Source organism: Anolis carolinensis, chromosome 5 (genome assembly GCF_035594765.1).
Source record: "Anolis carolinensis isolate JA03-04 chromosome 5, rAnoCar3.1.pri, whole genome shotgun sequence".
NCBI classification, from domain to species: Eukaryota; Metazoa; Chordata; class Lepidosauria; order Squamata; family Dactyloidae; genus Anolis; species Anolis carolinensis.
In genome coordinates this window covers 146,402,637-146,690,994 of record NC_085845.1, presented here as the reverse complement: position 1 = coordinate 146,690,994, position 288,358 = coordinate 146,402,637, and the positions used below count along the sequence as shown (strand labels likewise).

Below are 288,358 nucleotides of genomic sequence, written 5' to 3'. Positions count from 1 at the left end.
CCACCCCGCTCACACGAAAACCAGTAAGTGCCACCAGTTGTTCCTCCTCACTGTTTTGAACCCAGAGAGGCACCCTGAGTGGGTATGTTCATAATGTATCTTCCAATATATTTTGTATATGAAAATGCATAGGTATACATGGAAGATTTTAGAGCAGTGGTTCTCCACCTGGGGTCCCCAGATGTTTTTGGCCTTCAACTTCCAGAAATCCTAACAGCTGGTAAACTGGCTGGGATTTCTGGGAGTTGTAGGCCAAAAACATATGGGGACTCCAGGTTGAGAACCACTGTCTTAGAGAGTGGTGAAAGGCAGAAATTGTTTAGACATCAAAAGTAGAACAATTCAGTATTTTTATGCCCTCTTCGGCCTATTTAGGAGTGATCTCTAGCCTATGCTAGCTTAAATGAATTTTTGAAGATGAGACCAAGTATTTATATGTCAGTAACTATGTGACACTGGGCTGAAGGTGAAGTGACAATTGGCAAGAATTCAGTGAAAAAGCTCCTGAATTATTAATTCAAAGCATTGTTTTTTCTTCATGTAAATATGTCTATACCTCTTTTCAGGACTGAAGTATTCTCAAAATGGTGTAGAAGATAGGACTAATACCGGTATATGCTTTCAAGTCACTTGTTGGATTATGGAGATCCCATGAATTCCATAGGATTTTCTTAAGTGAGGAATCCTCAGAGGTGGTTTTCTAATTTTTTCTTCTGAAATATAGCCTGCTGCACCCGGGATTCAATTATGTCTCTCATCCAAATACTAACCAGGGCTGATCCTGTTTTGTTTCCAATAACTGCTTTGTTTTAATAACAATAAATGTCTTTGGGTTATTTCCAATTACTTAAGGTATATAACATCTCAATCTATTAAGACATATATGATATGATCAACAGGCAAGGTTTGCTTGTGTGATTCTAATGCACCATTGAATCAATCTGCTCACTTTTCTGTGGATTACATGAGCCAGAAAACCCTTTTTTTTGTCCTGGGCTTTTCAAAATTGAGGTGTACATTAGATTTTATGGCACATTAGACTTGAGTAAATACGGTATTTCCAGCTTCTATGTATGGATGTGAAATTTGGAGAACAAAGAAATCTGACAAGAAAGAAAATCTGAGTTAGTGGTAAGGGACTGGAGAGAAAAATTATTCTAATATATCCAAATAGCCAATGGCATCTGAGGAGGAAGCAATAAAGACTTTGTTAAGAAATGGAGGCTTGTATTTGGATATCTTGATAGGAATACAGAAATAGATTTTGAAGTAGTTGCAAGGGGAATTTATTAATGTAGGATATGGGTAGTTGTTTTTTTTTTTTGGAGATACTAGTTTCATACTGGGTCATGGGTGGTTCATGGGTGCGGGGTTGGAGGAAATGGCATACCTGTACTATGTGTATTTGACTATGTTTTCTTTTTTCATATTCTGTATGCAGTTAATACACTCAATAAAAACATTTAAATGTTTTAAAAGAAAAGGAAGAAAATCAACTCATTTGAAATGTTGGGTTGAATTCTTGGGATACCAAAGATTGCCAAGAAGACAATTAAATATGTATCAGATCAAAGTGTCATTAAGATTGAAAAACTAAACTGAAGCTATTGTACTTTGGACACATCATGAGACAACAGGAAAAGACAAATACCTATGCAACACATTCAGTGGCAGCCTGTGGCTTTCTAGTCTCAAAATTACTCTCCCTCTTCTATTTCTCTCATTTTCTCAGATATGTCTCTAAAATATGTATATGTATTTAAATACAGAAGTTTTATGTAATTTCAAATCACCTCTGTGAGCTGGAAATCTGTGTTCTAGTCTTACATTTTGTTTCATTGCTAAAATAAAGCCTCCCAGCATTTTCATTAATTTATATACAGTATTTGGAGAGGAGAAGCTATGAGCCAGCAATTACTAGAAGAGGAAGAAATACAACATCGCCACCTGGTGGCATTCTCTTTGTCAAACAGATGACAAATCAGGGGAGGGGTAGAGTTCCATTGGGTACTGAACTTGGAAAGCTTTTAGAATGCTACATCACATTACAAAAGACAACTATGTTAAGAACCTTTGTTCATTTTCCTAGAACAAAGAAATGATACATTGTTTTTATATTAAACCAAACGAGAAAAAAATACTTGTCAGAAAAAGAATAAGAAACACTCAAAGTCACAATGGATTCAGTTAATTTAGTAGCATCATTCTCTTAGTATAGTCCAGTGGTTCTCAATCTGGGGGGTCCCCAGATGTTTCTGGCCTACAACTCCCAGAAATCCCAGCCAGTTTACCAGCTGTTGGGATTTCTGGGAGTTGAAAGCCAAAAACATCTGGGGACCCCAGATTGAGAACCACTGGCATAGTCCAAAATATGTATTTGTATATAATTGGACATAAATAGTCATTGTTATTAAACAGCTCCACCACTGTTGCTGTCACGTTGGCCATACAATGCAGTAATAGTTTGTTTATCTCTATTTCCCATTCAAATGAATAGGTATGGTATTAGTTACATTTAAGCAAAACTATCATCAAATTCTTTCTCACACCTACCATATTTTCAAGGCATATTTCGGCATTAAAACATTTTTAAAGTGTGGGACAATTTAGGTAAATCAGAAGAACAATTATTTCATTCTGTTAGCTTTATCTCATTTTCCAAATTGTGCAAAGACTGAAAAAAAAAAAGACATTAAACATTTCTCTGTGTCTCTGTTGTGTTTCCTAGCAGCAAGAATTGTTTTTCAGTATTTCATTGCCTTTTTGTGACAGGCACAATGATATATTGGAAGAGGAAATTAAAACTATTGTAGTTTTAAAAAACAATCTGAAAAGACTAACCCAATTTAGGAGTTTTTGTGGATGTATTTAATGCTCTGAAAACTTGTGAATTTTCATGTTGCCGTGTAACCTCCAATGTAGTTTCTCATTTGCCTTCTATTGTAAGTGAAATGGCAACCACAACTGCCAATAAAATTTGCAGAGGAAAATCAAACTTTATCATTTGAATATAATGCTAGTGGTCAAAATAATTTAGAAAAAACATATCTATTAAATGATAAGTTATACACTTGCTTCAGAAATGCTGGACCACTCTAACAACCACCATGTCAGACTACACAGAGAAGCCATTGAAATATACAAGCACGCGAACAATTTCAACAGAAAGGAGGAAACCATGAAAATGAATAAAATCTGGCTACCAGTATTAAAAAAAACTCTAAAATCTGGACAGTAAATAAAGAACACCACTCTGAAAATAGGGGAATTCCAGGCATGAAACAATCAGGGCCAGCTAACACCTCCCAACTAAAGATCCCCCAGGCAGGAGTCAGCTGGGCCTTGAATCTGCAAGGCAATTAAATGTTAATCAAGGTGACTAATTTGCAACATACACACTTGCCCCAGGCAGACAAGAGTTCTTTCTCCCATCCTGGACCTTCCACAGATATATAAACCTTACTAGCCTAGTTTCCAATATACAGTAACCTCCGAGATGCCTGCCATAGATGTGGGTAAAACGTCAGGAGATAATTCTTCTGGGTCATAGCCATAAAGCCCGGAAAACTCACAGCAACCCATTTGCTTCTGTTAATAACATAATTTGGTTATACACACACACACACACACACACACACACACACACACACACACACCCCACTGGTTGAGATACTTTATTAGAGGCTATAATGCATACATCTCTGATGTGACACACAACCCTTTTAGTGAATTAGGGCAATCTGCATTGTGAGGATTCCCAGTACATTCAAGGCACCATGCAAGGTGTCCCATCACATGATGGGCAGGTTTGTACTGTTTATTTACTGCATTGTACTGGTACAGTGCTCCATGCAGTCACGCCGGCCACATGACCTTGGAGGTGTCTATGGACAACGCCGGCTCTTCAGCTTAGAAATGGAGATGAGCACCAACCCCCAGAGTCAGACATGACTGGACTTAACGTCAGGGGAAACCTTTACCTTTTACTGGTACAGTGGTTCTCAACCTGTGGGTCCCCAGATGTTTTGGCCTTCAACTCCCAGAAATCCTGACAGCTGATAAACTGCCTGGGATTTCTGGGAGTTGTAGGCCAAAAGACCTGGGGACCCACAGGTTGAGAACCACTGTACTAAAAGGTTATTTTACCTTACTTATTGGCTGGTACTTTTATTAAAATGTATGACCGCTTTATTGGCCACATCTCTTTTTCAAGGTCATGCTCATAGATACATTATTAGTATCAGCTGCTCGTCATGAACAGAAAAGAGCCTCCTGGAAGTTCCAAGGTCATAATAAGCTTTTTCCACAAGGCTCTTACATATACCGTAGTTCCCAAAAGAAAAATGAACTGTCAATTCATCTGTTTCAGGTAGCATTAAGAAGGAAGGTGGAAAAAAATACATGCACATTTTCATCTTTGTAACTATTGCTAATTCAAAAGACTACACAATCAACTGTGTAGTGGAGATGGTGTAAGTTCTGAAGTTTACAGGATTAACGTGTTGGAGAGTTTTGGTCAAGTGGAGTGATGACTGATAATGTCATCTTCCATCCCTAAACAGTCTGGCTCAGCTTACCTGTCTGAACGTATCTCCCTCTATGAACCTCCTCGGAAGCTAAGATCTTCTGGGAAGGCCCTGCTCTTGGTCCCACCTCCTTTGCAGGTGTGGCTGGGGGAGACAAGAGACAGGGCCTTCTCAGTGGCGGCCCTTTGGCTGTGGAACTCCCTTCCCAGTGAAATCAGATTAGCTCCCTCCCTCCCGAACTTTAGAAAGAAACTAAAAACCTGGCTATGGGATCAAGCTTTCAGAGAGCAGTCAGTGCAATAGGAGGCCATGAAATAATTATAACACAATTGGAATATCTCCTGGATTATGGCCTTGGATCTTGTGTGGTTTTAATTACTGATCTTAATGTATTGATATGCTATACTTTTAAATTTTTACTGATTTTTATGTATATGTATATTGTATGTGTATGTTTATGCTTGCATGGCATTGAATTATTGCCAGTTTAGAAGCTGCTCTGAGTCCCCTTCAGGGTGAGATAAAGCCCCCTCTGCCCCCTCTCCCTAGGGATGTGCATCTTAAACATGAGAGTTGTGGGACTCAAGTGTATCAGGCCAGGCAAAGCTGTTGTAAGGGTGTCCTCATCTTCCTCTTTAGAACCACTCCCTCTCTCCTTCTGCAGGGCCTGGGAGATCCCTGGGCCCCTGTCCTTCCCGTCTTTGCTCTGGGAGCAGGGGCAGAGGAAGAAACCAAAGTGAGACCCCTCCCCTCCACCAGCAGCTTTCAATTGAGGAATTGTGGGGTGGCTGTCTGCCTGGAGGTGATACCACAAATTACTGCATTGGAGTGACACAACTCTAGTGACACCTGTGTTGATATGGTTTAAAAGAGCTGCCAGCATTTTTGGATCATCCTTGGAGCATAGCTATGAGAACTGGATTATCATCGTGAGGGGTTCTGATCCAGTGTCCTGCTTTGTGAAAAGCTTATAGAAGATGCTTATAAAACAAGTGAAACAGCAGACTGGCTTATTCTTTGTGTTTATTATGATACCTTCCAAAATAAGCATACCATACAATTTACCTTTGAGACTTATTTGGGTGATACATGTATTAATCCCTCACAAGTCTGATCCTATTGCAGACAAAGAGCTGGTATTGTACATAGACATCTCCAAGGTCATGTGGCTGACATGACTGCATGGGGCGCCATTACCTTCTCACCAGAGCAGTACCTATTGATCTACTCACAATTGCATGTTTTCAAACTGCTAGGTTGGCAGAAGCTAGGGCTAACAGCGGGAGCTCATCCCGCTCCCTGGATTTGAACCGCCAACCTTTTGGTCAGCAAGTTCAGCAGTATTTTACCTGGGGTCCATAAATTCATGAAATAAATGCATAAACATCCAGCCATACTCTCTAAAGATGGCAAGAACTCAAAGCATCAATCTGTGAACAAGAGGATATTTTTCTGCTTCCGGCACTGACTGTGTTGTTGGTTAAGAGGCAGAACCAGAAGTATAGCAAGCTCAGACACAGGGCCTTTCTACACTGCCATACAATCTAGAATATCAAGGCAGATATTCCACATTATCTGCTTTGTACTGAATTATCTGACTCTACACTGCCAGATAATCCAGTTCAAAGCAGATATAATCTGGATTTTATACAGCTGTGTAGAAGGGGCCATGGAAACCTAAGAAACATGCTGCCTTACACTAAATTGGACCAAAGGATATCTGTAAAAGGGAGCAAGCCTGCTGAATCTTAAATGTACTAATCTATTTACTTTAACATACACAGACATACACACATGAAGATTAGCAAGAAGATTAGCATAATTTTGAATACCACTCCATATGAGCTGCCAGGCTCATATACTGTATTGTTCTGGAGCAGAGCACTGCTTGGCCCCTAGGCAACTCATTTAAATGTGCTAATATGGTGTTTATATGAGCTTTACAAGATTTATGTATGCTAAATGTGTAATATAAATCCAATGAGTTTGTATAAATTAGATTTTTTTGGGTATTTTATTTATATGATGGCTTGCTTGCAATAGCCTTCAAGCTTTCCTTACTGTAGCATAGTCCACTTTTACAGCAAGAGACAGCTTATATGCTAACTTGGGTCTTTATGTTATTATAGTAGCTATGGGTACCCTCCTCAGGGAAAGGCACTGGTATAGCCTACTTAACAAGCTATAACCCTCAGGTTCTGAAATTGTAGGGGTTTAAAGCAAGTCTTTAAAAATCAGAGAAATAGAAATATGGAACAAAATGTGCATCTTTTCTACTGTAAGCAACTGACATGATCCTACAGTTTTTCAGTGGTTTTAGTCAAGGAACTCAGCCATAACAGTCACATCCTCTCTTTGAACAAGCAATTTCCTGCTTCATTTTAAAGCCATTGTTTTGGTCTTCCCAGGTATGAAATGTAAAACTATTACTACAATAGAAAATTGTAGTGGTGTGTTCTGGCATTCCCTTCAAATGGCAGCTATTTGTTCTTTTTCTATTTAAAATAACTGTATTATTTAAAATAACTGTATAGTGTAGTCCAGTGTGATTTAGGTTCCTGCTGTGCTGGGATTTTGTAGACAAATGTAGGAGTGGAACTTTGTAATTGACTGCAACATCGTTGACACTAATTTATTAAGGAATCCACAGGAAAAGAGGAGATGTGTCTCCAAGTGCTCAGTGGATGGCTGTTTTGATTTTTGATTTTGTAAAACATACAACGCATCTTGGCTTAATCATATATGTCAATGACCTTCTTTACTTAAATATATACATACATATGCCAAAACCTGTTGGACTTTTTCCCAAATAAAATCAGCAATTCACCAAGCACTCAGAGATCCATATTCCTCCTTTTCTGTGTGTTTTGTTGGGTGTCATCTAGCATTTAGGTCTTTTGAAATTTATTAAGGGCCATGGGGTGAAGGGGAAAAAGAACTGAAAATATTTTTTTGGTAAAAACATAACCTTTTGGAAAAAATGGCAATCATAACCTTATTGAAAAGGAAAAAAATGATGTAATATCTGTCTGGCAAATGTGAATCTCCATGAACATGTGGAGACCACCTTTTGCAAACCACTAGTCAAGAAAGGCACAACCTTGTTAGAGGTCAACCCTTTGAACAAATGATATTCACAAGCCTTTGTGCAATGGCACAAAGGTAACCCAGCTGTTAAACTAAAGAACCATGTCTTTTAATTGCCAAGGACAAAGACATGCCACTACAAAAATATATTTGGTTAGCAGAGTTTTAAAGATGTTTCTTTAAGTCGAAGTTGCAGTTGCAATTGCAGTTGCCCAAAACATATATTCTCCATTGAAACCTCTTAGTTTAAAACAGGGGTCCTCAAACTTTTAAAGCAGAGGGCCGGTCCACAAACCTTCAGACAGTTGAGGGGCCGAATTATCATTTGAAAAAAAAAATGAACAAATTCCTATGCACACTGCATATGTCTTATTTGTAGTGCAATACAACAATAACAATTAAAGAACAATACAATATTTAAAAATGAAAACAAATTTAACCAAAATAAACCTATCAGGATTTCAATGGAAAGTGTGGACCTGATATTGGCCAATGAGATAGTCAAGTTAATTAGGATTGTTGTTGTTGTGTGCCTTCAAGTCATTTCAGACTTTGGGCGAGCCTAAGTCTAAAATATTTATTTATTTATTTACTACATTTATATCCCACCCTTCTTACCCCAAAGGGGACTCAGAGCAGCTGTATGTACATACAATATATTATTAGCATAGCACAATATTAGCATTATATATTACTATATTGAACTATACCACTATACTGTAATATTATATAATATATAACATATAATTAATATTATCAATATTATATGTAATATAATATTATATTATTATAATATTATATTATATTACATATAATAATAATAATAATATATTATTATTATTATTATTATATTATATTATTATATTATATGTAATATCCCCCCGCCCCCCAAAAGGTCTAACTGCCATTCTGGACCAGAATGAAGATGACGGGGCCAGGAAGACATCTTTCCACCATGTCTCCTGTATCAATTTAATGATATAATAATATATAATAATATTATACTATACTTATATTATAATATAGTGTATATACATGTAATATTAATAATAATATTATGATGTAATACAATGTAATACAATTCACTATTATAATTGTATATTTATATTACATGCAATATTACTAATAATATTGCAATATTAGTCGTATAATATAATATATTGTATGTATATATATACTTGTAAACCTTCCTGAGTCCCCTTCGGGGTGAGAAGGGCGGGATATAAATGTTGCAAATAAATAAATAAATAAATAAAATATATACAATATATTATATTATTAAAACTGATATAAAAATATTATATTATAAAAATGAGGGCGGGGGCCAGGTAAATGGCCTTGGAGGGCCGCATCCGGCCCCCGGGCCTTAGTTTGGGGACCCCTGCTTTAAAATATGCACTCAGAGATTAAAAAATATTCTTTAGAAAAATAACGTATCTTGTTTACTCACAAACATCTTGTATTAATTCATCATATAGGCACATTTCTTATTAACATTCAATTATAGATAGGATGTGGTTCTCTGTGTTGAGAGCACATGGTATTATTCTTAATAGTCCATAGTCCACAGTATAATTGTACTAACTAAACTCCAAAGTCACACTGATTCATTGACATCTCTAAAGCATACATACATCCACCTCCACTGAGGTCTAAAGCAGATGGATAACATTAAAGTCCATAAGCAACTTGTTCCATTGAAGTCCAAACACATACTTTTCTACTGAAGTCCAAACAGCAACTGATAACAAAATGGAGTCTTGAGTCTGAACATGCTCTATAGTCCCGGCCACACCAAAGAGGTACAGTCAAACTGGCAAATCAACATATACATCCAATACAGGTTATCAATATATACATTATCAAGTAAATGGTGAAAGGCTTGGAAAGTTGCTATTTCCAACAATGTCCTACTTGAAAATCATAGAATCATAGAGTTGGAAGTGACCATAAGTGTCATCCAGTCCAACCCCCTGCCACATAGTCAAAGCACTCCTGACAAATGGCCATCCAGCCTCTGCTTCAAAATCTCCAGACTCCACAGGATTCCAAGGAGGCATATTCCACTGTCTGGCAGCTCTTACCACCAGGGATTTTTTCCCTAATGTTGATGTGGAATCTCTTTTCCAGCAATTTCAGTCCATTGCTCCATGTCCTGGCCTCCAAGCAGCAGAAAACAGCTCTCCTCCTCCTCCTCAATGTGACATCCTTTCAAATATTTACATATGGCTATTATGTCCCCCATGTAGATACACTCAATCCACATCCTCCTCGCCCCTCCCCAACAAATAGGTGGTATTAAGCTTTCCCCTCCTACAGAGGTTGCAGGTAAATTCTTCAAGAACATTTAATGGCAGGTGATTGATGTTTTTATTTCTGTTGAGTATGGTTTGTTCCGTCCCCCAGAGGTTTGGTTTGCATTTTTCATAGTTATAGAAAATAGCATCTGTTTGCATTTGCTCCAGGGTTGCTGCAGATTCTGCAGCAGTCTGATAGTTAGGATATTAGCAGAGTTTATAGCCAGTTTGCAAAGCCTTGCTGCTATAGGCTTGAAATGTATCATTTTGTTCTGGAGACCGCCCCTTTTCCTGGGGATAGAAGGCTCCATTTTGAGAAGCCTATTCTGCCTTCTAGACTGAAGGAGAAACAACATAGATGTGCTTGTGTGGCCAGCCAAGCCAGGCTAACTCTGAAAAGGCCATCGTAAGTACAAACAAATGACCTGCCTTTAGAACCAGTGCCAAGCATAGATAGGGGAAAGACCTGTTCTTTCTAATAGCTTTGGCACTGGGGCAGAGAACATCTTTTGATTTCTTTGCCACTGGAGGAAGCCCTACCAACTTCGCCTCAAAAACTAGCTTTGAGCTTAGTTAGTTATAGATCTTTTGATAGCAGCTCAGAGCTAGGGTGAAGAGGATCTCAGGACCTCTTTGCCTTTGGTGGAAGTTAATCCAGCAACCTAAAGGGGAAAAGCAAGCAAGGAACATCTACAAGGTTTTATAAGTGGACTGTTTTTATTTGCAACTTTAATTACATGTGCCAAGTCTGCCAAGGACTTTGTGTAAATAACATTTTGTTTGATTGTTCTACTTGAAGTTCCTTTGGTTACTGGGATTTCCAGAGCTTCTAAGTAAGGCCCCCGCAGTTCACCTGGGCAAAGGAAGAAGCACATCCTAAAGCTTAAAAAGGTGCCTGGGTGTGATGGCATATGGTTTATGAACCAAACTTACCTTTTAAGAATCTAAATTTGAAGGAAACTTGACTTGTTCACCCAAGCCTGTAGGATCTTTGTGGAAATTCTGAATATCAAGAAGGAAAGGGAAGACTGTTTAGATCAGGCATGGGCAAACTAAGGCCCAGGGGCTAGATACGGCCCCCTGGGTGCTTACCTCAGGCCCTCCTTATTTTCCTTGTCCTTTTGGCATAAGGACATGGTGGCCCACTGCAACCTTATGCCAAAAAGACAAGGGAGGGAGGTACGTAGCAGCTGAGAGCCCTTTGGAGTACTTTCAGCCACTGTGTGTCTCGCCCTCCTCCCAGCGTAAGGACAGTGCAAGTGGTCCCAACCTTATGCCAGGAGGATGGCTCGAGGAAAGCACGCGGCAGCTAAAAGCCCTCTGGAGCACATTGAGCCACTGTCTGTCTCGCCCTCCTCCTGGGATAATGCCAAGAGGACAGCTCAAGGATCAGGGGAGGGGGATTGGGACAATTGCTGCATGTCTTGCCTTCCTCGTAATATAAGGGTAGGGTGAACAACCTGAGGATGACTGCTGCCCTGCCTTTTTCTGGCCCTCCCCGCCGTGTGGTCAGCCCCCCTCCCTCCTGGCCCAGCCCACAATGCAGTCTCAAGGTTTGCCCATGCCTGGTTTAGATGCTTACCTGCCTACTGGACGCAGAGTAAACTGTTTGACCCAAATATCTTAACTACTGGGATGATGCTGCTGTCCCTTTCCAGCTGAGTACAATTAGGGCCGCTCCTCCCTCCCCACTTCTCTTCTGCCATGTATTTAACTTTGTTACAGTTCTTCCTTTTGGTTATCTGCCAGTGAATTGCCTAGGAAACCCAGGGGCTGGTTGCCATGAGTACTTTGTTGAGCATATGCTCCTTTCCTTTTCCTTCCCTGCATAGAATACCCATATAGGGGTCACACAAGGATTTATGTGAAGGAGTACACACAAAAGACAGTTTCTGTTTTCACTGACCCTGGGCAATTTTCTGCAAAACTGGAAGCATCCGTCAGTCAGTTACACACACACACACACATACACACACACACACAGATTTGACTAGCAACAATGACATTGTCCTATCTGGGCACTACTGCTCAAGCAGGCAGACACCTGTATATCTGTATTTTATTTTAAGTGAACCAGATGTATGTTGTATGTTGTTTTTGTATTGTCTGTCCTTGATAAGGCCAACTGGCTAATCAATAAATTGTTGTTGTTGTTGTTGCTCAATGAGGCAAACAGAACCAGCAGATTAAGGCAACTAACTACCTTGTGAAGCAGGTTGTAAGTATTAGAGCAAAACATAATGATCTTTCTTACTATTGTTAGGAGAGATCAGGAGGGCTGTTTTCTGTTTCATGTCCCACTATGGGTTAGATATTGTAGATCTTAGACTTGGGAGGAGCGGAAGATGTAACATATATCTATTTCACTTCTATCCCATCCTTTCCCCAATACTGGAATCCAAGGCAGCTAGCAAGTTTGAAAACCAACATGTTTCAAAACCATACAAAAAAGTTGGTGTGTGTATATATAATTTTTTAAAAAAACAAAACAAACTGAACCATCTATAACAGGCCTGCACAAGCTGTGGCCCTCCAGGTTTTGTGCCTCCAACTCCCAGAAGCTCTTGCCAGCTGTTCCAATGGCCAGGATTTGTGGGAGCTGAAGTCCAAAACACCTGGAGGTTGTGCAGACCTGATCTATATAATTAAAACCATTTCCAGTTCATTAAATGACAAAATGATTTTTTAAAATCAACAAAGTATCCTCCTCATAAAATCATGTTGTAGCCAGTTTCTTTAAAAGTCTTACGGAATGAGAAGGTATCTTGCTGTTTAACCTTAGGCCAGGGGTCCCCAAACTTTTAAAACAGGGGGCCAGTTCACAGTCCCTCAGGCCATTGGAGGGCCGGATTATAGTTTTTAAAAAAATACATATGAACAAATTCCTATGCACACTGCACATATCTTATTTTGAAGTAAAAAACAAACAAAAAGGGAACAAATACAGCCTCAATGTTAATAATAATAATAATCATTATCATCATAAAAATAATAAAGAGGGTTGAAAAAACCCCTTGGGCCATCTACTCCAACCCCCTTCTGCTTTTGTGCACACTATAATCAAAGCACCTCTGACAGATAGCCATCCAATAATAATAATAATAATAATAATAATAATAATAATAATAATAATAATAATATCACCATAATAAACATGGTTGGAAGAGACTCCTTCGGCTATCTTGCCCAACCCCCTTTTGCCTTTGTGCACCAAAACATAAAGCACCCCTGACCAACAACAACAACATTAACAACAACAACAAACAACAACATTGTAATAATCACGGTTGGAAGAGATTGCTAGCTTTCAAGAAAAAAGATTCCACAACAGGGCTGCAGAGTATTCTTTCAGTCATTCACACTGGAATGACTGAGGAGGGAGAGAGGCACATGCGGACTCCCTGCCTGTGTCCTCCGCGACAGCGAGAAAGGTGTGTGCGTAGCGAGGAAAAGGCCTGCGCCTTTCTCTCCTCCCTCGGCTGGTACGCACCTTTCCTGCTGCCTTCCTCGGTGGCACTGGCGGGAAAGCTGCCTGTGGGGCGAGGGAGGAAAGGCACAGGCCTTTTCCTCGCCCCATGTGCATCTTCCTTGGTGGCAGCGGCGGCGGTGAGAAAGGTGCGTGCAGGGTTCACATGGTGCAAGGAAGGTGCGCATGGTGCAAGGAAAAGGCCTGCGCATTTCCTCCCTCGCCCTGTGGGCAGTTTTCCTACTCCCACCACTGAGGAAGGCAGCGGGAAAGCTGTCTGCGGGGCGAGGGAGGAGAGAAAGGCCCAGGCCTTTTCCTCGCACCATGCGCACTTTCTTCGGTGGCAGCAGTGGAAAAGCTGCGTGTGGGGCGAGGAAAAGGCCTGTGCCTTTCCTCCCTCACCCTGTGGGCAGGTTTCCCACCGCCACCATCGAGGAAGGCAGCGGGAAAGCTGCCTTTGAGGCGAGGGAGAGAAAGGCACAGGCCTTTTCCTCGCCCCACACGCACCTTTCCCGCTGCCACCGCCACCAAGGAAGATGCACATGGGACAAGGAAAAGGCCTGTGCCTTTCCTCCCTCGCCCCACAGGCAGCTTTCCCGCCGCCACTACCGAGGAAGGCAGCGGGAAGGGTGCATGCCGGGCGAGGGAGGAAATGCGCAGGCCTTTTCCTCGCACCATGCGCACCTTCCTCGGTGGCAGCAGTGGAAAAGCTGCGTGTGGGGCGAGGAAAAGGCCTGCGCCTTTCTCTCCTCCCTCGCCTGGCGCGCACCTTTCGCACCACCTTCCTTGGTGGCGGTAGTGGGAAAGCTGCCCACGGGGCGAGGGAAGAAAGGCGCACGCCTTTTTCTCACCCCATGTGCGCCTTCCTCGGCGGTGGCGGTGGAAAAGGTGCGTGCGGGGCAAGGGAGGAGAGAAGCGTGCACGCGCGGGCCGGATAAATGGCTCCGACGGGCCGGATGTGGCCCGCGGGCCGTAGTTTGGGGACCCCTGCCTTAGGCAGTCAAATATCTCAGTCTGACCCGCATGGGCAAGCCATTTTTACAGCATTGCCCATATTTTGACAGTTCTCCCAATGTTATCTCCAATTGCTTGTCCCAATTAAAATATAACTGAATGACAAGTCAACATTTGTGTAAATCTTATGATTCAGTGTCTCTGTTCTTACCAGGACCATCAATTTGATTTACCCTATATACTCGAGTATAAGCCTACCCGAATATAAGCTGAGGCACCTAATTTTAACACAAAAACGGAAAACTTATTGACTTGAGTATAAGCCGAGGGTGGGAAACCCAGCAGCTATGGGTAAATTTCAAAAATAAAAATAGATAACAATAAAATTACATTAATTGAGGCCTCAGTAGGTTAAATGTTTTTGAATATTTACATGAAACTGTAATTTAAGATAAAACGGTCCAATTCTGATTAAATCATTATTTTAACCTTTTTCAATGTAAACGTGATCACATATCCATGCAATAATACGTTAAAATAATAAATATTATAATAGACAAAAATAATAAATGAAATATAATTAGAGTAAAATAATAAATGTAATAAGAATGACAATAGAGAAATAATAGTAATACATAGAGTTAAATAATAAATGTAATCATAACAATAATCTTAGAGAAAAAAATAATAAATTATGTATATACTCAAGTATAAGCCAACCCAGGACCCTCACTCGAGTATAAGCCGAGGGGGACTTTTTCAGCCCTAAAAAAGGACTGGAAAACTCAGCTTATACCTGAGTATATATGACAATCCTAAAAGATTGAACTTTTTTTTTTTAATGTCAGGAGCAACTTGAGAAATTACAGGTCTCTTCTGGTGTGAGAAAATTAGTAGTCTGCAAGGATGTTGGCCAGGGGATGCCCGGAGGTTTTACCATCCTTGTGGGAGGCTTCTCTCATGTTCCTGCCTGGGGAGCTGGAGCTGACAGAGGGAACTCATCTGCGCTCTCCCAGGATTCAAACTGGCAACCTTCAGGTCAGTAACCCAACCTTCAAGTCAGCAATCCTGCCGGCACAAGGGTTTAACCCATTGCGCCACTGGGGGCTCCAGAAGACTGAACTAAAGAGGATGTCTTGCTTCCTCACCAAATGCAGATGTAACTGATATTAACAAGGTATATGGACTTTCATTAAATGCAGTAACAAGCTGCATTGGGAATGTGACAAAATGCATATGCTTGGAATTTTAAGATTTTAAGCTGAAGATACGTTTTACTTTATGAACCTGTTTTCCTGTGTGAGCCTACATATTCTCTCCTTTTGCCACTGGAAACTTAACTTTTCTCCCTCCTTTTATTATTTTGATATGTAATAGCAACTAATTCTTTGACCACACAGGGGCGCCTTCATACAACCTTTAACTAGAGAAGTTTCTTTCTAATGCCAAACACTATGCAAAAAATAATCATCATAAGTTCACATTTACCATCTGGATGGTTTTATCAATGTTTTTGTGAAGTGTCAGCATAGCACTTAGAAAGTAAGAAAGTCACATTAATGTACATAAAGAGACTTTTTGTACCACTTGACATATTTTATCTCTTAAGACTAATTCATTCAAATTAGGGGTGGGGGACCTATTCCTCCCATGAAGAGACTAATGGAATAAATATCATCCTTTGTATGTCAACTTTTAATAAATAAGTTTATAATTTCAAGCTTCAAAGTGTCTTATTTACAGCTTCTTTACCATGTTGTAGGATATAGGTAGAAATGTAAATAATATATAAAGAATGTTGTTGTTGCATTTTTCTGTTGTTTGCTAAGAAGATCAGTTTCCAGGGAGCACTGAGTAATTTTTTTCTGAAAAAGGAGCAGTAGGCCAAATAAATTTGGGAACCTTAATTAGTTTTGTTAACTTAATAGCACGTTCTTGAACTTTGCAGGGCACATACACAGCAAATGTGTTTAAGTCAATTATACAATGTAACATTTTTTAAAAAATTATGTTCCTGATTTGAAAATGGTATTCCTGTTTGATTGTGAGGTACTTACTTTGAAAGTAGTTGTTATACTTCTGAAACTTACTTTTTGTGGCTGCCACAAACTATGTTGAATTGGTTGAGACTCGATGAGATATTCATTGAAAAATAATAGCAAAATGCTGCAGGATGTCCCGCAAAAAGAAAGTTTTTGCAGGATTAATAAATGTTTTTCGTGTTTTTATGGAAAGTTTTTCAAAGTTCTGATGACATTGATTTAGTGCTGCTACTCTCTTGTAATCTTTGTATATTATCTAGTGTAACAAATACCTCATTGATCGCATGCCCTAAACTTTGCATTTGGTGACATCCTTGCTGCTGTGTTAATATCAGGTCTATTAAGATGGACCTCATGGTCCATTACCCTTTATTTAGGCCTGACCCCATGAGGTTTAGGGGTCTTGAGCACAGTGTGAGAAAGCAATGGGTTTCACTCTCACCCAACGGACTTATTAGGACTTTAGAAAGAGACAAAAAAAAAAAAAACCTCACACAGTACCAACATTTGCACCAAGGGGCATTGAGCCTGGTGTCAGGAGGCACTCATTGTTCTATTTTTTCCAGCACTGCACACCAATTTAGCAAGCTAACTAAATAAAGAGTGCTCATTTGTAATCTACCATTTCATCCTTTGTCACAGACATTCACTTACCAGCATTTCTATTGCTCTTTAAGTGCAGCTTCCTGAAATTCCAGCCTCATTCATGAATAGACAGCCTTAAGATACAATTGAAGGGCTTGTTATACTTACTATTGATTAACAGCAGTACAGGTAGAATATCCAATTTTTCAGATTTTGGAATACTTGCATATATATTATGCGATATATTGGAGCTGAGACTAAAATCTAAATATGAATTTAATTTATGTTTTCTCGATATCTTATACTCATAGCTTGGAGGTAATTTTTAATAATGTTGCACACAAAGTTTGGATATACTAAATTATCAAGAAACAAAGATGTCGTCTTGCCAGTCATGTAAACTATTTGAATGTTTTGGATTTCAAAATTCTGGATAAGGATATTCAACTTGTATTTGGAAAATCTCTCTCCTTTTCTCTCTCAGACTGGTCCTCTAGACTAATTTTTTGAAGTGTATTTGTAAAGCAAAAACTAGATTGTTGTGATCTCATCTTGTTTATGCTTGGGATGTCCTTCATTCTCACTGTTAGTGAATCTAAACAGGACGAGAGCCCAGTCAGAATTGAATTGCTGATGATTGTATATGAAGTCTTGACTCTTCTGTAGGTTGCCTTGAGCCTCAGATTTGGAGGAAATTTAGGGCACAAATGCATCAATATTAATAGATTACACAGATCACGATGGAGTTTTTGACATGAGCAAATTGAAATTACGCAATGGGTTTCAACAATACATAAAATAGAAACAATTAGTAATAAGATACAATCTCAAAATCTTAAACATAATTTAATACCATCAAAAATGTTGGCAAAAATCTAGAAAGAAATAATGATTTTCAATACAATCACAAGGAAATCCCACAAGGTAGGGGCCATCACCAAGAAGGTCTTCTCTTGTTTGTTTGTTTGTTTATTTATTTATTTATTTATTTATGTATTTAAAACATTTATATTCCACCCTTCTCACCCCAAAGGGAACCCAGGGAGGAGCACAACATATATATGGCAAACATTCAATGCCAGAACATAAAATAAACCATAAATATACATAAACACTAAAATCAGTTATCTTCCCAACATGCCATAACTACACATCATTCTTACTGATTATGATAGAAAATCAATAAGATGATATCAAGATGTGGGCAGATAACTGGCAGTTGTATTATGCCCAAGAAATAGGTCATTATTTTCTTAACTTGCACCAGTGATAATAAAAACGTAAGTGTATGCTTTCCTACTGTCATCTGTGTGACATTGCATCAAGTATTTAACTATGATTATCATATCACTTCTTGGTCTCCTCTTCTCCAATTGGAACATGCCTAGCTCCATAAAGATTGCCACATGATTCCCACCTCTGCATTAAGTTCAGCTTCCTTCCAAGTAACAACAATAATAACATTTTATGTATATACCACCCTATCTCATTAGGAGGACTTAGGGTGGTTTCCAATATAAAGCAAAACATTCAATTGACCATACAACAATGTGAACATAATAAAACTTATAATAAAACAAGAGCATACAAATCAAAACCATCCACCAAAGTTAAAATCCAGTTTCAATATACTCCATCAACAGGTTCAATATACCAGTGACCAGTCATAGGATTGTACTTTCATTTGATTATAACTTTAAAATTGTTATAGTAATTATACTACTTTAATCATCATCATCATCATGATGTGTGAGGAAGAAATGGTAAGTGCACACTTTCCTACCAAAGGCTTCTTAGCCAAGAGAGTCCCTAAACCTAAAAATAAAAGTATATAGCGTTATGCACTTTGTGGAGTTTTCAGCTTTGACCCTTGTTATTCCTTTCAGCTCTTCCACATTTCAAAAGGATTAAAATTTAACCTTTCTAAAATGAAGAATGTATGGCAAATTGAGCCAGGCTGGGAGATGGGTGGTTTCTGTGTCAGCATTTTAAAATCTGACTCCTTCTGTAACACAGCATGTGCTCATTTCTCCCAGGTACAGTTATTTGCAGGTCAGATCCGCTGAGTGCAGTGAGGTTGGCTTCTCTGTCAACATGCTTAAGATCACAGTTTTAGAAATAGCCTGAAGTCAGTTAAACTCCATAAAAAGTTTAAATAAATTCCTACAAGACCTTGAACTAATCCTTATATGCACGTACATATTCATATTTAATTACCCAAGGACTGTACCAGCCAACCATCTAGAACTGCTAACTCTGTGATTTCTTGTTTCTAGCTTATTATATTTCCCTGCCAGGTTTCTCTTGGCAGATGCAGCAAATGCAAGAATTCAAATGTGACAGAGATACAAAGTGTATTGTTTCCGTATTTTACATGTTTAAGCTATAAGAGTAATTTTCTCTGTACTCCTCACTCTCCACTCACTTTATACTCTCAGCTATTCATTTTTATTCCTGTGGGAACCTTTGTCTTCAGTGTGCATTTGCTTCACCTTTAAGAAAATCCCAATTCGCTCTCCCTAATTGTCTTTCCACCTGACAGTCAAAGAAATCTGGGCTTCTCTGAGGAGTAAGTCAGGAAACACTTTTGAAGCAACAACAAATTGAAACATTTACACAAGGAAGTGACTCTTTTAGAAGTGATGGGAAACTTCAAATTTGATTACAAGCAACCTTTGGCTTCCTATCTGTTGAACAATAGACTGTGTTGTTAAGGGCAATTTCCATGCACAGCATGTGGGTCCCATTTTTTTCATCCTTAGACATGGTTGTTTACTGTTCAGAACTGTTTATGCATTTTAATCAGGCTGATTCAGCGGTCCTTAATAAATCACCCCAAGCGAGTGTTCCAAAGCAAGAATAGCTGTCCTGGATTTCTTCTTTCTTTTCATTTTCTCCCTCTCGCAATTCCAGCGCTTAGTGCCTCTGGACCTGGTGGATATGAAAATAAAAATCAAAGCCTGAAGAGTCAATGAAATGATCATTAGGAGCATGGCTTTAATGCCTTTCTTCTAACCTTGGCTTCCTGCAGCTTTTCTTTAGCTGTGGGAGTCTGACTTTACATTCAAACCAAGCAAAGATGATTTCACAGTTGGAACTGACCCGGCCGTCAACGCAGCTCGGAACTGCACATCTTCTAAATGGCTGAAACCAGTGGCATAGTTCCCTGCAGGCATTTACAAGAGAAAATGCTGACTCTACCACTGCAACAGGTGTGTTGGTGGAGCAGGTGAGAAAGGGAGAAGACAGGAATCAAGTGAAGAAGAAAATCACAGAATCAAAAAGTTGGACACTACCAAAAGGGCCATCTAATTCAACCTCTTGCCATTAAGAACTGTACAATAAAGCAGCCCAGAGCAATGGCATTCTTACCTCGGCTTAAAATCCTCCAACAAAAAAAGAAACACCACCTTCTGAGAAATTTTATTCCATTGTCAAAGATGTTCTTAGTATTTTAATGGAATCCATTTTTTTATCATTTGAAACCACTGGTCTGTGTTTAGCCTGTGGAGCAGCAGAAAACAAGATTTCTTCATCTTCTATGTGGCATCACATCAAGTATGTAATTATAGCTATTGTATCACCTCTTGGTCTCTTCTTCTCTAAGCTAAACATGACCACCTCCATAAGTATAGCAAAATGGTTTGGATATTAAACAATGGGCCCTTCCACACAGCCATATAACCCAGAATATCAAGGCAGAAAATCCCACAATATCTGCTTTGAACTGGGTTATCTCAGTCCACACTGCCATATATTTCATTTCAAAGCAGAAAATGTGGGATTTTATTCAGCTGTGTGGAAGAGGCCAAAGACTAGAGACCAGAGTGAATTCCTGCTTAGCCATGAAAATTTACTGGATGGAGCAATTATTATTATTAGTAGCAATCATTACTACTACTACTACATCTGCCTGAAAGTTCTGGAACTTGAAAGCTGACATCTGGAATGACCCATCTGCACAAAGTTCAGTAGACCTTACTTCCAAGTAAATATTAGAATTGTAAAGGTTTTCTCCTGACATTAAGTCTAACCGTATCCGACTCTGGAGTGTGATGCTTATCTCAATTTCTAAGTCGAAGAGCTGGCATTGTCTGTAGACATCTCCAAGGTCGTGTGGCTGGCATGACTGCATAGAGCACTGTTACTTTCCCACCAGAGTAGTACCTATTGATTTACTCACATTTGCATGTTTTCGAACTGCTAGGTTGGCAGAAGCTGTGCCTAACAGCAGGAGCTCTCCCTGCTTCCCAAATTCGAACCACCAACCTTTTGGTCAGCAAGTTCAGCAGTGGGTTTAATCCGCTGAGCCATTGGAGCCCCTATTAGAATTGTAATTTCATTCAATTACCATTAAGTTGTAGTAATAGTGGTAGTTTTCCACATCGTCATTACCAACATATGTGAGGAACATGTGACCATACAAACTATAGCTCCCATGAGCCCTAAACAGCCTAAGCAACCACGGAAGTTGATGGAAGTTGCAGCCTAGGTAAACCTGGGGAGCTGCATGCCTTCATTTCTGATTCATAGAGTGCTAGGAAATGTCCACAGCATTGTTTGGTTCATATTGATATAAACAAGAAGCTTGGATAGCAGCATCAAGAGTTCTTCAAATTTCTTTCACATGAAATTCCATGCAAAACAAGACAAACCTATCAAATTTCCCTAAGAAAGATGAAATATGCATTGGTCCTGAAGTTTTTTTCAGGATGTCAGCCTCAGTGTAAATCTCACGTTTGCTTAAAATTAGTTAAGAATTCCCAAAATGCTTAAAAGATTTAGGTCTAAGACTATATATTCGCCTCGGTTTTGGTCCCATTAGGCAACACAGTAATGCCTTAAGAGTTATCTGTTAACATAAGGCTTTGAACTATTCTATAGATCAGTGATGGGCTCTGGGGACCCTGACATCCCACACACTGGGCTACAAACCCATGTATATTGTGCCAAAATGCTTCTGTTTTCCTCAGAGTTCCTTTCAAAACAGCAACCAGAGGTGACAAGAACTACAACAGAAGGAAGTTAGGGTTAACAAGGGATTTTGTATATTTGAAGTGACTTTCTGCATAGTCTTCAAGTAAAAATAAATCCACCTGAAAACTTTGCTGGCCTTTTAAAAATGTCATTGGGCGATCTGAGGGCTGAAAAAGTGGAGCCTGGGGGCTGCATGTGACTCATGGGTATTCAATCCCCAACCCTGCTTAGACAGTGACTCCCAGTCTATTTATTCTCATATGTTAGTGAACTATAACTCTCAGACTCCTTCACCATTGGTAATGGTCAAACCACATCTGGTAAGTTTGTTTACTAGTAATATAGTACTATCTGTGTTCATGGCATTTTACAAAGTATGGGGATCTCGCAGTAATCTGAAATTGTATGGATAGGCTTCAGAAAAATACAAAGGCAAAATGATGGTTTATTGGGGACTTTCTTCAGATGGAGAATATTTAGTGTTTGGTTTTCCACTTTTGTAACATACCTGACAGTATGCCTACAGTGTATTCTGAGAACTTCCACCTATTCTATTATTTCTTGATTTTATCTTTAGGATAAAACATATGAAGAACCAGCAACATGTTATACAAAAATAGACCTTTGCATTTGATTCTCACAATTGAAAAATGTGCTCATTAAATGCAGCTTTTATTTTGAGCCTTATCTGAATTGAAATGAACAGTAAATAAATCTTTATAGAATTGCTTTTTTTAAAAGGTTCACTATACCAATTAAGAACTGTTTGAGGAAACCAAACAGCGAGAATATTAAAGCAAGTTGCTTATTTGGTTGTTATTTAGCTTATAATTAAAGTGAAAGGCAGAAAAATGCAGAGCCCGTTGCACAACAATCTAATTAATAGATTTTAACAGAGATGTAGGATGCAACAATGGAATCCAATACATGCCTACTTACAAATAAATCACATTGAATTCACTTAGTTTGCTTCCCAGGGAAGTAAATAAAGGGCTGTAGTTTTATAGCACCATCTTATCCATATCTAATGAGATGAACTCTAATGAAATAATCCTAGGTATGTATGTACCTTCAACTTGCCAAGTAATTTATGGTGACTCCATGAATTTCATAGAGTTTTTTTTAAGGCAAGTAATACTCAGTGGTGGTTTTACCAGTCTCATCCTCTGAAAAACAGCTTACAGTGCCTGGTATCTATTTATGGTCTGCTGTCTAAGCACTAACTTAAGCTCACACCGCTTTCCTTCCAAGATCAATCAGGATCTGGTGCCTTCGGGATATTAGGACTTGTAGAATCCTAGATAAGGGAATATAACATTGCATCCGAAATACATTTGTTTATTATTTATTTACCCTATTTATACCCCTCTTTTCTTTATCCTGAAGGGGACTCAAGGCAGCTTACATATGGCAATTATTCAATGCCTTAAAGACAAATATAAAACATAAACTTTAAAAATTGCAAATTAAAAATTTATACAATACAAATTGACATTTGAAACATTACATTTAGTTAAAATCGCGCCATCCAAAAATCGCAGTCTAAAGCTATGAATATGACTATGCATCTATTCATAAAGAGAAGGCTGTGCTAATAAATATAGAAAAGAATAAGAAACTGGTTCTATACCAATAGTGGTTCATGACTACAACATGTTGGACAATGGGTTTTTACTTGAACTTTAAAGGTGCCTATGAATGAGATCTCTCCTCAACAACTCAAATCAGGTTGTGCAGATTCAGATCCATGGCTTCCCACTGGGTTTATACCAGAATGGCTTCCGCCCTTCCAGAGGAACAGTGGACATGATCTTCACTGCATGACAACTCCAAGAAAAATGCAGGGAACAAAACCAACCTCTGTACCTCATTGACCTTGCAAAGGCATTCGACACAGTGAATCGCAGCGCTCTCTGGACCATCCTCCAAAAAATCGGGTGCCCTGACAAATTTGTGAACACCCTGCAGCTCCTCCATGATGACATGATGGCAACAGTCTTGGACAGCAACGGCTCCCAAAGTGACCCATTTAAGGTGGAATCAGGTGTCAAGCAGGGATGTGTTATTGCCTCTACCTTATTTTCCATCTCCATCGCTATGATACTTCACCTTGTTGATGGGAAGCTTCCCACTGGAGTGGAAATCATCTATCGGATAGATGGCAAGCTATTTAACCTCAGCAGACTGAAAGCCAAAATCAAGGTCACCACAACATCTGTTATAGAACTCCAATATGCCGATGACAACGTAGTCTGTGCACATTCAGAAGAAGACCTACAGGCCACTCTGAACACCTTCGCAGAAGCATACGAGAAGCTCGGCCTCTTACTGAACATCGAGAAAACCAAAGTGCTCTTCCAACAGGCATCAGCTAATCCCTCTCTGCAATGCCAGGAATACAACTTAATGGTGTAACATTAGAAAATGTTGACCATTTCCGCTTCCTTGGCAGCCACCTCTCCACAAAAGTCAACATCGACACTGAAATACAACACCGCCTGCGCTCTGCGAGTGCAGCATTTTTCAGAATGAAGCAGAGAGTGTTTGATGATTGGGACATCCGTAGCGATACCAAGGTGCTTGTTTATAAAGCCATTGTCCTCCCAACCCTGCTCTACATCTGCGAAACATGGACGGTCTACAGACATCACACTCAACTCCTGGAGTGTTTCCATCAGCGTTGCCTCAGAAAAATCCTGCAAATCTCTTGGGAAGACAGGCGAACAAATGTCAGCCTGCTTGAGGAAGCAAAGACCACCAGCATTGAAGCGATTTTCCTATGCCATTAACTCCGCTGGACTGGTCACGTTGTCTGAATGCCCGATCACTGTCTCCCAAAGCAGCTACTCTACTCCGAACTCAAGAATGGGAAATGGAATGTTGGTGGGCAGGAAAAGAGATTTAAAGGTGGGCTTAAAGCCAACCTTAAAAACTGTGGCATAGACACTGAGAACTGGGAAGCCCTGGCCCTTGACCCTTAATTGGAGGTCAGCTGTGACCAGCAGTGCTGCGGAGTTCGAAGAGGCACAAATGGAGGGCTTAAGGGAGAAACGTGCCAAGAGGAAGGCCCGTCAAGCCAACCCTGACTGAGACCGCCTTCCACCTGAAAACCGATGTCCTCACTGCAGGAGAACATGCAGATCAAGAATAGGTCTCTTCAGCCACCTACGGATCCATCCCCAAGATAGCGAAGATGGAGGACCATCATCCTCGAACTACGAGGGATCGCCTAAGTAAGTAAGTAAGTACTGAGTTTATCCATCTGGAAGGCAGTATTCCTCTTTTCCTACTGCCTTTGAACTTACCAAGTCTTTCTATTGAGTCATGTCTTTTCATGGTATGTCCAAAGTATGGTGATCTTGGCTTCTAGAGAGAGCAAATCTGATTTGCTTTAGGACACAAATATTTGTCATTTTAACAGATGCCCCTGATGGCTGAATTTGCCGACTGAAAGGTTGGTGGTTCAAATCCGGGGAGCAGGGTGAGCTCCCGCTATTAGCCCCAGATTCTGCCAAACTAGCAGTTCAAAAACATGCAAATGTGAGTAGATTAATAGGTATTGCTCCGGGGGAAGGTAACAGTGCTCCATGCAGTCATGCTGGCCACATGGCTTAGAAATGGAGATGAGAACTGACCCCTAGAGTCAGGGGAAAATCTTTTACCTAACAGTTCAACTCTCCTCCAGCACCACATGAGTCGATTGTCTTCCTATCAGATTTTTTTCACTTTCCAACTTTCACAACCATACATAGAAATTGGAAATATGATGGCTCGGACAGTCCTAACTTTATTAATATTAAATGATATATCTTGACCCTTCGGGGTCTTCTCTAGTTTCTTCATAGCTGCCCTTTGCAATCCTGGTCTTCTATTGATTTCTTGACTACAGCCTTTGTTTTGATTCAAGACTTTTTTTTTCGTGTCAGGAGCAACTTGCGTGGCTTCTGGAGTGAGAGAATTGGCCGTCTGCAAGGACGTTGCCCATGGGACGCCCGGATGTTTTTGATGTTTTACCATCCTTGTGGGAGGCTTCTCTCATGTCCCCGCATGGAGCTGGAGCTGATAGAGGGAGCTCATCCGCACTCTCCCCGGGTGGGATTTGAACCTGGCAGCTTTCAGGTCAGCAACCCAACCTTCAAGTCACTTAGTCCACTACGCCATCTGGGGGCTCCTGAGCCAAGATATGGAAAACCTTGAACTATTTCTTGCTGCCCCATATGAGAGCCATGCGTGAGTTAGGGCCTTTTACCCTAGCACTCAAGACCTGGCTCTTTACTAGAGCTTTTAATCTATGTTAATTTTATTAATATTTGTATGTATGTATTTTTATCCATTACAGTTTCATCTTGTAAATCGCCTAGAGCATCGTGGATGGAGGGCGATTAATAAGTAATTAAATGATGATGATGATGATGATGATGATGATTTCTGTGGTCATTTTTTTCCGCATCATACTCTGCCTTTGTGTCAATAGTAATAATAATGATGATGATAAGAAGTGTAGATCCTCCTGCATGATCTTGGCTGGCCCTTGGGCTTTTCCAATGATAGTGTTAAAGAAAGGAACACTTGTTGTGTAGCTTGGAGAGATTGGGTGGGGGGGGGGGGAGATATGTGATATCTTTTTCTTGGCAAAAGATTGGTTCAGCGAGAGCTTCCCCTCAGAGAGAGAAAGTGTGACTTGCCCAAAAGTCGAGGAGGGACTCAAATCTATGGAGTCTATGCTTCTATGGGAATCCCGGACGAATGGGAAGGGAGGCCAATTCATCCTCTGCACACTAAAAAAGCAGGGGAGGCGAGGGACCCCCCCCTTTCCCCCCCCCCCTGCCTCCCAATGACGAAGGGCATTGTCGCCCTGTCCTGCCTGTCATCCCTTGGGCTCCCGGGCAGGATGACTCCCCTTCCCTCCAGCCCTCCTCCTCCTCCTCCTCCGCCTCGCCTCCCGGCCAAGATGCTTCCCCGGGCGGGCTCGGCCTGGCCGCTGCTGCCGTTCCCCGCCGCCCCCTCGCCCCTAGGCCCCTTGGGGCAAAGCTTCCTCATCGAGAACCTGCTGCGGGGCGGCGGAGGGGCTGCTGCCCGGACCCCGCTCGGACTCCCCGCCAGCCCCGTCCCGCTCCGCTTCGGACCCTCCGGCGGGTGGGAGGCGCCTCCCCACGCCGCCCAGCGGGAAGCCTCCCACCCAGGTGAGACCCTCGCCCGCTCACGTCCAAGCTTCCTCTTCGGAACTCTCCCTCTAGCGCACCTTAGTCTCTCCTCAGACATCCAAATTATTCTCTTCCGACCTCTACCTTAGTCTCTTCTCCTATTCTTTCTCCACATTATCCTCTTCCGACTTCTACGGTAGCTCTATCTTCTCCACTCTCCAAACTCTTCTCTGCAATTGCGCTACTTCATTTCTTAGCCTCTCTTCTATTTTTTCTCCTAAACCTTCGCTTCCGACATCTATGATCTACCTCAACTCCAGATCTATATCTCAATTCTTAATCTCTTAGTCCCTTCGTGGGGATAGGGTGGGGTACAAAAAGTATTAATGTTCTTATTACTACTGTATTACTATTATTAGCATTATTGTTATTATCCTCTTCTTTCTCCAAACTCTTCCCTATCTTAGCTCTCCAGATTTATAACTCCATTCTTAGTACGTATCTTCTCCTATTCTTTCTCCAAACTCTCCTTCTCCCACATCTACCTCACTCTCCAGATCTATATCTCCATTCTTAGTCTCTTCTGTTCTTTCTCCAAACTCTTCCCTATCCCAACTCTCCAGATCTATAACTCCATTCTTAGTACAGTAGAGTCTCACTTATCCAACACTCGCTTATCCAATGTTCTGGATTATCCAATGCATTTCTGTAGTCAATTTTTTCAATACATAGTGATATTTTGGTGCTAAATTCGTAAATACAGTAATTACTACTTAGCATTACTGCATATTGAACTACTTTTCTGTCAAATTTGTTGTATAACATGATGTTTTGGTGCTTAATTTGTAAAATCATAACCTAATTTGATGTTTAATAGGCTTTTCCTTAATCTCTCCTTATTATCCAACATATTCACTTATCCAACGTTCTGCTGGCCCGTTTATGTTGGATAAGTGAGACTCTACTGTACGTATCTTCTCCTATTCTTTCTCCAAACTCTCCTTCTCCCACATCTACCTCACTCTCCAGATCTATATCTCCATTCTTAGTCTCTTCTATTCTTTCTCCAAACTTTTCCCTAGCTCAGCTCTCCAGATCTATATCTCAATTCTTAGTCTCTTCTCCTGTTCTTTCTCCAAACTCTTTTCTATCTCAACTCTCCAGATCTATATCTCCATTCTTAGTCTCTTCTCCTATTCTTTCTCCAAACTCTTCTCTATCTGAACTCTCCAGAGCTATATTTCCATTCTTAGTGTCTTCTTTCTCCAAACTCTTCTCTTCTCACATTTACCTCAACTCCCCAGATCTACAGCTCAAGTCTTAGTCTCTTCTCCTATTCTTTCTCCAAACTCTTCTCCTCCACAATTTTCCAGATCTATCGCTCAATTCCTAGTCTCTTCTCCTATTCGTTCTCCAAACTCTTCTCTTCCCACATATCCCTAAACTCCCCAGATCTACAGCTCTCCTCCTCCCACATCTACCTCAACTCTCCAGATCTATATCTCCATTCTTAGTCTCTTCTATTCTTTCTCCAAACTCTTCTCTATCTCAACTCTCCAGAGCTATATTTCCATTCTTAGTGTCTTCTTTCTCCAAACTCTTCTCTTCTCACATTTACCTCAACTCCCCAGATCTACAGCTCAAGTCTTAGTCTCTTCTCCTATTCTTTCTCCAAACTCTTCTCCTCCACAATTTTCCAGATCTATCGCTCAATTCCTAGTCTCTTCTCCTATTCGTTCTCCAAACTCTTCTCTTCCCACATCTCCCTAAACTCCCCAGATCTACAGCTCTCCTCCTCCCACATCTACCTCAACTCTCCAGATCTATATCTCAATTCTTAGTCTCTTCTCCTATTCTTTCGCCAAACTCTTCTCTATCTCAACTCTCCAGAGCTATATTTCCATTCTTAGTGTCTTCTTTCCCCAAACTCTTCTCTTCCCACATTTACCTCAACTCCCCATATCTACAGCTCAATTCTGTCTCTTCTCCTGTTCTTTTTCCAATTCTTCTCTTCCACAATTTTTCAGATCGATTGCTCAATTTCTAGAGTCTCTTTTCCTATTCATTCTCCAAACTCTTCTCTTCCCACATCTCCCTCAACTACCCAGATCTACAGCTCAATTGTTTGTCTCTTCTCCTGGTTCTTTTTCCAATTCTTCTCTCCCACAATTTTCCAGATCTATCACTCAATATCTAGAGTCTCTTCTTCTATTCTTTCTTCAAACTCTTCTCTTCTCCTATTATTGACTTCAGACCTCAGCCTCAATTCTTATTATCTTTTCATATTCACTCTCCAAATTATTTCTTGAGACCTTCACCTCAATTCTTAGTTTCTTCTTCTATTGTTTCTCCTAATTATTCTCTTCAGACCTCTACTTTGATTCTTAGTCTCCACGTCTCTACCTCAAATCTTAGAGTCTCTTCTTCACTCTCCAAACTCTTCTTTTTGGACCTCTACCTCAATTCTTAGAGTCTTGTTCTATTCTTTCTCCAAATTATTCTCTTTGACATCTACCTCGACTCTTTAGATCTATATCTCCATTCTTAGAGTCTTTTCTCTTCTTCACTCTCCAAATTATTCTCTTCAGACCTCTATTTCTATTCTTAGAGTCTCTTCTTCAATCTCCAAACTCTTCTCTTTGGACCTCTACTTCAGTTATTAGAGCCTCATCTCTTATTTTTCCTCCAGATTATTATCTTCAGACCTCTACCTCAACTCTTAGATTCTCTTCTTCACTATCTAATATAGTTTCTTTGGACCTCTGTCTTAGTTCTTAGAGTTTCTTCTCCTATTTTTTCTTCAAATTATTAATTTCCAACATCTACCTCAACTCTCCATATCTATACCTCTGTTCTTAGAACCTCTTTTCTTATTCTTTCTCCAAATTATTCTCTTCAGACCTTTACTTCAATTCTTAGAGTTCTCTTCTTCACTCTCCAAACTCTCTCTTTCAACCTCTACCTCAATTCTTAGAGTTTCTTCTCCTATTCGTTCTCCAAATTATTCTCTTCTGACATCTACCTCAGCTTTCCAGATCTATATCTTCCCCATTCTCCACATCTGTTCTCTTAGGCCCCTTCTACACAGCTGCATAAAATCCACATTATCTGCTTTAAACTGGATTATATGACAGTGTAAATAAACATAATCCAAGTCAAATCAGACAATGTGGATTTTCTGCTTTGATAACCTGGTTTATTTGGCAGTGTACAAGGGGCCATAATGATTCTCTAAAATATTCTCTTCGGGCATCTGCCTCAACTCTCTAGATATATACCTCAATTCTCGAGGTCTCTTCTCCTACTTATTCCCCAGATTTTTGTCTTTAGACCTCTATCTCTATTCGTTGAGCATCTTCTCTTATTCAATCTCCAAATTATTCCTCTTCAGACCTCTACTTCAAGTCTTAGGCTCCTTCCACACAGCTGGATAAAATTCACATTGAACTGAATTATATGGAAGTGTGGACTCAGATAACCCAGTTCAAAGCAGATATTGTGGATTATCTAAATTGATATTCTGGATTATATGGCTGTGTGGAAGGGCCATCTGAGTCTCTTCTCGTCTTCATTCTGAAAATGATTCTCTTCAGACCACTATCTCAGCTCTTCAGATCTATGTCTCCATTCTCCACCTCTCAGGCCTCTTCTACACTGCCATATAAAATCCAGATTATCTGCTTTGAACTGGATTATATGGGAGCGTAGAGTCATATAATCCAGTTCAAAAACATAATGTGGATTATCTGATTTGATAATCTGGATTATATGGCAGTGTAGAAGGGGCCTTAGTGATTCTCCGAAATATTCTCTTCAGGCGTCTACCTCAACCATCCAGATATATACAGTAGAGTTTCACTTATCCAACACTCACTTATCCAACGTTCTGGATTATCCAATGCATTTTTGTAGTCAATGTTATCAATACATCATGATATTTTGTTGCTAAATTCGTAAATACAGTAATTACTACATAGCATTACTGCGTATTGAAGTATTTTTTCTGTCAAATTTGTTGTATAACATGATGTTTTGGTGCTTAATTTGTAAACATTTGATGTTTAATAGGCTTTTCTTTAATCTCTCCTTATTATCCAACATATTTGCTTATCCAACATTCTGCCGGCCCGTTTATGTTGGATAAGTGAGACTCTACTGTACCTCAATTGTCCAGGTCTTTTCTCTTATTCATTCTCCAGATTATTTTCCTCAGATGTCTAGCTCAGATCTCAGAAGGCCTTCCACACACCCATATAACTCAGAATATCAAGGCAGAAAATCCCACAATATCTGTTTTGAACTGGGTTATCTGAGTCCACATTGCCATATATTCCAGCTCAAAGCAGAAAATGTGGGATTTTATTCAGCTGTGTGGAAGGGGCCTCAAAGTGTCTTCTGTTATTCACTCTCGGAATTATTCTCTTCAGGTGTCTACTTGAATCCTTGAGGTTTTTTCCTTTATGTGCTGTGTAAATTGTTCTCTTCAGACCTCTCTCAACTCTCAGGGTGTCTTGTCTTATGCATTCTCCAAATTATTCTCTTCATGTGTCTACTCCTATTCTTATGGCATCTTTTATGCAAATTTCAGATTATTCTCTTCAAATGTCTACCTCAGTCCTCTGTGTTTCATCTCTTATTCATTCTACAAATTATTCTCCTCAGGAATGTGCCTCAATCCTCATGGTCGCTTATTGATTGTCCAAATTATTATCTTCAGACATCTACCCTTACTTTTAGCGCATCTCTTCTTACTCATTCTTCAAATTATTCTCCTCAGATGTTTACCTCAACTCTAAGAGTCTTTTTTAATATTTAGCTTCCTAATTGTCTTCAGGCATCTTCCTCAACTCTCCGGTTGCTTTCTTTTATTATTTCTCCAAATTATTCTTTTCTTTCATCTACCTCATTTCTCAGTCTCTACTCTTATTATTCAAATTATTCTGTTCAGACATCTACCTGTTGTCTTCCCTTATTCATTTTCCAAATCTTTCTCTTCAGGCATTTACCTCAACTCTCGAATTGCCTTCTCTTATTCCTTCTCCAAATTATTCTCTTCAGGTGTCTACCTCCTCCTCCAACCTTCCTGAGTTCATAATTGTTTATTATTTGTGTATTTACTTTAATCTTCCCCTGCCTTTTACCCAGATAATAAGGACTCAATGGTGAACTGTAGAACAATAATTCAAAACCATAAACACATTAAAATATAACTGGATTCTTCTCCTTATTACTCTGTAGATGACATTCATATTAGTTTCATTCCCTTTAATTTGGATTTTGTATTTTTATATTGTACTTCATAAAACCAATTGGTAATATATTGCAATTAAAAAAAAACACAATTTATAGTGTTAAATAAAACATTGCAAAACATTAAAATGTATTAAAAACTTTATATGGTCTCACCAAAGGAACTTGAGAAGATGGTGGACAGAGAGAAGGCCCTTTCCAGATTATCAAATTTAAGAAAACCTGTCATAGATTTTTTTTAAAGTGAGGTAAACAATTCAGATTAAATAGTAAAGATCATTTCCAAAATCCAGGTTGTCAAATTCATCCTGAAGATTAAAATTCTTCATGATTGGGTTCTAAGCAACAGTCACTGAACCACAATTAATACCAAAGATAAATCCGATCTGAAACTTAAAATTCCAATCATATTTAGTGGTAAGCGGTGTTTCATTTATAGGTTTCACGTGCTGATAGATTGCTCAGGATATTCTCAGTTTAGTAAATGTACGAGGATGGGTCAAAAAGTTTTGCCTCCTGTGTCAAAAAACATTATGAATGAACATATAACAACAGAAGTTGCTACAGATCATACCCTGTTTCCCCTAAAATAAGACATCCCCAGAAAATAAGACCTAGAAGTTTTGCTGAATTGCTAAATATAAGGCCTCCCCCAAAAGTAAGACCTAGCAAAGGTTTTGTTTGGAAGCATGCCCGCCGAACAGAACACCAGAGCATGCAGGATCGGTAAATGTACATACCATAGAGTGTTGTACATAGAAATAATGGTAGTAACAAGAAATTATTGATAGGATTCACAGTTTGTTTGGTTATGCTGGTTTGTGATGGCAACTACTGTACAATATATAATAAATGTTCATTTTTTTGGTTCAACAATAAATGTGAATTCTTCTTCATGGAAAAATAAGGCATCCCCTGAAAATAAGACCTAGTGCATCTTTGGGAGCAAAAATTAATATAAGACACTCTCTTATTTTCGGGAAAACACGGTAGACTGAACCATCCTCTACTCAAAACTACCATTCAACATAGTCACCATCAAGTCATTAAATCTGAAACCATGTAGGTTGCTTTTCAGAGGTCCAAAAAGACAACCGACATGGTTTCAGATTCAATGACTTGAATGACATTAAAACAGCTTTAAAATCATGGGTCATGAAGCAAAACCCTGAATTTTTCCAAAATGGGGTTGTTGTATGTCTTTTGGGCTGTGTGGCCATGTTCCAGAAGTATTCTCTCCTAACGTTTCGCCCACATCTATGGCAGGCATCCTCAGAGGTTGTGAGGTTTTGATGCCTGGGTTAAATAATGGCACAATGTGTACAAATTGATGGTGACTATGCTGAATAGTAGTTTTGCGTAGAGGATGGTTCAAGCTATTTTTTTTTTGTGTCAGGAGCAACCGGAGTTGCTTCTGGAGTGAGAGAATTGGCCGTCTGCAAGGACGTTGCCCAGGGGACGCCCGGATGTTTTGATGTTTTACCATCCTTGTGGGAGGCTTCTCTCATGTCCCCACATGGAGCTGGAGCTGATAGAGGGAGCTCATCCACGCTCTCCCCAGATGGGATTCGAACCTGGCAGCCTTCAGGTCAGCAACCCAACCTTCAAGTCACAAGGCTTTTATCCCCTAGGCCACCGGAGGCTATGATCTGTAGCAACTTCTGCTGCTATTTGTTCATTAATAACATTTTTATGACACAGGAGGCAAAGCTTTTTGACCCATCCTCGTAAATCTATTACAACTGCATATGCCTTTAAATTTAATAATTCTTTTTAGTTAGTTACCATAGTTCCATTCTCCTTTTTCAGCACACAGATTTGCAAGTCCCATAGCCTCTGGTGGGACTTACTGTCTGATAGTGTGATGTAGCGGTTTGAACATTAGACTACAACTCTGGAGATCAGTGTTCGAATCTCTGATCAGTCAGTGGAAATCCATTGAATGTCCTTGGGCAAGTCACATAGGAAGTCAAAAGCAAATGTTCTCTGATCAAATGTTGTCCAGCAAACTTTGGACCCTTCCACACAGCCATATAACCCAGAATATCAAGGCAGAAAATCCCACAATATTTGCTTTGTACTGGGATATCTGAGTCCACACTGCCATATATTCCAGTTCAAAGCAGAAAATGTGGGATTTTATTCAACTGCATGGAAGGGGCCTCTGTTTTGGGTCACCTTAGAGTTGCTGTAATTCAGGAATGATGTGAACGTATGCAACAACATGCAACAGCAACAATAAGGGTATAGGACTGCAGTCAAAAACCATATTGCTCAGCTGCACATGCAACAAAGATGATTGTGTGCTACTTTGCCTGAGTTAATCTGAAGCAAAATCATATTCTGCATTGCAGTCAAAGACAGTGATCGAGTGCTCTCCTAAGCATGCACTCTGCAAATGTAGTAAGCAGGACAGAGAGATTCCTCATTCAATAGGTGAGGGGTGACTAATTTAGGTTACCCTGAGACACACAACAACTACGATGGAAGATACTCCTGATGGGTGGGCAGCAAATGCCATGGTTGTGATTATACTTGCAACTAGCCAGGGACAATGCAATCTCCCATTTCCCTGACCTTCCATGGTGAGTGGGGCAGAAAGCAGCAAAGTTTTTGTTCAGTTCTCTTTATAGTTACAATATAAACCAGGCATGGGCAACCTTTGGCCCTCTAGGTGTTTTGGACTTCAACTCCCACAATTCCTAACAGCCTAGTGAAGTCCAAAATACCTGGATGGCCAAAGTTTGCCCATGCCTGGTATATACAGTTTTCCCTTTCCTGTTCTTTCAGACACGAATGAGTAGACAACCTTCTCCAACTTTGTAACCTTCATATTTCTTGTACTAAAGCTCCCATGAACTCCAGACAGGTGGGGATGGTGGGAATGCCAGTCCATCACAGCCGGAGGATGTGGCAGGCTGCAGGATTTTTGGAAGGGAAAGTGTAATACCAATATTGCATTTTTGGAATTAGGTAGTGTACACTATGGGCAAAGCTGGCAGAAATCAAATTAATCCCCGTGCAAGAGCTCCAGAGTTCATTCTCTCCATCCTTTGATTTCCAGATTAATGTTCAATTTAGTTATATTGATTCTAAGCCTATGTTAATCAAATGAGGGAAAACCTCTTATCATAAAAAGGAAGGCAAAAAACGATATTGTTAAATGCAAGATTACCAATGATTTTAAGGACAAAATTCTTTATGACTGGTTTAGAGTTTTTATAAGCAACAGACAACAAACCAAGAATAAAATCAAAAATAAATCCAACAATAAAGCTAATTTGAAACTCAAACATTCAAATAAAGTTTGATTGGTGGTAAGTGGTGCTTAATTTACAGGTTTTACTTGTTAATGGATTGCTCAGTATATTCTCAGTTCAGTAAGCCTAAATTGATTACAACTGCAAAAGCTTTTTGATTTAACGATGTTAATGCTTAGCATTTTGACACCACCTTAAAATCTTCTTTAGATTTTGTGTAAATTATCTTGGCAAATGTTAATGAATAATTAGCTCTAAATTAAGATTTAGAGCAATATATTCCTGGCATGAGGGTGGAAGATCACAAAACAGACAAAATGGTATAAACAACTTTTAATTTAGTGAAGAGTTCTGTGTAACTCAGATGCAAAAGATTTTGAATAAAGAGATTGCCGAAACTCCCAGAACAACAAAACACTGTACAGAAATAAATGCTGTTCATGTTAAGGAGAGTTTATTAGCCTGATCCTATTCTCATAGTAACTTTGTCCATTACTCTAGCAGAATATAAATGTTTTGCAAACTTGTAAAATGTGGGATGCACAAGCAGTAGCCAGATTGGGCCAGAACATTTTTTGTCTCTCTTGCTGCAAAAAATCATGTACTGCTAAACAGAAAGCTATTGGGAAGTTTATAAAGAGTGATTTGTTTTGCATAGGGAACTGCTATGGCTAAGCTAAAAAGTGAACCATGTTTTTTTTTTCTCCCACTCTCGGAATTTCCCTTATCTTGGCATCCTAAACTTATATGATATTATATAATGGAGTTTTAAAATATAGTTTTATTTCCAAAAACATGGATCCCCCGGTGGCAATGGGTAAACCTGCTGACTGAAAGGTTGGCAGTTCAAATTTGGGGAGAGCGGGTGAGCTCCTTTTGTCAGCTCCAGCTCCTCATGAGGGGACATGAGAAAAGCCTCCCACAAGGATGATAAAACATCAAAACATCTGGGCAATGTCCTTGCAGACAGCCAATTTTCTCACACCAGAAGCGACTTGCAGTTTCTCAAGTAGCTCCTGACACACACAACACAAAAAAATCCAAAAACGAGAACTTGAAAGAAACGTAAACAATCTTACAAATAGGACTAAAACATAATTAAAAGTTAAGTTGAGCCCCATGATGTTAATTACAAACATGTCTCAGATGCAGGGAATAGACTGTCACAATTTAAGGTTATAAATGACCCAGATTAGTAATTAATTTCTATTTCTATCAGTGGGACTTACTTTCAAAAATATGTGTTTATGATAGTTCCTACAGGGTTGTTGAAAATATTTTTGCATTTGTGGAGGAAAAGCACATACATTCAGCTTGGCAAAGTACACAATGCTCCAAACTGGTAATTTCCAAAGTGCTAAAATAATAATAGCCGTTGTTGTTGTTGTTGTTGTTGTTGTTGTTGTTGTTGTTGTTGTTTATTTCCTGCCTTTCCCCAAGGTTGGAGGTGGATCATAACAATCAAAATACAATAGGTAAAACATTACAACAGATAAAAATTAAATCCATTTAGAACACATAGATTAAAACACACAGAAAAGATTAAAATATACAATGACTGAAATAATAGCTATAAAATATCAATTTGAAATTCGTGGGTTAAAACCAACTGTGTATGAAATCAAATATGTACAGTTCAACAGGTAGAACTGAAGAGGACACTTTGAAGGACATTACAGAAAAAGTTGCACCTGTTGACTTTAGTTTGCTATTTGGTGAGTCAAATCTGGAACCTCTGTTTAAAATCAAGCCTGGCATTGTAATCCAGAATTGGATTCAGTTCCTTTTAGCTCCTAGGCATTTCAGACATTATAATTTTGGGTTCATTTGTAGTAAGCAGTTCTCCGGAGAAGACTGAAAATATATTTAAACTGAAATTCTTGAACTGCTTAAGCTTTGTAGTCTTGTTGCAGATATTTGTATACTTCTCCCAATTCCCGTACATATTACTGTAACACTACTGAAATTGTGGATGTAACAATCCTGCTGTATCTACCAATTCCAGATTCCAGATTTGGTTTAAAAATAAACTGATTTAATATGGATAAAATCGATAATGCAAGTTCCTGTAGTTGACAGCATAGGTTGTAACATGTCGTCCTCCAAAAGTCATTTGACCATGGTTTTCCTTATCCCTCACATCTAGTTTACAGGATATGTCTGATGAGACGAGCAATCCAAGAACATCTGACGGGCCACACATTGGCCTCTCCTGGTTTGCAGGATCCTAGAAAATGTCTTCAATATGATTGCCCTTACAGTTATAATAAAATATGAATTATAATATTGAATACTAGTTTTGGATGTAAGCTGATCCAGCAAATGTGCTCTGACTACAGACACAGCACTTCCAGGAAAAGTGCTGGATCTAAGAACCAAGGTGTAAACCTGATCTTTCAGAGGGACCGTTTATAATGCATCCAGGATAGGCTGTGATCTCATTTCCAGATTTTCTTTCCTATTAACTAACAGAACTTCCATCTTGTCAACCTTTGGTCCTCCAGGTGTTTTGGACTTCTGCTCCCACAATTCCTAATAGCTGGTAAACTGACTGGGATTTCTGGAAGTTGATGTCAAAAACAACTGGATGACCAAAGTTTGGGAACCACTGGTTTAGACTGAGCCATGTTGGGTTTTTCACTGCATTACTATTTACTACTGTCTTACTGAAGAATGTTTCAGTTGATACAGTTAGTAGATTAAAAACAACCACAAGATGGTTCCAAACTAAAAGAATGTGTCTTAGCTTCACTATGATACCATAGAATCACCTGAATGACCTAGCATATTACTACAGAGATAATTTTTCCATGGATGTGTGTAAGTGAAAGTGTGAATATGGGTTCCATGGTTACAGGAGTCTTACTGTGCATCCTTTTATTTCTCACCAATTTTCCACCATCCACTTTCAATGGATGGATTCACATTTTTCTAGAAAGTAGAATATCTTCTCTCTGCCTGATCCATTTTCTTCACAGTTTGCATTTTTGCCTGTCTCTCCTTCCCTCAGATAAATAAGGGTCAATCTTTTCTCACAAGGGGGTTATTCCAATTGTTGTTTCATTCTGCACTTTCTTCCAACAATATGATGTGCTTTACTGTGATATTTTTGAATATATGCTCTTGGTTCATGTAAAAGGCAACTGCTAATGATCCAGGGCTAGTTTAATCCTCTTTGGGCAACATTTCATGCCTCTTTATAGAGGCTCACTATGAAACCTACGCTATACATCAGAAAACCATCCTTAAAGCCAAATAAAGTCTGTTAGGGGCAGGTAGAATGCCATGTCTTCTGAATGTTTTTGAGTCTAGCTTTTAAAACGGATCTATCATTGAATTCTTGGAATTTGAGGCACTCCGAGAGTGCTGTTTTTAAATAAGAATGAGCTTTCAGCTTGTACAGGCTTAAAGGTATCATCAAAAGCATCTGTACAAAATGCATGCAGGGTACTTCAGGTTTAGTCACATGGAACCATGAAAATGGCTTTTGGCAGATCTCCTGTACAATAAACGTGGGACTTGTATCCTGTCTTAAACATCATTGACTCTCACTGCTTTAGGTTTACAAGGCTGCAAGCAATTGGGCTCAGTGGGAGAGCAAATCTGAACTATTTGCAAGTGGGAAGCTGGAAAGAGATGTTTAAAAACTGTGAAAAGTCTCATCCTGCATACTTCACTGAACAGATAGAGCAGAGCTTGAAAAGGTGATTTTTAAAAGGCTATCGGCCGTATCAAAACATTTGACAAACACATTTAGTATACAACATATAACTCACATTACAATCAAAGTTAAAATAAACAAGCTGTTAACAAAGGGTCAAGATCCTGAACCAGATCCAATATCTGCATCACCCCTACAATTTACACCAATCGACTCTATGCAGTTTTTAGCTGAGTTGCTTTAAATAAAAAAGGCCAGTTTTGTATGTTATATTAGCATTCTGGCCAGCCAATAAAAATGTAGTTTTAATTTTAGGATCCCAGTGTGTCTTTTGTATAATATATGGCCCAGTTTTTTAAAGACCAAAACTCCCAGGATCCCCAGCCAGCATGGAGAATGGGTATTCTAAAAGTTGCAGTCCAAAAGGTCAGTTTACCAAACTCTCAATGAGACGGGCCTTTTTCCTTCAATATCTGATCAGAGTTATTCTATGTGTGGATCTGTATTTGTATGGGACTGTTCCTGACACCTCCGAAATAGAATGACTCAAGTCAGAGGAGAAACTACTAGAAAAAGTCTGATGAGCAGCTTTTCCAATATTATGTCACTAAGTATCAGGGTTGTTGTATGTTTTCCGGGCTGTATGGCCATATTCCAGAAGTATTCTCTCCTGACATTTCGCCCACATCTATGGCAGGCATCCTCAGAGGTTGTGAGGTATGGAGAAACTAAACTAAATATCTTTTGAAAAGTGGAGAACTGTGAGATGACTCCATAGTTACCTTTAGAGAGTACATCTGCCAGCCAAGTTGTAGCCCAAAAAAGGAAAATTTCCAAGCATAGATGGTTAGTTAGAAGAGGCTAATATTGACATTGCATGCATAGAAGCAACCTGACCTGTTTGCTGCTGTGTTCCAAATAATATATTTCTGGATGTAAAATTAACAAGGCTGTGTGGGATTTCTGGATCAATGCCCAGGAAACAGTTGAGCAGAGCCCATTTAAGCCTGTCTGTGTGGCTCCATTTGAATGCAATGGATCAATGGATCAATATACAAAAAGGCAATTTCCCCCAGAAAATATTTTTTTTGGCAGTGCCTTATAGAACATTTCTGGAACCACATGAAAAGCACAGCACACAAATGCCTTGCATTCAAACAGGCTCTTCATTGGTCTGAGTACTTGTTTCGAGATGTATTTTGGAATAATGTACAATTAACTTGCATGTAAATCATTGGAGTCAAAAAGCATCTGATTACTATTAATGTGACCATGTGGTTGTTTTAAGTTCATTCCTAACTTGCAGTGCTGATTTTTCAGATAAGTAAACATCTGCATGAAAGCCAATCAATGTAAATTGGCTTAAATTTCAGTAAACTGGCTGTTTGTCTATTTTGAACATTCGTTTTTCAGATTAAGGCAATATAATTCAATGTTCCAGAATATATTTATTTGGAAAGGAGAACAATCCATTGAACTGAATCCAGCCAGGACCAGCATATATACAATTGTGAAAATAATAGCCATATGATAAATGCAATACAATGGTTCATTTGGTTACGTTTTTAGATATTGATGAGATCAAAGTGATGTTTCTATTTGGACAGTGGAAAAGGCAGAGTCCATTTCAGAAGTTAATATCATTGGGAACGCTGGAGCAAAACATTACTTGGTTTGAAGTGATTCTTATTGTAGCATTAAATATATGTGTGTTTAACAGAAAGTGTTGCAAATGTCAACCACAGTCAACGGACTCAACTTTGTTTGCAGCTCTTCCGAAGCACTTTTTCTTGAGAGCCCCGCTGGTCTATTCGCCGTGCTGCGGTGGGTCCTGTCAACACCCGGCATCTCCCACTGTTTTTCCAAGTAAGTTTTTATGCTTCATCAGTAATGCTTGAGTTATCCTGTAAACCAAAGCAGCAGGATTTAATGTGCTCTGAGAAAGAGAGGGAGAGGAAACTAATTGGCGATGCAATGGCAAGAGGCTAATGCCTCTGTAAAAAATTGCAGCAATCCCATTCAGGAGGCTTGCAAAGATTTATCAGCCTTTGGTACACTGAGTAATTGTGAGTGATTTCAAATGCTATTGAGAGGTGGGGAAATGAGAGCCAAAAAGGCCGCTGGCTTTGAGATGGTTGGAATAAGATCTACAATTTGCTTTCATGAGGCCTTTATCCAACAATCATTTGATTATTAATTTCAGCAGGAAAGTTAACATACATATAAAGTTAAAGGAAGTAGGATTCCAAGTGCATTGATTTGGCTTGGTTGTCTCTTGTACTTTCCTGTTTTTTCAGCCTGTGTTGAAATGCTATATGGGAATATAATTAAAAACTGGAGATTACTAAAGCAACAGAGTCATTTGAAATTAATTTTTGAATACCACATTAAAATCATTGTCATTGCTGTTAATGTTAATATTATTTGTACTATTGGGCACTTCAATGCATAATGCAGTATAATAAAATGTAAGTATGCTATATGTAATATTAATGCAGATAATACCCATTTTCTGAGAAATTAATATTTGTTCTGTAACTAGTTTTTAGTTTAGTTAAATTAATAATATCCAAGACTTTTTAAAACTTGTATTTGTGGTCTTTTAAGAAGCTTTCATGTGCTTCCAATATATTTTAGATATGCTAGGTATTCTAAATTGTTCCAGTGAATTTAGCTACATTTCTGTATACCTTTGCTTGGAAATGAGTCCCACTGAAATCTGTGGGTCTGTCTCTTGAGTAGATATAAATAGGATTATATTGTATATGTCAGGTTTGAATGCAGATTTATACTGCCATTTTCCAGTGTTTGGGAGTTCTGCCAAAAATGGAGTGAAAGGATCTTTGTTATTTTGATGGTTCACCTTTTATTTCTTTGTTATAACTATAATAAATATGCACTCATAATAATTAGAGTCTATTATCATTGCTCTGTTCTAATAGTTTCCCATTTAACCTTACCTCAATGCCAAATTAGATGTTGTGACCACAAGACTCAGGGTGTTGTGTTGAATTCCCAATAGAGATAGTTGGGTATTTTTGAAAAGCAGCTTAGAAAAATTACTCTTTTGAGCTAAGCTGCCACAATTCCCCAGCTAGAATGGAGTTGAGAACTGGTAGGAGAAAGAAGCTAAATGAGGAGGAAATAGGGGACTTGACAAAAAATATATTCTTTTCTGGCTTTCTAACCTTTCTGAAAGAGAGCAATGATTCAAGTACAGTATAGCAATTGAACTATGTGATATACAATAGTTTCTCAAATACTATTTTTTTTTGCTTTGGGCACTTCTGTTTTATGATCCATTGTTTTTAAAAACCAATTTACAGTCATGCCAAAGTTAATCCCATCCTTTAATGAAGAAATCTAGTGATTTAAAGCCATGTGAATAAAAAAATCTAATGAGATAATGAGATTATTAGCTAATTATTTCCATACGCATTCTATTAGCAGGTCAAATTCATTGAACCTTTGCCATTGTGTGGATTTAGAAAAAATATTTTGCAGATTAATGCAGAAAACTACTAACGAGTGGATATATGTTAAAGTAAATAAGAGTTTCACCAAAATCTTTGTTGTCAGCACTTGGGGACACCAGTTTAAGGAGAAAAACTTGGGCATTTGGATCTATACTCCCATGCTCTTCTTTAAATGTCTCTCATACATTCTAAGGAAATACAGCAGTGGCCTAAAGTTTGCACAAAGCTCTGTCCCTAAACACTGTCTCAAAATATTATTTATAATATCTCATGTGTTTTCATTTGTTCCTTAGCATGTTGTCATTGTGGCACTTAATTTTCACTTGAGAGAGATATATTTGTTTGCCTGGAACTCTCTGTGTGTAATCACTGGAGAATTCAACTCAACTATTTTCTTTAATGGGGTCATTTTGATAGCGGCCCATTTTACACACAGATAAAGGTACACACAACAGAACAGAAAGACACATACAAATTAATATTGACATCAGAAAATTTAAAAATGTAAGATAATCCAGACTGAGTGCTTTGGTTTGAGTCCTCTTGGTGAAGACACAGGGATAACAAAGGGTTACACCAGTGTGAGTCACTTGGACGTTCTGCAAGGAGGTATCCAATACCCGCCAATCTGCACAGAGCTGTTATATGGCACTTTTGTGCCACTAAAGTCCACTCAAAACAGTCACTGCTCTGTTGTGGACCTGGATGCATCATCTAGCCAAGGGAAATGACTTGGAGGGCATTCCTTTGTGGAACTTCTCAAGCTATAAGTCCCCATAGATTCTGGACTTTTCATAACATCAGTTGAGGATCAAAATGCTAAAAACATGAAGACTACCTATCATAATGTCAAGAAAGTTCTGGTGACAACCACAGAATTCCCATGTGGACTCCAGGCTATTATAATGACCCTCGCCCGCATTGGACTTTCCATCTTATGGCCAAAATTGAGCAGAACAATTTCCTTCTCAAGGGGTCAATTCACCCTGAAAAATTGTTGCAATATGAGGACACTTAACCTCTCATGACTCCATTCTATAGAATTCTGGGGTTGTATAGTTTGAGGAAGTATATTTTGAATTTTCAGAGAGAGAGAGAGAGAGAGAGAGAGAGAGAGAGAGAGAGAGAGATCTATGTCTCTCTGAACTGCAGATACCAGGAATCCGAAGGTTTCAACCATGACAGTTAAAGTGGAACTATAGTTATACAATTGCAGTGTAAAAGACCTCCTGGAAGCCTGCAGTATCAACAAATTCCCCTTTAATGAGGTTGCAGGTCACCTTAGCATTAGTAGATTTTTTTAAAAAAAATCATCATTTTTTAAAACCAAAAAAGGACTCCTGGTTACTTCTGTTCCAGAAGATATTTCTGACAGTATGTGTAGTTCTTTGAGGAGGTAGAGGAACACAAGGGTGGCCCTGGTCTTGCTGTCAGCATGGTCTAGTGCAGTGGTTCTCAACCTGTGAGTCCCCAGATGTTTTGGCCTACAACTCCCAGAAATCCCAGCCAGTTTACCAGCTGTCAGGATTTCTGGGAGTTGAAGGCAAAACATCTGGGGACCCACAGGTTGAGAACCACTGGTCTAGTGGTTTGAGCACTGGACATGACTTCAGAGAACAGGGCTTGAATCCCCATTTGGCCATGAAAAGCCACTGAGTGAACTTGGGTAAGTCATATACTCTTACCCACAGAAAACACCATGATTGGTTTTAGGGTTACTGTAAATCAGAAATGACTTGAGGGCACAGAACAACAACAAATCTTTTGCAGTTGTTTATGCTGGATTTCAACCTCCAGAATCCCTGCCTGAAGTGCTGCGGAAATTGTAGTCTAATAAATATGCTTCCCAAGTTCTGAAGAGGAAATAGAACCAGGAAAGAAAAACCGATATTGCTCATATGCTCTGGGAAAGGTACCACTGAGTGGAAGGAAAATGAACACCAGAATCTATGACAGAGAGAGCCTTTATGTGCTCCATTGCAAGCTTCTTAGCTGCTGTGGCCTATGTGGCTGTAGGTGGGTGGAGTAGGTTTCTTTCAGAAGGTTTTCAGAAAGCCAGTTGCTAAGTGGAATGATTCTTGACAAGTGAGGCAGTAAATGCTGGCACTTTAATTAGCTTTGAGTTTCAGAGCACTTCTTTAGGGGGCCGACACTTTCCCACCAAGCCCTTCACATGGGCTCAGCATCTTCACAATGAGCAGCGGCACCATGACCAATTGCCACTTTCACTTTACTCATCCACACGCGACCTCACCACCATTTTTCACTGTGCCGATGAACTTTAGAAACTATTTCAGGCTGAAAAGGCCTGGCAAGGGTCAGTCTCCCCTTTGTGCGGCCATAAAGGGGCGCTCTGTGTGCTGATCTTTTCTCCTGTCTCACATTCCGTGAGGATTTCTGGACACCCTTTAAAGCACTTGACTGAAAAATAAAGCAGTGAATGAAACTGACTTTTATAGACTCATTCTAGCTCATCTTCCCATATAACCCTGTCTACCTGAAAAGGGATTTAGTGAGCTGAGCTGAGTGGCTACAGGGACTCTCTGAATACACTGGGCCCATTATCAACTGTGGCAATTGTTTATTAACCGGGACTGATACATGACTATTTTCGGAGTGACCTATTAATTGCCCATTTAACTCGAGGGTATTGAATGGCAGTGGAAAAAATGGAGACCATGACGAAAACCTTTACGCGCTCCTTCAAGGTGGTCGCTGCCACAAAGGCAAATGAAGATTGTTCCACAGATTAAGAAAGCATTTATCACCATATACTATAAAACGAAGGAAGGGTTTTATTTCAGAAAGTATTTGGTAGCATATTAGCGTTTGTGTCAACACGCTATTACACCCTGAAAATGTGGAGTTCAGGCAGATGGCGCTGTGAGCTTGCTACAGTTCATGAGTCCTGACATAAGCCTTGTGTTCCAGGGGAAAACTTCTGCCCTGAATAGAGCGGGTGAAAAATTCAGTCCACTTCAGTGTTATGAAAAGGCCATTTCCTTAAATGGCTGGATGGAAAAGCTCTTTTCAAATTTGCAATGTTTGTAGCAATTCTTGGTCTAATTCTATCACCATCAATTGTTATGTTTCTTGAGAAAGCACGAATGAAGAGGTCTCTTTTGATTGGTGTAATCTGAAGGGACTCCAAATTAAAGGAATTTTGAAACATGTACAGAGCTTTTCTAGAAGGCAGAGGTCTAGAGTTTAGAAAAGTTGACTTTGGATTACAGTTTATACATCAGTTTATACCTCCAAGTCTGTGACTTTGCTAGCTAGTAAATTCTGAAAGTTGTAGTTGAAAAAAGTCACTGTTATAACATGTATCTTAGGGCCCTTCCACACAACCATATAACCCAGAATATCAAGGCAGATAATCCACAATGTCTGCTTTGAACTGGATTATCTGAGTCCACACTGCTATATAATCCAGTTCAATGTGGATTTTATACAGCTGTGTGGAAGGGGCCTCAGACACACCACTGGAATGGAGAGGTTATATAACTTTTCCCAGGAAACTTAATTTAATGTGTGATCTATGAACTCTGTGAAGAGTCCCCTCTGAACAATCACTGCCTGATCTATCCTTCACCAAAAAGTGGGGAGGGGAGTGTGTCAATCAGACCATTATTGTTACAGGATCACAACTGATGGGACTTATAGTCCAAACCAAAAGGATGGGTTGCCTGCTTTTGGTTTTGACTGAAGGCAGAGTTTAGTGAGCAGTCTCTCACCTTGTGAATCAGAGTAACACTGATCAGAGTAATTCTGGTAATGCTAAGAGTAAGCACCACTGAACTCGAAATGACCTCACTGCTGAGAAGGTATGAATAAGATTGTACCAGAAATGTCTAAAGTAACCTGGTGTGGTGTAGGCAGGCTTGTGTACTTAAGATGGACTAAACACGGTGATAGTTTAGTACATATTAATAAAAAAAAATCTGTCCCATTGTGCTGATAATAATCCTGGTGCGTATTATGTTATTTTTCTTGTTCTAGGACAAGAAAGTGTTCTGCCTCTTCTAACCCAGGATTCCAGATCTCGGAGAGGCATTTTAAGAAGAGCTGTTTTTTCTGAAGAGCAAAGGAAAGCTTTGGAGAAAATGTTTCAGAAACAGAAATATATCAGCAAATCAGACAGGAAGAAATTGGCCCTTGGTCTTGGCCTGAAAGAGTCACAGGTACAGGAGGACTTGGTGGAGCATCAGGCATAGTTCAAATATTGAAAGTCTTTTTTGAGTAAAGGGGAAGAAAGAACTCATTCTTATAAATTTGGATGAGCAAAAATCTAAGTAAAGTGAATTAATTCTTAAAGTTGCAAGAGGATATTTAGCTGCAGTTGTGGCTGGTAGGCTCTATGTCTCTTGGGAATGACCAATCTACTCTCAGAACATTAAATGTGTCAATGAATGTGCTGAACCTATTTGAAGAATAGAGTCCAGTATCTTGGAGGGGTTGTACTGTATCCTAAAAGAGACATTCACAAAGCAGGAAACTGTAAATCTAGATGAGACATAGGCAAACATGGACCCTCCAGGTGTTTTGGACTTCCAACTCCCACGATTGCGAACAGCCAGTGGGAGTTGGCTTGTGGGAGTTGGAAGTCCAAAACACCTGGAAAGTCCAAGTTTGCCAATGCCTGATCTAGATAATTAAACACAATGTAGCTCATTTAGGAAAGGCAACAAATGATCTGCATCTTCTGCTTAGGGTGACTTACTCAGATGACTTACTCCTGGTTCCTGGTTCAATATGAAGGTTCTCACTAATACTGTGGCAATTTGTATCTACTACATTAAAAGTAATACGTGGGACTGAGGAAGTAAGGTTCTTCAAAGTCTGAAAGTTGGTCACATGATCTGGAAGAAAAAAACGACTGCTTCTCATTGCCTCTTGCTCAGTTCTTTTATATTCTTTTCTCAGTTTGGGCATGTAACATGCTTTTCAAATCTGCCCAAAGGAGTGTTGCCAAATAAGGGACAATCAAAATTCATGATATTCAGGGTTGACATGATGTTAACAAGTTTGTGTCACTACCAAATGAAAGTATAATTTCAGTTAACCTTGCCAAATATTTCTCTACAAAATGAGCATATTGTCCACACACATAAATTGCAATAGGCCTGCTTATAATGTTAGCTTGTCAAATGTGGTTTTAGTGACACGTGACGAGCTTTGAATACCATAGAATTGTGCAGCAGGACTTAGCAATCTCTAGAGATGGGTTCACTCTAAACCTCCAGCATGATTCTATGGTCAACTTCCACTTTGGAAGTTAAGCATATAATCACATTGGAAGAGAGAACACTTTTGTAGACATCTGTAGGTCCTGCAGTATAATTCTGTTATATGCTTCAGTAGAAAGCCCAAGACATGGGTTATTTCAGATAAGAAAAATAGGATACCAGATTATATGTTCTGGCCCAGCTTATCTGTCCGAACGTGTCTCCCGCTACGACCCACCTCGAAGCTTAAGATCGTCAGATGAGGCCCTGCTCGCAGTCCCGTCAGCCTCACAGGTGCGGCTGGCGGGGACGAGAGACAGGGCCTTTTCAGTGGTAGCTCCCCACCTATGGAACGCCCTCCCCATTGAAGTCAGGCAGGCTCCCTCCCTCCTGTCTTTCCGAAAGAGGACAAAAACGTGGTTTTGGGACCAGGCATTTGAGCATGAGTAGCAGCAAAAATGAGATAAGAATATATGACCTACTGACAGACCCCACATGAACATGGAAAGCGCCTTAAATGTATATTTAAATGAATAATTATGTATATTTTAATGGACATTCTTAATTTTATTGTAATTTTTAATCTCGATAGATTTTTAAATTTGATGACAACTGTTTTTAATGTGTATGTTTATATTGTAGCCGCCCTGAGTCCCCTGATGGGTGAGAAGGGCGGGGTAGAAGTGATGTAATAAATAAAATAAATAAATAATATGTAAATATCATATTCCATAAAGACTCCTGGAATGGATTCATTGCCTAATACATAGGCATATTTTACATGATGCACATGGTTCTGTCTTTATGAAGGTCCATACCAGAAATTGAGGATTTTTTAAAAATAAAATTGAGCCTCCCAGATCCAAAATAGGGGACATCTCTTATAATAAGTGACATCTGCCAGTTAGTAAAGGACATGATTTCTGGCCTCAAGTAAGTGACATTCCTGGTAATCTAGGCCACACACTTCTATTTCATATATGCACTATCAATCTTCTCAATTGTAGTCTGAAACATTTTCTTTGTTGCACTTGAACAGCTATATGAAAGAATATTAGATGTCTCAATAGGGATTAAAATGGTTGCACTTTTAGCACTGTACTATTGTCTAGGCCAGTAGTTCTCAACCTTCCTAATGCCACAAACACAATATAGTTCCTCATGTTGTGGTGACCCCCCCCCAATCATAAAATTATTTTCGTTGCTACTTCCTAACTATAATTTTGCTACTGTTATGAATTGTAATGTAAATATGTGACACACAGAATGTATTTTCATTCATTGGACCAAAATTTGCACAAATACCTGATACACGCAAATTTGAATACTGGTGAGGTTGGGCGGGGGAATTGATTTGTCATTTGGGAGTTGTAGTTGCTGGGATTTATAGTTCACTTACAATCAAAGAGCATTCTGAACTCCACCAATGATGGAATTGAACTAAACTTGGCACACAGAACTCCCATGACCAACAGAAAATACTGGAAGAGTTTGGTGAGCATTGATCTTGAGCTTTGGAGTTATAGTTCACCTACATACAGAGAGCACTGTGGACTCAAACAATGATGGATCTGGACCAAACTTGGCATGAATACTCAATATGCCCAAATATGAACACTGGTGGGGTTTGGGTAAATAAACCTTGACATTTGGGAATTGTAGTGTTTTCTGCTGGTCTTTGGCGACCCCTCTGACACCCCTCTCATGACCCCCAGGTTGAGAAGCACTGTTCTAGGCTAACAGAATGGGAAATATAACTTACGTTTCTTTCAGTAGCTTATTTTAGGAAGAATGATATTTAAATATCTAAAAATAATGGTGTTTAATTAACCCATCAACAGGTCAAAATTTGGTTTCAGAATCGGAGGATGAAATGGCGAAATTCCAAAGAAAAAGAAGTCCTTTCAAACCGATGCCTACCAGAGGATGGTCTTCAAGAAGCCTACCTTTCAAAGTCTTCTTTCAATTTTACTTCTTCACCATGTCCTGCATGGGAGATGTCTGAACAGCAGCCAAGTTCAAAATGGCAGAATCTTCCAGAATATTCAGAGAGATTGAATAGTAGCAGTAATAGTTTGCGGTTACCTACAAGAACAAGCACATTGTATTTGCATCAGCAGCAAGGTACTGAAGGCAAGGCAGTAGCACTTATGGAGTAAAGCAATGGTATACTATAGACTTCAGATAAACTCCAGACTAACTTTATTTCATATTAGCAGAAGTGCACAGCCTTGCAAATGTTGGACTAGGCCTTAGTTTGACATGCTAAGTCCTCAAGCAAAGCTATGCAGCTGTAACAATTGGACCCCTTTGCCCTCTTCACAAGTGATGTCTCAGCTGTTGGAGCTACTTTTATGATGCACTGATAAGAGAAACCTTAGTGAGTTCTGCCCACGCTATGCCTTTGCAGAGAGGAGTTGCTTCAACTGCAGGAGGAAATGGGATAGCCCTACACAGAAAAAATCTTGCATAATTTTCCCTTGCCTTTAGACAGTAACAATGGCAAAGCACAGGCCGGCAAAGGAAGACTGCTATCTAGTGACTGAAATTGGTACTACAAGCTTCATTGGATGAGAATTAATACATTTTAAACATGAAACAGCCTTTAGGTGCACATTCTTTGGATTCTGTTGGTATGCAAGGAGAACTTCAGATGACTAGGTTTCAGCATTTTGGAATAATGTCTGTGACAGATTCAGGAGAGAGTCTTATTCTTATAGATTGGCAATGCATTCATTTATATGTGCAAATGTTTTCTAAAATAAAATTTAAAACATACCACCAAATATTAATGGTTTAAGGAAAACTCAGTATCAGGCTTCCCTTGTGTTCCTTCTGACTTTGAATAGTAAGTAAACTTGAGCAGGACCTAATTTCAAAACCTTAACATATTGTGGTAATTATAAAAGTGAAAAATGTTCTATTAAATGTGACGCCTCTGCTTTTCCAATATGGCACTCAGTTTTGTGGGATGAGTTGGCCTAAGTATTGAAAGATAAGGTTTGGATAGAATAGATCAATTCATGGTGGAGGATGTATTACTAATTGTTCATTTCCTCAGTATCTGCCATTGCACCATGTTCTTGAGGTTCTAGGAGATTTGCCTTAGAACAGGTGTGGAAAAGGGATATATGAAATGATAGCATATCTATGTAGGCATTTGTCTTGGGTGTGTCTCCTTCCAGTTTTTATACTACTGTGTTCTTTTACCAATCCTTAATTCCTGGACAAGGAAAGATTCAAAGATAGGTAAACTGCAATCGCATCTGGATGATAGCCGTCTGTTGAGGCTTTCTGTGCAATGGGTTTACTTTTCCACTGTCCTGCAGTAGAACATATTTAGAGATATTCATTTTACTAATACTGTACAACAATTCTATTATTGACCACATTTCTCATTTCTGTCACAATATGATTCCTGTGAGAAAGTTCAACAGCATTGCTACATTGATTTTGGGTGGTTAGTGGATATGTACTTTGGATGGCAGATCCAGTCCCTTTCCAGAATTCCTGTTGCTAAACTGGTACCACAATGTGACATACTTGCATATACATATAAGACAGGTGTCATAAAGCAGGTCAACAAAAGCCAAGAATTGACAATGGCTACTGATGTTCAGGAATGGGAAATACAATTTTAACTCAGGGTTTTTTTTTTTTACTGGTGTGTTTTGTTTAATTATTCTCTCCCCTTCTTAAATTGTACCTGTAACATTGAAGCCCACCTGTTGACTCAGATAACCAAAAGCAAATTCCCTCCCATGGTCATAAATAGAGTAATCCTCTGTGGCAGAGACCAGAACTTTACTCTCACTTTAGCTCTCTCTTGACTACAAGTATGAGTGCATTAATATACAGGGTGTTTGAATACATTAAAACTAGGGAGTTCTTTTTCAAACACCCTGTATAGTTAGCTGCTCCTTATTCAAGTAAATGGGGAAGCCTGAAAGAACTCAATGTGTTTCCATCTGGGTAAGAAGTTTGCTCAAGTTAAAACTTCTTCAGTTCATGAATCAAAATTAAACAGCGAATCAATCTGATAATATGTGATTTTAAAAAAGCCCAGCTATATTTCTTTGCCTACTAACTTTTTAAATCAGTTACACATTCTTAGGAAAGAAAACCCTATTAGAATGCATTTTCATATGGCATTTGATTTGTGAACTTCCATGAAAGTCCCATTTTATCTGCCCACATATTTTTAATTTGTTTTATTTAATTTTTCAGCTGTTCACAATGTAAAATAAATTGCAGGCACAGCTGTATGAATCCAGATTTTTCAATTAATAATTTACTGAGACTGCAGGTGTGATAAAGATCTTTATAAATTATTTTGCTCACTCTCACAGACAATACACAATTTTAGTACTGAAAATTGCCTTGCTTTAGCAGATTTAAATTCAACAACTATTTTCTGATACACTCCCACATTTGAAAACTTTTAAGTAGTTTTGTAATTTACTGGAGTCTCTCCTGAAGCAAGGAATAAATTGATAGCCATTCATTAAATTGCCTCCATTATTACTGAATACTCCAGCTGTTTCTGATGATCCTACATCATTCAGTGAATTGCTAATGATCCCTATTGATGGCATCTGTATCAAAGACAAAAATAAAGAAGCAAATATACATCAGTGCTTGCCAAAATCTTGACAAAACACCACAAAAACTCCCAACATCCCTGGAAATGGTTAGGGTTGGATTTTAAAAAATGAGAATCAGTGTTAATAGAATATTAAAGATTGAACTCTAGCAAATAGATCATTATAACTAGAAGTAATTTTCTAGTGATTATTCTATGGAGAAAAATCCTGTGTAGCACAAAAGAAATATTACTCAAATATACACAATTTCCCCAGCTTCTCAGTTAAGCACTTTAGATTTAAACATGACATGTGAAGCTGGTACCAGTAGCAGTGGCTATCTGTGAGGTTGTGAATATACTCCAGCCTTTGAACTTTAACAGAATTATCCAAGGTGCTGAATCATGTCTCTCAAATATGTCCAGCACCCTGGATAGCTCCAAACTTGAAAAGTACAGTATTGTGATAATCTCGTGATTTGGACATATGGTTAAATTATACTTCAGCCACTGAGATCTCCAGATGACACTGCAACAAACTGCATTATTTCACCTTTGGTTGCAGAGACGTAGTCAGCTATTTCTGCAATTCTTCACGCTCTCCATCAGAAATGGAATGGCCATGAGAAGTGGTGGTTTCAGCATTTCTATGGTAGGTTATCAGTGGTAGTACACAGCTCAACATAGTGTTTCGGATGTGGAATTATGCTACACTGAGCCATGCAGGATATGGCCAAAGTTTTTCCATCACATAACACTGCTGACTCTGTCTAGTGGGAATGATAGTCCAACAGATCAGGAGGGCAGCATCTTGGAGAAAGGAGACCTACAATGTCAGTGTTAAGAGCATAATTCTGATCCTTCATCTCCATGTTACTTTTCTACTCTGGTCTTCAGTCCACCATGAAAAATATTCTGGGCAAAGTGCGACAGGGGCTGTATCCAGGCCTCTTAACACAAAAGGCAAAGACAAGCAAAAGGATATATATCACTAATTTTTTCCACATTACAAAAGCCGTGTTCAAGTATTATGACTGAACAGACCCAGGATCCTGAGCACCATTTCCATATGGTTTATCCTCAAGCTTTATTTGAGGAGTAGAACTGTCCAGTATATATAGCAAAGGTAATGACCACCGAAGGGAAACAAAGCCTAAAGGTGGATGATGAGGATGATGAGTTTCTATATATTGGATCAGTTATTGATCAAAATGAAGGTTGTAGTCATGTATATTACATTTCTAGTAAAGCTCATTCATGCCATAGTATTTCCAGTTTCAATCAATGGACATGAAAGCTAGAGAACAAGGAAACCTGACAGGAAATAAAACCCACTCATTTGAAATATTGCATTGAAAGAGGTCTGTGGATGTCACTGATTGTCAAAAAAGACAAATGGGTCTGAGCAAATCAAGCTTGACCTCTCTCTAGAAGGCAAAATGACTAAACTAAAAGCATAGTACCATTGAGACTCAGTGGAAAAGATAATATGGTAAAGTTGAAGGTACAGTAGAGTCTCGCTTATCCAATGTAAACGGGCCAGCAGAACGTTGGATAAGCGAATATGTTGGATAATAAAGAGAGATTAAGGAAAAACCTATTAAACATCAAATTAGGTTATGATTTTACAAATTAAACACCAAAACATCATGTTATACAACAAATTTGAGAGAAAAAGTAGTTCAATACACAGTAATGCTATGTAGTAATTACTGTATTTATGAATTTAGCACCAAAATATCACGATATAATGAAAACATTGACTACAAAAATGCGTTGGATAATCCAGAACGTTGGATAAGTGAGACTCTACTGTACTAGGAAAAAGGGACCGCACTTCAGGTGGATTGATTGAATCAAGATATAATCAAATGTTTGTAAGACCTGAGCTGGGTGGTTAATGACAAGTTCTCTTGAAAAACTCTCGATAGGGTTGCTGTAAATTTAAACTCGATGGCACATAACAATAATAAAAGTCCAGCTGGACCTTCTATGTGTCCAAGGTCATGACTGTGGTGGGGCAGAGATTTTTTAACCATCTTGTAGAATCTATGTAGCTCTACTTTCCTCCCTTACTTCCTCAATTTGTTTTAGACAGATTTGTAAAAATGCTCTTTTTGGTGACAGCTATCTGACTGCTGGACTACTATGGCCATCAGTTGCTGTATACCTCCCAAAGTTAGGATTTCCAGTATCTTATGTAGCTTTAAATATCACTTGTCCTTACCTGGGATAAAGCCTTGTTCAACTTAATGTCTGAGTAGATACATAGAAATCTGCATACATATTCTGTTTTCTTCATTTTAAAAATAAAATATCACCAGTGGTAGAATTATTTTTTGTATAATTATGCATCGTCTTCCAAAGTAGCTTACAAAAATAATCAGAATAATGAAACAGCATTTTAAAATGCAAAAAGTTACAACTCCCACACCCAGCAATTAGTACTTAAAGCTCTTTCAGATTCATCCCACAACATGCCTAAGAAAACAAAGTAATAGTTTGTTTAACAGAGGTCAAAGTGTCAGCATAGGCTCCTTTTTTCGTCTGAGAGACTAATTTAGAAAAAAGATTAAACAGTTTATCTAGCTTATACATGGAGGTCCAGAAAGAGACCAGCTCCACACATGCTTCCCAGAAGGTAAAAAAGGAGAGAGAAGGTTCAGTAGAATGTTATGCATTGAACACATCATGTGGATTATCCCTCAGAAAAGTAGGATGGAAAGCAGGTGAGACCTGGACATAAAGTAGGTCAAGCAGGTTATTATTTTTGTGGCGTGGATGGGTGGATCAAGACAAGAAAAAATTGAAGCAGAATGGGTGTTAGATGGGTAAAGAGGCTTGAATGCTTGAATATGAAAAGAAGTGAGAAAAGAAGAATGGGACATGAGATGGATAGAGAACAGATATAAAGGTGAGGAAGATAGGAACCTGAAAAGGAAAATATGGGGATAAAAACAAGCACAATAAGCTGGGTGGGGTGACAGTGACAGTAGGTGGCTTCCATGCCAGTGTAATGATGAATTCATACTTTGTTTTAGCTAGCTTTAAAGGACTTCTCCAAGGTGGTGGACCTATTTAGAATAGGGTTCAGCTCCTTGGAGAGCGCCTTTAAAGCCTAGAATAAAACCTGTTTCCACTGCTCCAGGCTAAATACCCTTCACCAGATACCATCTGATCATGGATGCTAAGAAGGGTCAACCCTGATTAGTACTTTGATGGGAAAATCAATAAATACCAGGTGCTGAGGAAGGAAAGAACTGGAAAAAATACCTCTGATAATTTATCACCTAAGAAAACCCTGTGAAATTCACTGTAAGTTGACATTAAGGGCCATACACGCATATGAAAATAGATCCACTAACTACGCACTGAAATAGGAACCACCACCATCAGTGGAATAAAGGGGAGTAGGACGGGCAGGACCAGTAGAAAGGAGGAGGGAACAGCAATTTGAAAGATTTGAAGTTTGATTTTAAAATTGCAGATAAAAGAAAAGTCTACTACAGAGAGTGAAGAAGGGAGAGATAGCAGGGAAGTTTTTCTCAAGCTGACACTACAGTTCCAGGCTCTGATAATTGAGAATTGTGGGAGTAGGTTTTCATCACATCTGGAGGATGCTGGGTTGGAGATGGCTTTCTTCAAAGAACATCAAATATACAGTGCCTATTGTAGGTGGTATAGCCATGCAGTACCCATCAACTTGGTGGACTTGCTGTATGGCTCTCTTTGGAAATATATTTAGAATCACAGAATCATAGAATCATAGACTTGGAAAAGACCACATGGGCCATCCAGTCCAACCCCCTGCCAAGTAGCAGGAAAATCGCATTCAAAGCACCCCAACAGATGGCCATCCAGCCTCTGTTGAAAAGCCTCCAAAGAAGGAGCCTCCACCACACTCTGGGGCAGAGAGTTCCACTGCTGAACAGCTCTCACAGTTAGGAAGTTTTTCCTAATGTTTAGGTGGAATGTCCTTTCCTGTAGTTTGAAGCCATTGTTCCATGTCCTAGTCTCCAGGGTGTGGAACAATGCCTTCAAACTACAGGAAAGGAGATTCCAATTGAACATTAGAAATAATTTATGGAAGAAGGTCTTGGTTAGTGGCATATCTACACCATTGTAAAGGCATGCATTATATCTTTTGATGCATCATTGTAAAGTCATGCATTATAGTCTTTGATGCAGGATTTCAGCCATTGTTGTTAAGTTGGTTAACAAGAGTTGGATTCTACCATATATGACTTTAAAATATTTTTAAAACCCCAAAAGCAAACCTTTAATTTGCCATTTTATATAAGGAATTATCATTTTAGTACACTATTGCACATAATGAGACTACTGCATCCATAGATTTTGCTATCCACAGGGGGTCCTGGGACCAAACCTCAGTTAATGTTCTTAGATAATTTGGTCTCACAGTGGAAACAGAAGGATATAAAGGACTACATAGCTTTGATCTTTATTCCATCAGAATGTGCTCTGACCCTTTCAAATTAAATAAGTTGTGTCAATGGTTTCAAATGTGGACAGCACATTTCTTTTTAAAAACTGCAGTAGTCAGGGATCATAGGATTAAACTAATGAAAGATGTCTAGGTAACACTTAGCTATACTTAGAACAATCCAATGCATTATTATTGGAGGCCCTTGCTAAGAACTCCTGGAATTTAATGCTTTCTTTTTACAGAGCTTGGTCTTTTGAGAGCTGACAGAAATGTTCTAGCTGGCATGTGCAAGGAGGTGAAGTACTAGAAAAAGAAAAATGAACTGGAAGTCTCTTTCTTAAATTAAACAAACCTAGGTACTGTAGGAAGAGTCAATTTTCAGAGAGGAACAGAGAGTAAATCCAGTTTTCCTTGGCCCTTGATTAATTCAGTATAAGAAAGACCATCTTTCAAAGCTTTTGCTTTCCTTCCAAGCTCCTGTCATGCCACATTACTCAGTTAACTAGTCAATTCTCAAGTGGAGTAAAGAGGAAAATTAGATTTCATATCACTTTGAAGAAAGGTTTAAATGCCTATGGGCTGCTGTGAATTCAAAGCTTGCAAAGGTGAGTTAAATGTGTTTCATGTACTACTGCTACCCCCTTGACTCCTATCTTTGCCTCTCAAAAGGAAGATTCCCCCAAAAGGAACAAAATGCAAAGCTTTTGGTGTTGTCAAATATGACACTGTTGATATACTGATATTTCAACCTGTATCCACAGGAATAACTGAAAAACTTGCATTGCTATTACAGTGGGCAATCTTTCCTTTAAAAAAAGAAAGAATACAATTTTCATCGCACCAGTTCCAATTGGGAGTTTCAATTTTTCATGATAAAAATAATATAATTATATTTTCAATCCTATAGAGTATAGGGTGAGTAGAGGATTTTTGTTAGGGTTTTTGCAGAAAAACAGACTTTTAATACCTAAAAGTTAATAAATGACAAACAATTCAAACAAGTGCTGGAAAGACTTGCAAAATGGCAGGAGTACAGCAGGTTTTGACTAAACATCAGCATAATGCTCAGAGTTTTGGAATTATTTTTCCCAAAAAATTTTTGATCTGTGATTGATTGTATCCGTGGACCCAGAACCCCTTGGATACAGAAGGTCAACCATATGTCTAGATTCTCATATTCCTTGAGTAGGAGTACAGGAATGTTCAACTCCTTTCTTATAATAATAGTGGTTGTTAAATCATTAGTGCTCAGAAAGTGTTAAGTAGTCATAGGGACAAAACTTTAATTTAATGTTGACTTCTTTAGGCAAGCAGGAATGAAATGAGATACTTTCATAGTCCTTCACACAGGACTAGTGTTGCCAGTTCAGGATTACCTGAGATTTCTGGCCAAAACCTGATACCTAGAGAGAGCCCTTGATAATGTCATTATGCAATGTGCATTTTTTACTAGCTATAGCTGCTTGGGAGAATTCACAAGGAGGATATACCAGTAGAACCCTCTCAAATAACAGCGACAGAAACCTCTCAAATTCTAACTAAAGTCTGTCAACAAATGGGGAAAACAAAAGAATGGCTGTCATTTGATGACAATGCGATTACAAATAGCCTTTGGGCCTTCTTATGAACTGGAATAAGTGATCAGATTTCCACTTCCTTTCGAAAAGCTCACAGATGTCTACCAAAGGCAGCTTTCTCTAAATTAGTTGTCAGTCCATGCCCAGCAATTCCCTTCATGTTTGAATCAAAACATTCAGAAGTGCCAATGCCACACATCTTTGTCTCCACATCTCTGTTTTATTTAGGAGTGAGAATCACTAGTCCCATGAGAAGTTTATGCTAGGATTTCATGGGAGAATTAGTGAAAACATTGTTGAAATTATTTCCTAAATTCTTGCACCTCTATATGAGAAAGGGTTCCCAGAGTGATAACTGGAGAGAGCTCCCACATCTTTAATCATTATGGACAAGAGGGAATTTCAGCAGGTGCTGAATTACCTGACAGCATGTATAGAATCATTCGAAATTTACAAAACCCTTCTCGAGTTTCAATCTAGCAACAATAGCTGTTCTTCTCATTTGTGTGATCTTTGAATCTCAGGAACCAGAGGAATGTAATTTACATGTACAAGATGTATGTAATGTCCCCTTTGGTACCAGGTAGAATTCAGGTCAATGCTAAACATGGTGGATGATGATATTCAGATGCCACCATTTATTTTCTAAAGGAGAAAGACTAAGCGGCAGTAGGGATGCTTGTGCCTGGGTCTTGTTAATCGGGAAAAAGGATATGAAGATGACATGTAGCTTAATTCTACATTCCCAAATCTGAATACGTTATAATTTGCTTGGCTGGGCTACCCTAGACAGTTTAGCTGGCTACTATGGGGCTGGGTAGAAATACTTGTCATTTCATGCATGGATGAAAGTGTGTCTTTTGATTCCATGTTGTGAAAGGAATTATGGGGAAATTGGCTGGGATGGTACTGCTGTTGAATCAAGTTAATGCAGGAAGCATAGGGCACAGAAAACAATGGTCAGCACCATTGGATTAGGAAAGAATTCTAACTTTTGCAATGACCAAAAATGATCTAAGCAAGTGTACGTTGGACTTACACTTGTGTAAGTCACCAACAGAATGTTAGCCATGATTTTCTGATCTCACTTTGGGCCAAAGGATAGTGAGAAATGACAGGTGGCTTGTCCATGGCATGGAGACGTCAGACTCATCTTACTTTGCACCCCAATTGCTAACGTCATGGCCTTGAAGGGAGAGAGAAGAGACAGGCATGGCTCCATAATGCCTACATCCAGATGAGAGGTCCCCACTACTTCCCAACTGCTATTGGTGTTGCTTCAGAAGGTGAGAAGGAGATATAAGTATAACTTCATCATGTCTGGGTCCAGAAACAGATTCAAGACCCATCCTCTCTCTCAGTTGCCACTGCCCGGGCCTGACCTTTGAGGAAGAGACCGAACCAGCTCTATCGTGCCTTTGCTCAAAAACATATGGAAGGTCCTCTCTCCTATCCAGAGCTGGCCCTAGGTATTTTTCAAGTGTAGGTGAACAGAATTTTCGGGGGGCCCCCTAACCAATCACTGAAAAATAAAAGCGCTGGATAAGCGAAAATATTGGATAATAAGGAGGGATTAAGGAAAAGCCTATTAAACATCAAATTACATTAAGATTTTACAAATTAAGCACTAAAACATCATGTTTTGCAACAAATCAACAGAAAAAGCAGTCTCAACTGCACCCCCGTATGTTTTGCGCCCCAAGCAACCGCTTAAGTTGCCTCATTGTTGGACTGGCTCTGCTCCTGTCCCTGCTATGGAGAATGAAACTAAGTGGTAGAATCTGCTGCACGTAATCCCTTCTCACACTGCATCCATTTTTGCTTTTGTGCTATGTCTTATATATGGTAGATTACGAGCCTGAGCACAGGGAATAGTTTTGTCCTTTTACTAGTAACACACCGTGTATAGTGATGGCACTATATAAATAAATGATAAATCATAATCATAACAATCCCTTTTATCCTATTATGTAGATTGATGTGAACAGTTAATAGTTAAGGCCATATTTGTGCCATTTGTTGTGCCTGAATGAGTATCCAGTGGTGCATGGAAGAAAAATTTCCTTTATATGCATGCATTTTCTATTTCTTATCTATGCTCCATGTTTCTTTCTTCAAGGAAGCCCAAAGTACCATAGTAAAATGCAATAAAGTAAAACAAACAATGGGAAGCTATTTTTCTTCTCAAGGCAATGTTAAAAGGAACAACAACAACAAAAAAAAAGAACACAAACAAAACTGTGGAAAGCAAAATATCTTTGTGGGAATGGGTTCAGGTCATTATTCTTCCCTAGAAGCAAATTCTGAAATGTGGTGGACACATTAGCAGAGAAAACCCTGTCTTATATGTCCACTTGCCATACTTCTAAGGATATGGAAGGGAAATGGAACAGGACAGCAAAGGGAGATATTAGTGCAGCTAGTTTTATCTCTGCCTGAATTATGCTCCACAGATTGCCTATGACTTTCAATGTTATGCATACATATCTCCCACCTTCTTTTGCCTATTGTTTATGTCCCATCAAATGGCATACTCTACTTGCTTCCTTCCTGAACTTCAAATCCAATAGATTTGTTGGATTACAAGTCTCATTATCCCCAGTGCATAGTGAGGGCTTGGTAAAGTAAGAGTTGTATCTCAACACTATACACGTGGAAGGCAATGGATTGTCTGTTTCTGCAGACTTTGCAGGCCTCTGGACAGAGCTTAGTGGTCCAGCTAGCCACATCTTTCTCAAGGTTCACTGTGGATTTGAATCTTGATATACTTCAGCAAGATATGGAATTTTGATGTCTGTCTTTTTTCTTCCATTACGTTGCTTTGTCTACAAATTTGCTGAAGGATATAAGCCTTTCTTTCTGCTTTATGATCTGGATGAAAATCAAATTCCCCATTCCTTCAGAAGGCTGGTATTGTTGCAGGAGGAAATGTTCCTTTGAGTGTTTTTCAATAAAAAAAGATATATGACCATACATTTGGTGTTACTTGTCCCTAAGGCAGCTATTGCAGGCAGAAGAATGTGGCTAGTTAACACAAAACGTAACATGTCACATGAAATCCTTAGGTGATTCCCTTGTGGCTACTATGTCTGACCTTCGCCCACAGGAAGTGGGAAGGTGGCTGTGATGAGAGCTGATGGATTTTACAAAGAGAGACCCATAAGGACTGACTAGATATTTTGCTGATAAATCTTTTGCTGATAGAACAGCAGCATTTAGCAATTTAACTTTCACTGTATTTTGTATTTGACTGAATAGGCTACTTTCCTTGGACCCTTCAAAGCACTCATTTGATTTTATGTTTCTGCCATGGCTACTGATTTGTTGCTTCCATTAGAGCTTTTACAGAATAAAAAGCTTAGAGAAAATAAATTTATTTATGTGGAAGAAGGTTTTTATTGTTTTGTATTATATTTGTCAAGGATATGTTGTGAGAGTTGGTTTGGCAAGTGGCTAATCAATTTTATCCTTGGCCCGGGTCACACAAATCATGGTAAATAAACAAGACTATACCCTAAAGGAACCAAAATCCTGTTTAATCTTGGAAATTAAGCAGGGTCAGCTCGGGTTAGTACTGAGAGACCACCAACAAATGCTATGTGCAATAAGCTAGATTTCAGAGGAAGGAACTGGAAAAATAATGCTTAACAGGATCCTGTGAAATTCATGGGGGTCACCATAAGTCAATAGATGGCTTAAAGATACACACACACACACACACACACTTGTAGTGAAAAGGACTTCCAAATAACCATAATGCTAGATTACAACTTTCCCATCATCCACAACCAGATTCAGATTGAGAGCAAGCAAAAGAAGTAACTTATGCTCTATCAAGATATATGAGAAGGAAGACATGACACATACGCTACTTCCACTGTCAAACAGTGACTCTCAGACCACAAAATTTCATGCTGTCACTTGGGAAACATGATCATTGATTGGTATTTTAATGTGGCCAACATAATAGATCTTCCCTTGAAAATGTGAACACTTCTAAAGCTTGGAAAGTATTTTGAAGGTTACAACATATACAAGACCATGCATACATTTGTAAAGCACACATGCATACTATTCAGACATGTGCAAGGACACTTGAATCAATGAAAAACATAAAATACATTTTCAATTAATGCAAAAATGTGCATTTGAAAAGTATGTACAGAAATCATGCATTAATTTCTACATGTGGGAGAAAAGAGTACCTCATAATCTGATGCAGGAGGAAGAGGAAGAAAGAATATTGGCTGAAATCCTGCATCAGGATACATGCATCTTCCACCAGCTATTTCCCTGAAGGGTACACATCCAAACCCATCTTTTAGACAATGAAGCCCCCATGGGTGTACAAACATGGCCATTTCAATATTGTTGAAGGGCAAGGGTGATCCACTGAGAACATCCAGGATCCTTGGGAGGTCCCTGTAGATTATATCCTTCCAGCATAGCTGGGTGCATCTCTATTGATCATCTCATTCTCCAGCTACATGGAAATAGACATTGCTTAAGGAAAGGGTTTGTGGGCGGTTTTGCCCATATCCCTGCAACAACATCAACAAAATGGGTTGCAGTAGCATAAGTCAGACCCAATGAGGCCTGGTGTCATCTATCTCCAGTTTTGTGCTTTGGACAATGTATCAGAAGCAAAAATAAAATGCTCAATGGGCAACTTGAATCTGCTATATTTGGTCTGCACAACTGAACAAACTTGTATTTTCACATGTGGATCACATAAAACATATCAGCTAAAAAGTTACAATCTGTACTAATGGCTGTAAAGTTTTCCATGTTTTTCCCTTTCTCTTTCAATTATGATGATGGCAGCGCATGCTTGGATAAACAACTTGATTCCCTGAGAAATGCTGCTGTTACACTTGATGTATACATCTATGTAACTGATTGGCTCATTTGGAGATCATATGCAACAATTACCATTTGACATAATGAAATAAACAGTAACGGAGTTTGCCCTTGTCAGATGTCAGTGAGCTTTAAGAGCAGATAACAGTTATCACTAGCAAAACTTGCCTTAGATTTGTTAATGGAATGAGCCATTAAAAGCAAATGTATTACCAATATACATTTCTTTAAATTACCATCTGAAGATGCTGATGAGAAACTTAATTAGCAAGAATTATTGAACTTAGTGTGGAGAAGTGAACATTTTTTTGGGAAGGAAATTCACCTCTTCCTTAGTTACCTTGCCATTGTTCAACTCAGTTTGCGTCTATACTGTAGAATTAATGCAGTTTGATACCACCATGCCCTTCTGATGCATCCTCAGAGCTTAAAATAGTTCCTTTCTTTGACTACAGTCCTACAGACTGGAGGATTTGGGGAGCTGCAATTTGGGGTAAGTGAAATGGGATAGGATTTTGAGGTTTGGTTGTGAACACCCTGAAAAGGCAAATGATTTCCAACTCTGAGACAGATTTTGGATATTTACTACTACAGGTACTTTTGATAACCTTGATGGTTTCATTGTTAAAATACTCTCAGTAAAATACTTTCACTTTTAGATCAAACCCTCCTTCTGACCCCGGAAGGCATGTTTCAATGTAACAAATTGTCCTATGGCACTTTTAAAACAGTCATTAAAACATTATCTTTCACAGACTAAAATAAACTTCAACATAAGCATGACCAAAATTTCAGGAAAACATATAGTATACATGGTTGGGATGAGACTGCAGATAACAAGTGCAGAGGGAAATTAGATACAAAAAGTATGGATAATCAAAGCAGTATAATTCACATTGACCATAAGTCTTCTGCAACAGATTAACAGAGCTGATAAGAAGATATAAATATCAATTTATAATGAAAAGGACACTTCTGCATAAGACCAAAAACTGTTATAAAAATCACAAAACACAGCAGGAACCACCAATTAACACCAGAAGGGCAGCAAAACAACAGTAGCATTATGACAGTTTCCCAGCCCAAGCAGAGAGGTTTCATAGCTATGCCCTGGGGGAAGAATTTAATGAGACAAAAGCCAAATATGACAACAACTGTAAATCTGTGGGCACAACTACTCCAGGAATTTTAGCCTAGTATAAATCTAACCTGGAGCAGCTCAGGATCTAGCGTGTACACATGGAACCTAGAGTTACTTTCCTGCTGTGCATTATGAAGGCTGCTAGTGATGATTCGCAGGGAGTCTGTTTTTTCTTTCTGTGTAGACAAGCTCGAAGTCTCATTTGAACATTCATTTTGAATTTCCAGTACACTTTGCAAATCATATTGTTTAAATTTTGAATGTATTGGTCAACAATATTTTCATTTCACCCATTAGCAAATGTGTCACTCATTGATCAATTCATTAAAACTCTGCTTCAAATTGCACAGAAATTTATTAACTTTTGACTAGTGGTCCACCATGTGATGGGTTTTTAAAGTTTATGAAGCAGAAATTAGTTCATGCCATAATGTTATAACATGAGGCTGGCTATGTACTCCTCTTAACCTTGATCTGAAAGTCTCTCTGTCTCTCTCTGTCTCTCTCTGTCTCTCTCTGTCTCTCTCTGTCTCTCTCTTGATGGATCATAATACGTCCAATTCTGGAGATACTGCAGCCACTGGGTTTTAAGATTATAAATGCCTTCTAGTCATATTGCCTTCAGTAACAGAGACAGTAAGGACTTAATCACATTTGACTTTGGCTCCATCCTAGGATGCTTCCAGGATGGAGCCCGACGGAGGCGGGCTACTTCTGGCAAGCTCTCTCATGGCTCCATCCTGGAAACACCCTAGGATGGAGCCCTGAGACCATGGGACACTTCTCATGTTCTCATTGATTGATTAGAATGGGGCCAACATGGACGGTGATGCTTGTCCCTATGTGATGGGCAAAGAAGCAATGTGGGCAATGTGGGGCACGGGATGATGGCTCCCCCCACTGCACCACAGATTCACCATGCTGCCCGGCAAATCCCCCCACTGTCACTCATTTTTTGGATCTCAGTGTGATGAATCTACTCTGCCATATAATCCAGTTCAAAGCAGTTAATCTGTATTCAGAAGCTGGATCATAGGGCAGTGTCAATGTGGCCTGCTAAGTAGGTGCTTAGCCATAGTGAGAACAATATATTAAACTAGACAGGCCTTTGGTCTGATTCAACCAAACTCTACTCACATGCTTATTTGTTGTTGTGTGTCTTCACATCATCTCTGACTTCTAGTGATTCTAAGGCTGATCTATCAAAGGTTTTTTGGGGCTGTGAGTGTGTGATTCACCTAGTCACCTATTGGGTTTCTATGACTAAATGGGAAATTGAACTTTGGTTTCTAGAATCCTAGTTCAATGTTAAAATCACCGTAATATTTTGCCTCTCAAAGTATAGGCATGTGAGAAGAGCTTGGTTGGATCAGCACAAAGACCTATCTAATACCCTAGACAAGATAGCCAAACATTTCTCACATACTGTATCTGTAAGTTCAATATCTGTAAGATTTATATAGTTACTTTTATAGTTACAGGATTATGATTTCACTAAATAGAAATTACACCCTTGAAACGATTCCAAATGATGGCTTGTGTTGCACCTAAATTGTATGTGTGGAATCAATGAGAAGGGCAAGAAGAGCTTGTTTAATATTGCAGGACCATTATCCTGTAGAACCTGGATATGTATTTTTAGACACACTAAAAAGCAACTATTTTATTGCTTTTTGTGAAACAAGTGCATTTTAGAAATTAATTTTTGGCCTCTAATTAATTAATTAATTATGTAAAAACATAATTTTCACTCCTCTAATCCAGACATCTAATGGCTCGATGTCTAAGAAATTCCATTTAGAGAGATTAAATGATGGTCAGACAAAAATACATTACTGTAAACTAAACATGAAATGTGAGAAAATGAGACGAGCAGGAAGTTGTCAATCAAATGAAAAAGTGGAATGGCAGAGGATTAATCGGGGCCCTATCTACACAGCCATATGATGCAGTTTCAGAATGCAGTTTAACTGTGTTGAACTGGATTATTTGAGTCTATGCTGGTTTATGATGCAGTTCAATGCAGAAACTGCATTCTGAAACTGTATTATATGGCAGTGAAGATGGGGCCTGGGACAGTCTCTGCCAAATCAGTACAGTTGGGAGATATTAGATAGGAACCATGAGTCAAACCAGTTTTGAGGACCAAAGATAGACACAAACAAAGGATAAATCAGGAAATGGCCTCAAAACCAGACCAAACAGTTTGTACCAAAAGACAGAGCACAAGACAGGGTAAAAGAGTAACCCAGGTCAGGATAGAATGGAACTCAAAATACAGAGGAATCCACTGAAGCTCGGTTAATTCTGATTTCCCAAACACACCTTGACTGAAACTATAAGCTCTTTAAAGCCATTTCTTGTTCAGAAGGATCAATCATCAAGTTGAATGTTACATTCAGAGCATGTGTATGCTAAATATCATTTGTAAAAATGGCAACATAAGTCAGTTGCTCATTGTACTTTGAATGTGCTTTTCCTGCATGACAGCAGGTTGGACTGGATAGCCTATGTGGTCTCTTCCAACTCTATGATTCTATTCACAAAATGCTGTTCACAAAATGAAGACAATCCATATTCAAGTGCCAACAGTTTTCCACAGAGGAGTCGAACAAAGATAAAGATAAAAAGACTGAAACAAGGTGTGGGATGAATGAAGATAGTACCATAATTGATCTATGAGCTCAAACAGATTAAGGGAAAAGCAGGAAAGGACCAAGGTACTTCTTCCAAAGTTACATTTGTATGCAAGACTGACTTTTTGAAGTGATAAAAAAGCAGAATAGATTGCATTCAAGGAGGCTTATTGATTTTCTACCATACATAGACATAGACAGCTCCATGCTTGTAACTTAGATCTTAGGCCATGGTACATGGCCAGTTAATATTTTGTGGGTGGTCTTTATATGTACTATGGCTGGAAAGTGATTAATAACTGAATGTTGGATCTGTCCTTGCAGCAGAGTCAAAATAAGCCAAAAAGAAGACCTACCAAGACTGATTAAACACTTTACAGTTATATTTTAAACTTGATGCTGTGCCTCTCTCCTATCAAGCTGTAGGTACATATTTGGTAAAGTACTTAGAATTCTCCATTGCAGATGAAAGGAGTGTGCAGAATTCTAAGTATCTCGCTAAACTACAAATGGGTCATTCCATGCCAAGTGGTCTAACATTTTAAAAAAGTTTCCACCATCATGTTCTCCAATGTTGTCCAAATTTTAGCTGTAGCAACAGTCAGGTTTCCCAAAATTTGAGGACTCTAACTGCAATAGTTGCTGATCTAGACCCCCTTATCTGAAGGGTAGTCAGTCAATGTGCGTTCGACATTTAATAAAATGCCATTTTTGGGGTCTAATAAAATTGAAACTAAATGTATAAGAATGGCTAGTAAACTGAAATCCTGTACAGTTTTTTCTGCTGATTCAGATGAAATTAATTTTAACATTATGAATGCAAAATCCAGTCAAACAAGTTGACTCAAAGTGTGCATCAAAATCTGTCGTGACAAATTTTGAGCAATATTCAGACTGCAGCAATTTCCATGCAAACGAAGATACAGACTTGAAATTTTGATCAAGCATTCTGCTTGTGCTGGACATAATATTGCCAAATTTGCAACTAACCGCACTGCAGGACCTTTTCAAATTTGGCACTTTTGACACAAATGGTAAAATCTACCAAAGTTCAAAGCCAATGATTTTAAAAGCTCTACCTGAATATGCTTGTGAATAGTATCATTTGAAAGAGAAATCTTTGCTCTACAAGACTGAGATGTTTTTGTTTTGCAATGTGACCATTAAATATCCATTTACTCAGGTCAAAGTATGTATGCATTTTATGCATTTGTGCATTATGCTTTATGTATCTTCATGTTCCTGCTAGTTACTTCATGGCTATCAGGTGTTGCCTCTATGTCAATGGGGATGCTGGTCTCAATGTGATATATAGAATACTTTGGCCTGGGTAAATGGATACTTAATGGTTGCATTACAAAAACAAAAACGTATCAGTCTTGCAGAACAAAATTTTCTCTTTCAGATAATACTATTCATAAGCATATTCAGGTAGATGTTTTTTTAAATAATTGGCTTTGAACTTTGGTAGATTTTACCAGTAAGTCTTTCTCACAACCTCATCATATGGGTTCTTTTCCCTTTTGTATGCCACTTGCTCTCTTCTTTCCCGACGGAGCCCATTACATGATGCATGCATGCTTTTGATCAGGCTCCATTGGGAAAGGAGGGAACAAGCGGTGTATACCACTGCCATGGCAGAGGAAGTTTAATAGGAAGTTTCACATTTTGGGTAGAAGAGCCACACTGAGGTCTCTACATTTTCTTGTGTATTTATGCTATGTCAACTTGCACCCTAGACATGCATTTGTGTATTCATAATGGCATCAAATAGTCTAGAAAATTGGCTTCCTAGTGTTTATAGTTACCTAATATTTCCACTATATTCATTTCTTTTTTAATTGGATATTTTGCTTAGTAATATCACTAGGCAGCGTTTGCTGAATTTCTGAATAATTTTTGAAAGCATGTTTGCCTGATGAAGAAGCTAGTGAAGCTTCAACAGCTTGCATGTATTTTGTGCATTTTGGTTGGCCAATAAAGGTGTCATTGTTTTGTTGATTTTTGAAGATACTTCTCCCTTTTGCTTTATTTTCCCTCTTGTTTTTTTTTCTTTAGGGTCAAACCAGATATGGTATGGGACTAGATCCATTGTTGGATATCTGCAGGCAATTGCACCTTTGGGGATTTAAACTAGATAATGCAGCAGGACCGGTGATAGATCTCTTTTAAGCACCAGAATAATTTCAACTCATCTCTGCCATAGATAACTGATTTTAAGATGAGAAAACACACTGGGTGACATTTTGTTAGACTTCCCATCTCTTACTAAATTTGGTTTTCACATAGTCAAAATGTCAGACCTTAGGTGAGTTTTAGCTGGGTTCACCTACTTCCTGACTAAGTTCAAAGCATGTTTGCTTTCCAATGTTATTTGCACAATGATATGTATGACCCTTTCTTAGTTAAATGTCTTGATATAGCCCAGAAGTGTCAATCAGCAGAGCCAATGGTTAGTAATCCTGAGAATTGCATTCAACAACATCTGGAGGGTGGTATGATTTCAATCTCAAATAGATAGATAGATGATAGATGGATGGATGGGCGGACAGAGATGAATGGGGATGTGCATGTGTGTACGAAGGAATATATACACACAGAGATTCTCCCCAGTGGATCAGTTGGCACAATTAAAAATTCATTTTGGATAATGCATTTTTATCATGTAAGTCAAAGCCCTGTCCATCTCCAATAAATGATTTATGACATCAGCTTCAAAAAATTGAAAGGATCAACGGTCATAGCCCAAGTGCCCATTTCCACAAAAAACTGAGATTAAGGCATCATTGCTGGGGAATTTATGATCGTAGCCATAATGGATCAGATGCATCCAATCATTTATGCCTCCAGATGCTGGGATGATAAAACTGTTAGACTTTATACTGAAATGGAATTGATTTGGGAGCAGTGGTCAGATGACTAGGCACAAGCTGAAAGAGATGCTAAAGTATAATGTTGAAGTCTTGACTTGGCAGTGAACGGTTTAATAAAAGGAACGGTGTTGGCCTGGGTTAATACTGGCATTGGTAGAAGAGTCTTAATGTGAAAAATGGTGCATATCAAGTAGCAAATGAGTGCATTGAGAAGATTGCAGATGTGCAGGAAAAAGACAATGACCTTATCCTTTATTAAAAATACCAAGTGGACAGAGGGAGCATGTCAGCCATCTTTACGTATGATGGTTGCTATAGATGGGAAAGCAGCATGGATGCAATTTCAAGGGAACAGTTGGCCTCATAGGATCATGGGATAACCATAGCATGCTAGGGAATAAAACCCAGCTGCAGTGAGGATGTCTTCCTGTTCGTGATGAAAGATGAGAAATGTGAGTACGTGTTTTCAAGTCACTTGTTGACTTACAGTGACCCCACGGTCTAATCTTAAAATGTGCATGTTCATGACTTCGTTTAGCCTTCTCTGTGGTTTTTACCTGGCAATTTATTTAATGTGCTTTAATCCTGTTTAAATGATGCAAGAAATTGCTTAAAACCTTTTATATTATTTTAACTGTGTGCTGCTTATAGATCTCAAGAGGGATAAAAGCATTTTGTTAAAAAGACAAATGACACTTCCATGTCAAAATGAGAAATCTCCCACTAGATGGCACTATGACTCTTCAGATAGTAATTATAAAACTGACTCATCCTTGAATTTCAAATCATGCTCCTTAGGGAAACATAATACATTCTAGAAGATGAACACATGTACAAGATAAATGTACATACTGTGAGGTATCCCAGACAACACCAGTGATTGGGGTATGTATGTGAAAGCACATGAATACAGGTCTGTCTGCCCAAACGTTACCTAACTAGATTAGCATTAGCTTCTAAATTTGGTGTAGTGCCTTCATGTAAGTTCTGACTTATGGAAACCCAAAGCTGAACCTGTCATTGTGTTTTCGTGGCAGGATTATTTCAGGGGTTTCAGCCTTGCTTTTCTCTAAGGCTGGGAATGTGAGATTCGCCCAAGGTCATATTTTATCCATAGTTGTATAAAATCCACATTGAATTGGATTATATGGCAGTGTGGATTCAGATTACACAGTTCAAAGCAGATATTGTGGATTATCTGCCTTGATATTCTGGGCTATATGGCTTTGTGGAAGGGCATTCAGTGGGTTTCCATGGCTGAGACAGGATTTGAACCCTGGTCTACAGAGTCATTAGCCCCAGCTATACTTTTGAACCTGCGTTATATGCTTGAACCTGCATTATATGGCCAGTGTGGACATATATAAAAAGGTAAAGGTTTCCCCTGATGTTAAGTCCAGTCATGTCTGACTCTGGGGGTTGGTGCTCATCTCCATTTCTAAGCCGAAGAGCCGGCGTTGTCCGTAGACACCTCCAAGGTCATGTGGCTGTCATGACTGCATGGAGCCCCGTTACCTTCCCGCCGGAGCGGTACCTATTGATCTACTCACATTTGCATGTTTTCGAACTGCTAGGTTGGCAGATGCTGGAGCTAACAGCGGGCGCTCACTCCGTTCCCCGGGTTTGAATCTGGGACCTTTCGGTCTGCAAGTTCAGCAGCTCAGCGCTTTAACACACTGAGCCACTGGAGGCTCCTGTGGACATATATGGACATATATAATGCAGTTCAATGTACTAAATTATATTATATGCATTATATGGCAGTATAGATGGGGCCAAAGTCCAATGCTCTAACCACTACCCTATGCTGGCTTTAAATACTCATCTGAAAAACTCTGCACTGTTAAGATTTCACAGGAATAGTTTGTGTTAGAAAGGCTTCACCATATAAGATCAGCCTGTGAACATACTGATGATTGTCAATGATGGCAGGAATTAAAGATTTCTGCTATTCTGTACTCCAAAACCTAAAATTGTTCACATGAGTGGCTGGTTAGAATGAGAAATATTCTGGATTGCAATACCCCCCACTTCTACATTTTGGACCACTTGTATTTGCATATATGTACACAATGTGATATTGTGAAGATAGAACTCAAGTCTCAGCACTCAATTCATTTATCTTTCACATACTTCTTATAAACATAGCCCGAATATATTGTGATACATAATATTTTATTCTTCTCCAACCATTTTAAAGACAAAGATCTGTTTAAATAAGAAGGTATTTGTCTGTTGGTGAAGACCAGCTTAGCCTTACTTAACAGCAGCCAATGGCACGTAGGCATGCATAGGACTGCACTGTTGCTTTCTGACCAACAGTTAGAGATCATTCCAATTCCTATTTTTTGTGTTATGTGTGTTATCCATATAGACCTTTTGCCATATTGATCCTTTGTCATCCCATTTAATCCTTGAGATGGCATCAATGGGCAAGCACAGAGCAGGAGGTTTAGGTGCGATGGTCAAAAAGTTCTTATGAATTTATTGACACTGACATGGAGGCACTTTTAAAGAGCTCCCCCCCAAACTACTGAAGCAGTACATTTCCTTATGCATAATTAGTTAGCAGATTTGTTTTTATGTATCTTATCCTCAGTATGTGAATCATCAATGAATGAATGAGAGAAGCAATTTCTGTTCAGGTTTATAGCTGATAAATGTTAAGAGGGTCCTTGTTATTCCCGTTTGAAAAAAAAAAAGCCTGCTACTGAAAAAAAGGGAAAAATTGCTCATGTAACCTTTTCAAGTTTTCACCAACTGTACTCTCACAATGAGGAGATGTAGTAAAAGTAAATTGGCAGTATTGTATGAATGTCATATGAAATTGATTACATTTCAAACCACTGATGGCATTTAGTTAAAGAAAGGAAAAACATTAACATGAACTGGAGAATCAAATCCTGATCACATTGTCAGCTGATACTGTATTCTCCATCACCAACTTTTCAGCATTGGTCATAGTCATGTGAAAACTCCCAAACTAAGAATAAACAAAAGAATGGATTAATAACAAATTCATAAATAGATAACAAAACAAAACAGATGCAATGGAAAATTATAGCAATGTATCATGGAAATAATGTCTACAGCAGTGCAAATAATCAATTGTCATGAATTTTAAAATACAAATGTAAATGATATACCAGAACTTACAACAAAAAGGGAGCCCATGGTGGCACAGTGGGTTAAACTTCTGAGCTGCTGAACTTGCTGACTGAAAGGTCAGCGGTTCGAATCCGGAGGGTGGGGTGAGCTCCTGCTGTTAGCCCCAGCTTCTGCCAACCTAGCAGTTAGAAAATATGCAAACATGAGTAGAGCAATAGGTACCGTTCTGGCAGGAAGGTAATGGTGCTCTATGTAGTCATGCCGGCCACATTACCTTGGAGGTGTCTCTGGACAATGCTGGTTCTTAGGCTTAAAAATGGAGATGAGCCAGACACGACTAGACTTAATATCAGGGGGAAACCTTTACCTACAACAAGAGGGCAAACATACATGGAATACTGCCTGAAGTAATGCTACAAACTCTAGGTGAAGACAACATATACATAATACTAGTAAAAGGAATAACAAGACACAGCATCACAACAACATCTAAGTTCTCCAGTGTGCTTTGTTGAGAGGGTTTGCTGTTTTAAGTCCAGCTGTATATCGTACCCTTGCTACAGCTCTTCACATCACCTGTACACTATTACAAGTAAATTGTAAAAAGAGCAGCTGTTTGTGCAGAAATCATTGACTATGTCAATCATTATAAAGTAAACCAGCAGCATTCAACTCATGAAAATTTCTCCTCCAACCAATTTAGTTCTCCCAGATGGTACATTTGGAGAGCAATAAATGCATGTTGTGCTCGTGTGTTCATTCAAGCTTCTTCTTTTGTGAATATCTGACATGCAGAATAAACAATATTCAGTATTATACTCCCCATCACCATAGGAAATCTATCAGGAATATGGTTCCTATGCATCTCAGAAACCTGTGTGGACATGCCATAGGGTACATCTGCACTGTAAAATTCATGTAGTTTGACACCACTCAATGTAATGAAATTCTGGGAGTTGTACTTTGGTGATGCACAAGCACTCTTTGGCAGAAAAGGCTAAAGACCTTGTAAAACCAGACTACAATCAGTCACATCCGCTTGCAGAATCATATGTTATACATTGCTATCCAAGAACCTCCACTTGTTTAGGTTGGTGTTTGGTCTAAAAAGTTAATGGTGATTAGGAGTAATTTGTTAAATGTCAACATTTCTGCATCTTTGGTGAATGGTGTGCTAACTACTGCAGTTTTTTTAAAAAAAATAAATAAAACTTAGCTATCTCTCTCTTACAGGACTGAATGCCATTAAGAACCTACATTTCGAGAAACGGAAGTGTGTGATAGTTATTTAGTATGACGCATCTCAGCGTGCACCATTGTCATTTCAAAGGAAATATTTCCCTCCCGAGTAGATTAGTCCTACTGGAGTGAATGAGGCTAAGACAGTTTCATCAGAAGCTCACCCAGTTAACGAATATGCTTGGGAAGGATTCTGTTGCAGAGAATTTTTATCTTTAATTTCCTTTCCTAGTCCCAGGAAGGCTGTTAATTCAACCTGTAATATTAATATTGCTTGTTTATCATAATGACAGCACAGGCTTTCTCGCTGATGAAAAGGCAGGAGACTCTGAGGGCAGAGACTGTTGATACCTAGCCCACAGGATCTGGAAAGGAAAACCTTTTCACAAGCAGTTTTTAACTAGAAAGCATAGCTTATGGTAGAGCTTTCCAAAGTGTGTTGTCTTTGTGTTGGCTGCGGTGTGTAATGTGTCATATGAACATAATGAAAAATTGCAAAAAAATATTGGAAATGTATGTTACTATCTTACAAATCATATATTTTAATAATTATAAATGAAAGGCTTTCATGAGAAATGTTGTGCCCCTGTAGAGTTCATTATTACAGTTTGTGTACATGTTGTGACTGCGCCTTCGGGGATTATGGTTGATGGGGATGGAATTCGAAGAGGAAGAAAAAACCCTCGTGATGAGGGTTCACTGGAGGAGTTGCGCAGGAAGCGACTTAGAGAGCTATATGGGGGATCTTCTGAGGAAGATTCAGATGGGGAGATGGATGCTGAGGAACAGGTGGTGGCTGGGGAAGCGGGCACTGAATGGGCACAACCACTGGAGATGTCTGGGGATTTGGGGCTTATGGATACTTCTGAACCTGGGGTTTCTGCAGGAGCTGATCCCAATTGGGATGCTTGGAGAAGGGAGGATGGTTCTTTAAGTGTTCATGGGGCTAAGTGTGGGCAGGATGATTGGGACTCCGACGAATTGCTAGGTACTCCAGATCCACGAGCTCTAGCTGTGTGGAGCTCAGACTCTGAGTAGATTTGGGACACCTGGTGTTTGGGTGTGAGTGTTTGGTCACCCAGGAGGAAGGGGAATAAAATGGGAATGTTTGGCCACTGCACTTTGCGTGTGGCAAGGTGTTGCTGAGGCGCCATTGGGATCTCTGTGTTTCCATGAAGACTGGACTTGGACTATGATTTGAATCTGCTGTTATCACCTAGCTTGGCTCTCGCTGTGTCTTATCGTGGACCTGTTTTGGATGACTGCACCCTCTTCAGACCTTGGATCGGAATTTGACCTTGCTACTGCCTTCGCCCTGTGATTGATGACTACTATCAGCTTTTGACTCCTGGCTTGCTCTTTGGACACCGCTGTTATCTCCTGACCTGACCTTGGAATCCCGGATGACGTCTTTTCACCATCCTTTTGGAGCCTTCGGCTTTATCCACATTGTGGAAGCAGTCTACTGCATTCTTAGTTTGTTTGTTTGTTTCCTGACCAATTTGGTGTTTTCTTTTGGGAACTGTTCCTTTGAAAACTACAGAGCCGGCTGGCAGGGCTTGGACTCAGAAAGTGCAGTTTGCACTAAGTTTGTTTAGCTTTGTTTTTACCTGCTTGTGTTGCTGAATTATATTTTTGTTTGAACTGCTCTTGAAGCACTGATAGTGAAGTGTTTCAAGGTTTTTTCTGTGTTAACATTACTTTTTGGCTTATCTGCTGAATAAACTCTATTTTTGTTCGCTAATTGGCGTCTGACTCTTGACAGTACATGTTGGTATATATTTCCAGCTCTGGTTTGCTAGTAAAACTGAATTACTGTGTTGTGAAATGATGCATGTCTAAAAAGTGAAATGTTCGATAAAAAAAACTGTGAATTCTCTTTTGTTTCCCTTGAAGCTTACTGGTCCCCAAACCCTTGGTGTACAAAGATGCTGTTGTTCAGACTGTTATGATATGTAAGAAATCAGTTAGTGTGTGTGTGTGTGTGAACTGCAAAATAAGATGCATGAAGCTGATTGGTTGAGTCATATCTGAAGAGCTGGTTAAGCCTGGGAGTTTTTGATACTGTTTCATTTTTGTTCAGGCTTGGACTAAGCAGGTGCAGAGAGAGTTTGAGGAGAGAAGCAGAGAGAAAGACACAGAGTTTGAAGTGTGCTCTTGCTTCATGAGCTGCTGGAAGTAATGTATTCACATGGACAAAGGAAATACTATTTTAGATCTCATGAAAGGACATTATGTGAGTTGGTGCAACTAATCACATTGTACATATGTTGTTCTGGATTTAAAGAGAATACATTACTCGTTCTTTATTGTTCACCTGCATGGCACACATCTTCTTTCTCTGGCAAGGCAGTGCACGGACTACACATTTTGATTTTTCATTATGTCACACAGACTGCAGAGACATGGGGCTCATCTACGTGGACCATAAAATCTGAGGCCAGAGCAAAGAAGCAATTTTCCAGAGACCAAAAATGGCTGTGTTGGGTGTGGAGTGCAAAGCATTAAGGGAAGGATTTTTACTATAGCATCGATCTTATTGGGAGAGAAGGTATGGAGGTAAACCTCTCCATATTTTATAAGAGAAAAAATACATATATGTATATTATTTTTTCTGAAGCTCAGTTATCTATGATAATTCATGTCACCCTACAACCTTTCAGAGTTTCTATACCCTAGGCTTGCCGAATGAAACTAGCTGGTCAGAAGTCCAAAGTTTCTCAGTTTCCTTATCAACTCCTGCTATCTGAGTTATAAGGCTTCAGCTCAGTTTGGTGGTACCACTACTAAAAAATGGGAAGAAATATAGTCATTTTCTATAGATAAGGATCTCACCTCTGAACACTTCATCTTAAAATGATGTCCCAGATAAATGACCTACTTGTTCAATAGGTGAAGTAGCCTGGAGCCGAGTCTCTTAAATGACCCGTCTTGAGGTTGAGCATCTGTATTTGCTTGTTTAGTACTTTGTCAACAGGGCCAGCTGTCTCAGAAAAAGCATTATCAAGGTGCTTTTAAGTGAGGCAGTTAAGGAAAATTGTCAGCCGGCACCTAATAAAATGATACATTAACCAAGTTTTAGACAGCCACATCAGGTTCATAAAATAGATCTATTAAGAGATCCTTAAAACAACACCTTGTGTTCCTCAAGGAATTTGAAATACCAACTCAATTCTTGTTTCTTTTTTTCTTCCCCACTTGAAAATAATAACTTTATTCTTCCCTTCTTCTAACCATAAATGATTGATGAAAAAAAAAAGTAGCATGACACGCATATCAGGAAAATGCACGTTGACATATTTGCCCAGGAAACGTGTTGCACGTTGACAGATTTTTGCTCGAAAAGTGACAGTTTTGGTACAAGCTGTTCCTGCCATGACTATAGGGAACAGATAACAAAGGGAAAAGTATAAGCTATACTGTGCACACTTAAAATGGACCTGTCAGTGTACAAGGTGGCTTAGCTGCAGCAGAAACCAAACCCTTTATTTTCTTTATACCTATTTTGGGAAGCAGTATCCCTAAAAGAGGGACTGGAGGAGGGGATGTCAATACCGATGCAGTTATACCTGGCTCAGTTTTTGTATTTGCTTCTGATTACATCTTAATACATCCCTTCATTCAACATGCTGCTTCCAACAAAGAAACCGGTGTGGTTTTTCTTACCCTCATGTGACCTAGACTTGACAGCCTGCCTGATAGAGATTTAATGCACAAATCATCTTCTTGGTGCCTATTCCACAGAATTGTTGAATCAGAGTCAGAAGAGGCTGCAAGAACCACCTAGTCTGACTCCCCTGCTCTGCAGGAATACAAAACTCTTGAAAGATGTTCATCCAAACACTCTTATAAAGATCATTCAGTCCATCTGTTCCCTTTGTCAGCAGGTCAAATTTTGGGAGAAACAAGCTTCACCCTCCCTGAAGTGGCATGTTTTCCATCCACAAAGGTACTGATTAATTATGAAACTCTGCATATCATTAGAGGGGGAAATCGTCTCCCCCTCCATTCTCCTCCTCTTGGTCTCCATAGGCTAGTTCTTTCTTTGGAATTCTTGTGGGATGGTGTTGACTTCATATTCTTTCATAAGAATTCCATCTGTGAGCTGTAATTTGAAGGCAATGTTCCTTAGGAGTTCAGATATGTCTCATGAACTGTTGTAAGATAGTGGATCTAGGAATGCCTGGAACTGTTTGCCTTCACATATGGTCAACTTTTATATTTTTCTACGAATTGAAGATCATACAATGTGATAAGCTTCCAGAAATCTCTTGTCCAAAAGAAAATCAAATCATTGTGATGGGCTGTTCTGCTTACTCTAACTGTGGCTTGTGTACTTATTACATAATGCAGTTTATATGTGTTGACCATGGAAGATCAAACATCTGAAGAAGTATGGAGTTGGGGTATCAATGTGGCCTGTATACTGCTAAGTGAGGATCTGGCAAAAGTGAGGATGGAAATTTGGAAGCATTTTCTGGGCTCATGCCATACATAGTGCCATCACACAAACACCACATCACACAAGTCACCATCATTGAAACCAGGTCATACAGAATTTATTATTTATTTATTTACAGTATTTATATTCCACCCTTCTCACCCCAAAGGGGACTCAGGGCAGATTACAATGCATATATACATGACAAACATTCAATGCCATTATGAGACATACGACATATAAAGACAGACAAACAGAGGCTATTTAACATTTTTCCAGCTTCCGGCTTCACGAGGGTATGCTCAATTCCAGCCACAGGGGGAGCTGCTGCTTCATCATCCACTGTGATGCTAAGTCCTTTTGATGGTAGTACTTCCTCATGTTCTTCGCTCACCATCTGCAGATTTATGATGTAATAAATTAAGTTAGATTAGCCTCCCCGCATTAAGCGGTACCTAGAATTGTCTACTTACAGACACATTTGCTTTCAAACTGCTTAGGTCAACAGCAAGCTAGGCTATTAATGGTCGGGAGCTTTAAACCCAACCTGGGCTTCAAACCAATGACCTCACCGTCAGTGGTGATTTATTGCTGCTGGCTACTAACCAGCTGCACCACAGCCCGGCCCTGTTCTGATTGAGAAAGGGCTATCTCTACTGTAAATGGCAAATGTGCCTTCATACCATGCCTGTTGCTTATAAAGTGGTACATAGAGAATGAGTGTAGGCACTTACAGTGCAGTTGTTATGCAAATCATATTGACTACCATTAGCAGCAAGTGGTGCAACAACAGCGTCAACATTATAGCTAGATCAACTTCTTTTGTCTGAGAAGCAAATGAGAGCACTCTTACTCCATCAATTCTCAGATCAATGCTCTGTTTGATAAGTGTTATATGTAAGATTGTCCCAGCTACCTTGTGTTCTGATCTGCTTTTCTTTAGTGTCAAGCACCAGGAAACTGAAAATGGTGGTACTAATGCATTTGTTAAGTATTATAGCCTTCAGGGGTAGATCTCACTCACAGTTGACTGCACTGCAGGCTACTAATATGTTCTAATGAAGGATATGCAGAAGGCTTAGTTTCTTCCATATCTGCTCCTCTTCAGTGTAAGAACTGCAGATGGTCTTTGCTTTGTAATAGCTGCTGGGTGAAACCTAGCCTTCAATGCTGTAATAATACAAAGATTAATTAAACACTTACAAAAGGCAAAACAGATCACCATTTCCACCATTTGTATTACTTTATTTTTTTTTAAAAAAACAGATATTTCTTAAATTGTTATATTGCATCCCATAATTTCCCCCTTCTGTGTCATATTTATCCCCTTCCCCAAGGATTGAGTCCAACGCTACAGCCAATTTAGAAGAAATAAGATGCATCTCTGCAAGACAGCTACAGCATCTGCCCAGCATTTCCTGCAATTCTGAAATGCTTGTTTTCAAGATGCAGGCGTAGTAGAGTACTATTTTTAGTAAATCAGATGTGTGCTGCATGGGAGGTAGACCTATTAATTTTAGATGAGAGTGCGTTTTCCCAAATATCCATGAAGCCTTGAAACAGAACCACAAGATATTCAAATTTGATTCTGGATGCTTTCGTGCATATTCCATCTTTTAAGGGCTATGCATCTCATAGTGATGTTATATAAATGTGGGAAAAGCTACATTTTAAATCTAGAGGTTTAAAAACCCATCCAGAAGTTCATCCTGAGATATCTATCATGATTTTATAGGGCCTGGGTCCCAGAGGCAAACGACATCTGAGATATCTTTGCATTTAACCGGCAGATGGCTAAAAATGCAAATTACACAAGCCGGGGTGGCTGTTTATGATAATTAATGGGATTTTAGAATGGCATGGAGGGAATTTAGCTCTCCTCCATTCATAGTACTATTAAGGAAAATCCTTCCCAGCATGTGATTGGGGAGAAGACTATCAATTATTGCCAGCTCTGAATTGGCTCCCAATCACATAGCCAATTAGCATAGAAAAATGAGCACATGAGGTGAGTGTCCTTTGAAAATATGCTTCATTGATGCAAAAGATGTTTGCTCCACCTAACATCTATTCTACATTTACAACATTTACTTTGAGGAAACTGTCAAATATGTCATTTCCCCTCCCACTCTGAATTGACAAATCATGATTGTTCTATTAGATTAACATTCACAATGACTGAACACCAGTGCTCAACCCCTCATTTTTTCCCATTTTGGGTTCCATGAAATCTGTAGTATATGCTTCCCAAAGCTGAGGTCTTCCAGCAGTGTTGAGCTACTACTCCCATCATCCTCGGATAGCATAGCCATTGGTACCAGATGGCTATTATTCAATAGGTTTTCCACCACAACTCATATTGCCAAGGTCAGGGAACCCCTGGTGATGCAGCGGGTTAAACCACTGAGCTGCTGAACTTGCTGAAAGGTCAGCGGTTCGAATCCGGGGAGCGGGATGCGCTCCCGCTGTTACCCTGCTTCTGCCAACCTAGCAATTTGAAAACATGCGAATGTGAGTAGATCAATAGGTACTGCTTAAGTAGGAAGGTAACAGTGCTCCATGCAGTCATGTCGGTCATATGACCTTGGAGGCATCTTCAGACAACGCTGGCACTTTGGTTTAGAAATGGAGATAAATTAAATCTTGACAGTTCAAATGTCTATTTTGGGGGAGGTGGGACAATGTGGCCTTTGGGATCCACAATGTAATTTTCATGTTGACTTTTGCGTGATTTTTCACTCAAAAACTAGCCAAAAGCACCCCAAACCTGGTGCAAAACATGATAACTTACTTCTCCCTATTTCAGAGCTCCCAGCTCTTCAGCCAACTCAACCCAAAAGCCTTCACGTTGCCCAAAATGTATGTCTTTTTGTGTGTTGCACCATGCATATAATACAAATTTTGAGCCTGGTGATAATAAGCTGTAATTCATATAAGAAATGAAATTCCCAGAAGGAGTCTCATTTTTAATGTAAAAACCCCCAGTTAAAAAGGATCCCAAGTAAGAGCACTGGGATGATCCATTCCCAAAATATTAAGGAAGCATTTCTAATGACAACACACAATAATGTTGCTATACAGAACTGCAGTTTGGCTTTGTATGAGGAAAGTTCATATTTTCAGGCACAGCCTTGGGCAACCTCTCACGCTTTTTATTTTTCGTACAATGTGGGCCGGATCCAAAGTCAGTCACACCTAAAATAGATTAAATGAAATAAATGAACTTTTAATTTGTTGGGATTTAAGTCCCATTTGTTTCCATGGATCTAGCTCTGGATCCAGCCCACTATGTTGACAATACAGTCTTTTTTTAATATACACTGGAGATTTAAATGAGAATGTTGTTCATATTATCTTAACGATTTAATTTATGACATTCAGGCTCGTCTAGAATGCTCAATTAGTGATGAAAACCCATTTTTTCATGCAGGAAATATGGGATGTTGTTTGGCATTCTGACAGTTGATTATATGTAACGTGTTTTCTGACCTTTGAGTCCACATGTATTTTTGGAAGTGCTAAGAATCAGCTCCAAATGATTGGAGAAAGAGTTGCAATCTCTATTTTCTTTCAAGAGTATTGCTTTGAATACCCATCTGTTTTCTAGAGAGGCTCTGTTATTAAATGATTGCAGAAGACAGTGAGCCTAAATTCTTCAAAAAGGTGTTGAAGATATATACTGCTCCATATCTTTTGTTGCTTTTATTGATGAGAAACCTGAAAGGTGGAAAAAGTATTTGCATGGTTTTCATGATCACTTGGAATTTGTATGGCTTTCATGCCCATTTTACACCCATTTATAAAGTCTTCTCCCATATAGGACATGGTCACACACACACACACACATAGATTACATACATATATTTGTGCAAAGGAAGGTGTAAGTAATTCAAGAACTGGTGTTCATACACACACACATTGCACACACTGTACACTTGTATACTTGTATACTTGTGTGTATATATACCAGTCCTTGAATTACTTATACCTTCCTTTGCACATCTGAATTCAAAAGGAAGAGTAAAGCTTGGTATTTCAATAACAACCAGTGAATCAAAATATGTTAGTCATACAGGGTCAGAAGAAGGACAAATTTCCTTTGCTTTCCTGCTTTCAATGCGGCATCTTGTTCTATTTATGTGTGAATAGATAAAATTGTTTTGCAATCATTTCAAAACTTCTTTAGATAGTTCTCTACAGCAGGGTGTTATTGCTGTCATCACATGTTTTAGCAGCTTGGTTGTTGGCCAATTTTATATTTTTTTCATCATTCCCAGCCAGGGCCGGCCGGAGATATTTTTTGGTGTGAAGCGGGGGCGCTTTTCAGCGCCCCTGCCACCGGCCCCGCCTCCCGCGCCCTGGCCCCGCCCAGCGTGCCCTGGCCCCGCCTCCCACGCAGCGTGGGAGGCGGGGCCAGGGCACGCTGGGCGGGGGGCGGGGCCAGAGCTGGCCCCGCCTCCCACGCTACTCCCGCTCGCCCGTCTGGCCGTTTCTAGCAGGCCAGACTTCAGCGGAGGTCCCTCCAGGCCGCAATCGCGGCCTGGAGGGACCTCCGCTGAAGTCTGGCCTGCTAGAAAAGGCCAGACGGGCGAGCGGGAGTAGCGTGGGAGGCGGAGCCAGCTCTGACGCCGCTCCCCCCCCGCCCAGCGTGCCTTGGCCCTGCCTCCCACGCAACGCGATTGCGGCCTGGAGGGACCTCTGCTGAAGTCTGGCCTGCTAGAAAAGGCCAGACGGGCGAGCGGGAGTAGCGTGGGAGGCGGAGCCAGCTCTGACGCCGCTCCCCCCCTCCCAGCGTGCCCTGGCCCCGCCTCCCACGCTGCGTGGGAGGCAGGGCCAAGGCACGCTGGGCGGGGGGGGGGCGGCGTCAGAGCTGGCTCCGCCTCCCACTCTACTCCCGCTCGCCCATCTGGCCTTTTCTAGCAGGCCAGACTGCAGCGGAGGTCCCTGCAGGCCGCGATTGCGGCCTGCAGGGACCTCCGCTGAAGTCTGGCCTACTAGAAAAGACCAGACGGGCCAGGGCGCACTGGGCGGGAGGCGGGGCACCGTCAGGGCGGTGCCCCGCCTCCCGCCCAGCCTGACGGCGCCCCCCCGGGCCTGCGCCCGAGGCGGCGGCGTCAGGTGCCTCATTAGTGGGGCCGGCCCTGTTCCCAGCCCACAAGTAGCTCATAGCCTTTATAAGATAAAATAAAAAATTACAATCAATAAAATAATTCCATTAACAAAAGCACTTTCAGTTTAGCATGTTGTGTAATGCTTTCCAGGATCATTCAAGCTCTAGAAACAATGGTAAAATGCAGTTGCTAAGTGTCATATCCCTTAAGCAATATATTATTTAGACCAGGGGTAGAAAAATGCAGAGTGCAGTCCTCATATTGTCCTGAGACCACACTTTTGGAGCTGTTAAAACCCCCTGTTAGTTCTCTGAAGACCACCAACCCCAAAAATTGATTTAAAAATACTTGTTATATGATTTCCATGGATTATTTTGCTCCACACACACATAAAGTATCTATGATGCATACAAAAAGTCAAAAACACCATCAATCCTATGCATCAATACAACAGAATCCAAACTATCCCCAACTATATCTTTTTTTAAAAAGTCCCTCCTATAATGGTGACAGAAAGTGGCATGGCATCATTTCTGGTCACCATTTTGAGAAGGAGTAAAAATGAGATATTTTGATGTAGTACAAGAGGAAAGATCTGAAGAAGGAGAAAAAGGCCCTGGCTCCTACCTGTAGCCTATAAGCTAAACCTGTTATGCACAGAAGCTGCTGTTCCATGTTGCAAATACAAAACTGATGATCAGTAGAACCTTCCAAAATCAGTTATACTACTATTAACACTGCCTTGGAAGATCCAACCAGTCCATACTCCAGGAAATAATGCCCAACTCCTCACTGGAGGGAAGGATATTGGAGGCAAAGATGAAGTACTTTTGCAACATAAAGAGAAGACATGAAAGATTGGAGAAGACAATGATGCCGGGGAAAATGGAAGGAAAAGGGAAGAGGGGCCGATCAAGAGCAAGGTGGATGGATGGTATCCTTGAAGTGACTGGTTTGAGTTAGGAGTTAGGGGTGGCCATGGCCGACAGGGAGCTCTGGTGTGGGCTGGTCCATGAGGTCACAAAGAGTCGGAAGCGACTGAACAAATAAACAACTAACTATTAACACAATGGCATTATTATTTTGACAAATAGTGTTTTAAACATAGCACTTAACCTAGCACCAAACCACTTCCAGGAATATGCTGTACAGGGAAAGTGACTGATATGACTTCAGCAATGTATATGAAAAAATAGTACCAAAAGCATCTGCTCTTTCACACTATACAATTAACACACTATGGTTTCAATTTAACTCTTAGGGTTTCATCCTATAGAATCCTGGGATTTGCAGTTTAGGCAGGACTATTTTGAATTCTTGACCAGAGAATTCTAATACTTTATGACACCTTTAGGCATTCCATACAATGTAGCCCTAAACTAAAGTAGTACTAAAGGACCCTAGGTCTGAAAGCTAAAGTGGTATTTAAAGAGCTCTAGGTCTGAAAGCATTTTACTCATTAAGTCAGGCATTCCAAAAGGAAGTCACCAACTCCTGTCCCTGAACCCCAATGCTATGTATATCTAATCATAATTGTCTATAGGTCAGAAAGTTCTCTGAAAAATAGGATGTAATTCCCCGGGACACCCCAGTTATGCACATCCTTGATTATGACTGAACAGAGAAGCCTGATGAATAAGTGGGTGCAACATAAGGTCAGTCTTCAGGAAAACAAAATAGTAACTTATTGACAGTCATCAGTTTATGATATATTCCACATTGTTAAACAAATGTGTAATGTATCGTCCAATGATGTTTTTTTAATTTGAAAAAAAACCATCCTTCTCTTCTCTATTTTCTTTATTATAGGTTTTGTGTTAAACACCAGTGCCTCCAAGCCATCTCAGTGAATCAATAACATTCTACAGCAATTAACCCACTAATCATTAGTATTGTTTACTGGGTTTTAGGACCTTTTCAGTCTGTTGTGCAGGGCCTGTTCACACCAAAGTTAATTTGCGACTCTCTTGCCAGTTTTCCTTGACTTACACCATGAGCATTTGCAGTCCTTTACAGCGGTGTCCATTCAGCCGTCTTCATTTGTCAGCAGTTTTGCCATCTCATTATACCCTGTCCCTTGTTGGCCATTAATTAATGTACATGCTAAGGGTGGGAAAATAAGTCCTAACAGGGATCCTCTATTACAGCGGCACAGTTCTTTACCCCTTTCTTTGCTGTCATTCTTTCCCTCTGCTTTTTGGCACAGCATGATTCTGTTACAATTGCAAAGTTTCCGTAATGCATCTTGCGCATGATATCATGAAAGCGCTTTCCTCTCACTGTAAAGGCATGTGCCTGGATTTTCTTTTATGTATGAATTTCCTAACCCTGCTATGCTATTCTAAGAAGTTGGAGAGGGGCAATTTATCTTTGCTGATAATAGTATCAGTTCATCTGTGCAGACTTGCAATTTATTCATGCCGATTTCTCCCTATTATACTCATGTACTGTGGGTGTTCTATGGCTCCCGTTTCCTGATTCCCTCAACTATTTTTCTAGTTACTAAATGAAAGCTCTTTAATCTTTTAGCTCCTCTGGTTAACCTTTACACATATTTTAAAAGAACAGTAGAATGCTTGTTGTCCCCATCTCGTTATCCAGCAAAATGGCTCTTTAAATGAAAAATTAGGTACCTTCGGTGCGATATAATGGCTGGCAGTGTATTGTGCACTGTTATTGAGATGTGACAGCATGCTATGGCTTTTAAAGTGACTATAGTTTTGACTTCTTTGATCTCTTCACTGCTAATAAATCTGAGGTAGCTTTCTAAATAGCTTCAGCTTCTCCATATATTTTGAATTATCTAAATCTAGGTTTTTTCTGACATCTTTAATGTTGCTGAACCATTCAAGTAAATCATTTTGGACCATTCCATTTTGCACAGTAGACTTTCTTGCTGCACTGGTGATGGGTAGTTTCCATGTCAATGGGGCACTGAATCCATTCCATATTTTAGTTTGGACTTTAAATAAACTTTCACAAGTGCTGATGCTCTTTTGAGAATATGCTTCAGCCTTTTTAAAATTCACTCAAACGCAGAGTGGATTCGCCTACCTACCGACATGGGAGCCACCAACTGCATTGACTCATCATAGGTTGTGATGTGTTAATTCCTACGACAAAGAACAAGATGCCCAGCCTCATCTCACATATAAAAGACAACTAGATGGGCAGTTGAATCAAACCATTGTCTGTCTCCAACCATTAATACGATTGCTCCAGTCATAATGTCTCCAGTCATAAAGCAATTACTATTGATTGGAAGACACATGTTAGATTATATTTGTACCTTATGCAACTTTCAAAGACTGTGGCACAGCACAATTTAGTAGCATGGTCCATTTGCAGGCTTCATGTTGGCTCAGAGTTTCCATAAACACTGTGCAAAATGGTAATCCTGTTTCAAATCCCAACCACTTCAGATTGCAGGCTAATATGATAAAATACCACTTTTGACACAGAGTAAGAGAAGAAAATGTAATGCTTCACGTGCAGAACATATTCCAAATACTGGAATATAATACTGTGTTAACCTCACACTCTGAACCCTGTCATGCCCTTGTTAGAAGAATCCTCCTTCAAAAATGGGTCATTGCCTCTTTGGACAGAGAACACAGAAGAACATAACTCTCCAGCCGACCATGGGCTTATTCATTCATTTCATCATCCACCATTCCACCACAAATGGGATTCACTGTGACTCATAGCAGACTTCAGCAAGGGAAGGTAAAAAAAGATTTTGCAGTGGCACATTTAAAAGCAAATTGAGTTATAATAACCACTTTGAGTTTTAGTTATAGGGGAAAGGCGGTATATAAATAAAGTTGGTGGTGATGATGATAATTATAATTCAATGTTCTCTGAGTTTAGTAAGCTTAGGTCCCATCTACACTGCTATATAGTGCAGCTTGAAACTGCATTATATGATCAGTGTAGACTTATATAATGCAGTTCAATGCAGTTAACCTGCTTTTATATAGCATCATAGATGGGGGTTTAATTTCCTTTCCATAGCCTGGGAGCAACTACTAAGAAGGCCCCGGGGCTGGAAAGTGTATAGTACCCTCTAACGAAGGTGAGAAATTATGCCTCTGAGTCAAATATGCCTTACATTCTAAGAGACTGTTCTCAACTGAAACAAGAGCAAGTTTGGTGGCCTCTCAGAAATGTATACTGCAGTGCAAGGAAACACTGCTCAAGAGAAAAGTCTCCCTGCAGAACAAAGATTTCCTCCACACCAGGGGTCTCCACATTAAGACCCATGGTCTTCGAGGTCATTTAGCCATTCCTTGCCCTAAACTTTAGACTTAGGGTCACCCAAAGTCTGAAATGACTTGAAGGCACACAACAAAACAATCCCTATTAACTTGACTAGTTCATCAGCCAAAAGCAGGCCCACACTTCCTGTTGAAATACATTTGTGTTTATGTTGGTTAAAATTGTTCTTCATTTTAAATATTGTATTGTTTTTTCATGTTTTTTGCACTCCAAATAAGATATGTGCAGTGTGCATAGGAATTCATTCTTCTTCTTTTTTCTTCCCAAACTATAGTCCAGCCCCACAACAATCCTGGGGGACCGTGAACCAGCCCTCTGCTTAAAATGTTTGAGGACCCCTTTTCTACACAGTCAAATTAATGCAATTTAACACCACTTTATCTTCCATGGCTCAATGATATATTGATGATAAAATAATGATATATTGTCTGCCCCTGACAATAGCATCATGTGAGCTGTAGTTTTGCAAGGTCTTTAGTCTTCTCTGCCTAAGAGTGCTAGTGCCTCACCAAACTACAGAATTCTAAAGGAATTCTATAGCTTTGAGCCATGAGAGTTAGCAGTAATTTGATAGTGTAGATGTATCCAAAGAATCATGAGGGGATTCTGTCAAAGTGTCTGCAGTTGAGGCATGAATGCAGTTTTCGGAACTCAGGCTTATAAGCGTGAGTGAGTTCAACATTGCAACCAACTGTGAGTTGCAATATTTTCAATGAAACCCAAGGGTTTTTAGGATGAGGAACTAGAGAAGCTAAGAATTCTGAGCACCCATCCCTTAACTGCAAATCTTAGGATTCTAGAGGATAATAGTATAGTGTGAAAGGAACTCTTAAAATGGTAAAGGTTTTTCTCTGACATGAAGTCTAGTCGTGTTTGACTCTGGGGGTTGGTGCTCATATCAATTTCTAAGCTGAAGGGCCGGCATTGGCCATAGACACCACCAAGGTCATGTGGCCGGCATGTCTACATGGAGTGCCATTACCTTCCCACCGGAGCGGTACCTATTGATCTACTCACATTTGCATGTTTTCGAACTACTAGGTTGGCAGAAGCTGGGGCTAACAGTGGGAGCTCACCCACTTGCCTGATTCAAACTGCCGACCTTTCAGTCAGCAAGTTCAGCAGCTCAGTGGTTTAACCTGCTGTGCCATCAGGGGCATACATTGCTGTAACTGAAAGTTACACCAGCATCAGGATATCAACCCTTTCGTGCTTGACCTTGGACTGATTTTGGAGTTAATTTATTTGGAATATCTACTTTTTAGATTAAATCCTACAAAGTTGATTGGGACTAATTTCCTAATCAACACAATTAGAATTACAGAATACTATTTTTTTAAGAAAATCAAATATTATTTTGGACATAATCTAGGCATCATCTAGGCAGTAAGTGTTTTCAAAAAGGTATGGTGCAAATTGGGGGTCAATCAAAGAAGACTCTGGGTCATGGGAGATGGTAGCAGAGAAGCAGAGTTGATTTGGTTTTAAGTATGTTAGATACCATGGGAGCACAAAAAATGAGACAGACCCATAAAAGTCTGAAGAGGGATTTAAGTCAGCAGGACTTGCTTCCAAGTATTCATGTTTAGAGCCACTGATAAATCTTTCAGGGCACATCTAGAGAAAGACATCCATCCCTATGTTGTATTTCTTTTTTAGATGTTGACACAAGGAACAAGTAAAAATAGGCTTAGTGGCTTCACTTTAGTTCCACTTATCTTCATTGAGAAAAGACTACATAATTTCTGCATTTGATAGTAGTCTGCCAGGTGGAATCTAGACTGCAGAAAAGGCTGAAGTAACTCAAAATCTTCAAATTTCCAGGGTTCATTGAAACTGGGTGATTCCTCAATTTGACCATTAAAGACCTTCACCATCAAATGGATACAAAAGCTGTTGGTCTGTAACAATGGAATGGGTCTTTGGTTTAGCTATTGCATTTTACATACTTCCAAACAAAGTCGCATTGAAAGAGTAGAGATATACTTCGCAAGATCTATGCAAAACTCTAAAAACAGATTAATAGCATTAGTGTCTTGTTTTCTTTTGTAAGTAGGTCAGTGATTTGTATTACTTAAAGTTACTTGCAGTATCCAGATTCTGGGTAAGCAATACATCTCTAAAACTACAGCAAATAAAATATTCATGGTTTCCTTTAAAAATAGATAGGCTGGAGTTAAGATGCAGAAAGGCAGCCTGTTTTTGTCTAATGCAACGGATGTCATCATCTGTTTGCTTTATGAGTACATTTCAGTTTGATATTAAGAAATCCAGTGACCTTGCAGGGTTACCATTTGCTATCCATATTCTGGGAGAACATGCAATTAAAAAAAAAAAAACAGAACTAACCTCCACATTTGGAAGCAACTTGTTTTACATTACAATGTATCTTGATACACTTCCCATTAAGAAAACATATTTATTTATTTATCACTTATTGATTGCTTCAACCCTCACCTCTTTCCTAAGTACATCAGAGCAAGGCACATGAGTCTCACCTCATTTTCTTTTTATGACAAGTGTTAGGCAAGAGAGAAGTGACTGGCTTCACATTATTCACAGAATTTAATGGTGAAATAGGGATTTGATATTGGGTTTTCCAAGTCATAATCTAAAACTCTGTCCAACACTATACCAGCCCTCCGAGTATGGCTATACCAGCCATACTCGGAGGCCCTTGCTCTCCGAGTATGATAGCCTTCCAAGTGCAGTGCCTTGGCGGTAAATAAGGTGACTATAGAGCCCTATTTTTGACTCGCATATTCTTCCACAGTGGCGAAAGGCAGTCCTGGACAGGGTTGGCTTGACACGCCTTTCTCTTGGCACATTTCTCCCTTTCTCGCAGTGACAACATGGCCAGTCCAGCAAAGGTGATGGCGTAGGAGCATTGCTTCAGTGTTAGTGGTCTTTTGTTCTTCCAGTACACTGACATTTGTCCACCTGTCTTCCCAAGAGATTTGCAGGATTTTTCAGAGGCAATACTAATGGAATCATTCCAGGAGTTGAGTGTGACGTCTGTAAAGAGTCCATGTTTCGCAAGTGTATAGCAGGGTTGGGAGGACAATAGCTTTATAAACAAGCACCTTTGTGTCTACAATTAATCATACTGATCACAACCACATTTCATGAAAATGTCCCACTGATTTCATTGATTTTTGTATTTGATTAGTTCCCATGCAGTTATACAACAACAATAAAACTTTATTTATATACCACTCTTTCTCTGATAAGGACTCTGAGTTTATATACTCAAGTTTATATCAAAAGACCTAATCTAATTACATGTGCCCTAGTCTCATTTGTGATGGGTTAATAAAGTTACTTTCAAACTGGATGGTTTTATGGCAACAGCAATTAATAGCACAGCTGATAATACTTTCCGAATACACACATAGTAGTTGCGTGTTTTCAGAAAATCTTGAGAAACCCAAGAAATCCTGTATTTAAGGCAACTTCAATACCTGGTGAAGCAACAGGTTAAACCACTGAGCTGTTGAACTTTCTGACTGAAAGGTCAGTGGTTTAATCTGGGAAGCAGGGTGAGCTCTCGCTGTTAGCCCCAGCTTCTGCCAACCTAGCAGTTTGAAAACATGCAAGTGTGAGTAGATCAATAGATACTGCTCCGGTGGGAAAGTAACCGTGCTCCATGCAATCATGCCAGCCACATGACCTTGGAGGTGTCTACGGAAGACGCCAACTCTTCGACTTAGAAATGAAGATGAGCATTAACCCTCAGAGTCGGACACAACTAGACTTAATGTCAGAAAAAACCTTGACCTTTATCTCTTTTCAATATATTAGAAAATATATATTAAAGAGAACAATCAATTTTTTTTAAAAAAACATTATTAGTTAAGAGATCCCAATAATCTATTTAAAGAAACTAGTCTGTGGGCTGAATGCTGGACAAGGATTTATTTTGTGTCTCCAAGAGTTCCTCCCATTCTTTGAACCCAAAATGTTTTAGGCCTCAAATCACCCCAAGCATGACAAAATATATATGATTCTACCTTCATGCAAAGCCTCCTATTGGCATTAATGTTTCTTTTGATCAGCTGCCCTAGCATAGCATCATTATATGTGTTGTGACAAGGAAGGAGACAGGCTGACAGATTACCTGTATTCTTGCCCTTTATTCAAAAGAGGAGAGAAATAAGTGTGTGTGTGTGTGTGTGTGTGTGTGTGTGTGTGTGTGTTTCTAGAGCTCATTGATCTACATAAGACAGCTGGGCTTGTTCTGCCCTTCTTGTCAATTTCCCTTTTTTGCCTCTGTTGATCAGAGAAGCTGCTGTTATCTGTTGATGTATATCAACAGCCTGCTTTGATTGCTGTTGTCGGTTTCACCTATCTGCACCCAGATCAATATGACAGTACATGGAAGTGTCTGCAGATACATAAATAGCCGGTTGTAATAGCTTACTCACAGAGATAATAATTTGGAGGAATTCCTCTTCCACACAAACCTGACCAAATAGTAAGAGGTGTGGAATCCTGTGGGTGAAAAAGACAGGTAGATAAAAGCAAGAGGGCACACATGCTTGACTTTCCCCTTTCTCCTGTTTGACCATAAACAAGATTGCATACTACTGCCATTCCCTCTGAATATGGACTTTGTGTTTTGGTGCAAAACATTTTCATTCAGGGGCCACTTCTACACTGGCATATAAAACCCAGATTATCTGCTTTGAACTAGATTATATGGCAATATAATCCAGTTGAAATAATATAATCTGGATTATTTGATGTGATAATCTGGATTATATGGCAGTGTAGATCCTGCCTGGGACTCTATTTGAGCAGTGATTTCAGTTCATCACCACTCCAACTACATGTTCATACAGGTACCTCAAACAAAACATTATATTAGCTCTTAAAAACACAAAACATAGTATAAAATAATTTCACTGTTCCTTGACAGAACACTTCTACTCTGTCCTTATATCCCAGGATCTGATCCCAGATTATCTTATTATCCCAGATAATATGGCATTGGAGACTCATATAATCCAGTTCAAAGCAGTTAACCTGGGATCAGATCCTGGGATATAGGGTAGTGTAGAAGGGGCCCCATACTCCTTAAAACTGGCAGGTGTGTGAAGTCTGAATCAGAACCAAGGAGAGATTTCAGTATTTCTCCAGTACAGACCCCTCCTGTAGCTGTTTGATCTGGAAAGAAAACTGGTACAGTAGAGTCTCACTTATCCAACATAAACGGGCCGGCAGAATGTTGGATAAGCGAATATGTTGGATAATAAGGAGGCATTAAGGAAAAACCTATTAAACATCAAATTAGGTTATGATTTTACAAATTAAGCACCAAAACATCATATTAGACAACAAATTTGGCAGAAAAAGTAGTTCAATACGCAGTATTGCTATTTAGTAATTACTGTATTTACAAATTTAGCACCAAAATATCACGATATATTGGAAACATTGACTACAAAAATGTGTTGGATAATCCAGAATGTTGGATAAGCGAGTGTTGGTTAAGTGAGACTCTACTGTATTATTGTTACTGTTATTATTCTTGTTTCCATAAGTAAAGATAAAGGTCTGCCCTTCACATTAAATCTAGTCAAGTCTGATTCTGCGTGGTGGTGCTCATCTCCATTTCTAAGCCAAAGAGTTGGCGTTACCCATAAATGCCTCCTAGGTCATGTAGACGCTATGACTGCATGGAGCACTGCTATCTTCCCACCAAAGTGGTATCTATTGATCTACTCACATTTGATATTTTCAAACTGCTAGGTTGGCAGAAGCTGGGGCTAAGACAGGGAGCTCACCTTGTCCTGCGGATTTGAACTGCCGACTTTCTGGTCTGCAAGTTCTGTAGCTTAGCGGTTTAACCCACTTCACCACCATGGCCCCATTTACATAATGTTGAATTTGCACAAAGGGCATAGTACGCATAATAGAAATAGTCTTGTTTCCATGTGTTCTATGACAGAGTTTTAGCACAGTAATCAAAGTGACCCTGCCCTCACTAAGGCTCCTTCTACATTGCCATAAAAATCCAGATTATCTGTTTTGAACTGGATTATATGGCAGTGTAGACTCATATAATCTAGTTCAATGAAGAGAATGTAGATAATGTGTTTTGACAATCTGGATTACATGGCAGTGTAGAAGGGGTCCCCCACACTGTCCTCCTTTTGTAGGGAACTGAAAACCTGGATGTTCCAGCAAGCTTTCAAGTAGGATTAGTCACTAAACCCAGTTCCTAGGTCACCAGATAGTGCTCTGTCTGCACTTCATCCACTTCCCTGGCCCTGTGATACGCTGCTTGCACTACCCATCTCCCAGTCCTTTTATAGTTGATTAGATCCATTTTAGTACTCCTGGCCATTGGATTCCTGAACCTCGTCTGATGGAGCTCTGATGTATTCAGTTTTATATTTTATTTTAGTGTGTTTTATCAGGGTTTTTGTATTACGTATATGTTTTTATTTTATTTTATTTCTTATTTTTATTTTATTAGTGTTTATTTTAATTGTCGTCATTTTATTATGTAAAGTTACAGTTTGGTTGTTTATATTGTCTAATGTGCCTGTCCTGTCTTAAACTATTTGCATGGTTTTCTTTTGGCATTGAATGGTTGCCATATTGTTGGAAATTGCCCTGAGCCCCTTCGAGAAGATAGGGCAGTCTATAAATAAAGTTTATTTATTTAAAATAAATAAATAAAGCACAACCTCCAAGGCACTGAAGCTGGACTTCAAAACACAACATACCTCTTTTCTGTGTGTCCTGTTCTGTTCTGTCTGTCCAAAATTGCATTGAATGTTTGTTGTGTATGTGTACTGTGAGCTGCCCTGAATCTCCTTGGGGAGACAGGGCAGAATATAAATAAAGTGTTATTATTATTATTATTATTATTATTATTATTATTATTATTATTATTTGTGTGGAAGGCACCAGATCCTGTTTGATATTGGATGTTAAGCAGTGCCAGACATAGTCAGTATTTGGACGGTAGGCTACCAATGAACACCAGATGCTTCAGGCTGTACTTCAGAGGAAGGAACAGGGAAAATCTACTATTGAGCATTTCTTGGTGAAAAGAATCCTATGAAATTCATGGGGTCAACATACCTTGACAAGTGACTTGTACGCACATACACTTTTATTTGTTCAGGGTATAATAAGGATCAGTTTTCTCCTACAGCTCATTTGCATGTACCGTGAGCTCTAAATGTAAAGAATTAGAATGCCTTTGAGAATCAGTAGAATGCTTTTGTCTCCAAACAGCATGCACACACAGAGGATTACAGACACAGTTTAAAAATAGATCTTACCAGGGAGTCTTAGAAAAAGTGTTTTTTCCCTATCTTGAAGGGGTGCCGTTCCATTAAAGGACTCTGCCAAAACCTTACCCAGATCAAAGGCAGTTCCTTGCCCCGTGTTTCCATCCTCAGAGTGAGTCAGCTTTTTCACTCACTGTTCTACAGCTGGCATGGGATGTCTCTCCTGAAGATTTCCCATGCCAGGAAAATCAGCTATTTCCCCCTCCTTAGGCGATGGGCTATCTCTGGTTTCCTCCACTGTCTTTTCCACTTCAACCGTGCCTCCCCACTCACTCGCACGGACACTGCAATTCATCCGTCTGGAGAGGGATGTTGAAAGAGGGCATGTCTCATTCAATGTGTGCCTTACAGCTGCTTGAATCCAAGAAGATTTCTGGGATGCAATGGATCAATGGATGAATTCTGCAGCAATAATTTATCATAATATATTGTTGAAGTGCAAGTTCTTATCACGACAGGACCCACTACCATTGCCCCCAGCAGGAGGGATTCAGAACACAAGCAGCAAGTTTGATTCACATTCACAACTAATTTTGGCATCAAAAACAAGCTAAAGGTCTTCACTGGCCATCCTAGAGGAACCCACCTCCAAATACTCAGCTTCACAGCAAGGATCTGCTACCGGGAAACCTCCTTCCCTACTATGAGGACTGAAGGTTCATCTACATTAAGCATGGGAAAAATTCAGCCCTTTGGACTGAATTTACCAGCTGTTAGGAAGTGTAGGAGAAGAAGTCTAAAACACTGGGGGGCTGAAGTTTGCCCATGCCTGATCTACACTGTAGAATTAATACAGCTGGATACCACTTTAACTGTCATGGCTTAATGCTAGTGAGCCCTGGGAATTGTAGTTAGGTAAGGAAATTCTTTGGCAGAAAAAAGCTAAAACTAAAGACCCTTCTACACTATCATATAAAATCCAGATTATCTGCTTTGATAATTAGGATCATGGCAATGTAGAAGAGACATAAGATTCCCATGATTCCATAGTACTAAGCTATGGCAGTTAAAGTGATGTCAAACTGCATTCATTCTACAACGTAAATGGACTCTGAAGCTGAACTCAGGTAACACTGAAGCAGTTATTTCTTTCTGTGTGCACATGCAGATATGGTTGTGTTGTGTAGGATTGTCTGTTGATCTGGATCTAGTATAATCCTGAGGATGTTCAAGTCACACACAGGAGCAATCCACATCCACACTCTTGTATATAGCACTAGCTATGCCCAGCCACGCGTTGCTGTGGCGTTGTCTGGTGGTGTTGGTGAGAACTTGTTGAGGTAGTGGTGGTATTGAATGTCTGTTGTATGGTTGTCTTTATCTTTAGTATGCATTTGGTTGTTTGTGTACTGTGAAAGTGGTGAGGGTAGAAGGGGTCTATGTCCCTGTGTAGTATTGTATACTATTTATACGTTGTCCATGTGTTGGGAATGTTTGGATTGTGTCCTGCTGCATAGTAGAAAGGGTTGGGCTGGATGGCCCTTAGGGGTCTCTCCAAACTCTTGTGCCTGTCCCCTGGGCTGAGTGCGTTGCTAGGAGACCAACTGGGCAGAGCTTAGCCCTCTAACTGGCAGCAATTGGATAAAAACAATTATTCCTCTCCCTCTAATTAGGACTTTATTTTTCTTTTCTTTTTGTTGTATCAACCTAGAGCTGTGGATGATGGGTTGTGTTGTCAAATTTCAAGGTTGGGGGGCCTGTAGTTTTGTTGTTTTGTCCGCTGCCCTGATGCCATCACTCTTTTATATATATAGATAGATTAAAGCATATTGCTGAAAAAGTCATGGGCATGCAACCCTCAGTTATGACTATGCCTCCATTATGACCACTTGACTTCCAAGGATTGGTTAAGTCTTTTGTTGGTACCTCTTCATCTTGAATTATTTTGAATTTACTCTGAGTATTAGTCAAAAATGTACAAGAGCTACCCAAAAGGATGAACCTCTTTGGGGAATAGGGTTCAGCACCTTGGACAGATACTTTCAAACCCAGGCTATACAGATTCACATCCCACTGTCATAGAAGCCATCAACCATCATTGACATGGTGGATTCTTTCATTATTCACAAACAAATATTTCAACCAATGTCATATACTATACATGTGGAATTAAGGAACACTCATTAGTGCCTTCAATCATAAGCAGATGAATGGAGTAAATTGAACCTTATTGAAAAACGGGGATTGAGATAACTGAAGGGGGCAGCATAGATTTGTCCTTCATACATTAAATCACCTCTAGATATTGCAGCAATAAAGTGGCTGAATATTTGTGCATTTATGAGTTTGTTTTCTCTCCTGTCTGTCAATTCAGAAGAAGCCAGGGACAATATCGCTGTACAATAGTGTGAAACATTGTTGTGACAAGAGAAAACCTATGCTATGAAACCCCAGGCGAATGGGAAAAAATGCAAGAGCTGTTGACCCTCAATTCAGCAAGCAGAAGTTTAGGTTGAGCCTGTATCTACAGACAGAACCATCCACAGCTTGAAAATATTTCTGTCTGTATATAGGTGTATGTGTGTGTGTACACACACACAAACACACACATATACATGTTATATAAAATGGCAAACCAAAGCTTTTTTGATATCTATCTATAATAAACACTTGGCTAACTGGCAGCCATGAAGAGTGGCAGATGCCAGTTAAATGTAGCTTCCGGTTGCTTAAAAATAAGACTAACTAATACTATAGCCCATACTAGACCATACCCTAAACTCAGTACTGATTTAGGCCCCTTCTACACTGCCATATAATCTGGATTATCAAATCAGATAATCCACATTATGTGCTTTGAACAGGATTATATGAGTCTACACTGCTATATAATCCTGCAAATAATCTAGATTTTATATGGCGGTGTAGAAGGGGCCTTCATTAATTAATATTAAAATAGAATCATTAAAATTAAAAAAGACAGGGCATAAGGGTGGTCAAAGGGTTTACACACCCCTTCCTACATCCTTTTAATACCCTCACCTATTTCATTTTTTTTTCTTTTTCCCTTTTTCTGTTGTTTTATCATATTTCATTGGAAAACCTTAATAAAATATTTAAAAAATCATTAAAAGCAAATTAAGACAAAGGCAATTTCATGTAACAGTTTTAGTGTACTATAAAACCTGATTTTACTTTCATTTTTTGAAGTGTTGATGTTATTCCAATAATTTTTCTGCCAGTTGCTTGAGAGTCCTATTTGCTTGTGTTCTGGTTAACTGAGAGTCTACTGCATGTGTGTGTATGTTTAAAAAAGCCAAGCTGGAGTTTGCCATATCCTTTTATGGTTTTAACCTGAATTGTTTTTTTTTTTAATATTAATGAGGTTTAATACTGTTTTAATATTTGTATATTTGTATACTTGAAGTTGTATTGAAGTTGGAATGCAGGATATAAATAAGCATAATAATAATAATAATAATAATAATAATAATAATAATAATAATAATCTGAAACCTTTGCAAGAAGTATGGCCTACCTGGCGGTAAAACCTGGTAAGAGCTCAAACTGGAAAAGACCATGGAAAATGAAGAAGCAAAAATACTCTGGGATTTTAGGTTCCAAACAGATAATCACCTGCCACATAACCCATCCGATATAATGGTTGTGGAAAAGAAACATGTTTTTATTATAGACATTGCAGTACCAGGAGACAGTAGGGAACAGGACAAAGAGCTGGAAAAGATCACGAAATACAGAAACGTACAAATTGAAATTGGACGATTAAGCCAAAAGAGAACAACAGTGGTACCATAGTGGTTGGTGTGTTTGAAGGCATTCCAAGAAACCCTGAAAAGCACTGGAAAAACCTTAGTTTGGATAGAACATCAATCCACATGCTGCAGAGGGCAGCACTTCTTGGAACTGCACACATTCTGAGAAAAGACGTCTAATATCCTAGGCCCTTGGAAAGAACCGGATATTCAGAGATGAACCCGAGACACTCGGACCTAATATGCATCTGTGTTGTTGTTTATTCGTTCAGTCGCTTCTGACTCATGGACCAGCCCACATCAGAGCTCCCTGTTGGCTGTTGCCATGCCCAGCTCCTTCAAGGTCAAGCCAGTCACTTCAAGGATACCATCCATCCATCTTGCCCTTGTTCGACCCCTCTTCCTTTTTCCTTCATTTTCCCCAGCATCACTGTCTTCTCCAAGCTTTCCTGTCTTTTCATTATGTGGCCCCTGGTGGTGCAATGGGTTAAACTTTTGTACTGGCAGGACAGCTGACTGACAGGTTGGCGGTTCAAATCCAGGGAGAGTGGGTGAGCTCCCTCTGTCAGCTCCAGCTCCCCATGTGGGGACATGAGAGAAGCCTCCCACAAGGATGGTAAGTTGCTCCTGACATGAAAAAAATTATGTTGCCAAAGTACTTCATCTTTGCCTCTAATATCCTTCCCTCCAGTGAGCAGTTGGGCATTATTTCCTGGAGGATGGACTGGTTGGATCTTCTTGTGGTCCAAGGCACTCTCAGAATTTTCCTACAACACCACAGTTCAAAAGCATCTATTTTCCTTCGCTCAGCCTTCTTTATGGTCCAGCTCTCACATCCATAGGTTACTATGGGGAATTCCATTGCTTTAACTATGTGGACCTTTGTTGCCAGTGTGATGTCACTGCTCTTCCCTATTTTATCGAGATTGGCCATTGCTCTCCTTCCAATAAGTCAACGTTTTCTGATTTCCTGGCTGAAGTCTGCGTCTGCAGTAATCTTTGCACCTAGAAATAAAACATCTCTGACTGTCTCCATGTTTTCTCCCTCTGTTTGCCAGTTATCAATCAGTCTGGTTGCCATAATCTTGTTTCTTTTTATGTTTAACTGTAACCCAGATTTTGCACTTTCTTCTTTCACGTTGGTTATAAGTCTTCTCAGCTCCTCCTCACTTTCAGCCATCAAAGTGATATCATCTGCATATCTAAGGTTGTTAATGTTTCTTCTAGCCTTAGATGTTTCTTCAACAATGTTTCTTCCAGCAATTTTAACTCCAACCTTGGATTCCTCAAGCACCACACATTGCATGATGTTTTCTGCAAACAAGTTGAATAGGCAGCGTTAAAAATACAGCCCTGCCATACTCCTTTCTCACTCTTGAACCAGTCTGTTCAGCTGTTTGGCAGTGGATCTCTCTGACCTGGAGTGTGGTGGAGGGTCCTTTTTTGGAGACCATTTGTTGGGGGTGCTTTGAATGTGATTTTCCTGCTTCTTGGCAGGAGGTTGGACTGGATGACCCGTGAGGTAGCTTCCAACTCTATGATTCTATGATTCTATGTTGTTCCGTGGTCTGTTCTTACTGGTGCTACTTGGTCGTTATGCAGATTCCTCAGGAGACAGACAAGGTGACTTGGTATCCCCATAGCACAAAGAACATGCCACAAATTATTATGATCCACCGTCATAGAATAGTCAATAAAACAGAAATAGATGTTTTTCTGAAACTCTACCTTACTCCATTAACCAGTGGATATTGGCAATTTGGTCTCTCATTCCTCTGCACATATGCATGTGTGCTGTGTTGTTATTTACAAATAGGTAAAGGTAAAGGTTTTCCCCTGGCAAAAAGTCTAGTCATGTCCGACTTGGGGGTTGGTGCTCATCTCCATTTCTAAGCTGAAGAACTGGCATTGTCCATAGATGCCTCCAAGGTCATGCGGCTGGCATGACTGTGTGGAGCACCATTACCTTCCTGCAGGAGCAGTAACTATTCATCTACTCACATTTGCATGTTTTCGAAATGCTAGGTTGGCAGAAGCTGGGGCTAACAGCGGATTCAAACTGCTGACCTTTCAGTCAGTAAGTTCAGCAGCTCAGCCATTATGCTACTAGGGGGCTCTATATTCATATGCATGTGTGCTGTGTTGCTAGTTTCAAATACATCTATAATAATAGTAATATTGTTATTTACAAATGCATCTATAATAATAGTAATAATAATAGTAATAATAATAATAATAATAATAATAATAATAATAATAATAATAATAATAATAATAATCTATGTCGAAAGCTTTCATGGCCGGGATCACAGGGTTGTGGTATGTTTTCCGGGCTGTATGGCCATGTTCCAGAAGTATTCTCTCCTGATGTTTCACCCACATCTATGGCAGGCATCCTCAGAGGTCTGAGGATGCCTGCCTTAGATGTGGGCGAAATGTTAGAAGAGAATACTTCTGGAACATGGCCATACAGCCCGGAAAATATACCACAACCCAATAATAACCTATTTTTATAGGGGACCCCATGGTATAAAAGGAACCCCGGTGGCGAAGTGTGTTAAAGCACTGAGCTACTGAACTTGCAGACCGAAAGGTCGCAGGTTCAAATCCCGGGAGCAGAGTGAGTGCCCGCTGTTAGCTCCATTTTCTGCCAACCTAGCAGTTTGAAAATATGCCAATGTGAGTAGATCAATAGGTACTGCTCCGGCGGGAAGGTAACGGCGCTCCATGCAGTCATGCCAGCCACATGACCTTGGAGGTGTCTACGGACAATGTTGGCTCTTCGGCTTACAAATTGAGATGAGAACCAACCCCCAGAGTCAGACATGACTGGACTTAACGTCAGGGGAAACCTTTACCTTTACCATAGTATAAAATGGGACTTGAGCATTCATGGGTGTCCTGGCAGATACCGAGTTGCCCCCAAGAAATGTAACCTAGACTTGGACAGGGCTGGAGCTCAGAGGGGGCCACACAGAAAGCGCTTGGCTGAGCTTGTCCCCATTCCCTTTTATAAGGGTGGGACCGCAGCCGTATGCCAGGCTTTGGAGACAGGTGGGGGTCTATAAGGAGCTGTGGGAAGAAAGACGCACACAAAGGGGCGAGGCTAAGGAGAGTTGGCTGCCTTGCCGGGAAGTTGCCTCAAGGAGCCCCAGCAGGGAGAGAGGAGGCGTCAAGAAGAAGCGGGGAGGTGTTGGCAGGCGCCTCCTCCTCCTCCTCCTCCTGGCCCAACCTGTCGCCTTCTCCCTTCTGCCTGCGAGGAGGAGTCTGCCTGGAGCGGCACCAGCAGCAGCTGCTCCTTCCTCCTGCGAACGGGAGGAACGGAGAAAGCAAGGCAGAAAGAAGAGGAAGGAAGGAAGGAAGAAAGACAGGCGCGCCTCGCCTCCTCTGGTCCCTCCCTTCGGAAAGAGAGAGACTCGCCCCTCCAGCCTCCCATTGTCTCCCTCCAACAGGTTTGGGGCTGACTTCGAGCCCTTCCCCGCCTTCCGAAGCCATTCCCGTCCCGTCCTTAAGGAATCCAGGAGGCTGGAGCGGAGGATGCGGCGGGATCCCGAGGACTCCTTCGCCGGGCGGATCTCGGCGGCGTCTTATTGAGAGGAAAGGAGCGGGGACTTCCAAGGGCTGCCTTTCCTCCTCCCAAGGACTGGCATGGACTGAGCCGGCCGAGCCATGGAGCTCTCCTTCAGCGCCCTGTGTTTGCTCGGCTGCCTCGGCTCAGGTGAGATGGACACGGTGCCTGCCTGGAAACCCATTGCCTTTGGGGTGATGCGTTTTTTGTCTTGGAGAGAACAAGAGGGGCTAAATATATCTGTTCCTTTTCTTTTCCTAAGCCCAAGAACTTTGCCAAGAGGGTCGCGTTGGAAACTAGGTCAGGGAAAGAGGAGCTGTACCTGGGGAATGAGTCAAGATCTTTGGAGGGAGGGTCTGGAGTGGAAGGGCCAGCAAGAGGATGGGAAGGTCCCTTTCTTTCTGACTGATCCCTTTCTTTCTGACTGAAAGTCCTTCCCCACAGTCATATAACTCAGAACATCAAGGCAGGGAATCCCACCATATCTGCTTTGAACTGGAATATATGGCACTATGGACTCAGCTAACCCAGTTCAAAGCAGATATTGTGGGATTTTCTGCCTTGATGTTTTGGGTTATATGACTATGTGGAAGGGCCCTCACTCTGTCATTTGGATTCCATTCTTTCTGACCCTCTTTCTCTGTTTGTGGGTCCAGTCTTGGGCTTCGGCGTGGACCCTTCCTTGCAGATTGACGTCCTGAGCGAGTTACCTTTGGGGGATCCCTTGACCGGAGCCCTCCAAGTCCAAGGGCTGCATAACGGGAGCAAAGCCTTCTTCTTCCAAGGTAAGACTCAAAGTGGTGGTCCGGCAGTGCTGGGGCTTTGAAGCCCAGGTTGGATGGCCCTCTGTTGGGAAGGCTTTGATGGTGTGCTCTTCCAACTCCAGGATTCTGTTCTCCATTCCTTTCCTCCTTCTTTTCCTCCTGGCTTTGTTGGTGGCACAGCGCCTGGCTCTCCCTCCCTAAGCTGTGTCAGACCAGTCCACCTTGAATTATTCCTGAACTTGCTGGCAAAATGGCTTTGGAGGGAACTTTTTCCATGCACCTTTGGTCCCTGATGCAAAAGGCAGCCCCTTGGTTTTCTGAAGCCTCCCTCATAGCTTTTCCTCCCCCCTTTCTATTTCCCTTTCCCTCCCCATTCACTTTCCTGACTCCTTTGATGGAAAGGCCCATAATTCATGTTCAGCAGGAAAGCAGGTGGCAGATGGTTCCTTTTGTTGGCCTCTGGGAGCCCTGAATAATAAGCAGGATTTGGTTTGAATTTTTGAAGGCTTTCATGGCTGGAATCACTGGGTTGCTGTGAGGTTTCCGGCTGTATGGCCAAGTTCCAGAAGCATTCTCTCATGACGTTTCACCCACATCTATGGCAGGCATTCTCAGAGGTTTGTTGGAAACTAAGTAAGTAAGGTTTATATATCTGTTGAAAGTACAGGGTGGGAGAAAGAACTCTTGTCTGTTGGAAGTGTCAATGTTGCAATTAATCACCATGATTAGCATTGAAAAGCCTTGCAGCTTCATAGCATGGTCGAAGGACAAGAGGGATCCTCTTACCTCTGCAGGAGTCTACTATATACCATGCAGCTGAGTTGCTCCTGACATGAAAAAAAACCCCAAAAACCATGCAGCTGTGGACTAGTCTACATAGGGACCACCAAAGGCAGCATTGCCCAAACACAAATCAAGGAACATGAAAGGCACTGCAGACTAACTCAACCAGAGAAGTCAGCCATAGCAGAGCACTTGATGAACCAAACTGGACACAGCATATTATTTGAGAACACAGAAATGCTGGACCACTCTAACAACCACCACATCAGACTACACAGAGAAGCCAATGAAATCCACAAGCACATGGACAATTTCAACAGAAAGGAGGAAACCATGAAAATGAGCAAACTCTGGCTTCCAGTATTAAAAAGTCAGGACAGTAAATAAAGAACAACACTCTGAAAACAAGGGGAATCCCAGATATGAAACAATCAGGGCCAGCTAACACCTCCCAACAAAGGATTCACCCAGGCAGGAATAAGCCAGGCTTTGAAACTATAAGGCTTTTCAATGCTAATCAAGTTGATTAATTGAAACATTCACACTTGCTTCCAATAGACAAGAGTTCTTTCTCCCATCCTGAAGCTTCCACAGATATATAAACCTCACTTGCCTAGTCTCCAACGGACATCAACAATTTCCGAGGATACCTGCCATAAATGTGGGTGAAACATCAGGAGAGAATGCTTCTGGAATGCATCCATACAGCCCAGAAAACTCACAGCAATCCAGTGATTCTGGCCATGAAAGCCTTCAACAACATATTCCACAGAAATATAAACCCCACTAGCCTAGTTTCCAACACCTCACAACATCTGAGGATGTTTGCCATATATGTGGGCAAAATGTCAGGAGAGAATACTTCTGGAACATGGCCATACAACCCGGAAAACACACAGCAACCTATTCGTGAACTTGCTGCCAAAATGGCCTTGGAGGGAACTTTTTCCATGCACCTTTGGTTCCCGGTGTAAAAGGCAGTTTTCTGAAGCCTCCCCCATTCCTTTTCCCTCTCAGTCTCCCTTTCTCTCCGCTTTCCCTCCCCATTCACTTTCCTGACCCTTCTTTTGATGGAGAGGCCCTTAATTAACGGTCAGCCGGGAAACTGGTGGCAGATGGTTTCTTTTGCTGGTCTCTGGGAGCCCTGAATAATAAGCAGGACTAGGTTTGTTTGGGAGGACACGCCAGACTAAGTGCTTGTTCCAGCTATTGCTCCGAGAAGGCAATTGAGTGTCAATCTGGCAAAATCTGTGTCCACAAATCATGTAGAAGTTGCATCAGGAAGATGTTTAAATAGCCCCTTCTTTAGTTATGATCCCACTTTTGTAAATAGAAAAAAGCATTATATCTTCTTGAGGTTCATTATTTTTTCCTCCATTCTTTGTTTTCCAAAAGTAAAATCTTTTTCACTATAAAGATCATGTTTGTTTCACTGGCCGCATGTCAAATGTATTAAATTACCGGTAAATCAGATTTCAAACAATAGTACAGTTCTAGTGACGTTTATTGTATTGTTTGTTTAAAAGTGATCTAAATGGTATAGGATGATAAGAGCAAGGACAAATAGGCTGAGAGATAGTCACAGCCTTCTCCCAGAGCTGTGACTATATTGAACTTCATGGCTTCACACTGATGTGGCATTAGAGGTTGTGCAATAGTGATTAGAATGTGGAAAGATGGGTGTTTCGTTGTGTATGTGTGTGTGTGTATATGGATAAGTGAATATCTTGGATAATAAGGAGGGATTAAGGAAAAGCCTATTACACATCAAATTAGGTTATGATTTTACAAATTAAGCACCAAAACATCATGTTATACAACAAATTTGACAGAAAAAGTAGTTCAATACACAGTAATGTTATGCTGTAATTACTGTATTTATGAATTTAGCACCAAAATATCACAATATATTGAAAACATTGACTACAAAAATGCATTGGATAATTCAGAACCTTGGATAAGCGAGTCTTGGATAAGTGAGACCCTACTCTCTCTCTCTCTCTCTCTCTCTGTGTGTGTGTATATATATAATGTGATTGGGGATGGCATTTAATTTCATTGTATGATGTAAAATGACAAGTTATTCTACTCTATGCTATTCTACTAGCATTTGCTAGAAGATAAATCCCCTTGTGTGTATGTATGTGTGTGTGTGTATATATATACACACACACACACACACACACACACACACACACTGTATTTATATGCCACTTTTCTCACCCCTGGGGACACAAAGCAGTTTCGAACATATTAATGGCAAAATTCAATGCCAAACATACATGTGAAAACCAAATCATAATATCAAACGACAGCATATAAGTTAAAATCACTGAAACCATTAGGCATAAAACATAAGCAACATTCAAACATTAGGACATAGCATTAAAGCATTGTAGGATAAACATTAAAATCACATGATCCAAAGACGTAACCCGAAGCCATTCCAAATGGTCACTTGCACATAATCCCTATTTATTTCTTGCACCACATTACTAACTTTTTCATGCTGAAAAGTTGTTATATATCTATGTTGACTTCTTACATTTGTGGTGTGTATAATGATTCAGTTGGTAAATTGGAAGTTCTGTTTTGCTTTTCCTACAGCTGATGGGATTGTCTGATTGGTTAAGTTTCAGTTATGATTGAAAAGTGTGTTTCTAGTGAAAGAAGCAAAGAGTATGGTCTTGTAAAGCAACTGTACTTTGAGGAAAAATAAAGATGGTGTTGGCTTTTAACTTCTGAACCATTCGGATAAAGTATCAAAAGCTTATAACATGGATAGTGAAGGGGTCTGTTGAATGGTGTCATTCTGTGGACCAGCCAGAGTGTGTCACTATGACCATTATCACGGAAGAGTCTAAGCTTTGAAAAGGAGAAATTGACACATGCTATTTTTAAACAGATAAAGTCTCATTACCATAGGGTGTAGACATCTACAAGAATGGCCACTTGACAGAATGAAATATCTGAAATTCCAATTTTAAACCTGGCCATATGAACAATTGTATCTACTCAGTTCCAGGTGAAGACCCTGGACCTTGAATGTTTTGACATCTTTTTTTCTTTTGTGTCCTATTTTACATTTTACATACTGCAAAAACATTTTTTTAGAAGAAAAGATATTCAATACAAATTTATAAATACAGTAGAGTCTCACTTATCCAAGTTTCTGGATTATCCAAGCCATTTTTGTAGTCAGTGTTTTCAATATATCGTGATATTTTGGTGCTAAATTCGTAAATACAGTAATTACAACATAACATTACTGCGCATTGAACTGCTTTTTCTGTCCAATTTGTTGTAAAACATGATGTTTTGTAAAATCATAACCTTATTTGATGTTTAATAGGCTTTTCCTTAATCCCTCCTTATTATCCAAGATATTCGCTTATCCAAGCTTCTGCTGGCCCGTTTAGCTTGGATAAGTGAGACTCTACTGTATGTTCTCACAGATGTCTATTCATTTTCCTTAACCTGGCTCCACATTTTATGAAATGATCCTTAATTTTGGAGAAAATGTCGAGTCGTTTGCCTTCATGCCTTCTGTTATGGCAATCTTATGTTCTAATATGTTTTTAAAACCAACAAGTGAGAATAAATAACATAATTATAGCGTTTTCTTGCCAGTGAGATCAATATGTGCAATGCTGCTTGGTTTTAAAATGCTGGCATGTAGAAATTTATAAGTGTACCATTGCAGATTCTTGGGACAGGGAAAGATATCTGTGCTTACTAAACATTAGACCATAAAAACCACATTGAAACAGGCTGTTAGACCCAGCTAATGTTCTAGAGATCTGCGTCGTGAGCCATTGTGTTGAGCATGGTGGAGAAAGCAATGCATCATGCAGAGAGATGTAATTACTTGTAACAGCATAAGTAGGTTTATACACTCTATTAAAATGTCTGATATTGGGAGATTGCCTGGATTTTTATTTCAAAGAAAGAGCAGTCCAATATAAATGGCAATGCAGGGGAGAGATGAACTTTGTCTAAGTAAGAAAGCCATCAAGTTTATGTTATTGTTCAAAGTGATAGATTATAGAAATTAAGTATAAGACAGGCTATAGATATTGAGAAAATAATAAAAACAGCAGCCTTCTATGATTCAGTTTTCTTATAAATCCCCTCCCTATATCCTTGGAGTTATACCACTCAAGAATCAATCAGGCTTGAATGCCTTTATATATATTTATGGCAGGCATAAGAATCATTTCAATCTTACATGTGCAGTTCCATTCCATGGTACAATTTTGCATATATAGGAACCATATGAGATATCAGATAGTTTTCCTTGTCTTATCAGCTCTGTTAAGAGAAAATATGCAGATTACACATCTTCTTCTTCTTTTTAAACCAGATACCTCCATCTATATTGTTGTGGTATTTGCATATAATCTTTTGCCATATGGGAAATTTTATGGAGAAATAGTTACTAACTTGATATGTGTGATGGAAGGTTCTCATGTGATACTGGTAGGTAAAGATAAAGTTTTCCCCCTGACATTAAGTTTAGTTGTGTTTGACTCTGGGGCTTGGTGGTCATCTCCATTTCTAAGCCAAAGAGCTGGCGTTGTCCATAGACACCTCCAAGGTCATGTGGCTGGCATGACTGCATGGAGCGCTGTTACCTTCCTGCCAGAGCAGTACCTATTGATCTACTCATATTTGCATGTTTTCGAACTGCTAGGTTGACAGAAGCTGGGGCTAACAGCAGGGGCTCACCCCGCTCCCTGAATTTGAACCGGTGACCTTTCAGTCAGCAACTCAGTGGATTAACTCACTGCACCACCAGGGGCTCCTGTGATACTGATAGATTACTATTTTTTAAATGAGATGGAAAAATTCATATTTGCATTTCTATAGATATTGACTATAGAAGTGAAGGCTGTATTCTGAGGAATTTCATGGGTAAGACACGTTGTATTGTGAATGATTCTTATTGAAGCCCCAAATATTAATATGATAATACTAGCTTGATGTGAGGCAAAGGGAAGGTTGATGCATTTGTTTGCAGTGTTGAGGTTCTCCTGGGAATTTATCCTATTTTTGAACCAAGTTATTGGAAGTATTAATAAAACATTAGACCCAAATGATATTAAAATATTGATGTAGGCATGAAATACGTGGTTTGAATTTTGGTGCAAACTATGTATTTATAAAGTACTGCCAGACTGAAATGGTTCAGTGAAAGTTTCCTTTAATTTTATGAATTTTGTAGTGAGGTTCTCTCCATTCTTTATTGTTTGAGAGCAGAACAACAAACAGGAATAGACACCTATGCTTATACCAGAATAGATGTTTAGCAATGATTGTTGCAGGATTATATGATGCATTAGTCAATTTCTTAGAAGTCAATCCAAGTAAAGTTAACTCGCAATCCATGCATTGGGGAATAATCCATTTTACCAGCTCTCTCAAATGGTTGGGCAAGCGTGGTTCTAGATGTTGCAACTATAACTCTCATAAACCTTTGCTGGTATGGACAATATAAGGAATGCCAGGTGGTCCAGTCTAGAAACATTTGAATGGGTATACATTGCCTACCTTTGCTCCAACTTGTCTGTTGTTTCTTAACTGAGTAATAGAAAACATGTCTAGTGGACAAAAGAAAGCATGCTAATGAGTAACTAAAACACATGCATATCTGCCATTATTTTCCAAGGAAACCAGGTTCCCCCAATGTGACTATGGATTTTGGAAGGTGTAGTCCTACACATCTTGAGAGTGCCAGGCTAAGGAAGGATGCGTAATTTCTTTAATGCACATATCAATCTGAAAGACTTCATTTGACTCTATTCAATAACACTCCAGTAGAGTCCCACCTATCCAAGCTAAACGGGCTGGCAAAAGCTTGGATAAGCGAATATCTTGGATAATAAGGAGGGATTAAGGAAAAGCCTATTAAACATCAAATTAGGTTATGATTTTACAAATTAAGCACCAAACATCATGTTATACAACAAATTTGACAGAAAAAGTAGTTCAATACGCAGTAATGTTATGTTGTAATTACTGTATTTATGAATTTAGCACCAAAATATCACGATATATTGAAAACATTGACTACAAAAATGGCTTGGATAATCCAGAAGCTTGGATAAGCGAAGCTTGGATAAGTGAGACTCTATTGTATTACCTTCTAAATAAATACTAAACTAAATAAATGATGATACAGTCAAAGAAAAGTGGCAAGTTTTCTATCGAATATAGGATTCATTCAGAGCGAGCCTGCTTTTGTTACCATATTTAGCACTTATGTCTACCACTATACTAAATTATTTCAGCAAGCAAAGAACATAAAAATACAAAATAATTATGCCATGGATTTTTGTGATAGAGCATGTGAAGGTATATTATACCAAGGAGCAAATTTAATCTGTCGGCATGATGCATGAAGGAACTTTAGAGTTAGTTGCCTCCCAAATCATTCTTTCTGGCACAAACTGCTATCAGAAAATAAAACTAAAACAGACCAATTTGTAAAACAGTATATTAGCACTCTGTGTAACCCACATTACAGCTCCCATACTGATTTTATATTTGTTTCTATGTTTTCTTTTGAAAGATGATATATTTTTGTATTGTGAATTGATTGTGATTTTTTCTGTGCCAGACAAATGAAGTAATATTTTATTGAGATAGGAAAATTTTGAAAGCATTATAAATATTTCAGAAATTTAAGATTAGCCTTGAAGACACAAGGGGGATATTTTGGCCTTGTGGTTAGGGTTATCTATTTAATCACTAGTTCATATATATCCTAAAGGTACTAGACCTCTCTGAGCTTGGATGTTTGGCAGGGTCATCCCTGGTTAGTACTTGAATAGGAAATCACCAGTGAGTATCAGGTACTGTAGGCTATATTTTAGAGGAAGGAACTGGCAAAACCACATTTAAGTATTGCTTTCCTTAGAAAACTGAATTAAATTAATGTCAGGCAACGTGAAGGCACGTGTGCATGCACACATTTATTGCAGAATGAATAAATCCATTTATACATAATGCTCCTCCTTTAGTCTCCAGCTGTCTTTGGAGAGGGATTGGGGAGGATGATAATCTCCATTTCCAATTTGAAATTTCCCACAGGAAAACAGAGAAGCCAAAAAAATATAGAGGTTAAAATAGTATAAAACATGAGATATTTTCCTTCCCTTCTGCTCAGGAAACAATGTTAAAATGTTTGCATCTATTTTATGCTATCCGTTCTGGCCCTAAAGTCAAGTGACTATCCATAATAATAAAAATTGAGCTAAAGGAAGCCAATGAAAACCCCCACAGCAATGATGGCTGTCATGTGGACCAGTACATCCAAGTGGAAATCCAACATTTAGATCAGTGGTTCTCAACCTGGGGTCGCCAGATGTTTTTGGCCTTCAACTTCCAGAAATCATAACAGCTGGTAAACTGGCTGGGATTTCTGGAAATTGTAGGCCAGAAACATCTGGGGACCCCAGGTTGAGAACCACTGATTTAGATGGTTCCCACCCCTGAAAGAGAGAGAACTATCAGCATACTTGAAAACATGAGACATATATACGCTTACCCTCCAAGGCCCTTCCAGACAGGCCTTATATCCAAGGATCTGATTCCAGGTTTTCTCCATTAAACAGGATAATATGAGTCCGCACTGCCAGATAATCTGGGATAAACAGAAAGCCTGGGATCAGATCCTGGGATATAGGGCCTGTCTGGAAGGGCCCCAACTGTCGCAATTTGGGAGCAGCACTCCTGCTTAATCTTCTACCATTCCACTTTTTTCAGCTGCTTTTAAGATGCCCTAGGGCTCTTCCATATTTAAAAAACATTTGTCTAATACAGTTATTGCAGGCAACCCAACAAGACAGATGGTAACATTAATGCGATTCAATAAAAGTTAGCCCTCCTGTCATTACAGCTGAGTGTCTTCATCAAAAACTTGCGCTTTCGAACAGAAAGGTCTTCAGCTGTTTTTCAAAAGATGTCAGGGAATGTCCTTGGGGAGGGGAGTTCCAAAGAGTTGGAGCGGCCACTGAGAAGGCCCTCTCTCTTGTCACTGCCAACCTCATTTGCAATGGTGGTGGCAATGAGAGGAGGGCCTTCCTAGAAGATCTTAATGGACAGGTTGGTATGAGGAGATGCTGTCAGATAAGTAAGTAGGACCTGAACTGTTTAGGGCTTTAAAGATCAAAACCAGCACTTTGAATTGGGCCTGGAAAGGAATTGGCAGCCATTGCAGGTGCTTTAGTTGGGGGCGGGGTAGTATGCTTCTTGGGTCCAGCACCTGTTAATAACCTGGCTTGAAGTTTCTGGACATTCTTCAAGGGTAGCCCCACATAGAGCCTGTTAAAGTAGTCTAAATGGGATGTAACCAAGGCATGGACCACCATGGCCAAGTCCGGTTTCTCAAGGTATGGTTGCAGCTGGTACAAAATATTTAATTGTGAGAAGGCCCTCCTGGCCACCGCTGATGCCTGGGCCTCCAGGCTTAGCGATGAGTCTAGGAGGACCCCCAGACTGCGGACCTGTGTCTTCAGGGGGAGTGTGATCCAATTCAGCATAGGTTGCCACCCTATACCCTGATCTGCCTTTTGATTGACAGAAGGACCTCAGTCTTGTCTGGATTCAATTTCAATTTGTTTGTTCTCATCCAGTCCACAACACCTAACAAGCATTGGTTCAGGGTCTGAGCTGCTTCCTTGGCTTTTGATGGAAATGAGTAGTAGAGTTGGGTGTGATCTGTGTACAGATGGCACCAAACTACAAAACTCCTGATGATCTCTCCCAGCGGCATCATGTAGATGTTAAACAACATGGGGGACAGAACTGAACCCTGAGGGATCCCACAAGACAATGGTCATGAGGTATGACCTTCCAGGAAGGAGTGGAGCCACTGCAGGACAGTGCCTCCAAGTCCCATTTCAGCCAGGTGACCCAGAAGGATGTCATGGTTGATGATATCGAAGGCCACTGAGAGATCCAGGAGAGCAAACAGGGACACACCCCCTGTCAAGTTCTCTACGTAGATGTATTTTATTTATTTATTTATTTATTTATTTATTAGACTTGCATAACGCTACTCCCAGTTTGGCTCGGAGCGGTTTACAGAAATAGATTAAAACAATACACTTAGGTTTAAAATAACAATAAAAACAACAATAAAACAACAATAAAAACAACAATAAAACAACAATAAAAACAGACATAGCCCCGAGTTTTTCACCCATCGAAAGCTTGTCGGAAGAGCAAGGTTTTGCAGATCATCTACCAAGGCGACCAAAGCTGTCTCCATTCCATGGCTGGGCCTGAAACAAGACTGGAATGGATTATTTCCTCTTAGTACAAAAAATCCGCTCAAGAGAGCCCCCCAGAGCAGGTTTTTAGGGGTCTGGGGACATGTGTGACTACCGAAGGGATTGTACACATACTGTTTGCACTTTCTATGTGTACAATAACAGCACTGAACACGGGACAGATTTTCTTTTAGAATTTTGATTTAGCATATAACTATTCTACTCAGTTGCTGGGTTCTGAAATCAAAAGGATGTCAGGATTGAAATCAGGTCCGATCGAAATATTGTCTTATTTGTAAGTTGTTGTACTAATTCTAGGTACAGTAGAGTCTCACTTATCCAACATTCGCTTATCCAACGTTCTGGATTATCCAATGCATTTTTGTAGTCAATGTTTTCAATATATTGTGATATTTTGGTGCTAAATTCATAAATACAGTAATTACTACATAGCATTACTGCGTATTAAACTACTTTTTCTGTCAAATTTGTTGTCTAACATGATGTTTTGGTGCTTAATTTGTAAAATCATAACCTAATTTGATGTTTAATAGGCTTTTCCTTAATCCCTCCTTATTATCCAACATATTCGCTTATCCAAGCTTCTGCCAGCCCGTTTATGTTGGATAAGTGAGACTCTACTGTATGTGGAAACTCTCTCGGGTACTGTTCCATTATCCAGGCGGAGACTACAAGGGGGTGCTGGAGAGGGAAAGATAGTGGAGGATGGGTTGAAGGAGGAAAACCATTTCCACTGTTTTCCTGTTATTCCCCCCACTCATGTCCCCGTCATGCAAAAACCCCTCAGTTATGATATGGGAAGGGGGAAGGGGGAATAACCAGCAAAAATGGGGGAAATGTGTTGTCGAAGGCTTTCATGGCCAAGATCACAGGGTGTGGGCGAAACGTCAGGAGATAATACTTCTGGAACATGGGCATACAGCCCGGAAAACATACAACAACCATGGGGGAAATGGGTTTTCTCCTTCAACTCCCTCTCCATAAAATGGACTATCCTTATCTCTCTAGTGCCGTCTAGTGGCCTCCACCCAGATAATGGAACAGTACCCCCTCAAAAGTTCATAATGGTCAAGGGATTCTTATCCTCAATATGTTTCTAAATAGAAAACTGAACAAGAAAAGAAGTATCTATCTAAGCTCTAAGAACTGCAGGTGGATCAAGTTAATTATTTTTTTCACATACTGAGCTAAACTTTTAAGACAGCTTAAAATCGACTGGTTTCAGCAGGTCACTGCCACAACATTCATAATAAATCTGTTTGAAATATTTTTTGTAGAAGGTCATAATGAAAAGATTTATAGATTGAGAAAAGGGGAAAATGTGAAACTTTTCTTGCTGATTTCTCCCCTTTCACCATAATTTATTTAAAATTTAATCAAGATCCAGAACATATGATGGATTTCTCTGCTTTCAAATAACTGGAATAACTTGCACCAACCACAAATCATTGAGTCCTGGTCAAACTTTTCTATCACGTTGTATTGAAACACACATTTATTCTATTCACTGACAGCACCAGGAAGTACCAAACAGCTTTGCAATTCACTTAAAACAAAGCAACATTGCCAATAGGACTTTTTAGCAAGATTAATGAAAATGCTTCATTTTACATTAGCAGTAAATGCTCTACACCAGCTTTTAAAACATGAACATGCTTAGAAACTTATCATTTTTTTTAGTTTTCAAATATGACTCAATCAGGCATCCATGATTTTCTTTGCAGACATGAGTATTAGAAACGTCTAAAAAGAAAGCAAATAGTTGGTTAATTAGGAAACAACGTAGAGGCCTGTGTAGTATAGAAACGATCTCAAATTTCTTTGACTTCGGTAATTTCTTTAGACTTTAGCAATTTTGCTTAAGTTCCTTGCTTTATTCAACAAATATATTGATGTGCTGCTTTTAACTGAGCTAATGAAACTGGAGATGGATAAAGATGCTATTTTGGTAGCAATAGGTCTTTAAAGTGTCCTTCAGTTTACATGTTTGGACATTGCTTTTGGAAAAAGCAATTTTAATAGTTTAAAAAGTTGTAATTGCTGAAGCACATTGTTTTCCTGTTTTTGAAGACAGTAATGCCAATAAGAGGCTGTGATGGCACAGTGGATTAAATCGCTGAGCTGCTGAACTTGCTGACCAGAAAGTCGGTGGTTCAAATCCGCAGGATGGTGTGGGTGGCTCCCGTTGTTAGCTTCAGCTTCTGACAACCTAGCCATTTGAAAACATGCAAAATTGAGTAGTACCGTTTCGGCGGGAAGGTTATGGTGCTTCATGGAGTCACGCCAGCCACATGACTTAGGAAGCAGAGATCAGCAGCCAGATTAATAACTGGAGCTAGCTACAGAGAGTGGTCAACCCTCCTGTTTAAGCAGCTCCACTGGCTATCGATAAGTTTTCGGGCCCAATTCAAGGTGCAGGTTATCACCTACAAAACCCTAAACGGTTCGGGACCTGCTTATCTCCGCGATCGCCTCCTCCCCTACGAACCTGCACGGGCCCTAAGATCTTCTGGGGAGGCCCTTCTCTCACTCCCACCTCCATCTCAAGGATGGTTGGTGGGGATGAGAGAGAGGGCCTTCTCAGTAGCGGCTCCCCGACTCTGGAACTCGCTCCCCAGGGAATTAGACTGGCTCTTTCATTGTCTGCCTTCCACCGGAGTCTAAAACATGGATGTTCCGATGCCCTTTTGAGTGAAGAGGCCACCAGGCATGTATCTTGTTTTCAAATGGTGCTGCACTTTAATATTGACCCCCATTTTATAGGTTTTAGTGTTTTAACATGATCGGTTCCTTGTCCTCCACCACCTGTCTCTATTTTACTCATGGACTTTACTCAGAGTTTTGCATTAATCACCCTCTGTAGCAATTGATGTCTTGGTTTTGATAATTGGCATGTTATGTTGTTTTATAACTATGTTATTATATTGTGTTTTAAATTCATGGCCTTTTTTTCTTATGTAAGCTTCCCCGAGTCTCTTCGGGGAGATGGAGACGGGGTACAAGAATAAAGTTGTTGTTGTTGTTGTTGTTGTTGTTGTTATTATTATTATTATTATTATTATTATTATTATTATTATTATTATTATTATTATTTTATGAGCACCACCCCCAGAGTCGGACTTGACTAGACTTAACGTCAAGGGGAAATGTTTACCTTTACTTAATGCCAATTTAATATAATAACTAGCAAAAAGAAACACTAAATTGATGGATAAAGAAGAAGCAAGTTTTGACAAGGTTTGATTCAGTATTTTCCCCTCCCCTCTCTCCCTTTTTCCCTGTCTTTGCTGTGTCATTATGCTAATATAAATGTAAATGCTGTAAATAAATAAAAAAATAAAAAAATATATAACTATGCTAATTTTATATATATATATATATATATATATATATAGTATAGTATATAATATACAATATAATATACAATAATATACAATAATATAATATAATGTATATACATATAATATAGATAATAATATTATAATGTAATACAATTTAATACTACTAATAATACAATATAATAATATTAATTATATATTATATATTACATGTAATATTACTAATAATATTACAGTACAGTGGTATAGTACAATATAGTAATATATAATGCTAATATTGTGCTATGCTAATAACATAATATATTTATGTACATATAACTTGTAAGCCGCTCTGAGTCCCCTTCAGGGTGAGAAGGGCAGGATGTAAATGTAGTAAATAAACAAATAGAGCTTTAAAATAAAGACAGTTAAGTCAGCATATATAGTTAATAATCTGAGGATGGGGGTGGGATAGTATATGTGTTCAAATAAACCAATTGATAGAAAGGAAGAAAACTGCTTCATTTGATGTTTGCCAGTGTCTGCTGAATGAAAGCTTGCAAAGGGCACAAGCTTCACTGCAGGTGACTAATCAGCCACAAAGAGGCACAGATGGCAGTTCTTGAAATTCTCCCTGGTCCAAATATAATAGGACAATGAATGAGAGTAATGTAAATGAGTTTACGCTTAACATCAAATAACATCTGTTTTACAAATAATACACAAGGCCTATAGTCCAACTAAAGTTAATCATAATAAAAATCACAAGCTCCAGTGCAAAGCTCACAAAACGTAACAGGTATTATTTTTAGTAAGCATACAGAAATGTGCAATGCAAATCAAACTGAAAACAACAAAACAAGTTATTTGTGACTAAGCTTGCAATACTGCAGGTGATGGCTAGAAGTAACAGAGCTTATTCCAGGAACGTTTTTTTAAGGATTGCAGATTTAGCCTTACTGAAAGTAAGATGACATATTGCCTGAGCCTGTGCATACTTATTTATACACATAATAAAAGTGAAAATATTATGTGTGTGTGTGGCAGGGGTGTCCACTTATACAGACAGGCTCCCACTTCCACAAACAGCTATAGCTCCCACATCTCGGGAGACACCAATGGCCTTCCCTCCACTGACATTGCAGGTTATAGTGAGTAGTATGAACATGTCTAAGAGCCCTGCCAATGCCTTCCACAAAAACAATACTGCCTCCCACCCAAGTGAAGGCTTTCCTGCAGGGACCATTTCATCCTAGATTTTCTGTTTTTCCTCCACCACAGACATCCCAGTGTTCCTTTCTCTCTCTATTGGTGTGATATTTGCATGACCCTACCCACTGCCCTTCCCTTAACCTTTTCCTACTCTTTCCTATTGCACACAGCAAACAGAGGAATTGATGAGCAACTGAACATATTGGAGGGGGTTGGGGAAAATTCACCTTGATTCATAGGAGTTATAGGTCCTGGGATATATAGTTCACCTGCAATGCAAGAGCACGCTGAACTCCACCAATGGTGGACCTGGAACTAACTTGGTACACAGAACCCCCATGACCAACTGAACATACTGCAGGGGTTTGTGGGAATAGACCTTGATTTTAGGAGTTATAGCTCACTTTTATCCAGAGAGCACTGAACCCAGCCAACGATGGATCTGGACCAAACTTGGCACACAGACCCAACATGGCTGACTATGAATACTGGCAGGATTTGAGGGTGACTGCCCTTGGCATAAGGGAGTTGTAGTTTTCTCTTATCCAGAGAGCACTGAACCCAGCCAACATCAGATTTAGACCAAACATGGTGCACAGACCTAACATGGCCAACTGTGCATACAGGCCTGGTTTGGGGGTGATTGTCCTTGTCATATGGGAGTTATAGTTCTCCCTTATCTAGAGAGCACTGAACCCAGCCAATGATGATGTGGACAAAAATTGACACACAGACATAACATGGCCAACTGTGAATACTGGCAGGGTTTGGGGGTGACTGCCCTTGGCATATGGGAGTTGTAGTTTTCTCTTATCCGTAGAGCACTGAACCCAGCCAACATTGGATCTGGACCAAACTTGGCAAACTGACCTAATATGGCCAACTGTGCATACAGGCCTGGTTTGGAGGTGATTGTCCTTGGCATATGGGAGTTGTAGTTCACCCTTATCCAGAGAGCACTGAACCCAGCCAACAAATAACCCAGCCGACAAATGCCCTTTTCAAATCACCAGGGCACCGCTGGGTCCCCAAGCTAGTTTAGCAATAAATATCACTAGCCTTGCCTACGCTAGTTAAAAAAAAAATACTTGCCCAAAATCTAGCACTGGCAGTTTTCATGATGTTGTACAGTGATTTCCAGTAACTATCCTGACTTTTTTTTGCCCCTAACCCAACTTTACTTCACACTAAGCAAAGTCAGGGATACCCTGTGGCTGGTGGGAAGTGGCAGTGGCAATACACAGACTATTGAAGGGGCTAGTAAGATGATGGCTGGACCATCTGGAAACATGGACCAGGATTCAGGAGATCCAAGCTGGATCTGGGGCATCTCTTAGACACAAATGCCCAGATTATTCTGCCCCTTTGGCATTGTTTACTTTGAAGAAATTAGGTATGGGATCAAAATCTATCTCATCACACATCAACTAGTCTGGATTAGATCCATAGATTTTATGTGAGACTTACATAAATGTTATCTGCTGCTGAGCTATATCTTGAGGTTGCTCTTTTCATTTTTTAGCTCAGCATCAACAGAGAGTATAGCTGGGCAATTTTAAACAATTTATAATGAAATGCCTTTATAGCTAGCCAATCTTTCTGAAATGAGATAGTTCTTGAAAGAACAATAGATTGATTTCTCTGTTTTTATGTGTGTCTAGTACTTTTGACAAGCATTTATATCCTAAATTTCCCTTCTTTTTCTGGATAGATACAGTTTCTATTGTTATTTTGTCTTCTGTACTATTCTATCAGAAGATTTCAGAATATTCAAAATTGTTCAGAAATATTGGAGATACTAATACTCCATTGTAAGTAATGTAGGCTTGTATAATAAGTAGTGACAGCTTACTGTGTACAGTTTTTGTACATGATAAAATAATTTTTGGTGTAGAAAGGGAAAAATCATTGATTGTAAATCAATTTTTATACAACACATTATTGTGGCCATTATAATTGCATACTTGAAAATCCCAGCTTGAAAGCATATTATATTTCTGTTACAAAAGCCTAAATGATTGATAGATTACATATGTCAAAATGAAATACAATAAAATCACAAATTACATAATACTGTAAAGAGAGAGTGACTGGATTCTAAACATTAAATAAATACAATTTAAATTTCAATGCCAATTAGACTAAAGTAGCAATTTTATTATACACATGTAGCTGGGAGTGAGAGTACAGTGTGAATTCTGCATAAACGTGCTTCGACTTTCTCTGTTAACCATTTCAACATGGGCTAACTTTGCACCAAACAACCCTAAACAGTCTCATTCGGAAATAAGTTCTGCTGATTTCAAATAGACTTTTTTAAAGAGATCACATGGCTTTGATTGTTGCAAAAATTATCACATGTCTTAGATTGGGGCTTTACAGTCTTCTGATCAACAGTATCTCTTTGCTCAGCATTGTATATGGATTTTCCTCTTTCTGTTGAACTGATGTTTCTAGTGAGATTGATGCCATAAAATATTAAACATGTGTCAGATTTGGTTTTTGAGATAGTACCTGAACAGGACAGAATTCTAAAACTATAGATTTCATCTGTGTAAGACAACAACATTATTGGCAATACAATCACCCCACATATCCATGGATTCAACCTTCCATGACTTGAATGAATGAATGAACACACACACACACATAAATAAATCATCCTAAAAAACTGATATTGCAATTTTACACAAGGAACACTTTTTTTTTATTATGCCATTGTATATAACGAGATTTGAGCATCCATGGATTTTGGTATCAGTGGGTGTTTATGGAACAAACCCCAGTGATTTGAAGGTCCCACTGTATTATACTGTAATTACAACCAATAATCGCAAACAAAATATATTAGCAGAATATGATGTGATTAGATAATGGCACCTTAATACAGAAGTCATATTGGCATAAATCCAATATAACTCAAATGAGAGTTATATTAGTGACATTTTAAAAAGTGTTGCCTAAATGTTCATTAATTCAACATCTACTCTTTTAGGAATAAATTTTTCAGAATAAATTGTAATAATCAGGTATGGTGCCTTGACACTATAAATTGCAAGTTAAGAAAAGTTAATGAACTTTCCAATAAGATGCATCATAATGGCATCCATAAAAGAGTTTGAATGTATTCAGTACCTAAAGTCCATTATCAGTGTTTCTTTTAGTGCTTTCATATTTTTATGTTTTCTCAAGGTAAAGGTAAAGGTTTTCCCCTGACATTAAGTCTAGTTGTATCTGACTCTGGGAGTTGGTGCTCATTTCCATTTCTAAGCCAAAGAGCTGGCATTTTCCGTAGACACCTCCAAGGTCATGTGGCCGGCATGACTGCATGGAGTGCCTGTTACTTTCCCACCGGAACAGTACCTATGATCTACTCACATTTGCATGTTTTTGAACTGCTGGGTTGGCAGAAGCTGGGGTTAACAGCAGGAGCTCACTCAGCTCCCCGGATTTGAACCACCGACCTTTTGTTCAGTAAGTTCAGCAACTCAGCGGTTTAACCCACTGCGCCACCAGGGGTATGTTTTCTACCACCTCTTAAATTAATTCAGGGTACTATGTAAAAATGTAGCTGCAGATCAACAGCTTTAGATGTCCATGTATAATTCTTTTAATCATTAATGCTCAACAACAAAAGAAATACAACTTTATAATGGTGTTAGCCCAATTGTGACCCACTTTGGTTTAGTTTGCATTTCTCAGTTGTGTGTCATAACACTACATGTTCAATGTGATTAGTGGTAAAGATTACTCTTACTACTTAGCTATTAATGGTAAACAAGCCTGTATTTAATGTCCTTGTTGTTTGTCTTCAAGTCATTTCAGACTTCCAGTAGACTTCTTGGTCAAATTTGTGCAGAGTGAGTTGCCCTTGCCTTTCTTTGAGGCTGAGATAGTGTGAGTTGCCCAAAGTCAGCTAGTGGCTGAGCAAGGATTTAAACCCCAGTCTCCAGAGTTATAGCCGAATACCACTACCCACTGGCTTTTAACTATTGGGCTTAGTTGTAGTTTATGTCTCCTATATGCTTTCATATTCTGATATCCTTTATACTAAACTGAATATATGATCAAAATAGAGCTGGCCTTGCATGGATTCAAAGAAGCATCTGAATATTGCAGGCTGTCTTTGTTATAAAAGAGCTCCATTAGATGGCATTTTCTGTTCTCATCATGATCATTGTCAGAGAAGCTGCATATTGTTTCTTTGGAGAATGTAATTGTGAAGACTCTGAAGTTTCATTGGTTTTCTTTTCTACTTTTCTTAAAAAGTCACTAAAGCTGGAAATGCCATCTATAATGTTGAAAATAGAACAAATATGCATTTTCTTTTTAGAGGTAGTGAAGGACTAAGTCTTCTTTTCTGCTGGCGATTTTGATATTAAAATGAAAGAGCTTTCATTTATTGCTCTGTCATGATTCAGACATTTCTAGTGTGCTTACTGACATTAAGGTTCCTTTATGAAAGTTCCCAAGACAGTAGAATCTAAAAGCATAAGCTGTTCACAAGTGGTTGAAATTAAATTCACGCTGTTCCTCACATCTACACTTAGAATTGAACTATAGCGGAGCCACTTAGAAACTGATTATGAGGATACAGTGTTCCACTGGTTGAGGAAATATTGTTAACCAACTGGACTCTGTATTGGTGTGTGTGTGGGGTGTATTTCTTAGACTGTAGTTCAAAAAATGTTATTAGTAGTAAGTATATTGGAGAAAATCACTTGATTTCAGGACTGTAGTTCTCATGTGACTTTTCTCTCCATGTCCATTAATAAATTGATTTACAATGTTTTCTTGGGTTAGATGGCTGTGTTAGGTGGTACAGGATTGTGTTGATGTATGAAAGCAGTCAATCTGCTTATCAACATCAATTCCTCGGGGTTTGAAACTGTTTCTGAGAAGATTCCTTTTTTATGTACAGTAGTGAAGATTCTTGTATTAATATATGTAGTATGACATGAAGCCATTGTATTTGTTTATATTGGATTGGGATTTGTGAAGATAATTCAATTTAGTAGTTTCTCTTTTTAGTCCTCTTGTAATTTTCTTCTTCAAGGACTGAAGCCTTTAAATCTCTTACTGTGCATCCAGGGAGGTTGGAATGTCCTGCAACTGGTTTTGGGGTATTGACACTTACAGTGTCTGATTTGGGTAAATTTATCCTCTTGCCTAGGGACTGTCCTGTTTGTAGAGGGGCACTGGTGGCTTAGGATTGCATACATCACATTGAAGAAAGTACATGCATATCTGATGTTCTTGGCCCCTGTAATATTGCAACAGGGCCTATGATCAGCAGCAGCAACAACCATTTGGAGCAGTTAGCTTAGGAAGGTCTTCACAGCCCACTGTAGGAAACTGAAACTTATTTGGATGGATACTAAGCGGAGACACAGTGGGCACAGTGACAACATAGCTCTTATATTTTGGAAAAATGTATTGGGTTTTTAGCTACCTCCAATTCTTTGAGACATGCCAGCTGTTTGGAACTGGTGTCCCAAATAGAAGTGTTTGTATTAACTGGACTATATCAAAGTTTTGACCCAGATGCAAATAATATAGCAGTGTGGTGTAGCCATTTGATTGCTGATTTGGGCAATCCAGTTTATTTGAAACATAATTATACATAATTCCACTTCAGTCCTAGGGGTAAGTGAATTTGCTCATTAATAGATAGGAAGGAGAAAGAGCTAAAAATCCATGGCAAATAGAGCAGTTATTTCAGTACCATGGACAGAGCAGAGGAGGCCAGATGGAGAGTGCCTGGCAGATAGCTTTAACGTTCCTAAAATGTCCCTGAAATGCTGTTGCTGGGAAGCATGTGGTTGTAGCCTGGCATTTGGGAAAGATTATCTCACCAATAACTCAATATTATGCTAAATTGGAATGGTGCAATCAGTACTGATATAGGTCTTGACATGTAGTCTGTCTTGGTTCTTTGTGCTTAGATGGCAAAGACAGGACAATGGGGACTGCAAACGTTCTGAAGGGGATTCCATGGTGTTTTGAGGCAGCAAGAAAGTGAGAACCTATAGAGCTCAATGATGGTTAGGATGGGAACTCTAAAATCTAGATTCTGTTTCTTAAATGAAAAAAAAAATCTCTTGCAGTGTTATTTTCCATGACTGGTATTTGGTGTATCCCAGTGAATTGTTCATTATGATACTTGGGACCATTGGACTTCTCTGAAACTCAGTTTGTTATGCAATACCTTCTTTTATTTTATCCTGTTACTTAGCTTCCAAAACTCTGTGGTTTCAACAGGCATTTGGAAGTGACTAACCTGAAATCTTAGACACCACCCCGGCCATCATATGGTCCCTGTGCTGCACTTTATCCACTTCCTTTAATTTTGCCATGTTCAGTTATTGTTACCCTTACAGCTACTCAGCAGGTCTGAAGTGGTGTAATCCTGGCCTATGCTCTTTTTTTTAATCAACCCCTGGTTTTATATTATTTTTACTGTGTGAGTCTTACCCCAGCCCTTACAGCCGTCATGATCGATCTGGAAATGATGCCCATTGGTAGTTGAATCACCCAATGGAGCAGTTTGAAGCTGCTTTTTATATCAAATGAGTACATTGTTTTAATTTTTATTATGTTTTAGTTGTTGTGCTATTATTGGATTGTTGTATGTTGTATGTTGGTATTGAATGTTTACCATGTGTAAACCGCCCTGAGTCCCTATGGGAGATAGCGCGGTATATAAATAAAGTGTTGTTGTTCCATCTCATGGAAGTATTTCCCCTTCTTGATATATTTCAAAATTACGGTAGTTGATAAAAATCTGATTCCTGCCAATTGAAGGTCTCTACGTTCCTGTTTTGGGATTGAAGTTAGCTCTCCATAATATAAATAGCATATGCAAACTCCACAAATTTAGAAATCTCAAAATAATAAACATTTGGATCACAGTATTTCAAAATTCATACTTTCAAAATATTTTGAAAAGGTGCTTTCTCAAAGCATTTTGAAAGCAGGTGCAGTAATTACACTGGCACTAGCAATTTCCTAAACATATTTTCAAAATATTGTGCTAGTAATTGACAGTGGGGTGGTGAAGGATGAGCCATCCAGTTCTCATCTGCCTGCAAGCCATAGTGTGGTAAGGAGAAGCAGAGGATCTTGCCACAATTTCTTGTCACATTGCACTGCACTGGCAAAAAGGGTCTGGGCTTATCACCTTTCAGCATCCCACTTGCAAACACTGCAGAACTTCTTCGCTCGGTATGGCTTCTTGGCTTTTAATGTGGTTTTTAAGGGCATTTGAAATCATGATAATGGTGCTGCAATCATAAATGTGCATACTAAACAATTATAAGGTTGTAAGTCTAACTTACAATAGTGTAACTGCAGCAGGATACCAGTGTCATTGTTTTGCAGGCTTCAGTTACAAGAGTGAAACAATTCTAATTTACACTTAGCTACAGTGCCTTGTTTCAAGAAGTATCTGTAATAAGAAAACCATAGCTGAACTTTCATTTGGCTTTTTAAAATTAAAAAACGGTAAGATGCATATTTATTAAGGGCAAATTAGAGGTTGGCTTTAGCCTCAAAGTTCAGATTCTAGCTTCCTTTGAGCCTAATCCTATGTATGCTACTAGCTGTGCCCAGCCACGCGTTGCTGTGGCAAAGTGGCGGTTGTATTGGTTAAAATTGTTGTGGAATTTTTATTTGATGTTATTTGTATTTTTAATTAATTTTATTGTAACTTATCTTTTTTATTTATTATATTTTATTATTTTGTTGTATTATTTTTAGTTATTTTGTTATTATAGTATTTTATTGTATTATTTTTTAGTGTTTTTATTATTTTTTATTTTATTATTTGTATTTATTTTTTATTCTTTTATTAACACTGTGCTGAGTGGGTTGCTAGATCAAGCGGGCGGAGCTTAGCCTTCTAACTGGCAGCAATTGGATAAAAACAATTATTCCTCTCCCTCTAATTAGGACTTTATTTTTCTTTTCTTTTTGTTGTCGGAACCTAGGGGCAAGGATAGTGGGTTGTGTTGCCAAATGTCTAGGTTCTGGGGCTTGTACTTTTGTTGTTTAGTGGGAGGAACGGACACCATTACTCCTTTATATATATAGATTCAGAAGTAACCTCCTGGGCTCTTGGGCACTAGTTATCTTACAGTTATTATTGTGATATATGGTTTCTTCCTTCCCCAAGCAAGGCTCATCCTTTGGAACAAATCTATTCTGCTCCTTTTCATTAAATAGCTACAGTAGTAGCCCAGATATCAAAATATATCCATCTTAATCACATCTAGACACACAGAATATTTATGTGTATGGGGGAGAGTATTTTACGTACATATTATTACCCTTTTATTATAGGATGTATTTTTCCACATATAAACGTATCAAAAATGGGTTGTGTCTTCAAATTGCAGGTGATTTTTATATGTATGAATAAAGCTTTTTTGTTAGTGGTACTGAAATTAGGGTGTGTCTTACAATTGATGGCATCTTAATTGAAGAAATGTGGTATTTATTTATTCTATTCCACATCTTCTTCAACAGCAAATACTGGGACAGAGGATTTTGATACTAATCTGGGTCACCAACCATGTTAATCCAACCTGCCCAGCCAAAAATCCATCCATACACAATACTCTTGAGACCAAAATTAATCAAATTGTTATTATTACTGCAGACTTTGCAATACAATGCCCTCTTTCTTTTGCAACTTTTCACTAAAATCTTTCTCACAATTTTAGATATCTAAACTTCAAAGCCAAGCATCTCTGGTTAATACTTGGATCAGAGGCTGCCAATGAATACCAGGTGCTGTAGGCTATGCTTCAGAGGAAGGAATTGGCAACACCAGCTCTGAGTATTCCTTGCCTAAGAAAATTATATGAACTTCATGGGGTCACCATAAGTACATAGTTGACTTGCAGGCACAAATGCACTATAGCAAAGAACAACCTCACCCCCTTTGAAGCATAACCATAGTGGTTTTAGTTACATTTACAGTATAATTATGGAGGTCTGGCCTCCCTAAGTAGAACCTACATGGTGTTGTGACCTGTTCTAATGACTAATGCTGTGTTGTTGGTGATGACATATTAGATCAGAGAATGATACCAGTGGCTTGTCAGTTTGTGGTTCTTTTATTAATTAACCAAAACCAAATAACTTGAATTACTTTTGAGAAGCAGTTATATTAAAAGTTATTTGAAAATGTTACTGTAACTCCTTTTTTTTTTTGCTTTGGAAAAATAGCTGTGACTGCTGTGAATAAACTATGATACTCCAATACCAGAAACTAGCCAAGAATCACTAGAGATGTTCCATATTTGAATACTAATAGTTTTGATAAGAATGGGGCAAAAACATACCCTCATTTCAAGTAATCAGTTTCCCTGGCCAGTGTTTCTTCCATAGATAAGACATTCTTTATGGCAGTTTTATTTGTTTGACCAAAACTCTCATCATCACTAGTTAGCATGACCAATGCAGAAACACGTATGATACCAATCACCACACTCCAAAATTCATTTTTTTTCTATAGACATACTTCCTTATTTTTTATATACAGCGTCTCCAGCTTGATCTTTTCTGTGCTCAAGATGATGTATAATAATTCAAAAAATAATAATTGCAATTCAAAAATTGCAATGTCCCACAAATTCCTTAATGTTTTGCTTTCAAATATAAGGCTTTTATTTATTTACCCTATTTATCTGCGGTATTTTATCTGCTGATGACATGTATTATGTATTTTATTTCGGTTTGTTGTAATTAACTGGGCCTGGCCCCATGTTAGCTGCCCTGAGTCCCTTCGGGGAGATGGAGTCGGGGTACAAAAATAAAGTTATTATTATTATTATTATTATTATTATTATTATTATTATTATTATTATTATTATTGCCCACCTTTCTCTACCCTGAAGGGGACTCAAGGTGGCTTATATATGGCAATTATTCAATGCCTTAAAAACACAAACAAACCGTAAACTTAAAATAAATTTAATTAAAATTAATACATATTAAACATATAAAATTGCATTCAATATTAAAATCACACCATCCAGAAATTGCAATTAATGGGTTTTTGGCTACTATTGTGGATGTTATCCACTATTCCTTGTAAATTCGATGTTTTCTGTGGGTCACAATCTAGGTGAAAATCTTTTTTTCCAGATTTTTTCTTTCTTCTTTTGCTATCTTTAGGGAATAAGTTGTTTATATTGTCAGAAAACGTTAGTGCACATCTAAACCATCTTACAGAATACAAATGTGTATTACTCCATTCTGTTAGCATGGCATGGCTGAAACAATGAACACCGAGAAGTAATTGCCTTTGAGCTGCTTCATAATTTATTAAAGACTTCCGTTGAAGAACAAGGCTGTCCACATTTAAGGAACCATTTGCGGCAATGCAGCTAGAAAAGAAAAAGGGTTTAAAGACCTAACTTTAGAGAGTACTGTGTTTAAAATGAAATGCTTAAGTATTCTTAATTGTTATCGAAACTGAACTAAATCCCTTTTTAATGGAAATCTTTAGAATATCCAGAATTGAGCTTCCACTGCTGGAGTAGCAAAATGTATCAGAGATAGGAGGGATCATTTGGGATGCCACCTGGAGTTGGATTTCAGTGACTCCAAAAGGCTGTGGAAATAGTAGATGAGGACAAATTTTCATTAGAAATTTAAAGTATCAGGTAGAACCTACACTATTAAGTGTGAAAACTCAGCAATGTGATTCTGCATGAAATTATTTAACATGACAGATGTGGAAGCCTCTAACAGAGCTTTTAGGATTTTATTGTCATTGGATAGCCATTTGTTTTTAGGGCTAACCTAGTGCAAATATAGCTTCTGTACTCACTCTGTTACTAATATATGAAATACCTCTGCTCAAATTGAAGGGATTTTATTTTTCTTCATTTTAGGTACTTCAAGAAATGTAAAAGCATCTCCAGAGAAAGCAGAACTCTTTTTCCAGAAGCTAAGAAATAAACATGAATTTACAATTTTGGTGTCACTCAAACAAGCTCGCTTAAACTCAGGTGTTATTTTTTCCATTCACCATTTAGATCACAGGTAAGTGTAAGATCTTTTGCATCTTTTGTTTTTTCTATACTGAAATCTGAAGTTTGGTTAAAATGAAACGGAGGGAAAAAAGAATAGTAACTTACACAAAGAAGCAAATTTTGCTGAAGGAGATCTAATTTACTTCCAAGTAAACATATTGATAATAAGTTATAATGTGACATGTATAATATCATTCAAATATTGTACGATTGATGTGACTGTGGCTAATGTAAATGAATAGAAATTTACAAGTTAAAATCAATCAACACAAAGTGGCACAGCTGTCACTATTTAAATGTCTCCCATGGCTAAGGACATAAAAAGACATTCACCATTTGCCTTCTCATATAATTGTGGGTCTCATCCTCATGTAATGCAAATCATTTTAACTTCATTGCCTCATGTACTACTTTGCAACATCTGTTGGCTTATGTGTGTGCTTCCTAACTATTTGGTCTCTTACTCGCAAACAGTAAATATTGCTCAAGGTTATGAAACCGTATCTATGTATAATCATCATCCCCATCATAATAAGAAATAGCACAGCAACTTAGAAGGAATGGCTTTGGGCTTAATGCGCTAAACAGAAAGACCCAAGGGCATTTAAGAGTGATTTATTTTTGATACAAGACAATTGCTACCACAGGTAAAAGGGGAATTCTCAATAGTGCTATACCTCTGCCACAGCTGCTGAGATAGTCAGCATAGCAAAGAATTATCAACAATTATCTGTACAAATACTTTAATTACAACTCAAGCCACAAGACTCCTGCAGCATGACTGGAGAATCAGATGGGATTTCCAGTCACCATGTACCAGCGTCTTGAACACTGAGCCATTATATTGCAGCATCAAAACTTTTTTATCTTTTCTAATCTTGTCTAATGTAGGTTATGTAAAGGTCACCCATTTCCCCCTTTACTACATTACAATAAATGCTTGTTTATGACATGGCTGTTAAAGACAACATGTAGGATTTCACAAGGGATATTGTGATAGTTACGACACTCATTTGAAAGTGAATGTAAGTATTAAAACACCCGAAGTGTACTAGATTTCTTTGTAAATACATGGAGCCAAACTAGCTTAAAAAGCTAGAGGCACAGAGATTTTAAAGAAGATGTCACTAGAAAATTTGTATCAATTTGAAATTGGTGTGATTGGTTGGCATAGAATGGTAATGGAAAATTATGATCAGGGGCAACACGAAATCCCCTTGGCTGTTTTTGGTCCCTCCAGACTCTTTACACAGCCTTTTTATGCCTCCTCCACAAAAAGGTGACCTCTCTTTCCTAGTACCCTCTAGTGACTTGAAACCTTCTGGAAAGGTGTAAAGAAGTGTGTTTTTATTTTGATTTATAGATGTCATGTTTAATTTTGTTTTAAAAGTCATGTTTGGCTATGTTTAAAAGGGTAAGTATTAGTTACCAGTGCGAGGGGGATGGTAACCAGCTCAGCATTCTGAGGCAGGTTACCATAGTAACGAGGGCGGAGCCAACCGCCTTTTGAAGGAAAAGGAGGGAATGTTTTAAAAAACAGTTTAGTCTGTGATTTTTAGTCACAGGGAAGACACTGGTTCCAGGTTAGGGATACCAGGGAAACTCAGATCTCTAGTGGTGTTGAATTAAGCAAGTTAGGAGACTTGTTTGAGTTTATGTGTAGAGTCTGAGTAGTAAGGGGAAGCAATCCCAGTTAGATCCAAAGTGATCAGTTAATATCTTTGCAACCATTATCTAAGTATCTATAAAAAAGTAACTGTAACCACTAAGCTCTGTGCCTGAAATAAACTTGTTTTTGTTCTTTTGTTTTGTCTCTGTCACCTATATTTAAAACTAAGTAACGCTACCATCTAAGTGAATAATAACAGGAAGAAAGAAGAAATAAATTCCCCTCTGCCTGACATCTCCACATATTGGTGGCAGCATTGGGATTTAGAAAAAGGGTTTCCTCTGCCCCACATCTATTTTTTTTTATATTTGTCAGTGAGTCTCCTTGTACTGTTCATCTCAGAAATTTCAGATTTTTAAAACTTTCAGACACTTTTGGTTTTATGTGTTTTTCTGTAGTTTGGCAATCCATGTGTCTCCTCCCACCAGAGGTTCTCAGGGTAGAAAATTGCCCACAGGACCCACTGCAGTTGCCCACTCAAGCATTAAACCTAAGCAAAAACATTCAGACATGTTACTGGTGTTATACATAAATAACACCATGTAACTTGATTTTTGTTCCTGGGTTATAAATGTCATTTCCTAATTGATTCTATCATAAAAACATAGAAAAAGTTTATTAAACTGCAAAAACTTTTTGCGAGACATTCTGCATCACATTCTGGCCAAATTCTGGGAGACTCGCAGATCCGTTTTCGTGCACCTCCCAAAAACAGGCAGGTTGCCGAATAGCCATTTTTGGTCTGTAGCCAAAAGATCTGGAAAGATCCGGCCCATTGGTGGGAATGGGGAACTTACAAGGAAGCAGCCCTCCTGGAACGTTTTTCTTTCTTCCTTTCAAGGGAGTCTGAGTTTGATGAATGGAGTTAGGGAACAGCAGTATGGAAAGAGACATCCATCATTTTAGCAAAGGGATGGATGTTTGATCCTAGCAAGGGGAACATCACTATAGAGGGATATTTGATCCTTCAGTGAAACACCTGGTAAATTTCTTTTCAAAGGGTATAAATCTGTCTGATAAAATGCATATACAAAATGTCCTCTTGCAGAAGTTTGTGAATACAATATACCAAGGCTGCTTGATATCAATAAAAGAGAGTCTTATTGTTATGACAGAGAAACAGATTTTCTTTAGGAGAAATTCTTTTCCTATGAACATATTACGATCACAACCACTTCTAAATGACAGTTTCTGTACTACTTGTGATGTTCTCACAGAAACAGGTTTCTAACTGAGAAAAGAGCATGTTAGATATACATAACAATAAAAATCCCATTAATATATCCAAATCAATGGTTTGTTGCCATTGATTGCTTCTCTATTACAATTAGCTGTGATGAAAATGAACGTATTATCCCTTTCACACAATCTCTTAATCTAGCTTTTATCTTGATGATGATAAGAGGTCATTTATCCTAATACATCTAATGCTTGAAAATGTTTGTTTTAAATAATCAGTGTAAAGATGGGAGTAGCATTTCTCTTCAGATAAATACATTCTGCACAAGACAACTGTGTCAAGTAAGAAGCATGAGCCTTAGGTTTCAGCTGTAAGTCCCCGGCTGCACAATGGGTTAAAGCCTTGTGCCGGCAGGCTGCTGACTTGAAGGTTGGGTTGCTGACCTGAAGGTTGCTGGTTCAAATCCAACCCAGGGAAAGCGTGGATGAGCTCCCTCTGTCAGCTCCAGCTCCATATGGGGACATGAGAGAAGCCTCCCACAAAGATGGTAAAACATCAAACATCCGGGGGTTCCCTGGGCAACATCCTTGCAGATGGCCAATTCTCTCACACCAGAAGCGACTTGCAGTTTCTCAAGTCGCTCCTGACACACACACAAAAAAACCCCTGAAGACAAAGAGACTCCATCCTGTGGTTCTTAGACAAGAACAAGGCTTAGCAACTGGTAAATCTGGTAGTTAAAACCAAGGGAATAAGGAGAGGTGGGCTTAGATTTTAATACAGACACACGAGGCAGACAGTGGATAAAGCAGCAGAATGATTGTTGGTTGGATGACAAATGACAACTGTAACTTACACCACGTTAAACAGCACTACTTCCAACAGAGTAGTCCTAGGATAATACAGAGGACCTCTGATCCATGAAAGTAAACAAAACTCATTCTCTGTGAGGTTGCTGTGATTTTGTCTAGAAAGAATGGGACATTTAAAGATGCCTACTGCTGGCTCTAGTAAAAGAAGCTACAGAATAATCGTTCACTGGGAAATGAATGATAGTTGTAGACCTCCCAGACTTTTAAGTATGCCATGTCCAATGGCAGCAAGACCATCAGAAAAGTCAGATGGTTCAGTATGGTAGTTCTGTCTCATGAATTTAAATATGATTACTATAATAACTGTGGTTGTAATTATTTCCAGAGTAGGGAAACGGTTTCTAGTGCCTTGCCACCAGTGCTGAATTGCTACTGGCATGGAAACACCAAGTATGTGTGTATGGACAGTGTGTATAGATGGCGTGTGTAGACAGGGTGGGCATGATTTTTCCTGTCAATCATTTTTTCTTTTTCTTGTACTCTGTTATCAGGCTTTAGCCAGGTTTCAGTGAAAGAGCAAGGCATAAAAGAAGCAGGAGTGTTATCTCTATTGGCTCCTGAAAAACAGTATGTGTAGTTGCAGAATATTGAAGTGAAAGGCAGAGGGTGGAGTAAAAGTAGGAATATACTGTACAATGTATTAAAGACCTGTGAAACAGTGAGGATGGATCTATTCTTGGATAATTTCATATTTATGATGACTTTTTCTTGTTTTGTATTTTGGGTGAAATGCATGTGCCATGTACTGTATAAGGAAATATCAAGGGCAGAGTGCTAGAATGGCTTTGGGCAGAGGAAGGAATGGATTCAGGCAGACTAGCAGGAGAGGTAAGCAGATATTGGTCTCCTTACTTTATAGACCCCTGGATGCCATGCCAATAAATGGAAAGAGCATAGCAATTTACGCTTTGATCCTGAGCTGTCTTGCATTAGAGAGGCTACCAAGAATGTGTTCTTCAGGATACAATTTTTCAGATTCTTCCATCAATCTGAGTTTGTTAGGAAGGGCTTCTGGCTATGTAATACATATTCCTAGTTCTAAAACTTCTATGTTGGATGGGGCATTTCTAAACAGAAAGATCAGGTAGAGAGGAATCTATACTATCCAACATCCTTGCATAACGATTTAGATTAAAGCCAACTGTGTTTTTGTTTAGAATTAAATAGGGAATGTCCTTAAATTGGCACTGCAAGGATGTAATTTTGGCCTCTTATGTAGTATGTAGTTTTGGCTTTACCTTTTTACCACTTTTTCTAAAGGCAAAAAAGTGAACCTCATACTTTTCCTAGAAGTCACCAGTATTGCCAATTTACCTTTTAAATAGAAAAGTGCAGTATATAACATTGAAAATTTCTGATTTTTGATCATTTCTATGCACTGATTGACTCCCAGACCTACTGCAGTTGCCTACTCCTGCTTTGGGCTCATTTTAGTCTGCATGCCTAGATTTGTGACTGAAACAATATCGATTACTGAATAAGTGGTCTACACCAGGAACTAGGCAAGGGAGTATACTGGTTCTTCTGTAGCTCTCAGCATTATTCAGTAAGTGAACATTTTATAGTAGTTTTAGTCCTTCTTCAAAGCCAGGTTCAGAAGTTGATATTAGGGAACTCTAATTCAACAACTTGATCATTCATGTACAGCATCCATCAGGATTCACAGAGATTCTTTGGTTATTTTAAGTGTATGTATTGCTGTTGCTATTTGGATGACATTTTATTGAGCTCTTAAAGGATGAGCTTTTCATTAGTTTCATCCATTGCTAGAAAAGCTGTGGATGAGAATTAGTGTCTGGGGGCTGTATTGGGCTGAGTGAACGCTAATGAATTAACATTGAATCTATGCAAGAGAGCCTTTCTCCAGGTTTGGAGTGAATGGCTCAGCTCCTGGGGACTCGCTCCTGGCAGAACTGAGTCCCTGACTCCGCAAAGCCAGCAAGCAACACCTGCTGCTCAGAGGCTGGAGCATAAAAAGGACAACGGCTGCAGGGCCTCAGGCAACAGCAAAAAGTGAAGGTACCATCCCCAGGGGCTTTGAGGGAAGGGGTAGTGTTTGTTTCCCTTGCTGCCCCTGGCTCAGCTCCTGGGGACTCACTCTGGCCGCTTAGTTCTGCCAGACTCCATCTTGACCAGCCTCCGTCTCAGAGCCATGTACTTATACAGTACATGGCTCTGAGTCCCCTTCGGGGTTGCAAAGAGCGGGGTATAAATATAGTAAATAAATAACTAAAAATTAGTGTATTGGCTGCAGTGTGTGTAGGAGTGTCACGCCCAATCCAAGGAGCAGCAGGAACCCAGGACAGCGTGTGTGCGGGGTCCTTCTTCTGAGCCCTGCAGGTTTTAAGGCATCCCTACCCCTTTCCCTGGTTTCAGTACAATTTGCTGTGTTTCTTCACTTGCACCTTCCTGCTCAAGTCAACTCAGTGTCTCTTTTGTCCTTGTACCATAACATAATTTGAATTCATGCTTGCTGTAAGATTGCTAGACTGAAAACATTAGAAGACTCCTTTCCATTCAATAGCTAAGTAGAAGAGAGAATGTCTGCAGGGGTTACTTGCTTCCTAATTGGGTGACAAAAACATCTAATGAAATGTCATCTTCTACACAACCATTAAAGGTACAGAACTCTTCACCAATCCTACCTGGTAATAGTTCCGGATGCTGCTAGACTGAGCTATTGCAGCACATGCCTTGGCTATACCTTGTGTGCATTATAGTAATGCAATCTAGATAGTGATATCTTTCAAGATCTTGCCTGAGAATGCAGCAGTAGGAATCAGGATCCTGATAACTCTGAACTGAGATGACTGCAGACTCAATTTGTTTAAAACACAAAATTCAAATGGTTGTTGATAAACTTTTTTATAGCCCTAAGTGCTATAAATCTGTGGTATCTCAGAGTCTGTTCCCATATTATCTTGTCTATGCCCCAAGATCTTATGGAAAGGACCCTCTTTGTGTACCAATAGTAGTCCAAATTACCAATTAACAGAATTAAATCAGAAACACATTGCTTGGTTGGAATACAGACACCTTATGTGTAGGTATCAATGTAGTTTACTGTTGATGTACCCATCCCTCTGATTCCTGTCTGTTATAGCAAATTGTACTGAAATATTTATTTATTTACAGTATTTTTTTCCGCCCTTCTCACCCTGAAGGGGACTCAGGGCGGATCACATTATGTACATATAGGGCAAACATTCAATGCCCATAAACACATTGAGACAGAGACAACAGACAGACAGACGCAGAGGCAATTTAACCTTCTCCTGAGGGGATGTTCGATTCTGGCCACAGGGGAGAGCAGCTGCTTCATCATCCACTCTGATAGCACTTCCTCACTTCCTCATTCCAACGTTGTAAATTAGTTAAACTTGCCTCCCCACTTTTTTTTAATAAGTGGTACCTTATTTCCTACTTGATAGATGCAACTATCTTTTGGGTTGCTAGGTCAGCAACGAGCAGGGGCTATATTTTATTTTTAATTGACGGGTGCTCACCCCGCCACGGGCTGGCCTCGAAGTCATGACCTCATGGTCAGAGCGATTTATTGCAACAGCTGTTTACCAGCCTGCGCCACAGCCCGGCCCCTGAGGTAGCTTTACATTTGTACTTGTTTTCCATCAGGGAATCAACTGTGCTCATTAGACTGATTCACATGTTGTTCAGTGTCAACATGGAAACAGAACCCAAGTGCATTGTTAAGCTAGAATTTTGTTTGCCTCTTGGGATCTCATCAACATGTAATTATTCAGTGTCCTCAGTCCCCTCCAGGTGGCCCATCAAAACAAGTTGGCAAAGTAGTATGGTCTGGGATCTGAATACATGAAAGAGTGCCTCTCTGTATATATGACTGACCAAGGACGGAGGTCGGTGGAGGAGGTCTGGTGTATTCCATTAAGGGGGATACACATGTCATAATGTTTTTATAGTGTGATCATAAACCATTTTTGACTTATTGATATGCAGTAGTATAAGGAGGATATAAGAGAAAACCTCATCAGCTGTGTTCCCTGAAATGCCTCTTTCCCTGGAGTCATGATTTCAATACCAATCTAAATCATGGATTTTAACTAAATCTGTAAGTGACTGTAAACTGTTTTAATTAGTGTTAAGTTGGTTATTATGTCTTTAAATTATTTAAACCTCGTTGGTTTTGTTTTAATGTTTTACATTGGTCTAAATTTTTCATATACTCTCTAGATTTTTGGGATACAGGGCAGGATATCAAATAACCAAACAGAAATAATTATGATTGATTTGTAGAAAATGTAATGTAAAAAATCAGGTTCATGTATTGCAAGGTTTCCTTAATTCTATATCAGTGTGGCAAGACTCGGGGCAATTAAGAAGGATATGGCCCCATCACAACTTGTGCCAGCAATTGTCACAAAAGTTAAATATAAGAAACTTGTATGAATTATTAAACTACACCAATGTCGATGTTCACTGAATTTTCAGGGAAAAATATCTGAAAGCCAACAAATGTAGTCTAAGTTTTTTGCTCCGAGCACATATAAGTTCCATTTACCAAATATTGTGAAATAAATACATTTTTCCAAAATTTTGAGTGAAGAGTGCTACTTTAGGACATATACAAATCCATCTAGAACTAAATCAGATTTTTATTTCCAACTAGAATAAAATAATTTAATCAGTTGCTAAATAAAAAAACACATATATAAAGCCTACGGATTCATTGAGTCTAGTGTAGTTGAGACTAGCAGTTGGATTACACTCCCAATGTCCTAATTCAAAACAACGGGGTTTTATTCCATGAGAAGTGTGAATTGGCCTACCTAGGCATCATTGGTTGTAACACTGATACTGCTTTCTGAAAAGCCAGTGCCAAAATTTTATAAAACGATGCTTTAAATAACAGAGAAAAAGTGTAGTATAAATGGAGCTCCACCAGAATCATCTGATAGGTGGCGTGGGGTTTTGTGGCTCAACTGGGGCCAAAGCATCCTACAATGCTGAAAATGAATGTGATGAGACCCCTAGAGTTTTACATCTGATGAAGTAAATTCAAGTTTGTTTTAGAATAAACATAGTAGGGTGGAAGCTAATGTTCTGCAAATGGAGGTCCAGCTGTGCAGTGGGATTTCCCCCTCTGGAAAAATCTGCTTTTCAAGGGCTTCAACCTTTTGGAGTGGATATTTTTGGTATGCGGTGGAGAGAAAGCTATAGAGGGTTCCACTGATACAAGCAGAAAAATATCATTGGACTTTAATCTTCAAGCTGCCAGAAGAGTCTTAGCCACTTTGAGTCTCTTTTAAGAGGGAATAGCAGGATATGGCAATGATGATAACATGTTTTGTAAAGTTCATCTACCTGTAGAAAATGTATTTGGTTGCACATGTTGAGATTGCATGAACCGGAGCTATGAGCTATGGTTTAATAAGAAACCTGCTTGTGTTATTTCCATTTTATCCTGAAGTTTTGTGTACAAGAAACTTAAGCTCCTGTGTTATTAATGAGAAAAATAAGGAAGCCATTTGCAGTGCTGAACATGGTCCTCTGCTTCTCCCCCATCCTTCATCCCACTCTTCTACGACTTGTGTTTGTTCTGCCAATCAACCCCCCACCAATTATCTCTGTTGAGCTCCTTATCTCCATCCTTAATCCACCTACACAGTTCAGTCATAGCTTGTACACAACCATATTGCAGTCACTTTTTGTTTTTGCTGCATCTGAGATCAGAAAATGTCCCAATGACAACCATTTCTTTGTGTTTGTTATATTGTGCTTATCTTGTGCCTAATGAAAACCTCTTCTCTCATGGCTAATTGTAATATCTCTGCAGGGTGTTGTCACCCAGTTTGAAAGTAAATAATGAATAATACACTAATTTCATATCCAATTTTAAAATGCTCAACATTTAAAAATATTATCAGTCTTGACTTCATGAATAGTGGAAGGTTTTTGCTTCAAATATGCTTACTCTGCATTCTGTTGAACCACTTTGCAAACTTGGAATCACTTCAAGCATTTGCTATAAAGCAGGCCATTTAAAATGATTAAAATCCTGCCATATTTGACTGTTTTCTTCTCAGGGCTAAGCTTCACTTAATGTTGAATGTCTTAGCAATGTAAAACATGAATTTTGGAAACAGAATATAATTTATTCTAGGTAATAAAAGATCAAATGGGAGAAAAAGCCTTTTGTACTAATGAATTATATTTACTGCCCACAAAGTGCATCAAGTTTTAGATTTTAACAGGACTTTGCCAATGAAACAAAAAAAGTCAATATAATTTTGTTAGCTGTGAGTATTTTGCTTTAGAAAGGATGTCACTAGCTCTCACAGTTGTCACATATATGTGAAAAGGCCATTCATAATGGATCGCATGGTTTCATTCATAGATATTAATTATTTCTTTTCATGTTTTTTCTTACTTGCACATCAGAGGTTTGAATAAGACTATGTGGAAGAAGTAAAATAGTTATGCCAGCTGCAGTGTTGCCATATGCTAGGGTTGTGAAAAGTGATATCATTTCTAGCCTATCAATAAAAAGCATCTATCACAAGATATAGAAGCACATGGCACTTATTGTTATGTAATGATGCAATTTCTGACAATGTCATGAAAAGTACATCATGTTTTATCCCAGCCTTGATCTTATTTCATCCCAGATTTTAAAAGGTTTGAAGCAGGATGCAGCCCATGTTTGCCTGAATATGTTCTGGAACAGTTTGTATAGTCAGAGTACCTGTTTGAATACCCACCAGTCAAACAGATATTTCTATTTACGTTCAAGCTAAAGCAGTGGTTCCCAACCTTTTTTTGACTAGGGACCACTTTGACCAGGGATTACTTTGACCAGAAATCACTTTAGCCAGGGACCACTAACCAACATTAGTACCAAAAGGGTTATGAATCAGATTTTGATCAACTTTAGATCTGGTTTGGCTATTTGGGGTACTGATTCAGAAAATTGCATTGGATAGATCACATCAGGGAGAAGAAGAAGCAGTCAGGAGGCTTGTTGCCGTGCCTTTCGTGGGTAGTCAGTCTCTCCCCTCCCAACATCCCCATTGCCTTGGCACTGTAAGAGAGTTTCAAAAGACCAGATGCTCTTGTTGCAATGGTGTAGTAATGGTGAGGCCGTGGACCATATTTTAGTTCTTGGGGAATACTGGTGGTCCATGGACCACAGGTTGGGAACCACTGAACTAAAGTGAGAAGGATATTTCACAGTAGCACACAATATATCAAGGGTAGAGATTGACAACAAACAGACTGATGGGCCTGGGGGCGGGATAGCACTACAGGTGAACAACTTCCTAGAGTTAGGGAACCATAGTGCCCTTCACCAAGAGGTTGGGGATGCACTGGTGTTGTGTTTACTATTATCATTGAATTTCAGTGGAAATGCTCCTGTTTCTTACTATGAAATATGGTAGCATCTGCAGTTACACTCTATGAGATAAAAGGATACCAGAGCACCAATGGTGGCTGGTATTTTTCTAGTGATGAATCCATTAGGTGCTTATTCTAAAATTTAAAGGAGCTATCCAAGGTGCTGAACTCTATTTCCAAAGCAGCTTGGTACCTTGATTTGCTCCTGATTCAGATGTAAATCGGCAGCTGTCACTGCTTTCTGATCATCAAGGAAAAGCATCCCCTTTCAGAAGAGAAGGGGAAATGGTGGTATTTTTACAATTTTGCTACCCAAGCTTGGTCTTAGGAAAATGTTTCGAGAACTGAATTTTTTTTTAGCATCAGTTCTCTTTCATTGCATAAGCCAGTGGTTCTCAACCCAGGGTCCCCAGATGCTTTTGGCTTACAACTCCCAGAAATCCCAGCCAGTTTACCAGCTGTTAGGATTTCTGGGAGTTGAAGGCCAAAAACATGTGGGGGCTCTTGTTGAGAACCACTGGCATAAACTAATATAATATAAAATGTAAGGTGAAATGGAACCTTGTAAGGAGCCTTTAGAATGCTAATACACATTTATAGCATATCCCAACAGATTGATATGGCAATGAGAATGTTAGATAAGAAGGGCTGAATCTTGTCTAGACTATAATTACAAAACAGAAGGTCTCAGTCATCATTTAAATTACCTATTTTCCCAACTGTTTTTATTTTACCTGTGTTTATGTAAATTTTATTTATTTCTTACACCAGTAAAATATTTAAAATAGTATTTGCAACAAAAGCTGGCTACTAGCTATGCTCACATACTCTGTGTCCTGCAGAAATCGTCTTGTATTGAGTTGTCCATGACACTGTAGTGTCTCTTAACAAGGTCTGATTCATAAGTATCCTATTAATTTGATTTAGAAGTGTTTCTGAACATCCAATAAATCAGGGATCAGAATCACACAGCTCTCCAATTGTTATTGGATCACATTCCCATCAGCCCTAACTAGCTTTAGCAAGAATGAGATTGTGTGCTAAACTTTCTGTCAGTTCTGTTTTTAAACAAGCATGGAGTGTGTGGGTTGTTTTTTTTAGTGTTAATATTGCCTCATAACATGCTGTTCCACTTCTGATGCAGGTACTTGGAACTAGAAAGCAGCGGCCATAGAAATGAAATTAGATTGCACTATCGTTCAGGAACTCATCGCTCACATACTGAAGTGTTTCCTTACATCTTGGCAGATGACAAGTGGCACAGGCTGTCTTTAGCAATCAGTGCGTCACACTTGATTTTGCATGTAGACTGCAATAAGTAAGTAAGAGTTTAATTTCGTATTGCTGTTGAAGCTGTATCATTCTAGATTGTCAATGAGTGGAATTAAAGTGACTTCTATTTTACCTTGAATTTTTGTTCCTTTTTTCTTTATTAAAAACAGAATTTATGAAAGAGTGGTGGAAAAGCCCTATATGGATTTACCTGTTGGCACTGCGTTTTGGTTAGGACAAAGAAATAGTGCTCATGGCTATTTTAAGGTATGTTTTTCCCCCCGCCCTGCCCCAAGTAAAAATCAAAGAAAAGCATGGATTTGTAGTTAATATAGTTAGAAATAACCTTTTACCCAAAGCAATACTGATTTTGTAGAAGACACTTCAAATCACTGAATGTCCGGTATTCTTGGGTCTGGTGATAATATGGTACTATATCCCCCCCCCCCCCCTGTTTGCTAACACTTATATTATCTTATACCAATCCAAAGGGCATGTCTTGCACCACTTAGACATTATCTTTATAATTCAATCTTTTTCTTGAACAAAGTGGCACTTTTTATTACTAGGCTTTTTGCACTGGTAATGTATGCATTTATTTTACTTTCTGGAAGTGTAATATCATGACTATGAACATAAGTGTTCTTATCTTATAAATGCAAGTGATTTATTTGATCAGAAAAGCATTACTTTGGGTTTGTAATAGTGTACATACAGTGTTGGTTGGTTTTAGAATCTATATAGTACTCTAAATGTTAACTATTCATTAAAAGGCTCTGGCTGAATAGGATTTGATGTAGTATTTTGTTCATGATAAAGTGAACAAGAACAAATGAGTGAAAAGAAAGTAAGTTAAAGGCAAAGCAATTTGGAAGCTCTTTTGGAGAAGAAGAAAAGTCTATCCTATACTTCTGTAGATGGGAACATTTTTCTGTATCACATAGAGAATTCGTGTCATACGGTTGAGAGGTGATGGGACTGATTGGCACAGAAAGGACTTTTGGTTGCATCTGAAATTGTTAAGCATACAGTTCTCTGTGTGAGGAAGTGCCATTTGGTGATTTAGGGCTACTTTGAGACATATTCATAGTCTTTTGGGGGAAGACTTATTGTAAAGCCAAATAGCCATGTATTTGTGAAGGATAGACAGACTGAAGCTGAATTCAGACACAATAGACAAGATGCTGAGGGTAGTGCCGTTTGTCTCTAATTGTCTCTAACTCTAAATTTCATGCAACCTTTTTGATGGTATGAAATTTGCATTGTAAAAGCAGTTGCAAACCTGGAATCCTGACCTGAACATGATTGTAGCCAGCTTTATTCACAGGTTCTACTGCGTTTTAGGAAATTTTATAATTTTTACAATTTTATTAGCTGGGATATTATGTGCATTGTTGTGTATATATCACTGTGTATATACTTGTGTATTGTTGTGTATATGTGGCACTTGGAGTGCTTCTGTGAGCCGGCCTGAGTCCGTTTGAGGAGATAGTGGCAGGGTATAAATAAAGGTCATTATTATTATTATTATTATTATTATTTTATTATGACACAGCAAACAAGATAGATATGCTGGATTTCATATCACAAAATCACAAGTCGAACACTTCCCAAGATTCTAGGACTGTGTGATGTATTTTCGGATGATGCGCGCAGATCCCAGCAGGGTGGCCTTTTGCAGTTGGCAGATCGTAATTTTGTCAATGTCTATTGTTTCCAAATGCCGGCTGAGATGTTTTGGCATGGCACCCAGTGTGCCCATCACCACCGGGACCACCTGCACTGGTTTCTGCCAGAGTCTTTGAAGTTCAATCTTGAGGTCCTGATAGCGGCTGAGTTTTTCTTGTTGTTTTTCATCAATGCGACTGTCACCTGGGATGGCAACATCAATGATCCAAACCTTTTTCTTTTCCACAACTGTGATGTCTGGTGTGTTGTGTTCCAGAACTTTGTCAATCTGGATTCGCAAGTCCCACAGTATCTTTGCGTGCTCATTTTCCAATACTTTTGCAGGTTTGTGATCCCACCAGTTCTTTGCTGCTGGGATGTGGTACTTGAGGCATAAGTTCCAATGAATCATTTGGGCCACATAGTTGTGCCTCTGTAGTCTGTCAGTGCGATTTTCTTACAGCAGCTGAGGATATGATCAATGGTTTCGTCAGTTTCCTTGCACAGTTTGCATTTTGGGTCATCAGTTGATTTTTCGATCTTGGCCTTAATTGCATTTGTTCTGATGGCTTGCTCCTGGGCTGCAAGGATCAGGCCTTCTGTCTCCTTCTTCAGGGTCCCATTCGTGAGCCATAGCTAGGTCTTCTCCTTATCAACTCTTCCTTCAATTTTGTCAAGGAACTTTCCATGCAATGTTTTGTTGTGCCAGCTGTCAGCTCTAGTTTGTAGTGTGGCTTTCTTGTACTGGTTTTTTGTCTGCTGTGCTTTGAGGAGTTTCTGATTTTTGACTTCAATCAAAGCAGGTTCTTCACTTTGCTTTACATATTCTGCCAGGGCTTGTTCTTCTTCTTTGACTGCTTGTTTTACTTGTAAGAGTCCTCTGCCCCCTGATCTTCTAGGCCAGGGGTCCCCAAACTTTTTAAACAGGGGGCCAGTTCATGATCCTTCGGACCGTTGGAGGGCCGGACTATAGTTGGCCACTGAGCAATAACAACAACAACAACAACAACAACAACAAAGAGGGTTGGAAGAGACCCCTTGGGTCATTGAGTCCAATCCCCTTCTGCCTTTGTGTACCGAAAGCACAAGCAAAGCACCTCTGACAGATGGCCACCCAGCCTCAATGTTAATAATAATAATAATAATAATAATAATAATAATAATAATAATAATAAGTGTTGGAAGAGAAGAAGAGACCCCTTGGGTTATTTAGCCCAACCCCCTTCTTCCCTTGTGCTGTGGGGGCCGGATAAATGGCTTTGATGGGCCGCATCTGGCCCCCGGGCCTTAGTTTGGGGACCCCTGTTCTAGGCAGATATAGCCGGTCAACATCACTGCGAGGGTGCAGTAAATGATGAATGGTTGTTGTTATTATTATTATTATTATTATTATTATTATTATTATTATTATTATTATTATTATTATTGTATACCTGGAATAGTTTTGAGATTGTGGCAGTAGCCATGAGCTCATTTTATCAGGTACAGCTGACATTCCTGCTGTGCACATCCTGGGGACAAGGATACTACCATTCTACCATGATCACCCATTTCTATTTGAACTCCAGAACTGCATATCAGAATGCAGCCAATGTAGGGCTGCCTTTGTAAATGATTCAGAGACCTTAAGTGCTGCAGAATGCTACAGCCTGCCTCCTAAAAGGTATTGGAAAGTGAGAGCACATCTAAACATTTCTTTGATGATTGTACTTAGCTTCCAGCCTAATTCAACATTATGGTCCTGACCTTTAAATCCCTTTGTGGCTTGATACTTTTATTGTTCAGACGAGTAATTCTAAATTGTGTATTAGCCAGAAAACATGCACACACACTTTGTTTCTGAAAAAAAAACCCATAGTAAGCAAAAATTGATCATTTCCACTTGGCATATATGCATCTTAAGCATCACTTCTGCTACAATAATCACTGTAAATGTCATTCTTCTCTAATCATTTAGAGTGTATTAAAAGTCACCATAATTTTGTGAATTGCTTGCCAATATAGGTATCCTAATATGCCTGTGTTTTTCAGAGTTGGTGAGTTGTTCTGCTTTCAGGTGTAGTAGTAATAGAGTGAATGGGAAAGCGAATTTTGCTCAGTCATTTTTCTCTGTAAGGGCACCTGTTCCTACCAGATATTTTGGACTGCAGCTTCTAAGTCCCACCCAGCATTTCCAGTGGAGTCATAGCCCAGACATCTCCAAACATCTCCAGCAATCCCAGTCAACAACAAGAAGAAGATTTGTTATAGTCCATGATCAGCACAGAGTGGGGCACAAATGGCCTGGGAAGGAGAAACACAGTTCCCTAGAGAGGCAGTCATGAGACTGCACTGTTTAAAGACACAGTTAACATAGCAGGTTATGGGAGGGGGGAGGCTAATAGAAGGGGTAAAACACTAGGGGAACACTAGAGGGAGAGGGAGGGTCACATTACAAGTCCAGCAGCAAACCTGGACCACCTTAGATCCCACACTGGGGAAAAAAATAGTAAAATAAATGAAATTAATTATAAGGAAGCAGGAACCTTATAGAATAGCATATCCAATCTGTATGCATCCTTTCAATTTTCCAGCCAGCATGGTTTGAGTGTTGGACTGGGAAGACTGGGAGACCAGGGTTCAAATCCCCATCTGGCCACAGAAATCTTTTTTAATTTTTAAAAAGTGTTTATTAATTGAATTAATGGCATACATAATATGAGAAAGAAAACTTCTAAAGATAATCAAATACATATGATACAAGTATGCCATTCCCCCAAATCCCCCACCTGTGAACCACCACCCATGACTTTTAGCTCCACCCAGTGTGAAACTAAAATGTCAAAAAAACAAACAAACCCCTGCCCTTATTCTATATCTTACAGAAATCCACTTGACCTTGGGCAAATTATGCTCTGTTGGCCTCAGAAGAAGGTAAAGGCAACCCCCTTTCAACAAATTTAGCCAAGAAAATTGCTGTGGTCATATGCACACAACAAAAACATCAGAAACATGGAGAGAGATAACAGGAAAAATATTAGTGCAACAATCAGAATAAACAAGACAGAAGGCAGAATCTTTTAACGTTATTGGACGAGAGATATGACACTGGGAAAAAAGAAAATTCCTCTACCATTCCAAACTAGAAAGACATTCATATGACTCCCTTTCTTTTTGAAAGACAGCAAACAGCAATTGGGGAAGGGCATAGTTGTGAAATGAATTTTCCTTTTCCTGAAGATTTTGCAAATACAAATACATACTCATTGACAATATAGAAAATGCAAACATCAGTCATGGAGGAAGGGTGGGTCTCATTAACATTTATCCTGGAATCTGAAGAAAATAGATATCTGAAAATAGTTTCTTTTAATGGATCATAACATGAATACGCAATTTGCTACCAGAGCTTTCAGGGAATGTTTGAGTTCTCTGGTAGTTCTGTGTATATACGTGGCTTCAAATCATGGGTTGACTTATGACAACTTCATGAATTTCATAGGGTTTCCTTAGGCAAGGAATACTCACAGGTGGTTTTTCTAGTTCCTTCCTCTGAAATGTAGCCTATGGCATCTGGTATTTGTTGGCAGCCTCTCAAGAAAGGCTGTTTAGCTTTCAAGATCAGATAGAATTTGATGCCTTTGGGGGGTCTAGGCCTTATGTTTGGCATTTTCAGTAGTTGCTTTTAACAAAAGCATGAAACTACTATCAGAAAATCAGAATGATATAGAACTAAGGATTTAGTGCTGTATGGCTTAGGAAATAGTTAAATAGTAGGACAACAATTGATATAGCTCAGATGGTGGTGAACAAGCAGTCCTAGACCCAGAAATTTCCAAAAGACACCAGACCCTATTTTTAGTCTAAAAAAGGCTGAAAAATACAACACGAACATTCAAACGAACACAAACATTCAAACAAACACAAACTTTTAGCAGTTTGACTTCCTTGCTCTCCACTTCTCCTATTACTATGGGATTTGCTGGTTTTTTTTACCAGTTCCCAGAACTGGAAATGAGATTGCATTGCTTCCAGTTGTGTTGCGAGAATAGCCATCTTCCATCCAAGTTGGCCATTCCTGGTCTAGCTAAAGAGATAGAAAATTAAATTTGTCTCCAGATACACCGCATCTGCCAATTCTTTATGTTCCTTCACTGTCCCTAAGGAAAGGTCTTATTTGCTGATTTGTTTCCTGATACATGGTGCTAAATTTGTCATTATAAATCCTACATGACTTACATCCCAACTATCTGAAAGAACACCTGCCAGTATCAGTGCTCACATCTCCAGGGAGGGCTTGTTATTAATAGCACCAACTTTAGAGGTTCAGGAAGCAGTGGTATATGAAAAGGTTTTATCTAGGGTAGCTCTAGCTTGTAGAACTCACTTCTTTCCTTCTGAAGTGCTCCTAGTTTCTTTCATTATGTGCATTTTTGACAGCAAGTCAAAACGTACATCCTTACACAGGCCTCTGGAAGTAGAAATTTATACCAGATCATGCTGTTTCTCCCTTAGTGAAGCTTTATGTGAATTGAGATTTTAATTATGGTTTTATATTATTTTACTGATGTATATGATCCTGCCCAAAAATTGCAAAGTGAATACTTTAAACAGAACTAATTCTGGATTTTAGAGCTCAACAATTACACTACAATATCTCCAACCAGCTGTAAATATTTCATATATTCCATACTTATCAATTTAACATTTTATTTCTACCTTACCTTTCTCATTGTATGGGGCCAAGGTATCACATCCTTTATGCTCCACATATTTTTTGTAATGATGGCAACTGATAGATAACAAAAGAACTTGTGTGTGCTTTAAATCAAAGATTGAATTGACTCTTTTACTACTGATTTCATAGGATCAGTGAGTGTATCTACATTCAGACCAATGTTGATGCTATATTTTACTACCTTCCATTTAACAAAGCACTTGCTCTGGCTCTTTCTCTGGAAATCTGATGTAACTTTAAAAAGAAATGAGGCGACTAACCATATCTTCCCAACATAGGAAACTGTCTTACATTGAGTCAGATCATTGGCATTCTAATCCAGTATTGACAGGATCACTCCAGAATTTTATGCAAGAAATGTTTTGTCCATTCCTAATCCTCTCTGGGGGTCTTCTGCTTTCCTGTCCAAGAGCTACCTAAGCCCAGTTCTACTTAGCATTAAAAAATAGACATTAGTGTATGTGCAGGTTAGTATGGTGGATCCTTCTGCTGAAAGAAATCAGGGCAACATGATTGACAAGTTGGATAGGTGAGTGAATCTACATTCAAGTGCACTATTCAAAATAAAGTAGAGGATGACATGATGAAAATAGAGTGAGAGTACTTTCAAGGTCTGTAACATAAAATGCACTTTTGTGACCTTCCATCTATCCCAGTAGTTCTCAATCTGGGGTCCCCAGATAATTTTGGCCTTCAACTCCCAGAAATCTTGCTGGGAGTTCTGGGAGTTGTAGGCCAAAAACATCTGGGGACCCCAGCTTGAGAACCACTGATCTACCCACTCTATCTAGGATGTAGAAATAGTCCAAGAGCACAGGATACTGACTTCATCCATGTTTTGTGTAGTTTTTATGGGTCTTCAGTAATTTACTATACAAATCACCACAAAAAAACCTGCATTGGCTACATTAAACTGAAAGAAATTTCGTTGAGTGTCAACAGCTGTAGCTTGTGCTCTTTTATTTCAATTAACATCTCAAAACTCAGTGAAACTTCACATTATTTTTAAAAAATTAAAGGTCACTGGTAACACTTTCTTTGGCGACTGAATAAAAGTAATGTGGAACTCAGAGCAACCAGCGCTTGCCACTTAATTACACCTTGACATTTAATCTCGGGTCTCTGAAAATGTTTGAATGTATATGTATATCAATATGTACATGCACATCTATTTACTTCCCTCTCTGACTTACAAATGTTAAATGAAGGGAAAGCATGAGATTTTGATTTTATAGAAATTGCTTTTGCTGGAAAAGAGTACAATAACTTTTCTGCGGACTAAAAGATGTAATCAGAAAATACTTGTTTTCAAATATTACCCTGGGAAAATAAAAAATATTATATTTTTTCTTTTCTCTCTCTTGTACACAGGGCATAATGCAAGATGTTCAATTACTTGTCATGCCTCAAGGATATATCTCTCAGTGCCCAGATCTTAACCGCAGTAAGTCTGCTTCTTCTTTTAGCATTACATATAATCTGGTGCATCTTGTTTAAATTTGGTGTTGTTAAATTTAAGAACTCTCTTAAAATATACTGATTATCAGCTAAATTTTAATAGTTGTACAGGGCAAGCCTATGCACGCTTACTGAGAAGTAAGTCCTCTTAAACTCAGTGAGACTTACATCCAGATATGTGCATACAGGGTTGTAGCCTAAAAGAAGCACAATTTGACAAATGAAGTGTTTGTAATTTCAGCATGCCCAACATGTAATGACTTCCATGGACTTGTGCAGAAAATTATGGAGCTGCAGGATATTTTAGCCAAAACCTCTGCAAAGGTAAGGAGCTTCTCAAAAAGGTGTTCTCACACAGTGATGGGAGACACTGTATGGGTTCCTCGGCTCTACTGATATACGAGGGTTATCCAGAAAGTAGATTACGTTTTGGAATTAAAAATGAACAAAGTATAGGAGAAAACATTTACCCTATGCAGTTGAAAGCCACACCCAAATACCACTTCTCAACATAGTCGTCATTCAAATCTAGGCACTTGTCATAGCGATGAAGGAGCTTTGCAACTCCTTCCCCACTAAACTCTGCCACTTGTGTCCTCAACCACTTGTTTCCAACAATGGGGGCATGGCTGGCAATGCAGCATTTTGGCGATGCTGCGCAGCTGCAGGAAGGGGTGACCAGCTGGTTGAGGACGCAAGTGGCAGAGTTTAGTGGGGAAGGAGTTGCAAAGCTCCTTCATCGCTATGATAAGTGCCTAGATTTGAATGGCGACTATGTTGAGAAGTGGTATTTGGCTGTGGCTTTCAACCACATATGGTAAATGTTTTCTCCTATACTTTGTTCATTTTTAATTCCAAAATGTAATCTACTTTCTGGATAGCCCTCGTATGTATGTGTGTTTGTGTATGTGTTTGAGAAAGGGCATACCAGTATATGTATTTTCAATGTGTTCTTATGTAACACAGCCCCTTGCATTTATTTGTTCTTTATATGGAAAAATGAGCCAAAACTCAAGAGAGGAGTAGGTCATAAATATTAGAACAATTATTCAGTTCATTTGAACAGAACCATTTGGTGGCTTAGAATACTTAGGGGATGAGATTAATGGCTGAAGGCTTCTTTAAGCGTGAGCTCTTAGAATAGGAAAAGTGAACAAATACCCCCTCCCACTACCTTCTATCAAACACTGTTCTCTGAAACATCTTTGTGAAAGAAATGAAACTGGATGATAGATTAAAAACAGGGAACAGTCTTGATGGCTTTAAAATGAGTTTTAGCACCCCAGTACAATAAGCAGCAGCATGTTGGTTCTTTGCTTTCGGTTTAGGTTGCAAACTGTCTTGTATAACAGACGAATAGTGTTAATGATAGTTAGTGAAACAAATACTTTATTTTATCTTTGCTTTGAAAATGGGCTTGCTGTGTAGTTCACTCTATAAATTATGCATAGTAAAATACATGTTATCATAACATGGGTTATGATTGTGCTAGGTTGGCAGAATCTGGGGCTAACAGCGGGTGCTCACTCCGCTCCCCAGATTTGAACCTGCTACCTTTTGGTCCGCAAGTTCAGCAGCTCAGCGCTTTAACACGCTGCGCCACCAGGGGCTCCTGGTGATTTGTGACAGTGCCTGAAATCAGTGGTCCACAATAGTTAGAATAAAAAGTATTATTTGATATTTCATTTATGGGCTAAATGCAAAAATAGTCTTAAATAAACCAAAAACCCATGTAAAAGAATGGGACTTGTACATGGCAGTAATCTTAAGTGCTCCTGATTTTAATAGGTCTAATAAGGTAAGACTGATATTTTATTTAGTCTAATATTACTATTTTAAAGATTCATATTAAGAAACTAAAACTTTTATTATTGTGCTGCAAAACTTCTGCATCAGAATGTGCCAAAAGTTTAATGGTAATAAACATTCTCTAGCAAAACTTCCAAATTAAATTAGTGCACCACTGAGGAAAGGTGCCATTGCTGGGCCTTGTAAAGAACTGAAAACCGAGGCTGCAATTCTACATTACATACCTGGGAGTGAGCACCCCAACATACATTAGGACTTACATCCAAGTAAAAACACATAAAATTGCAGTTAATTGTTAAATAATAGGAAAAGAAAAAGATTAAACAAGAAAATTACTTGTTATTAGACCCAGGCACATTCTATGAATTTCTGTGAGCTCTGATGTGCACATGGAAATCCATCCAGAAGAGCTTGTTACATTGATTCACTTTCCATGCTTCCATTTGAATGACTAGGAGAGTCCGTGAGCTCATTAAAAATGCATTTCTCTGAACTGAGGCAGAAAATTATACAGACAACTCAATTGTTTTCACAGAACATATATACCATTAAAAAGACCTTGCTTTAATTGTTATTGTGAGATAAGTTATGTTCCAACTTTGACTTTTTCTTACATTAATGTTTGGATTTTTGTTTCTAAATTTCAAAATGTCTTTTATGTACTTCAACGAGACTTGATGTTATGAGTGGCTTTTTGTTGTAGTTTCATAACCCTTTCTACAGCTAACCAGATTATTTATGAACCATGTTTCTAGTTGTCCCGAGCTGAGCAGAGAATGACTAGATTGGATCAGTGCTATTGTGAAAGAACTTGCACCATGAAAGGGGCCACCTACAGAGAATTTGAATCCTGGACAGATGGCTGTAAGAACTGCACATGCATGGTATGTGTATAGACAGTTCATTTACTTTCATTGTTTTTCATGCTTAATTTTGCATTTTTTCTAGTAAAGCCTTATGCTGCTTGTGTGCACACTTCTATATGTGTGTGTGAATATCTATGGAGGGACTGTTATAACCATGATCAGATGGAGAAAAAAGGACTTTTGGTGGGAATTGCCATGGCCATATCACCTTTCCACCAGATCTGCTTTTGCCTAGAATGTGATGCTGTGAAATGGTCTCGGGGTTAAAACATGATTTTCTCATTATAGGGGAGATTGCTTTTGTCAGGAGGTGTGATATCTTAAAAGGCATTTAAAGGTTTTACAAAATATTTAATGGTATGTGGTACAAAATGAATAGACTGAAAATGGCTTTATGTTCAGCTGATACACATACACACGTGCACATACATATACACACCTTTCTGAAGCGATCTGTGTATGGGAGAGAGAGGGAGGAGGGAGAGAGAGAAAAATACTGATACTTTTCCTGTGACAGAAAATTCTCATCTTACATTGAACATTTAATATACTGGAAACCATTAAGTGCTGCAGGAAAATGAAACAACAGTGTTGGAGAAAACGTAGTTATACAAACATGGTTTAGATTGAAGACAAACAAGGGCATTCCCAAGCATAGTCCAAAGCTCCATATCTTTTTCATTGCTCATTGGAAACCTATCAGAAATCCAAGGCTCCAGATGAAAGTACTTTTTACCCTATGTTACTGAATCATGTTTAGTATTACAAATCGGCCTCACTGGATTAAGTCTCACTGCAGTATTGCCATATTTTCACAAAGTTTCACATATTTTCATTTTTTGACATTTCTAATAGTTGTCTTCTGATGATCACAGGAAATATTTTTTCAAGAGTGTATTTATACTTCAGAGTTATTTTCAAATTTTCAAAATCAGGAGCATTGTTGGGGTTTATTCATTCAGTTGCTTCCGACTCTTCATGACCTCATGGACCAGCCCATGCCAGAGATCCCTGTCGGCCGTCGACACCCCCAGCTCCTTCAAGGACAAGCCAGTCACTTCAAGGTTCACATCCATCCATCTTGCCCTTGGTTGGCCCCTCTTCTTTTTTCCTTCATTTTTCCCAGCATAATTATCTTCTCCAAGCTTTCGTGTCTTCTCATTATGTAGCCAAAGTATTTCATCCTTGTCTCTAATATCCCTCCCTCCAGTGAGCAACCGGGCTTTATTTCCTGGAATATGGACTGGTTGGTTCTTCTTGCAGTCCAAGGAACTCTCAGAATTTTCCTCCAACACCACAGTTCAAAAGCATCTATCTTCCTTCGCTCAGCCTTCCTTATGGTCCAGCTCTCACATCCATAAGTTACTATGGGGAATGCTTTTGCTTTTACTATGTGGTCCTTCATTGCCAGTGTGATGTCTCCACTCTTCACCATTCTGTCGAGATTGGTCATTGTTCTCTTTTCAAGAAGAAAACGTCTTCTAATTTCCTGGCTGCAGTCTATGTCTGCAATAATCTTTGTGCCTAGAAATACAAAGTTTTTCACTGCCTCCACATTTTCTCCCTCTATTTGCCAGTTATCAATCAGTCTGGATGCCCAGCTTTTGCGCTTTCTTCTTTCATGTTGGTTATAAGGCTCCTAAGCTCCTCCTCGCTTTCAGCCATCAAAGTGGTATCATCTGCATATCTAAGGTTGTTAATGTTTCTTTTAGCATTTTTAATTCCAGCCTTGGATTCATCAAGCCCTGCATATCACATGATGTGTTCTGCATACAGCAGCATTAGCAACAAATAATTGGATCATAAAACAATAGTTGTGGACCCATATTCACACATCAGAAATTTATATAGGCATTGGGGAAAAGCTTCTTAATAATGGAAAGAAAAATATGATTTATTTTCTATCTTTAGATATCCATCTTAGCCTTACAAATTGTTGTTTTAATTTCCCCCTTCTTTCTAGAATGGCACGATCCAGTGTGAAGCACTTGTTTGCCCAATTTCTGATTGCCCTCCAAATTCTGCTCCTGCCTATGTTGATGGCAAGTGCTGCAAAGAATGTCAACGTAAGTGGGTTTTGTTTATTTAAATTTTTGTTTATTTAAAAATGTGTAGCATCATAACATTTATAAAGTTTGCATTGGCTAGAAGAAACAAGTAAAGACATGTCTTTAAATTCTCTTATTGAAAACAGTTGAATTCATTCACTTTTTTTATTCACTATTGACTATCCCAACTAGAACACAGCAATACACTCTGTTGGATTTACCTATATGTTTATTCACTATCCAATATTGCTTCAGTGTGCCAACTGTAATTGGAAATAGGTGTCAGGTTTCCAGCCAAACTTTCTAGAACCTTCCAACTTATCTACAATTTGGATAAATCATGTTTCAGAGTACTAGGGATAAAATGTTCCTTCAACCACTAAAATAGAATTTGTTTTATGGAAAGATGTAAAGTTGGATGGATAATCGATTTGGCACATGATGTTTGAGATCTGTTAGCAATGTCATCTTGTTTTTTTTAATGAATAAAAGAGGTGGCAAATCTAGCTATGCTCCTAACAGGTATGTGCTCAATATAAGAAATATTTGCTATTATTGACCTACAAAATCATGGATCCAGGCTATCTGAAAAACTGTACTGCCTCACACAAGCTTTCATTTTAAGATCTCCAAAAGACACTTCAGGCTAATCCAAATTAACGCTGAGTAAAGTAGCATATAAATTAAAGAAATGCATCAATAAAACAGTCAGCATATTGATGGCAGATGGGAATGAGCACACCAATGAGCTCTTGGTCTTTCCCCACTATCTCAACAAATCAACCTGTTTAGTGTATTCCCGCCTGACCAATATTTATATACCAATACTGAGTTTCCTTTGTTCTTGGTCCTTCTTTCAACAATGGAAACAAATTACCAGTACAGCACTTTAATTGACCAGATAGGCTAGAATTGACTGGTCCTACTCTTATTATAAATTCCTAATTAAATGTAGTTGGTTTCATTCTAAGCTCTTGAGCTATGATGTCAAACCAAATCACTGATAAATCCTAAAAAATATATCAGTTGTTCTGCAGCTATTGGTCTCTTTCCAGGCTTGTTTAGAATGACAGGCAGTAGACCCATATAATCACACAAAATGCAGTAGCGATAGACACTACAAGCTGTAATTCGTGAATACCACTCCAAATTCTATTTCTGAGCAGCCTGTACTGTACACCGAATTGTTCATTTCTATCAGAGTAGATCGACTTGTGCTTCAGTGCTATATTTATTGTGATCATTCGAGTTCCATATAAGCAACTGGACAAGAGAATCTGGGATGAGGGAATGCAACATTTTGGTTTAGCAAGTGGGTTAGCTAAGACATAATTATGCTCAGTTGGAGACAAAATCATTCAGGAGTTATATATGTGACTTAAAGAAAAGCAAGAGAATGACTGAGATGACAGAGTCATTGGGAAATTGCAGTTAGAATAAAATGCATCTGTGGAACCTGCTGGTCTTTTGCTTGTTGGTTTAGGAATGAAGGCCCAGCAGGCACTTATGTGCATTGCTTGCCTGTGAGAAGTAGCCTGTACAAATCAAATTCCTTATGCTTCATTTCCTCCTAATAATAAGCTTGAAACCACCAGGCAAATTGTTAATACAAGAAACAAAGGTCTAAGTCATAATGCATAAATAAATACTGTGCGATTTCTATCTGAAAGTGTTGCATATGAACGTTCAAATAAAACTGATAAACAAAAATTATTCCAGAAGATTTGTGAAAGACCGTTAAAACAAATAGAACAATCTTGTGCCTAATGACCAAGTAATGGTTGTGTTGTTGCATTACAAAGCCCCCCCCCATAAGACATGAAACATGAATTTGATGTTATAGCTGTACCTAAGAAAAAGAGAGAGAAGTAAACATTAGTTGTGCTGTGAAACATAGAGTAAATATCGAAATGTTGTGGTTTGAAATTGCAAAAGCACGTTATGTGGTTAAAATCAATTTTTTTCATATTTAAGGCTTTCTGAGAATCAGACTGCTAATGTCTGCATCCAGCAAATAAAGAACATCAAGATGTTTAAAATGACAAGAAAATCATTATTCATAACTTGGAGATGAAACACACAAAACTGGGGATGGCGTATATGAAATTAAACATTGTTTAACTCACTGTTAAGCCAAAGCAACTAAACTTTGACTAAATTGTGACTTTTAAAATTAAAACATACTAGAATATGTGATGTTTTAAAAAATGGTGTCATATGGGGGATAATTAGAAGAAAAATGTAATTTTAGAACCTTGTAGGAAGCAGTTGATTGATGGCTTACAGGGTTGGCGAGCCATGACTTTTTGATGATATCATCCAACTAACCTCCATGTTTGATTTAAATTGGATCAACCTCTACATTTCAGAATTTGTGCTGTACCACTGTATTGTGAAATTATGAAAATATTAATATAATTTGTGTGCTTTGAATTTTTTTGTTCCCACACTTTGTATAATAATAGGCAAGTAGAATTTATTGTCAATAATTTATGATGAATTCATGGAGGTCCATCATATAGTTTTCATCTGCTTTTTTGTGGTATTCATAAAAATATAATATAGGTTTTCATTTGAGTTTTCCTTCTGAGTTTTGCAGGCAGTGAAATTACTAAATTCTTCTTCTTTTTCAAAATGCTTCTTGTTGATGTTCTCTCAGGTTCCCATCTGTTGTAAGAAGTCAGTGGGAGTATAAAGCTATTGAGCTTTGTAGTGTGGCTTTTTATTTTGCAAGGCAGCACAGCCATTGACATCATACCCTGCTTTCTTTGTACAAAATGTGTCAAAACAAGATGCTTCTTCTTCATTATTCTCCTTCTTGCCACCTAGGAAATCAGGTTTTGCTGCTTTGCAGTTTTCTGATAAGTTCCCTACAACAAATTATGACGCCTCCGAGAAAGTAGTATTACAGTCATATAATAGAGATTTATGAAATGGAATAGAGTATTCAAGGAAATGGCTGTACAAATTAGAAGAGATTAGTTAAGTGTGTTGTTAGATAGTGACAAATCTTTTGGAAAACATGAAGTATAAACTTTTTGTTTAGGAAACAAATAACTTATTCATGACAGCTATTTAAAGAGTAATTTGTAGTCTCTCTTACTGTTGATGTTAAACATACACAGAATGTATTATTAAAATATATCTAATATCTGCGCATGCATGTGGTAACCTACTTGTACATTTTCCCTATCATACCATTCTGAGTATATTCAAATATTCAGAAATGCTCCATGGTAATAGCACATTGCATTACCAGTTGCTAAGCAAAGGCCACAGCAATGAATCTGAGATGTTTGCTCACCGAGATAGGTTCCTTCACTATTGAGATAAAACTGACAATAAGCTACATTTTTGTGTTGTCGAAGGCTTTCATGGCCAGGATCACAGGGTTGTTGTAAGTAGAAATAGTTAGTGTAGTGTTTTAAGTGGTGGACTATGACTATGATACCATAATATGTTATCAAACCATAAGATGGATTTGGAGTAGCTGAAGATGCTATGAATTTTCAAGGACATCTCCCTGTGAAGGGTGCATGGAGCATATAGAAAATGTCTCCACTCAAGATAAAGTCAGGAAAGGGGATATTAGATCCAAATCAGATAGAAGCATGTCAAGTTTGAGCACTAGAATGCAGTTGACGGACTGTATATGCTATTGGCTAAGGCCCCATTTATACTGGTCAGTTAATCTGGGGCCAGTCAAGAGCAATAATGTTTTGGACAGGTTCTGGAGACAAGTCAGAATCCAGCTGGCCCAGTTGGGCTGATAATGCATCATACCGCTAGATTATCACCTTACTATCTGTGTCACCATCACCATTAGCAGATGGGCGCAGAGCTCTGTTGACATCAGCAGAAGTACCCATGCAACCAGGAAAAGCGAGGAGATGGTTTCTCCCTCCACCTTCCTCACCATATGGGCATCTTTGCTGATGTCAGCTTGGATACTATAGCTCATGATTGCGTGGAGCTCTGCTCTGGGGTTATCCAGTAGTGGCAATGGTGGTGACACAGGCCTGATCCATTGTTTTTCCAGACCTGTCTTCATTGGACTTCCCACATGGCTCTGAGGGCACAGTGTTACTCCATCATTTCAGGCAATCTCTGAAGCATCCCCCAACTTGTCTTAATGTGGAGCTAAACCAGATTAATTCGGTTTATCCAGTGATAACCACTGAAAGTGGCAGAGCATTATGGTGACAACCAGGGCAATTGTACAGTGAATTATTAAGCAAAATATTTAATTTGGAAAACTATGTGACTAGGAAGGGCCCACCCTATCTAGATTTGCAATGCTGTCAGCAAGCATTACTTTACTTTTGCTAAGACTGACATTCAGTTGTCATCCCTTTGTTCAGTTCATAACCAGTGTCAACTGCTGGCTAAGGACAGATGCAGTTGATTGGCTTAGTCTATAAGAAAAAGAAAAAAGAGAGAAGGAATCTGCATATTGTCCCTGTGTACATTACCGTGATACACCCAAACCTGATTTAATATCAGAAATCAAATGAGGCAAAAATATATTAGTATTTTTCAAATTTTATTGCTTTGGTAATCAGGCTATTTGCCTGGAGTTAACCCACTCCTGTGAGGAATCAGTGGCTTTGAGAATCCCTGAGCAGAAAAGGTTAAAATTATAAAAAATAATAATAGACTATAATGAAATTGAAATTTAGAACTGTAGCAAATAGCATGAGAACTGTACAGGAGCCATTTATTGATGGTATAAATATTCTAGTCAATAAAGGGATTTTGGTCGTTATTTTTACTGTGCATAACATAAAATATTCATATTTTCTTAACTACCTTATGTCAGTAGGAAAGTCTGTGTGTACTCTATAAATCATTTTTCTTATATTTATCCATTAAAATAAAGTCAAGGCTGCACAGAAGGAAGGCTTAATGTGCTGTTTTCTCAGATCCCTTCATAAAAATCTCTTCTGTAACTTGACTGCATGGAAAAGAGATTAAATATATAATTAAGTCTTATACTCAGATTACTTGGGAATCAGGGCTAGGAATTTAGTAAGAAAGGACTTTCCATGAACATATTTAATATTTTGTCTAACCTCATTACACTTACCTTAAAGAGTGTCCTAGGATGCTTCCACCCTGACTTGGGGACGGAGCCCCACACCAGCCATTACACAACATAGTGTGACTTCTGGCTGAGGCCCGGCCCGCAACTGGGGTGAAAGCATCACCAGAGGCCTCACTCTGAACATAGGAGGCTTCTTGTGTTGTGCTGGTTCCAATGGAGTGGTGGGGAAAGTGTTGCTGAAGGGAGCTGCACGCAGAGTGACAGATTTGTACCGCTGCCCCTCTCTTTTCTCCCAGAAGCCAGGGACATTTTGACAAGTCTTTGTGGTGAGGCCCTATGTGTTTTAGTAGGCTCCTCATGTTCCCCGGGTGCTCACTTTTCCATTGGCTTCTTTGTTGGAATGAAACCTCGGTTCAATCTAACCATCATAATTGCTGCTGAAACAACTTCATTAAAATCAAAACTTTAACTTGAAAAGTTTGAGAAAACGGTACCACCATACACACCTGGTATTTGCTGATTTTTGAGCAACATTATTGGGCCTGGTTAGTACTGGGAGAAAGTATCACCAGGAATATCAGACTCAAGATGAGAAGAAGCATTACTTTTTGAGATTTTTTTTTTTCGTGTCAGGAGCAACCGGAGTTGCTTCTGGAGTGAGAGAATTGGCTGTCTGCAAGGACGTTGCCCAGGGGACGCCCGGATGTTTTGATGTTTTTACCATCCTTGTGGGAGGCTTCTCTCATGTCCCCGCATGGAGCTGGAGCTGGTAGAGGGAGCTCATCCGCACTCTCCCCAGGTGGGATTCGAACCTGGCAGCTTTCAGGTCAGCAACCCAACCTTCAAGTCACTTAGTCCACTACGCCATCTGGGGGCTCCACTTTTTGAGATAAAGAAATTGATTGTGGGATTATTTTCTTATAGAATAATACATAAAATATTTAAGCAAATGTGTCCATATATTTATTTTCTCCATAGGTAAAGGTAAAGATTTCCCCCTGACATTAAATCTAGTCATGTCCAACTCTGGGGGTTGATGGTGTTAGGGATTCCTCTTCTTCAGAAGAGGGACGGGAGCAGGAAAGTGTTCATGAATCTGAGGGTGAGTTGGAATCTTAGGAAGAGATTTTGCAAGTACTCACATTTCAGGAGAGGCGAAAGGAAACAGAGCAGAGACATCGTTCAGCTAGAATAGCTGCCAGAAATGCAGCTGAGTAATTAAGAACTGCCCTAGCAGCTGGGAGGGGACTCAGGGCTATAAAGCAGAAGCAGGTGCAGCCAGTTCTTGCTGGTAAAAAATTGACTCTTCGCTTCCCTTGTGCCTGCTTCAAGTCTACATCTGGGAAACTGCTTCTAAGAATCTATTCCTGTTCCTTTGTCTGAAGTAAGACTGCTATTTGATTTGGGAATTTAACAGAGACTAAGAACTGTGTTTACCCTAAGACTTCCTTGTTTCCTTTTGCATTATTCCACTGAGTGTGATGTACTTTATGTTTTGCTGAAGTAAAGCAGTTCTCATTTACTTACCACAGTGTTTTAAGGCTGTTCTTGAAAGACAAAATAGGTCAGATACTCATCTCCATTTCTAAGCTGAAGACCTAGTGTTGTCTGTAGACACCTCCACGGTCATGTTGCCGGCATGACTGCATGGAGTACTGCTACCTTCCTGCCAGAGTGGTACCTATTGATCTACTCACATTTGCATATTTTTGAATTGGTAGGTTGGTAGAAGTTGGGGCTAACAGCGGGAGGTCACCCCACCTCCCGGATTCGAACCACCGACCTTTTGGTCAGCAAGTTCAGCAGCTCAGCAGTTTAACGTGTTGTGCCATTGGGGGCTTAACTCCCCCCCCCCATATTATTTCTAAAAACTATAAACTTGGTAGATTTTTACATGGGATTGCATACAACCATTCTGCTCAAAGTAGTGTTGTGTAGAGCTATTGATTGCCAATCTGTGGAGAGTTGTTGACAATGTGTGCAATTAATTGTGCTGGTTGCTGGCACATTAGAGGTAGATGGAGAAATGAGTTCCTCCATATCAGATAACCTAAGAAACACTGATATGCAGTATGAAATCATTATAATTCCTGATCATGAATTAAATATTGATAGTTTCTTTTGTTCTTACCCCTTTTGCTTGATTTTCATAAACTCATAAAATCAAAGAAGTTCCTTGCAATATGTATTCTTAGTTTGTTTAAAATAAAAATTGAAATAAAAATTTAAAAAATTTAAAATTGAATCAATTGGTTACAATTTTCTGAATAAAATGCATTTCAGTATGCCCAGCATGATAATTTTATGCTAAGTTATAGATACTGGAGCGTCCCTGCATGAGAGGCCCAACTGGCACTCCCCGAGGTGTGGCAGGGAGTCCAGGACACACTGAAAATGGTTCAACGGCACTGGGCAGCCACTCTTAAGGGTTCCTCTCCACCCACTCCCACCATACCTCTGCCTATCTTCTCCATGCTCTTTGCAGTACCATGTCATTATAAAGCTGGAAGAAAACAATACCCACCTACCCCTCCTATCCCACTAAGCATGATGATGTAAGTAAGATGTAAGATGATGGGAAGTAAGTAAGATGATGGGAATATCAGCTGGCGACAAGTAAGATGATGGGAATCTTACAAGTAAGATGATGGGAATATCAGCTGGCGATAACCACAACACAGGGAGAGAGGACAACAGAGAACTGCCATCCTGTGTCCTTGTGCCACCTTAGCCCAGCTAACATTGGATAGCCATCAAGACAGCTGATGCCAGTTAGGAATGGGACCAGCTATTTTGATTGCCTTAACTAGACCAGGATGCCTTGCCCCGGGTTAAGCCAGATTAACCCCATGGGATGTTTGGCTGCCACAAGGCTGATCTGCACACACATTGACCTAAGTGGTTGGTTTAGATGTGCTCTTCCTAAAATAGCACAATGACTTTGAATAAAGGATGCTAAAATTGCAATTTTAATATTTAATTATTTTTTCTCCTCCCTTCCTCTATCATCCCAAAATTTCCAGAAAAAAATCTACTTCTCCAGGGAATGCATCCATATGGTAGAACTAATGCAATTTATTACTGGTTTTTAAATGACATAGCAAAATGCTAGGGAATCCTGGTAATTGTAATTTACTAAAGCTCTAGCACTCTTTGGCAGAGAAAGCGAAAGACCTTTTAAAACTTCAATTCTCATGATTGCATAACCATGGAAATTAAAATACTGTCAAACTACATTAATTTTGTATAGTAAATGCATCCTAAGGAGGACTAGGACAGATCCTGGAAAGATTTAGCTAGTCACAACTGACAGTAGTGAGCTTTGTCATCTGAATCAATATAAAGCAACTTGAATCTTCTGTGGTCATAAATACCCCTACTATTAAGAGTTACTCATTCTCTACTACATTTCATGGTAATTGGTAATCTTGCACTCAGGAACATATGGTATTTGTGCTTTTGTTTAAATGCATGAAGTCATGCAAATTGTTAAGTGCATTTGAGTGGTGCTTCATGTTATCTACAGTAAAATGGCATTGGAAATGTATCATCTTATATTAAAGAAGAGATCATTTTTATGTTAAGTAATTTTTTCCTGACTATGGAATGAATCATCAAATAGAATGGTTAAGGAAAACTGTATTTATTAAAATAACATAGCCTACATCTGTGGAATTTTTCTCCTTTAAAGAGTTAAAGGATCAAAATATTTGTAATATTTGCCAGGAGAGAATTAAAAATGTCACCATACTGAAAAAGTGCTGCAGGGCTTTTCTCCCACCCCTTCTTTTAATGAATTTATAATTTATTTATGTCTAGAAGTTTAGCTCCTTTTCCTTTCCTTTTCATTACACCCTCACCAGGGAGTTTAGATAATACAAAAATCCCTTCAGCAAATTATCACTAGCATTTTATTTTTACTGCATGCAAAATATAAGGTATTTTTAAGGAATAATGTTTTGGCATTTACCAACAAGAAATGTATTACTAATGCTCTAGCATATGCTTAGAGATTAGTGCAAATTAATGTGTGAGCTCAAGCAATGATACCCCATTGTCCAGAAGTAGAATGTACAACAACCATGTTTCATACAGTATGTGTTGATGGATTTTAAGATTCATTTTCTTTCTAAGGCAAAACATATTGTTCTTTATCCTTCTTTTTATTCATTTATTTTTATTTTTAAACACTACCTTTGTGTCATAAAACAGAGTTTCACGTTGATGCAAAAGCATAATAAACATAAAGACATAAAGCTGAGAAGAATGGAATACCAATATATTGAATTACCCACTGTCAATGAAAGAGCCTACAGCTGAATTAAATAAAAATGGCCAGATAAAAATGTTTTAATCCAGTGTGTTATGAAGGGCAGTTTTATTGGTGGTCAGACTGATTGACATTCTCAATTTTTGCTGAAATTAAAGAAATGAGACAAGCTTGAGGCTACCCTTATTTATTCTTTAAATATGTCATTGTATTTCAGGGGTGGAAAGAATATCCAGAAATATGGGGAAACTCCAATGAGAAGCGTTCTGGACTGATGACAATTTTCACAGTCTGCACAAAATTAACACATGTTTTTTCTCAGAAAATATCTCTGTGAAAAAAAATTATTTAATTTGTAGAAAAGGAATTTTGAGCAGAACTACTAACTACAGCATTTTCTGCATAGGAAAGCACAAAGATTTTTCTTTCCTGCACAAACTGCTCTTTCCTGAGTGGAAAATGCTCTTTTCTGTGCCAAAAATCCACATGTGAATTTTGCACGGAATAAATGCTAATCTGTCTATAGTATTTGAAATCTGTGCAGTCTTTCTGTTGTACAGAAGCCTTTTTGAAGGTTTTCCTACCACAGAAAGACAAGTGCTAAAATAACTTCTTGCTTCTTTTGAGACCAAACCAGTGGAAAAATTGCATCTCTGTTTTTAATTTTTTTTTTGAAAATTATACCAACATCTCTAAGAATGACATCCAGTATTGCCTTTGCACATTTGAAAGAACTTCTTGATGGTTAGAGCTGTTTGACTGTGAAATATGCTGCTTGGGTGCAGTCTCCTTCTCTGGAGGCATTTAAACAGAGGTTGGGCGACCATCTGTGAGGACGGTTTTGACTGTGTATTCCTGTATTGCAAGGGGTTGGACTGGATGCCTTGGTGGTCTCCTCCAGTTCTAATATTATATTAAGGCTAAGCTATTCAGACGTTGCTTCAGTAAAGAGGAAGAGCTGTAGTTCAGTCCTGGGAAACTTTATTTACAAGCAGAAGGTCCCATGTTTGATTGCAAATCTCTTAAATTCTTGCCATGAAAGACTACATAGCCCTGGAGACTTGCTACCACTCAATGTAGACTAAGCAGAGATAGTGCAGGAGTAGATATCATGTGGCTGACCAGATATTGTTAGACTACAAGTTTCATTAGCTCTATTCAGCATAGTCCAACAACATCTGGAGGGTTGTAGGATTGACTCTGAGTTAGAATGACTCAAATTTGTCTTTGTAGAAAGCATCTTCCAAAGATTCCAAACACCAAGCTAGCTAAATAGGAGAAATTAGACTTCAACCAATATATCTTCATTAATGATTATAATGATTAATGATTTTAATAGATCTGCTTAAATGCAAATAATTGGCTCCTATCCCTAGAAGTTACTGTGTTGTTACAGAAATACTTGTGTGTGGGTGTTTATGTAGTTAAGGAAGGGAAAGATAATCAACTTGCTATTTGCTACACTACAGTGTTTTTGCTTTCGTTCCTTTTCACTATCCACTTAATTCCCCAGAGAAGAACCTTCAGCAGGTTGCCTTCAGCAAATATCTGTTTGGGATATTTTGGAAGTGAAATTTTTGGAAGCAACCCTGCAGCTAGTTGCTGCCACTCATAGATTAGTCTTCAAAGCATTAGCTGTAGTCCTAGTGCCAGTGAAGAGAATTAGGGCTGATCCAGTCAGGTTGTTTGCAGCTTCTGGTTGTCAGGGTCACTTCTAATAAAATATCAGGAAATGAGCAATGTTTGATTTTTTTTCCACAGGTAGAAAATAGTTGGTTCTATTCAGCTGAATATGAGACAGAAACGGATTGTTTGAATATTAATGCTTCCTTCTCTTCATTTTTCACATATGTTCTCTCTCACCTTGTGGAACATACACAGCCAGGGTTCTGCACATCTATTGTTTTGGATAGCTGTGATATCCAACATATATTGTGTATATGTTATATTTCAATCAATCAATTTATTAATGCTCCTTAAGAAACTGCTGAGACTCCCACCTGGCACTCCAGCAGCCTTGGTCAGAGCAGAGGTTGGTTTACCCTCCATAAGATCTCGCATTCACTTCTCCCTATACAACTATTGGAGAATCGTAGAGGATTCCCCAGCTAGGGTTTTCCCAAAGCTATGCTTTGAACATCTATCTGAATGCAAACTTTGGAGCTTAAAACATCAGAAATTGCTGAACATATACCCTACCCTGTCTCATGAGCCTTCAACCCTGAGTTCAAGAGAGAAGTTGCATGAATACATTTATAACCAAGGTATTCAAATGGACAGGCCGGCTATTAACAGCTCCAAATTCTCAACATGGTACAAATTATACAAACTCGACCATGAAAGGGCTATGTATCTAACCAACCTTACATTCCCTAACCTCAGGCAAGCATTTACAGCTCTACGATTCCAAAGCATGCCCTCAGCAGTGCTGGATGGTAGATACTCGGGCACTCCTTTGCCTAGCCGGATATGCGTATGCGGGGCCTCAGAAATTGAGGACCTGCCCCACTATTTGTTTGCCTGCACTCTATACTCTGCACCAAGAAATAAATTCTTAGGGCCCATTCTATGGTACCTACGATTGAATACGGTTGCAGAAAAGATCTTCTACCTTTTATCTGACACCAACTCCACAATCACATATAAGGTTTCTCTCTTTACCTTGGCAGCAAACAAAATCAGAGCAAGACTGATTGCGGACATTGCAGTCGACTGCGCCGGAGATGCTTTTATCTAGTTTTTAACATGACTGATATTTTATATGTTATATTTATATCCTGCTTTCTTTCAAAGGGTTTAAGGTTGCTCTTCCTCAACATCTGCACCATAACCTTCCTAGGTAGATCAAGCAGAGAGAGACTGGCCTAAAACATTCTGTCAGCTCTATGGCTCACTGGAAGCTTAAACATGAGCTCCTCGCACCCAGTAATTTAACCAGTACACCACATTGAATCTTCTTCCAGAGATGAGGTGGTTGGAATGAATATAACCAAGATATACACATTCCATGTTTGGTAAATCTAGTGCAAAAAGCTAGAGTGAGTAGAGAATATTTAAATTGTCAATATTGACAATAAAGGAATAGGGACTAAAGACACAGCTACACTGACCAGTTTTACTGAAGGGTGGGAGAATCAGCTCTGTGACAACCAAGTGATACATGGACCGGCCAAGGGCACCTTAACATAACTTTAAACTGCACTAGCCAAAGCTTTGGTTGCTCTAAATTCTCCCTGAGAAGATTGTGAAATGTTAGGTTAAGAGGCAGAATACAATGTACATTTGTACAGAATTTTAGCTGCATTATGCACAAAACTATGTGTTTAATGTCTATATGTCTGAAGAAAGATAGATGATAAATATAGATATATAAACTTCTAGATGCATGTAGGTTTTCTGGAGGAGTGCTCTCTTAATCTTTCCAGTTTAAATTTCCCAACAAATAGGACTTCATCTGTCAAGACCCAGGCTGCAGAGCACCAATAACCATACACAGAGGCCAGAATCTATCTAATATCTTTATTGAAGGAATATATAAAGTTAATAAAAACAAGTGTAGAAAATAGTCCAGAATTAGACCTTTCAGGAAAGGTCAGAATTAGTCCAAGAAAGCAATGTCCAATAAGAAATATTAAGGTCCAAAGTTGTAATCCAATAACCGAAACACTCACTTTGCCAAGCAAAGTGAGGGGAGATGACAAGGTCCTTTAGTCCATGAAACTTGAGCGAGGCTAGGAAATAACTTGATACTTGAAACAAGGCTTGAACGTGGAACAAGGTAACTAGGAACAAGAACAAGGTCCGTGGAATAACTTGGTAAAATCCGTGGTACAAGGCAAGGATTGGTCCTGGGAAACAAGGCAAAGTCCGTAGGTAAACAAAGGCTGGGAAGCAAGGCGAAGGCTGGATAGCAAGGCAAGGCTTGAGCGAGAGCGAGGCTTGAATCGGAGCGCGCTGTCCAGACACGACCCGCTCCGTAGGCTGACGAATTGACTCCGCGAAGTTACTACGCGGGTAAAACACCTAAATAGAGTCTAGCTTTCCCGCCGAAGCAGTTCTCTGGGAATCAGAACCGAAAGCTAACTCTGAGACCAGATGTGAGACTCCCCAAAGATTCTCACGAGAAGCAGTCTTAATTGGCCACATTCTTAGCTGCAATCCTTGCACTCCTGCGCGAAGCTGAATCCAAACTTCTCTGTTGTTTACAAAACTCCCGGCGCAAGAATACGGGAGAAGTAGGCTCTGGGCTTGTTTGACATACTTCTGGGAGACAACTTTCTTGCAGGTGCAAGGTTCCCAGATCTGCCTGGGAAAGATCTGGCTGAGAGGAATCCAGTTCAGACTGGGAAGGTAAAAAACCCAAGTTTTCATCTTCATCAGGAATTACAATGTCCTGAGCAGGACTACAAGGCCCATGGGTCATCACACTATCCCCCTCCTCAAGGCCCCTCCCAAACTGGGGCCCTCTCCCCGAGGCGCGAGGTCGTGGTTTGGTGGGATAGGTCTGATGAAAGCGACGGGTTAGATCAGGAGCATGGACTGTGGAGGCGTCTTCCCAAGAGCGTTCCTCAGGGCCAAAACCCACCCAGTCAATGAGATATTGTAGGCGGCGGCGGTGAAAGCGAGAATCCAAAATGTCCTCAACCTCGAACTCCTCCTCCCCATTCATCAAAACAGGAGGGGGGGCCGGTTGGTCTGTATCAGGTCGCACACCATCCGCCGGAAGGAGCAGGGAACGGTGAAACACTGGGTGAATGCGCATTGAACGCGGAAGTTGGAGTTTGAAAGTCACGGGGTTAAGTTGCGCCACCACTGGATAGGGGCCAATGAAACGGGCATCTAACTTCCGGCAGGGGCGGTGGGAGGGCAGGAAGCGAGTGGACAGAAAAACCCGATCTCCTACCTTGATTTCGGGGCCCGGCTGGCGATGTTTGTCAGCGTGGCGTTTATAGTCCTCCTTGGCTTGGTCCAGTTGCTGGAGCAAAAGTTGTTGCACCGCTGCGAGTTCCTGCAGCCAATCCTCTGCTGCGGGAACTTCTGAAGTTTCAATGACAGGGGGAAAGAAACGTGGATGGAAGCCGTAGTTTGCAAAGAACGGCGTTTCTTTTGTAGAAGCTTGAACTCCATTGTTGTAGGCAAACTCAGACAGTGGTAACAGAGAAGCCCAATTGTCCTGTTGGTAGTTTACATAACAGCGAAGATACTGCTCCAAAGTGGCATTGGTGCGCTCCGTTTGCCCATCTGTTTGGGGATGATGAGCTGAAGATAAGCGAGAGTCTATGCCCAATAGTTTTTGTAGTGCCTTCCAAAAACGAGAGGTGAATTGAGATCCACGGTCTGTGACTAAACTCTTGGGCAATCCATGTAGTCTGAAAACATGTTGAAGAAATAGATCCGCAGTTTCTTTGGCCGTGGGGAGGCCTTCACAGGGAATGAAATGGGCTAACTTGGTGAAAAGGTCCACCACCACCAAAATCGTGGTGAATCCACAGGAAGGTGGTAGGTCAGTGATGAAATCCGCGGAAATTATTTCCCATGGGCGAGATGGGGTAGGAAGGGGGTGTAAAAGCCCTGAGGGCTTCTCCCTTCGTATCTTGGAGCGCTGGCATACTGGGCAGGTGTTGACATATTTTTCCACATCCTTGCGGATCTTGGGCCACCAAAAATCCCTTAGGATCAAATGCATAGTTTTAAATAGTCCGAAGTGTCCTGCTGGTTTGCAGTCATGACACAGACGAAGCGCTTTTTCCCTGCCCGGTCCGGGTGGGATATAAACATGATTTCTATAGCAGAGCAGCCCATCTTTAAGCGAAAAGGGAAAGTGCAGACCTTGGCGAAGTTGGTCCTGCGCCCAGGCATCTGCTTGCTGACTAGCCCTGATTTCTTGAGCACAGATGGGTCCTGGAGTAGGGGAAGTTGAACCAATGGGAATGGATTTGGTGTTCCCCACCGTGAGCGTGGCAAAGTTCTCGGGTTGTAGCAGTTGGGATTCAAAGGTCTCCTTGCGTCCTGCAGCGTATTCCGGTTTACGTGACAGGGCGTCTGCTTGCTTGGTTTGGGCTGGGGTCACATAATGGATCTGGAAGTTGAAACGTTCAAAGAATAAAGCCCAACGTTGCTGCCTCTGATTTAGTTTGCGGGCAGTTCTTAGATGTTCTAGATTACGATGATCAGTGTGGACTTCAATGGGAAATTTGGCCCCTTCTAGCCAATGTCTCCAAGTTTCAAAGGCTGCCTTTATGGCCAGTAGTTCTTTTTCCCAAATGGTGTAATTCCTCTCTGGTGTGGTTAGTTGACGAGAATAAAAGGCACAGGGATGGAGGTGATCTCCCACCGGTTGTAAGAGTACAGCCCCAATTGCCACATCAGAGGCGTCCGCCTGCACCACAAAAGGGGTTCCAGGATTTGGGTGCTGTAGAATTGGCTGGGAGGTGAATAGTTTCTTTAGTTGCTGGAACCCTTTCTCTGCTTGATCAGTCCAGCGGAAAGGCTGCTTTCCACGGATGCAGCTAGTGATGGGGTCGGACCAGCGGGCAAAATCTGGAATGAACTTGCGGTAATAGTTCGCGAACCCCAAGAAACGCTGCACCTCTTTCTTGTTAGTTGGCGCCCGCCATTCCAATACTGCTGAAACCTTGGCTGGATCCATGGAAAGCCCTAGAGGCGAGATGCGGTAACCAAGGAAATCTACCTCTTGTAGATCAAAGGCGCATTTTTCCAGCTTGGCATAAAGTCCATGATCCCGCAATCGTTGTAACACCATTTTGACGTGGTTCTCATGTTCTGATTGTGATCTAGAAAACACCAAAAAATCGTCCAGGTAGATTATCAAGAACCTGTCTAGATAGTCCTGAAAAATGTCGTTGACAAAATGCTGGAACGTTGCGGGGGCTCCGCATAAACCGAAATTCATAACTCGGGACTCGAATAATCCGAATTTGGTCTGGAAGGCGGTCTTCCACTCGTCCCCTTCCCTGATGCGAACTAAGTTGTAAGCCCCCCGAAGATCCAGCTTGGTGTAAACCTTGGCTCCTCGAAGCCGATCCAATAGATCCGAGATTAAGGGCAGGGGATAGCTGTTCCGCTTGGTGATATTGTTCAATGCTCTGTAGTCCACCACCAAGCGTAGTTCCCCTGACTTCTTCTTCACAAACATCACTGGGGAGGCGGCTGGGGATTGAGAGGGTCTGATGAATCCCTTGCGAAGGTTTGTCTCTAGGAATTCCCTGAGAGCTTCTTGCTCTGGTTCAGTCAGGGAGTAGAGATGCCCTCGCGGGATCGGGGCCCCCTCCACCAAGTCAATGGCACAGTCATAAGGTCTATGTGGGGGTAATTTTTCGGCTTCTTTCTCATTGAATACATCCCAATACTCGGAGTACTTCTTTGGCAAGGTGATGATGGGCTCGGTGTCCGTGGCGTGGCATACCTTGGCTACGAGGCAATGGTTTTGGCAGTACGGTGAAGCAAACTGCAGTTCTCTGTTGGACCAGGAGATGTTAGGGTCGTGGAGAGTCAGCCATGGAATTCCCAAAATCACAGGGAAATGAGGAACCTCGGTAACAAAGAAGGAAATCTCTTCCATATGTTCCCTTATCCACATCCTGGTGGGTTCCGACCACTGACTTACGGGGCCCGTCTTGAGGGGGCGGCCATCTATGGCTTGCACCACACGGGCATTCTTGAAATCATGATATTGTAATCCCAGAGAGTCGGCATACTCTCTATCGATGAAATTGTTGGTAGCTCCAGAGTCTATCATGGCGTGGATCATGACGGGTCCCCTTTTTGCTGACCATAATGTGACCACGAGAAGGAACAGGACCCCGGTTGGCGGCTCTTGGATGGATTTTTTGACCGGGTTGGCGAGCCTCTCTACACCCGGTCGTTGGCTTCCCCCGCCGGCTGTGTGCCAGTCGGCTCAGACGTCTTCGTCTCCGTGGAGGACGCCGCCGCAAGACGGGCGGCAGGCTTCCCTTTGGCTGGGCACTCTCTGGCGAAGTGGCCCCCATCCCCGCAATACCAGCAGAGATTTAGGCGTTGGCGGCGGGCCTTCTCGGCGGCATCTAGTCTGGGACGCACATTGCCCAACTGCATCGGCACCTCCTCGCTCCCTCTGGGGTATGGGGTTGGCGGTGGGGGTCTCCAGACCGGACGTGGCTGAACGCTGGCGGGAGCGGGGGGTTTTGCCCCGGCTCTACCGCCCTGGCCTCGAACCCACTGTTTCCTGTTGGCAATCATGACTTCAGCCCGTAAACATTGATCAATGAGTGCCTCGAGGGTCTGGGGAGGATCCACCTTGGAGATTTCTTCCAGCATTTCAATGTTGAGACCCTCCCGGAATTGTCCCCTGAGGGCTACATCGTTCCAGCCGGTGTTGTGGGCCAGCACTCGGAACTCGGCTATATACTGAGACATAGGTCTGTCTCCTTGGAAAAGGCGACGGAGTTTGTGACCGGCTGCCTCCAAATTGTCCTCGATTCCCCAAGTCTCCTTGAGGTGGTCCAAGAAGCGTTGCGCTGATCTTAGGTGTGGAGAGGCTTGGTCGTACAGTGCCGTCGCCCAGCTGGCCGCTGGCCCGTCTAGAAGACTGTAAACCCATGCCACTTTGATGTCTTCTTGGGGAAACTCGGCAGCACGGGCCTCTAGATAAGCTTGACATTGGCGACGGAAGACATGAACCTTAGAAGCTTCTCCAGTAAACTTGGTTGGCAACGCCATGGCCGGAAGACGAATTCCGCGTTCCTTCAAACCCCTTATTTCTCCATCCTGTGCATTGAGCTTATCACGGATTCGGTCCACCTCCTCCTTGTCGATGGTGTAGGTAATCGGCTGGCCGCTCGGCCCAGGTACGACTCCGGTAGACATTCTGGCCGAGGTTAATTGGTGCTTAGGGTGGCGGAGTCAAACTGTCAAGACCCAGGCTGCAGAGCACCAATAACCATACACAGAGGCCAGAATCTATCTAATATCTTTATTGAAGGAATATATAAAGTTAATAAAAACAAGTGTAGAAAATAGTCCAGAATTAGACCTTTCAGGAAAGGTCAGAATTAGTCCAAGAAAGCAATGTCCAATAAGAAATATTAAGGTCCAAAGTTGTAATCCAATAACCGAAACACTCACTTTGCCAAGCAAAGTGAGGGGAGATGACAAGGTCCTTTAGTCCATGAAACTTGAGCGAGGCTAGGAAATAACTTGATACTTGAAACAAGGCTTGAACGTGGAACAAGGTAACTAGGAACAAGAACAAGGTCCGTGGAATAACTTGGTAAAATCCGTGGTACAAGGCAAGGATTGGTCCTGGGAAACAAGGCAAAGTCCGTAGGTAAACAAAGGCTGGGAAGCAAGGCGAAGGCTGGATAGCAAGGCAAGGCTTGAGCGAGAGCGAGGCTTGAATCGGAGCGCGCTGTCCAGACACGACCCGCTCCGTAGGCTGACGAATTGACTCCGCGAAGTTACTACGCGGGTAAAACACCTAAATAGAGTCTAGCTTTCCCGCCGAAGCAGTTCTCTGGGAATCAGAACCGAAAGCTAACTCTGAGACCAGATGTGAGACTCCCCAAAGATTCTCACGAGAAGCAGTCTTAATTGGCCACATTCTTAGCTGCAATCCTTGCACTCCTGCGCGAAGCTGAATCCAAACTTCTCTGTTGTTTACAAAACTCCCGGCGCAAGAATACGGGAGAAGTAGGCTCTGGGCTTGTTTGTCATACTTCTGGGAGACAACTTTCTTGCAGGTGCAAGGTTCCCAGATCTGCCTGGGAAAGATCTGGCTGAGAGGAATCCAGTTCAGACTGGGAAGGTAAAAAACCCAAGTTTTCATCTTCATCAGGAATTACAATGTCCTGAGCAGGACTACAAGGCCCATGGGTCATCACATCATCACACATAAATAAGCCTTTCTAAACACGTACAAAATTGTCACTGATGGTGCCCTTCACACGGTGCAAGCTTCAAATATGGGGTAGAGGTATTTTGCCATTTCTAAAGTGTGGGTTTTTCCCATAATTCCTAAGTCGATTGGCTAGCTACTTATTTCTTAATTCCCCACATAGAATGCCCAATTTACCTTGTGATGGGAATTATCCCTTGCCCACTTGTAAAGAAAACAATAACATCATGGAGAGAGGAGCCCAGATGGGCAGAATTCTTTTCTGCCACTATTACCATTTTGGGACTGAGGAGGTATAGCAAACAAGATATTCAAAACATTCTGAGGAAAATAGCAAGCATGCAAATTCTGCTCTTTTAAAGTGTCTCTGTAACCTTAGCAAGCTCCCTCTTTCAAAATTCTCAATTGCCTCTCTGAAATTCCTGCTGCATTGTCAAACTTTTGTTTTGCCTATCAAAAGGCTAGCAGAGATATATATATAAAGGAGCTAACGCTACATTTCCCCATTCTCTCTTATTCTGAATTCTGTAATGTAAGTTTTGTGAGTTTTTCAGGCTGTAAATTGAACTCCTAAGATTAGGGACAACTTTTTTTTTAAAAGGAAAATGGGGGAGGGACAGTAGGGGAAACAAGTCTTTACCATGTGGTGGCAAATCAAATGGATAGATCTTAAAGAAAGCGGAGAGAAGGATTAGTGTGATGGGGGTAGGAAAATCTTCTATTTAATTTTCAAACGAGGCTTTGCGAAGCTTAAGGGAAAACCAACTCTCCAAAATGCTTGACTTATCCTGTGCGATGAAGTCCGTAGCTAAATTAGTCTGTCAGAGCAAAAAAATGAATAATATCAAGTTTCATTGGACACAAACTTTAAAGGATTATAGTTCCCTTGTCAGGTGCATGGAAGTGTCCTGTTCTTGACTAATATATATATGTGTGCATACGTATGCACACACACACACATACACACACATATATGAGGTTAGAGTAGGAGAAGTGTGTGGGGGAATTGAAGTACAAAAGTTACAAACATTCATAATTATCTTCATGTTTGTTGATCAAATTTCTCTTGGGAGATAAACAGGACCCCCTAGCAAAATAACATATCAGCGGTGGTGAAAAACTTTGTCCAATAAGTTCATTCTGCTGATAAAAATATAGCTGAATATTAGTAAATTGATAGCAGTGCACCAGATTCATCCTTCTCACTTAGGGTTGTTTTTAATACTATTCATAATTTTTATTTTAATATTATCCTTTGTTATCTTAATTTTCTGTGTGTAATGCAAATGTTAGTATGATTGATTTTAATACATAATTTTAGATTTTCAAGTTTCAAGGTGTCTTATTTACAACAACATATTTCTATAACATGTTGTAGGATGTAGGTAGAAATATAGACACATAAAAGAATGAAAGTTTGCCACTTCATCTTTCTTTTTGTTCACTTTTAAAGAAGTTAGATTTCCAGGGGGCGCTGAGTATTTTTTTCTGAAAAGGGGGTGGCAGGCCAAATAAGTTTGGAAACCTCTGATCAAGAGCAAGAGTGAGGAGCTATATGAGGTCATACTCACCTCATTTTCTGCTCCCACATGAGCTATATCTATTCATTAAAAAAACTGGACATAGAAGTAGTTTGCTGTTGGCTATTAAGTCAACTTTAATTTATGGCAACTCTGCAAATGAGAGTCCCCAGGAAAGAACATATTTATGAAGAGCTGCAGTTCCATGAAAACATACATTTGCTTCCATTTACTCCAGTTATACTTGCAGGGAAAGTAAAATGTCCAACATCAATTACTGCTCAGACTATTGGCTGTTGATGATGCTGTTTTTATGTTATTGTCATGTTGTAATGTTGATTTTATTGAGATATGTTTTAATCTATGTTTGGTTTTAATTTTTGTTGGATCAGGCTTGTCCTCATGTAAGCCACCCCGAGTCCCTTTGGGGAGATAGAGGCAGGATATCAAAATAAAGTTCTTGTTGTTGTGGTTGTTGTTATCCTCAGGATTCTACTGCCAATTTAAACTTGAATCTAGTTATTCTAAATCTTGGAATTCTTCTGTCTACTTAACTGCAGTATCAGTGTTGCTGAATGATTACTAAATTATGTATAAATTTACATAATCTAGAATATTGTGCTGAAATAATAATGTATTAATTACTGAGATAATCAAATGTAAAAATATCTGAGAACTCAACTTTAATTAAAACATTGTTCTATTTTTAATTCTGTAGCAATATGTGTGTTTGAAGGAAAGACCTACTTTGAAGGTGAAAGAGAAACCATACACTCAAACTCAGGGGATTGTATTCTGTTTGAATGCAAGGTGAGAACATTTTTATCTTCCCTTTAATGAGTTCTTAGCCTGTAGTTTAAACCTGTGTTTTTTTTGTAACAGTAATATTGTTGTTTTTGCAGTATTTTGTTAGTTTTTATTTCATTCTGGTAAAAAAAAGCATTTTCTTTTAATAAGGCCTTTTAATTTGATGAGAAATTGAGAATAATACCTCTTTATATTCCCATTGCCTTCTTTACAATTTTCATCAGTATGGACAAAAATAACAAAATAGCAGTTTGCATTTGCTCATGGGAATCTCTGATCCTTAAATAAAAAATAGGTGTTGTAATTGTTAAAGTTGCTTAACTTTATAAGCTCCATTCCCCAATGAAATTCTGCATATAAATTATGCGGCCTTTCAAACAAGTTAAGTACAATATTTCTATGATGATAACATCACAGAATAGCCTCATTGTAATTCTGTAATTTTGAACATCATTGAATTAGGTGAGTAGTTTAAACTCAAGAACTGGTAATGCCTAGGCATCCAAGGCATCCTCATTAAACTGCAAAAAGATGCACTCTCCCATCTATATTTTAAAAATATAAAAGGACTCTTTAGCTCTCTTGGGGAAGGAGGAAACTGCTATTTGGAGTGGGTCCTTTTCAAAACTAGAAATAGCTAGAAGTCATGGTTTTGCACCCTCCCTCCATTTTCAAAAGTACTAAAATGAGCCCCATTCCACATAATAGATTCAGAGGTCCTTTAAAGTAATGTTTTAAATGGCAAAAACAAAGAAGTGCTGGGGCTGCAGTCACCCGCTCAGTTGTAGTATGAGTCTCAACAAGCAGCTAATGACCTGTATTTCGATTTTCCTTATTTAAATGTTAAAGTTCATATACTTGAGATTCTATTGTGATTATAAATCATATAGAATTAGTGGGACTCATGATGTTCTTGAGTTAGTAATGACTAATTAATTCCCATGTATATTAGTGTGGAAATTTTGAAATCTGATACATTACTGTCCTTTGGTAGGCTGAGTCTGATTTATATACAGTAGAGTCTCACTTATCCAACGTTCTGGATTATCCAACGCATTTTTGTAGTCAATGTTTTCAATATATCATGATATTTTGGTGCTAAATTCCTAAATACAGTAATTACTACATAGCATTACTGCGTATTGAACTACTTTTTCTGCCAAATTTGTTGTCTAACATGATGTTTTGGTGCTTCATTTGTAAAATCATAACCTAATTTGATGTTTAATAGGCTTTTCCTTAATGCCTCCTTATTATCCAACATATTCGCTTATCCAACATTCTGCCGGCCCGTTTATGTTGGATAAGTGAGACTCTACTGTAGTTTTAATGCTGCTTGTATATTTTGTTGATTTTTAATTGTGTTTTAATTTGACTGTTGTATGTTATTATTATGTTTTTAACTGTGTTTTTAGTTGCTGTATTTTGTTCAATGTGTTGGGCTCGGCCACCTGTAAGCTGCCCTGAGTTCCTTTTACTAGAATAAAACTGTTTGTTTAGTATCTTCTGGTTCCCAACCATATTTTCTAAATCAAATTTTTAAAAATGTATTTCATAATTTATGGAATTAAATCATGATCTTGATTCAATAGGATTATAAAATGCAGCGTGTGGTGAAATCAAATTGTCCTGCCTTGAGTTGCCCCGAGTCTCAACAGATCTCCTTATCTAACAGTTGCTGCAAAGTGTGTAAAGGTAAGACAAAAAAAGTAAAAACATGTCTGATAAAGTGTATCTGATAAAGTGTACTTGAGTGCATGGAAATTTAAATCTGCTAATCTTAAAATAGTATGATGGCTTTGTTGTTTATCACATGAGTTAAAACAAATAGTATGGACCTTCATTTACAATCAAAAGGATTGGATATGAGTTACTGTCTTGGAATTTTTATTGGCTGTTGTTGTCCAGGGCAATGCTAACTTCTTTTAATAATAATATATATAATAAAACTTTATTTGTATTCTGCCCTATCTCTCCAAGAGGACTCAGGGTGGACACAGTAGTTATGGTTTCACTTATCCACATCCAAAATATGCCACGTCCTCCAAGTATAGTATTTGTGGGACTTTATGACCTCAAGTGCGTCTGGCCCAGTTATAGTAAAAATAACCACAGTTTCATGTATACATAAGAGTTCTTGGAACTCTTCATAGGTTGTGCTGTTTCCTTCTTTCTCTCATACACCACATCCCCACCCGCACTCGAGATTATTTTTATCTTTTCAATAAATAAAGAACACCAGCCAAATTCTTATATAAAATAAACCCTCGGTCTCCTGAGAATTTCTGATATACCTGTGCCACATATGAAAACAACAGCAATATTCATCTCCTGCATTAACTAGCTATAAAATTTAAAATTAGTGATATGACAAAGAAGATGAAAATCCTCATAAAGAAAGCCATATAACAGAGGCAGATAAGAATTTCATATCTATCAAAATAAACTCAAAGGGCATTTTATTATATGCTTTTCAATTATTTAAATGACTCAGGGGAAAATGTTCATTATAATGTTTCTGTCTCTTCACAGAGACCACACAGGCTTGACAAGTGCAATTGGCATTTTTCATCCTTGTCATCAGAACATTCACATGTCTGTATTGGGTCTGCTTAAATTTGCTTGTCATGAGCTGCCTATACATCTTACTTCTGAAAGTTGAAATCAGTGCAGATTTAATCATCCATTCTCACTCTCTTAGAGTGCCTCATTGCCAAAGGGAACATATTGATCAATAGAGAAAATGTAACCTTTGCCTCCTATGATGCTAAAGTTCTAACACACACTGATAAAAGCCAGAAAATCCTAGCCTAAAGCTAATATTTGTCCTTAACTATGCTTTTTTGAGAGGAAGAAGGAACAAGATAGACTGCCATGGGACCCACTGCTTCTACCCACAGCTAGGTAGTGAAGCCATAGATCAAGGATGGAAAGTCTCTGGCATGTACTCTGGATGCAGACCATACAAGTTTCCCATCTAGCTTGAAAGCTTCTTCTAATGTTAGCTTTGATTAGTGATCAGAGACAAAAGTATATTTCAGGATTAAATAGCTGATAAGGCCCGCCGAGGATTGAGCTGCACTTTGTATGCCTCATGTGAAAATGGCTACCTATTTGCATTGGCTCCAGATCACTGATGACCCTGCTTAAGTCTGGGGTATTCTCATCTTTCTACACATAACTTATCCATTCCCATGATTTTTTTATTTAGTAACACTGAAGTGGGCTGAAGAGTCTATTGCTAGTGGTTTTAAGGACGTCTGTGTTTTCCACAGTTTAATTGCACATGTCTAAATTGAAGGGAGCTTCCACTCTGGGAAAAGATCCACAATGAAGTGGTTTTAAGAAACCTGCTTCATCATGGGTCTTTGTCCTCACACCCCTTCCCAAAACCTGGGCTTTCCCTGGGGGAGTGTCCCCATGTCACTATTATACTGGAATGGGTCCACTCCAACCCCCCCATTAAGCCTTAAAATAGCAGCATCATGGTGACCCAATACATTTTTTTTAAATTTTAAGGCTTTTTGGGGGGAGGTTGGGAAGGGGGGAGGTGCCATCTCACATCTTTGAGCTCCAGGGGTCCAAAAAGTGTGAAATGGTTGTGAGGACTGACCCCCGGGACTACCCCTATACCCCATTAGATCCGGGCATTTGAGGAAGGCCCTGGTCTAATGGGTTATCTAATCAATTCGAGACAAAGCAGGGTTTACCTGCTTTGTCCTGAAATAATTTTCTTTTACTAGAAACGTTGTTTGGATGCCTCCGGTAAAAGCCCAACATGGCCCTGTCTGGAGGGGTCCTGAGTCCAATCTTTAGTATTATTAATATAGGTATTATTGCCTCAGAATTCATTTCTTTTATTTTGCTACTCTTCCGGATGCTTGATGGATAATGACTGTGTAGGGCTTGGCTAGACAGTATGTCAAGTCCCCTTTTCAGTAGTTAATGGTAAGGTGAGAATGTCGGTCGCATGATGGTAGTGGACAACTTCTACCAGTGAACCCATTCTTCACCTACTGTAACGCCATATAAAATGGTAAGGAATGTTCTACCATACACATGAGCACAACCAGAAATCCAAAAGTATAAGAAAATGGAAGATTTTTCAGCATCTGACAAAATTTTACAAGTTGTAGTCTTATCAGAACTCACAGCTTGGTTGGCCAGTTAGATAATATTTTCCAACTGTAAATTGCACACAGTTATAAAGTTTAAGACAATTAAAAGCTGATAAGTGAGAAAATGTTACTTCTAGTTGTTATATCAAGATTGAGCAAAATGATTCCTTCAGGGTCATTTATGTAGCCCCAGGGTCCCTCAAGTATAATAAAAAGGTTTCTTCCTGAAATGCCTAAAAGTAGTACAGTAGAGTCTCACTTATCCAAGCTAAACGGGCCGGCAGAAGCTTGGATAAGCGAATATCTTGGATAATAAGGAGGGATTAAGGAAAAGCCTATTAAACATCAAATTAGGTTATGATTTTACAAATTAAGCACCAAAACTTCATGTTATACAACAAATTTGACAGAAAAAGTAGTTCAATACGCAGTAATGTTATGTTGAAATTACTGTATTTATGAATTTAGCACAAAAATATCATGATATATTGAAAACATTGACAATAAAAATGGCTTGGATTATCCAGAGGCTTGGATAAGCGAGGCTTGGGTAAGTGACACTCTACTGTATTTGGCAATGTAGAGGGCATTTCCACTGATTGGAACCAATTTGGGCCCTTCAGTGGTTAAAATATTTTTGCAAAAATAAAAAATAACCTCAGAATACTATTTTGTTCAAAAAGCCCACAAAAAATGTCTTTAGGCAAACATTTGTGTTGTACTTGGGGCAGGCATAGTATGTGTGTGCAGCTGACTAAGATCTCCCAGGGGTCTAATGTGGCTTTCTGTTCTTTTAATTTCTCACCCCTGACTTATATGATGGTGCTACTATTGTATTGGCTTAGCAGACATTTTATCTTGATTTTCATAGGTATTTGTTTAGTTCTTATTTTAGCAATCTTAAAAACAGCAGGAAGCTGCCACATAATTCATTAGAAAATGGACTTCATGACTCAGTTGTTTAGAACTTTGTAACTTATTTTTAGGGCACAACTTTTGTTCCGAAGGACACAAATGCTTGGAGAATTCTTTCTGCAAAAACCTTGAAGAGAAGGCTGTTTGTAGTTGTCGAGATGGTTTCAGAGCCCTTCGAGAGGACAATGCATACTGTGAAGGTAATTCATTGTAAAGAGGGGTGGATCAGCTATAAAAATATTACTGTGTATTACTGTGTGAAGTATATATTATGTATGTATTCATTTGCACAGTGTCAAAGTGATGGACTCATTAAATGCTGGAAATTTAATTTAGAGCTTATTAATCAAGTGAAATAATTATCTCTCAAATTATGGTTTCCTTTTAAAAAAATCCAATCTGTGACAAAGTATTAGCTAATATGATTGTGCCCTTGATTTAAAACTAATATACAGTATTAATTGTCAAGTATGGTGTTTTTCATTAATCAGATTTCTGATAAACTTATACTTACATATTGGGGCATCTTAATATATCTTCTCAGCTGTTCCACTTTTTAATCAAACCTTTGAAGTTTTTCTTTTTTTTTTTGAAAAATTGCAAATTTCAAAGTAAGCAATCAAGGAAAAAAATCAATATCTTACGATAAGCATAATTTTAATAGCAAATATCTTAACAAAAAAGATAATCTCCATGTATTTCAATAAGCATTTCTATCTTTGCTACAAGGATGTTATGTAGAGAATGTAAACAAACAGAATGGATTATAGATTCCATCAGATGTAGATGAACAGATCTGAAGGGTCCCAACTTGAGGAAGGCTGGAGCACAGTGTTGTACAGTGCTTTACAATGGATGATGATGATGACGACGATGATTTCTGTCCTGTCCTCTTCCCAGTTCAGGAGATTTAGCAACTTATAGCATCATAAGGAATGATCACAATCTTAAATGTGGGTTTTCTATGGATAGTCTTAGTCGTTTCTTTCTATTCTATAGTTGTCCCAAGATTCTGACACTCCAGCTAAATTTCCTTATGACATCTAGATTTTGAAATGTCAGAATTAGTGCTATGATTGTTTGAGAGCGTTTCACTGAAAACTAAAATCTAATCGTAAAAACCTGATTGATTTCAGGGGAAAGTATCTAAAAATCTAAAAAATTAATTTTGCTGGGAGGACTGCTTTTTTAAAAAATGAGCTAGAATAGGAATCCCTTCATTCCTTCCTCTCTCTTTCTCTCTCTCTCTCTCTCAAAGAAAAAAAATCATTACTTGGTTGTCCTTAGCTGTTCTTGGCTTTTAATTTTTTTGTTGCATATTATGTACAATATATTCTTTACAAATCACTATTTAGAACTAGTTATCCAACCCACTCTCCTTCCCCTCTTCCCAAGTCACAGGCATTTATATACTACATCCCTGTCAGTCATCAAACTAGTGAATTATTCTCTACTCTATTACCTTCTTTTCTTAATAATAGGTATATCTTGACCTAGTCCTCTAACCAAAATCTTACTTGATCTAAGGGGGGTTTGAATTTGCTGTTGCTTTTACTCATATGGGAACCTTCGGTGGCTCAGTGTGGTAAAGCGCTGAGCTGCTGAACTTGCAGACCGAAAGGTCCCAGGTTCAAATCCGGGGAGCAGAATGAGCACCCGCTGTTAGCTCTAGCTTCTGCCAACCTAGCAGTTTGAAAACATGCAAATGTGAGTAGATCAATAGGTACTGCTCTGGCGGGAAGGTAACGGCGTTTCATGCAGTCAGGCCGGCCACATGACCTTGGAGGTGTCTATGGACAATGCCGGCTCTTTGGCTTAGAAATGGAGATGAGCACTAACCCCCAGAGTCGGACATGACTGGACTTTACGTCAGGGGAAACCTTTACTTTTACTCATATGGTTAAGAAATGGTGGTTGTTCTAAAGTACATTCTTGTTAAATTTGGGAACTGTATCCTGAATTACAAGGACAACACTATTGTAAAATTGAGCAAATGGTATGAGAGTTTCCCATGTTAAAAGGACATGTTTGTACATGGAGTTGAGCATGTTCCTCTGAGACTCCCACATTATAAATCTACTTCTGCATATATTTTGCAACAAAATTTTTACATCTGGTTTACTAAAATGTACCAATTTAGTGAGTGAGGTTTAAAATTGTAGTTGCATAAACAGTAAACTGATAAACATTAAGCAATTATACTAATGTTCTCAACAACGGTCTCAGGGCAATAAAACCAGTAAGGCAATCCAGCAGTTAATGTATATATATTCTTATTATTTGACAGAACTAAGTTCATGCATTTGGCAGAGAATTATTATGTGTTGAGTACCCTGATGAACCAACCCTTCATTATATTTATCATCATTATGCAAAAATATGAGACATGTCCATTGTCTTTCATTTGTATAGACTTGAGTCTTTCTCAAAGTCTCAAAAAACAACAACACATGCTTTTATTGCTGCTGCTGCTGCTGCTGGCTTTGAGGAAAGGGGGCTAGTTATACACCTGGGATGATATCCCATTGCTGTTTTAAAGTGCGGGCACCTGTTTTGCTATCATGTGGCTCCTCTTGCAGAATTCTGGGAAATGTAGTTTAGGAAATCCAAGGACTTCTCTGGCTGAGAATTCCACAGGTCCTGCCCTAAACTATATTTTCCAGAATTCTGCAGGAGGCAGCCACATGATAGGAAAGCAGGCACCTGTGAGCCAAAGTGGTGTGCCCAAGTTAAAATAATTACAGGAAGAATTTTATTTTAAAAATGTGATTAAATTATAGAATTAAAACTCTATAAAACAAACCCATTTTAAAAAGCAAAAAAATTAAAGTATTTATTGAGAAGTTAGCAAGTGATTTAAGTGGCACTTTATTTCCAACGCCTTGTAACAAAATAATGAGAGTAAGTTTTTTCAGGGGCTGCTTACAGATACTGAAACTGTCCAGTTCCAGATCAATAATCACCCTAAGAGCAGATGAAAACATTTTTATTCAGATAAACTTTTGTTTATTTTTCCAGATGAATTATGTGCTGAGGTAATTTGTACCCCAGCAGCAAGAAGCACAAGCCAAGGTGGGGAGAGTGATTATGTATATTTTATTTATATGTGCTACAGTACTTTGAACATTATTTGTATCAGAGAATAGAGTATAAGCTTAGTAAAAAAATTAATTATTGTCATTTGGAGTTCCCAAGACTGATAGATGGCAGTGATTAAACATCTCTATCTAGCCTTGGTAAACACCAATACAGTAGAGCAGGGGTCCCCAAACTTTTTAAACGGGGGGCCAGTTAACAGTCCCTCAGACCGTTGGAGGGCCGGACTATAGTTTTTTTAAAAAAAACTATGAACAAATGCCTATGCACATGGCACATATTTTATTTTGAGGTTAAAAAAAGAAACAAATACAGCCTCAATGTTAATAATAATAATAATAATAAAAAAGAGGGTTGGAAGAAACCCTTGGGCCATTTAGTCCAACCCCCTTCTGCCTTTCTGCACCAAAAGCACAGCAAGGAACCCCTGACAGATGGCCACCCAGACTCAATGTTAATAATAATAATAAAACAATGGAGACGGTTGGAAGAGACCCTTGGGCCATTTAGTCCAACCCCCTTCTGCCTTTGTGCACCAAAAGCACAGCAAAGCACCCCTGACAGATGGCCACCCAGACTCAATGTTACTAATAATAATAAAATAATGGAGAGGGTTGGAAGAGACCCTTGGGCCATTTAGTCCAACCCCCTTCTGCCTTTGTGCACCAAAAGCACAGCAAAGCACCCCTGACAGATGGCCACCCAGACTCAATGTTAATAATAATAATAAAACAATGGAGACGGTTGGAAGAGACCCTTGGGCCATTTAGTCCAACCCCCTTCTGCCTTTGTGCACCAAAAGCACAGCAAAGCACCCCTGACAGATGGCCACCCAGACTCAATGTTACTAATAATAATAAAATAATGGAGAGGGTTGGAAGAGACCCTTGGGCCATTTAGTCCAACCCCCTTCTGCCTTTGTGCACCAAAAGCACAGCAAAGCACCCCTGACAGATGGCCACCCAGACTCAATGTTACTAATAATAATAAAATAATGGAGAGGGTTGGAAGAGACCCTTGGGCCATTTAGTCCAACCCCCTTCTGCCTTTGTGCACCAAAAGCACAGCAAAGCACCCCTGACAGATGGCCACCCAGACTCAATGTTAATAATAATAATAAAACAATGGAGACGGTTGGAAGAGACCCTTGGGCCATTTAGTCCAACCCCCTTCTGCCTTTGTGCACCAAAAGCACAGCAAAGCACCCCTGACAGATGGCCACCCATCCTCAATGTTACTAATAATAATAAAATAATGGAGAGGGTTGGAAGAGACCCTTGGGCCATTTAGTCCAACCCCCTTCTGCCTTTGTGCACCAAAAGTACAGCAAAGCACACCTGACAGATGGCCACCCATCCTCAATGTTAATAATAATAATAATAATAATAATAATAATAATAATAATAATAATAATAATAATAATAATAATACTGGAGAGGCCCCACTAAGGCCTCCAGCCCAGGGAGAAATCCGAAATAGCAATATACTCCAGATTTCTCCCAGGACTGGAAGCCTGAGTGGGGAAAGAAACTCTCCCTCACTAAGGCCTCCAGCCCAGGGAGAAATCCGGAGTATATTGCTAATCAAGAATAGCAATGTACTCCAGATTTCTCCCAGGACTGGAATTCTGAGTGGGGAAAGAATCTCTCCCTCACTCAGGCCTCCAGCCCAGGGAAAAATCCGGAGTATATTGCTAATCAGAAATAGCAATATACTCCAGATTTCTTCCTGGACTGGAAGTCTGAGTGGGGAAAGAAACTCTCCCTCACTCAGGCCTCCAGCCCAGGGAAAAATCCGGAGTATATTGCTAATCAGAAATAGCAATATACTCCAGATTTCTCCCAGGACTGGAAGTCTGAGTGGGGAAAGAAACTCTCCCTCACTCAGGCCTCCAGCCCAGGGAAAAATCCAGAGTATATTGCTAATCAGAAATAGCAATATACTCCAGATTTCTCCCAGGACTGGAAGTCTGAGTGGGGAAAGAAACTCTCCCTCACTCAGGCCTCCAGCCCAGGGAAAAATCCGGAGTATATTGCTAATCAGAAATAGCAATATACTCCAGATTTCTCCCAGGACTGGAAGTCTGAGTGGGGAAAGAAACTCTCCCTCACTCAGGCCTCCAGCCCAGGGAAAAATCCAGAGTATATTGCTAATCAGAAATAGCAATATACTCCAGATTTCTCCCAGGACTGGAAGTCTGAGTGGGGAAAGAAACTCTCCCTCACTCAGGCCTCCAGCCCAGGGAAAAATCCGGAGTATATTGCTAATCAGAAATAGCAATATACTCCAGATTTCTTCCTGGACTGGAAGTCTGAGTGGGGAAAGAAACTCTCCCTCACTCAGGCCTCCAGCCCAGGGAAAAATCCGGAGTATATTGCTAATCAGAAATAGCAATATACTCCAGATTTCTTCCTGGACTGGAAGTCTGAGTGGGGAAAGAAACTCTCCCTCACTCAGGCCTCCAGCCCAGGGAAAAATCCGGAGTATATTGCTAATCAGAAATAGCAATATACTCCAGATTTCTTCCTGGACTGGAATTCTGAGTGGGGAAAGAAACTCTCCCTCACTCAGGCCTCCAGCCCAGGGAAAAATCCGGAGTATATTGCTAATCAGAAATAGCAATATACTCCAGATTTCTTCCTGGACTGGAAGTCTGAGTGGGGAAAGAAACTCTCCCTCACTCAGGCCTCCAGCCCAGGGAAAAATCCGGAGTATATTGCTAATCAGAAATAGCAATATACTCCAGATTTCTTCCTGGACTGGAATTCTGAGTGGGGAAAGAAACTCTCCCTCACTCAGGCCTCCAGCCCAGGGAAAAATCCGGAGTATATTGCTAATCAGAAATAGCAATATACTCCAGATTTCTTCCTGGACTGGAAGTCTGAGTGGGGAAAGAAACTCTCCCTCACTCAGGCCTCCAGCCCAGGGAAAAATCCGGAGTATATTGCTAATCAGAAATAGCAATATACTCCAGATTTCTCCCAGGACTGGAATTCTGAGTGGGGAAAGAATCTCTCCCTCACTCAGGCCTCCAGCCCAGGGAAAAATCCGGAGTATATTGCTAATCAGAAATAGCAATATACTCCAGATTTCTTCCTGGACTGGAAGTCTGAGTGGGGAAAGAAACTCTCCCTCACTCAGGCCTCCAGCCCAGGGAAAAATCCGGAGTATATTGCTAATCAGAAATAGCAATATACTCCAGATTTCTCCCAGGACTGGAAGTCTGAGTGGGGAAAGAAACTCTCCCTCACTCAGGCCTCCAGGCCAGGGAAAAATCCAGAGTATATTGCTAATCAGAAATAGCAATATACTCCAGATTTCTCCCAGGACTGGAAGTCTGAGTGGGGAAAGAAACTCTCCCTCACTCAGGCCTCCAGCCCAGGGAAAAATCCAGAGTATATTGCTAATCAGAAATAGCAATATACTCCAGATTTCTCCCAGGACTGGAAGTCTGAGTGGGGAAAGAAACTCTCCCTCACTCAGGCCTCCAGCCCAGGGAAAAATCCGGAGTATATTGCTAATCAGAAATAGCAATATACTCCAGATTTCTCCCGGGACTGGAATTCTGAGTGGGGAAAGAAACTCTCCCTCACTCAGGCCTCCAGCCCAGGGAAAAATCCGGAGTATATTGCTAATCAGAAATAGCAATATACTCCAGATTTCTCCCTGGACTGGAAGCCTGAGTGGGGAAAGAAACTCTCCCTCACTCAGGCCTCCAACCCAGGGAGAAATCCGGAGTATATTGCTAATCAAGAATAGCAATATACTCCAGATTTCTCCCAGGACTGGAAGCCTGAGTGGGGAAAGAAACTCTCCCTCACTCAGGCCTCCAACCCAGGGAGAAATCCGGAGTATATTGCTAATCAGAAATAGCAATATACTCCAGATTTCTCCCAGGACTGGAAGCCTGAGTGGGGAAAGAAACTCTCCCTCACTCAGGCCTCCAGCCCAGGGAGAAATCCGGAGTATATTGCTAATCAAGAATAGCAATATACTCCAGATTTCCTCCTGGACTGGACGTCTGAGTGGGGAAAGAAACTCTCCCTCACTCAGGCCTCCAACCCAGGGAGAAATCCGGAGTATATTGCTAATCAAGAATAGCAATATACTCCAGATTTCTCCCAGGACTGGAAGTCTGCGTGGGGAAAGAAACTCTCCCTCACTCAGGTCTCTAGCCCAGGGAGAAATCCGGAGTATATTGCTGATCAACGTATTGCTAAACCTGGAGGAAACACACCTTAGTAATTAATAATTAATTAAATAATAATTAAAATACCTTTTGATCAGCAGTAAAAGGCAAGGCTCCTCCACAGCTTATGCAGGGAGAGTGGGGAGCCAGGTGAGGCTCAAAGGCTCATAGAGCAGAAAAGTGGCCGGGAAGGCGGAAAGGCAAGTCTCCAAGGCTTGTGCAGGGAGCGGGACAATGCAGGAAAGGGAGGAAAGCTGCCGCGGGCCGGATAAATGGCTCCGGCGGGCCGGATCTGGCCCGCGGGCCTTAGTTTGGGGACCCCTGCAGTAGAGTCTCGCTTATCCAACGTAAATGGGCCGGCAGAACGTTGGATAAGCGAATATGTTGGATAATAAGGAGAAATTAAGGAAAAGCCTATTAAACATCAAATTAGGTTATGATTTTACAAATTAAGCACCAAAACATCATGTTATACAACAAATTTGACAGAAAAAGTAGTTCAATACGCAGTAATGCTATGTAGTAATTACTGTATTTACGAATTTAGCACCAAAATATCATGATGTATTGAAAACATTGACTACAAAAATGTGTTGGATAATCCAGAATGTTGGATAAGCGAGTGTTGGATAAGTGAGACTCTACTGTATTTTCTGTCCTAGGCTTCATTTGCTCTACTTTCTCTGACTGCCTTGTTTAAATCTTTTTTTTTAACTATAAAAACCCACCCATATTTTCCAGTTATTAGTTTTATCTTGTCTGAAAATAGTCTCTGAGCTCTTCATCTTCTCCTCTTTGGCTAATTAGTTCTTGTGAAGAGGTTGGTCCCTGCTTCTTCAAAAACTATTTTATAATTTGGTCTCATATCTTGCTTTCTCGTGTTAAAGGTCATAAGAAAGGGATTTCCTGTAATTGGATGGAATTCAGGATTAATGATATAAATGATTATTCTAAATCCCATTAATTACAGTGTCATTAATCAGCAGTTAATTTATGCATTGAATAAGCCGTTTTGAGTATCTTTGTGTTGCATTATGGTTGTTTGTTATATATGTGTGTGTTCTTGCATGCCTTTGTTAAAGATAAAACAGAAACTTATTAAAATACAAGGGAATTGAGCCATTAAATTTAGCAGGCCTAGAAGTTAATCCTCAAGCTGTTGTTTCCAGTCTCAAACCTATTTGTTCTATACTTGATACACTGGTCTAAATAGAATAGTGTTAGTAGAAGGAAATCAAAAGTGCTTGACAGAGTTATATTTTTATCCTGTTTGTGCAAGCAGTAGTGCAATTCTTTTTTGCGATTTCTATGCATACTATCACTTGTGTAACTGATTGTGCATGGTTCAGAAATAGGGATCTGCAAGCAGCATGGTTTGTGTTAGTGGAATGACTAAAGGTTTGGCCATTCACATTAACCTTTCACATTAACAAACATCATAAATATTTTTTCTGACTTGTCTTTAAAGTTAGGAAGTAATTCAGTGGTTGTACTAAAAAAAACCCTTTTCTTTTCTTTCTTTCTTTCCTAATGTATTTCCACACACATTTGGATGGTTTGCAGTGTTGTTGTTTAATATTTAATGAGAACATTTTTTATCGATGCTGCACATATCTTCTAAAAATTAGGTCAAGCTATATTTACAAACTGAAATACATCTGAAAATATGCTTTCCTGAAAAAACTAGAGTGATTATTTGTGTTACTTCACAAAAGCCGTGCAAAAGAGCATTTATTGAAAAACAACTTGTGAAAGTAGACTGATATTAAGAGTCCTGCATCGTGACATAGTGGGTTATATCTGCATCCGGATAATAGATGCATGGTACCTCTGGGGAGGCATCAGTGTTTGAAGTCCCAGTTCTCTGCTTATAATGTTGCAACTTGTTTGACTGGGAGTTCTAAAGAACATCCATATGTTTACCTCTCAAGGATATGTATTTAGAAAAGGTGATCTAGTGAAGACAGTGGAAGAAGAACTATCAAGATATTTATCAGACTATGTTAAAAGAGCTTCGGGTTATCAGAGACTGTCTCAAAGAAAAAGAAAAGTCAGTAACATTCAGTAGAGTAGAAAGACTGTTTGATGTTATGTGGGTGGATAACATTATCCAGAAAGTACAAAAGAGTAACTATGGAAGGAGAAAACAGAAAGAGGAGAATATTACATAAGTGGGAAAGGTTCCTTTAAAAAGTAGTAGTTAGTAGATTTTTTGAAATTTTGATTTTATTGTGTCAGAAGCGAATTGAGGCAAGTCACTTCTGGTGTGGGAGAATTGGCCGTCTTCAAAGACGTTTCCTAAGGGACGTCCAGATGTGTTACCATCCTGCAGGGGGCTTCTCTCATGTCCCCGCATGGGAAGCTAGAGCTGACAGATGAGAACTCACCTCATCTCGTGGATTCGAACAGCCAACCTTCAAGTCAGCAGTTTAGTCGGCACAAGGGTTTAACCCATTGCATCACAGCGACTACTGTAGTTATAGATAGCAAACTGGAATAGGGAAAGGAAATTTTAAGACTCAAGAAAATGGTGATACTTGTGTTCCAGACATTGTCTTTCATTCAGTTTGCTTGTTAAATAGAGAAACAATTATTGTACCTGAGATGGATTTAATAAATAAAAACTTCTGTTCATCTTTCAGAATATAATCTTTCAGATTTTCTTTTAAATTTTAATTAAACTTATACAATAGCATCCAAAGTACTCTAGCAGAACATATTTATCATCTTACTCTTGCTATTAAAATGGGTCCTCTGGATTCATCAGTGTACAAACACAGAGCTTTCCAAACATTTCATGTTGGTGACACACTTTTTAAGGCATGTATCATCTTGTGACACAGTAATTCAGTTTTACTTACAAACCAGAAGCTCAACTAACCCCTTATAAGAGATTTATCAAGCTCACTCTGGTATAGCCTCACTCTTTCAAAAACCTACTGAGGGCAGGGAAATAACAAGGAGCAGAATTGTTGACACCATGAAGGAGCCAAATGGGAAGAAAGTACCAGTTCTCTTTGCATTGGATACGAAAATCTTGGTCATCTTGTGAAGACAAGGTCCAGTGTGTAAACAGTAGATGATTGTTAAATTGACCTCTCTACTTTGTCTGCAGATGTTGATGAATGTGCTGAAGGGAGACATTACTGCCGTGAGAACACTATGTGTGTTAACACACCAGGATCATTCATGTGCATTTGTAAAACAGGTTACATCAGGATTGATGACTACTCATGTACAGGTAAGAGATGGCAGTTTGTTTTCAAAAAGAGCTCCAAATTTTCAGTGCTGAAAAAATTAGATTATTTGATACCATTAAAAATTGAATAATAAAAAACATAGGGATGCATTATGTGTCACATGTACATTGTTCCATTTTATTTCAAAAGTTGTAATATTTATATGCTTTTAATCTTGAATTTGGGGTGGAGAATTAGAATAATAATCTATAATACACTCTATTATATGTGAAATATCAGAAACATACTTCCAGGTTACAGTTACTTGTTGTTGTTTTTTACATGATAGGACAGTATTTCAGATCGTGGATCAGTTCATACATGACAAAATTAAATTTTCTTGAGAACGAGCTACGTCTTAGCTGATATGGTGATTTCCCTTTCCCACTCTGGTCCAATAAGTTGTGTTTCATTATAACTGGAATATTGTTCTGTTGTTCTTGGAGGCTGAACTCAGAAAATTTTTGTTTCAGAAAGAGAGTACTTCACATTCTGAGATCATATTGTACTGTTGTGCTTTGACAATCCGCCCATCCCCATCTTAGTAGATAGTTCCCTCCCATGATCTCAATCTATTGATCTTCCCTTTGGAAGCACAAATTGTTAAAATCTAGAGGAAAGACTAGTGTCTTAAACCTATTTTGGCATTCTCTGGTTTTGACTGTTTTTATTAGTTTTATATTAGTGTGGGTTAAAGAAAATTGTTTCAGCAATGGTGATCTACACTTCAGAAGAAAGATTTTCTCTAGAATCATAAAATGATTGGTATGATTAACTGAGTCAGTATCTTAGGTATAGTTCACTGGCTGGAAGCCAATTTAGACCTTACATTTTAAATTTAAGTATAGATACCAGGAAATATTGCTGCTGCTTTTGATGGCCTGTCATGGATGTGCTTTCTATCTGGTTGTTTTTAATGCTATTTAATGAATGCATGTTTTTGTTTCATAGATCTTGTTCGTGCTTTGTTATATCCCTTTGGGTGCACATTTTTAAAACATTGGGTAGAAAAACAGAGAGTAAATATACATACATTAAAAGCCACCTAGATGGATACAAGGTACCAGTAGATCTCAGTCTAGAAGGTAGATCTACACTATATTAGTAATAGATGGACCAGAGAATGACTTCCTGTTCCCTATTCTGTATTATGTTGCATTTTGAACCTAATTGGGCCCGAATAAAAGTCCTGTCTGGAACTGCCTCTGGACTCCATTTATGACCAAGGGCTGGATTTCTGGTCTATCGTTTCTGTAGTCTACTATGAATTACTTGACCTTGCTGATGTTAAGAACCAGATTATTGTCTCTGCAGCATGAGAGTAGCCTCTCCACCTTATCCCGATAGGCAGACTCATCCCCTTCAGAGATAAGCCCCACCAATGTTGTATCATCTGTACATTTGGTAATTATATTGCTATGATGGATGGGGGTGCCGGGAAGTGGGCTTCTTTTTTGAGAGGACACCTCAGTGTCCATAGAACAAATTCTGGAGCTTAAAATGTTTTAATTACAATGTGTGTCTATAATAAATTGGAAGATAGGAGCACATTTCAATAATAATAGTAATAGTAATAATAATAATAATAATAATAATAATAATAATAATAATACAAAATCCAGCATATCTATCTTGTTTGCTGTGTCATAATAAAATATAATAATAATAATAATAATAATAATAATAATAATAATAATAATAATAATTTTATTTTTATATCCCGCCCCATCTCCCCGAAGGGACTCGGGACGGCTCACATGGCCAACAATATACAATAAAATACAACAGTATAAAATACACAATATAAATACAACAATATAAATACATAATAATCACAGTAGATCAATAACACAGCTTCAATAGAGTAAAAAGCATGGCCATCAAAAGAGGCGATAACATGGCGCTTCAATCCATAGTCTTGGTGGAGAGGTAATTTCAACCGTGCAGTGAATTAGGATAGAATCATAGAATCATAGAATCATAGAATAGTAGAGTTGGAAGAGACCACATGGGCCATCCAGTCCAACCCCCTGCTAAGAAGCAGGAAATCGCATTCAAAGCACCCCCGACAGATGGCCATCCAGCCTCTGCTTAAAAGCCTCCAAGGAAGGAGCGTCCACCACGGCCCCAGGGAGAGAGTTCCACTGTCGAACAGCCCTCACAGTGAGGAAGTTCTTCCTGATGTTCAAGTGGAATCTCCTTTCCTGTAGTTTGAAGCCATTGTTCCGTGTCCTAGTCTGCAGGGCAGCAGAAAACAAGCTTGCTCCCTCCTCCCTTTGACTTCCCTTCACGTATTTGTACATGGCTATCATGTCTCCTCTCAGCCTTCTCTTCTGCAGGCTAAACATGCCCAGCTCTTTAAGCCGCTCCTCATAGGGCTTGTTCTCCAGACCCTTAATCATTTTAGTCGCCCTCCTCTGGACGCTTTCCAGCTTGTCAACATCTCCCTTCAACTGTGGTGCCCAAAATTGGACACAGTATTCCAGGTGTGGTCTGACCAAGGCAGAATAGAGGGGGAGCATAACTTCCCTGGATCTAGACGCTATTCCCCTATTGATGCAGGCCAGAATCCCATTGGCTTTTTTAGCAGCCGCATCACATTGTTGGCTCATGTTTAACTTGTTGTCCACAAGGACTCCAAGGTCTTTTTCGCACACACTGCTGTCAAGCCAGGCGTCCCCCATTCTGTATCTTTGATTTCCATTTTTTCTGCCGAAGCTAATCATGGCCATCCGTGATAAGGAACAAAAGACTGTGCTATAGGAACAGGTGGGGACTCAATCAACTGTTCACCTTAGTCAAAGGTAGCTTGAAAAAACCAAGTTTTCAAAGCTTTTCTGAAGGACATCAATGTAGGGTCTAATCTAATTTCCCTCGGGAGAGAGTTCCAGAGCTGGGGGGCCACAACCGAAAAGGCCCTCCCTCTCGTCCCCACCAATCGTGTTTGAGATGAGGGTGGCAACGAGAGTAGGGCCTCTCCGGTGGATCGCAGAGTTCGTGCAGGTTTGTAGTAGGGAATGCGATCAAAAAGATAGGCAGGACGCAAGCCGTTTAGGACTTTATAGGTAATAAGCAGCACTTTGAACTGGGCTCAGACATTTATCGGCAGCCAGTGGAACTGTTTCAGTAGGGGGGTAGTCCTCTCGCTATAGTTTGCTCCTGTTAGCAACCTGGCTGCTGCTCGTTGCACTAGTTGGAGTTTCCGAGTCGTCTTCAAAGGCAGTCCCACGTAGAGTGCATTACAGTAATTCAAAAGGACCTTGATAAATTAGAAAATTGGGCTGAAATCAAAAGAAAGAAATTCAGCAAAGATAAATGCAAAATTCTACATTTTAGGCCATAAAACCAAATATTGCATGGGGTATTTAACTTAGCAGCATTTCATGTAAAATGACCATGGCATTATTGGTGATTGTAAATTGAGCATGGCACAGCACTGTGATAATGAAGAAGGATATAGACAAGTTAGAGCAGGTTCAGAGAAGACAAACAAGGATGACTTGAGATATAGAAAGCAAAACATAGGTGGAAGGAGTTGGGTATGTTGAACCTAGTGAACACATTATGTGTTTGTATTTTTTAAACACCCCAAGAGCTGTCACAGAGAAGAGAGTGCAAGTTTGTTCTCTGTCCCAGAAGGTGTGATAGTTTTAAGTTACAGGAGGCACATTCTGATTGAATATTAGAATAACCTTCTTGCTGGTTGAAGGAGTTTGACGATAGAACCATTTACCTGGACAGGTGGTAAAGGTAAAGGTTTCCCCTGATGTTAAGTCCAGTCATGTCTGACTCTGGGGGTTGGTGCTCATCTCAATTTCTAAGCCAAAGAGCTGGCGTTGTCCGTAGACACCTCCAAGGTCATGTAGCCGGCATGACTGCATGGAGCGCCGTTACCTTCCCGCCAGAGCGATACCTATTGATCTACTCACATCTGCATGTTTTCGAACTGCTAGGTTGGCAGAAGCTGGAGCTAACAGCAGCCGCTCACGCTGCTCCCGGGGTTTGAACCTGGGACCTTTCGGTCTGTAAGTTCAGCAGCTCAGTGCTTTAACACACTTTGCCACCAGGGCTCCTTATTTGGACATTGTTTTAAATGGCTGGATTGCTACCTGCTGGGGAAAATCTAATTGAAGTTCCTCCACTGAGCAGCAGGCTAGACTTATGAAAAACTATGGTTTTATCATTCTACAGTTTTAGGGCTCTAGTTTTTTTTTTTTTAATTAAGCTAGAAGTCTACATACGTCTATATTAAAATGATAAGAAGCAAAAACCCGAGTGCCTTTCTGGTTAAGGTTATCAAACATATGAAAGGTTCACAGCTCAAAATGTACTGTGCTCATGCTGCATATCTGATGAAATGCACACTTTTTATTTGGATATCTGTATCAACATGCAAAGTATTATTCCTTCAATTGGGAGCCATGAGTTGTGATAATTAATCAAATCATGGAATCATAATTTGGAAATTATTTTGAAGATTATCTAATGCTGAAGGGAACAAAACCGACAGATTGTTACCAAACCTCTACAAATGCCTCTAGTAAAGAGAGTCACCAGTCCCTGAGCTAAAGACCTCTCACTGGTTATAGGTCTTGACATGTCTACCAAATCTGCTAGCAAATGTTAGCAGTCTGACAGTGCAAAAATTGCATTTTAAGCCACTTCCAATTTAAGACAAGACAGCAAGGAAGCACATTTTTGTTTAAAACAGATACCCATTTCAAGAAGCCTTAAGGACGCTTGATTTTGCTTTAAACCAAGATGTGTCTTGTTTTGCTATGTGTGTTTTCCTTTGACATGGAAATACTTTAACACAGATTTTGTGCCACTGCCATGCTATGAAATCCGGATGGCAAATGTGGTGACACAGTGGCATAGTGCTGTCATTTAATTTTACCTCTGCTGAATCTCATCTTGTTTCAGTTTTATTTAGATTCTTTTGCACTGTGATCTTTTCTTTGATGGTGTTAGCATTATCTCTCGGCTCTATGTCATTTCCAACATTGATAAATGATCTTGGTACACTCTCATATAGTTATTTATTGGAAAACATGTTGAAAAGCATAGTGCGTACTCCCCTTGAGGCCTTCTTCCGGGGATATGCTGAGCCTTTACTTTTGCTCACTGAATAAACTTGTACAATTAGCTGTATGTCCATCTGATAATTTAATTGTCCAACTCACATTTTCCCATTTCATCATCAAGAGTATTATAGGAAATACTATCAAATGCTTCATTGAGATTATGATAGGGTGTGCCCATAGATTTCCTATGATCTACCAAAATAATAATTCCATGAAAGAAGAAGATAAGGTCCTTTGGCATGATATATTCCTGACCAATCTATGTTATTCCTACTAATCGATGGATTTTTAAATAGTGTCTGCAATCAATTAATTGTTTTTCAACAGTTTTGTCTTTAATTAATATAACAATCAGGGATTATAGTTTTCTGGATTCATTTTTTTCTCGCTTCTTGAAAATAGGACAGTATTTGCCCCTTTTTACATCTCTACAGTTTCCCAGTAATTCTTAAAAGTTTCACAGGCTGTGACCTGAATCAAATTGCTGAATTTCATGCCACAACTTATTTAAACCCATTAGGTCTATTCTAGATGGGTTTAGCAATTACATTTAGGCCAGTAGCTTTGAATGTCTATAAGATCTAGATGAGATCAGATTGGCTTGGACTTGTTCCTGATAAAAACAGAAAGTGTTTTTAATGAAGCTGGAGGTTCAGGTATTAGAAATAACTCAGAAAATGTTGTATGTTCCCAACATTAACCTCTAAGAAAAATGTCAAACTGAAATAATGCAAAGCTGGGTTTTGCTCACAGATAGCTCAAAACTCAAATCTGGGACAAAAAACTTGCTCGCATCCTCAAGGCAGAGTGTTTGGGGAGTGGGACGGAAGTCATTGAAGCTGTATAGCCATTTTTCTGTATTTCTTTGTTGATTTGTTAGATTTATCTGTAGTGAAAGGTCTGTAGTGAGGATATGAGATGTTGTTTCACTATCCTTAGAGGTTGCTTTCCTTAAGCTTTGTTCTTTACTGTTGAAAAGCTTAGCTTATTCCTGATTGCCTTTTTGCTATTTTCTCAATGTGAGTAGCAATCTGTTTACTCTATGTGAGTTTATGTGTGTTTTAGGTAAGGAAACATTTCCCCCTCCCCATGACATGGTCTGAACATTCCTAATTATTTTTAGACATTCGATATTCAATCAGCATGGTTGGGTTTTTAAATTTTTCTCATTGGTTCTGCACAAAACATTTTTGTACAGAAATTAGTGTAATTTTGTTATAAACCCATGCTTTCTGTACACAATTGTTATTTTCTGAGCAGTTTCCCCAAACGGTTATGAATGTAGACATAAGAGCACAATATGGATGGTGTGTGTATGTGTGTGTGTGTGTGTGTGTGTGCAAACCCATTTTTTCAAAGAAATCACTTGAATTGTGAAAAATATTGTGATGGGTGACCATCTCCTAATTCCATTTTAACAACAAATCAGAATCAACTTGAGAGACACAACACACTTCCAATAGAGGATTGTCCCCTATAAAGTAAAACAAATATCTATCCTAACTGCATCCAACAGAAAAATTATTCCCCCCCCCCCCCCCGCAGTGAGCCACACACCTCGAATTTGTTCTAAGACATTGGAAACAAGTTTTCATCTTCATTGTTTTGCTGATAAGACACTTTTGATCATCAAAGTGACTACTGTTGGATACAACACAATGCCGGATGTCTACAAATAAGTGTTGAACCTATTATACTGAAGTCAAATTTCATTTATATTGTTATCTCTACATTGAAGTGATCAATAATTTGCATCTCAATCACTAGGTCACTAGCTCACTATAGCAAACATTTTTCTATTTGACAGATAACTCCTGCATATCCTGAAATCTAAAATTTAAATGGCCAGGTTCCCATGTAATGATATGGACATTTGAAGTCTTCAAGAGTCTGCCATAGTAGATTATTAAGGGTCTTAATTGATCAGAGCAGATGTTAAAGCAGAGGGAGCCCCTGGTGGAACAGTGGATTAAACCACTGAGCTGTTGAACTTGCTGACCAAAAGGTCACCAGTTCGAACCCGGTGAGTGGGGTGAGCTCCTGCTCTTAGCCCCAGCTTCTGCCAACCTAGCAGTTTGAAAACATGCAAATGTGAGTAGATCAATAGGCACTGCTCTGGCAGGAAGGTTGTGGCGCTCCATGCAGTCATGCTGGCCACATGACCTTGGAGGTGTCAACGGACAGTGCCAGCTCTTTGGCTTAGAAATGGAGATGAGCACCAACCCCCAGAGTCGGACACAACTGAACTTAATGTCAGGGGAAAACCTTTACCTTAGATGTTAAAAAGATTGAATATTCACATTAGCACATTCTTTCTTTCACAATGGGATTTTCTTACAGATGTGTGATTTGTTAATCAGACTTAAATATTATGCCTTGTTTACTGTGCAATGAAAAACTATTAAACAAATCACACTGTGATGTAAGATGATTTAAGTACTAGGACAAACATAGATACCTAAGGGAGTATTGTTCCTAAAAATGTGGTAAGCATATAATAGAATTTGATCCAAAGATTCCTGAGGGCCCATAAGATTTACAGTGATTCATTCAGATCATAATTGAATGACATATTAGAAAAACATTTGCATTAATTGCATAGATGTGAGCAGTTGCATAGCTTTCTGTTTCTATGGTATCACAGTCATAAGCAGCTTTTAACCCACAATAATGAATAGAAAACTATACCCTGATTATATAACCCAGATTTCATTTTCTGCATTTATATATAATCAACAAATGGCATTATAACCGTTTCTAGTAAGTTGCTTAAAAGCAACCAAAATCTATAAGGATAAATGACTTCAAACCAAAACAATACAAAATTTGGAATGTTAATTTGCTATAATTTTTCAAGTGTCTTAGCTCAGACAGAAATATAAATACTGTTCTGAGTCACACATCTATATAAAGTATAGATGTTGGGTGAACAACAATCAAAGTACTATGGCTGAAAAGAGATGATTTTACAAAGGAAGTTTTAAAGTAGCTATTATGCAGCAATTTGCTTAATGAGGATTGGGAGCATTTTAAAATAGGATGACAATGCACATTTACAATGATTATTCCAGAGGAAGCATAATTCCACTTCAAGGCACTCAAAATCTTTGACCCTTTGCTTTGTGGAACGCATCAAAGGGTCATTGGCAAACATATTACTTAAAATATGTATTTTATCATCAGTGTAACAGAGTTGGAAACCTGGGTGCATAATTCTTTAGAGATAATATTCGTGGCAAATATGAACTTATAGTCGGATCTTATGCTTGTTGCTATGTTACAGGGTTACCAGAAAAGTGCAGGAGTCACCATCCACAGCATGCAAGCACCATTAAATCTTCTAGTATTGTCAGTTGAAAGTAATGAACAACACAGAATGTTTCATGCTCCAATTTTTTTTAAAAAAAAACAAAAACAAACATTTACTTTTTAAAAACAAAAATCAATATTTTTTAATTTCTTTTTTTCTCCCTTCTCATCTCTAAAACAAGCTGAGAGCAGCTGTTTATCTCACTATCCAATTATAACAGGACATGTTTCTCTCTTTGTTTTGTTAAGACACCTGCTGTCCTAGACCTCTTACCTATTAATCAAGCCATTCTGGAACCCAGATGCCATCCTTTTGTGAGCTACAGCCAGTTGTTATGCAGGTTTAAATCTCTAAGGATTTTTATCCACTGCTTGCCAAATGAAGGAACATCCTATCTATCTGCATACAATAGGGAAGATAGAAACATGCTCCCCCTGAACACCCCCATTCTGCCCACTGCAAAATGACAAAAGAATAAAAGAAGCAAAACTTCTTTTTAAAAGCAGTTATTTTGCTTGAAGAATAATGCAAATTGCGAAGAATGAGAATAGGGCTAGAAGCAAAATGGAATGATACATACAAGAATGAAAAGCCATTTAGATATTAGCTCAGTGTGTTTTTTCAAAACTAGTAATGTTGGTCTTGGGATCGTGGTGGTGCAGTGGGTTAAATCGCTGAGCTGCGGAACTTGCTGACCGAAAGGTCGGTGGTTCGGATACACAGAGCAGTATGAACTCCCGTCATTAGCCCCAGCTTCTGACAACCTAGCAGTTCGAAAACATGCAAATGTAAGTAGATCAATAGGTCAGTGTGCCAGCCACATGACCTAAGAATTGTCTATGGACAATGCCGGCTCTTTGGCTTAGAAATGGAGATGAGCACCACCCCCCAGAGTCGGAGTCGACTAGGCAAGGGGAAACATTTACTTTTAATGTTGGTCTTCTTGACCAGAATAGTTTTGAAAAAATTATACTCACCTTTACAACAAATACAAATAGAGCCTTTAATAGGAAAAAAATGATGTGCCAGTTGTTGGTGGCAAACAGGTTTTTGGACAATTACCATGGCTCAGCAGTCAAACAATTAGAGCCAATTTGTTTGTACAGCCTCTCTGATGTAGAGATGGTTTTACAGTGATATGAGAAGATGTTTTGTCCTTCACTTGAGTCCCAAGGAGAACTCTGGTTTCGTTTCTTTGAAGAGTGCTTTTTATATACTAGTATCTCATCATATTATCAGTAGAGTAAGATTAAATGCAGTAATATTTCAGCACATTGATATTGTTAAACAATATATCATTTAAATGTTGCCAGTATTAATTCTGACATCTCTTAATGACTTTTTGAAATGGCAACAAAGGTCACTAGTTGTTTGGCAATTTATCTTGAATTTCTGGTAATTATGCTATCTGACACTTCAGGTTCTACTTCACTCAAGAAGCAATTTCATATATTATAGTCCAAAAATCATACTGGTGTTGTGTTGTTATGTAAACATCAGAACAGATGGGCTTTCACACATGTATATATGGACGAGTTATCCTGGTTCATCTGTGATCATTTGGGCTGTATATCTCTCCAATGTCCTGTAAAACTCCAGAGTGACCTCCAGTGTGTGGACAGCTGGGTTGGACTCGATCTGGAGTATTCACACATCTTAGGCTGGATCTGGACTGTTATGTAATCCAGTATCTGATCCCAGAATACCTGCTTTGAACTAGATTATATGAGACTACAATGCCATATAATCCAGTTCACAGCAGATAATCTGGGATCAAAAACTGGATTATGTGGCAGTGTAGATGGGACCTAAAAGGCTCATTGCTCTTTCACCGACCAATAGCAAGTCCATGGGAGAGCATTGCTGGTGAAAGGCTCTGGCATGGAGTTGCTTCTGGTCAGCCAAATAGTGGCAACGGTCCCTAGGAGGACAAAGCATCTATGTGCTGTTGGCTTGGCTGACTGTCTGGACTCCAAAACAGCTTTGTGGTGCTCTCTCACCAGGGCATGTGGACCTCCTATGGTGTATATGGGGTAGCTGGAGAACAGACTACTCAGGATGATTTTATCTGGTGTAGATGTAGCCCTAAATCTAAAATTGAACACAAATCTTAGCACAGAATAGCATGAATGAGTAATGACCTAAACAATGGACATTCATGAATGGAAGTCCCATTCTTTAGCCTGTGCTTTTCTTTTGGAATTGAATGAATATTTAACTGAATGACCAGTAGCTTTACATTTTTATTTATTCCAAAAGCACTTTTGTGGCCACTCCCATATACTTCACAAAATAGTAAATGATCGTGTGACTAAAATGTTATTTAATCAGTTGAAATTAAGCAGGGCTTGACCTTTTGAATTAGGATGGGAAATTATGGGCCTACAGATGCTATTGGACTGCAATTCTCAGCAGTCATAAACCATATAGTGCCAGTGAGGACAGGTCGTGGAAGCTGCTGTCCATAATCAGCTGAACAGCTGCAGTCTCTAATCCCTTTCTAAAATAATTATTTCTTAATAAATCTTAATAAATCTTTTTGACCCCTTTCTTTCCCATCTGAAGCATTTCTGTTGTATGCATAACCCTAATGACCGCTCAAATTACTACTTCAAATTATTACTAATTAGCTAGTAATCATAGGAAGTGTGCTTGCTAAAAAGGAAGGTAAAAGCTGGATTTTCATGGCTTTCATCAGTATTTGTCTTTTACCTAATGGGACTCCAGGACGTCAGTATCTGCATAAGGATGTAGCACAGAGATTGCACAGATAAGATAAGGAAAGAGAGTCTCATAAAGTGATCACCAGGGGAAAATATATTGTCAGTAACAGTAATTACAGCAGGTAATTGTGTCATTTGCTCTGTTTCAGTCCACTGAACAGAGAACCCACCAGCTGCAAAATGCATTTTACCTTTGATGCTCAGGGTTTTAGAAAACCACACACAGCTCAGTAATGAAGATAAATGTAAAGAATACCTGACATGATACAGATAGGTAGTTCTCCAATTAATGGGATTGATTCCTTAAGAAAGTGTCTTTCCTCCTCGATGTTGCTTATTTATGTCAATGTCTCCGACTGCAGAATGAATATGTAAGCTATTCACTTAAGAAGCTTGTTAAATACTTTGGCCTGTAAATTTTTTGAATTATACTATTAAATAGAGTAACTATAAACAATTATGTCATTAAGAAGAGCTGAACTGAAAATAAGTTGCATTAAGCAAATTGACTTTTTATTATTTTTATATTTTTCAGCAGATAGACACTAAAAGGACTGCACAATGATAAAACATACAGTAATGACATTTAATCACAAAATCTCTCTTTTAAAGTCAGTATAGCATAGATTTACCAATTGGAATGGTCAGGTGAAAAGTTTCAACTTGTAACAAAAATGTTGATGGAGTTGACATAATTTTGATTTTGTGGGGAAAATGGGGAGTGAAAAGGAATGCTACTTACATATCTTCAGTAAATTCTTGACGATATCCATTTGTTTCTTGCTGATTATGTTAGATGGTTTTCACCTGATTTTTGTACTAGTTATGAACTAATTTTAAATCCTGCAGTAGATCAGTAGGATTCTCTAAAAATATTGGACTCATTCAAGAATAAAAAGCAATGTTTGATAAAGGTTAAACATCCATTATCTCGAATTCCAAAATACTTCAAAAACCAAAATTGTCCATGTGGGTGGCTGAGATAGTGATACCTTTGTTTTCTAATAGTTCAGAGCGCACAAACTTTGATGGTGTGTTTCTCATGCATGAGGTTGAACTAGTTGGCCCCTGTGATCTATTCCAGCTCTAGGAAACTATGATTTGTTTCATGAACAAAATTGTTAAAATATTTAAAATTACCTTCAGACTGTCTGTAATAAGGTGCATATGATGTATAAATGAATGTAATATAAATTGGTTTCTCATTATGTATGCATATTGAAATGTAGGTATTCAAAAATTTGGGAAAAAATTAAAATCCAAAACATTTCTGATCCCAAACATTTCAGATAAGGGATACTTAGCCTGTACCAAGAAACTAGAAACTTTATTTGTATTCCACCCTATCTCCCCAAGGGGAATCTGCCCTGAGTCCCCTTGGGGAGATAGGGCGGAAGACAAATGAAGTTTTATTATTATATATTATTATTAACTAGCAAACAATGAAACTGCTGATATGCGATCTATTTCAGTGGAATTAAAACTGTTTTGGATTCAATTCCTTTGTCTTATGTGAGATTTATATTGCACTGCAGATTTATATTGCACTGCCTCTATCAAGGCATTAATAGAGCTGATAAACATTTTTGTTTTTGTGTGGTAATATTTGGGAGTTGCAGCCAATCCTTATATGAAATTTGGCCTTGTAGTTGTGCGGAATATATTTTAATGAATTACCTTAGGAAAATATCATAATACACAAGATTCTTCAGCTTACTCCATGATTGTGAAGGTGATGTTTGGGCTTTTAAAGGCTATGCCAGCAGAGCACAAATATGTGTGTGTTCTCCCAAGCCTATCAAGGCTTCAGTTAGGGTAGTAGTTCTCAACCTGAGTTCCCCAGATTATTTTGGCCTTCAACTCCCAGAAATCCTAACAGCTGGTGAACTGGCTGGGATTTCTGGGAGTTGTAGGTCAAAAGCATCTGGGAACCCAGGTTGAGAACAACTCAGCTAGGGACTCAGTGGTGGTTAGCTGTCCAAGAACCAGCCCAGCTAAATATTGGGAAACTGATTACCAGAAGATTGACCATCAAGTATTGCATTGGTCACAACAGCTATTGAAAAAATAATACTGTATAATAATTGCAATCTGCATCAGGACAGGGATTACTAATGGCAATGCAGTTGTGGATCTGAAATACATTTACATTTAGGAAATACTACAGGAGGATATTGCCTATCGTAGTAATACAGAATATGATATTCTGGTCTCACTCAGTATTCCAAGTGTTATCCTGTTGGAAAGTCTGCAAAAATGGGTAGGATAATGCCCAAAAGTTGTAAACAAGGAAAAAGTTATTAATTTCAATGCTTCCTTGTAAATGTGTAGTGTAGAGAAGCCATATAATAAAACTGGCATACTTACTGATTAAAAATGAGATAACAAACTCAAAAGAATTAGAAAGTGATAGGAGTAAATTAAATCTGCATTTCTGTAGGTCCTAGAAAAGTTTCCTAGGACTGCTTGGATTTTTCAGATTTGCTTCTTCGAAGGGAGAAAAAGGATCTGCATATAGAAGGAGAGATATAACATGTTCAGAAATCTTCTCACACCTACTACAGAAACATTTTCAACCTTTACCCTGCCATAGATGTAGACATGATACACTAGATACAAAAACAGATGCTATTTGGGCCATGAAAGTAACAGGAGTGTATCAAGAGAAGGCTTAGATGTGCCGGACCCAAACCATTTCAAGTTGCCTTGAAGACAAAAAATTGCCCAGAATGGGTGTCATTTTGCTGGCATGAGTCCAGTAGGGCCTTGAATATGCAATTTCTCTTGTCTGCCATTCTCTGCCATCCTACCTTTCATTTGATTGCTGTATTAAATGTTATTTTACTGGTGCAATGGCAGCAGAACAAGACAAATCAAGCCCACATGCATCTTCACTGTCAAGTTGGACTTAGCATTGTGATTTTTGAACTGTTCATTTATTGACAAACAAGACATGAACTGTCAGTTCATGTTAAGCACTTCAGAAGATGAAAAATCCAAACAAGGTAGTCTTTATCAAAATGTCAGAAACTCACTATTTTGACAGGTTCAACATCTTTTGGACTGAAATCTGATGCTGGGAACGTTTATGGACAAATACAAAATGATAGGGCTTATATTAGAAAAGAATACTTCAAACTGGATTTTCTTTCAGATGCAGGTAGACCATTACTCAAGCTTGAAGATAGGTTCTCTTTTTAAGTAAACTTACTGTTGCTTACCTAAGGATCAGTAAGATTAATATGGGTGTAATGTCTGAGCCAAGTAATCTATGTGATTATTTCATCTACTGGAGCAGCCATGCAGAAATTCCTATGCCGCTCCATTTAACGTAATATTGGTCTTAGGTTGTGGTGGTGGCTGTTATAATTGAAAATTCACTCAGAACTTGGCTATTCTTCCCACTTCAAGTTGCAAAATTCCTCAGCCAACCTAGACAAGGACCATGCTATCTGGTAGATTTTAGGTGCTAAACTGCAGTGTCAATGATTCTCTGAAATATACTATTCTGTTAAGGATATCCAATCACATTCTTGTGAAATATTTAATAGCTACACAGATCTGGTTTTGGATACCTCTGTTGCTGTATATATAGTACTTCACTTCCAATATTATATTTTTTTATGTTGTTAAAACAGAGTTTGAACTGTCCGAGAGCAGTTCTCTGTTAGTTCTTGGTTTCAGAAGGAATTATAGAAGGATTTTCTGATATTTTATTCATAAAAGAGTTTTTTAGTTAAGCAATTCAAAGAGGCACTGCATTCACTGAAAGATCAAGATCAATCCTTTTTATCCCTAAAGATTCATTTTTTACTTTGTGTGCTGGTTGCTTTTGTTCCTTGATAACTTTAAATATATATCACAGTTGAGGCTTCGATGATCTTTTGGGGTCAATTTCATGATAATAATTTAATAAATATTGGAATTGGCCTGGTACACTTTTTCGGACTAATATTCAGATTAACATGTAGTCCTTTCTACATTCATACATCATATTCTGATTCAAAACACAAAATAAGTAATCTGACAACATGGAAATTAAGCATCTGGAAGAATATAGTTCAATTCCCCACAGAACAAGAGTGGGCTGATATTTTAGATAGAGAGTTGGTTCTAATTAATGAAACTTTAGGCAGACGAGAAAGCTCATCTGATATATTTGCAACTGTAATTGTTTTAGCTTCTAAATCCATAGATTTTGACATCTATAATAAATAGGCCTCCACAAATATCTGATATTAAACAACAGCAACATTTGTCCTTGTACTCTATACGATAGAAAGAAGGGGTCATGCCCCATATTTTGAAGTGGCTCAGTGAAATAGATTATATAGATAGAGGGAATGTGTAGTGATGCATCTATTTATATGTTTCTAATGGCATTTAAAATATGGTGTTTTGTCTCTGATTTTATCACATACAGTTGTTTTATGAATCGTGAACCTTAGATGAAGCAGTCGAGAGAGAAAACTAGGGAAAGGTGTTACTATTTAAAATTACTTCCTTAATTGGCTAAATTCTCCACATGAATGCTGCTTGCATGGGAATATAATGTATGGAAGTTGTATGATAGCAATGCTTGCTGTTGTAGATTGTAACGGATTAGCTTACCTTACAAGGTTGGTGTACAGGTAGCTTCAGGCCTTGCTTGCAACAGCTGAGCAGAGCAAGGAGGAGGAGCAATCAGGTAGCAATTGCTGGAAGTGCAGTCTGATTGGCTGATGTAAATGGAGTTGCTTAACTGCAGATGGGCGGAGCCAAAGTGACGGAGGTATGCAGCCAGAGAATTTATTCAGTCAGTTAGGGAGTTAATTGGATGGTGTTTGGAGATTGAAGATAGAGATAGTTTTGGGAACTATTATTAGAGAGATACCTCTTTGAGGAATATAGTTAAAAGCCTTCAGGGAAGAAGGGCTAAGAACTATATCGAGACTCTATAGTTTAGAGTGCTGGTGTCAAGCAACAGGAGAAAAGGTTTTTAAAAGGGTTTCATAGACCTGAACTGTATTCTTGTATGAAGGAACATATCTCCACAGAATTCAAGTAATAAAACCATTCTTTGTAAGAGTAAAGCCTAATCTTTTATTGAAGCCACTACACATTTTTACTGTTCCAACACAAATAAACATCATATTCTTGTTTTACTTCATCTAAAGAGTTTGTGTGCCTTCCTGACATCCCAACAAAGAGGTGGCCTGTCAATTTAAAATCCTGACACAGCAGGTGGCTGAGGTGTAATAAAATGGTGGCAGCTAAAGAAACCTGAATATTAATTGGTGGCAGTAAAGAAGAAATATAAATTAATGAAACATATAACACCTTATGAACAAAATATCAGAGTGCATCCCCTCTACTCCTGTCCTCTGCATAGATTATTATTTCTACTAGGAATTTCAAAGAACGTTGCAAATTAGAATATTTCCCATGATATTGTTGACTACTGCCTTGTAATGTTTCACATTTAAAATGTTTAAGCCGAATACCTATAAAAAGTGGCTGAGATTGACCTTAAGGAAATAAAGTCAATCTCAGTCACTTTTTGTGCTTTTCTCAGTTTTTATAACAGCAGTGATAACAATGAAATCAGGTCGTCCATAAAGTAATTACAATAATATTTCTATTATATGTTCTATTTCTATTAGACCAACCAAAATATTTCCAAAGATGTGTAAGCAGAGATCTTTTGATCTCTTCATCAGGCAAAATGTTACAATGAGCTGAGGGCATTTCCAGACATACAGAAAATGCGGGAAAAATTGTTTAAACTAACCCGTTTTTGCCCACATTGTAGTCCTTACCCCCTCCCACAACCCCGGGATTTCCCTTCTGTGTGGCTACATGCCTTCCTGGGTCATCCAGCTACTCTCCAGCCCCCCATTCCCTCCTCCAAAACTTACCCCACATGCTTGCCAGGCACTGAGAGCCTCTCTGGATGGCCCATGAGGTCTCTTCCAACTCTACTATGGAATCTCTTCATAATGACACTGGAGGAGAGGGAGGGGAGAGTGGCTCCTTCCCCCATTTCTCCTCCAGTGTCATTCTGAAAAGATTCCACAGCTCTCCAGAGAGGCCCTCTGTGTCTGGCAAGCATGTGGGGTAAGTTTGGGAGAAAGAATGGGGCTGGGAGGGGAAGGGGGGCCAACATGTTACTTCTCCATGCTTTTGGAAGGTCGAAGAAGCGATGTGGCTGTGGGAACTCACCCCTGGGTAGAAAACCTTGGTTTGTTCCAAATTAATTCATTTTTACTGGGGGCATCATTTGGACACCCCGGTAAAACCTTGACAGGTTATGCTTTTTGGGCCTGTCTGGATGGGCCCTGAGTACAGTGTGAGACAATTTTTTTTGTGAATTTGCAGAACCTGTGACTTCAGTGTGTCAGCTCCTAGAATCATAGAATAGAATAGTAGAGTTGGAAGAGACCTCATGGGCCATCCAGTCCAACCCCCTGCCAAGAAGCAGGAAATCGCAGGAAATCGCATTCAAAGCACCCCCGACAGATGGCCATCCAGCCTCTGTTTAAAAGCTTCCAAAGAAGGAGCCTCCACCACAGTCTGGGGGAGAGAGTTCCACTGTCGAACAGCCCTCACAGTGAGGAAGTTCTTCCTGATGTTCAGGTAGAATCTCCTTTCCTGTAGTTTGAAGCCATTGTTCCGCATCCTAGTCTGCAGGGCAGCAAAAAACAAGCTTGCTCCCTCCTCCCTATGACTTCCCCTCACATATTTGTACATGGCTATCATTTCTCCTCTCAGCCTTCTCTTCTGCTCGGTTCTGCTGTGTTTGTTATCCTCTTGTCTTCTATTCCTCCGCTGCATTTAACTTTTTGAAAACATGCACCATAAAGGGATTTTTCCAACTTACAACATCTTTGAATCCCTTTGTATAGTCTAATAAAGGAATCAAACCCATAAAGATTACTTACCATGATCTAGTGCATTGAATTGAAAGATTAGATTTATACTATGTATTTCTGGAAGTGCAGAATGCATTTAAAATATGAGATATGTATTTAACATATACTTTTTAAAAATACATTTGAGGAATTTTGATATAATGGCTTGGATACTGAACTGCTCTTCTATTCATGTAGCAAGGGGTACCAGTATGGCCTCCCCCATTATTTTTACTTACCTGTGATATCCTGCACTACATGCACTCCCACAATCCTTCAAGGAACAGGAAGGATAGTACAGAGATTTTGGCATTGGACTTTGATTCTGAGGACCAGGATTTCAATCCCCACTTGGCCATGGAAACCACTGGGTGACCTTGTCAAGTCACATTCTATCAGTCTCAGAGAAAGGCAAGTACTCCTTGTACATAATGTGGCTCAGAAAACCAGAATGAAAAATGACAGTTCCGGACCATATTGTGTTACATAAGTGTCCAGCCATTCCAAGGCTGGTTCGGAATGAAGCTGTTTCCCTCTTTTTCCAGGTTCCTTTGCCAGTCATATGGCATGGAACCAGAACAAGAAGACTGCTACTATGTGGTAGGAACTTTTTCAAAGGTGCAGAGGGCAGGAAGTGACTGCCATTCTAACTCCTGGGAAACATGCGATGTCTATGGAGACAACTACAGTATCCAGCATCCCACATAGGGATCTGGGATGACTGCCCAATTGCCCCAACACAGGGGAAGATCCAAATCCTGCTCCTGTATCTTTTTAACTCAGAGCACAGCTGCATTACTTTTGTGCCCTGGGTTAAATTGCATTAGTCTGTATGCATTGTGTGAATGCATGCAGGCTAATGCAACTCTACACTGTCTCATTTGGCAGTGTTGATGCACCCAAACAAATCTGCTCTGATCAAATCTTACCAAGAGAAACTGTGACAGGTCCTCCTTAGGGTCACCATAAGTCAGAAACAACTTGAAGGTGCACAACAATGAGAATTGGAAGAAAAATGTGGGGAAGTCCCATTTCAATAATTTTCTACTCTTTTCTATTCATTCGATACATAAGAGATCTACATGGGGATAAGGATTTCTCCTATATTCTTTGTATAAAATAGTAATGATAACTTCATACATTTGAAAGCAATTACTTTGGGGGAAAACATCAACATGATTATCACGATTTAAGAGCCTCAAAACTCAGCTATGATTAATGCAAGTTATTTTTATTCATGTCACAATGAAATTGATTTTAGAGATGTTCAATAAACCTAATTTAGAAATAATTTGTGGAAATCGCTTATTTGCTCTTAATGACTATATATATGCAAATCCAGATTTGCAAATCCTTGCTAATATCTTAAAATTCTATTTCTTTGATATGTTATCAAGGAGTAATTCAATGACCATTGAAATCAGTCCTGGCTTGCTGCTGTCAGTATAATGGACACTAAATCATTTTGTAAAAGGGTTTAAGTCTTCACTTGTTATTTCTTCAAAAGAAAATAAAGCTGAAATGAAAAAGTAAATGAATGCTGCTGACATTTTAATTCCCCCCCTTTCTTTTTGAACATTTAGAATGTAATGAACCATACTTGAGAAATTTGTAAAATAAAATTTAACTGCTTGGATTTACTGTAGTTGATTTTTAGATATGGCTTTTTATTGGTCGCTAATCCAAACACCATTCCATCTGCTTCTGTGGCAGAAAAATAGAATGCAAAGGTAATCAATGAAGAAAAGCAAATATATCTCTTTGTGTATTAAATCTTTAGTCACAGAGGAATAGAAGTGTTTTAAGTTCAGCCATTCTTTAAAATGGTTTTCAAGCAAAATATTGATTTCCACATATGTTTATGGCAAGCTGAAATAAAATGATACTCATGTTTGACTTTCAAAAGAGTAAAATGCCATATATTGTTACTATTGTACTCTGTGGATTTTTTCCTGCAGTTCCTTCCTACCTATACTGAGTTACAGTACTGGCAATAACGCTGAGCTTTAAAAACTGTTCTTATTAAATATATGTGACGGTTATATTATTCGTCTAACCTTCTCTTCACACAAGATTAGATTTGTTGGGCTTCTCCTCGGATCCTGGAGAATGATTGGATGCATATCACGCCTCCTACTTTAATAAAAAGTTTGAAACATTTCATTTGAAGTTAATATCATAAACAGAGTTAGAAGGATGTTTGTGTGCCTTGAGGAATAGTTTTCAAGAGAAATCCATTCATGATTAATTACAGCTCTGTAAAATCACTCTGTTACATAAGCCATTTTACCCATAATATTTCCAAAATGCAACAATCTCAGCTTATCATCTTTGCTTCTAAGGAGAGTTCAGGCTTGATTTGCTCAAGAGTAAGAGGATAATATTGGGAACAGAGATGTTGATTGTTTGTACTTGGCCCTTTCATTGTGCCATTTGAAGCAAGGAAAAGGATTATGTGACAAGACTGTGCACTTATTGCAAAAATACTGGATCTTCCCCATAGACTGGCAAGTCTGGACCCCCTCCCTCAGCACTGGCAGCTCTCCTAGCAGTAGCATATGAACTGGAAAATTGCACAACAATTAAGGCCACATGAGATTCAAGGTACATTTTGCTCAGCCATAGAAAACATTTAGTTATTATTTCCTGCCAATATTTCCTGCTATATTACCTGGTTATCCAGGATTCTTCTAAATTTTGGCCCCATTTGCCTAGGTAACCGTCATGCCCATTTCTACAATCAGTTGATCCAGAACTAGTTCCAGTCTGTCTCCCAATCTTTATCTGCCTGACTTTGCTACATCACATCACCACTATACACTAAGTTTGTTTTAGTAGTTCCTTCCAAACTAAATTATATTATAATATGTAGGCTTGTGCATTTTGGCTAAACCTTGATCCGTTTGTGCTGGCCGGATACCTGTAGACCCCATATCTGCTTTCGCATGACTCTGAAAAATGGGTGGGTTGCTGGATAGCTGTTTTCAGTCTGTAGCTGAAAAATGTGGCTAGATCTGGGCCATGAGGACAGTGGGGAACTTACGAGGCTCCCCTTTCCATTCCTGGGACCCTTTCCTTTTTTCTTTCAAGGGAGCCTGGGTGTCAGCAAGGGTTAAGAAAGCACCGTATCTGGCTCATATCCTTCATTAAGACCTGGATTAAAAGCACCAGAGTTAAGATACCACTCTTTCTGTGATCCTTTCCCTTCTGTCTGTAGAGGAGTCTGGGTTTAATGCTTCATTAAAACTGTTTCTTTCTACTCTAGAGGAGACAGGCTGCAGGTGAGCATGCTCTCCTCCTGCACACAGCTTTCCAGGGCATTTAAGGAGGCTTCCCACTTCCCAGGGAAGAAAGAGTGATTGACCTGGAGCAAGCTCCCTGGGCTTCCTTAAAAAAAAAAACCCACCCGTCCCCACATGTCCCCAACTCCCAGTCAGTCCCATTAAATAAAAGGAATTAAGAAAATAATGGAAAATCAAGGAAAAGCAAAAAGATTAAACTGTTTATTTATTTTATTTTATTTCCAACATTTATATCCCGCCCTTCTCACCTGAAGGGACTCAGGGCAGCGTACAAAATTGGCAACAATTCAATGCCTACACATAATTAAAACAGCAATGAAAATCCAATAAAACAATTAAAACAATATAAAGATATAAAACATATGATTAAAATCCATTCCTCCAAAATCCTCGTGCTGTAGCCGTAAATCAGTCCGGGTCGTCTTTATCATTTAATCTTCGAAAGCCTGAACACATAGCCATGTTTTCAGGGCTTTTCTAAAACTCAAAAGGGTTGGGGCTTGCCGTTTTTCTCTGGGGAGGGTGTTCCACAGCCGAGGAGCCACCACCGAGAAGGCCCTGTCCCTCGTCCCCACCAGCCACGCCTGTGAGGCAGGCGGGACCGAGAGCAGGGCCTCACCAGATGACCTTAGGGATCTTCCTGGCTCATAGGAGGAGATACGTTCGGACAAGTAAATTGGGCCAGAACCGTTTAGGGCTTTATAGGTCAAAACCAGCACTTTGAATTGTTGTGCTGAATAGGGGAGGAGGACCTGAGATCGGCTGTTAAGTGGTCCAGTTTTGGATGGGAATCCATGATGGCTGCCCCCTTGCCATTATGGGCATCCGAACAAACCAAAGAAGCTGGATTGGCCAAAGGAAATGGCTAAAATCGGATCTGGCCTCAAGTCTAATAACATGTCTAAGGGCTCTTCCAGACTGCCCCTTTAAAGCGGGAGTTCCTGCACTTTAAAGTGGGATGTCCAGATGACATCCCAAAGAAAAACGAATGCAGGACAAATCTACTACTTCCTCTGTCTGGGCTGCTCTCTCAAAAATTCTGGACTTTTGAGGGGGAGGTCCAGACAGTAGTCCTGTGTTCTTCTGGGTTAAAATAGCCCAGAAAATGGTGAGGACACCAATCCTCTCCACAACCCCACAACCCACTTTTAAAAATAAAAGAACTCTTTAAGAAAGCATCATGCCGGAGCTGTCCTGGCACGTCATTCCTATGTGCCAGGGGAGCTCCAGCATCATGCAAATGGAGGCTGGGTAAGCTCTTTTATTTTTAAAAGGGGGGTTGGGTTTTTTGGGGGGAGGGATTAGGGTGTCTGAGTGTTCTCCCGGAAAGTTCCGGGAATGCATCTGGTTGCTCGCCTCAGAAAGCACTCGCTTTCTGGGGCATGTGTAGATTAATACCCAGGAACATTCGTGTTTTTCAAACGTGGATGTTCTCGGTTTAAAGGATAGTCTGGAAGTGCCCTAAGTTTTTTAAAAAATTGTCATTACATTGAGTATATTTGTTTGAAGGGCAATAGAACTATTTGCATGATGTAGTGGCTTGAGGGTTGAACTATGACTTTGGAGTTCAGATTCCCTCTCAGCTATGAAAATCCACTGGGTTACCTTGAGAAAATTTAACACTCTCTCCACCCAATATGTGATAGATTTACCTTAGGGCTACCATAAGTTGGAAACAATCTGAAGGCACAAAACAACATTGAATTATTGTAATGGACTTTTTTTCCTAGTGATATTACCTGACTTTAATTAATTAATTAATTAATTAATTAATTACAATATTTATATCCCGCCCTTCTCACCCAACAGGGGACTCAGGGCGGCTTACAATAAAACACATATATAAAAATTGTACAATACACTATAAATCAGTTAAAAATTAACTTACATCAGACGTTCATAAAACGCATTATAAAATACAGATAGGCGTGTTCAAGTTTAAAAGACTGGGTCTGTCAATTGAGTTCATGCTTTTAAGATCTGCTGCCAAATCTGTACTGCTCCAGTGTGATTCAGGTTCTTACACATGTTTTGCTTTTGTTTTGAAGTAATATTCTTAGTCCAATATGAACACCTTTTCCAGATGCTTCCGAGAAAGCACGTTAGATCTATCATTTAAAGTGCTCATAATAAAATGAAATGCGGTGTGCAATTTGTATTAGATATTTAATGAAAATGCAGCAGCAGTGTTAACTTTGGCAGCATTATTATATTCTTTTCTATTATCATAAATTTATCCAAATATGCTGTCAACAAAAAATCCATTTAGATTACTTCAATTTAAACGAGATCGTTGCTTTGAATTTAGACAAAATGGCATCAGAAATCCTGCTAATAAATTCAGTGTGGAGCCTCATTATTTACTATTTAGTTAACAACTTAATGTTGGAGAAATGTAAACCACCCAATCTACTCAATAATCTAACCCACTAACTAACCAATTAATATTTGATGTAATTTTATGAGGAAATTCTGTGTGGTTCAAAAAGGCAGTGAAAGGAAAGCAGACAGTAAAATGATTGGTCATTCAGTACCCGGTTTGGAAAGTGATGCTGAATATTGTCACGGTAGAGCTATTGCAGCTGACTGTCTACTCAACCTGATCTCTTTAAGAAAGCATTCTTCTCTAGAGAATTCAGATACAGCAGAATAGTTATAAAAAAAGGACGCACTTCCTCTACAGACTACTGCAGGATTAAAAAGCAACCGCAACAGTCTCTATATTCTCTCTGTCTCTTGTATTATTTAGTTGTAAGAGTAGTTGTTTAAGTAGTGGTGTATATTTTGAAGAAAATTCCCAGAAGAAAACCCTGCCTAATCCTTGCAATCACAAGGCTGAAAAGCAGTAAACGCCGCTGTATTGTTTTCTGCTTCTTAAGAGAATGCAAACGACTTAATATGAAGGCTGAAGTTCATAAACCTGTGCTTAAAATGTTTCCTGTCCTTTATCTATGGCTAACAACTAAAACGAGTACTTATTTCTCTATCAGACACTCAAAATGTGTTTGTATGAGTGGTGTTCAGGAAAAGAATAATGCAAAACTGAGACCCTTTATTTGCTTTAAGCAGTTCTTTATTGCCCAATTCACTTCTAGCATTGGAACAGGGCTAGGGAAAAACTGCAGCAGAGTACAATGGCATCAAGTGGGGAAAGGGGCTGGATTTTGCTCTCCTCCGCAAATCTTTTTTGTTTGCAAACTTGAGCCATGTACATTTACTCTGTGCAGGAACAAGATGAACATGCTTACAAATAACTTCCAAATAATACATTATTTCCATTTGTTGTTATTTGCCCTGAAGTTGATTTAAATTTATGGCAAACCCTAAGAGGGAGATATTTCTAAGATCCCCATTCATCTACTCAGGAGTTTCATACTTCAGATATGCCTTCCATCAATTCACTTATAGTGTGATCTCCCTCTTTTCCTGCTGCCTTCCCCTTTACCAAGCATTATTGTGTTTACCATGGGGCCGCGGTGGCACAGTGGGTCAAACTACTAAGCTGCAGAACTTGCTGACTAGAAGGTTGGAGGTTCAAATTCACAGGATGGGGTGAGCTCCTGTTGTTAGCCCCAACTTCTGCCAACCTAGCAATTCGAAAACATACAAATGAGAGTAGATCAATAGGTACCACTTTGGTGGGAAGGTAATGGCACTCTATGCAGTCATGCTGGCCACATGACCTAGGAGGCATCTATGGATAATACAGACACTTCGGTTTAGAAATGGACTCGACTAGACCTAATGTCAAGAGGAAATCTTTACCTTTATTGTGTTTACCAATATGTACTTTGGACATAATCAGTTTGTCTCATGATATGTCCAAAGTACAAGATATTGAATTTGGATAGCTTTGCTTTTTGGGAGGCCCATTCATTATGTTTCTTTTTTTTCTGAAGTATCCCACGATTTCCATAGAACTTTTCCACAGCACCGCATTTCCAGTACTGATTCTCTTTTTAACAGCTTTTTTCACTGCCCAGCTTTTGCAATCACATAGAGAAATCAGAAATATTATGCTCTGGATGATTCCGACTTTAATATTTCCTTATATTTCTTTGCACTTGAGGATCTTATCTAGTTCTTTCATGGTTGCCTTTCCAAGTTGGATCTTTGCTAATTTCTTGACTACAGTCTTTAGTTTGACCAATTACTGAGTCAAGCCCTATGAAGTATTTAATTATTTCACTTTAAAGTTCTGCAAACAATCTCTGGTCATTGTTTTCATTTTCTTTATATTCAGCAGTAACCCTTTGTTGTTGTCACTTCCAGCACATTACAATTTTAAACCACAATTTAAAAGGTCATTTTAAAAAACTTAAACAAAATTCATGTCTTTGTCGAAGGCTTTCATGGCCGGAAATGGGCGAAACATCAGGAAAGAACACTTCTGGAACATGGCCACACAGCCCGGAAAATACACGACCAAAATTATGTCATTTTCCGTGTAACAATTAATGTTAATTTGTTATTTAATTTGATATTTTAGGGAAGTTTTAAAGGGGAGTGACTACCTTTAACCATTTTGAGTATTTCCATGCAGTTATAATTTAAGAATTAACAATTCACATTTATATATAATACAGCAAAATAATTTCATAATTCACTCTCAGTGCTTTAATGTTAATTAATTGGTTTTCTTTAACCATTTGACATTAACATGCTAGCATGAATACTGACCTTTTTCAAAATGTTTAAGATACACTTTTTTCTTCCACTTTGGCCCTAAGGCATAGACATGTGAATAATCTTAAAGGCTGTAACAAACCACTGTCAAAATATAACTGGCAGTTTAAAATTAAAAATATTTTCCTGTTCATTGTTTATTTTATGGTTGTATAGTCTGGTTTTTTTTTTGGGGGGGGGGGGGATAAAAAACAGTAAAAAGTAGCCATTAGTTATAAGTTAGCAGTCTTTTAGGTAATCTGCATGTGTACACAGCTTTTGAGTATCTCTTCAAGATATATGTGTAGTTGGTCCACTTAAAAATACCGCTGCTGGGACAAATGTATCTCTAAGTACCAGTGTAGGTTGAACATCCCTTATTAGGAATTAAAATCTGAAATACTCCAAAATCTGAAAATAGCCACATGGGTGTCTGAGAGGGTTGGGTGTACACAAACTTTGTTTCAAGCACAAAATTATTGCAAATATTGTGTATTAAATTGCCTTTAGACTATGTGTATAAGTCAGAGATAAAACATAAATGCCTTGGTTTCCCTCTCTAAAATATCTCCTTATGTACATATATGAAAATATTGGCATTCCAAAATCAAAGTACAGTAGAGTCTCACTTATCCAAGCCTCGCTTATCCAAGCCTCTGGATTATCCAAGCCATTTTTGTAGTCAATGTTTTCAATATATCATGATATTTTGGTGCTAAATTCGTAAATACAATAATTACAACATAACATTACTGCGTATTGAACTACTTTTTCTGTCAAATTTGTTGTACAACATGATGTTTTGGTGCTTAATTTGTAAAATCATAATCTAATTTGATGTTTAATAGGCTTTTCCTTAATCCCTCCTTATTATCCAAGATATTCGCTTATCCAAGCTTCTGCCGGCCCGTTTAGCTTGGATAAGTGAGACTCTACTGTACCAAGCATTTTGGATAAGGCATATTCAACCTGTAACACATAGCTAACTATTCTCACAAGCACCAGAGCACAGAAGCAAAGAGCTTGGTAATAGAAGACGTCAGGAAAAATAAATCAGTTTCATTTAAAAGATTATTGAATTTCAGAGCAGAATGTCTGAAAACCCACCAGTCCTTATTTGTTTTAAATGCTACATTAAATAATCAACTCGGCAATTAAAACCAAGATATTGTAAATATCAGTTTCCAGAATGGGGTAAAATGAAGCCTGTATTCCTTTAAGGGTTACAATACATTTGGATATTCTCTTTATCAATACTTGATATATAATTTCATAATTTCCCTTCCGTTACATGAAAAGAGAAAAATTATTTTCAGTACATTTTAATAATATTAAGATACTGCTAAACAAGAGTATCTTAATATTACTGCTAAACCCCATCTACTTAATTCTATAGCACATCTGACACCCATGGCCTGGTTTGCAAGCTGTGACTTCTTCCATAGATAACCTTAATCTATGTGAATGATTCTAATCTTGGAATCATCCTGTGAAATTTGCTTTTGCTGGAGGTCACTGCATCATATGGTCTAGCAAGATTATTGAAATGACTGGAGTATTTTATGAGCAATGATATAGTTGTTTATGCTGAGTTGGAAGTAATTAAATTGCATGAGCCAGGAATCAAAACCAACAGTTCCTTCATATATTTTGCTAAACACTGAAGGACCAAAATGCCCTGATTATGGTACTAAGATTTATTATTTGTTCAGAGTAAGAGCTAGATGTCACACACAGACCCAGATAAATTATTTCCATTTTCTGAAAACTGTGGAACATACTGGAATCTTATTTTCCTTTCACTGTTTCCCTGAGTCCCCTTCTACACGGCCATATAAAATCCAGAGTATCTGCTTTGAACTGGATTATATGGCAGTGTAGAGTCATATAATCCAGTTCAAATCAGATAATGTGGATTACCCACTTTGATAATCTAGATTATATAGCAGTGTAGAAGGTGCCCAAATCTCCCACATTTGCAAATCTGGAGAAATAAGAATGACTTTCCCTTCCCTTTCTAAATCACATTATCTGCCTTGAACTGGATTATAAGAGTCTACACTGCCCTATAATCCAAAGCAGATAATCTGGATTTTATATGGCAGTTTAGAAGGGACCTCAGAGTGGTGTAAAACTGACAGATGAGGACGCAATTTCAGTGTATGAGGTGGTTACATGGGAAACCTTGGAAATGAGTTGAGGTTTGGATGGTGTTGTTTATACACACTGCAGAGTTTGCCTTCAACCCAGTTCCAGGATAACCTGATTTTGCTTATTCTAAATTGAAGCCTTTAATGTCTATGGCTGTGCATACATAACCATATGTACACCAAATTTATTCCTGTGAAAGCACATGGCAGGAAAAGATTGGCAGCAGTAGGCAAGCTGTATTTTAATGAAGCTTGCAGCTAATATGATCTTTTCTTTAAAGAAACTCTGATAAGCTTCAGAAGAACTCCAGGGTTCCCTGGAACATACTGTGAAAACAGCAGTCTGAAGCATCAAAGGGAGGGGGCATAAAAGGGGCTACTATAGTTTATCAACCCTAACAAACCATATTTCTGAAAAGATAGTGTCCAGTTGGCACCTAGACAGAAATCAGAAGTTCAAACAGGTTTGCAGTCTTGAAATGTTTAGCTTTACTTGAAAGAGTACATAAAACGAGTGTTTCACTCTCATTAAAGGAAGGTAGTCAGTAAAGTTCAAGCGATCTGTTTAAGGTTTTGGAATAATTACTGTTAAAATTTATGAGCTCCACTATCTGTTGTTAAATGCTACAGAACTAGAAAAAAACCATGTCTTATACGTTAAACGATAAGCACAAGATTCCTTGATGGAAATAATTATGATGAGCCAGTGAGGTTTAGTGGTTGGTGACAGACTAAGCCCATAAACAACAAGGTTCACATTACTGTTCAGCCATAAAGTTTATGTTGTGTATTTGGGCCAGCAGCTCACTTGGACTGGACTAACCTATCTCACTGTGTTTTTGTGACATTAAAGTGTATCATTCCATGACCATTTAGAAAGAAATGTAAAATAAAACAGTGATAGAATAAAATAAAAAAAGTATTGCCTAACTGTAAGCAATAGGAGTTGTATCAAACTTTAGATCATATTGCTCTTACTAAAGTTGCATCCATAATCTGCTTTGTGATGACATTGGTAGCCATTGATTCAATGGCTTTGAATTATTGGTAAAAAGGGAGGAAAGGCTATTTACTAATTGCACAGAATTTCCTTCTTTTTCAGTACTGAAAGTCCATCAGTTTTTATTCTTTCTTAGTTTTTGAGTAAACACTGTGAATCAGTTACTAACCACCAACAATGTTCAGCTTTTTAGCAGGAAATGCATTCTGGTTTCTTTTACTACCTATACATTGCTGAGTCTCCATCTACCCAGTCACATATTGTTGCATAGGAAACGGATTAGCCTGGGGTGTCCAAATGATGCTCCAGGTTAATCTGTTTGGACATGAAATAAACCTGCTTATCCGGGTTTGTTCCAGGTTTAAATAATACCTTCAAAAGTCTGGATCTTACTGGAAGATCCAGACCTTTGCAGGTATGGAGGCTGTAGGGACTGTCTCCTGGGATTGCCATTTGTGATCCCAGAAGGCATTCCCACAGAGAAGGCCTTGTAAAATTGCAACTCACATGATTCAAAAGTATTAAGCCATGACAGTCAAAGTAGCATCAAACTGCAATAATTCTACATTGTAGATGCACCTTGAATAACCATGAACTTTTTATCACAAAATACAGTGGAAGCTCTACTTCAGAGCACCCCAACTTAAGAGTGTTTTTAGTTAAGATACATCACTCAGTTTTGCTTTTGCTTTGACATACAAGCAATGTTTTGAGTTAAGAGCTAGCATCAGAAGGAATGCTAGCATCAGACTACAGGGCTTTAGGGCTTCAAGAGAAGCTTCTGTGCATCATGCCTCATGGTCTTGTCCACTTTGGGAGACTGCTGTCCACATTGCTCTTGTTCGCTTTGAGGAACTTTAGTTGATATTGTGTGATTTCCTGGTATTCTTGGCTTCATGGAGAGAGAGAGAGAGAGAGAGAGAACAGAAGAGGGAGAGAGGCTGGAATGAGTACAGTATGAAGAAAATGATGTTTTTGCCACTTCACTTTGTGCTTTGTGCTTCCTTGCCACAACTTGGTGCTTCTACCATTTTAAAGTTGATCTTTGATATCGTTATTGTTCCATGTGCATTTATACATTATTTGTTATTTATAAATCACATTATCTTGTTTGTTAACAAAAAATGGAGGGGGGTGTTAGTGGGCCGTAATGGATTAATAGCATTTCAATAGGAAAATCCAGTTTGAGATAAGAGTGATTTGAATTAAGATCTTGGTCATGGAATGAATTAAACTCTTAACTCAAGGTATCATTGTACTTGCATACTTCATATATATTCTATTGAGGTTCATTAGACTTGTTCCCATGTAAATGATCATATAATTTCATCATTAGTGTAGTAAGGATGGTATTCATAATCTCAGAGGAAAAAGGAAATCTGATGGAATTGGAAGAACATATCAAAGTTTGGATATCCAAAGCACTTGGATGTGTTGCAGAGTGATCCAAATAACACACTTTTATTTTTAACTTTTCAGAGCATGATGAATGCCTCACAAATCAACACAACTGTGATGAAAATGCACTATGTTTCAATACTGTCGGAGGGCATAACTGTATTTGCAAACCAGGATATACTGGAAATGGCACTGTATGCAAAGGTAAAGTATCAAGCCTTAAAATCAGCAGAATTTTACTTCCTCTGTAATAAATCTTTTGGACTTGGATGATGGATTTTAAATATTCAGGTCCAACATTTTTAAATGATACTATTTGATATTTACCCACTGAGACATCTTAAACATTATGTCGTATAATAGTTGGCTGCTCTACAAAATAACAAGGTCACAACAAGAATTCTAGGCATAGCCAAACAATTTTCTCCAGCTCAGGGATTAAAAAATATTATGAGCTGGAAGTTTCAAGTGAGCAGTTGAGTTCAGATGAAGATTGTGTGAGTGAGTGGTACTCCAATTTTTAATGTTCAGATTTAGGGAAAAGTGCCTTTGCACAGCATGTGTACTATGATTTAAGGTCTGGATTATGATTCTTGAGACTATGGAAACTCAGTGGGTACCCTTGAGTGAGTCACACATTGAGAGGGACTGTCTACATAGGCCACAAATCCCAAAGTGGGTGAGAAGTCACTCTTGGGCATTCACATGACACTTGGTCCTTCCTGCCCCCAATGCAGGGTAAAACTTATTAATGCAGTTTTGCCCTGTGTTAGGAAAGGTTGGGGAATCCTCATGAGCTTCCCTGAAGCTCTGGAGCAACATTGCACTTCAGTGTGGTATGGACAGCTGGAGAACAGGCTCCACTGTTCACGCAGGCCAGTGCTGCCATCCTGCTTTCCCTACAGTATGGTGACCAAGGACCTCTGTAGAACTCCTGTCCATTGCTTGACATGTTTGTCAGCAAAGGCAGCCATATGACTTGGAGAGGAAAGGCAGATCACCTCCTCCTTTCCCCGCTCCCTAAATAACATGAGAGCATTTGCTGTCATCGACAAAGGCACCAAGCAACAGGCAAGAGTCCTTCAGAGTCACTTCTGCAGTGACAGATAACACTATGTAACAAAATTTGAAAAATACAGGTAAAGGTGGCCATCCTATAGGGCCGAATTGGATTCAGCCTGACTGGATAGTCTTTGGAGTGGAGAAAGGAAAAGTAACCAGCCTTGGACTGGTCTGGATTGCTTCTCTGGACCCAGAGCCGGCCCTAGGTAATTTTAAAGTGTAGGCAAACAGAATTTTGTCCCCTCCCCCCAACCAATCACTGAAAAATAAAAGCGTTAGATAAGCGAAAATGTTGGATAATAAGGAGGGATTAAGGAAAAGCCTATTAAACATCAAATTACATTAAGATTTTACAAATTAAGCACCAAAACATCATGTTTTACAACAAATCAACAGAAAAAGCAGTTCAATACATGGTAATGTTATGTAGAAATTACTATATTGGCGAATTTAGCACCAAACATTGAACAGGGATATAGGGCAGTGTGGACTTAGATATCCCAGTTCAAAGCAGATATTGAGTGTTATTCTGCTTGATATTCTGGGTTATATGGCCACACAGCCATATAACCCAGAATATCAAGGCAGATAATCAAAAGGCCGCCAAAAGGGAATCTGGCCCCCGGTATTAAAAAAAATCTAAAATCAGGACAATAAATAAAGAATAACACTCTGAAAACAGATGCGTTGCTGAGACCAGGGCCAGGCAGCCCAGATACCTCACCAGAAACAGCAGCACGCACGCTTGCCAGCTGCTTTACCTGGCGGGAGGCTGGCGAGCGTGCGTGCCGCTGCTTCTGGTGAGGTCTCCGGGCTGCCTGGCCCTGGTCTCAGCAGTGCGTTGTGGCGGAAGTAGCGCCGGAAGAGGAGGCTGCCTCCAACTCCCAGCCAGGCGTCAGGAGGAAGTGGAGCCTGGTCGTTGGGCCGCAAAGAAGATCCCACCCCTTTCTCCTGTGAGCAGGAAGCCAGCACTATGCTTTTGGCTATGAGGAGCACAGGGCCGTGGCTTCCACAATCTCTCGCCGGAAGCGGAGGCGCGTGCCAACAAAAAGTTGGCTTTAGGGCACTTGGACACGCCTCAAGAGGCGCCTCAATTGCACCTCCCAAATGATGGCGCTTCAGGCAAGTGCCTAGATTGCCTTAAGGGTGAACTGCCCCTGTCCGGACCAACTCTTCATTAATTGGCTCATTTAAATTGGCCTCCAGTCCCAGAAAAAACTGTGATAGATTCTGACTCTTTTCTCTCTGCGCTGGGATTCATAGTCCAGGCTCTCCAAATGGGTCCCCCCGCTTTCTTTCTCTTTCTGGAGGCATAGTGGTAAGGGAACAAAAGACAGAGGAAGAAGCCCTGTGTGCCAGGAGAAAATAACAACTGCTGTAATCTTCTGTTTCTCACATGCAGGACTTCCTCTCATCTCCCATCCTCTCTCTCCAGAGAGAGAGAGAAAGAGAGAAAGAGAGAAAGAGAGAGAGAGAGAGAGAGAGACTAGATACATATCTGGCTTCCAGGCCCTCCAGTTGGTTTCCCCCTTTCTCATTCTTTTTCTGGAGGTGCAGTGGCAAGGGAATGGGAAGATGGGATGAAGCTCTGTGTCCAGGAGTATGGAGCTGAGGGTGGTGGTGCTTTTATTGCTTCATCCCTCTGCAGGCTGCACCAACTACTTGTTTGGGCCCCATCTGACCCATGTTGAGCAGGCATAAGGTATAATAGATTGAAGGGTGTTTGTTTCTCACAGTAGCAAAGAGAAATCCTCAAATTATTATTATTATTATTATTATTATTATTATTATTATTATTATTATTATTATTATTATTATCATCATCATCATCATGTAATTTTTTTAGCCTTCTGCAAAGATGGTTGTAGAAATGGTGGAGCCTGCATTGCTTCCAACGTCTGTGCCTGTCCACAGGGGTTCACTGGCGCTAGCTGTGAAACTGGTAAGAATTTCATTTCTTTCCTTTCTGTTTGAATCTTATATCCCTGCATAGAATCATTTGAAATGCATATCAAAGACTGGCAAGGAGAAGTAATATGTATGTATGCTCTGTGTTTCCACTGAATTTTTCTGTATCAGTGGTGGTGGAATTAATTATGTTTGCCACATAGTTTTTTCTCTCTGCAGTGAATGTAATGTTTTAATGTGTTTTAAATTCTATTTTAAAATGTTTATTTTAATTCTACATCGCACTAAGGTATATCAAATAGTTGCTTATGTGTGAACCCCTTTGGGTTTGAGAAAGGCAAGATATAAATATGGAAATAAATAAATAAATAAATAAGGTGACAAAGTAAACAAAGTTATGTGAACATGCTGTAGTACTGTAGTGGTGATTTTGTGTGTGCATATATTTCTTTCTGAAGACTTATTGTTTTTGGTCCTTTTTAAAATCATGAAGTGTTTTAAATTCTTGTTAATCCCAATTCTAAGGATGGATTGACAAAAATACTGAATTAACTTTTATTTATTCCAAATTAGGTTAAATCTTCCTGAATGCATGTTCTGAATTTTTCCCCCCTAGGTTTTATGTAATGAGAATATTACCAACAGAGGGATATTTTATGCTAATGAACTCATCTCAAGCATATTATTTGATGGTAGTAAGCTCCATTGAGTTCATTCAAAATTATTTTTATCTCATGTTTATGGCCCCATCAGCTCTTTTCTATGTATCTTACAAAGCACCGGAGGTGCGGGTGGGGGAAGGAGAAGAAAGCTGGCTTCTGAAATGGATTTCATACAAGATATATGTGGAACTTTGTTTTCAAATGTTGTATCACCAGCTTTATCTGTATGACCTTTTCTGAGCTTGCTGCAACTTACATAGTCTGCAGCACAAACAGTAGTATTGATCCACGAACAACTTCTATTTTGTTCTGAGGCTGCAACATAAAAACAAAAAGATGTGTTTAGCATCTAGGTGAAGATGTGAAAATTTTGTTGAAACACCGTTCAACTTTTGACCTTTTGAATGTCAACTTTTAAAAATGTTATTTCTTCATTTTTGATAGACTTTCAGGCAGTGTTTCATACAATCATTGTACAATACTCAGATTCCAATGTAATGCATTCTTTCAGTGGTTTTTTGGTAACATCCTAACTCATTTTTTATACTATCATGTGGAAGGAAGACAATGCCAAGAGATATTTGAATCCAAGTCTGTACAGCCATGGCCACTGTGGGCAAAGGGGTAATTTTGATAGCCTTCCTGAAAAGAAGGTAGTTAAATTGGCCTGTGCTGAGCTGAGCACATGTTGATGGTGGGACCAGCGGCAATATAAATTCTGCCTGCTCTCACATGTCACTCTTGATTCTACATAATTCACTCTCCTGCCCACAGTGGGCCTGTCCAGACAGTACCATTATCTCAGGAGCTCCCACAGCAAACAGGAGGGTGGCCAGACACCATTCCCTGTAAACTCGGAAGCAACTGCTACAAAAGGCAAAAACATGAGATTTCCAGTAGTGGGAATATTGCGGTTTTTAGCCGAATATCCATATCTTCACATGTCTGTATGCCCCTGCAATCGGAAATCATGGGATTTTTTTATCTGGGTTTGTTCCTGGGTTTTAAATGTTTATTTCTGATTGGTCAGTTCCTAAAAAGAAGGTGACACTTGAGTAGAAGGCAAAAACTTTGTCCTGGGAAGAGAAACTTTGTCCACCTGTTTAGTGAAGTTTGTGACAGAAAAATGAAGTTCCTGGGGTGCAACAAGTACTTTCACATTAAGTAGTACATAATGAAACAGGAACAGACACTTTTGAACCAGGAACAGAATGTCATCATTACTGTAATTAGTCAGACCTTGTTGTGTGGCCATCTGTGCAGACAGGTTTCATGGTGAATTTGTGCCAGGGAACAACAGGATGATGTTGCTGAGTTATACATGTTGGTTCCTCGTTGAGTGTATGCTGACAACATGAGTACAGTTTAGTAAATGGCAAAAACTTACTACTGGCTGTTGGGACATGGAGGTGCTGGAGAGGACTGTAAATACTGAGAGCCAAGGATACACAGGAGGCTAATAGGAACAGCCATGTGTAACCCAGCAACAGCACCTCATTGTTCCATGCCACAAGAGCACAACCAAATCTGTCTGGACAGATGGCCAGGCTCTAAAATGTTTTAATAATGTCAAGGTTCTGTTCCTGGCTTGAAAGTGTGTGTTTCTGTTTCATTGTGCAGTGCTGACTTGGGCAGAAGTGGTCCTACCCCATTAGGTTTGGTTGTGTGGCAGATACTGTCGCAGCTAGCAAATTGGATTCCAAACTCTCAACCCCTTCTGCGGAAGTTGCACCCTCGTCCAAGGAGAAAAACCCCAAAACAAACTGTCCTTTAATAAAGAAAGATTTATATAAACAAAACATACAAAACACAGTCCTTTGCTTTTATCAGCAGCAAAAACAAAGCTTTCTTATCTTCAAGCTTTAACCTTTCTGGTTTCTGGACTCTCTGTCTTCAAACCTCTTCAAACCTCTCTTCGGTTCTCCTTCAGTAGCTTTTCAGCAGCAATACCATCTTTGCCACCATCACAGCATCTTCATATAATGCAAACACATAACACTCCACCACAACAACGCCACTACAACACTTTAACAACACACACAACAACGCTAACACAAGACTTACTCAGACTCTATTAATAGTCCTCAATCTACAACAGGTGTCTTAATTGCTGCTGGTCAAACATAGATGGGACATGATTCTTGCAAACACTTATTCATTTTCACATAAGAAATGACCCTAATAATATAAAACTCTGACAGATACTTCATGAAATGTCTGGAGGGCACAGTTTTTCTGGCCAGGACAAAGAACGGGACTTTTGCAGAGATCTGCATTTTCGTATATCCACATATCTGTATATCCACATCCCAGGGCTATTTTTAAAAAAGCTGCCCAGGTTTCTGATGGAAGTCTCACAGTGACCATCTTGGGAGTCTCTAAATCTTGGAACAAAGCTGCAAGTCTGGACAACAGAGGCAGAAATCCCAGGACTAACAGGTCTGTATGTGGACCTCTTCTGAAGTCCTGGGATTTTTTTGCCCCTGTGATTTAGTGCTGTCTGGAAGTGACTAGTGTAGTATGATTTTTTTTCAGGTTGCCTATTAAAGCCAGACAAGATTTTTCCCCTTTGGAGGGTTTTAAAAAGCCTATTCCATACTGTTTCTGCAGGGTTGTTTAATTGGCTTCAGAGTAGTATTTTTAATTCAGCTTCATTGGCAGATTTATGATGAGAATATCAAAAGTTGGTGTAAACTTTGACATCATTTGAGTGAAGGGTTAGGCTCTGGAACCTTTAGATTCCAGGGCCTGGGAGCTGGGAATGAACCTCTCCTTGGGGCTGACATGAGGGTTTGGTCTCCCTTTTTGAGTTCTGGGGCTGTGTGGAGGAATGTTTCCTAAGTTTCCCTTCCAAAATAATATTGGACAGGGTAAGCAACCCATAAGAGTGGATTGCCCTCACAGCCAGGTGTTTTCATCCAAGAGAAGAGGATGTAGAGACCTGCCCCAGCTAAGACCTACCTCAGGTTATGATCCTTTGCTAGTTGGTTTTCCAGATTAAACATCTTTAATCATTAATAAGTCAAATAAAGTGGCCCTTATTTAATCCAACTTCATGTGTCCAGAGTCATTGTTTCAGAGTTAGATATCCATACGTTAAGAAACTATTGACAGAATTTGCCGACAGAGGCAGTCCCCTGAATGACACTCCACCACAAGGATAAGCAGTTGTGGCTTTTCAGAGGTTTTTGGCCTATTGGCTCTATCCAGATTAACCAGTAGTGAGAAATTATTGGAGGCACATTCCAAAAAGATCTGGAAAGCCACTGTCTGGGGATAGAAAACAGAAAGAGGTTTTACTTGAAATAAAAGGAAAATGCCTTGGGAATGTTTCTGGATTTGTGAGCCTGTAAATAGTACCCTTGGTTATTTGTTTGCAATAGAAAACTAAATGACCTTGCAGTTGTGTTGGCCTTGCTATGCCTAACAGAAAACCAGTCTGCATCTCACGATTGACTGCCTGGAATGCCAATCTGTAATTTTGACCATAAATCTTTGGAATAACGCAAATGGAGCAATTTTAGAAGCATTAATGTTGTTCAATTTGCAAATTTTCCCAGTTTAAATACAAATCAGTCACTAATTTGACTTTCATTGGGGAATGCTCTCTTGGTCCATCTCAGAAATGAAAAATGCTGTTGTTGTTAGCTTTAGATTGCATCTTGAATAAATGTTGCCACCATGGTAACAGTTTCTTTGAGATTGCAGATAATCTTTCTCTACAATTGGAGGTATCTGTTTTCAAACACTATTTAGTTAATGTATTTGTTTTTCTATGCTGGTGTAAAATTGTACACTGAAGTGTTTTAGTCTACAAATGAATGTTCAGGTGTACATTTGATTTTGTTTCATTTTCTCATTTCTTCCTCACTTTTCTTTTCTTGGCACCATCTACACTGCCATATAATGCAGTTTGAAACTGCATTGTATGCTCAGTGTAGACTCATATAATAAAGTTTAACTGCACTGAATTGCATTATATGTCTCTATTCGGACCATATATTGCATTTTGAAGTTGTAATGTATGTTGTGGGATCTCCAGGGATGTTCTGTGCTCGAAAGATGTGGCTTTTTATATGTTTTCAGACTTCAGATTCCATAACTGGTAACCTTCTAATAGGACAAATGGGGGTTTTAGGCCAACAGGACTCAAACATATACATGAAACTCCTTTCCATAAGTCTAATAGACTTTTTAAAGTGATCTTTTTAATTAATCTGATTAGCATGTAATATATGGGAGCAAGTATTTTGAATTAGCTACTTAGTATACTTATGACCTGAAACGTGACATCATTCAGTCATGCTTCAAGACCGACTAAATGAACCTTTTCCCCCTATGCGGCTGATACTCAATAAAAGAGGTGCCAGGTAGGTTTTAAGTTGTGGCAGTGGTAACTAAGTAGCCATCATGGATACAGAAATGTTACCTAGAGTTACTCATCTGTAACTCTTTATTTACAACTAGCTTGGGTACCTGGCCTAGATTATGAGAAGAAGTCTTTTTTTTATTTTACAAAATGCATAAGGTTGTGGCGGTACTGCAACTCACATCATGCCAGATTAGCCCCCTGAAACTCTATCAATACTTAAAGTTTGTCATGTTGGGCATATTTGCTCTAGATGCATCATCGATGGGTTTCAGTATGCTCTCCAGCTGCAGGATGAATTACAGCTCCCACTATGGTGGGTCAGTCCTGTCAAATCCCTCCAGTATGTTCAACTGGTCATGGGGGTTCTGTGTACCAGGTTAGGTCCAGGCCCATCATTGGTGAAGTTCGGAGTGCTCTTTGATTGCAGGTGAACTATCAATCCTAGTACCTACAACTAACAAATGTCAAGGCCAATTCCACCCCAAATCCACCAGTATTCAAATTTAGGCATATTGAGTATGCATACAAAATTTGGTGCAAATCCATTGTTGTTTGCAGTCACAGTGCTCTCTGGCTGTAGGTAAACTATAATTCCTATAAAGCAATGTAAATTTTCCCCAAAGACCTCCTGCATTTTTTGTTGGTCATGGGTATTCCGTGTGCTAAAGTAGGTACAGGGCCATCATTGGTGAGGTCCAGAGTGCTCTTTGATTGCAGGTGAACTATAAATCTCAGTACCTATGACTATAAATCAAGGTGAATTCCTCCCAAACCTCTCCAGTATTTTTCTTTGGTCATGGGGGTACTGTGTGTCAAATGTGGTCCAGGTCCATTGTCAGTGGGGGTCACAGTGCTCTGACTTGATGCAAGGTAAACTACAAGTTCCATCATGTGAAGTCAATCCCCAAAACTTCTCCAGTATGTTTAGTTGCTGCCCAGTTCTGCTCTGTTTGATATGTAGACATAGTTGAAAAGAGTAGGAAAGGGTTAAGGGAAAGGCAGTGGGCGGGATCATGCAAATTCCACACCAATGGAGAGAGTAAGAAACACTGGGTTGTTTGCAGTGGAGGAAACATGTAAAATCTAGGATGAAATTGTCCCCAAATCAAAGCATTCCTTGGGTGGTGGGCCGTAGTGTTTGAGGAGGACATTGGCAGGGTTTGGGCTACATGTTCATGGCACTTGCTATAACCTGAAATGTCATTGGAAGGAGTGATTTTGGTGGCTCCATAGCACTGTGGGTTATAGCTGTCTGTGGAAGCAGGAGCCTGTTTGTGGAAGTGGGCATTCTAACCACATACACACATACATATTTTCACTTTTATTATGTGTATAAATTGCTTCTGAGTTTTGGCCAGGAGAGGTCATTAGTTAGCTCATTTCATTAGCTAGCTAATATTGACCATGATGAATAAGGAACAAAAGACACACCAACATTCAATACTTTTCCAGGTTTGACAGTTCTTTCAAAATGAGATTAGTGGTTCTATTTGGAATAATGCTATTGATTCTAAATGAGACTAGCACCTCCACTTGGAGTAGATTTATTTTATTGTTATTAATTCGTGAAACTTAGATTTTGTTGCAGTATCTCAGGGGTCCAGTTTGTACTGCCAATTTGTCAAATTACTCAATCGTTTGTATGGGGTACATAACAGTGTAACAACAAATCATATCTAGCCAAGCTTCTTAGGTATATCTGCTGTTATATAGACATTTTGCACTGTTGCAAACACTGGTATTTCTAGGTTTATATAGTCAATTTCATGTTGCAGACGACAACAGACCTTAGCTTAAACATACAAGGCCTGCCACAGTTACTTTTACGGGAGAATTGCTGTAATTACCAGAGCTTTTACCTCATTGAAGTAGTGCTGTGTGCAAGTGGAATCATTCAGATGTTTTGACCAAATCTCAAATAATGAAGTAAATCTGTCTACTTTGGGATTATTTGTACTTGTTCTATATGGAATCAGAATGACCCACTTCAGTTTCAGAGAATAAAGCTATGGTTAGAATTATTTCTGAATGAGGCTTCCATCCCATTGTAAATAGATTCACAGTGTTCCACAGGGATTTTTTTTTTAAAAAAATTACTGATAGCATTGTATGTTTAAAAATCAAGTGTCATTATTACTCATCATTGGTAGCCACCAAAATCCCACCACCCAAGGCTTTGTTTAATCCTCCTTTAGAATCATCTATGTTGGTAACAGCCATTGCTAAATTATGCAGATTTTTTTAGTAAGATGTTGCGTGAAGCTATATTCAAATATATCTGTATTAAGTGTACAATTCTAACTAGTAATGATGGTCAAATACCAGCTGACTCAACACTAGACCACCAGAAGCTATGTTGAATTCAAACCAATTCCAATTTAAGGACTTTGGAATATTTTTAAGACTATGCTCGCATTGGCTTAATTTTATGCTGATGCTGTGGTTCTGGTTCTAAGATGGATGACATTCAGCTTTTCCCTCACCTCATCCCTTCTCAGATCCCTTTTTATTTCTTCTGGCACTATTAGCATAACTCTGAGATCAATCAGCACAGAGCCTTCTGCAGTTAGAAAAGATCAGAAAAGTTTTTGTAACATGGCACATGATTGTACTATAAAACATATAATGACAGGATATTTCACTTGGAACGTAAGAGTGGAGCCACATTTGTTTTGGAGCACCCTCCGAACCCTTTGTAGGCTGCAAACATAGAGTAGCCTGGCTATGTCATTGTATTCCTAAGCTGAAGTACAGTATGCAAAAAACCCTTTCTGTAGAGAACTTCATCTAAGATCTCTGTTTCTCCTGCCCACTCTCTTCCTTACATGTAGACATAGAGAAGAACTTTGAGCTTGCATGGATAAGGGCAAGCAATTGCAAGGGAGAAGACTATGATGAACTCCCTATAACTATTCTTCAGGTAATAGCGAGGGGAAGCTTGGGAGAAGGTAGAGAGTGGGTGCTTCCAGACATGGGTTAAATCCACGCTGAAAAGCCTGTTTCTTCATGGGTTTAAGTCTACCCACCTCAAAAAAGGGCTTTCCTAGTGGTGTGTCTAGATGCCATCCTAGTAACTATTGGTTTGGCATCCACCACCCCAAACTCCCCAAAAGAAGCCCTAAAAACTTCAAGAAACTTATTTAGCTGCCATTACGGTGGTCTTCTGTCTTCCTGGCACATAGAAATGACATGCCAAGAAATGGGGGGAGGGAGTCCCTGGCATGTCATTTCTACATGCCAGGAAGATGGAAGGACCACCATAATGGTAGCCCAGTAAGTTTTTAAAAGTTTTTAGGGCTTCTCTTGGGGACTGGGAGGGGGGGTGGCCACCATCTTGCACCTTTGGACTCCTGGAGTCCAAAAGGTGCAAGATGGCTGTGAGGACTCACCCCTGGGTAGTTCTGGGTACTCTTGGAACTACCCCAGGTTAAGTCTCCATAGGCCCAATACCCCATTAGACCCAGGCCTTTCAGGAAGGCCCTGGATCCAATTTGGTATCTAATTCATACATCTAATTCATAGAATTAGAGAGTTGGAAGAGACCCCACAGGCCATCCAGTCCAACTCCCTGCCAAGAAGCAGGAAAATCACATTCAAAGCACCCCTGACAGATGGCCATCTAGCCTCTGCTTAAAAGCTTCCAAAGAAAGGTAAATCATGTTTTGTTCTCAATTAATTCACCTTTACCTGAGGCATCATTTGGATGACTCAGGTAAAAGTCCGACAGGTCCCACATTTTTTGGGCCTGTCTGGAAGAGCCCAGTAGCTCACAAACATCCAAAACACAGATTCTGTAATTCTATTGGCCAGATTCGGTCCATGTCTTCAACTTACTACACCCTCTAGTTCAGATGATTAACATGGTTTTCCTAGATACTGTCCTATATGAGATCTTGGGTTTTGCATCTTTTTCTATAGAAGCTATATATTTGTTCTTTATTGTACTGCCAAATTATCAGCAGCCTTGGTCAATATAATAGAAAGATTCAGATCATGGCTGTTCTAAGAGGAGTTTCATAAACTCTTGTTTGAATTCCAGTAAAGATGCTTACTTAGAAAAATAGACTCATTAGTATTCAGGATATATTTAATTGTAATTAGAATGTGAGAAAATAAAATATAAAAGTTCAGCTAGGTCTAACAAGAGTTTGATCTAGTTCAGCATTTTCCTCACATAGTGAGCCAGAAGGCCGATGGGACCGGAAGACAATAATAGCAGAATGTGAGTGCAATATCTTGCATTCTGCAGCAACAGAGACATAATGGGAAAAATAAACCAGCTATGATAGGTCACCTGCCCCTTCCACCATGGACCTTGTTGCATGAAACTAGTTTGGCAGATGAACCATTAGCTTTGCTGATGGTCCCTATCACATAATGCCATAGACATCTTGCTGCTGATCTATCTCCCCTCCATGATTACCCCATCTCTAGATAGAGAACCTTTCCATTATTATCTCATTTCTAGCTAGTGAACCTTGTCAGATCATGGTCTATTGTAAAACCCAACACTAGCTCCTAATTCACAAGGTTCTTATCACCTACCTTAGCACAGTGGGTCTCTTCTATTTGTGTCCTCCTCCTTTCCCTCTTTCTTTCCTCTTCCCTCACTATTCCAAAGTTATTAGTTTTTCAGATATTTTATATTTTATAGCTATGTTAGTTTTTTCTTTTACAAAATTGAAATTGTAAAATTGCTTTAATTTTTTTTTAAATTACAGAACAGTGTTAGTGCAAATGTTGGAGTTACAAAGGTATGAGGAAGTATGGCCACAGGAGCACACACTGCTGTATTGGCACAATTGTATGGTTGAAGAGAGGTGTGGGTCATAGGGAATCATGGATACCAAAATCCACTGGAAACAAATCCAGTGGATACCAAAGCCCCACTAATAATTGCTTTACAATGTAATTATAAAAATAACACGAATAATGGGTTTTGGTATCCACGATTACCATAGGGATGCTCAACTTCAGCATACAGTGGCATGGTAAAATGGTGTCAGTTATATGAAATGGCAAAATCAAGAATTGTTCTTTGGAGGATACAGAATTTGTGGATGTAGAGGACCAACTGTATATGTATATCAATTATTCCCTCACTATCTCTGTGTCACCAGAAGTCAACTTGAAAATCACATGCATGCATAAATTTCTCTTCAGTACAGGCAGTGCATGCCATTATTATGTTTCCTTGCTAAGGAACTCAATCAGTGATCCATGATATATTTTCTTATGTTTGTTACAATTCTGTTCTTCTTTATTTGTGAGTAGATTAAAACCAATTCAACACAACTACTGTAAGGGGTGATTTGGGCGTCCCCCAGACATTTATACATTACCCGAGTTCGCCAAGCCGCTATGAGACCATTCAAGAGCCCAAAATAGTTGAGGACAAAACACCTTTATTAGGTAGCTACCGACAGACAGGGCAACACGGGCTGTTGCTGATCCAAACTGTCTGTCCAGAGCTAATCAGCCCCGGACAATATATACCCTACTTGTTTACTACATTTCTAGTTCCCCTTTCTGAACTTCTAGTTCCCCATTCTGAACTGGGCTTTACTGGAAAAACCACAAACACTTCCTGAGTTGTAAACAACTTCGGGATATTGCCCAATCATGAACTGTAGAATATTTCAACAGGTGCAGCAAAAAGTACATGTATTGCATACATTGCATAAATTTCTCAGAATCAACTGATTATTGCTAAACATAGAACATCTGCTATCTGTCGCAAGACAGCCAGTTGCAAACTTTTATCTTTAATTCAGAGGGGAGACTGGTCTTCTAAGTTCCAATCAGACAGGCATTCCAAAATGGAGTCACTTTGGTTCAGTGACCCCTTCATTCCCCCGTTTTTTCATGTAACCAAGAAAGACAATTTCTTGGTTGCACAGGTATCCAATTATAGTGGGGTGGTTTCCTTTTCCAGGGTGTTCAGCTGTATGTAACATGTTGAACTTTTCTGTGCTGAGTGAAAGTAGCAGTGATCAGTCTCGCCATTATTTTATCTTTAAGCATGACATGATACATGGCAAAAAGAAACAAAGCAAGAATCATGATTTGTAACATGACAAATAATATTTTGCTGAGGTCCCTCAGCCACCCAATCCACAAGGTAATCAGCGAACCTGTTTTAAATCTTTCTCCCTCAGTTAGATATCAGGATCATAGCCACGTTTTTCATCATAAGCTCTTTTAGGCCTGTTTCACCGGTCTGTTGCCCAATGCCTGCAGGGGCTGCTCTCGCGGGTGTATCTCAATAATGGTGGGGACTAGGGTACCAATGGTGCAAGTACCAACCCACAGTGGGGGTAAGATTTTTACCTCCCCACTTCCCACATATCCAGAAATACCCCGGAGGCAATCCTCCCATGGCATGGTTGTCAAGCAAAATGCCGGGCCTTGGCCTACCAGGAATTTGATATTCCATTGGGAAGTTTCCTCGTGTCCGGACCAGATCTTGCCGTGGTGGAGGCTTGCCTCCCGCCGCAGGTGGCTGAGTTGCTGCACGAGACAGCTCCGACCCGGGCGTAACCACATACATCTTAGGGGGCGTATTTGTTTTCCCATTACGTGCCGGACGAGAGGGTGGTTTCTTGTCATCACCCTCTGGCGAGGAAGCTTGCCTTCTCAGTCTTTGTGGTTGTGGCTGTTCAACTCTATGGTGTATGTTGTCATAGTATACAGGGAGAGAGAGATTACAATGGGGGTAATCTCCTACCTCTATGAGGGTGGCTTGGGGAGAGTTCTTATGATCAATTCCTGAGATCCCATCTTTGGATCTTGCCAAACAAGCTGATGCAGTTGGTGCAGAATCATCATGGGCCAACATAAATTGAGCCGAATCAGTCAACCCCTCTTGGTCAGCATATGTCCAAGGGGTGAACAATTTCCATCCAGATACATCCAGCAGTGGCCCTGCTTTCATGACCCAACCCTCATATTGGGAGTGAGGGCTATGGGCACAAATCCAGCAGTCTTTAACCTCTGCTTCTTTACTATATCTTTAATTAGTTGTTGGAACGTGTTTCTGTCCCAACCCATATGTGCCCGCACCAACGGCATCATGATCAATATTAAAAAGCATAATTGTGTCCTCATTTTCACACTTGTGTTTGTCCTCAATATTACAGCACAGAGCACAAAAACAGAATACAATACAACCCACGAATCCCCACACCCAAAACCCAGTGTCCATTCGGTCTTTTGGGACACTCTCGGAAGTGTACCCTCCTTCCTTCTTCAAGGCGGTTCTAGGTAACCTGACCTCTGGGGCTAGCTCTAGGTAGCTTCGGGCCCCTCCTCTTCAGGGCAGCTCTTGGTAGCTTGACCCTTAGGGTGTGTGAATTTGAGTGGATTGTCCTTATGCAGGTTTACCTTCCAGATGTCAGGGTCTTTGGTGGTGTAGTCCTTTTTTGGTACCCCCGGCTTCACATCTCTTAACTTCACAGTAGTAAGAGCTATTTGGACCACCTCCAGTGGTCGAACACCTCTGGTGGTCCCTTCCACCTTGGGCCGAGGGTATCACACTTCCAATCTTTCAGCCAACCCTGGTCTCCTGGTAAGAAAAACATGTAGCGCAGTAACCGGGAAAGGGATAACGCAGCATTCAGTACATTTATACAGTTTGTTTAACACCATATCCAAAATTTGGACTTCTTTTATCAATCCTTGTTTTCTCAATTCATGTATGTCTCCTTGCAGAGATCTAATTTTTCAGAGGGGGTCTTCCATACAACAACTCATAAGATGACAAACCCCCACTTTCATACATGTTGGTTAACAACCTGTCCAAAGATTGGACTTTTTTCCAGAGCCCTGTTCATTCTTTTACCCGAAGATTAGGGTCAATTACAATGCAATTTCCAAGCGGTGCCTCCCACCTGGGCTAGGCACCCAAGGACCTGGTGAACAAAGACCGCGGGCCTCTGCCACCTGGTGACCAAATGACTGAGCCATTGTCACCCCAATGTGTAGAGCATCCCGTGCCCAGGGATTGCATCCCTTGACAAGGCACGCCTGACCTCTACAACTCTTTCAGCGGTGGTTGGAATCCACCCTGAATACTCCAGACCCTTGGCATCTTCGGCGAAATCAACTACCAAGGACTCAAAAGATTTAAAGGGTGTTGTTTACAAATTTCACATCCTGGGGCAGCAGCTCCGGCCAAGGCCTGCAAGCCATCCACCCAGAGCTGCCCCTCCAAGAGTGAAGCTATTCCAATTGCACCTAAATGGGTTTATCTACGAATTTCTTTGATAATTTCCATCCCAAAGCTTTTGGGACATAAATTTTCTCATTGGGTAAGATAAAAACCTTACCCTTCCATTTTTCCCCTTCTGCTAGGGCCCACTCCTTCTCTTGTGCGGAGTAAGTCATGGACTCTACTACGGGCGTAACATCCAATTGTAAAATTGCTTCTTCTGATGTGCTTTCATCTGCTGCTTTCCTAGCTTGTTGGTCTGCCAGGCGATTCCCGTGTTACCTGATCCTCACCATACTGATGTCCTTTGCAATGCATGACTGCTATCTCTTTTGGCTCCCATACTGCATTTAAAAGTTGCAAAATTTCTGTTGCATTTTTGATCTGCTGTCCTGCAGAGGTCAGCAGTCCCCTTTCCTTATAAATGGCACCGTGGGCATGCAAAGTGGTGAAGGCATATTTCGAGTCAGTATAAATATTAACTCTTTTTCCTTTAGCCAATTGGAGGGCCCCAGTCAGAGCAATCAGCTCGGCCCGTTGTGTAGAAGTCCCCGGAGGCAACCCCTTTGCCTCTAGGGTTTCCTCATTGCTATTCACCACTGCATACCCCGCTTTCTCCCATTTCTGTTCATTTTATATAGATATTCCTGGAAACTCAAATTCATCATCTTCTCTCAGAAAAACCAGCCCATGCTTCATCCAATGCAGGATCAACCAATCCAATTGCAACCGGACCCCTACTGGGCTGGTTAACAGCTCCACGGTTCTGTCTCCTTCCTTTCCAACTTCCACTTCCATTTTGCACTTTCCTATTCTGTCCTCCTCCAAGATCCACCTTACAATCCGCCGCCCAGTGCCTTTGCTTGTGGCACCGTGCGCATTTATTCTTTCCAAGCTCATGCCCTAACACAGCGGCTATAACCTTGGCCCTACGAGACACCGCTGCCTCTTCCCGTTTGGCTTGCACGGCCTCCCGGGACAAATAAACCTGATTTGCTATTTCCATTATCCTCTCCAAAGTCAAATGAGTCAATCTAGCATCCTTTTGTAACCTTCTCCGTATATCCGGCCAACATTGGCTGGCAAAAACACTCTTCAGCACTATCCTTCCTTCAGCTCGATCACTAGGATCATCCATATCATAAGGAGAAAACTCCTCAAATGCTTCCCTGAGCCTTTCTAGAAATGCTACTGGACTTTCATTCTGCTCCTGCTCCATCTGGTAGATCTTTCTCAAATTTGGAACTCTTGGAGTCCCTTTTTCCAGGGTACAAACATTCAGGTTCTGATACAGCCTCAATGAGTTTCTACCATTTACTATACTCAGATCCCCTTGAGGGTCTACTCTCACTGGGAACACTTTCTCTTGGTATACATCCACAACATCCAAACTTCCAAACAGTGCACTGAGCACAAACACAAACCAAATACAGCATCCAAACCACCAAACACAAATCCAAACCAAACACAGCATCCAAACCTCCAAACAAGGCACCATTTCTGCCTCGGCTGTGTACTCCTTCAATTGCTCAAAGTTATTCAACATACATCGGAGGGGGGTCATTGGCCCTCCTGTCCCTTTCGATTCTTTCCCACCCATTGGGGTACGCGGATTTGACCCTGGCCCGCACAGCCGGAAGATCAACGGTCTTCCTCCGCTTTCCCACTGGACGTGAAAGATTATTTTCCTAGTGGAGTATGTCCCCAGACCGTGGTCGGACCATCCTTGCACGTCTTGCTACTAGGGCCTGCCTCCGGACCTGGTCGGATTCCCCTTGCAGGTCTTTCCCAGAGCTCTCTTCCCTTTGGGGTTCTCTTGGTTCCCAAGGGATTCCTACGGGACCCAGAACTGCTTCTATAATTTAAAACTCTCCCTCCCCGCAATGCTAAACAACAAGCGGTTTTAAGAGGTATACTTGCCTAATTCTCGTTCCGTCCCGCGGCGGCCGGCCGACTTTCCCAACGGTGGTTGTCTCACAACTTCTGTTTTGGAGGAGAGCACGCCTTTCCTTCGCTCGGGTGCCGCGAAGGGAACCACCGGTCTTTACCTCTATTGAGAGGCCGTGCGCACGTCTCGGCGCGGACCGTACGCAGCACCCCGGAAGGGGGAAGCGGACACGCCTTGCTCCCAAGAGCAGCTCCGAGTGGGCTACAACGGAACCTTGGCAACTAAAAAACACTACAAAGCCCAAAATTTCATCACTACAAAGCCCATAATTTCATCCCGGACGAGCCCCCAGAAATGTAAGGGGTGATTTGGGCGTCCCCCAGACATTTATACATTACCCGAGTTCGCCAAGCCGCTATGAGACCATTCAAGAGCCCAAAATAGTTGAGGACAAAACACCTTTATTAGGTAGCTACCGACAGACAGGGCAACACGGGCTGTTGCTGATCCAAACTGTCTGTCCAGAGCTAATCAGCCCCGGACAATATATACCCTACTTGTTTACTACATTTCTAGTTCCCCTTTCTGAACTTCTAGTTCCCCATTCTGAACTGGGCTTTACTGGAAAAACCACAAACACTTCCTGAGTTGTAAACAACTTCGGGATATTGCCCAATCATGAACTGTAGAATATTTCAACAGGTGCAGCAAAAAGTACATGTATTGCATACATTGCATAAATTTCTCAGAATCAACTGATTATTGCTAAACATAGAACATCTGCTATCTGTCGCAAGACAGCCAGTTGCAAACTTTTATCTTTAATTCAGAGGGGAGACTGGTCTTCTAAGTTCCAATCAGACAGGCATTCCAAAATGGAGTCACTTTGGTTCAGTGACCCCTTCACTACCTGTCTAGTGTATAGGAAAGTGCAACTGCCAAGGACTATTAGGGCCCCAGTTAGATTTAATTCTTCCCACCAAAGAACCCCTTTCCAACTAATTTATCAGTCACTTTTGTTGGAAAAAGACTTCTAGCATAGAATGACTAAGGGTAGAAGATTATCTCCTTTACTCCAGAGGGCAGGATCCTAACTTATGTCAATTGCCCTCCTGTATAATAAAATGAGTATAGTGAGTATGCTTCAAGCTATTTGTACGAATTCATGTTTCAAGAATGAAATGATGAATGAAACTTAGACTGCGTTTTCTTTTGACCACATTAATATAAACAGCCTGATTTGGTTTAGAAACCAAAAATGTTTTAGCTCATTATGTAGTAGTCATCTTTACCAACATTCATTTTCAGTGTGCATGCCATTTTTCAAAAATGCAGTTTTCAAGCTATCCTGAATATTTGACCTCATAAGAGGCTTGAGAATTTTAAAAGAATTCCTGTAGATATTAAAATATAAAATTAAAATTCTTACTCCTTGATTCTTTTCAGTATTAAGATGGCATTTACTTCATAAAATTGTATTTATTTATACAAAGCATCCGTATTCAAATAATGTCAAATTGAAAATGGCACATTTAAAATGCTGAAAAATCAAAGCAGTCCTTCCTCTCACACAAGCCTCAATATAATTAATTTATTCTGTACAAGTTCATAATAGTAAAGACTGTCATTTTTCAGTAATGATTCACAAAATAATTATGTGTATCATTCATCTTCCTTTTTAATTGCATTTTAATCATAGTGTTGTGACTAGCCTCTTTTTGAAATACTTAATTATTTTATTTCTTGTTTGCATTTTCTTGCCTTCATAAAATCATCTTTTCAGTTATTACACTAGATCTCAGAAAGTTACATTTTTGGACTCTAACTCCCAGAATCCACAAGCAAGCATGGCACGTTGTGGCCCCAAAATATAAGTTTTAAGTAGAGTTCCTTCCCTAAAGTGGCCCACTTTGCTTTTCTGTTCACTGCATTGTAAAGACTTCTTTTTTTTGGAAGACATTCTTTTATTTTTCATTGAAATCTGTTTTATGTGTTTTATTGCAAGCCTTTTTATTATTGTTTTAACTCCTGTTGTATTTGAATTATTGTAGTTTATTTATTAAGAAGGCAGAAGGAGATGACAGGATCCCAGCTGAGTTGTTTAAAATCTTGGAAGGTGATGCTGTCAAGGTGATGCATGCCATATGCCAGCAAATATGGAAAACACAAGATTGGCCATCAGATTGGAAAAAAATCAATTTACATCCCCATACCAAAAAAGGGAAACGCTAAAGAATGCTCAAACTTCCGTACAGTGGCACTTATTTCCCACGCCAGCAAGGTAATGCTCAAGATCCTGCAAGGCAGACTTCAGCAATACATGGAGCGAGAGTTGCCAGATGTCCAAGCTGGGTTCAGAAAAGGCAGAGGAACGAGAGACCAAATTGCCAATATCCGCTGGATAATGGAGGAAGCCAGGGAGTTTCAGAAAAAACATCTATTTCTGCTTTATTGACTATTCTAAAGCCTTCAACTGTGTGGATCATAATAAATTATGGCATGTTCTTGGTGGTATGGGGATACCAAGTCACCTTGTCTGTCTCCTGAGAAATCTGTATAAAGACCAAGTAGCCACAGTAAGAACAGTCCGCGGAACAACAGACTGGTTCAAGATTGGGAAAGGAGTACGGCAGGGCTGCATACTTTCACCCTCCCTATTCAACTTGTACGCAGAACACATCATGCGACGTGCGGGTCTTGACGATTCCAAGGCTGGAGTTAAAATTGTTGGAAGAAAGATTAACAACCTTAGGTATGCAGATGATACCACTCTGATGTCTGAAAGTGAGGAAGAGCTGAGGAGTGTTATCACCAAAGTGAAAGAAGAAAGTGCAAAAGCTGGGTTGCAGTTAAACATCAAGAAAACCAAGACCATGGCAACTACACCTATTGATAACTGGCAAATAGAAGGAGAAAACGTGGAGACAGTGACAGACTTTATATTTCTAGGTGCGAAAATCACTGGAGATCAGACTGCAGCCAGGAAATCAGAAGATGTTTACTTCTTGGGAGGAGAGCAATGGCCAACCTTGATAAAATAGTGAAGAGCAGAGACATCACACTGGCAACGAAGATCCGCATAGTCAAAGCAATGGTATTCCCCATAGTAACTTATGGATGCGAGAGCTGGACCATAAGGAAGGCTGAGTGAAAGAAGATAGATGCTTTTGAACTTTGGTGCTGGAGGAAAATCCTGAGAGTGCCTTGGACCACAAGAAGATCCAACCAGTCCATCCTCCAGGAAATAATGCCCGGTTGCTCACTGGAGGGGAGGATATTGGAGGCAAAGTTGAAGTATTTTGGCCACATCATGAGAAGAAAGGAAAGCTTGGAAAAGATCATGATGCTGGGGAAAATGGAAGGAAAAAGGAAGAGAGGCCAACCAAGGGTGAGATGGATGGACGGTATCTTTGAAGTGACTGGCTTGACCTTGAAGGAACTGGGGGTGGCAATGGCCGACAGGGAGCTCTGGCATGGACTGGTCCATGAGGTCACGAAGAGTCAGAAATGACTATGCAACTGAGCAGCATTTATTTATATGCCACCTGGCACAATTCCTAATACCAAAGTTGAAAAATACTGGCTAAAATGATATCAAATATCGTGACAGCCAACGCCACGCAAGCAAAACTCTACAGCTGATAATATAACAACAAATTAATATTTAAGATCTAAAATTAGAATTTCTTAAGTGCAGTTTATATAGTTAGGAAATTCAAAAGTTTAGATACTTTTGAAATGATTTATCCTACAATGTTGTCTTTGTGAACAAGGAACAGACCAAACACATCTAAGGAAAAGGTATGGCAGGGGCAAAAATTGAGTTCAGACTTTCTAGTCAGGCAGAACCCAACTTGGTTCCACTTGATGATCCTGGTCTTACCAGAAAGCTCCTGGCTATTGCTTGGCACGTTTAATGACATCAGCCCACATGACCTAGGAGAAGGAGGGGAATCACCATGGAACATAGGAGAAAGGGGATGGTTGATCTGGGCCATGTGGACAATGTATTGGTTTGGATTAGGGCCAATCCAGGTATCCATATTTATCCTAAAGTGCAGGGCTCCTCCAGTGTTCCATCCAAACTCTGGAACATTCCCTAACTTCTGGTAACATGGGCAAAAATTGGTTTTACCCCATGTTACCGACCAGTATTACCTAGATATCATCTGAATGTCCAGGTTCAATTCATTGATGCCAGTATTTTGGACGAGTGTAGATAAGCCCTAAAACTCTGGAGCAATCAGGGTTTGAATACGTTCTCAGCCACACCAAGCCACTGAACAAGCTTGGGCAAGTCACAAGTCTGTCTTGATCTGAGAACTTGATCTCACGCAATAAAATCAGTGTTTCTACACATTTAAGAAACAGCTATCTACAGAGCCCATCATACGATGCAAGCCTGTACTGTGGGTTCTAGGTATCTCGCTGTTTCCAAAGTGTGTTTTTTCCTATGCTTTCTAAATTGATTGGCAATCAACTTCTTTATTAATTCCCCATGTAGAGATGTGTAAAAATGGGAAATTTAACTTGTGATGGGGATTATTGTCCGCATGTACAGATAACGATGAGGTTGTTCTGGCAGGAGGAGCCGAGACGGGCAGTATAAAATCCTTTCTTCTGCCATAATCTTTAGAACTAAGGATGAAGGAACATAATTTATATTTTTTAAACAATGTAAATTCAATAGTTACTTTTTGAATTGAGAGGTATCTGAACTTATAAACTGTAATATAGAAAAAGTATTTCCACAAGAACAAACACAGATAATGTCTTCAAATAAAAGAAAACGCGAGAGGAGACAGTGAGAGGAGAATGTCTCCCATATGTTGGGAAAGCAAACAGATAATTTGGAGAGAAAAAAGCCAAACGAAAGAGAACATGTGTTGAGAGTAGGAAAAATCATTTGTTTAATTTTTAAAGGGGGCATTGCAAAGCTTAAAGGTAAAACAATCCTCAACACTTTACTTATCATGTGGAATGAAGCCTTTGGAGGAAGGAAATAGAAAACTTCCTCTGAAGAAATCTTGTCAAGCAAACCCTTTCATGAATCAGAGTCAACTTGAAAGCACACAACAGCAACTTTCTAAATAAGTATCTCTCTATATGCTCACTATATCTATCATGTATTCAATGAAATATTTTATGGATTAGAATTGTTTAGCTGCTTCCTTGTGATAATAGTAGAAGTTTTGTTAATTAATATGAAAGAACTAAGCCATATCTTTCAAGAGATCTTTGGAATGCCTCACCTTTGTTGCTTTTCAGCTGACAAGCAAAAACCTTGCTGAAAAGGGAGAGGCTTTTAATGATGGCTGAAGCATTTATTTCCCCTTCCTTGGCACTTAAAATTATTTTAATATAACTGTTCTTTTAATATTATAATTTGTTTAATTATATTTTAATATAACATTGCATATTTAGTTGTATCTGCTTTTAATAACACTGTGAGCTGTGCCGAATCCCAGTATGTGGAGAGAGGCAAGATATATTAAATTAATGAACAAGTGTCTTCAGATATTGCTGCCTGGAGGATCTTCATAAATAAGAGTACTTTTGTAGAAATCCAAATCACTTTGAAATGTTTCCTTACATTAGTCCTTAAGTAGTGAAATGATTAAACTCCAAATTGTTTTTCTGTAAAATTAATTACTCTAACTGTGACAAGAACTATACTCTTCATTTTGCTTTTCTTGTAAAAGAGTTAACAGGTTTGCTTATTAAGAGTAGGAAATCCAGGCCTTCAAGATGAGTTGATGAACAATTTTCAACACTTTCAGATATGGTTTTTTTTACGTGTGTGGTGGTGGTGGTAATGTTTTTCTCCATGGAGTATTCTACTTAGAATATAACTTTAGGTCTTTTGTATTCTCTCCGTATCCTAGTCCTATTTCCATAAATCAATCTTTCATCCACGTTTAATCAGTATTCATGATGAATGCATGCCCATTTCTACAGAGGTAAAGAGAAAATAGGTCACCATTAAAGTTTGTACTTTTCACTAAGTAAGAAGTGTGCCTGGATTTAATAAGCTAGACAGGGGTCAATTTCCGTGGCTCCTTTCTGCCATGAAAAAATGCACTGTAGTCCGTTTTGTTTCTTAATCAACTTAAATGTTTTACCAAAGAGACATTGAATTTTCTTGTCAACTTAATCACACTGCTGAAAAAGCTCATGAAAGAACATCCTAGAGGGGATAATAAAATAAATCCTTTTATCTTCTCCTCTTCTGTCATTTTCTCTTCCTTTTAGCCAATGGTCCCCCAGCATCACTGCAGAAAAAACTGATAACACTCATGTCCACTGCCCATATTCCAAAAGAATTGCCTTAGTAAATTTGAGTTGTTGAGGGATTTTTTTTTTGGGGGGGGGGGGGTCATTGAAAAAACAACTGAATTGTTATACACAATCATCTTGATGTGTCTTCAAATATGTGTGATTATTGTGCACTTCATGTCATCTTTGAGTTATAGTGGCCCTAGGCAAACCTATCATAGGATTGTTGTTGCCAATTTTTGTTCAGAGACTATTTGACGAGGCTACCACAAGGCTAACAGGGTTCTAGCCTAGGATCCTGGGATTAAGGGAGTAGTATGAGGGATCTTTGTAAACTTCCCTCTCCCTCCCCCCACTCTCTCTCTCTCTGGAGGTCCTTCATGAGATTTATATGGGCTCTGCATTTCCATGCCACCTGATCCCATGGAGTGAGGGACCTGTCTGAATCCTTCTGCCTTTGGAATGAGTTCGAAGAATCTGGGTCACCCCTCCTTCTTGGCCTCTCATCTTCCTAGTATTTACACTGGGATTACTCTTTGTCATGCCCGTCAATTGGAGTTCTAAATTTACAACTCCCTTTCTTCAGATGCTTTGCCCTCTGGTTAAGGAGAATACCCAAAACAAACTGTCTCTTTAACAAAGAAAGGGTTTATATAAAGATATTTACAAATACAGCAGAGTCCTTGGATTTTTCAGCTGCTTTTATGCGATGGCTAGTAAACAACAAAGTCCTTATCTTCAGTAAGATGCCACAGTCTTGTTCTTCAGATGTTGCAGCAACAATACACCTCCGGCAACTCCAACTTGGACAAATCAGCTCCAGCAACTCCAGCTCAGCATTCAAGCTCCAAACTCTCTCCAACCTCGAGTTCCAATCTCCAACCTCAACTTCAAACCTCAAGCACCAACCTCCAACCTTGAGTAACATAATGTACTTAGTCTGTATTAGTAGTACTCCATCTCTAGCAGGTGGCTTGATTGTTGCTGGCCATACAGTGATTGGTCATGATCCTTAAAATCACTTACCCATTTTCACTTAAGAAATGATATAAAACTCTGACAATCTTCACTCCCTGCCACCAGAATTGGGGCTTTGGGGAAGGCAATGTACAATTTTGTGCTGGATCTGTGGCAGTCACAGGTTTTGCTACCATGTTAACTGAGTGGGAGGAGACAGAGGGGTGCCCTAGCATTCATTAACACTTCATCCTTGAGGTCCCTTCCACGACATTGGAATAAGCCCTGCTATTCTTTAGGTGTAAATGAATTTGAAAAATGAAGTGTAAGAAATCTTCAGAAGGTGACATGGAGGTGAAAAGCTCAAGCAATTTGAGAGGGTGGGAGGAGTGGGAAAGAATCACCTTGCTTGTCTGCATGTGGAGAGGGGAGAAAAGGAGAGAGCTGCCCCTGAGGATCCAGGAAGGAGAAGCCTTAGCTTTGCTATTCACAGAGCTGTTAATCTGGGGGTCCAGTGTTCTCTCTTCCTCCTCCTCCTCCTCCTCTTCCCTTCTCTTAAATTTGGGAATGCAGTCTATAAACAAGAGGATTGGCTCTTGGAGATAATGACTTAGTGGAGCAAGTTGATTTTATTAAAGTTATTGAAACATTTGTGTCAAAAAAAGCTGGGAAATATACTTTGAGATAATTTTTGATATTGGTTAATTTAATAAATACGAACATTATTTTTGTTTCACCTTTAAAACTGACTTTTTAAAATCCCAAATCGTGTAAAGCACCATGCTGCTCTTAACCTTAGCAGTAGGTAGGTGGCCAGTGAATGATCCTGGCCTGGGGCCTTGCTTCAGAATGTGGGGACAATTGGGTTTGACATTGTCTTCCTCTGAGGTTGAGAGGTGACTTACCCAAGGCCAACCAATGGGATTCCATGGCTGAGAAGAGATTTGAAGCCTTGCCTCAAGTCTTGGCTCAGCCACAATCACCTTAATGTATATATACTGTAGTGGACTTAATACTGTTGAGGAAGGAACTGGCAAAACCTCCTCTGATTATTCCTGTGCTGAGAACACCCTATGAAATTCATGGGTTGCTGTAAGTTGGCAGATGGAGCCACAAACAGAAATACTTTCCTGGCTTGTTTGATAGCTGTTATTTCTGGTGAACATCAATGTTACTTGCCCCTCATTGAACTCACTTGGCATAATTATTTAGAAAGAGGTATATGCTGAATAGGGAGTCCAACTAGCGAAAAAGGAGTTATGGTACATGTGTTGCTACCAAGGTTCCCTATATATATCACATGTTGGTGCTACATTCTCCAATCCTCCTCTTGCACTGAGCAGAAAGGTTTGAAGTTGATTTCTATACATGTTAAAGTGAAGACATGTAGAAACTTCTCCACAATCAGGAACCACAATCATGTTTTATTTCAAATTAGTATTGAAGCCTTTTTTAGACTACGCAAGGCAATATGGGAGCGGAGAGAGATGGGAATGTTGAAAATGGGGCAGCACAGTTTACTATACAGTTTAGTATTCCCAGTCCGGGCATTTTATCTGAGCTTTTGTTTTAAATAACATTTCTTTGAAATAAAAAGAGTTAGAACTATTCCATCACAGGCAGTGTTCATGTGGGGAGGTTTGGGTCTTCAGCGCTCATTCCTGCTTTGGCAACCAGAATGTATGACTACTCTTCCCTTTGGTCTCATTCATGAAAAGTGAGTTAAATGGGATATAGGATATAAAAAACCGCCCAATTTTCACTGACTTTTGTGCCCTTGAAAATAGCCAGGAGAAAGGAGAGAATGGGAATCTATGGTGCCCTATAGCAGTCTTTCTGGCCAAAGGAGCTATGCTTGAGTGGATAAGGCTGAACCTTTTGTTCCTAAATATATAGCGTGGCCTAAATGAAATATGCACATGACAGTTCGGCAATATATTACAATATAATTTCTTTCCACATCTGAGGAGAGTAAAGAATGACCTTCATAACTGACTCCAAGCTATTTGACTTATGAATTATAGCCCATTATATAATTATAGGAAATAAAGTGAATAATGACAATAACCACCCTCCTAATTTCTTTTTTCTACATTTTAAAGGGATATCAACTCCGTTTATATTTAGAACAGAGCCTAAGCTTTTATATTCTTATCACTAAAACTTTAGATACACAAACACACATTTTTCATAGGTAAGCAGAAAAGTAAAATACCTGTTTAAAAAATTAAAACATTTTGAGTTTTAAATCTTGATCCAAAAGGGTACCTACAAATAAAAGTAGGCTATTGGTTTAGTTCTTCTTTGGACACCTTCTTTAAAGCACTGCCACTGCTACACATGGAATAACACAACTGAATTTCACTTTGGTGGCATTTAGCAGGACCTGTAGAAATGTACAAAAATCAATTTGGTGCAGAGAAATATATTTCCACATATTGTTAATTTCTCATAATACCCTATCTTCCTTTGTCCTCCATGGATTTGTTCCATTACCATTGCAATGTTGGTAGCCACTATTACATCTTATGGTTCTACAAAAGCTGCACATTAGATAAATGTAGTCATTATACTATCTACAACAAACCCAAGAACAACTTCTCAATCACTTCTAGGTCAAACTCCAACAATGTATTGCTCAAGTTAAGAGAAGAGTGCATAAAGTTGTGGCACAAATGCATTATTTTTTTCATGCACTTGTAATGTTAATTTTTATTTCCCTAATATCAGATATACAGCGGGATCTCTACTTAAGAGCATCACAACTTAAGAGCATTTTGAGTTAAGAGCTGTCACTTGGCTGAGGTTTTGATTTGACGTAAGAGTAGAATTTTGAGTTAAGAGCTAGCACAAGAGGGAGCATTAGTGCAAGAAGGAGCACTAGTGCGAGGCTTTAGGGCTTCAAGATAGCCGCCTCCATGCCTTGTGCCCTCATGCCCCATGCTCTTTGTCCACTTTGGGAGATTGCTATCTGCTTTGCTCTTGTCCACTTTTAGGAACTTTGGGTTAGTCGATTGTGTATGGTTTTTATTCCTGGTATGCTTGACTTCATGAAAAGAGAGAGGGAGAGAGAGCAAGAGAGGGAGGGAGACTGGAATGAATACAATATGAAAAAAAATGATGCTTCTGCCTCTTCACTTTGTGTTTCCTTGCCGCAACTTTGTGCATCCATCATTGTGCCACAGTTTTGTGCTTTTACCATTTTAAAGTTGATCTTTCTTTTTTGTTTCATGTGAATGTGCATTTATACATTACTTGTTATTTATAAAGTACATTTTTTATTTAAAAGCACGTAATAAAACAAATTAGGATGGTGTTTTTGGAGGGACAGAATGGATTAATAGCATTTCAGTGGGAAAATTCACTTTGAAATAAGAGCATTTTGAGTTAAGAACTCAGTCACAGAACAAATTCAATTCTGAAGTCAAGGTATCACTATATTAGAGCTTTCTTTCTTTCTTTCATTTGTTTTTTAAAAAACCTCAAATATAGTATGATAATCAAAAGTTTCTACCACATTGTTTGGTCATTTATAAAAAAAACTTTAAAATTACTGACTCTGATACAGATTTCTGAGGAACTCCACTGCCTACATCCTTCAATTATGAAAACTGCCTACTTAGTCCTTCCACCCCCCTTAACTACCACAATACCTTTTGCCATTAAAATTTGATTGTAATGGAATGCACTCACAGGTATACGTTTATAGAAGTACAGCCTTAATGTCTTTAAATGGCTGTAGGAATTATGTGACCACATAACACTGCTATTTCTAACACACTAACAATAGATAATATCATTGCAACAGAAAGATTTAAGGAACAAGTAAGCCTGGTAAATCAGGTATTTAGAATCGTAGAATCATAGGGCTGGAAGAGACCACACAGGCCATCCAGTCCATCCCTCTGCCATGCAGGAAAAGCACATCCAGCCTCTGTTTAAGAGCCTCCAAAGAAGTAGCCTCCACCACACTTCGTGGCAGTGAGTTCCATTGCTGAACGGCTCTTCCAGTCAATACATTCTTCCTAATGTTCAAGGTGGAATCTCCTTTCCTATAATTTGAACCCATTGCTCCAAATCCTAGTTTCCAGGGCACCATTATATCCCTTGATCTAGACACTATATTACTTTTGATGCAGCCCAAAATCCCATTGACTTTTTAAAGCTGCTGCATCACATTGTTGGCTCATGTTCAACTTGTGCTCTACTAAGACTCCAAGATCTTTTTCACATGAACAGGTGTCAGTTATCCTATATGTGTGCATTTCAATTTTTTTTTGCCTAAGTGTAGTATCCTACATTTCTGCTTGTTGAAATTCAGTTTGTTCGTATTGACCCAGCTCACTAATTTATTAAGGTCATTTTGAAAAGGAAACATTGATGAACACCTTTTGGGTTCAGTCGCTCAACCAATGACTAATTCACCTGACAGTAGTATTGTCTAGCCCACATTTTACTAGTTTGTTTTCAAGAAAATCATAGAGGACCTTGTCAAAATCAAGATATGCTACATCCACCTGGAAGTAAACTCTCCTCTTTCCAGTTTGACTTCCTCCCTAACATTTTTTTAAAAAAACATTGCAGTCTAAGGGACAAAAGAATGGGAAGGATTACTACTGACACCAAATTTGCTTTTTTAAAGTGTGTGCGCATAAAAATAGCCTACTCTCTTCCCAGAATATTCAGAAGGTAAAAAAATGAAGAGCTAGAGGCAAATTAATATGAACTCTGCTTTCATCTATTTTGAAATAAGAAAGAGCTATCATTTGTCTTAAATGGAAAACAGGTTTTATTTTAGAGAATGAATGAAGAGAGAACTGTATTGGGAGCTGTATACAGTATATGTGCATTTTTAGGAGAAATAACAAACATTCCTAAAGATTCTTGACTCAGCATCTAAATATAGAACAGTATCCTCAATTAGTCTTTCTCTTTAATGGGCATTGACGTAGTCAACGGTGTGTGTATGCACATATATATATATATATATATATATATATATATATATATATATATTCCATTTTAAGCTGTTCAAGCATGCACACAATTCATTTTGCCTAATTAGGTACTCTGAATCATCATCTTCTTCAATTGTTACACGTCTCATATCTTTTGATGGTATTTGCTGGGTAATAAGAAATGGTCATAGCTTTGGTTGTCGGAAAGTCTGTGATTGATTAATTTCTGACAACAAGGAAATGTTAACAGGGCTACACGGTGAGGCATTCACTGGAAAAAAAATCAGTTCATAATGTTTCTATCTCATTTTGGAGCACAGCCACTGCTACACATGAAATAACACAATTGAATTCCCCCTTGCTGGCATTTAGCAGGACCTGTAGGGGTGTACAAAAATCAATGGGGGATCAGGAGTGTGGAAAATTACATACTCAAAGAATTAATGAACTATAATTCCATACCACGTTCTCAATCAGATTTTGCTTCCTTTTCATTCATGGAGCTAAATTACATTTCCTTGGGCAGGGTACTATAAGAAAACCACAGTCATGCTCTTGCAAGGATACTGAAAGCCCCAATATGTCATAAGAGTAAGTTTGCTTTTTCACACAACATGACACTGAAAAATATTGCAGTGAAAAGCAATGTTAGTTCAACACATTGAAACCCTTTGGAAATGGATTTGCTGTAACTAATTTCCTACTCATTTTGAGAGATTACTGCAGTCTGTTAATTCACATGCAGGTCCGCAGCCTTTAGCCAAACAAGCAAAGAATATCCATTAACTCCTCAGATAAGATGCAGATTATAAAGCTCATGAAAACAGAACCTCCCATTTTTCCCCCCGAATCCTTTTTTTTTAAAACAATCGCCTATAGAAGAGTAACTTTGTTCCCCACCTCACTCTGATACTTCACTCTCATCCAATATGCTGGATAGGGCTAGTGAAAATTGCATTCTGGGGAGTCACACATTGCTTGTCTTTTCCTTTGAATGAGAATATTTCATAACAAATAAGAATAGACTGAAAATCTGTTTATTCATATATCTGGCAAATGTCCTTGAAGTATTTGGTTTCGTGATAGGAGTATAGGATTGGGACTTTGTAACATTCAAGCTGAGGTCCACACCATGGCTGAAAACTCACTAGGGCCAGTTATTTTTTCCTACTTTGTCCTACTTGAGTGGGTTGGGTGGATAAAAAAGAGAAGAGAAAGTAATCTTGAGCTCTTTGGAAATAGAGTAAGACATAAATGTAACCAAAAATAAGTTTAGATAAATAAATGAATGAATTTCAGTGTGCTGGAACTGGGACAGGAGGACTTCATAGATTTAGGGTGGTTTTGTGGATTATTGATGAGCAGTGGCAACTTTTTATGGCCAGAATCACTGGGTTACTGTGAGTTTTCTGGGCTGTATGGCCATGTGCCAGAAGCATTCACTTCTGATGTTTCTCCCACATCTATGGCAGGCATCCTCAGAGGTTGTGAGGTATATTGGAAACTAGGCTAGTGAGATTTATATATCTGTGGAAGGTCCAGGGTGGGAGAAATAATTAATATATAAACCTCACTAGCCTAGTTTCCAATATACCTCACGACCTCTGAGGATGCCTGCTATAGATGTAGGTGAAATGTCAGGAGAGAATGCTTCTGGAACATAGCCCTACATCCCGGGAAACTCAAAGTAACCCTTAATTATGCTATTACCTTTGCTGGCAGTAGGCAGCAGCAATAGCAGAGCATTTCTCAGTGACCCACAGATGCCTTTATTTATTTATTGCATGTATATCCCACTTTTCTCACAGAATTATTTCCCTTTGAATTACCCTGAATAACACTACAAAATGTAATATGTCAGTCCAAGGTAATTCCAGGGAGGAGAAATTGTTGCTGTTTACCATTGTGGAGAGCTTCTCTATTACCACTCTGGCTGTAAAATTACATTTTTCTATAAGACTGAGAAAAGAATGGAACCAATCCACTGTTGTTGACTGCAAGAAAAACACCCCTCAAAGCAATAAAAAATTGTATACCCCGAACCTAATATTTGACCAGACATATCCTGACACCTGCCAGTTCATCACTCGTGAGTTGAGTTGAGTGCTTAGAGGACCATTTCATTTCAGCTGTACCAAATACAGATATTTTCAGGGTCGTTTCCATTTAATATAGGACCTCATGCTTAGAACAAAAACCTTTGTTTATTCTAAAAGAATGGTTTGCACAGAAGGATGTAAAAAGTAGATTTGTAAAACTGAATGCATGCACGCAAAGGATGACACACTCGGGAATTTGTAGAAAATTAAATGACATTTTTCCCTTGGTTCTGTATGTGTAGGGTCCTGATCTCTATCGTGCACCAGTATAATGGAAGCGAGTGGGAGACAGGGGAATCACTAGCCCTTTTTGTTTTGGTGTCTTTTGTTCAAAAAAAGAAGAAACGAAGCGACTCAGCGTTAATGATGAATGCACAAGCTCAATTGCCTAAAAAGTAACAAAAACAAGGTAAAGTGGCAAATGTAGAAGCACTTTGATGGAAGTGCAGATTGGCACACTGTTCTGAGGCATAGAGCACATTCATCTCCCCAATATTTATATTTTTAAACATCACAGAAAATCAGTGTGTATGGAGGGATGATATTGGATAAAGATTTATTCGTCATTATTTGTGGCATACTAATACTTGCCAACTTGTACCTCTGATTCCTATGGAACCATCTTCTACATGACAGTCAAAATTAATATTGAATTATTAAATGGTTCAAAAATTACATTACTATTGTAAGCCGCCCTGAGTCCCCTATTGGGTGAGAAGGGCGGGATATAAATATTGTAATAAATAAATAAATATAGTTTTCTAAAACATGCAAATGAATGTTGAAGCAATTATAATATTTCTCATATAGGTTAGGTTTTCACCTGACATGAAGTCTAGTCATGTCCGACTCTGGGGGTTGGTGCTCATCTCCCTTTCTAATCCAAAGAGCCGGTGTTGTCCGTAGACATCTCCAAGGTCATGTGGCTGGCATGACTGCATGGAGTGCTGTTACCTTCCTTCTCGGGTGGTACATATTGATCTACTCACATTTGCAAGTTTTCAAACTGCTAGCTTGGTAGAAGCTGGGGCTAACAGCAGAAGCTCACCCCACTCCCCGGATTCGAACCACCAACCTTTCAGTCAGCAAGTTCAGCCGCTCAGCAGTTATATTTTCCATATAAAAGCACTTTTAAGAATCTTTGTCAGGAAATATATTCCAGTTAGGGAATATCTTCCACAGAATGCCTTGGTTCGTACTTTGTGCCACACTGGTGAACACTGTTTTTTATTTTAAACACATGTGGTCTTTTCAAAGTCTTTTAATAGAGCAATCCCATCTGAGCAAACCATTATCAACCTCAGGAAGTATTCCCACAAATGTTTCCTAACAATAAGTATCATAATTATTGTTAGGTAAATTTTTACAAGATTGTCACTTAAATACATGACAACTTACTTTTATTCTTCACTTCTCACATTATATGCCATACCATTTTAAAAACTGTTTTGACTGTTATCTTTTAAAAAACTTGTTTTACTTTAGGAGAACCTATGTATGCTGTCAAATAAATGTGCTCTAATGCATTGAGTCAGGCTGCTCAATGACTTCATATAATATATCGAATCTTACATAGATTTTGAGGCTTATGACAGCTACAGCATCATGCTGAGCAGAATAACCTCATGCTTTATCTTTATTCCTACCATTTTGGTGTATGGTACTACTTACCCCAGTTTCATCAGAGACAAGTTAGAAAGAGAGAGGGATGCCCTAGGTTTGACTTCATGGAGAAGTAGGAATTTGAACGTGGGTCTTTTTGCCACATGCGCCTTCCTTGGCAGCAGCGGCAGCTCCCTCCTGCTAGGTCTTACTTTCAGGGGATGTCTTATATTTGGCAATTCCCCCAAACCTGTACTAGGTCTTATTTTCAAATGATGTCCTATTTTTAGGGAAACACGTTATTACGATATAACAAAATTTTCATTACTATTTTGTAATGTAAGTGTGCAAATGGGGGAGCTTCCGGAGCTCCTTTCTTCCTCATTTTAGAGCTATCGGGGTGAAACTTGCAACAATTGTAGAACACATTTCCCATTATTACACACACACACCCCCCCCCCCCCCAACTTTAAGAATGTTTTATTCATCTACTGATTTTTTGGAAATTTTAAAAAGATTTTACGAACATTACTTTAAAAAATGTACAAGAGCTATCTATTTGAATTTCTCTACAATGGCAGAACATAACCAGGACATCATTCCCTCCAAGTTTCAGAAAGATTTGCATGTCTACTGATTTTGGGGGAATTTTAAAAGAATTTTTTTCTTTAAACTGCTGTACTTTAACTAGGTTTCCCAAACACAGAATGGTTTTGGAAAACCAATGCTTTGGGATTGTTTCCTAGTGGCCCCAGCAGATGCAGTATCAGAATGGTTTCGGGGGGAAAAAACATGTACAAAATTGTGAGGAATGAAACAAAGATAAAATGTATTATTTATATAATATAAACAAATTTGCATCAGTTGCTACAGAATTTGTAAGGAAAACAGAACCTCACTGGCTTTTTTAAAAAGTCAGTCTCCATGTACTTGTTTATGCAGCATGTAGCATTGATATCACTGCAAGAAAGCTGAAAGACTGATTGCTTGTTTAGACACAGGAATAGGTCCCATATATCAAAATCCTTCTAGGCTGTTATGTCTCCCAAATGTGGGGTCTAAAATCCACACGCAGTATTGAATAAAACGCATGATTGAAGAGAGCAGTGTCTTCAAGAATGCGGAGGTCTTGCTACACACTGAAAGGCAACACAGCCATTTGGTTTGTTGGACCGTAATCTGAAACATTAAAATGGAACATTTTACGACAATCCTCAGATGCTTAGTAAATATAGGTGTAGAAATAAATATTGATTTGTCAGATAAGTTTCATCTTGCTAGTTTGGACCTAAATCTGTCTATCCTAGACAAGGTACACATAGAAATTAGATCCAGAAAATGCATCTCACAGAAAATCTTAATCTTACTATTAATCTTGAAAGGATTGAAAGGATCTAATGTTAAAGTTATTAGGTCCAAAAATTTAAATTTGGCCTCTGTGACAAACTATTAGACCTCTTCTGAGCCTACTTTTGGAAAAAGAAGTCAGGGTATAAATAAAGTTTATCATCACTACCATCATTATGTGACTATGAATGAATAATATACCAGGGTGTTTCAAAAAGATGGACCTGATTTGAAATCACTATGCTTTGAAATTGGGCATTATTTTGAAACAACCTTTCTCTCTGTCTTTAACCCTAGCACTCAATGACTGAGCACTTTGAATGGGCATTCAAGGGACTGTTCTATACTTCTAAACCTGAGGAAATCTGCATCTGGAAGCAAATTTAGGTCCATCTATAATACCATATCATGCAGTTTGAAACTGCATTACCATATATGATCAATGTGGACTCATAAAAGGCGTTTCAATGCAGCTTGAAACCCCATTGTATAGCAGTGTAGATGGGGTCTTTGTCTGCAAAAGCTTATGCTCCCAACTATTTTTCTCAGTCTCTAAGGTTCTATATGCCGCGTCTACATACTTCTCAGCCTACTTAACATTCATTGTTTCAGCCATCAATATTTTTTCCATATCTTCCCATTTCCTCTTTCCTGGAGCACCCAGTGGGGCAATGGGTTAATCCCTTGTGCCGGCAGGACTGCTGACCAAAAGGTCAGTGGTTCAAATCTGGGGAGTGGAGTGAGTTCCCATCTGTCAGCTCTAGCTTCCCATGTGGAGACATCAGAGAAGCCTCCCACAGGATGGTAAAACATCCAGGCATCCCCTAGGCAATATCCTTGCAGACAGCCAATTGTCTCACACCAGAAGCGACTTGCAGTTTCTCAAGTTGCTCCTGACACACACAAAAAAATCCTCTCTCCTGTTTTACATGTTTTGACTCTTTCACTAAGAAATATATATAATTTAAAAATCCTATAGTACCTTTGGGACTAGGAAGAGAAAGAAGAGAAAAACAGACAAAATAGCTAACTGTTTTTGAATAATTATTTGGCTAGTCATATAGATAGGTAAGAATTCTTAACCATTTTTGTTTTAATATTTACTTAAATATTCACCATCCACTTTTGTTCTATTGTTGTACACTACATTCTTCCTAATACTATATGATACAATGACATATTCTAAAGGAATGATGGTATCCTAATGTCCATATTATAATTATAATTATTATCCTAGCACTCTGCTATCACATTGTGGTACCTCTATTAATAACCCATGCTACCACCATGAATAAGATTGAAAAAGGAAACAGCACCCTGTATTAAACTATCTTTTTTCCCGCAGCCAAATGCCTATTGGAATAAAAAAGTCTTTGCGTGTCAGCAAAAGGATGACATGGAATGGGCCAGTCTAGCCTTCCTTAAAATGGAAACACAGTAATTGGTTTCCTGTACCAATTCTAGACACTCAAGTAATGTAAGACTCCCCCGCTGATGTCCAGCTCTGCAGTCCCCAAAGTGCATTAAGACAAAACCAAGAGCAACCTTTGGGATCTGGGGTCTTCCAAATGGTTACTACAATGTAAATATGTTTCATAGCACTTACAAGCCTTCACATCAGCATCTTTTGCCATTGTAATGTGCTTGGCTAGGGCTATATATCTGCCGCCACTTTTAATCCCTTTGCTATTAATTAGAAAACCTATCTTGTAGTCTGACAGTTGTGCTGAATTGTTGTAATAAAGTTGGCCGTTCATTGCGTGTCTTTTTCTAAATGAACTAAATGGTTTTTTTTTCATGTCATAAGTGACTTGAGAAACTGCAAGTTTTGGTGTGAGAGAACTGGCCATCTGCATGGACGTTGCCCAGGGGATGTTTGATGTTTTACCATCCTGTGGGAGGCTTTTCTCATGTTGCTGCATGGGGAGCTGGAGCTGACAGAGGGAGCTCACCACTCTCCCCAAATTCAAACTGCTGACCTGTTGGTCAGCAGTCCTATTGGCACAAGGGTTTAACCCATTGTGCCACCAGGGGTCCCTAACTAAATGGTGAACAAAGGTAACACACAATGAAAACGTCTCATCGCTTCCTCATCTGTGTTCAAGGCAATTCTGAAACAAAAGGATTTCAGTTGTTAAATCAATGAGTAAAATTGCCAATTTACATCCTTTTCAGAATGTTACAAATACTTTTCATTCAGAGTGTTTTGTATTTAGATTTTCTTTAATTAAAACAAAACATTAAAGAACCACTATCACAGTTTTAAAAAGAAACAAGTGTAAAAAATAATTATTTGGAAAGAACACAATCTCTGGTGGATCTCTTAATAAGGAAGAAAAAGATGAATAGGCTAATAACTAACTGCATAGTTTGAATGAATAAAAAATTAGCCAAAGAAATTAATTGACTATCACCTCATCTAAAATCCTCAAGTAATCAGAAATAGAGAGGGCTGGATTAGAGTTTGAAATAAAACTTTTTTTGGACTTCCTTTCCAATCACTCCAATTATAGTGTATAGCGTAGCCAATTAAATAAACTTTTCCAAGGCGGTTCAAGTCAGTATACATAGGTTTTAATAAAGACTCAATTCTTCAAGCATTGCTATGAGTGCATCCCCTTCACATTTTTAACCAACAGTTAAGACAGTTATTTTTATTTATTGAATGTCTATCCTGCCTTTTTCCCAGTACAGGATTCAAGTATCCCAGTATAAAACCTAAGTATGTCTGAAAATATATCCCTGACTTCCACTGGCATGATAAAGTGGATATAGAATTCATTATTCATAATGAAATCACTGTTATTAAATGGAAATATCCTCAAAAGCTAACTAGCAGAAGTTTTGCAGAATATTCAGAAGAAGAGCTTGTTAACGTTCATAGAGTGAGCAAGATTGTTCTTGGCTGTTGCTATAAATTGGCTTCCAGCAGCGCTGAGATGTGTTAGTTTTGCCTATTTCTTTTTTTAATGTCACTACTTTGCTCAAGACTTGATTGTGTCATAATGTTCTTTTCTGGGATTGTCTTTCTCCCCCAAAAGGATCAGTACTTCTATATGACAGTGTTAGACTGCCATTCATTAGCTAGCTTTGCTGCTTTTAATAGGTCGTAGCTCCAAGACAGGCAACATTTTCCAGAAAAATCTTAATTACTCATCAAATCACTTGCAATTCTATGGCTACAAAATATTTTGCTAGAGAAAAGTGTCGTAAGAAAACTAAAAAAAGACTACTAGAATATTAGTAGTGGTGTGCTACTAATCCTTTATGAATTTGGGGGAAATTTTGGTGAAATGACTATGTCTTTGATCGAAGTATAATTGGAAAACATAGTAATAAAAATATGGATTATGGCCAGATATTTGTTCTCTTTTTTTTTTCGTGTCAAGAGCAACCGGAGTTGCTTCTGGAGTGAGAGAATTGGCCGTCTGCAATGACGTTGCCCAGGGGACGCCCGGATGTTTTTGATGTTTTACCATCCTTGTGGGAGGCTTCTCTCATGTCCCCGCATGGAGTTGGAGCTGATAGAGGGAGCTCATCCGCGCTCTCCCCAGGTGGGATTCGAACCTGGCAGCCTTCAGGTCAGCAACCCAACCTTCAAGTCATAAGGCTTTTATCCCCTAGGCCACCGGAGGCTCCATATTTGTTCTCATTAAACCCCCATTCATGCTAAAGCCACAAAAAGTTACATTAAAACCCCCACCAGTTCAGGGAAGCAAAATAAATTTTTGAAAAACTAATGTGTGTTTGTGTTTATGTCATCATCTAGATCTAAATATATAAACATATTTAAAAATAACTAATTTGTTTCCAAATCTATATTTCCGGGAAAAGATTTTCTCCTATTTAGCTGTAGCTTTAACCCTCATGCATCACGATTTGACAATTTGGTCACCCAGAGTCATATTTTTATTGCAAAACCTGCAAAGAACTAGAACAACAACATTTATAATATTCTATAACACTGTCGCCTGCGCAGTGTCCCCCAATTGTAGGAACTTGCCATGCTGTATGGATTTTCCCTCCTGCAAAGCAAAGAAATTGCTTGGGACAAACATTGTTCAAGCAAATCTATTTATTCTTGCCATTGGGGGATTTTTTTTTCATCTTGGGAAATATATAACACATTGGGACAAAAAGAATGTACCATGCTGTTTTTCAGAAAACCATGGGCAGTGAAGTAGAAGTGATATGCTTAAGCTGTCGGTAGGCTGGTCCTGTTCAGAAGGAATAGAAATGTGCTCCATTGAGATCACACTGGAATTCATTGGGATCAAAAAATACCTAATAATTTAACTCTGCATTTGATTTGATTTCATTTATTTCACAGTGCTTTAGATGTTTGAGTGGGCATGGGGTGTTTTACACCTAATTGTGAGCATGAGGCTTTTTGTTTAGCAAAAAAGAGTGCAGACCACATTTCTTTGGAATAGAAAAGGCCACAGATTTGATGGTTATGGCTTAATAGGCTTACCCAGAGTATTGTTCCAAATCCAAAAATGGTTGACTCGTGCTTTGCAATGGCCACCCACCTATCTATCCAACACTTTTATATACTGTGATTAAAATAGTATTAAACTACCTAAAGCATTGATTTACAATTACAGCAAAAAAAATAAACATAAAAGCAGCCCAGTACACTAAAAAATCTCATTTCTTCCAAAACAATAAATTCTCAATAGGCTGTTGGAATAAAAACATCATCTCCCATTCACGAGTTGTTCTGCCTTCTAACTAATGGAAATCCATATATCCAGCCCATGTGATTATTAGCATTGGAAGGACAGAAGCTGAAATCCACCATCTAGAGTGGGACAGAGCCATTTGCCTCCAAGTCGAGTGTCCCTCCCCCTTCCAAGCTTTCGTAAATAAATTATCTCCCATCCAAGGTTCAAATGGTACACAGACGCTGTCTACCCCATGACTTGGGGATGGGAGGGAAGGTGGATGAGATAAAAGCTTATGTCTTATTGATGCACTGCAATATTGTATGTATATGTATACATATATGTATGTGTATATATGTAGATAGATAGATAGATAGATAGATAGATAGATAGATAGATAGAGTTAAAATCCAGATGAGTTGTGATACCACTAAGAAAGCACTCATCCTTACAAAGTACCAAACACTAAGACAGTGTTTTTCAACCTGGGTGTCGGGACCCCGGGGGGGGGGGTTGTGAGTGGTGTCAGAGGGGTCTCCAAAGACCATCAGAAGACACCTATTTCTGATAGTCTTAGGGACCACTTTAGCAGAGAGGGCTGAATATCTCTTCACCTGTCCTTTTCTTCCTTTTTGGAAACAGACAGCAAATCCTCCCACCAAAAGCTCAATTTGCCCAGTTCTATCATTGGTGGGGTTCAAGGGTCTCTTTGATTGTAGGTGACCAATAAATCCTAGCAACTACACCCCCAAATGTCAAGGTCTATATTCCCCAAATTAGACCAGCATTCACATTTGAGCAAATTGAGTATTCGTGCCAAGTTTGATCCAGATGCATTATTGTTTAAGTCCACAGTGGTCTCTGGATGTAAATGAACTACAACTTCAAAACTCAAGGTCAATGCCCAACAAACCCTTCCAGTATTTTCTGTTGTTCATGGGAATTCTGCGTGCCAGTTTGGTTCAATTCAATCATTGGTGGAGTTTGATTGTAGGTAAACTATAAGTCCCAGTACCTACAATTCCCAAATGTCAAAATCCCCCCCCCCCCCAACCCTACCAGTATTCAAATTTGGGCATATTGGATATTTCTGCCAAATTTGGTCCAGTGGATGAAAATACATTCTGCATATCAGATATTTACATTACGATTCATAACAGTAGCAAAATTACAGTTATGCAGTAGCAATGAAAATAATTTTATGGTTGGGGGGTCACCGCAACATGAGGAACTGTATTAAGGGTTCGCGGCATAAGGATATAATTAATGTCACTCAAAAGTTCACCAAACTTCGAGAGACCACATACCGAACACCAATTCCATCCTTCCCCCAATGCAATTCTTATCTTTACCTGACTTCCTAGGCTTGCCAGTCTAAAGCTGGAGAGGACCCCTTGCACCTTGTCATACACCCATATAACAAGTTTAAGAGGCCATCTCCAGATTTTATTCTGGCAACACTGTATTCCCCTTTTCTATAGCAGTAGCTTTGCTTTCTGAGTGGTACAGTTTTGGGCATTGCAGATGATTATAAACAAATACTATAGGGGAGGCATTGAGTCAAACATTCTCATCTCTTCTGTGTTATAGAGGAATGGGTCATAATGGCAACCTTAGACCCCTGCTACATTGTGTAATAGATTACTGTTCAACACTGACTGCAGGCATTTACAGCAAAATTGGGTTGCAGGAGGGCCATCAGTCATTTCTTAAAGACCAACAGAATTCTTCCATCAGCATATTCATGGCAGATGCTCATACATAGCTGCATTCAACAACTTTGTATTCCAAACATACGGAAATGAGAGGAAAGTATTTCTTTCTTTATTGACATATTTAAAAGCATTTCATCCCAAGTAATTTTTCTTGTGATATTGGTTTGCCAGCTAGTTGGCAAATAAATACAGAATAGTTATTTTAGCTGTCAGTTTACCAATACTGACATGCGATTCAAAGCTTGTTTCCCCCATCCTTGAATATAATCAGTAGTAGAGCTCATCAAAATGCATAATGCCTATGCTTGCAATGCTCTGTTCATAATTAGGAACCATGCGGCTTCACAAATAAGTTGTTCCAAGGAAAGAAAAGTAGAATGTGTATAATTCATTAATGTCAGTTTGACCCAACTTGTGTGTTTTCTTCTTTGCTATTCCTGGCAAATCAATCCCATCTCTCAATATGAGAACTCTGTCATTTTGTATTTTGAAGACATGCTATTAAGTGCTTGCTATAAAGAGGTGTGCACTGGGAAGATGTGCTGAGATCCTGGTTTAACTCTTTAGAAAGCTGACCTGTTTCAACCTGGGTGGAGGACACTTTCTTTCATTTAGATATTTTTATTTCGTAGTTCCATAGTTCTGTGCTTTTTGATTGACTGTTATAAATTAACCAAATGATTGATTCTTTCTTCTTTTTCTTATAATTGGATGAAATGGAGTCATATTTACTAACCTCAGAGAAATAAAGTTGACCAATAAAAATATGTCTCTTTTTTGCATTGTCTTATGTTTTGCATAGGCAACACAACTATCCCTATATACACTTGAAAATACAGAATTTTTCCATAATGGGAAACTTTAATAAGAGCGATCAATGGACTGCAACTTAATTCTTTTACTTCCAAAGATATAAAACTCTTTCATTTGGACCATTTGGTCCAAATCATTTTGAGCCCCTGGGGGTGCAGTGGGTTAAACCCTTGTGCCGGCAGGACTGATGACTTGAAGGTTGGATTACTGACCTAAAGGTTGTCGGTTCGAATCCCACCTAGGGAGAGTGCAGATGAGCTCCCTCTATCAGCTCCAATTCCATGTGATGACATGAGAGAAGTCTCCCACAAAGATGATAAAATCATCAAAAACATCCAGGCATCCCCTGGGCAATGTCCAGATAGCCAATTCTCTCACACCAAAATTAACTTGCAGTTTCTCAAGTCGCTCCTGACACACAAAAATTGGACCACAATCGCTGTGTTTTACCTTAAAGAGCACTGAAATGTTTTTCCAGATGTAACAGTAAAGGAAATTCTTGGAAATTCAATATTATCTGCCTAAGAAATGATAGTTAGCTTCATGTAGGACAGATGCAGCCTGGTTTAAAAGGAAGTTACTGACCTTCAGCTAGTGGAGTTGAAATTTTAGCTGTTTTTGTTGTCCACATGGCCAGGAACAGAAGTAGCCTCTGCCTGCATTGAGATCTCTCCACAACAGTTGAAATATAACAAATGTCTGATACAAATCCAGGCCTGTGACTCTAACATTGTCAGTTTTCTTCTCTGTATGATTTTTCAAAAAAATGTTGGCTAGTAAAGAAGCTATCAGAGTTTTGAAAGCTGGTATGATGTATTTTTTGCGTTTTGGTTGGCCAATAAAGGTATCAATCACCCTTCTGGATTTCGAATGTTGTATTTTGTTTCATGGCCAACGCAAATAAGTCACAAAACTACAAACATTCCCCCACCTCCCTATATTTCATCTTTGAATGTAACTTGGGCAGAGTGGGTGGGCGGATGTATCAGTTTTTGAAGATATACTATATTTCTGACTTTCTCTCTCTAGAATGGTTTCAGGAAGAGCCTCAGTCTATTTAGATCGCTCTGTACAATTCTTTTGTAATTGATATACCATAAAATTATCTAAAGTGGCCTAGTCTGGTTTGGGATTAATACATTCTAAACAAATTCCTAATTTAGAGAATTACTTCCAATCAGGCATGTAGCCAGGGGGAAAGGGCTTGAGGGGCTTTAGCCCCCCCCCCCCCGAAATTCTCAGGGTGGTCCGCGAGAAGGCCTTACATTTATTATTTAAACTGTTATGTTTATTCATATCATGATCTGATCACCATGCTCAATATATCCCATATGCATGGGGGTATTGGGATAACAATACAAAAGGTTTGCTAGGGTAGATCCTCTCTCAGACTCAGCCCCCCCCCCCGAACCAAAATCCCACCCCCACCCCCCCGAACCAAAATCCTGACTACGGGCCTGCTTCCGATAGAAGACTAGGCACATTGCTATATTGTTTCTATGATTCTGGTGCAGATTTTCATAGAAGTCTCATTTCTTGTCTATTGTAGCTCAAACCTTTAGGAGATCCAGTATGGTATCTTAATTTCAGCATTAGACTACAAATCTGAAAACAGGTTCGATCTTCCATTTGGTCATGGAAATATATTGAACAACCTTGGGCTAGTAATATTCTCTTATCCCCAGAAAACATGATAGGGTCATCTTAGGTTTACCATAAATCAGAAATGTCTTGGAAGCACTCAACGACAAGAAGAAGCTTAAGCCTTTAACTCACTAAATGAACGATGTTCCTATAGAACATTGTTTTCTGTGTGTGTGTGTGGGGGGGGGGATACACACACATAGAGCCACAGATACATAGCCATCCATTCTGCCAAGTTGTTAAAGGTTCTTTTTGTAAAGCAACACAATTTTCATTGCTCTCCACCACCAATCTTTCAAACTCTTTCCTTGTATTCCATTTACAGCTTCTTTCCAAGCGTGTGCAGAGGTCAGGAGCAGCAGTAAGGGTGGGCTTAGATTTGCAGAGAGCTTCCTGAGTGTCTGCTTTCTGTAGCACAGCTTGCTTTATTGGTACCTGGGGACCGGTGTAGATTTTCTTCCATTGCTTTGAAAGCATAATATCAGTACCTTTCTCTTCACAGTACCTTCAGAAGCAAAAGCATTTGGGAGTGAGGGCGTGAGAAGTTGAAAATAATTGCAGTGGGGTTTGGCTCTGGCACTAAATAGTGCGTGAAAGCACAGTCAGAAGGAGGGTGCACTAACAAAACTATATGAGCTGGAAATATATATATTTTAAAAACAACAATAATAATAATACCAGAGCCAAGAAAAATCATTTGGCAATTAAACATTTTGGAATAAAGTGAAAGTTCTACCGTATTAATTTTTATTAGTTATACATTTTATCTATATGTAGCAATGAAAAACAACAATCTTTGTGTGGCATAGCTGGGAATAACAATATTGATAAACAAAGGAGTCAAAACGGAAAATTAGAGATACCTTGGAATGTTATAATGCTGTTGGGAGAACTTAATTTATTTTTTATTATGTTTTAATAAGCTCTCCCCATATATTTTGTATTTTTTCTCTCCTTTTCCTTAGTTTCAGTACCAACAAATGACTGGTATCTATGCTTTATTTTTATTTAAAGATTTACTTTTGTAATAACTTTGGAAATAAAATGTGTAGGTTTATACAAATGGACTGTTACAGATCGAAAAACATGCTAGCTATTACAAGAGCAAATTTTTGCAATTCGTATTAAAAAAATTGTTTTGGACTATTGTCTTTGTAGTATCAGCAGTCTCCTGTAATTCCTAGGAGCATTAACTCTCCAATAATAGGAGTTTGGATTTAATGTCTTGACATTCTACAGAAATAGATAATCCTGGTTTACATGAGGCAGCCTTGTATACAGGATGAAGGAAGGGATAATGGCTAGAAATACAGCTATTGCTGGGATTTTTTCTCTCTCTCTTTGCCATGGGCAGTTGATGCACCAAGCTAGTATGCTTTTTGTTTTTCTTGAGTGAATAACTTAGAAATGCTTAAACAGTGCAGATCATAATTTAACATTGCTATCTTGTTTAGAGTTCCTCATTCCGTATTTTTGTGAGCATATCTGCAATGTTATCATTCCTTTTTTATTTACAGAATACAAGACTTTGGAGTTTATATATTTATACTTATTAAGACAGGTTGACTATCTGTTATCCAGAATGCTGAAATCCAAAGTGACCAAGATTCAAAATCATAAAAATGGGTGGCTCAGATAAAGACACCTTTGCTTTATGATGTTTCAATATACAGAAACTTTGTTTCATGCCAAAATTATTGCAAATATTGTGTATAAAAGTACCTTCTGGCTATGTGTATAAGGTGTATATGAAACATATTTTTAACGTGTCAGAAGCAACTTGAAAACATACTGCAACTCGCTTCTGGTATGAAAGAATTGGCTGTCTACAGAGACGTTGCCCAGGGGATGCCCAGATGTATTACCATCATGTTGGGAGGCTTCTCTCATGTACCCACAAGCTAGAGCTGACAGACGGGAGCTCACCCCATCTTGCGGATTCGAACCAGCAACCTTCGGATCATCAACCCAACCTTCAGGCTTGCAGTCCAATTGGCACAAGAGTTTAACCCATTGTGCCATGTTTAGATTTTTGCCCATCTCCATGATATCTCATTATGTATACAAACACTTGTATTTCAAAATCCCAAAAATAAAAATCCAAAATCCAAAACATTTCTGGTACCAAGCATTTTGGATAAGGGATGTTCAACCTGTAATGCATATCCAGATAATGTATGTTTATTTTGTGTGTTCACAAATTACAGGTTGCCTGCTCTTATGTTGTGTATGTGTGTGCTTCATTTCCTTTTCTGTTTGTTGAACAGACATTGATGAATGTTCAGATGGCTTTGTTCAATGCGACAGCCGGGCCACCTGCATTAACCTACCTGGATGGTACCACTGTGAGTGTAGGGATGGCTACCATGATAATGGCATGTTTTCACCTAGTGGAGAGTCATGTGAAGGTCGGTAAAAGGAGTTGCATATTCATGTGCTATTGCTATGATTTCTGTTTGTGTAATGCTCAGTGTGTTCAGCTTGAACTGAAAATTTATTGTCCTAAAATATAACAATGTTTTCTAACTCAGATAGCTTACACTGTGCATAACAAAATGAGGCCAACGGAAAAAGAAAAGAAAAGATAACAAGGCTACAGTTACAGAATAGATGTTTAATTATTAATTCACATCTACACAGAAATTATATCACTGAAGTCTATTCATCTACAGATGTCTTCACAGACTCCCACCATATCCAAAAGGACAACCCTGCAAAAGTCAATTCAGAACAAAGATCAATTGATAAGATAGGGTGTTAACATGTGGGTTTATTTACCTTTTTACCATCACCACCATATGTACAGGAGCAATCTGGATGGGGGTATAAGGAAGATGGGCCTAAATCTAGCACCTAGAAGCATACATGTAAGACATTGAAGATTGCACATTATAGAATGATATAGAACCTAAGATAAATTAACATCAGGGAATACATGGCAGAAAAATTGCCCGTCTTTTCCTCCCTCCTCCTCCTTCCTATATCCATCTGGAACCTGTAAACCATCTTGAACAATGTGAGATGCTGAGGAAGAAAAATTATTCTGGACTGAGTTAGGATCCTTGGATAAATTACAAGGACTTTCCTCATTTTCCTTGCAGTATCCTCTCCCTATGTCTCACCAGGAGGGCCCCCAGGAGAGTGTCAAATACTTTCCAGAGGTTTTGTATTTAGCATAGAAATCAAGAAAACCAATTTGGACACTTGATTTCTTCCAGCATGGTAACCTCCTAGTATCAACCTCAATATTATCTTCTTGAGTAAAGCTTACTCTGATGGATAGAATTAGCTACTGGTTGAGTGTCTGGTTCTGTGGGTCCTTAGAGTGAGTCTTTATGGGAGGGACAGGTGTGATTAGAAAAGAAGTCAGCTGTCTAGTGGCATTGGTATATTTCCAGATCTGGTGAGGCTACTGTAGATATCATCACTGCCTCTTTATCCTGTATCATGGGAAGAAGAGCCAAACCTGTTCTTTTTTGGATGTGTGGATAGTGATTGACTAGGTGACCAGGATTGGGTGAGGTAGGGAGCCAGATGCAGCCATATTTTACTTTGCTGATGGCTCACTTCTGGAGTCACCGGTAGCAGCTTTCCAAAGTGGCAAACCCCTATGAGAGTGGGAATTAAGTAGCAAATTTTCTGTTCCCAATACATTACTGCCTGAGATGACTGCCCTACCCTGTTTTCCCCAAAATAAGATGGGTCTTATATTAATTTTTGCTCCAAAAGATGTGTTAGGGCTTGTTTTCAGGGGCAGTCCTATTTTTCCAAATTGACTTTTTAAACGAACTATATCTAGGGCTTATTTTTGAAACAGAGCTTATATTTCAAGCATCCTCAGAAATACCGAAATATCATGATAGATCTTATTTTCAGCGTAGGTATTATTTTGGGGAAAACAGGCTATCTGTATGTTCATGTAGTTTGTAACATTTGAACAAAATTTGTAGTTAATATTGCAGATAAAATCTAAGAATTTTGTACTGGGATGCAGGTAAGGCTCTACTTAAATATTACACTCCCTCTCCATGTTGGGTGTGGGATGGTTTCATTAGGATGGTAGAGGTACTTCCATTATCTCTACATGTACCCTGTTTCCCCGAAAATAAGACATTCCTGAAAAATAAGACCTAGTAGAAGTTTTGCTGAATTACTAAATATAAGGCCTCCCCCGAAAATAAGATCTAGCAAAGTTTTTGTTTGGAAGCATGCCCAGCGTCTGCCAAACAGAACACCAGAGCATGCAGGATCGGTAAATGTACGTACCAGTTGTACATGGAAATAATGGTAGTAACAAGAAATTCTTGATAGGATTCAGTTTGTCTGGTTATGCTGGTTTGTGATGACAACTACTGTACAGTATATAATAAATGTTCATTTTTTTGTTCAAAAATAAATGTGAATTCTGATTCATGGAAAAATAAGACATCCCCTGAAAATAAGACCTAGAGCATCTTTGGGAGCAAAAATTAATATAAGACACTGTCTTATTTTCAGGGAAACACGGTAGCAGAGGTACTACAGCCGAGTTTTTATCATCTAGAAATCTGAAATCCAAAAACTCTAAAACCTGAAACATTTTTGCTGTCAGCCACCCACCTCCATCTCTAGGAAGAAGTCATGTATCCAGTGCCTGCTGGTCTTTCATTAGGGAGCTTTTGCTTCACTACTTTTGGGGAAGTGGTGGGGTAATGATGGTGGATGGGGGAAGACTCGCAAGTCCTGCAGCTTTTATCTTGGAAAGGGTGGACATCCCAGATACTTCAGTGCTTGCTTTCCACCGGCAAATAGCAGAGCATGGTTGGATGAGTGCTCTGGGAATAGGTCATAAGGGTAACCATGAAGCAACTTCATTTCCCATTTCCTGTATCCAGCACAGAAAGATCAAAAAGACTCTTGAGGGTGGGAGTTCAGTTCCCAGTTACTTTACTAAAAAGACAGAAATAATGCTGACAGCCAGGGAAGCCTTTTGCAGGAGGCTTATGTAAGTGTAGTTGTCCCCTCCTCCATCTCTTTTCTTTTTTCCGTCAGGTTTCTGGCAGTGATAGAGAAGGGGTTCCTTGAAAGAGAGCTCAATGTGTACCAGACACATGATCCTTTATTCCCTATCCCTCACTCACTGTGTATAAGTAAATTCAGGTAGTGCATTTCAAAATATGGGGGGGAGGGAAATCAAAATCCCCAAAACTTCTGGTCCCAAGCATTTTGGATAAGGGAGATTGTGTCTCTCTACGAGCATGTGGGATGGATCTGATTCTATTCCTTTATAGGCCATTCCTGTCTAACTAGTGAATAGTGTCTTCAATTATGATCTCTATGGAAGCATTGTACTATAACAATAGGCATTATTTACCTTTTTGTGCGTTTCTTATTTTTTCGTTTCACATACTTAATGATAGAATATATTATTTAAGTATACATTTTAAGGAACCCTCCCAATACACTGTAAAACTGCTTCCGCCTATGGGGTAATATTATGCTGCTTTTACTATTTGTAGAAATACTGCATTTAGGAAGGAGGCAATTTGAGCAGCAGTACTGCAAGCTTAGAAATACTGAAATTGTTGGGTGCTGTTGCAAATGACATTATATGGAACAGCAGCAGGTTAGTGGGCATGCAGTTATTTTAAGATGCAGCTATTCCAAAATAAAACATCCCGTTGTTAGTATTTATTCATAAGCTTTGGGCTGAACTTAAAGAAAACAATGTAGTATGTTCCATTATAGTCTATTTAAACCACTTTGAGGGGAGAGGGAGATAGTCATTTTCTATAAACCTACATTTCAAATATCGTCTCAATGCTTTGGTGTCATTGACTGTTCAGAAGCTATACACAATCAATTTTACAGGAAAAAGGAAGGATGAAATTACATTTTTTCTTCTTTGGATTCCCGTTTCTTTAGAATAGTTGGTCTGAACCTGAGGGAAAGCTCCTAAAACAGATGCTAACTTCTGCAGGGATAGGCAGGGCTATTTCATAGATTGCATCATGAGATAAATGTGTAGGAAACAAAATTCTGTGATGTCAACCAACCAACCTTATTCTCAAGTGTAGTTTGATTTCAAGTTAATTTTGGAATGGTAGAACAGGGGTTCTAAATAATTATCCTTTTAATTTTTTAAAAAGAAAAAGACGGAGTACATGTACACATGTACATACACAGGAACAGGTAAAACATTGCAATACAGATAACCATTGGCAGGTTGTAATGCAAATGTATTGAGTTCAGTTCTAAAATACGAGCTTCAAAATTAAGAAAATCAATTTAAACTTTAAATCCAAATCTGTTTGCCAATTTACAGGAATAGGGATATTATTTTTTATTTATTTACTTCACTTACATATCACTTTTCTCACTCCAGGTGGGGGTCTCAAAGCAGTTTCCAAACATATCATGGCAAAATCCAATGCCTACATAAACAATAATGGCATACAACTATCAATTAAATCATAAAACTCAATAACATTAAACATTAAAACATTATAATCCCAGTTTGCCATAATGTGATAGCTGATGGGGAATTCACTTTGAATTTTAGTTGAATTTTAGTCTATCCAAGGTGCTGACTGCTGTGCCCAAACTAATTTCAGCACTGTGGAAACCTCTTTAAGTTGAAACTAGAGTAGATTCCTTGCACCATTGCTATAGAAGTCACCAGTTGACATCAATTTGATACAGAGAAGGAATTAGGCTGTTCTTCCCTTTCATCTCCCGGTGAAGCCTTTTGAGACATAAAAGAACTATCACAGGGTCAAAGTCCTCTGGAGCAGATTTCTTGGAATATGGAAGAGAAATGAGAAATAATTGAGTTGGCTACTACTGAGAAAAGCAGTGGGATCCAGCATAAGTATATTGTTGATTCAGTTATATCTGCATAACTATACCACAGCAAGATTTTTGGGATCCATAGAAACATCATTTATTATTCCTTGGATGTCAATACTTCTCTCCAAAATGAGAAGTAATACAACAGCCCCCGAAGATATAAAAGCAGGCCACAAAAATAGCAGAACATCTCCAATAGATGCTTTGGTATTTTATGACACATCTGATATAACTCTACGAAATAAAGTACCACTGGTATATTAGCCTTTTAAAAAAGAGAAGACAATATTAATGGCATATTTTATTCACCTAGTCCCATTCTCCTGGTAATATACAACATTCAAGTAAGTTCAGTGTACTTTTTACCCGAGAAACCATGGGCATTCTTAAAATATCTACAATAGGTGTCACAATGAAAACAAACGGCACACACGGAGAGCCTCAACTGAAGTGTCTGGATGAGGTGAGCCCCCCATTTAAAAAAGAGGAAATAGTGGATGTCCTTGAGAATAAGCCTACGTGTACACATTAGTGTATCTGTATGAGAGTGAAACATATTAGAAGCATACTGTATATTTATTCAAACCCTGATGTGTTGGAAGAAGCAATCTCCTGACACCAACTCCAAGCAGACTCTTCACACAGCTTGCCAATTAGTAATAAGCTGACTCTTAATAAATATTCAATGTATTAATTACTATTCATTTAATAAACTCATCAATCAAATGAAAGTGCTTTTTGAGAACCACTCGTACTCATGGCAGCAGCATTAAAATTGAGTACTTTTAGTGTAAACCCAAAAATCAAGATGTAGGTTTGATACCTGCTATAACTTGAAATACCAAACATATGCACAAGTTCCTTACCTTTGAGGAACTGGCTACCCTTTCAATGTTTCTTCAGAGATGCCCTGTTTCAGACTCACATGTTTCTATTTATCATTCTCAAAGTAACTGAACCAAAGCACTCGGTGAGATGGAAAGCACATCGTATTTGTGTTCTGTATCTTTTAAAACTGACATGGGAGAGATAATACTGACACACTTCCCCCGTCAGGATTGATGGTCATTCCAAGACCTGTCTCCTTTTCTCCTTCCTTACTCTCCCTCCTTCCTTTTGCTGTATTCAGCAATACTTGACACTCTCTTTTGTCCTGGCATTTTCAGTGTTTATGGTTCTACAGTTATAGCTGTAAACAAAATGTCAGCAGCATAATTCACTCATCGTGCCAGTTTGCTACCAGTCCAAAATCAAAGCACTAAAACAAGTTCTTGCAGAAATAGATGATTTGTGGTGTCATATTTTGCAGATAATGACTTCTAAGTGTGATGCTGCTACAAAATGCAGATGGGCATTTCATTTGCACAGGTTTCACATCAATGTTGAGACCTTCATTTTAGTCGTTTTGATTTTTACAGTTAGGGAAAATATTTCCAGAGAGACATACTCATTTTCACTACTTAAAATTAAGTTATTTATTTCCTTAATCAAGTATTTGTTCAGTAAAGTGCAACTGTTTCTGCCCTAATTTTGAATGTATGACTTCCCATCTATCTGCCTAAATGTCTGAAAAGTCTTAAAATGCAAGAATTATAATTTGAGAAAAAAATAAAACATTTAAGAATGTATCATTTAAAAATATGTACACGTGTTGTATCAGCAACTAAGGAGTCTTCCTTAAATCACTGAGTTGGATCCAGATATAATTTTACCCAGAACTAATGACATTTTAACTAGGCCCAATGAGATTTACTCAAGGCCATTGGCTTCATTGGGTTTTTTCTAAATATGATAAATCTAGATCAAGCTAGTTTGCTTAAAGATGCTCTAGGGCAGTGGTTCCCAACATTTATTTGACCAGGGAACACTTGACCAGGGACCACTCTCCAACTTTAGTACCAAAAGGGTTACACATCTGTTTTTGGTCAACTTAAATTTGGTTTGGTTATTTGGGGTCCTGATTCAGCAATTTGCATCAGATAGACCACATCAGCTCTAGTTTCTGATACAGAACATATGCCATCCAGTAGTCACCATCTGCTCACCCACAGAAAACCATATTTAATTTTAGGTCTTGTACCCCACCAGTGGGCCACGGCCCACAGGTTAGGAACCACTGCTCTAGGAAAATCTGCCAATAATAATAATAATAATAATAATAATAATAATAATAATAATAATAATAATAATCTTTATTTTTATATCCCGCCCCATCTCCCCAAAGGGACTCGGGGCGGCTCACAACAGGGACAAGCCTGAAACAAAGACACAACATATTTGACAAAAACTTAAAACATTTCAACAATACACAAAATAAAATAATGGACAATACATTAAAATCCAAGCAGATAAAATCAGAGTAATTAAAAGCAAGCCAAGGCATCCAAGTACTCTCTTTTTTAATCCGAAGATAGCTATCACCACAGAAAAGTTCCAAACTCTAAGTCTCCATTAGAAATCATGGCATGTGTGAGAGAACATATGTGTGAGAGAACACACTGCTGATTTTTACTGATTTCACTTTGTAGGATTCAACATACTTATTACCCATTCAAAGGGTGTATCTGTGCTGTAGAATTGATACAGTTTGACATCACTTTGACAGCCATGGCTCAAGGCTATGAACTCATAGGAGTTGTAGCTTTATAAGGCCTTTATAAAGTGTCAAAGTGTTCTGGTGCCTCACCAGACTACAAATTCCTTGGCCCCATAACACTGCTAGTGGTTTCAAACTGCATTCATTATACAGTGCAGATGCAACCTTAGTCATATTCGTTATACTGAATCTTTTTGATCTGGAAAAAAACTCCGAACATCTATTAGTATGTGGGTTTATTTTGGAGACCTGCTTTCTTTTTTAAACCCCCCCCCCCCCCCACTAATGTTCACGGTAGTTTAACATGGGGAGCATTAAACATATGCCTTTGAGATATCCAAAGCCCTCTATGTGGAAGAGAGAAATGCACTGTTTTTTCATCAATTTTTTTTCTTCAAGAATTTTTTAAAACTGAGCTCTAGGAACTGTGTAAACCTATTATATGCTGAATGCACACTTATTAGTCCAGTAATTCCTCTAATTTACCCACACCACATCCCCAGCTTCCTTTCTCTTTCATTTCTCAGTGATAGAGATGTGTTTTCACTGTGTTGTACCCACCTCAACCCATGAGGAAAGGCGGATAATAGATAATAATAGTAGCTGTACTGTCTTAGAGATAAAGCTGTGGATATTTCCATGGGACAGGGGGGAGGTATCCAAATTATGATATCCCCTTTAAAGTCTGCACTCGGAGATATATGAATGATCTTGTGGCCTCAGGGATGATCACTTTCTCAAGGATCCCAAATCAAGGTTTGTGCCTTAGTTAATTGGAAAATAAACACTCCTTGCATTGGTCTCAATGAATATCCTATACAAATGCCATTTTTAGAATAAGCTGTAATTCATGGAGAAACTTGGTTTATTACTAGATTCAATGTTCAAGTTTTTGAGTTTTGCTTATATGTGAGACATTATTTTTGTTAAAAAAAACTTTTTACGGCTATCCCCCTGCTTTAAAAGGCTGCAGAAATATAAAGAAGCCTTATTTTTCTTCAGTTTCTACAAGCCTTTAAAAATGAAAGGCATCATGCTATTTTGTATATGTATGTACATAAGCAATGCCTTGCTGAAATATAGATCTATAAAGTTTTCTGCAGTTTCTGGAAAGTAATCCTTCCATCGATTCAGTTTTATTGCTGCGAATACTTCATGTTGTCCTTTATTACATATTAGCTGGAAGGATGTTCGATGTTTCTACAACTTGAATATGAATGTATTAAAGATGATAGCTTAGATAGATTTTGTTAGGATTGAATTTAATTATAATGGTTAAAGCAAACATATAGATGGATTCCGAGTATGCCTTAACAAAGGATTTTGAAATAATGCCTTTGTTTTGTAGATCTGCCTCTTTTAATGGTAGGCTAATTGCTAGCACATTTTAATATGTTGCTTTAAGTAACTTCCTTTCTTGATGCCAGTGTTCTTTGTTGTACATAACTAGAATTGTTTCTCGCTCTCTCTCATGCACAATAGCTGAAAAAATTGACATTGTAATCACAGCATTTATATACACAGTTATTTCTATTGAATCTAAAACTCAGGTGTTTTAACTATGTGTGGGTTGTAAAAAAGTATACATCTAGACTGGAGATAAGTTAGAATGCAAATAAGGCCTTAATGGTGGAGGATTACTCTTGTTGACTGTAACCAAGCCAATTGTTATTATTGACTGAAATCTAAAACCATCCCATGACTTCTTCCTGCAGACATTGATGAATGTGCAACTGGGAGGCACGGTTGTGCCAACGACACAATTTGTTTTAACTTGGATGGTGGCTATGACTGTCGGTGTCCTCATGGGAAGAACTGCACAGGAGACTGTGTCCATGAAGGCAAAATCAAGCACAATGGACAGATCTGGGTTTTGGAGAATGATAGGTGCTCTGTCTGTTCTTGCCAGGTAAGCCTGATCAATCTTGATGCCGTGGAGGAAGGAAGAGACAGGAACACAAAGGGAAAGAGTGGAAAATTGAAACTAATTTATAGCGTAAACATTAATATACTAGAGCCATTATTTATTTCTTTATTTATATTCTGCTTTTGTCTAGCCATGGGATTCAAGATACAGATAAAGCAGATACAGATAAAAGCTCAAATCAGTAAAGACATACTAAAAAGTAATGATTAAATTATCAATTGAATGAAAAGCAATGAAAAAAAATTATCATGAGATAAAAGCAGTACACTACAAAATTAGAAGACTTTTCAACAAACAGTTCCCAAAGGGCTCTTGAAACAAAAAAGGCTTCACTGGAAGGAAACTATGAATGAAGCTGTAGCAGCCTCTTCCAGAAGGGAGTTCCTTAAAGCAGTCACTGAGAAGGTCTGTACTTGTTTGCTCACTGACTGAAATTGACATGATTAAAATTAGCAGTATTGCCAGAAGGCCTTCTGAGGTGCTCAAATGGGCTATTACAGTGGTTTTCACATTTTGATCCTCCAGATGTTTAGTCTTCAGCTCCCAGAATTCTTGACCAAGTCAACAAGGACTTCTGAAAGTCCACCTGAACATCAGGAAGAACTTCCTGACTGTGAGAGCTGTTCGACAGTGGAACTCTCTCCCCCGGACTGTGGTGGAGGCTCCTTCTTTGAAGGCGTTTAAACAGAGGCTGGATGGCCATCTGTCGAGGGTGCTTTGAATACGATTCCCTGCTTCTTGGCAGGGGGTTGGACTGGATGGCCCATGAGGTCTCTTCCCACTCTACTATTCTATGATTCTATGATTCTAAGTCCAAAATACGTGGAGGATCAAATCTAGTCTATTTCTGGCCATATGAGGAATTGCAGCCTTCTACAGTGAACTTAGTTTTTCAACAATATTTAAACTATTAGGTTGTAAGCTAGTATACACATAAAATGAAAATTCTTTCCTTATTTTTTAATTATTGTTTTGTTGCATGTGCTCTGTTTTGCAATGACAGACTGGATATGTAATGTGTCGACGCATGGTCTGTGACTGTGAGAATCCCACTGTTGACTTATTCTGCTGTCCTGAATGTGACCCAAGGTTAAGTAGTCAATGTTTACATCAAAATGGGGAGATCTTATACAACAGTGGAGATACTTGGGTTCAAAACTGTCAACAGTGTCGATGTTTGGTAAGTCTTTCTATCTTAATAAGTAATTAAGTCAAAATAATTATTATATTGTTTCATTTTGTTTTTGTTCTTTTATTAATTAACACTTGCTCCAATCAGTTTTATGTAGTTGATATTTTTATTGGTCAAACTATAATTGACTACAAATACTAGATATTTTGACTGTCAGAATGCCTTGCTGATCCCTCCCTCCCCAGATTACAGATGGAGATGATGCGTCTATAGAATGCATGTTGTCAATCATGGTTGAAATGTTTATGGAGACTAGTAAAATATCTGCACACATGGAAAGGGAGTATATTGTAAATATTTATATTCATCCGTATAATAAAACTCCAGTCACACTGCACAAAGAAAATTTCCCCAAGTCATAGAGCAATGCAGAGCAAGTGAACTACATTGAAGGCTTATTGAAATCAGTGAAACCATGTGAACAGTTCCTTGTTTAAGTATATTGATGATGCATGTGATTTAATCATTTTCTAAGCAGGAGCCATTGCTCTTTAGTGCCTATTGTTTCTTTTTCAGACATTGCAAAAGCATTCAAATTGCTATCTTCTACTGATTTTCCAGAAGTATCCCTGCTGCCAGATGGTTGCATATAATACTAAAATTACAGAATATAAAATAGACAAATGATTCAGGTGTACCGTGTATACTCGAGTATAAGCCAACCCAAATATATACTCGAGTATATATGGTATTTCATTTTAGTTAAGGGTAGCAATCCAGTCCTTCAGATGTAGTTGAACTACAGATCTCAGCATCCCTTGCCTTCATAGTACTGATAAGAAATGCTGGGTGATAAAATCTATCAATGTCTGGAGGGCTGCATACTTCCCACCGCTGTTTTAGACACTTACACTTTCCAGCTATTATAATAATCATTTGGAGAATGATAACATTGGTTATTGGCTTTTTGGTAAAGGTCCAGAATTGCATGTCTGTTTTACTGCAGGAACTTGAACAGAAATCCACTCCAGGAAGATGAATCTTAGCAATGATATGAGACAGCTGTATGTACGCTGCGTTTTAATAGAATTAACTATTCTGATTAATGTTCTATGTGACTGTTTTATCATGTAGGCTAAATTTCCTCATTATAGCAATTCATTAATTTTAAAAGGAAACACGATATTGATGTAGAGATAAATAACAAGAACTGCAACAAGTTAATAAAGAACAACAAAGATGATACCATTGATGTTCCTCTTCCTGTTTTTGATAGCAGGGTGAAGTTGACTGTTGGCCCTTGCCTTGTCCGGAAACAGAGTGTGAGTTCAGTGTGCTCCCTGAGAATGAGTGTTGTCCTCACTGTGTCACTGACCCTTGTCAAGCAGACACCATTAGGAATGATATCACCAAGACATGTCTGGATGAAACCAATGTAGTCCGCTTCACTGGATCATCCTGGATTAAGCATGGCACAGAATGCACCCTCTGCCAATGCAAGGTAAAGAAGTAAAAAAAAGCAATAGAGGTTGGGTATCCCTTATCCTTAATTCCAAAATCTGAAATTCTCCAAAATTGTCCACATGGGTGATTGAAATCGTGGTGTTTTGGGTTTATCATACGAGGGCTTATTCAGAAAATAGGTTACGTTTTGGATTTTAAAAAGGACCAAGTATATGATAAATCATTTACCATATGCAGCTGAAAGACACATCACAAAACTACAATCTCATGTAATCCCCATTTAAATTTAGCCACGTTTTTTATAGATAAATGAGTTTGAAAAGTACTGCACCAGTAAATTTGCCGCCTCTCTCCTCCGTTTCCAACAATGGGGGCGTGGCTGGCAGCGCAGCGTTTTGACTACGCTGCAGGAAGGGAGAAGGAGGAAGAGCCGAGGACACAGGCGGGGAATTTACTGGTGCAGTACTTTTCAAACTCATTTATCTATAAGAAACGTGGCTAAATTTAAATGGGGATTACATGAGATTGTGGTTTTGGGATGTGTCTTTCAGCTGCATATGGTAAATGATTTATCATATACTTGGTCCTTTTTAAAATCCAAAACGTAACCTACTTTATGAATAACCCTCGTATTTAAAAGTACAAACATTGTTTCATACACAAAGTTATGAAAGATATTGCATAAAATTACATTCAAGCTATGTATATAAGGTGTATATGAAACAAATGCATTTCATGTTTACTCGTGGGGTTCCATCTCCAAGAAAGCTAATTGTGTACAATACAGGTATTCCAAGAAAACCCAAAAATGTGAAATCCAAAATACATTGGTACCAAGCATTTTGGAAAAGGGATACTCAACCTTTACTACAAAATGCTGTTTTCTAGATAATCTGTGATATATATTAGTACATATGTTTAATCCAGTTGCTAGGGTACCTATTTCTACAGTTGCAATATAAAACCTTGAGTGCTGTTAACACTAGTCATTTCTGCCCAGATAAAGGGGCATTTGGGAATATGAGCAACAGTTTGTGTGGATATCTGCAAGACAGAATTCTCAGAGTCTGTTCAGTGTGTGACCTTGACTTTCTTGGAATTATCTTTCTTGATATAAAAACGTATTGGATCAGCTGCATGATGGATCTTTCTGTTATCATCGTCCTTGCTATCAAATTGTTTTTCAAAATGTCTGAACTATGACCTACTACCAAAAAAAACCCTCTTTTCTGTCAAGAGAAACTACCAAAAACTGTCTTGGAGATCTGTGATGATCAAACTCTTTTAATCTTCTGGAGTAAGAGAAATGGAAATACAGCCATTGCTTCCTTGCTTTAAAGTGAAAGAAATAGTATCCCCATGATAATTTGGGTCTTTAGTATTCCTCACGGTCAAGAAGAAATATTTATCTCTGACTCAAGAAGAATGATGGGTGGTGAAAAACTTATACGGACCCTGCAAACCTGAAAAATGAATAAGGGAAAGAGCAATTGGAATAAGCTACTCTCATCTATCAATATACATGTGAGGGAAATAGCATTTTGTAATTTTCTCATTGAATGCAATAAAATAGTAATCCTCACGGCCTCCCATTGTCCCCTCTGCTCATGTCTGTACAAAGGGTGCAGAATTAATGTGATAGAATGAAGATCTCCATCTTCCTTTTCCTAGTCATTCCATTGCCTTTACATAATTCTCCATGGTTTATGTCTGTGTAGATTAATTTGAACATAATAGTTTTAGCATTCAATGGATTTGGTGCAAAATAAGTCTGCCTAGTTTTACACATTTAGCAGACTTACCTGAAATCCCATCGAGTTTACTTCTGAGTATTCATGTATAAGATTGCTTTGCCAGTCTTATGGAATGGAAAGAAATTTCAACATTTTTTTCTGTTTGGGGGGGAGGGAGAATTGGAAGATCCAGTCACTATCATTTTACTATTCAGTCTAAATGCTGTTGGTTTGTCCACATTTCCATCTCCTTCTTTGTAAGAAACCAAACTTGTGAGTGTATAAATTACTGTTGTCCACAAACAGGGCCGGCCCAAGAAAATTTTAATTATTAAGTGGGGGGAGAAAATTGCGCCCCCCCCCCCCCCCGCGCTGTGGGAGGTGTGGCCATGCACCGCGGGAGGTGGGGCATGGCCATACCTGGCCCCACCTCCCGCGCCCTGGCCCCGCCTCCCATGCTGCTCGCCCTGACCCCGTCGCTCGTGCAGCATGAGAGGCGGGGCCAGGGCGCACAGGCCGGGAGGCGGGGCTCCGCCCAGACGGGGCCTTGCCTCCCGCCCCGCGCGCCCTTGCCCAGCTGGCCTCCATGGTGCCCCCGGGACCGTGCGCCCGAAGCGGGCGCTTCAGTGGCCTCCGCATTGGGCCGGCCCTGTCCACAAACCAAGCCTGTCCGTGAATGTGGTTTTATATTTTTCTTTAACAAAGTGTTTTCTGTTGCTGATAAATGAAAACAGTAGAGGTTAAGGTAGGATAAAACCTTTCTATTCAGGCAGGCTTTAGAAGAAGGAGGCTTTTAAGATCAAGTCGGGGGTGCTGTAGTTTTAGCTATTAATAGGTTTTTAATTGGTTTTAAGAGTTTTAACTGTTTTTTTAAATACTACTCATATTTAATTGCATTTTAATGCTTGTATATTTTTAGGTTTTAATTGTATTGTATTGGTTTTATTGAAAGCCGTTTTGAGTATGTTTTTAGAGAGAAAAAGCAGGATACAAATGAAATAATAAAAATAAGGTATAGATATTTGGGAATGGTTTCACATAAACAAGGCAGGTGTTATCGAGCCGTGGTGGCGCTATGGGTTAAACCCTTGTGCTGGCTGAACTGCTGATCTGAAGATTGGGTTGCTGACCTGAAGGTTACCAGTTCTAATCCGCAAGCCCGGGTGAGCTCTCATCTGTCAGCTCTAGCTTGCAGGGACATGAGAGAAGCCTCCCAGCAAGATGGTAACACGTTTGGGCATCCCCTGGCCAATGTCTCTATAGATAGCCAATTCTCTCACACCAGAAGTGACCTGCAGTATGTTCTCAAGTCACTTCTGACACAATTAAAAAATATCAAATCTCCATTTAGACATGGAGACCCAGTGGGTGATCATGTACAATTCGCATTCTCTTAGTGTTAAAGGAAAGCAGTCGCGAAACTCCTATGATTAAATTTTGCCAACAAAGCCCTATAATAGGTTGTCCTCAGGGTTGTTGCAAGTTGCACGTCATATACAGCAAAAACAAGTGAACACGGTAACACCCGGAGATGTGTTCTTGACCGTGAGGGAAGGAGTCAAGATGTTCTTGGTGTCAGATATCGGACAAGTCCCAGGATTGGACTTTTTGTGGCTGGACCCAAAATAGATATGGCCCATCCCAACTCTTTTGCACACATGATTCAGAGAAATATGCATACAAATAAGGTTAAAAACACACACATACACACATGCTGTTTATGCCATCCAAAGAAACACATGCTGTTTATGTCATTCGTGTATTTGCACATATATAGACATTTTTACCAGGAAATGGGACTAAGCCTCGGTGAAAAGTTGGGTGGGTGGTTAGGGTACCTCTGTAGCATGACTCCATTTACATTGATTGGCATTGATGTTTCATGTGTATGTGTTAGAAATGGCTGGATTAGATTATACAGAAATAAAGGGTAGTTCCTTTTCATATTTAAATAATCTTAAGCAACAAAAATATTCCAAAATAGTTTCTTCCATCAGATGGAGTATGTACTTTGTTTCTTTAAATCACAATAATATTTCCTAATAGTATTAAATATTTTGGACTGTGTATTTTAAAACAACCCAGCAAGTTTATCCAAATTGGACTAATACTTCATAAAGAATAGTACCATAAAACATAATATTAATACCCCAGACATTCTTAGAGTGCATCACATGGAAGGTCAAAGCTGCAGGATAAGCCTCTCTAGTGAAGCTACGGCAAAATAGGTTTACACAAAATCCTTTACGAATTCAGAAAAGCCAGGCATCAGCTAAAGCTGCTTTAACAACAAAACCATTTGAAATTGCAAGTAGAAAAGTGAACACTAGGATTGCAGCCATGGTTTTCTAGGACCTCGACATTAAAAAAAAATCATGAAAATAGAGGAACAAATTGACTTAATGCAACCCTATGGACTGCCATCTAAAGCAGCAACGTCTTGCCATCTTTGCTACTCCTTTCTGTAACATTTAAGCTCTCTTAGTATTTTGACATGTTCTGGTTTTTTTCCATCCTTGCCTGTGGCAGGTCACAGTCTGTAGCAGCACTTGATCATGCTATACAACATCAATAAGCCTCCTTGAAGTCTATGGGATGATAGGAATGAATTTGATAAGTCATTGTTGATTTTACTGAGTCCTGCATGATGAACTATATATAGTTCTTCTCTAACCTCAATTGAAAACCAACACCTGTGGTTAGAATTGGTAAGTGCAATAATAAAAACAAAAGAAGAGCTATATTGGATCAGACCAAAAGCCCATGCAGAGCAATAGTCTCGTCACAGAACTGCCAGTCAGTTGCTTAATGCAAGATATGGTCTGGATTCTATATGAAATTGTAGGGAGTAGCTGCTCATATGTCCCCACTTCGTCTCTGGCTTCCAAACAACTATGTTTTGTTCTCTGGCAACTGTTAAATTGTAGGGGTTCACTCTGACATGGTCTGATGCCCCTTCATACTTGTAAAGGCTGGAATAGTGTCCATCCATCACATTCTGCACCAGGATTTTCTTTCCTGGTGCAGAAAATAGAATGTGACTAATCTTCTGCAGCCAAGCAATGGCCATGAGACAAAGTTGTGATCAAGACATCCCCTCTCTCCCAAAGTTATTGCATATCTAAACAAGGAGCGCTATACAAAGATATACAAGATACTGATGAAGAAATACCTCCTTTCACGGCATTCTCTAGAATCCATATGCTAGTGTTAACTGAAAGTTATATCAGTGGATTTCACCTACATGGCTCTGACTCATGAGGAAAACAGAAAATGAAACATTCCATCTGTGCTTCTCAACAATTGGTATGTAGATATGTACATTGTTAGCCCTAGCTTCCATTAACATATGATCCCCTTTTAGGGTCATCCAAATTTGTATTCATTCAACTGTGGCAGTGAATTCCACAGTTTTAACTGAAAGCTATGCAAATTAGTACAGTAGAGTCTCACTTATCCAACATAAACGGGCCGGCAAAATGTTGGATAAGCGAATATGTTGGATAATAAGGAGGCATTAAGGAAAAGTCTATTAAATGTCAAATCACATTATGATTTTACAAATGAAGCACCAAAACATCATGTTATACAACAAATTTGACAAAAAAAGTAGTTCAATACACAGTAATGTTATGTAGTAATTACTGTATTTACGAATTTAGCACCAAAATATCACGATATATTGAAAACATTGACTACAAAAATGCGTTGGATAATCCAGAATGTTGGATAAGCGAGTGTTGGATAAGTGAGACTCTACTGTACTTTCTTTTATTTATCCTAACCATGGCTTAGCTTCAGTGGATGACTAAATCTAGTGTTATGAGAAAAGAAGAAAATCTCAATATCTATTTTTCCCCACACTTTGCATAATTTATTATGTTTAGTGTTTTATATTTCAGCAAGACTAGATCCGTATTTGCGGTGCAGCATGCATTTCAATGGCATTTTGGCTAGTAAAACTTGATATCTCATTAAACCTTTTGTAACTTGTGTACATTTATGTCGCAATTGTGAAATATGTTGCTTGGAAACTGGGCCCATCATTTTGAAATACCCTGTACTTTCTGGATGTGCCAAGTTAGAATTGCTTCTAGGTGGCCAGGGAAGGAGGCTCGTGGTTGTAATTGTGGTGGTGTTTGTATGGTTTCAAATAATTTCCGACCTAAGGCAAACACTTTCACAAACTTTTCTGAGACTGAGAATGTGTATCCTTCCAATAATAATAAATAGGATCACCCATTGGGCTTTCATGATCAGATGGGGATTCAAGCGCTGATTTCCAGAGTCCTGGCCCACTTAAGCCACAATACCACGCTTTCAGAACTTGTTGCTCTTTTGAGGTTTTTTTTTTTTTGCAGGGGAAGGGAGAGAAAAACAGAGTAAAAGCACTGTCTTGCAAGGTGTGCATATGTTATCTTCATTACTTAGACTTAGTATTTTGCATTTGAATCACACACTTTGTATTTGTGCAACTATAGTTAATGCTTAATGTAGAATGTTTAATGATGCTACCTTGAAAAATCACAAAGACCCACCTCCGAGGAAATCACAGGGATTCGTTCCCTGGCCTCAGGTTATGAACCTGATATCTTAGGACCTGTGCAAGCCCTGAACTAGTGCTCTGGTATGGATACAGTGTTCTCATCATCATGGGCGATCACTCAATGTTGAGTATGATTATCTTCCAAAAATAGAGTCATGGAGGTGGATCAGTAAGTGACTGTGAAAACATATTCTGAATCCACATGGTTTTTACAATACTGATATATATTTCCAGATGGAAGGTAGTCATGATGAGGGTTTGATTGATGTGCCTTCGTCATGGCACATTTCTTCTCTTCGTCCTGTATTTGTGCCTTTTCAAAATCCATAGCATTGTTGGTAACAGCTGACCTCCAGTTACAATGCTTGAGTGCCAGTATATCCCAGTTCTATGTGCTTATACTACATTTCAGTTAGGTTAACTTTAAGCCCATCTTTTGTTGTCCACCGACATTCTGTTTTCTGTTCTTAAGTTGAGAATCAAGTAACTGCTTAGAAAGACGGCGATCGGATATCCAGACAATGTGGCCAGTTCAGCGAAGTTGATGATGGTATAGAACAAGCATTTCAATGTTGATGGTCTTTGCTTCTTTGACATGTATCCACCTGTCTTCCCAAGAGATTTGCAGGATTTTCTGAAGGCAACATTTGACGGAATCTTTCCAGAAGTTGAGAGTGACATTTGTAGATGGTCCATATTTTTCAGGCCCACAATAGAATTATGGCAATAGCTTTATATACAAGCTCTAATAAACATTAATAAAGAAATACTCTAATAAACAAGCACTTACCAATTTTTTTTAAAAAAGGAATGTTTGTGTGAGAAACTATGGATACAGCTGCATGTATGGACTACTCTGTCTCCATGAACAGGTAGGACTTGAAGTGAATATTCTGCCCACCCAGGAATATATCATAGGTAATTAAATGCCTCACGGGCTCAAAGGTTCCTGTTTTATTCTGGTATTCAGAAAGAAGTGAAATAAAATTGCTACTTTAATTTTAACCAGAAGATTAGGTAGAGTTGGATGCAGAATTATTAGATAGTATGCTCATTTGATTTGAATCTCAATGTTTCCTCAGGCAGACATGTATAAATGCATATGTGTATTTTAAACAAAACTTCATGACATAATGTAAATTACTTTTTCTTCTATTTCTTTTTTTCCAGAATGGGCATGTTTGTTGTTCGGTGGATCCACAGTGCCTTCAGGAACTGTGAAGCTAATGACAACGTATTGCAGGCAGCTTCTGGTTATAGGATTTTCCTTTGCAAAAGACTTGTAGACCAAAAATTGTACAAAGCCAAAACTGGAGCAAGATCATTTTTGTCCAGTTTTTAAAGTGCAGAAGTGCTTTGAGTGGAATGAGCTGTCAGTTTCCTCAGTATGAGTGAAATATGTAAGACTAGGAACAAGTTCAGATGTATAAACCTATGTTTGGGTGTGAGGTGCCTCTTCTGGTTCATTTTGTGTTTGACATCATTCTGTAAGATATTGGACTAATGAGGGGTGGAATGACATGTTTGTGCTTAAAAATGTCAAAATCCTCAAGTAGGGGAAAGACTTCTAGAAATTTGGAAATACACCTCATCCATGGACATGAAGTTTTTTAAAACATACATGCATATACATCAATTTTCCAGAAATTGGAATAAAAAAGAAGATATCTTTTGGAAACACAGAATGTTCTTGCGATATATGTACAGCTCTGAAAATTTGATTCCAGTTATTGTTTTAAAACAATGAAATTAAACAATGCACAGGCATGACTACTTAATGTTTTCTGATGGGAGAAATCATCTATATTTCCTCGTTCAGCTGCACTTATTTCTTGATTGAATTTGTTCAGTATAAGCTCGTCCTTGTGCAAAATTTAAATAAATATTTCTCTTACCTTCTGATTTTGAGTTTCTCTCAGTGCTGTGGGTTACAGAGACCTACTGGGGTTCTCTCCCTCACAGGAATAGGACAACATTCATTACTCTCTCACACACCCAAGTCTATCTATATGCTTATACTGTACAGAGTAAATATTCCTTATTTGGAATTCTAAAATCCAAAATCCTAAAAAAAAAAACAAAAAACAAACCTAATATTGCCCACATAGGTGGTTCAGACAGCTTTCGGATGTATTGTCAACAGCTTTCATGGCTGGAATCACT

General features: G+C 39.2%; 2 protein-coding genes across 7 annotated transcripts; both read left to right on the top strand.

Moving 5' to 3' along the window:
- The first annotated feature begins 26,861 nt into the window (after nt 1-26,861).
- dbx2 (developing brain homeobox 2) lies at nt 26,862-50,900 on the top strand. Of its 2 annotated transcripts, none has more exons than XM_062982516.1 (4): nt 26,862-27,117; nt 41,020-41,115; nt 46,725-46,906; nt 49,810-50,900. In XM_062982516.1, the coding sequence occupies exons 1-4, from the start codon at nt 26,886-26,888 to the stop codon at nt 50,107-50,109; spliced, it is 810 nt and encodes a 269-aa protein (XP_062838586.1). In that variant the 5' UTR covers nt 26,862-26,885; the 3' UTR covers nt 50,110-50,900. The 2 variants fall into 2 exon arrangements, with proteins under 2 accessions (XP_062838586.1, XP_062838585.1); XM_062982515.1 differs by having other exon boundaries at nt 49,792-50,900.
- Nucleotides 50,901-102,579: 51,679 nt separating this feature from the next.
- nell2 (neural EGFL like 2) lies at nt 102,580-288,097 on the top strand. 5 transcript variants are annotated; one of them, XM_062982513.1, is made up of 21 exons: nt 102,580-102,981; nt 103,488-103,616; nt 129,108-129,258; nt 141,485-141,658; nt 141,783-141,879; nt 149,369-149,441; nt 149,697-149,779; nt 152,020-152,148; nt 154,094-154,196; nt 175,623-175,714; nt 177,304-177,406; nt 180,816-180,944; nt 183,763-183,816; nt 191,145-191,270; nt 221,872-221,994; nt 224,699-224,794; nt 268,237-268,377; nt 277,109-277,302; nt 278,324-278,500; nt 279,732-279,953; nt 287,366-288,097. In XM_062982513.1, the coding sequence occupies exons 1-21, from the start codon at nt 102,933-102,935 to the stop codon at nt 287,414-287,416; spliced, it is 2,496 nt and encodes an 831-aa protein (XP_062838583.1). In that variant the 5' UTR covers nt 102,580-102,932; the 3' UTR covers nt 287,417-288,097. The 5 variants fall into 5 exon arrangements, with proteins under 5 accessions (XP_062838583.1, XP_062838584.1, XP_062838582.1 ...); XM_062982512.1 differs by having other exon boundaries at nt 102,588-102,981; nt 279,729-279,953; XM_062982514.1 differs by lacking the exon at nt 268,237-268,377 and having other exon boundaries at nt 102,582-102,981; nt 279,729-279,953.
- Nucleotides 288,098-288,358: the final 261 nt, after the last annotated feature.

What these genes read in the sequence shown, in the direction of transcription:
- nell2 (XM_062982512.1), top strand. Translation starts at nt 102,933, where the DNA reads ATGGAGCTCTCCTTCAGCGCCCTGTGTTTGCTCGGCTGCCTCGGCTCA. An exon ending in GCTCGGCTGCCTCGGCTCAG is followed by an intron (nt 102,982 to 103,487) that starts GTGAGATGGACA and finishes TTGTGGGTCCAG; the next exon opens with TCTTGGGCTTCGGCGTGGAC. An exon ending in GTAAGAACTGCACATGCATG is followed by an intron (nt 152,149 to 154,093) that starts GTATGTGTATAG and finishes CCTTCTTTCTAG; the next exon opens with AATGGCACGATCCAGTGTGA.
- dbx2 (XM_062982515.1), top strand. Translation starts at nt 26,886, where the DNA reads ATGCTTCCCCGGGCGGGCTCGGCCTGGCCGCTGCTGCCGTTCCCCGCC. An exon ending in GCGGGAAGCCTCCCACCCAG is followed by an intron (nt 27,118 to 41,019) that starts GTGAGACCCTCG and finishes CTTTGTTTGCAG; the next exon opens with CTCTTCCGAAGCACTTTTTC. An exon ending in TTGGCCTGAAAGAGTCACAG is followed by an intron (nt 46,907 to 49,791) that starts GTACAGGAGGAC and finishes ACCCATCAACAG; the next exon opens with GTCAAAATTTGGTTTCAGAA.